This window comes from Schistocerca gregaria, chromosome 1, assembly GCF_023897955.1.
Source record: "Schistocerca gregaria isolate iqSchGreg1 chromosome 1, iqSchGreg1.2, whole genome shotgun sequence".
In the NCBI taxonomy this organism is placed as follows: Eukaryota; Metazoa; Arthropoda; class Insecta; order Orthoptera; family Acrididae; genus Schistocerca; species Schistocerca gregaria.
In genome coordinates this window covers 866,206,895-866,495,252 of record NC_064920.1, presented here as the reverse complement: position 1 = coordinate 866,495,252, position 288,358 = coordinate 866,206,895, and the positions used below count along the sequence as shown (strand labels likewise).

The window sequence follows — 288,358 nt, the reverse complement described above, 5'->3', positions numbered from 1 at the left end:
ACAAGGAGAGAATGTAAGCTTTTGAAGTGTGATACTTCAGAAGAATGCTGAAATTATGTGGGTTGATCACGTAAGTAGTGAGGAGGTACTGATTATAACTATGGAGAACAGATATTTGTGGTGCAACATGACTAAAAGAAGGGATCGGTTGATAGGATACATTCAGAGACATCAAGGGACCACCAATTTAGTATTGCATAGAAGTGGGGGGGGGGGATTGTAAACAGCCTTTCGCTCCCCGTATTTTACCCTGGTACTATCAGAATTTCAAAGCAAGTATTCAAGTCGAGACTGTCAAAAGCTTTCTCTAAATTCGCAAATGATAGAAACATAGGTTTGCCTTCCCTTAATCTACCTTCTAAGATAGGTCCTAGGGTCACTATTGCCTCTCTTATTTCTACATTTCTCCGGAAACCAAACTGATCTTCCCCTAGGTCGGCAACTATCAGTTTTTCCTTTCTTCTGTAAAGAATTCGTGTCAGTACTTCGCAACCATGACTTATTAAACTAATGATGCGGTAATATTCACACCTGTCAGCATTTTCTCTCTTTGGAATTGGAGTTATTGTACTCTTCTTGAAATCTGAGGGGTATTTCGTCTGTCACGCACATTTTGCACATCAGAATTTTGTCATGGCCGGCTCTCCCGAGCCAATCAGTAGTTTTGAAGGAATGTCGTCTATTCGCGGAGCCTTGTTTCGACTGATGTCTTTCAGTGCTCCTTCAATTTCTTCTCCCAGAATCATATCTCCCATCTCATCTTCATCTACGTTCTCTTCCATTTCCTTAATATTGCCTTCGAGTTCATCTCCCTCGCACAGGCCCTCTACATACCACTTCCACCTTTCAGCTTTCCCTTCTTCGCTTAGGACTGCTTTTCCATCTAAGCTCTTGATATTTATACATCTGCTTCTTTTTTATCCAAAGGCCTCTCTAAATTTTCTGTAGCCGGTATCTATCTTTCTCCTAGTGACCTATGCTTCTAAATCCTTACATTTGTCCTCTAGCCATTCTTGCTCAGCCATTTTGCTCTTCCTGCCAGTCTTGTCTTTTTAGGCGCTTGTATTCCCTTTCGCCGGCTTCGTTTGCTGTAATTTTTATCATCTTCTGTCATCAGTTAAACTCGGTATCTCCTTTGTTGTCCAAGGATTTCTAGCAGGCCTTGTCTTTTTTCCTATTTCATTCTCTGCTGTCTTCACTATTTCATCTCCCAAAGCTACCCACTCGTCATCTATTGTAATATTTTTCCCGTTCTAGTCAATAGTTGGATAACGCTACCTCTGAAACTTTCAACAATCACTGGTTCTTTCAATCTAACTAGGTCCTACCTTCTTAATTGCATACCCTTTTGCAATTTTTTTACTCTTAATCTACAGTTCATAGCCAATAAATTGTGGTCACAGCCCAGATCTTCCACTGAAAATGTCTTACAATACAAAAACTGGTTCCGGAATCTCAGCCTTACCATTATACAGTCAATCAGAAACCTTCCGGAGACTCCAGTTCTTTTCCATGTAAACAGACTTCTTTCATGATTCTTAAACCAAGAGTTAGCGATGATAAAATTATGCTCTGTGCATACTCCTACCAGTCAGTTTCCTCTTTCATTCATTTTCCCCAGTCCCTGTGCACCTTCAATTTTTCTTTCTCTTCCTTTTCCTACTATCGAATTCCAGTCACCCATGACAATTAAATTTTCGTCTCCCTTCATTATCTGAATAATTTCTTTAATCTCATCATACATTCCATTAGTCTCTTCGTCATCTGCGGAGCTAGTTGGCATATAAACTTGTACTACTGTGGTAGGCGTGGGCTTCCTATCTATCTTGACCATAATAATGCGTTCACTATGCTGTTTGTAGTAGCTTACCTGCATTCCTATTTTTTTATTCATTATTAAACGACCGGCCGTTGCGACCGAGCGGTTCTAGGTGCTTCAGTCTGGAACCGCGCGACCCCATACGGTCGCAGATTCGAATCCTGCCTCGGGCATGGATGTGTGTGATGTCCTTAGGTTGATTAGGTTTAAGTAATTCTAAGTTCTAGGGGACTGATGACCTCATATGTTAAGTGCCATAGTGCTCAGAGCCATTATTAAACCTACTCCTGCATTACCCCTATTTGATTTTGTATTTATAACCCTGTATTCATTTGACCAGAAGTCTTGTTCCTCCTTCTGCCGAACTTCTCTAATTCCGACTATATCCAACTTTAACCTACCCATTTCCCTTTTCAAATTTTCTAACCTACCTGCCCATTATGGGATCTGACATTCCACGCTCCGATCAGTAGAACGCCACTTTTCTTTCTCCTGATAACGACGTCCTCCTGAGCAGTCCCCGCCCGGAGATCCGAAAGGAGGACTGTTTTACCTCCGGAATATTTTACCCAAGAGGACGCCATCATCATTAACTATACAGTAAAGCTGCATGCCCTCGGGAAAAATTACGGCTGTAGTTTCCCCTTGCTTTCAGCCGTTCGCAGAACCAGCACAGCAAGACCGTTTTGGTTCGTGTTACAAGACCAGATCAGTCAATTATCCAGACTGTTGCCCCTGCAACTACTGAAAAGAATTGCAGAATTCCGTAATCAGAGTTCACAACACAAGGAAGAGATTTATACCAATGGGACTGTGAATGGAAAAGATCTGGTACTACCAGAACGCATCATTCTGGTATAGGACTCGTAAGCCTGTTGTATTCCACTGGTATACTAAGCTAAGAAATAACATCTACACCAAAATGAGAGTTTGTACTCACCATAAGGTGAGTGCGAAGAGCAGGAAGAGGGCATTAAACACAGTGTGATTGGTTGCCACCTACAGAAACAGACAACAGGAATGCAGCTTCAGCAGTTTCCCCTTGCTTTCAGCAGAACCAGCTCGGCAAGGCCATTTTGGTTGATGTTACAAGGCCATATCAGTCAGTCATCCAGATTGTTTCACTGTAACTTCTGAAATGGCTGCTGCTCCTCTTCAGGAGCCACACGTTTGTATGGCCTCTCAACAGATATCTCTCCGTTGTGGTTGCACCTGCGGTACGGTTACTTGTATCGCTGAGGCGTGCAAGCCACCCCCCCCCCCCCCCCCCCCAACGATAAGATACATGGTTCACGGATGGTGGCTCTTAACGATGCAGCAATACAGAATTCCATTAAGTCTACCAACTGGGACGTTACTACAGCGTCAAATACTCTCGATTCTTTTTGGAAACCTGTCAAGTATTCATTATTAGTTTCCTGATTGGCTGATTCCAGGAAACTGCGGATAGCTTGGCTGTTATCGTTTTATACTTTTCTTAGAAATGACTTGTTAACGTGAGATAATATCGGCCCCTTTAGAGTATGTTACCTGGATTCATTCCCATAAGTTATTTAAGCATTCGATTCGTTGTGAGATGCCCATATTCACGTAATACATAAATTCCTTTTGCAGAAACGAATTGTTCCTGTACCGCTGATCCTATGAATGGCACACTATCAGTTACTCTGTGAAATCACCGTGTCTGACTTTATTAGCTTCACGATTTTTTCACATTCATGTCTCTCAGAGAAACTTCAGATTAACAGACTCGCTAATGGTCTGGTCAAACACTGACGTATGAAGAAGAGCGGAAACAAGGAAACGCAAAGATACGAAGGAGAGAGATAAAACAAGTAGGAGGAAAAAGCACTATAATCTGTAAATTAACTGAAAGCAAAGCGGATTACAATGTCGAAGAAAGTGAAAGACAAATGAAAAGAGTAAACCCAGTGAGAAAAAAGTGATATTCCACGCTACTGAACGAGGAGATGAGACCATTGTGCCTTTACTGAGAGAAAAGATAGTTAATGCTCCACACAAAGTACTGGATATGTAAGATCTTTTGTTATCGTTCTAGCGATATGAAAGGCAGGTGATTTATGGCGCTGGGTGCTGATGGGCGTCTGGCTGGAAAAACTGCTGGAGAAGACAATATACGTGCCACCCGGGCCATTTGTCTGATCGCACCCACAATGGCTGGTCTTTTGAGACAGTTACGAGACGAAAAGATGAAAGTTCTAGACACGTCACTCTCGGGCATACGTTGTTAGAACGTATAAACTCATTCTTTTTGTCCAGTACTGAATTGATCACAATTACAATTCCACAGTTCAGAAGAAAATTTTGGTGCTCTGTTTCTATGAAAGGCGTGGGAACAAGAGGACATTCTCCTCAACTTAGTAAAGTTTTTTCTTTGCCAGTTACGATGCACAAGCAATAGTTTACTCATTTTTGTCACAGTTTTGGTGACTATTCGTGTCACAAATAATGCTATGAGTAGGATACATGTATTTGCGGCAGTAAGAGCCGATCATCTTTAGATAAGACATTAAAATTAGTTGTAATTTCCCTAGTATGTAAAGGAAAAGCTAATGTTTATAGATTTGTGACGAAGATTTGAAGAAGGAACAGCATATGGACATTGCCCTGTTCCTCATAGTTTCTGAGATACGACACATTTAATGTTCGTGGCTACTTGTTTTCTGGGTTATTCAACTCATTGCGAGGCTTATACATGCATAACAGCCAGTAAACGTTAGAGCATGCTTTTTAAGTAGCAGTTGAAAAACATGGATACTTAACACATTCACCTCGAAGCATTATCATACACGTCACATTACAGCTGTTGTATAGTTCCAAATAAATGTTCGAATATCCCACGGTGAATCCACAAATACAATGCATTTGTGCACTCTTGGCAGAACATGTTGTGTAGCTTGTCTGAATGCCTCTCCATATTCCGTACAGCAGTGTCCACAATGCGACCAAGCAGTTCATCTCACAAATTCATCTTTCGTTTGCACATTTCAAAGTTCATCCAACCCAATAAATAAAAATCTAATGCCGTAAGCTCTGGAAGTATTGGTAGCCATTTAATTGTATTACCACAACAAATCCATCGTTTGGGATAATTGTGGTTGAGGCGCTCCCACACAAGTCTGATAAGATGTGGAGTGCCCCGTCATGCTGGAAGTACGTTGCAGTCCGTGTGTCCAAATTTTCCAAAAAAAGGAAGTAATTCCGACATGTTATTCACTCTTCTAAAATGAGTAGAGCTATCAACCAGCCCCAAAAACAGTACATTAAATGTGTTCTATCTCGGAAATCACTCGGAACAGGACACATGCCCATTTGAATTTTTTTGCTTCAAATGAGCGTTCCTGTCATATCCCTTTAAATATTGACCATTCCTTCTGGGACAACCTGTATAATCGAACTATAAAGTTCAATTTCAAATGTATTTAACTGATAACTGTACGTTTCTTTGATGGTTTTGGACATTTTACTGGGGAAACTAACGAATTGACAAAATCGTATACAATGTGACAAGGAACATTTTGAAAGTAAATAAAGGCTTACGTAAATGCTCCTAAAATATTTTATACCACTACCACTTTCTTTATAAAAATTTGCTGAGTATCTGGCGTGGCCCACATATGTATTTATTCGATTCTTCTATTATTCCACCTCCTCCTTATTCCCCTCCCCCTCTCTATGCATCTCCTCTATCCCCACACTCTCTGTTCATCTCCTCCTGCCCCTGCCTCTGTCCATCTCCCCTTCCCTCCTCTCCCTGCCCATCTCCTCCTCACTCCTTTTCTCTCCATTTTATCACCGCCACGCCAGTAGGAGGCTGCTAATTCACACCATTACAGTATTTCTCTCCAAATAGTATGTAATATGTATATCAAATTTGGATTAGGTGAAGCTTTTTACCTACAGCTTTGCCCATTTACACAGATGTACAGATGTTTTACCTGTATCTGTAGCACCGAGCGAGGTGGCGCAGTCGTTAGACCGATGACCTCGCAGTTTAGTCTCTTCCCCCAAACAACCCAACCCAACCCTGTACCTGTAGCGAATTTCGCCCTAGCGTTTCACTTTCACGCATCTCAGTGTTTATAACATCATATCTCCTGAACTCTGCGTCGTGCTATGAACATTTAGCAGCATATGTTGATACTCTCTGCGAAATGCGTCGCAGATAAAAGAATCAGAGAAAGTAATAAATTTAAAAGCAATGCATGATGCATCTCATTGTTTAAGACGTTATATTCCCTGAACCATGTATCGGACAATGATATAATTTTATTGGTACATTCATTGTTGTATATGTCAGTACTGTCTGTAAAATGAGTAGCGAACACAGTTAGTCGTAAAGAAGTAATAAATTAAAACATCATGCCTCATGTGTCACTTTTATTGCAAAAAAGCGAAACTGTAGTAAGCGATAAACTGATTTTCCTTTCACGATTTTTGGGAAACATCGGCGATAAAGCTTCGTAAAGGTTTGAAATTATGTGTAAAGTTTGTAGCAAATCACTAACTGCTCTCATTCTCAAATACTGGATGAATAAAGTCTGAGTATTCGCGCGTTGTGGGCTACACTATTCTTTCACCGCCACCCGTTGGGTGGGTAGTTTTTAACGCGACAGCGATTCTTTCGAGGTAGTAACAGATATGTGTACCAAGTTTGGTTGAATTCGGGCCAGTGGATTAGGAGGAGATATAGAACACACACACATACATACATACATATATACATAAATACATGAATTTTTATAATATATATGGATTAAAACTGAATTTCTGATAATTTTGAATAACGATAGGATTGTTGAGAAATAACGTCGTCCAAACCACACTGCTCAGTTTACGCGCCAGGGTGGCTTTTTTTTTTTCGCGCTTATTACAACAAGCGTCTGCCCAAAGGTAAGCACAACTCACAGCACAAGATTTTCGTCCACATACGCATTTTCTGTAATTGAACTATGCATAATATGCAGGGTGGACCATTTTATACATAGTGGGCAATAAATTGCAGTACACATGAGATACAGCAAAATGTTTCAGATAAAAGCTATAGTTGGCAAACAGGATCACGCATTACTGCTTATTGCCGTGATCTTGAACGTGATTTTCAAGGTGATATGAAGGTTAAACTAATTTTGTTTTTAGTGGGAACGCTAATATTTGATTCAAGATTTGAAAAGAGCTGTAAATTTTACGTATAAAATGATACAATATTCACGGTCATGGCAAGATTCAGGCAAGGTCAAATAAGCAAATATGTTTTTAGCTCTAATAGGGATAAACCTGGAACAGAGAAGGGAGGCAGCAAATTATAGTGTTAGATGCAAATCGGAAGGGGTATAATGGATCATCTATCATGATTTTAAACATAATTATCGAAGGTCATTCGAAGACACAGTTTCGTTTCGTGGAAACCCCTATTTGTGACGTCGGATTTGGAAAGAGAAAACACATATTTGAATTGAAAGTTTTAATTAAAGGGTTTATTAGCAAAGATAAATACGTCGCAGCATATGAATGTTACTGTGGTATTTGTAAGGGAAAACAAACATAAATAAAACGTAGATCATTGATTTACAAATTGCTGAATGAGTCCGCTCGCCTTTCGTTCCTCCGGATGCCCGTTCCAGTTTGTATATAAACATTGTAATTTGCTGTATCCTTCCTAAGTCCTCAGTTCTAAGTTAATCCCTATCAGAACTAAAAATATGTTTGCTTATTTGACCTTCCAATGAAGGAGAGCTATCCATGACCTTGAATAATGCATCCTTTTATATGTGAAATTTTTCGCTCCTTTGAAAGCTCGAATCAAACATTAGGATTCCCATTTTTAAAAGAACGGTTTAATCTCCAAATCATCCTGAAAATCATGTTCAACGTCAGGGCCATTAGTAGCATTACGTGACGGTCTTTGCCACCTAGAACTTTTATCTAAAACATTTTTCTGTATCTCATCTTCATCCCGAGTTATTCCCATTATGAATTAAAATGGTCCACCCAATGTATCAAACGGAAATGCTCTTCCGGTGAGCGCTTTTTTTTTTTTTTTCGAGAGAGAGAGAGAGAGAGAGAGAGAGAGATTTACCTCACTGAATCCAACAAACTGCAGCATCTCACAATGGACAGAGTACCGTACCGTACTACACAACTGTCGCCAAAAAGAGCGTGGGAGGAAAACCCGCCACCTGCCAGGAAATGTAGCGTCGGCCCCGAGCGCTGCCGGCTCCCTCGTGCAAGTTAACACACCGGGCTGAAGTATAAGTGACTCCCAGGAGACGCCGCGCTAATGAAAGGTTGAGGGCGCTGAGTTGGGAGTGGACGTTGTCAGGCCGAGAGAAAACTCATTCAAAAAAATTATTTTATTTCTGAAACCAGTACTGCACCAAATCAATAAAACCTACACAAGTTTATTGCCGTATGGCGTAATAATAAATGCACCACATCGGTATTTAACTAATTTACAACAACGTGTGTCATCAAGACTGGACGCACATACCGCACCATGTACTAGCCGCACACGGTATCTGTGGAACATGGAATACTATAATACTACTAACAGTTAAAAATCATAGGACTTGCAATAATCAACGCCGATGCGAGAACGTAATTAAAATATCAATAATCTTGGGTTACATCAAATATCAAACGCCATTTCCGGTGATTCGTAAGTTCGTAAATTATAGTGCAAACATGACTAAAGCTAAACCACACTGCCACCACACTGAAGAAACCAAAGAAACTTGGCAGTTTAAATAACTTTAGCTAAGGTTCGTCTAATTCCAACAAACGAGTCACTGGCGGTGGAACACAGAAAACTTGAAATAGAATTTTTTAAGAGGCTGCTCGCCAAACTGTCTTCGGTGCTCCCATAGCAAACTAAATCTCCAACTGCGACGCAGAAGTTAGAAATTTGACTGAAAGATGCCCACAATGTGCCTGTAATGGGGCAAAAGCTTGGCAGCCTGAGACGTCACACTCTGATTCCGCGACGCTTCAAACAGAAAATTGCCGACACTTAAAAAAAGGCCATGTGAGGTGTCAGGTGGGTTAATGATGTCATATTGGCAACAAAATTTATCACACTTCTGTCCAACGCCACCGTGGATGTGTCACATGATGATAAGGTCGTCACATCCCTTCTTTCACACTTTTCACCCCTTTTTTTGATGCCCCTGCGATTGAGCTCATATCCCGGACGCCCAGCTTGAAATCACGCGGTTTTCTTGTGGATGGCTGAGGAAAACATTTCAGACACACCGCCGCTTGGAATCCACTCGAATAGGCCTCAGAGAGGGGCATAAAAGGCGCCAATGAAACTACCCCTGCCCTTCGTGCGTTTATTCCCAAACATTTCGCACTGGAAAACGGCAGTTCATAGTGCGATGAGCAACAGGAAGACGTTCTTGATGACCTTAGACGCTGCTGACACCCCCTGGGCCATCTAACCCTTCTCTAAGAACATCGTGGACCTGCAAGGCCACTGAACACGATGGCACTTGTCATCTCGTAGAATCGGGTGTACTGCCGGTTGTCCGCGTCTTCCCAGAACGGTATTTCGACGTCTTAACTCGGCGTCTTCATCAGGTGTTCCCTGAGACTGGTTGAAGAGCTCACCTTGTCCCATATTTATGCCTGGGCGGTGTGTGGCGCTCCCTATGCCGTCCGCGCCTACTGTGGCCATTTCTGGCGGTGGTATCAGTCTCTAGGCGCTCCATCTTCGCCCCGCGCCCGTTGCGGCTCTTTTCTCAGGTAGCGGACATCCCAAAGCCGGATGCCGCAGGAACGCACCTCACAGGCGCATACCGGGTTCAGAAGGCCAGGAGAATGGCCCGACCACAAGAGAAACTCGTAGCTGTTGCGGACAGCATAAGGAGCTTCAACAGAGCCATGATAGTGCTAGGATCGCGCCTATCGGGCGCGGACCCAATACGGAACGCTTTGGGATGTCCGCTACCTGAGAAAAGAGCCGCAACGGGCGCGGTACACTCGGCGGCTTCCATCTTTTAAAAATATACAAAATCGTGACTCGTTGGACCACACTACGCGCCTCCAGATGAATAGTCCCCAGTTTCCTTGTGTAGCACATTGAATACGAGGAGCTTTATACGCTGCTTTAGCTAGTTGATATGAATCTGTTTTCACTGACAGTTGCAATTCCCATCTAGTCTAAAAACGATTGTCAGTGTCAAAATGTGATCTTCGTCATTCATCTTTCTGAGCTAGGATCTTTTGACGACACTGTTCTCACTCAGTGTTACGTGGATTAAGTCTTACGTCTTCACCAACTAATTGGGAAGCTTCATTCTCGACGTGTTCAACGGCACGTTGAAATACAGTAGATCCTGCTAGTCTGTAATGTCTCCAGGTCGACCCATCTTACCGCACTGACTCAGTGCATTCGACTGGCACGCCACTTCACTAGCATGACTTACGTCAGCAATGGAGAATCACACGACCGTGTGGAACCATCTCCTCATCTCCTGCAGCTCTACAAAGCGATCTGCGATCTCTTTCATGGGGGTTGCTAATGTTTTGTCTGGTGAGCTTATGAACGCTCTGTATAACGGTGGAATTTGGTCGAGCAACAAGAATCAGAGGACCAACTCTAAAGCTTGGAAATCTATAGTTTTAGGTAACGTTGTTGGAGACGAAACAGCGATCTTTTGCAAGTTATGATTTAATGAAACAGTCAAGGTTAATTCAAAATAATGGCTAGTCTCGGACTTAACGCTGGCCATCTTCAGGTATACGGTGTCCTATGGTATAAATCGACGGTCACAAGACAGATGCGTGTTGCCACGGTCTTTTACTGATCAGCTATATTCTTCGCACCACCCAGTTCTGTCATATGGCGCCGTAGATCTGAAGACCGTCAGCGTAAAGGCCGAAACTTGTTATCATTTTTAAATAAATTATTATTTCAGATCTTGACTATTTCAGTAAGTGATAATTTGAAATCTAAATGACGAGAACAATTTACTGGGAGTCATCGTAGAATACACTTCTAATAAGTTAGAGAAGTATCATAGACATAATATAAATGGAAAGACTAAAGTTAGACATTCTAGAAGGCGCTCCTAGGAGGTTGAAAATAAGAACGAGACTAGATGCCGTAAAGAGATCCCTAACAGCGGGGGCTCACCGAACACCCTACTTCTAACTTGGATTCTTACCGTCCTGGATCCGAATAAACACCGTGAAAAGTATATATGAAATAGCATTGGAAAGGACTCTACACTGCATGAAAGATTACCGAATGACTTATTACATCTCTTCTTTTTATGAAAACACTTAAGGCAGTTGAAAAATTAAGGAGTGAGTTAAACTATACTCAGTACTACCACATGTTCAAAGAGGTAAAAAGTAGTTAAAGATTTGTATTATGAATATAGCACTACATTATTTGAAAGTGTATAAATGGGCGACGAGAATAAACGATTTCCAGAAATATGGCCATCACAACGTAGAACGTTTCGCAACGGTTAAATTTATTTGACTTCACCTTCTTAACCGAGAGTCTCGTTGATTCCTTTTTATAACAGAAATCCCATTTGCAGGAGACGAAACTGACTTACCCGCAAGTAGAAAAGTATCGTCTAAGGCTTATCAATCCGGCCCCTAAGACGTAACAGCCGATACTCCAGCGTAAGAGCCCGAACTGAAATGGCGCTTCCGCTGAAGTTTTTATTCTGCTGAAAGCCCATAAAACTACTTCTTTCTTATGGCGCCTCTCCGCTGATGGCAGAGTCCATTACGCAACTTCGCTTTCTTTCTCGTTAAAGTAGTCTGCAGTTTCCATATATTGTAGTCTACGTTGCAACTTACCGACACGTATTGACATCACAGTTAAAAAAGTACCACATGTTCAGAAGTACTGATCGTCTGGGCATTTCCAATAGGTGTTTATATGACTATTCTGCGTAAAACAATACAAATTTATTAAATGGACTGCAGCAATGAGTCATCACAAGGATATGAAACTGGGATCATCGTCGTGATTAAATAACACCTGAGAAACCAGAGTATTGGTAGAATATAATTTCTTTTCATAAAACTCATAGTTTGATGGAGTAGTTATTATAATGTGCTGCTATATATATTACCCGAGAATACACTGCAACAAGCTTCTTTACAGATTACTAGGGTGTTACTCTAACGAAGGATGTGTCGTAATTGTAGCTATTCCCTTGTTATTGACTGACATAATTTCATGTTTCCTTTTCTTCTATTGATCCCTCTTCCAACTGGACCGATGCCACCTTCCATCTCTTCGTATCATGAGCTTATCTTTTCATCTCTCTATGTCCACTGCACTCAACGTCCTCTACTGACTGTTCTATAATATGTCATTTTTGTCTGCCACAAAACAGCACCTCTCTCTGTTTCTGTTTACAGTGGCAAGTTTAGCTGTGTGCCTCACCTTGCTTCCCCCTAAGCTATCCCTCCTTACGGTTAGTGTTCTGCAGTCTTCTTATCTCATTATAATTTCCTATTTTATTTGTATTCTTAAGGATGTTGAAAGTTTAAAAATTTAAAGAAAGTAGAAAATTACTCGTCACTACATTTCACACGAATTCAGTTTATCCGTTTTCTCTCTTTTCACACATCGCCGTGCCCAAACCTACAGTTCCCGTAGGATCTTCTTAAGTTACATTCTCGTATTTGGCACAGTAAGGTACATTTATTTGAAAAGTTTTTCGTCGTCTGTATTACTCAGGTTGAGAAATATGCGCTGTTTGCTGTTTCGATAGTCTTACATTTCAGTTTGTACACCAGCTCAGGCCGAAGTTACCACTAGTGAGATAACTTGGATATGTCATCCTACATGAGTAGTTGTCTTATGAGCTACTCGAGGGAATGTTTGGGGGAGGGGGAGTGGAGGCAGAGCTAGGGGGCGCACTTTTGAATAACAGTGCGTCCGCAAAGTCTCTCCGCACCGGCCAACTCCGCGTGTCTCGCTTTGCGGGAAGCCTAATGCTGGCAGCACATTCATGTCGCTGTATAAGCTAGGGACTGGGATTCACTGCTACTACCTGCAGTTGTGTTGGGAGGTGGGATTCAACATTTTTACAATTAAAACAATAAAATTAATTAATTGTATTAATTACAATTAAATACACTGTACCGACCAATATCACAGTAGGAGCTGAAAATATTTTCCCGTTTCTTGTAGGCATAATTCAACTTCGTAATCGTCCGAAGCTCGTGGTCTAGTGGCTAGCGTTACTGTCTTGAATCACGGGTTCGATTCCCGGCCGGACTGCGGATTTTCTCTGCCCCGGGACTGGGTGTTTGTGTTATCCTCATCATTTCATCACCATCGGCATTCCTGACAGTGGCTAGATTGGACTGTGAAGAAAATTGTACTGCGTGAAAATCGATACCTTGTATAGGCGCTGACGAGCGCGTAGTTTAACACCCCACAAACCAAACATCACCATCAAGCTCGTAATTACCCTGTCTCCAAATATTCATCTAAATGCCTTAGGGACTGGCGTGCCTTATGAGCAGTAGCGGCGTCTTGTTAGTGGAATGAAGTGATGTCATTTTTATTCAGTCGGGCAATAAATGGATAAATTACCTGGGAACAGCAGACGCTGGAAGTGATGGTAGTATCTAAACAGTTCGGCCTATGCACATGTCATGGTAACCCCTCATCGATATTCTACACATGCAATGGCGTTTCACTTAAGGTCTGAGGATTTTTTGATGACCGAATTTGTGAATTTTTGGAATTAATGTAACCAGATAGGGGAAACCAAGCCTCATCAGTGAAAAACAATCGATCCAAATCACCAACTCCATTGTTGTTGTTGTTGTGGTCGTCAGTCCTGAGACTGGTATGATGCAGCTCTCCATGCTACTCTATCCTGTGCAAGCTTCTTCATCTATCAGTACCTACTGCAACCTACATCCTTCTAAATCTGCTTAGTGTATTCATCTCTTGGTCTCCCTCTACGATTTTTACCCTCCACGCTGCCCTCCATGTTGGTTAACAAACCGCTGAAACCATTCACAATATGCTATTCGTTTTGCATTGTCCATACATTGCAGTTGTTGTACAGCAGTAATCTTGTACAGTTACGTCCCCAGTTCTTTGCTTAAGGCCTTACGTGCTATCGTACAAGGGACTTTAGCCTCTTGCAATAATAACCTCATCGATTTTGTTGGACCCCACAACATGACATCCGAAATGTCGGCAAGCTTCCATTATGTTAAAATCGTAGGTTTACCACACTGTGAACTAAACCTGCTGTCTGCAATTTCCTACTTAAATCACGTATAGTGTCACGATGTGCAGGAAACTGCAGTCTAAATTGGCGCGCCACGTGCTCCGTAAAGTTTCCTCCTGCACGAGGAAACTCTTCCACTGAAAGAGCTCTCTCTACAATAGTAAACACTCTCACTACAGTCAGCTTATTTAAGGATGGTAACACAACCAACAGCTGCTACGCACGCCACGTAACACTACTATCCCCAGCTCACCACTGCAGATCTACAGAATATGTGCAGGCCAGACTTGAAGATGCCACCAACCTTACGCGCTCCGCGAGGTAAAACACGAGGCTCGCCGCTGCGGAGTGACTTCGCGAACGCGCTGTACATAACGTCGGAAATTCCAAGAGAATTTTCTTGGATGATGCTGTTGTACACCGAGATGTCACGACCCTAGAAAATTGTAGTGGAAGGCAAGAAGACCTGCTGAGGATCGACGTTTGATGGCAGTTGGCCCTCAACATAATCAAACGTATATATATGCCGGAATACTCGTTATTGTATGATTACACAATTGCATAAGAACCACTGGAAGCAATTATTTCCATAAAATATCTAGGAGTGTGTGTACAGAGAGATCCGAAGTGGAAAGACCAAATAAAATTAATCGTGAGTAAGGTAGATGCATGGCTGTAATTCAATGGAAGAACGCTCAGGAAATGTAGTCCATCAACAAAGAAAGCACCTTACAGAACACTCGTTCGATCAATTCTTGAATATTGCTTGTCAATATGGGATCTGACCAGAGGAGACTAAAAGACGAAGTAGAGAATACATAAGAAGAGCTGCACTTTTCCTTACTGGTTGATTTAGTAACCGCGTAAGCGTCACGGAGATTCTCTTCCAACTTCAGAGGCGGACGCTGCGGGAGATGCTTTCTGCACTACGGTATGGCCTACTGTTAAATTTCCGAGGCCGCAGCTTCCTAGATGTGTCAACCAATATATTTCTTTCTCCTACGTAAATATCACGAAAGGACCATGAAAATATAATCAGAGATTGTAGCCCACACAGAAGCGTACCAGCATACGTTCTTCCCGTGAATCTTACGCAGCTACATAGAACAGGAAAAGGAAGGAGAGATGCTGGTACACAAAGTACCCTCCGCTACACACTATAAAGAGTTGTATATGTAGATGTTTCCCATATTCCTGAACCGTTAATGTCCCCCAACCTACAACTAAGGGCGTCAGAAGTATTTGTGATTTCAGTTTATTCAGTGGCATTGTAACTGTGTGTACAGCATTCCTGATGTTCGTGCATTCTTTTACGTTTCGATCGCTTCCAGCGATGCCCCCTTATGGACGAGCGCTGAATTACACTTGCCGTCTCTGAGGCGGCATCACAACCTCTTTCACCTCATCCTATACGTTCTGGATGCCGTGGCACCCTGCACTCTCGAAAATCACCCATATGTAACGACGACATGGATTACTGCTTCAGTTGTTGAGGTCCTCATTCCTCAAGAACATGTACACCGCCACCTACCGTTCCGCACAAGCCCGAAATTACGTACTTTCACTTATTTTCTTGAATTTCTTGGTAGTTTTATTGTCACATATTGTTTTATTTTTGTCACCACTTCCCAGTTAATTTTATTTAGAGTGCAGTGCAAACATATTTACGTTTCTTGTCATTAGAAGGGGGGGGGAGGGATGTTCTCCAAGAGTAGTCTCTGAGTGCCTTCTGTCAGCAGGAGGCGGTTCCGGGAGCTGAGAAAAGTATGGCTGCGGCCTTCTTTATGTTTCTGTAGGCAGGACCAGCGCCTCACCTGACCCTGAGTGGAAAGTGCAGAGCTGCAAGTGTCATGCGTGGTTTTGCCTATTCGGTTCACACGTCAAAAGATGAGATGCTGAATCACTACCAACCATTGTGGGAAGGTCCGTTGCTTCACTCCAAAATTTGGTGTGCCCAATCGAACGGAGTCACCCCTGCACCGTGTTTGGCTCGAAGAAGCCGACCAATTGAAGGGACACACCACGCCAGTACCAAAACCTCACTTACTGTGTGTCACGACCAACAGTGGGACGTTCCTGCAATGTCCCCCAGTTTTTTTCATGGAATAAGCGATATTCTCTTCGGAGATATTGACAGCAGCATTGAGTCGTTTCCTCCATATATAGTTTGAGTAACTAAAATATTATGGAGAGAGAGACATGTTTTGTGGTCATTCGACTACTGCCCAGCGTGAGGGGCAATAGCCATCTGGCCGCCGTTGGTACTGATGGATGGACAGTTAGTTGATTTTGGGGAAATGTGAGAACCTCAATTGCGCTAGTGAGACACACGTTCTGAGCAGCTCGGTTTTAGCTTTGTTTGTCACACAACTTGAGTAGCTTAGTTTGTTTATAATTTGTGGCATCTCATTGTATCATTACCTTTCGTTTCACGAGTTGCCCAGAAGAAGAGAGCTTATTGCACTTTTTCATACGGTCTTCAACACTTTTTGGTGTCTCCCGAAAGTGTTATTGTCATTTTGTAATTTGATTTGAGTTTTAGACAACTTATTTCTCTGTCAATTTTTATTGTGATTTTTGTCAGTCAGTGAAGCAAATAAATATCTGCTAATCTTGGTCTTGATTTAGATTCCTAGATGCTTTACATTGTCCTACAACTTTTCCACGATTAGGTGACCACTAATAACAAATACAACCTGATACATGCCTAAACTTGATATTCTCAGTGTGACTGCATTACCGCTGTGGGCAACGATTGTACTTAGCGATCAGATATATTACGATTTCAAAGAAAAGAACGAGCATTGCTCTCTCATTTTGTATGGTCAAAGATTTCTTTTATAACCAACATTGCATTTACGCCCCTTCACTCTGATTCAGAACTTGGGCACAGCTTTCAGCTTCTATCCAAGACCTTCCTGATCATCCAAGACCATTCTGAAACTTTTCCCAGCAGTAGATCACACTGCCTTCGCGTCTATAGTTACTATAGCCTTTTTCACGGGTTCCAAATATGAAATGAAATTAAAGAAACTTCTGTAGCTGCTGGAATTTTATTTTCGCATTTACAGATTTGTTGTAGCACTGAACATCAACCATGAGGTCGGTATGATGCAGTTCTCCACTCCTGCCGCTTCCAGCTATCATCTTCATTTCAGCGTTACTGCTTCACCCTGCATCATCAGCGAACTGTTTGCGGCACGTGTATCCAGACCTGCCGACGCGCTTTTCTATCTCTACCATCCCTTCAAACGTTGTTTCAGCAGCGGCACAATGTGCTCCGCCACATTATCTTTGAACGTCTTTATATTCTACACTCCTGGAAATTGAAATAAGAACACCGTGAATTCATTGTCCCAGGAAGGGGAAACTTTATTGACACATTCCTGGGGTCAGATACATCACATGATCACAGTGTCCCTAATTTGCTGGGAAGTGGCGGTGCGGTCCCCTACGGCACTGCGTAGGATCCTACGGTCTTGGCGTGCATCCGTGCGTCGCTGCGGTCCGGTCCCAGGTCGACGGGCACGTGCACCTTCCGCCGACCACTGGCGACAACATCGATGTACTGTGGAGACCTCACGCCTCACGTGTTGAGCAATTCGGCGGTACGTCCACCCGGCCTCCCGCATGCCCACTATACGCCCTCGCTCAAAGTCCGTCAACTGCACATACGGTTCACGTCCACGCTGTCGCGGCATGCTACCAGTGTTAAAGACTGCGATGGAGCTCCGTATGCCATGGCAAACTGGCTGACACTGACGGCGGCGGTGCACAAATGCTGCGCAGCTAGCGCCATTCGACGGCCAACACCGCGGTTCCTGGTGTGTCCGCTGTGCCGTGCGTGTGATCATTGCTTGTACAGCCCTCTCGCAGTGTCCGGAGCAAGTATGGTGGGTCTGACATACCGGTGTCAATGTGTTCTTTTTTCCATTTCCAGGAGTGTATTATACACTTTGTGGCGCTGTCTCCTTTACAATATCTTCATTCCTTACTCACTCAGTCCACCTAATCGTCACCGGTCTCTTATAACGCCTTGTTTCAAAAGACTTCTAACTGTTCATTTCTATCTTCCCCATTGGTCAAGTTTCGTACCCATACAGAGCTGTGCTCCAAATAGGTTTGCATTCATCTTTTCTCCTCTCGGTGCTTATATCGAGTGATTATAATTAAAATTCCAGTTTCAAAACGCTTCAAAACATTTCAAAAAATAAGCACGGCTCAGAATGACGTCAATTTTGAACCGAACATTATCTAAGAAGAGAGAAACATTACGAAAACAAAAAATTAACGAATATTTTATCACAAGATGGCGCTGTAAGCGGTGGAAAAAGAAAGACGAAAGAGCATGGTACGATTTTTCTTAATTTGCACATAAGACGCACGGCACGACTGTCTTAATGTAGGATCGTGCACTGCTGGTGAAGCTCGGCGAATGTTGGATGTACACTAGTACCTGCGGAAGTCTTGGACACTCGAGGGTATTAAAAAAGGTGTTGGACTGATCTCTACTAATGATTACGAAATTCGAAAAGACAGATTCTTTTGAAGTGTAATGTGGCACAGCAAGGAAATCAATTGATCCCACGTCAGTAGGAGACGCAGTCACAGCACTGCAAAAGGGATCGATCAGTGGTGTGCAAACGTACAGTGCATGGGGATTGTCCAACCCTCTGACATGTTTGTGAGCACAGTGAATAAAATTCTAATATATACAATGTTACTCATGTTCATGAGTTGCTTCATGCTGACCTGCCAGTAAGATGTCACTTGCAGAGTGCCGGGGACGATGCGATCTACCCTGTGGGCGGTGCCGCGAGGCGAGGCAGATGGACCTGCACTCGTGGCCGGCTAACGAGTAAGACAGGCCCTGGGAAGGAAAGCGCCATGGAACAGTGAGCAACCCGAAAACAGCAGCAGTGTACTGCAACGGTCAGCGTGCAGTGTGGCCAGCTGTAACGCAGCTAAAGACGAACTGGGATTGTCGTCTATGTCTTCTTGACAGTATTCTTGAGAATATGGCAGTTAATGGTCAGTGAGGAAGAATGGTAGAGAATTTGGTTACGTCAGGACAGGGAGAGCACAAAGTGACGTGTACCTTTAGGGGCTGTATTTGCTATTTGCAAACAATAGCACATGTCTAAGTTTAGCCAACTAGACGACAATGGGACGGTATGCGTCAGGGTAGGTGAAGTGGGCTTGTTTCAGTTTGTTGTTGCATGAAAGGACGGCGAGTCGCTGACGAGCTTCATGCCCCCAAAGCTATTGTCGAGTGTACTGCACAGTAAGGACGTGGTGGAATAGAATGTAACACTCAGATTGCGAAACTGTAAATACGGCTATGCCGTTGTTCAGTGCCAGAGTACTAGCAACAAGTTATTATGCCTTTCGTGAACCTGCATCTTCTGTTACTGCGTCATTGCTTATCTGCATTTTCTTGTGGTCGATTTAGCATTGGCAGTAGTACTGTGTGGTAGTGGTGTCTGTAGGAGCCAGGTGTTGACAGTAGTAGATTTAGATCATTACAATGAGTCAGTTGCTTATCATGATTTATTTTACTGCATCCTTGTACAGTTATCAACGGGAGAAGCTAATTTGTTCATTTTTGTATGTTTTTATAAAATTATGTATGGGAACAATATTTCATTTTATTTTGGAGCCCTCTTTTATAGTCAGGGTGAAAGCAAGATTATTTTGTTTTCATAATGTATGGGGTGTTTTGGTTAAGTTCTGTTGTACATTATTGTTGTTCGTTGTGAGATAAACTTTCAGTGCTTGTGTAGGGGCGACGTATTGTGTTGCATTGGATTCCTGAAATTATTGTTCTTGAAAGTGAAACTGAGCGCAAGGGCTTAATTTTCGTATGTCTTCAAGTGTTGTAATATATTGTTTAGTAGTGAAATATTAATTAGAAGTCCACGCTTGAACAAATCTCAGCCAAATCCAACACCACACATACAATTCCTTTTAGGTAGAATACTTCGACAGCTAAAGGGAAAGCATATTTCGTTGTTGTTGTTGTGGTCTTCAGTCCTGAGACTGGTTTGATGCAGCTCTCCTTGCTACTCTATCCTGTGCAAGCTTCTTCATCTCCCAGAACACACTGCAACCCACATCCTTCAGAATCTGCTTAGAGTAGTCATCTCTTGGTCTCCCTCTACGATTTTTACCCTCCACGCTGCCCTCCAATACTAAATTGGTGATCCCTTGATGCCTCAGAACATGTCCTACCAACCGATCCCTTCTTCTGGTCAAGTTGTGCCACAAACTTCCCTTCTCCCCAATCCTATTTAATACTTCCTCATTAGTTATGTGATCTACCCATCTAATCTTCAGCATTCTTCTGTAGCACCACATTTCGAAAGCTTCTATTCTCTTCTTGTCCAAACTATTTATCGTCCATGTTTCACTTCCATAGATGGCTACACTCCATACAAATACTTTCAGAAATGACTTTCTGACACTTAAATTTAGACTCGATGTTAACAAATTTCTCTTCTTCAGAAACGCTTTGCTTGCCATTGCCAGTCTACATTTTATATCCTCTCTACTTCGACCATCATCAGTTATTTTGCTCCCCAAATTGCAAAACTCCTTTACTACTTTAAGTGTTTCATTTCCTAATCTAATTCCCTCAGCATCACCAGACTTAATTCGACTACATTCCATTATCCTCGTTTTGCTCTTGTTGATGTTCATCTTATATCCTCCTTTCAAGACACTATCCATATCCATATCTCGTTAGTGTAAGCTAAATATAGACCGATCAACCAGAACATTATGACCAACTACCTAATAGCCCATATGTCCACCCTTGGCGCGGATAACAGCTGCGACGAGTCATGGTATGGAAGCAATGAGGCCTTTGTAGGTCACTGGAGGGATGTAACACCACATCTGCACACACGAAATTCCCGTCGATTCGAGGGAGAGGGGAGATGAGCTCTGACACCACGTTCAATCACATCCCAGTTATCTTCCATTCAATTCAAATCTGGCGATTTGGGGGGTAGCACACAAACCGGAACTGGCCACTGTGTTCTTCCAACCATCACACTCCTGGTTTTGTTACATGCCATATTATATTGTTGAAAAGTGCCACTGACATCGGAAAAGAAGATCGTCATGAAGGGGTGTATGAGGTCCACTGGACCCATGGATACCCTCATGAATGTCCCCCAGAGCATAACGAAGCCGACGCCAGCTGGTCCCTGTCCCGCAGTACAGATGTCAAGGAGCTGTTCCCCTGGAAGACAATGTATTCGCGCCCTCCTATCGACGTGATTAAGAAGGTAAAGGGATTCGTAAGACCGTGCTACATTCAGCCACTGCGCCAACGTCCAGTGCCGATGGAACGTGCCTATCGCATTCGAAGTTGCCGAAGTCTTGGTGTTACAATAGGCATATGTATCACTTGTCGGCTGTGGAGACCCATCATAAGGAGTGTTCGGTGCACTGCGTGTTCAGACACACTTGTACTCTGCCCAGCATTAAATTCTGATGTTAGCTCCGCCACTGTTTTCCTCCTGTCCTACTTTCCTGTCTGCCCAGACTACGACGTCCGAAATCTATAATGAGGATCAGCCGCCCAACCACACGACGTCTGGATGTCGTTTCGCCTTGGTTTCGCCACGTGTTTAAGACACTCACCACAGCATTCTCGAACGCCCGACAAGTAGTTCAATTTCCGAAATGCTCGTGGCGAGCTTCCGGGCCATCAAAATCTGCCTTCAGCCAAGTTCACATAGCTCGCGCGCCTTCCCCATTCTATACATGGACAGAACTTTCATTGATACTAAATGCACGGGGCGTGTATCTGACTAGCAGTCATTTCTTGCCAGCTGACCTGCTACCGCAAGGACGGGTTTATATCGATAGTAGTTCGGTGGTCACAATGTTCTGGCTAATCAGTGTTTATCTCTGTATTATCAATATGAAATGAAAGGTATCAATTTTATTTAATGTTCTGAAATTGCATCACTTTTATGATTAATACTAGAGTATTCAGCAAGTTATCACAAGTAAAATTTATATTAAAACATTGATAATGTCAGATTCTGATTCCAAATTAAAAACCTGAAATAGAAAAAATAAATCAGAACTATGGAGAAAAGCTTGTGGTGATGCAACAAAAATGATAACGAGAATGTCAAATCAGTGCTTCTGAAAGTAGGGAAACTGAAACAAATTTCAGTAAATCACAGTGTTTCCTATGGCGGCAATGCTAAATCCGCTGTTTAACAGGATGACTAACGATCATTGGTACAATCGCATGAGAACGTTGTAATAAAGTCTATACCCCAGGTCCCAGGAGGAAGCAAGCGCCCACTTTCGGGTACTCCATTTCATATTCCCTCAACTCTGTGCCAGGGCACATAAACTACAGTGGCTGACGAGGAGTGTCGTACCTGTCTCTTGTCTATCCATGACCACAATTTTTCAGTGGGTGAGACATCAGCGGAACGGGCTGGTCTGGGTAACACTCTAACATCTAGTGTATCGAGGTACATCAGGACACCACAGACAAAATGTGGTCTTCTGTTAACTTGTAGAAACCTAATAACATGAAGATCTCAAATTTATGGCACATCCAGGGCTTTAACCTGAAAGAAATTTGACGGTCGCTGTCCAGATTACCGGCTATTTGAAAAATAAGTGATCGTAGCGATTACTCACTGCTGCTCTGTGCCACTACAAGTGCTGGACATGTATGACAATGGCCAATGCAGTATGGTCTTCACGCAGCTTGCACACACGGATACGTCCACCGTGATGCTGTACCCAGAAACCTGTACTCCTCTGGAGAGACGGCCGATTTCCACTCTGTGTCCGGTGCTGTCGTTGGTCGCACCATTGTCGGCGTGCCTCTCTGCTGCGACAAGGGAGGGCGATGGCAGTCTCTGGTGTTCCATACGTCGTCGCACTATGCGTGTGGGTACTTGTCTTGAATCAAACAAGAAAATTTCCGGACTGAAGGTACGTGACATAACTGTACCGCCGACCGATCAATACGTCTGTCGTTAGGGACGTCTGAGATCCTACTGGCGTTGAGTACGGCTTTCCAGAACCCATTGATTCCATATTCGCATCACAGGCGTGAGATTGCAGTGCACACCAGCAACAACATTGCGAAAGAATGGCCAAGGTCTCAATGGGTGACGATCCTACGACTGTGGAATTCCGACACTATCTGGCAGACGTTCTTCTGTCTTACACGAGGCCCAATGGGGTCTTACCTCTTGCAGTCAACGATCAAATGCCATTACTAAATAAGACACTCATTCTGTAATTATTTCTCATAAACTGACGTGACAAAAGGGATTTGATAGCGATATGCACATATACAGGTGGCGGTAGTATCGCGGACACAAGGTACAATAGGGCAGAACATTGGCGGAGCTGTCAGGTGACTCATGTTAAATGGTTTCCGACGAGATTACGGCCTCACGACGGGGACCAACAGACTTAGTTGAAATTAGACCCATTAGACAGTTTAGACAGTCCATTTCGGAAATCATTAGGAAATTCAATATTTCGCAATCTACAGTGTCATGAGTGTGCCGAGAATACCACATTTCAGGTACTTCACACTACGGACAACGGGGTGGCCTTTAGCCTTCGATTACCGACCGAGAGCAGCACCGTTTGTGTAGAGTTGTCAGAGTTAGCAGACAGACAATACTGCGTAAAATAATCGCAGAAATGAGGTACGTACGATGATTGTATCCGTTAGGTCAGTGTGGCGAAATTTGGCGTTAATAGAACAGGCTATGACAGCAGACGACCGACGCGAGTGCCTTTGCTAATAGCACGACATCGCCTGCAGCACCGCTCCTGGACTCGTGATATATCGGCTGGATCCTGGACGACTGGAAAACCGTGGCCTGGTTTCAGATGGTAACGGCTGATGGCAGTGCGATCGAGTGTGACGCAGACACGACGAAGTATGGACCCAGGTTAGGTCGTCAACGAGGCAGTGCACAAGCTGGTGGTGGCTTCTTAATGGTGGGGACTGTGTTTACATGGAATTAAACCAATAATTGACTGGATTGACTGGAAATAGTTAGGTTCGGCTACTTGGAGACCATCCGCAGCCATTCATCGACTTCACGTTCCCAAAAAAACGATGGAATTTTTATGGATGACAACGTGCGATGTCAGTGGATCACAATTGTTCGTGATTCGTTTGAAGAACATTCTGGGCAATTCGAGGGAATTATTTGGTCACCCAGATCGCCTGACATGAATTTCATCAACACTTATGGGATATACTCGAGAGGTCAGTCGGTGGACAAAATCTTGCATGGGCAACACCTTAGCAATTATTGTCGGCTATAGAGACAGCATGGCTCAGTATTCCGCAGGGGACTTCCAATGACTTGTTGAGTCGAGTTGCAGCACTATGGTGGGCAAAAGGTGGTCCGAACAATATTATGAAGTACCCCACGACTTTTGTGTGTACGCAGTGTTAATGGCGTTACTCCTGTCTACTTTGTCTAGTAACGTTCAAGTGCTAGTATCCAGATATGTAGTACATTTCATAAGTCTTACTTCTGCTGCATACATCCTTTCTAATGTTGCATATTTAATGGCCATTAGAGTATACGTAGGTTGTGACTCAGAAACTACTCGCTGGACAGATTACAGACATCTCTAAACTCGAATGTGTGATTCTCCGTTAGGTTGTGATCATCCAATGCCAATTCACTTTCTTATTCGGGATTTGTGTTATCAAAATAATCAGTGCAACGCACGGAGTCGGAGCTCTGTCTGTGTCTAATGTATGAATTGATGCATCTGCAAGGAATGCTATAAATCACAGAGGGACGAACCCCTAAATTATCATTCTCCACAAAAGATTTCTTATTTTAGAATATGGTCACCAGGTCACTTGATTCCTTTCTTGTTTAAAGCGCTGCCGATTCTATCGGGGTCTGCGCCAGCATATGGCAGTATGGCGATTATATGCTCTCTTTCTTCGTTTTGTCTCTACGTTTCGATGCTCTCAGCGCCTTCTTAGCATCTACCCTGCTATTTATTATTTAGCGTGTGTGGTTTTCAAGTACAAATGGTTTCATGTTTAAATACATGTTGTTGTTGTTGTTGTTGTTGTGGTCTTCAGTCCTGAGACTGGTTTGATGCAGCTCTCCATGCTACTCTGTCCTGTGCAAGCTTCTTCATCTCCCAGTACCTACTGCAACCTACATCCTTCTGAATCTGCTTAGTGTATTCATCTCTTGGTCTCCCTCTACGATTTTTACCCTCCACGCTGCCCTCCAATGCTAAATTTGTGACCCCTTGATGCCTCAAAACATGTCCTACCAACCGATCCTTCTTCTAGTCAAGTTGTGCCACAAACTTCTCTTCTCCCCAATCCTATTCAATACCTCCGCATTAGTAACGTGATCTATCCACCTTATCTTCAGCATTCTTCTGTAACACGACAGTTCGAAAGCTTCTATTCTCTTCTTGTCCAAACTAGTTATCGTCCATGTTTCACTTCCATACATGGCTACACTCCATACAAATACTTTCAGAAACGATTTCCTGATACATAAATCTATACTCGATGTTAACAAATTTCTCTTCTTCAGAAACGCTTTCCTTGCCATTGCCAGTCTACATTTTATATCCTCTCTACTTCGAGCATCATCAGTTATTTTACTTCCTAAATAGCAAAACTCCTTTACTACTTTAAGTGTCTCATTTCCTAATCTAATTCCCTCAGCATCACCCGATTTAATTTGACTACATTCCATTATCCTCGTTTTGCTTTTGTTGATGTTCATCTTATACCCTCCTTTCAAGACACTGTCCATTCCGTTCAACTGCTCTTCCAGGTCCTTTGCTGTCTCTGACTGAATTACAATGTCATCGGCGAACCTCAAAGTTTTTACTTCTTCTCCATGAATTTTGATACCTACTCCGAATTTTTCTTTTGTTTCCTTTACTGTTTGCTCAATATACAGATTGAATAACATCGGGGAGAGACTACAACCCTGTCTCACTCCTTTCCCAACCACTGCTTCCCCTTCATGCACCTCCACTCTTATGACTGCCATCTGGTTTCTGTACAAATTGTAAATAGCCTTTCGCTCCCTGTACTTTGCCCCTGCCACCTTCAGAATTTGAAAGAGAGTATTCCAGTCAACATTGTCAAAAGCTTTCTCCAAGTCTACAAATGCTAGAAACGTAGGTTTCCCTTTTCTTAATCTTTCTTCTAAGATAAGTCGTAAGGTCAGTATTGCCTCACGTGTTCCAATATTTCTACGGAATCCAAACTGATCCTCCCCGAGGTCCGCATCTACCAGTTTTTCCATTCGTCTGTAAAGAATTCGCGTTAGTATTTTGCAGCTGTGACTTATTAAACTGATAGTTCGGTAATTTTCACATCTGTCAGCACCTGTTTTCTTTGGGATTCTAATTATTATATTCTTCTTGAAGTCTGAGGGTATTTCGCCTGTCTCATACATCTTGCTCACCATCTGGTAGAGATTTGTCATGACTGGCTCTCCCAAGGCCGTCAGTAGTTCTAACGGAATGTTGTCTACTCCCGGGGCCTTGTTCCGACTCAGGTCTTTAAGTGCTCTGTTAAACTCTTCACGCAGTATCTTATCTCCCATTTCGTCTTCATCTACATCCTCTTCCCTTTCAATAATATTGTCCTCAAGTACATCGCCCTTGTATAAACCCTCTATATACTCCTTCCACCATTCTGCCTTCCCTTCTTTGCTTAGAACTGGGTTGCCATCTGAGCTCTTGATAATCATACAAGTGGTTCTCTTCTCTCCAAAGGTCTCTTTAATTTTCCTGTCGGCAGTATCTATCTTACCCCTAGTGAGATACGCTTCTATATCCTTACATTTGTCCTCTAGCCATCCCTGCTTAGCCATTTTGCACTTCCTGTCGATCTCATTTTTGAGACTTTTGTATTCCTTTATGCCTGCTTCATTTACTGCATTTTTATATTTTCTCCTTTCATCAATTAAATTCAATATTTCTTCTGTTACCCAAGGATTTCTATCAGCCCTCGTCTTTTTACCTACTTTATCCTTTGCTGCCTTCACTACTTCATCGCTCAGAGCTACCCATTCTCCTTCTACTGTGTTTCTTTCCCACATTCCTGTCAATTGTTCCCTTATGCTCTCCTTGAAATTCTGTACAACCTCTGGTTCTTTCAGCTTGTCCAGATCCCATGTCCTTAAATTCCCACCTTTTTGCAGTTTCTTCAGTTTTAATCTACAGGTCATAACCAATAGATTGTGGTCAGAGTTCACATCTGCCCCTGGAAATGTCCTACAATTTAAAACCTGATTCCTAAATCTCTGTCTTACCATTATATAATCTATCTGATACCTTTTAGTATCTCCAGGATTCTTCCATATATACAACTTTCTTTTATGATTCTTGAACCATGTGTCAGCTATGATTAAGTTATGTTCTGTGCAAAACTCTACGAGGCGACTTCCTCTTTCATTTCTTAGCCCCAATCCATATTCACCTACTATGTTTCCATCTGTCCCTTTTACTACTGTCGAATTCCAGTCACCCATGACTATTAAATTTTCGTCTCCCTTCACTACCTGCATCATTTCTTTTATCTCATCATACATTTCTTCAATTTCTTTGTCATCTGCAGAGCTAGTTGGCATATAAACTTGTAGTACTGTAGTAGGCATGGGCTTCGTGTCTATCTTGGCCACTATAATACGTTCACTATGCTGTTTGTAGTAGCTTACCCGCACTCTTATTTTTTTATTTATTATTAAACCTACTCCTCCATTTGATTTTGTATTTATAACCCTGTATTCACCTGACCAAAAGTCTTGTTCCTCCTGCCACTGAACTTCACTAATTCCCACTATATCTAACTTTAACCTATCCATTTCCCTTTTTAAATTTTCTAACCTACCTGCCCGATTAAGGGATCTGACATTCCACGCTCCGATCCGTAGAACGCCAGTTTTCTTTCTCATGATAACGACGTCCTCCTGAGTAGTCCCCGCCCGGAGATCCGAATGGAGGACTATTTTACCTCCGGAATATTTTACCCAAGAGGACGCCATCATCATTTAATCATACAGTAAAGCTGCATGTCCTCGGGAAAAATTACGGCTGTAGTTTCCCCTTGCTTTCAGCCGTTCGCAGTACCAGCACAGCAAGGCCGTTTTGGTTAATGTTGCAAGGCCAGATCAGTCAATCATCCAGACTGTTGCCCCTGCAACTATTGAAAAGGCTGCTGCCCCTCTTCAGGAACCACATGTTTGTCTGGCCTCTCAACAGATACCCCTCCGTTGTGGTTGCACCTACGGTACGGCCATCTGTATCGCTGAGACACGGAAGCTTCCCTACCATCGGCAAGGTCCATGGTTCATGGGGGGGGGGGGGGGGGGTTAAATACATACAGACAGATAAAGATAAAATCAACGTACATTATAACACATAAATAATGTCTTGTCTTATGGACATTCAGTTAAGGATAAAGTAGACATACACAGGTTGTTACAATAAGGTATATTGTCATAGATAAGACAAAATAATTATATAGAAATTGTTGCTACAAGGTCATTCAGTAATCACATATATGGAATCTATAAGTTCTATGTCTAGGTTTTCCATCCACTCGACGGCTGCAGGGGAGCCTGCATAAAGTTCTCGAATGGGTCCTTTAAACGCACGTTTAGGGCATTCTTGAATGATGTACTGGATCTTTAGCTCTGGATGTCCACAATCGCACTGTGGTGAATCTCGTATGCCCCATCTACAGAGCGTCTCGCCACCTCTGCCATGACCAGTTCTGAGTCTGTTGAGTACAGCCCAAGTTCTTCTTGGCAGGTCTGTACCAGGTAGATTTCCACCAGGTGATATTTCATTGCAGTTCTTGGATAGTCCAGTCTGAGACCATTCATTTTTCCATGAATCCATAGCATCGTAAGACGTAGGTTTTGAGCTGTTCTCCATGGTGGTCTTCTAGATCTTAGTCGGGAAAGATTTGGGGCAATGTCCTGATGGATTGGAAGGTTGGTATTGGAGGAGATTTTACGCCATTCATTAACTAAGGTGGTTTGCCACCTAAGATCTGGTGGAGCTATACTGCAGAGAACAGGAAACCAGGGTAGTGGGGTGGATTTAGTGGTCCCAGTTACGGTTCTCATGGTGTTGTTTAGTTGAGTATCCACTTTAGACGTGTGGCTGCTGTTAAGCCAAACAGGGCTGCAATATTCCGCAACAGAGTATACCAGCGATACAGAAGAAATCTTCAGAGTATGTACATCAGCTCCCCAGCTAGTATTGGCGAGCTTTTGAATAATAATATTTCTTGTACGTATCATATCACCAGTGTCTATTATGTGTGGTTAGAATGTAAGCGATCTATCCAATTTAATACCAAGATATTTTGGGTTTGGGTTATGCTTTAACTTTCTACCAGCAAAGGTAACGTCAAGGTTGTTTAAATGAATCACTGTAACTTCTGACTTTATTGGGTTAGGAATTAATCTTCAAGATGTGAAATATTTACCCATTACTCCGAGGTCTTGGTTAAGGGAGTTTTCACACTGTTCAAAACTTTCATGTTGCACAGCCAGGGCCATGTCATCTGCATAACAGAACTTTCGCGCGTTTGTTGTTGGTATGTCGCATATGTACACATTGAAAAGTAATGGTGCCAATACAGAACCTTGTAGTAAGCCGTTGTTTGAAACAATGGTTCGAGTCTTCTTTCCTTCTAGATGAACTTCATGGATCCTATTGCTGAGCATATCACATAGTAATTTGTACAAGGTCTGGCAAGGGATAATCTCAAGTATCTTACTAAGAAGACCATGCCTCCACACAGTACCGTATGCAGCAGTTAAATCTACAAATGCAACAGCTGTTTTAAGTTTCCGTTCATAGCCGTTCTCGATATGTGTTGTTAAAGCCGTACTTTGTCGCAACAGTTATGTTGTGGTCGAAAACCAGCCTGCTCGATGGAGATTCTATCATTCAAAGTTGTCCCAATACGATTATACAAGAGTCTCTCCAAGAGTTTGAAGCAGGTCCTCAGAAGAGAGATTGGTCTAAAATGATCAGGTTTGTCTGGTGTTTTCCCAGGTTTTAATATTGGCAATACTTTAGATCTTTTGAATGTCTTAGACACTCGGCCTTCTACAAGGATGTTATTATAGAAGTTAACGAGCCAGTTGATAACATTTTTCCCACCATAATTAATGAATTCTGGGTATAACTCATCTGGCCCAGCTGCCTTCCTAGTTTTGATGTTCGAGATAGCCGTTTTCAGTTCTTCCACTCTGAAATGTGCTGCAGAATGTGATCGATCCTTCAGTAGCTTGTCTCCACCGTGTTTTAATTAGTTTCTTAATGTTTCTGGTGGTTTCTTTGTCAAGAGGTGCCCTGGACATATTGGCTATACGGCCTGCAATTGCATTGGGAGTGGTTTTGCTCTTTCACAGGGATTGTATGCACCAGATCCTACTTTCCTGAGTAGGGCCCACGCTTTTCGACTGGACTTTCTAAAGTCTATTCCTTCCACTTTTTTTTTCACTTTTCTCTTCGGGCGCTGAATTCCTCTGCCACTTCCGTGTCTCCCGATTCTTTGAGCTCGTTACACAGGCGTTCAGTTGTTTCATTCCAGGAAACCGCGTGGTATAGTTTTCTTAGCTGATGCAATAAGAGCTTTACTAAATAGTTCATAGTTGTTAATGATTGGCTTTATCCACCGTAAAGTGGCATCAGCACATTTTTCGTATGACTCCCAATCAGCCTTTTCAAAGTACCATCTTGGTTTTGGTGCTGATTTTATAAGAGGGACTTGTATTCCAATGTGGACAATGACAGGTCTATGCTGGTTGTGTGGGAAGTTAGTTAATACTTTCCGGCTTGATGGGTAACCTTTACCCTTGTGATCTCTACTAACAAAGCACAGATCTGGGTTGAAACCGCGTTGCGATCTAGCTGACCAGAAAGGTGTGTCTCTCTTTAGCAACTTATATTAGTTGCAGATCTTCAATACCTGCCCACTCAAGTAGGGCTTGACCATTATCATCGTTTTCACTATAGCCCCATAAACTGTGGTGGCTATTGAAATCGCCCATTAAGAGGGTAGGGTATTTTGTTACAGAGAGTGCTTCGTTTGGCCACTGGATGTTAGGAGGCTTATATACATTGACCATTGTGAGGTTACTAACTAGTGTTTCTATTAAAAATATGTTGTCCGAAGAACTTATTTTTATTGGAGCCCAGTTATCAATGTCACTACGCACGTATGTAGCAGATCCATAGTTTTGATGGTAATAACTTCAGCAACAATGTATCCACTTATGAGACCTCTTTTCATGAGATCTGCCTCGTGGTTTACATGTGTTTCTTGGACCAGTATGACATGTATATTGTTATCCCGTGCTAGTCTTGAGAGGATATCACATTTAGTCTTATTTATGCCTTCTATGTTAATTTGCAGTACTCGGACTGATGGGCCGAGGTCTCTTGTCATTGGGTTTTGAGAAGACCCATTCATTTTATTGTTTGCTTCCATTTGCACTTTTAAGCCGAGAGATAAGTTCACACTCATAGTGCAGCGCCACGATGGTAGTAGACTTTTAGCTACCTTTCGGCATTGCCCGGGGTGTACCACTTGGAGGCAATCTTCTTTTACACCCCACCCTGCTGTAACTGTTAGATGCAAAGGTCTTTTCCAGTATTTCCATCTCCATCGGTTGTATTTGCTCGGTGCATAAGGGTCTTGCTCCATTCATAGGCACCTTCAGACACGAAATCGCTGTCCTGGGTGATGGGAGCTCATCGCTCGCTGATACAGGTTCATGTGTGTGGGTTTGTTGTGTATTTCATCATTCAGGCTGTCACCAGGTTTATTCTGCACGTGGTCATCCAGAAACAGTAGGCTTCTGTTCTTCTCAACCTCCATAGTGAATTTGATGTTTTCATGAATATTATTTAGGAGGTCGAGGAATTCGTTGGGACAGTCTCTCCCATGTTTCCACTCAGTCAACGAATTCGCCGTCCACTTATTATAACATTAAAAAAAATCGTTGCTGGGCAGCAACCAAAGTTGAGCAGCTATGTCATCCATAACCATGTCCTCGATATGTACTAGCTACTTCCCCATACTTGAAAGTATGGTCGTAGCATGTCACTGCTCACATCACTCATTGTTAGTAATACTGCCATCGGAATCACGAACAATGGGAACTAGATCGCATGGACTAATGACGCACAGATACACAGTGGTAGCCAGCGAGGTAATGATGTGAGTACGTTGAAATCCATATGACGTTCAGCGGTCTGGATTGCTGCACGCCACGTAGATCCCAAAGGTACCAAAATGGCCAATATTGTGTAACCTTTTTTAAAAAAGAATATGAAATAAATAATTCCGATAACTGGAAATGAAAATGTTTTGCTAAAAATTCTATTTCAAGTTGATTAAAAGCCACGGCTAATTATTTCTCAGGGCGCTAACGACAGAAATATCATACATATTCCAACGTGAAGACGTCCGTCTTACGATGGATTTAAAAAAAATCTTTCTTTTATGTTACGCGATAAGCCAGTAAAATAAACTGCTTAATTATTTCTTTTTCTGGAAGACTTCATGCTCCAGTATAGCTGCATATGTGCAATGGCAGCGTATACATTAATAAAAATTATTAGACATAAAACTTATCCTCTGACCTAAAAAATTAAATGCAAAATATTACAAGACGCCGTTTCGTTTTTATTAAGACTATTATCTTTAAAACTTCTTGCAAGAAATGACTATTAAAAGCGTTTTTATAATTTTATCATTAACTTACACAAAATGGCCAGAGCAACATTTAATTATTATGTAAATGAATCATGGATCAGAGAAGGAACTTTTTGCTACCAACAAAAAACAGATTCTACCATAAATAATTGTAAATATATCTGACAAAATTGATAATAACGCTACAGATAATCAAATTAATTATCTACAGACCGTGATCTCTAAGCGACTATCAGATAGGACATCAGAACCAACAAAACCAGGAAGACAAATAAGAAGACAAAGAAACAAAATGCGCTTTTCTTATATACTACGATACAGAGATAGTAATTATTGTATATCTAAGGGCGCAAAGTGCGCTTCCATTGTTGATGAGTGTTGATAAGTTAATTCACATTACTTTTTCCGGAGGCTATGCTATAAAAAAAACCTGGAATGCCATTTGCACAATTACGTACAGTCTTGTAAATGACATTCCACGATAGCATATTATTGTTTATAAAGGTCTATGTTTAAACAGGTGACGGTAGACATATTTGATTGAAGCAGGGTATTAATAGATTTTAAGTTTCTCTGCGTCCAAACAGGTGGCAACAGATGAGTGATTGAATTTGTCTAGGTCCAACAGGTGACGAGAGATTTATTATTGTATGAATAAGTTTGAAGTATACCTGCGTCCAAACAGGTGGTGGCAGGTTTATGAGATTTCAATAGTTATGGTAACACCGGTACTTTCCTACAGTTGAAATTCTCGTACGTAACAGAGTTTTCTTTGAAGTTGAATGCTGTCTTTTTACTACCTTTCCTCGGAATGGGGTGTTTTAGGCTCCCCCATTCGGGTAAAAGCCACTGGGAAACCGAGGGAAAACCAGGGCAGAGTTATAAAACTGTACTCTTATCAAACATTTAAAGGCATGATGATATGTATACATGGTCCATTCCGGTTTCTTAATGTTTTTACAAAAAATCCAAATGTTCATTAATGGTTTTACACAAATCAGAATGTTCATTAATGGGTTTACAAAATTAGAATGTTCGTTAGTGGTTTTACAAAAGATCAGAATGTTCATTAATGGATTTACAAAATCAGAATATCCATTGTTAAGCTAGTACCGTGGTGAGCTGGTGAGGTGGTGAGGGCGTGGGCGCAGTAATGGGCCCCCGACAGCGCGTACTGCAGGTCGTGACGTCACCGAGGCCAGCGATCAGCTGACGAGCGACAGCGACGAGCCGCGCCCAATCGCATACCGGACGTGTTGTCTTCTACCCTCCTTGCAGGTGTTCTCCGCCACCACTCCACAGTAAAATTTCGTGAAACTCAAGAACAACAGCAGCATCAGTTCATTACAAATCAATACCTGTTTATTCGTGTGAATGGGGAAAACACATGAGTATTCGTCCTGTTTTATTGTGTCATACAGCACCAGTTTATGTCGGTTTGCGTATGAATTAATCGTTTATTTTTTTATACTTACGAAGTCCACTGTACGACACTGTTTAAATGCACAGTTCGTCACATTTTAATCTTAGCTTCACACAGTTGTGCCCCAGAGTAGGCTGTCTCACTACTTCGGTCGCACACCACACTGTTTCTGATGTCACACACAGGTCTTCCCGGACACAGTTGCTCGGATCAGCTGTTCTGTTCGCTTGCGCGGACGGATTCCCATTGTTGACTTCCTCCAGTCCCTTCATTGACTTGCTGACGTCCGTTAAATCATCTGAGTCTCGACTGCGTTAAATGACGTCCTTGTCCGAAACACACTTTTTAGTTCGCCACAGTCTGTAAACTATTCGCTACGTTTAAACTTTATACACTATAATAAAATCAACGTCTCCGGCGATGTACCGTTCATATTGTTTCATGAACACCGTTCATCACTATAGTTCCCATGAATAACGTTAGTTTTGGTCACACTGAATACCTGTTTATTGACACAAAGTTCATTCGGGTCTATGCACACACAGTCACTGTTCTTTACAGTATTTTGTGGTACACTGAACTGTTCGTGAAAACTTTAACATTTTGTTTACATGACGGAATACACAGATGATGTATTCGGATGCACATTATAACTTATTACAATGTACATTTGGTATCGGTAGCATCAGGACCACCCTGTTACATTAGACCAGTTTTTGGACTTTACGACACTGATCTGGTTTTTACAATAACTCAGTTTGTCACATCCTAGTACATATACAAATAGATAGATACATTATCTGAATACAGGACTTCTGAATATGTCTCTGCTTCCGCGTTATTCTTTAAAATCACTGTGCTTGACTATTCGGTTCACTGAAATCGTGAACGGATCTTAGTGACGCCATATCTTCATAAATTAAGTAGATGAAACAGTCTAGGCTCTACCTATTGATTCTTTTAGTTGATTCATGGCTCATACCGTTAGGTGAACTGCGCTCATGACCAGTTAATAAATTCTTTAGTCTTCTCAAAAATTCTAGATATGCCATTGCATTTGACATTACATATTTTCAAAAAATTCTATTGTGATATTCAGAGCGTAAAACTTTGACTACATACTAGAAAAAAACTTTCGACTACAAATAAAGTGAAAATTCATTAATGAAATCAAACATTATTAAACTTAAACTTTCATCTATTAGATATACATAAACACACACTGTACTAGTGCCTACATTGTGCATGCTCTGTTCCCTGTGTCTATGTGCCTGTGGTTCTGTCAGTGTGATCAAGTGATGTATCTGACCCCAGGAATGTGTCAATAAAGTTTCCCCTTCCTGGGACAATGAATTCACGGTGTTCTTATTCCTTTTTCCAGGAGTGTATATTATTTTTAAGCAAATTTTACAATGCATTTCTATTCAGTGACTAATCGGTATTAAAGCGCTGTATGAAAGACACAGAAGCGAAGAACGGTTATATCGTTTCTTTGTTCCTAATAGCTTGCATCTTCTTGTCGTCTGCGACAATGCTAAAGTTGAAATGAAATGGTCTGCTTGGGTGGCCGAGCGGTTCTAAGAGCTACAGTCTGGAACCGCTCGACCGCTACGGTCGCAGGCTCGAATCCTGCCTCGGGAATTGATATTTGTGATGTCCTTAAGTTAGTTAGGTTTAAGTAGTTCTAAGTTCTAGGGGACTGATGACCTCAGAAGTTGAGTCCGTTAGTGCTCAGAGCCATTGAAATGAAATGTTCCAGGACTATAATCCGTTCTCTCCCGAATAGTGATTTGCTTAGGTTGACAGTGACTCCAGCCTGTTCCAATTTGCTCAATATTCCGTTTATTATTCTAACTTGCCATTCCCAATTGAGAGTTGCAGTTAAGATGTCATCTACATGTACGATGATTCTATCAAGCAACACGGGTCCTAACATTCAATCAAGAGAAATGAGTAAGTAGCTTTACATAATGTTTTAAGTGGTATCACATCAATGTTGTACGTATAGCCTCTGATGACCCCTGGTCTTTCAGAGAATGCTTCTGTATGTTCCGTTAATAGCTGAGATAAATGTAATTGTAGCTCTAGTGTCAGATATGTGGATTCCTCTACTTTATCTTTTATTGATTGACAGGATTCTGTGGTACCAGCATTCTCGCCCCCAAAAACACTGTTGCATATGCAGTATTTTTGGCAGGTTACACTTTACTTTGACATTGTGACAATATTTGCCATGTACAGCTTTTGTGCGTAGCAATTCCAGTTGCACTCTTACTTCTCCATTCTCTAAACTGCAAATACCTTGAGATTGGTCCACATAGGCATTCCTTTCTCTCAGAAAATCCCATCCCAGAATACAGGCGACTCTCAATCCCTTTACAATTTGGAACGTGAAATTAAATGCTCCATTTCCCATAAATACGTCCACCTGTGCCTGGCTCTTAACTACCTGTGCTCCGGCACCAATGGCACCCGAAACTTTGAAATTCTGAACTGGCAACACTGGCACTTTATGCAATTGGCACAACTTCTTATAGAAATCATAACTCATCACATTAACAATGGCTCCTGTATCTATTATGATATTGACAGGTATACTAAGAACTTTAGCTTCCACCACAGCCTGTATCAACGCGCTGTCTACTTGGTTACATCTCTTATTCTCTGTTAAAAGTTCCTCCTTCATTCCAACACCATCGTTATATCTTAACATATTGACTAAATCCTGTTTCTCCTTATTCTTTATGAGCTCTCTCCCCGTCCCACGGCCAACAACGGAGAGCTAATTGCGGCCGTCTTTAGTTTGTCGAATCAGTTGATGTGCGACGATTGTCATTCGTCACATCGACGAATCTCACACTTTGATTCTGGTTCTACAAGCCGGTTTGTTTGAAGTAACTGCTTGACCACGTTCGTTTCTATTGTTACTATTGTTTGAGTATCTTCCGTTGTTATTCTAATTACCCTGTCTCGGATACCATGGCAATGCAAACCCGTTCTTTCCCTGTGGCCCTGCGTCTCGCATTTGTTGTTGATTGCCACCTCCTGGGCCAAACCTTTCCTCGTATCTTCGTTTTCGTCTATATTGAGGTGAACTGTTTCCCCAAGCCTGTCTATTGTTATTAGCTTCGTCATCATTTGGATGGCTGTTAAGTTACTGATTTCCATTCATAGGTTTAACATTGTGGTTTCGCCCATTAGAACAATTGCCACAATTATTCCAATTATTTTGACTATTGCTGTTCTTCTCTTTATACTCGTATCCACTTCCATTGCAGCTTTAAGTCTTCCTGGATTAGATATATTGAATTCAAAACAGACAAGAAGTTATCAGAATCATTGTTTGGTACTTGGATTTGTTTTTCTCTAATTTTGGGTGGAAGTCAGGATTTTAGTAGTCTGATCACATCACGATTTAAGATCGGTTCGTCTCAATATTGCGGTTTGTTAATATATTTTTCGAAATACTATCTTAGGCTTCGTTGTTTAGGACTATAAGTCACTGGAATGTATACTTCTTTTCTAAGTCTTTCCTGAACACAGGGTGACCAGTATTTGTTTAGAAATGCTTTCTCAAACCGTTCACAGGTGTATCCTCCTACTTTGTGCGAAACACAATACAGAATACAGGCGACTCTCAATCCCTTTACAATTTGGAACGTGAAATTAAATGCTCCATTTCCCATAAATACGTCCACCTGTGCCTGGCTCTTAACTACCTGTGCTCCGGCACCAATGGCACCCGAAACTTTGAAATTCTGAACTGGCAACACTGGCACTTTATGCAATTGGCACAACTTCTTATAGAAATCATAACTCATCACATTAACAATGGCTCCTGTATCAGGTATACTAAGAACTTTAGCTTCCACCACAGCCTGTATCAACGCGCTGTCTACTTGGTTACATCTCTTATTCTCTGTTAAAAGTTCCTCCTTCATTCCAACACCATCGTTATATCTTAACATATTGACTAAATCCTGTTTCTCCTTATTCTTTATGAGCTCTCTCCCCGTCCCACGGCCAACAACGGAGAGCTAATTGCGGCCGTCTTTAGTTTGTCGAATCAGTTGATGTGCGACGATTGTCATTCGTCACATCGACGAATCTCACACTTTGATTCTGGTTCTACAAGCCGGTTTGTTTGAAGTAACTGCTTGACCACGTTCGTTTCTATTGTTACTATTGTTTGAGTATCTTCCGTTGTTATTCTAATTACCCTGTCTCGGATACCATGGCAATGCAAACCCGTTCTTTCCCTGTGGCCCTGCGTCTCGCATTTGTTGTTGATTGCCACCTCCTGGGCCAAACCTTTCCTCGTATCTTCGTTTTCGTCTATATTGAGGTGAACTGTTTCCCCAAGCCTGTCTATTGTTATTAGCTTCGTCATCATTTGGATGGCTGTTAAGTTACTGATTTCCATTCATAGGTTTAACATTGTGGTTTCGCCCATTAGAACAATTGCCACAATTATTCCAATTATTTTGACTATTGCTGTTCTTCTCTTTATACTCGTAACCACTTCCATTGCAGCTTTAAGTCTTCCTGGATTAGATATATTGAATTCAAAACAGACAAGAAGTTATCAGAATCATTGTTTGGTACTTGGATTTGTTTTTCTCTAATTTTGGGTGGAAGTCAGGATTTTAGTAGTCTGATCACATCACGATTTAAGATCGGTTCGTCTCAATATTGCGGTTTGTTAATATATTTTTCGAAATACTATCTTAGGCTTCGTTGTTTAGGACTATAAGTCACTGGAATGTATACTTCTTTTCTAAGTCTTTCCTGAACACAGGGTGACCAGTATTTGTTTAGAAATGCTTTCTCAAACCGTTCACAGGTGTATCCTCCTACTTTGTGCGAAACAATAAACTGTATCTTTTGATTCCCGGTCCATGCTCTGGGCAGAATATTTCGAAAACTCTTAATGAATACTACAGGATGAATGTTTTTCGTATCGGTGGAGAAGATTTGAAACTGGTGGTGTTTGATTAAATTCTCCTCCATCATTATTGAAGATACAGTAGGCACAGCCCCCACACCATTCAATAATTCACTGCCAGTACTAAACGTTCCTGCCTGTATCCCATAAAGGGTGTTATAGGTGGCAGCGAACAGCAGATCGCCGGCCGCGGTGGCCGTCTAGTTCTAGGGACTTCAGTCCGGAGCCCCGCGACTGCTACGGTCGCAGGTTCGAATCCTGCCTCGGGCATAGATGTGTGTGATGTCCTTAGGTTAGTTGGGTTTAAGTAGTTCTAAGTTCTAGGGGACTGATGACCTCAGATGTTAAGTCCCACAGTGCTCAGAGCCATTTGAACCATTTTTTGAACAGCGGGTTATCGTGTGAAACATGGGAAGCAGGTATATAATTGCCCTCCACTCTAACGTTGTTTACCCTTTCCTGTTGCGTCTGATTAATCGGACCAATTGAGTGAACTGCGTGAATAGCGCGTGTCACTTCTGTCTGTATTTTCTCGTCTATTTGTTTCTCTTTGTCATCTGTCCACTGTTCTACTTTTTCTTCTCTCTCTCTTTCTCTCTCCTCCAGTTGCTTTTGGAACTGATCTAATGTCATCAAAATAGCAGTTACGGCGTCGTAACCCTGTGCGACGCACGTAACTGTTTAGTTGCGGACGCGGCAGTTTCACCTGCAGCAGTTGGCAACACACTGCCATCAGCGCTACGCTCGATCTTTGCGCGCTGATGTGCAGTCACGGTTTCATGATTAGTAATATTGTCTTACACATTTCTATGCGTGGTAGATGCCATGGGAATTTCCTCTAATTCGTTATCACTATCCTTTCATGAGTCTGCTTCTGTATCGATCTCTCTCCTAGTCTTGCTACGTAATCTCATGGATTCTGAATGGGACATTATTTTAGCACAACTATCTTCACGCGGTAATCACCACAAAAATAATAATAATAAAATCTACAATTTCTGATTCTACACAAAATCAACAACAAATATAAATTTCCTTGCTTACTGGAATTACTATTTGCCAAACACTACCACTCGCCACGATCCATAAATACTGCCACACAACACGACACACGAAAGCAAGAGATATTTTCAGAAGCCCTTACTTTCTTTCTAATTGTCGGCTTTATTCTTATTATTCAGATCTGGTAGATAGGCTCAAGATCTTCGGTTTTCTCTTTACATCTAAATTAATAATCCTCGTACACATGAAACAGATTCGTGTACCAGCATTAATTTTCTTATCTTAAAAATATGTTCTTTACATATACATAAATTTTCTGGAACATCGATCCCCACGTTAGGCGCCAGTTATCGCGTAACCTTTTTTAAAAAGACAATGAAATAAATTATTCTGATAATTGGAAATGAAAATATGTTGTTAAAAATTCCTTTTTCTGTTGCTTAAAAGCCACGGCTAACTGCTTATCAGGGCGCTGTAGCCAGAAATATCATACGTATTCCAGCGTGAAGAGATTGAACGGTCTTACTGACGACGGATTTTAAAGAAAAATCTTTGTTTTATGTTACGCAATAAAGCAGTTAAATAAAATGCTTAATTATTTCTTTTTTTATGACTCTTCATGCTCCAGTGTTGCTGCCTATGTGCAATGGTAACGTATACATTAATAAAAATTATTATTCATAATACTGTAACTCTGGTTTAAAAAATGAAATGGAAAACATTACAAGACGCCGGTCTGTTTTTATAAAGATTATTATCTTTAATACTTCTTGCAAGAAATGACTATTAAAAGCGTTTATATCATTTTATCATTAATGGCGTCGTACAATGGCCTACGCAACATTTAATTATTACGTAAATGAATGATGGGTCAGAGAAGGTACTTTTTCCTACCAACAAAAAAAAACACATTCTCCCATAAATAATTGCATATATATTTGACAAAATTGATAATAAGGCTACAGATAACTATATTAATTATTTACAGGCAGTGATCTCCATGCGACCGTCAGATAGGACATCAGAACCAACAAGACCAGAAAGACAAAGAAACAAAATGTCCTTTTCTTATATACTACGATACAGAGATAGTAATTATTGTACATCTAAGGACGCAGAGAGCGCTTCCATTGTTGATGAATATCGATAAGTTAATTTACATTACTTTTTTCCGGAGGCTATGCTAGACTACCTGGCTGTCAGAATGTCGAGTATGGGTGACCTGAGGGAACGGGTAATGCCGGTCCATGACGATGGTGAAGCAAGAGAATACTCTCAAAAGCGATATCGCCTTTTATTGACGGCGCATTCTGTACAGGAATATACTCCAATAGGGGGGAGTAGTGGCTGGCAACCATGTCATGTACACACGAAAAGTGCTGCAACAGGCGGTTGTGTGATCAACTGATCCCGTTGCAAGGCAGCATGCAATGTACAGGATGCTGACATATGTAGCAGCATTAGAGTGCCTGCCAGTGGGATTCCGTAACTAGCTGCCCATGTGTCGAGCTATAATGGCCCTCTAGAGCCACTGATCTAACGTATACCTCTTGGCTGCAAGACGCCATTCCTGCATGTCTGTCCGATCACACGCTTCCATTTGTTCGTCTACAGCAACCTACAAGTGACCATCACCTTCAGTAACGTAATGCACCACTCCATTGTCCCTGAACTGAATGAGAAGATTTGAGAAACGATTCACTAACATGTTACCACAATCCCATTAACCACATCTGTGAAAGCATCGTGCGAGACGTACGTCTCTTAGTGGTTCAAAAAGACTCCCCAGTGCTTGCTTTGCTTCATGGAATTCAAATCGTGCTAAATTACTATACCTGTTCTATGCAGGTGGTACGAGAGTATACAGGATGCTGAATAAAGTACACAGGTCTGCCGCCCCAGACAGCAACAATGGCTCCTACCACACAAGGAATCAAGTAGAGCCAAGGTTACCAGACACTACTTTATTAACGCTATCTTCCATTTTTCACCGAAATTTTTTTCTTCCATTTATTTCTTATCCGGCATGAATAATTCACCGTTTTGTTTTTAAGTCTATTACGAACTGTATTTGATGGAACAGATATAATATTAAAACTTATCTTCTAGAATAGCGGCTTTGTTATAATTTCTTTGGTTATGTTGAATTTCGTGAATGTTTACAACGCTTGAGCTTCGAAATTCCAGTAACAACCAACGATACTAATCTACGTTGCTTTCTCCAGCGGCTGCAGTCTTATTCAAGTACGGCTCGGAGTGTGTTCGTAATCCGCTAGCCTTCGCTAGAAAATTAGTTTCAAGTTAAAAATGTTTGCGGCTGAAGAAGCCCCAACAAAGACTCCTCCGCAAAAAAAGTTTAATCTCAAGGCAAACAACACCAAATACATCTCAAGAAATGGAAGGAAATGTTATAGTGGATTAAGCCAGAATTAGACGAGATCCGAGCGTTTTATATTTAGTGTAGGAAGCATTTTAGCATTTCGCATGGTAAACAAACTGACTTGAGGCGACATGCACAATGTGTGTATAAGGAACATCATCTTAACAAAAAATGTAATCCTGGAAGTTTAAATAAATTATCGCTTTATTTTATTAACTTAAATAGTAAAGACGAATGTGATAAAAGCACCGCCAGTGAACTTGCTTTAGTGAATCATGCAGTGAAATATAACCTAAGTTAATCAAAATATCCACGGTTGTACTGGCGGTCTACAGTGTCCAACGGGCACAATATTTCGGCGATCATACATGTCGCCATCATCAGGTGAATTGGCGGACTGAGCTCCTGTGAACGTGCCGGTACGGAAATCCGTACGCTATGGTTGCTCAGGGGGAACTGGGTTCTGTCGCAGACGCAGACGCACGTGACTGAGGGCTGTACCCTCTGCTGGGGACGAAGTTCTAGCGCTACTGAGGCGCTTCGCCTTCTTATATGATGTGTTGATGATATGGGATAACATGATGGTTGTGGTCATTTCTTGACTTTTGTGCTGGTTTTATTATTATTATTATTATTATTATTAAAGGTTGAAAGGATAGTCAGAGCAATAGTAGAAGAAATGGGAAAACGAACGGCCCAATTGACTGGCCAGTATGGTTTTTAAATGAAAGAAGACAGGACAGTAGAAGGGACAGTAGAAGTGGGAGGAAAACGAACGGCCCATTGGCTAGCTGGGAATTACGGTTAAATGACAGATTAAAGGAGAGCAGGAGGAACAGTAAGAGTTAAGTGAAAGAGAAAGGGCATTATCGAGGCGTCTTCTTCTTCTTGGCGGCGTCTTGATGGTGGTGGCAAACAATCTTGAGGTGGTGGAGTGGGCGGGGGGGGGGGGGGAGAGAAAGAAGTCAGAGAGTGACAGATGAAGAAGTGGAAAACGGAAGGGCCTGTCATGATTAGGCCGGCATTTGGGACGGTGTGGGTAAGAAGGGGGGTGGCGTGCTCGGGGGGTGAATGGCATGACATGGTGGGGAGATGATCGATGATGTGAGAGATAGTAGTTGTCATGAGATGACGTGGCTAGTGTATGCAAAGTCATGGGGGGCGGAAGAGAAGGTCAGGCCATCGAGTTGTGGCTAGACGATGGACTCGGGTGCCCAGGGAAAGGATTAAAGGATTAGGAGAGTGACGGGTTTGTTGGTAAAAGGAAGTGGCTGCAGAAAGAATGCGGGTACGAAGGAGCGGCACCTCGGCCAGGATGTGGAGCTCTTAGGTAAGGAAGTCGAAGGGGAGGTGGAGAGCACGCCGGAGAGCCCGGTTCTGGACGGTTTGGAGTCGGCGGAGTTGGGTGGGGGCAGCATTGCCCCACAGCACCACCGCATATTCTAGGATGGGCCGAACAAGGGAGGTGTACAATCTAACAGCGAGGTGTGTAAAGAGTGAAGAAGTTGGATTGATAAGAGGGTAGAGCAGGCATAGCCGCCCCATTGCCTTACACGCACGTCATCGATGTGGGGGCGCCAGGTGAGGCGCTGATCCAGGGTAACACCCAAGTACTTCACAGTACGAGTCCAGGGGACTGGGGTACCAAAGACCATCACCTGAGGGAGCCGAATGGGAATATGGCGTCGGCAGATGATAAGGGCTTGGGTTTTGGAGGGATTAAATGCCAGACGCCAGTCCTAGCCCAATCGGTCTGGGAATCCGTAGCTCCTGGAGCCGCTGTTGGAGACCTGCCTCACTCCGAGATCGAGAGAAGAGTGCTAAATGTACCCTCGGCGCAGAGGGCAGATCAGCTGTAAAGAGGGAGTAGAGTAGCGGTTCAAGAACGCTGCCTTGTGGTACTCCTGCCCTGATGCGTCGTCGTGTAGATTTCCCATCAGGGATCCTAACGTGGAAGGTGCGACCTTCCAGGTATGTGGCTATTAGCCGTACATGGGACACTGGAAAGCTGAGTGAAAATAATTTGTAAAGCAGCCCTTCGTGCCTGACTGAGTCAAACGCCCTGGACACATCGAGCAGTATGGCCCCAAAGTACTACCTACGTTCTATGGCGTCCAGTGCCTCTTCCACAAGGCGCAGGAGTTAGTGAGTGGTTGCGTGTTCCTGCCTGAAGCCAAACTGCTCATCAGGGAGGACTCGTTCTTAGGCAATGTGGATGAGCAGTCGTTTAAGGTACAGCCTCTCGAACACCTTGGAGATGGCAGACAAGAGGCTGATGGGACGGTAGCTGGCGGGGGAACGAAGATCCTTCCCAGCCTTGGGGATGGCGACCACTTCAGCATGTTTCCAGGCAGTGGTATATTGCCTGGTTGTGAGGATCTTGTTGAAGGCGGCCATCAGGATGGGAATAGAAGCTGGGGGTAGCTGCTTGAGGAGGGCGTTCGTCAGCTTATCGGGGCCGCCAGCTTTCTTGGATTTGAGGTACCGCAATTGCAGTTCAACCTCTTCTTCATTTATGGGGGTGATTTCATCCTCACGGTCCTGGACGGCAAGGAGTTGGGGGAGGCGGATATGGTCGGGGTCAGCGGGGTCATCGACTGGGGTGAAGTTGTGCGCGAAGACATCAGCCAAGGCATTAGCCTTGGTGTCTGGTTCCGACACAAAGTCATTGCTCACGTCTCAGAAGCCTTTTTGTGAGCCGCCAAGCAGACGGGTCACTCAGGTCAATGGCAGAGATTTTGTTCTCCCATGCCTGATTGCAGTGGTCTTGCACCACAGCCTTGCTTTGGCGCTGTAGTCTATTGATGAGGCACACTCGACTCATGTATCCGAGCAAGTCAGCGGTCGCTGAACATTGTTTGTCGGAAAATCACGCTATGGAGTATGAACGCACGAGGATTCTGGTACAGACGTCGAGATACTGGCACAGCGTTGTTAGAGAGGCCATCGAAATTCGCACCAATGACGGCCTCATAAACTGTGACTGTGGCTATAATCTTACCAAGGCTTGGGAACCAGCGATTGGGTTAATCAAGAGTAAATCGAGCAAACGTGTAAGTGTGACGACCACTGCGGACAGAGCCCTCACACCGACGTCATCTCAGACGCCGTCGCAATCTGTTAGGGAGTGCACCGCGGGCGGAGGGTATTTAAATAGGCCGCCGCCGCGACCGAACCCAGTTCCCCCCCGAGCAGCCATAGCGTACGGATCTCCGTACCGGCACGTTCACAGGAGCTCAATCCGGCAGTTCACCTGATGATGGCGACATGTATGATCGCCGAAATGTTGTGCCCGTTGGACACTGTAGACCGGCAGTACACCCGTGAATATTCTGATTATGAAATACGGCGGGAGAAACTCAAGAATCACATAACCTAAGTTATGAAGTGTGGGCTCCGGAAACAAACTTGTGTTGCCTATTTGTATTGATTCTGCAGTTGCTTCCAAAATTTCATATGGGCACATTAGATCGGAAAAGACTGTCAAGAATGTTTATACTCCTAAAAGGTGTCTACTTTAACGTGCCCAGAAAGTACTGTAACCTCTTTTTTGTTGGCAACCTGTGCGTCAGACAACAGCAACCGAAAACTGTTCGCAGTCTGCGTCCAGTACTTCGACACATTAAAGGGAGTACACAATATTCATCTAGATTCTGCTGAAATTGCTGAGGGACCGTCAATGGCAATTACTGATATACTACTGCAGAGCTTAGAAAAACACAGTTTGCCTTCGTACTGTACAGACAATCCAGTGCAAACTTTGGGGAAAAAACATTCCATATATCACTTGGTAAAAAATAAAAAATATATCTTATTGAAAGGTAACAGTTCTAATCATATATATAAAACAGTTAAGTTTTTAGTTTACAGATTATATATGTATATTGAAAATATAGTACTGAAAATATAATCACTTCTGTGTCTCAGGCAAAAGAAGAGTAGAACTGAAATCGTTCTTTGAATTAATGAATTTGGAGTTGATTGAAAGTTTGGCACCGGGCATTTTGAAATTGCTTGAGAACTTGGAAGCAATTAAAAGGCACTTCAATAGTATTCCAGACCGTCCAGAATTACTGTTAAGCAGTTTCATGAGATGCGTCCCAGAGGAAGCAGTATTACCTGATACTTAATTTCTTAAGTAATACTGGGAGTCAGCTGGAAATTGTAACTAAAACACTAAGGTCTGACTTAAATGTACTAGAAACTTACAAACAGATGAGACTTCCCAATTGTAGAATCCAGCATAGAAGAAAAAACAATTGCAGCAAAGCAAAGGAACTTATAAATGGGTTGTTTCACCCACTACAGAAAAAGGTAACAGATGATCTTAACAGCTTTTATATCGATGTGCTTGCTGTCTACAAAACAGATACTATAAGACACATGATCGTCCCTATGCATCCCTCGAAGAATTTCTCTGCAGGAAGGCAGTGAGTTCAAAGATTCTGAGAAAGCTGTAGAACTTTTTCACGTAAGTGAAAATATTTGCATTGATGACCTACATGAGAAGTTGAGCAGTCATCGAGATTACTTTAGCAACAGTGTAAGCAAAGATGATGGTTATGTTCCAAATTGGCTTAAATTTTTTCTTTAGTACCTAATCAAGGTATACCAAGCATTTCCAAAAGGATAGAAGTTTGTTCCGTATCCCTGGCTCTAGTGTCTTTGTGGAACGAAGCTTTTCGTTCCTGAAGACTAAGTAGACTTACGCAAGAAACATGTGGTCAACAGATTTAATCAAGGCAGAACGCCAAGTGATAGGGAACTATGAAAGCAACACTTGTTCAGAATTTAGTAAATTTGAGAAGAATGGTGTTCGATTATGTGCCAAGTGTTCACTGAAATACGGTTAGTATCAAACTGAATATAATTGACTAGCTCCTGAAAATTATAAATATGTACTTTAAGTGCTCTTTAGAGGTGTGTTTCCGTGATGTTAATATTTTGTGCACTCTGTTAAATATATAGAATGGTTATGTAATTTTTTGTGTAATATAATATACATGTTCACTCTAGTTTTGAAACTAATGTTATTAACAAATAACGAGTGTCATGACGTCTTTTCTTTGTATTTTAAAATGTCTGGCAGCCCTAATTTTGAACATCACGTGCGAATACGTCATTCCATGTTGTAAGGTGGTGTGGTCTCCTGAACTTCATTCCTTACATATTCAGTCCTCACAATCGTACTCTCCACATCAAGATGCTTCACTCGAACCCAAACTCGATAAGGTAGAGTCAATTTTGTATGAATTCATGTAAGCCATATGCAAATTTAATAAGTAAATTGCAAGTACTCACCGAGGTTGAAAAAAGTCGAGGCTGGCATACACAAGGTGACGGCCATGGGAATTTTCGTTCTAAAGAGGAAACCAGCCTGCTGGGAAGACCGTCCCTTCAAAGGGCTGGGTCAGCAACATACCTACTTCGGCCGAAGCGACCACCCAGAGAGAAGACACCTTTTGCCAGAGAAAAGGGCTAACGACCCCCATGTTCGATTTAAGAGCAGATTCCGCTACATTGTGTGGGAGCGCCCTTACGACGCATTTTTTCACGGACCTACTACGTAGTTACGGATTCTCACAGGGCAGTATACACCTAACAGAGATGCTACAGATTTCCGCATTGGTCGACTTAAACGAAACGTCATTCTCCCGTTTAAAAAAGCAACGCTGATTGGCGAAATATTTCTGACGCAAACAGCCAGAGGAGTGAGGGAAGACAGCGAATGATATACCCTTGCCACTTTTCCAGAAAAAGGGGCCGTTCCGTTGTCGCTCTTGGAGCGGGAACACGTAACGAGAGTGACTGTGTTCGTACGTGAACGCAAAGAACGAGGAACAAAGTCTATCCTCAGTATTTCCCTGGGAGAGCACCTCAGTCGTTAGCAAACAGAAGTGACACTCTATATTGAGTCGCTCGTGATTAAGCGCTGTTCACTGTGTTGGCCACGCCGGCAGGAGTGGCCGAGCAGTTCTAGGCACTACGGTCGCAGGTTCGAATCCTGCCTCGGGCATGGATGTGTGTGATGTCCTTAGGTTAGTTAGTTTTAAGTAGTTCTACGTTCTAGGGGACTGATGACCTCAGATGTTAATTCCCATAGTGCTCAGAGCCATTTGAGCCGTTTTTTTTTTTGTGTTTGCTGCAAACGCCTGCGAGCGAGTATTGAGTGGCATCGTGGTGGACTGGTTATCTGACAGGTGTACCACGTCAACAGTTAAACTAGGGGCTGATAGGAGTCCTTGACTTCATCAAGACGTAGGGAGAATTTGATTGGTGAAGCCAATCCAGATAGAAAGAGATAGTTGTGTTATTTGTCAGCAGCGGGCAACGCAGGCAGCAGTCGTCGTAGCTCACGGTATTGTGCGCTACAGCATATGCAATCCCCATCTGTCCTCCATAACAGTACACTCCATTGCATTTCTCACGCGACAGCCTTCACTGTACCAAGAAAAGTTATTTAAGTTGTGTAGGCGCGGCTCTCAGCCATTCTGCCGAGTAAATAACATTCTTAAAGTAAAGGGAGAAAAGAACCTTTCCATACTTTGCAAAATAATAGCATTTCTATCCATAAGAGGCAATCTACTGTTCCGAAAAGAACACTGAAATTTATTATTTTTTTATATAAGAAAAAGTTTCATTTGATTTCTCAGAGTTTTTGAAATAAATAATATTTTATTCGTTTAATGTTTTCTTACAGTAACTAGCAATGCTCCCATAACCAAGTATTCCACTAGTTACATAAGAATATAGAATATTTTTGTGTCTTTTCCTTATAGCGGAGAATTCCAGAAGATAGTTGTTGCTGAATGTTTTTCAAGCAGTTCTTGTTGGTACATTAGGAGCGTCTGTCTGACTTCTAGTAGTGTGAGGTGGAAATTGTTTCTTGCAGGAGCCAACGGGTACTTGATGGATCAATCCATTGCGCAACTTGACAGAATAAAACCCATACACTCACAATGTCAGTTTGAGTCTATGCTAGAGTTCTTAAACTGTAGTGGCGAGAGAGATCTGAAGAACGTGATAGCCAGGGCATCTGTCTGTAGCACCTTTTGTATCGAGGTAGTTCAGTGCACACCGGCAAATGCGGTCTTCCATTATCTTGTTGAAATATTACTTGGCTTAGAAACTTAACCTTTTTGCATCACCAAGGGACCAAAGACCTTACTACCGTAAGAGACCTAAATTTCAACGTGATACGTCTACCCGTTCCTGAGAAGAAGAGGTCTTAACAGTCGGACAGACAAATGGACAGACATACAACAGTCCATGAGGAACGGAACCTTAAGAAGAGCGCTATTTCAAAGTTCCTCAGCATTAATGCGGGGAGTAAACTCACTTTCACGCCGGATTTTATATCGAATGAAACTCTTACAAACATAATTATGACCTGCTATTAAGGTTTAATGAAATTATGCCAGATCTGAAACTACGACGAAGTTAATGTTCTGCGAAATATAGATTTTTGTATTATTCAGTTTTATTTTTATTTCAGGATGAATCACTTATGTTTTAATTCTATTTTAGTGCAACAGCATATAAGCCAGAAAACTTGTCAGCATACATAGTATGCTTGTTCTCCCACTATCAATTACAATACCTTTGATGTACTGCTAAACATTAACTTTCTGTTGGCTCTACATTTTTGACGTTCGAAGTATTAAGTTGCTGACGCTTCATACGAGAGGGTATAGAGACAAATGATTCTCGGTCACAGATCGAATCTAAGGATTTAAGCATATAAATACAATATGAAACATAAAATTAATTCCGATGGGCATTGTATCTGTCTGTACAATATTTTAATTATTCGCCGTCAGTGTGCACAAATTGTCATGAAATTTATCTGTGATGGACTTAAAACCAACAGCTTAATATGTCATTCTTGTGCTTCGCTGGCGTCCCGTCCCTGGCACAACGCCACAAGCTGCGCCGGACACCATCAAAGGTGTGCAATCCTTCGACGATCGACGGCAGTTAAATGCAGTTGTATTTGTCAGTACTTCTTTTGTATCTTCTTTCACAGTCAAAGACTGTCCATTACTGTGAAGGTCTTCTTTCATTCGCCATTTCTGTAGTCTGTCAGTCCGTTCGGATCCGGAATCCAAACGTTAGCCACTTTTTTCCAACATTTTTTTTCCTGTCTGGAGCTTTCTGGCATCTCTATACACAGTAGGTGAGAGAAAAAAATGGAGTGTTGGAGCTTATTCTGTATGTATGAAGGATTGATACGGCTAAAGCCTCTATCCGCCGGCTGCGGCACGTTGCAAATGAACAACACCATGGGCCTAATACCCTTCCCCGTGGCCATCCACAGACCGTTGAACAACACAGTAACCACACCATCGTCACTTTAAAAGTTTTACGAGACTTTGTGATTGTGCTTCTAATGTCGTACAATTGTACGTAAGCTTTCATTCCAGTTCTAGTCTTCATCACGTCCAAAATCACTCAGCTGCTGCGTTGATAGTAGGTAACAAGTTCAAACTATGTTGGTGATCAAATCAGGATCCCTCAGTTTCGAACATGCTTCACGGAGCAATGAAAATCTTCAACTGGTCACAAGTTTTTCCCAGAGGGAGGATATGAGTTAAATTCCAGGCCGACACAATGTTTTAAGATGTCGTGTACTGTCAAGATAAAATTGAATCACACGAATTACTGAAAGAAGTACAGCAATCAGTTACTTTGTTGTACAGCTTTATTTATCCCAAGATGGGTTTCGGGCTCTCAGCTATCTTAAATTGGTGTAATACATTTCAATTTTCGTTAGTATATCTTTATCCCCCCCCCCATGAACCATGGAACTTGTCATTGGTGGGGAGTCTTGCGTGCCTCAGCGATACATATAGCCGTACCGTAGGTGCAACCACACCGGAGGGGTATCTGTTGTGAGGCCAGACAAACATGTGGTTCCTGAAGAGGGGCAGCAGCCTTTTCAGTAGTTGCAGCGGCAACAGTCTGGATGATTGACTGATCTGGCTTTGTAACATTAACCAAAACGGCCTTGCCGTGCTGGTACTGTGAACGGCTGAAAGCAAGGGGAAACTACAGCCGTAATTTTTCCCGCATGCAACTTTACTGTATGGTTAAATAACCATGGCGTCCTCCTGGATAAAATATTCCGGAGGTAAAATAGTCCCCCATTGGGATCTCCGAGCGGGGACTACTGACGAGGACGTTTATATCAGTAGAAAAAAAACTGGCGTTCTACGAATCGGAGCGTGGAATGTCAGACATTTAAAAAGAGAAATGGATAGCTTAAAGTTAGATATAGTGGAAATTAGTAAAGTTCCGTGGCAGGAGGAAGAAGATTTTTGGTCAGATGAATACAGGGTTATAAATGCAAAATCATATTGGGGTAATGCAGGAGTAGGTTTAATAATGAATAAAAGAAAAGGAGTGCGGGTAAGCTACTACGAACACCATAGTGAACGAATTATTGTAGCCAAGAAAGAAAATTTGGAAATTTGTCGTAAGGTCTTACGGGATCAAACTGCTGAGGTGGTCGGTCTCTAAGCTTACGCACTACTTAATTTAACTTAAACTAACTTACACTAAGGGCGACACACACACACTAATCCCCAAGGGAGGACTCGAACCTACGACGGGGGCAACCGCGCGGACCGTGACAAGGAGCTTCAAACGCTCGGCTACCACGCGCGTAGCCAAGATAGACACAGCCCACGCCTCCCACAGTAAGTACAAGTTTATATGACAACTAGCTCCGTAGATGACGAAGAGAGTAAAGAAATGAATGATGAGATAAAATAATCATTCGGATAGTGAGGGGAGACGAAAATTTAATAGTCTTGGGTGACTGGAATTCGATAGTAGGAATAGGAAGGGAAGAAAAAGTAGTAGGTGAATATGGAATGGGGCTAAGGAATGACAGAGGAAGCCGTCTAATGGAATTTTACACAGATCATAACTTAATCATAGCTAACAATTGCCTTAAGAATCATGAAACAAGATTATATGCGTGGAACAGGCCTGGTGACCTTTAAGGTTTCATATAGATTATATAATGATAAGACAGAGATTTATGAATCATATTTTAAATTCAAAGGCATTTCCAGAGGCAGATGTGGACTCTAAACCACAATTTATTGTTTATCAACTATAACTCAAGAAGGTAGTAATGTAATGAGATGGGACCTGGATAACCTGAAAGAACCAGAGGTTGCAGAGAGTTTCAGGGAACGATTGACAAATACAGGAAAAAGAAATACAGTAGAAGAAGAATGGGTAGCTTTGAGAGATGAAATAGTGAAGGCAGCAGAGGATCAAGTAGGTAAAAGGACAAGGGCTATAGAAATGATTGGATAACAGAAGAGACATTCAATTTAATTATAAAAGGAGAAAATATAAAAATGCAATAAATGAAGCAAGCAAAATGGAATACAAACGTATCAAAAATGTGATCGACCGAAAGTGCAAAATGGCTAAGCAGGGAAGACTAGAGGACGAATGTAAGGATGTAGAGGCTTATCTCACTAGGGGCAAGATAGATACTGCCCACAGGAAAGTTAAAGAGACCTTTGGAGAAAGGAGAACCACTTGCACGAATATCAAGGGCTTTGATGGAAACCCAGTTCTAAGCAAAGAAGGGAAAGCAGAAAGGTGGAAGGAGTATATAGAGCGTCTATACAAGGGCGACGTACTTGAGGACAATATTATAGAAATGGAAGCGGATGTAAATGAAGATGAAATATCATACTGCGTGAAGAGTTTGACAGAGCACTGAAAGACCTAAGTCGAAACAAGGCCCCGGGAGTAGACAACATTCCATTAGAACTACTGATACCCTTGGGAGAGCCAACCCTGACAAAATTCTACCATCTGGTGAGCAAGATGTATGAGACAGGCGAAATATATTCAGACTTCAAGAAGAATATAATAATTCCAATCCCAAAGAAAGCACGTATAAACAGATGTAAAAATTACTGAACTATCATTTTAATAAGTCACGGCTGCAAAATACTAACACGAATTCTTCACAGACGAATGGAAAAACTGGTAGAAGCCGACCTCGGGGAAGATCAGTTTCGATTCCGTAGAAATGTTGGAACACGTGAGGCAATACTGACCCTACGACGTATCTTAGAAAATAGATTAAGGAAAGGCAAACCTACGTTTCTAGCATTTGTAGACTCATAGAAAGCTTTTGGCAATGTTTACTGGAATACTCTTTTTCAAATTCTGAAGAGTCAGAGGTCGAATACAGGGAACGAAATGCCATTTACAGTTTGTACAGAAACCAAATGGCAGTTATAAGAATCCAGGGGCGTGAAAAGGGAGCAGTGATGGAAAGGGATGAGACAGGGTTGTAGCCTATCCATAACGTTATTCAATCTATATATTTAGCAAGCAGTAAAGGGAAAGAAAAGAAAAGTTTGGAGTAGGAATTAAACTCCATGGAGAAGAAATTAAAACTTTTAGGTTTGCTGATGACATTGTAATACTGTCAGAGACAGCAAAGGACCAGGAAGTGCAGTTGAACGGAATGGACAGTGTCTTGAATGGAGGAAGTAAGACGAACATCATCGAAAGCAAACCGAGGATAATGGAATGTAGTCGAATTAAATCAGGTGATGCTCAGGGAATTGGATTAGGAAATGAGACACTTAAGGTAGTAGATGAATTTTGCTATTTCGGGAGCAAATAACTGATGATGGTGGAAGTAGAGAGGATACAAAATGTAGACTGGCAATTGCAAGGAAAGCGTTTCTGAAGAAGAGAAATTTGTTAACATCAAATGTAGATTTAAGTGTCAGGAAGTCTTTCCTGAAAGTATTTGCATGGAGTGTAGCCATGTATGGAAGTGAAACATGGGCGATAAGTAGTTTAGAGAACAAGAGAATAGAGAATTTCAAAATGTGGTGCTACAAAAGAATGCTGAAGATTAGATGAACAGGTCTCGCAACTAATGAGGAGATACTCAACAGAATAGAAGAGAAGAGGAATTTGTGGCACAACTTGACTGGAAGAAGGGATCGGTTGGTAGGACTTGTTCTGAGGCATCAAGGGATCACCAATTTAGTATTGGACGGCAGCGTGGAGGGTAAGAATCGTAGAGCGAGACCAAGATATTAATGCTCTAAGCAGATTCAGAAGGATGTAGGTTGCAGTAGGCACTAGGAGATGAAGAAGCTTGCACAGGATAGGGTAGCATGGAGAGCTACATCAAACCAGTCTCTGGACTGAAGACCACAACAAGAACAACATCTTTTGAACTCTGTAGCTGTCTTTTACTTTGCAATCTTTTGGTCCTTTTTCTGTCTTGATATGCGCAGTAGAAATACTTTTAGGTCCACTGATGCAGCACTACATTCGTTATGTGGCTGAGCATTACTGGTTGTGGTAGTTCTTCAAGTAATTCAATCCACAGCCACGAAATAAACCACCGATAAGAAGGATAAATCGAATTTAATCACTCGTATTTGGTTTAGTACTATGTCCAAAACAAGTAAAAAGATAACTCCTGAAACTGAAGATACACATGTTTATGTAAAAAAAAGCCATAAACAGAAAATGCCTTCCGTAATTATAATACAGCTGAAAGGCTGCACGTTTACCTTGAGTTTCTACTCACATTTCTATTCAGCAATTCAGAAACTCTCTACGAGCTGGCTGAAGAGCTCCAGTAGCATCAGTTCCATTCCTGAAGACCTGTATGTAGATCTAGAAAAGTGGTCCTTGGGGGCCGTTGGAATGCATTTCGTCCCCTCATTTAAACTGCATTGCTGTGCCGCCCAAGTACTCTATGTGATTCAGTGACGAAGACCTCATTGCTTCACCCTGCGGTATCTTCACCTGAGAGAAATTCATCCACAAAGATCGATGAGAGTGTGCATTATATCCTTTAAGAAGAAATTCTGAACATACGGCACCTCTGGATAGTCAAACACGTGATTGCAATGCTCTGCGCCTTAGCAGTGTCCCTGCGTCCACACTGTATTAACACACTAAGATCCCATCACCACCAAACTGGTTTCTTTCCTAGATGTCCCACCGATTATGTCGACTACTACTTTACCTCCATACAAATGGGTGACGAAAGTGAAGTCGGACTCATTTATGAAGCACACATAGCCGACGTATAGGATTCAATTCAGCTGCTCAGTAAATCCGATTCATCGTTTGTCGGGAAAGCTTAACTCCTAAGGCATTCAACTATCCGCAAGATATCGTTGGATTTCGTTGCGAATAACTGACGGACGAGCATCAGCAGTATAGTGTCTTAGTTATTCTTGGTCGACCTTGCTGAAATCTGGGCACAATCAACAGCTGAAACTGTGGGCCGTGTATCACCTATTTGGTACCCCCGCCACATCCTGTACTTCGAACGAGATGGTTCAAATGGCTCTGAGCACTATGGGACTTAACATCTGAGGTCATCAGTCCCCTAGAACGTAGAACTACTTAAACCTAACTAACCTAAGGACATCACACACATCCATGCCCGAGGCAGGATTCGAACCTGCGACGGTAGCAGTCGCGCGGTTCCGGACTGAGCGCCTAGAACCGCGAGACCACTGCGGCCGGCTTTCGAACGAGAGGTAGTTCGCGGTCTAGACTGGGAGTTATCCGCAGCTCCACCGTTGGCGGCATGAGTGTCACGTACACATGATCCATATTGACAGGATGTGTAGGAAACGACTAAGGTTTCAATATATGTAAGCGGGAAGAAGCAATTGTCTATAAATTTCGAGAAAATCGAATTCGAAAAGGCGTAACTTAGTACTTTGCACTGGAAAGTGTCTTTCGAATCTTCAAGACGAGTACACGAATTATGCCTCAGTGATTTCATCCATATTGACATGACAGACCGTGTGGGAAGCGACTAACACTTCAGCAGTTGTAAGCAGAAAGACGCAGTAATCTGCCCGTCTCGAGAAGATCGAATTCGAATATTTTAGGCGTACCTAAAAACTGTGTGTGACCGGAACACTAAAGGTGACCGCAGCTGAAATATTAAACGCTTAGTTTCATAATTGCGAATTGTTTGGATCGAGTTTTCCTTCTTTATTCCGAAGACATTCTAACAACAGAGTTATTATGACTGTGCGAAATAGATTAATAAATTTGATTTTCGAGAAGCGAAGGTGTGTACCGATCAAGGGCATGCATGGTATCTCCCATCCGTGAAGAAGAGTCCCGTTTCTACCTGAAGCATGTGCTTTTGAATATGTAAAGGCTAGGAAGTTTCGCCTTCTAGAAATTTCTAGAAAATTCCAGAACATTCGAGATGATTCGAGAACATTCGAGAGTATTCTAGAGCATTCCATAACATTCCACTATGTTCCAGAATAATTTGGAATGTTCCGGAATAGTTTGAAACATTCGGGAACGTTCCGAAACATCCCATCTATTTATGGAACATCCCAGAACACACTCGAATGCTGTGGAATGTTCTGGAACGTTGTAGACGATTCGAAACCTTTTTGTTATGTTCTGGAATTCGCCACTGGTGGGGCTACCCATTGGAAAGGTTATACAAAACAAGATACGTCGTGGATTCGATCGTCACTTTCTTATCACTGACGATGGAAGAAACCGAAAAAGTAATGCAGCGAGTGCATAATAACAAACTGCGAGACCCAACGAAAGAATATAAGAAACAGAAACACGTCGTAATAGGAAAAATAGAGAACATCTGCCAATATTACAACGCGAAAAAATTCAGTAAAGAAATACAAGGATTCTGTTGTATGAATTGCACGAAGTGAAAAATTCTATTACATTTGCAATCTCTGTTCACAACTTACATCCAAAAAGATATTTTCTAGTTAATGTGGCCAAACACTTTTTATTTTACTAGAAACATAGTGTACCTTCGTATTGTCCATCTAGGATCCTTATTATTTAAACTTTTGCGGCTTAATCATTTTACGCAAAGATTAAGTAAGTCTCCTTCAGACGCCAATGTCAGTGTACACTCACAAACATGACAGCGCTTATGTTTTTGTCACCTGCATCTTGAACAAGCTTTAATGTCTCTTCGAATAACTTCATTATCCTACACCTCTTTGTACTGTGGGTGTATGGTTATATCTTCACTACTAGCAATATCTTCCAAAAAATGAACTGTTTGTTCGCGAAGTAAATGCGTTTATCCCCTGTTGTCTATTTCTCAGGTTGTGTATTGTGAAGCTATATAATACATCCCACAATGGAAACATCTGCTACAATCCGTTGTTGCTAACGCTGTTTCCGTATTTCGTGTAAAACTTTTAAAAAATATGACTACTTACTTTGCAGTCGGATGCGTCATCCGTTGCGCCTCCCTACGCTGCTAGAACTACCGATTCTGCCGTCTTCCACAAAGGAAATCCGCATTGAGTTGCGCCAAGAATAATTTTATTGTGCTTTGGGTTGTAGCTCATGACTGATACATCTACATCTACATCTACATGACTACTCTGCAATTCACATTTAAGTGCTCGGCAGAGGGTTCATCGAACCACAATCATACTATCTCTCTACTATTCCACTCCCTAACAGCGCGCTGGAAAAACGAACACCTAAACCTTTCTGTTCTAGCTCTGATTTCTCGTATTTTATTTTGATGATTACTCCTACCTATGTAGGTTGGGCTCAACAAAATATTTTCGCATTCGGAAGAGAAAGGTAGTGACTGTAATTTCGTAAAAAGATCTCGCCGCGACGGAAAACGTCTTTGCTGTAATGACTTCCATCCCAATTCGCGTATCATATCTGCCACACTCTCTCCCCTATTACGTGATAATACAAAACGAGCTGCCCTTTTTTGTACCCTTTCGATGTCCTCCGTCAATCCCACCTCGTAAGGATCCCACACCGCTAAGCAATATTCTAACAGAGGACGAACGAGTGTAGTGTAAGCCGTCTCTTTAGTGGACTTGTTGCATCTTCTAAGTTTCCTGCCAATGAAACGCAACCTTTGGCTCGCCTTCCCCACAATATTATCTATGTTGTTCGTAATTTTAACACCCAGGTACTTAGTTGAATTGACAGCCTTGAGAATTGTACTATTTATCGAGTAATCAAATTCCAACGGATTTCTTTTGGAACTCATGTGGATCACCTCACACTTTTCGTTATTTAGCGTCAACTGCCACGTGCCACACCATACAGCAATCTTTTCTAAATCACTTTGCAACTGATACTGGTCTTCGGATGACCTTACTAGACGGTAAATTATAGCATCATCTGCGAACAACCTAAGAGAACTGCTCAGATTGTCACACAGGTCATTTATATAGATCAGGAACAGCAGAGGTCCAAGGACGCTTCCCTGGGGAACACCTGATATCACTTCCGTTTTACTCGATAGTGGATAATCGCGCTATAATATAGGGACCCATTTGCAAAAATTCTACAATTCCTTAGTTCTGAGAGAGTTTAATGATGTTAGAGAATTTCTGTCGATGCATATGTCGAGGCTCTAAATGCGCGGAGCATAAACGCATCAACTTTCGCAAGACTCCTACTATCAGCGTTCACAAAATCCCTATTTACAGTAACGTAAAAGTTGTAATTGCAGTGTGCATCACTTAATAGCTAAACTGTTTGCAGAAAAAGTACGTAAAAACCTCGTAACTTCGGCTAACGCTCCCATACCATGCGAATAACTTCGTCTTATTCCTAGCCTGTGACGTCACCAGGGCATCAGTCAGTAACAGAACGTTTTCGATCACGTGATCAGATATTGATATTTAATAATTTTCAAGCTTTAATCACACAAAAATAACATATTTTGTGAGAGCATGACTGTAAATGCTATGTAAATGTTACAATCAATCAGAATAACAACAATCGAACCATTTTTTTACAATGGAAAACAGCCCATTGTTCCCCGATCCGTCTTCTAGCAAAACTGGGGATGCTCCTCGAAGGGTATTACTTAAAAGGCTACAAGACACTATGGTACGGGACAACGTAATCCGACCGGAACAGTTCGGATTCCAAAGCGACTCTCCATCGAACGTCAGCTCCCGCGAATTACCGAAACCATACAAAACGACTTGAATAAACGATATTCGGCAATTGTAGTGATCTTGGACCTCGAGAAAGATTACAATGAAGTATGGCGTGAGAACTTAATTGTCAAGCTGAACCAAAACAAAACACCACATTACACGACTGGTACGTAAAAATGCTTGATAACTTCCCTCGAGACAGGAAACTGTAGGTGCATATCGACGACAAGAACTCTGCCGAGAAACCATTCCATGCTGGTATCCCACAGGAATCTGTGATCTCGCCAACGTTTTTCAACCTCTATATCAACGACATACCTACATTTCCACGCATGTCAGTTAACCTCTATGCTGCGTTTTTTAACAAGAGACAGGAAATTAGATCAAGGCATTGTAAGATTGCAAGAACGGGATCTCATGGAGTGATGAGCACACAAGATTACCATCAACCCCGAGAAAACTGTGGCCATTATTTTCACAAGACGCCGAGCCGTCATCCGCACGAGGCTCGAAACCTGAAACCAACCTATTTCTTGGTTACCTGTGATAAAATACCTGGGCGTTTACCTAGACACCAAACTATTCTCCTCCCATCACTGTCAGGAAAGAATAAAACTGGACTAAGAACGTTGGGGTCTTTAATCCACTTCTTCAAGAGTAAGGATCTGAATGCTGCAGCGAAGAGGAGACTATACCGAGCCACGGTGGAGCCCACGCTACTCAATGGAGAGACTTTCTGGGCACAACATGATACACCAATTTCAAGAAGCTCTACATCACACATAACAAATGTCTCCGATGGACCCTCAGAGCACATTGCACGATAAGGGAAAAGGAACTCTACGGTGCACTCCACTCAAAATCCTGCACAAAAAGTGCGGAAAAGGCCCAAAAGCTGTTTGACAAGATCGACGTACTATGTCACACCACTCATCAAGCAGCGACATAGGCAGAAATATAAAGTGCTACGATCCATCCTGGCAGACGATCGAATTGCTTGTGCAGGACACTAAATAACCTCAGTTCAAGTGCGAATCCCAGCAAAAAACTTATAAACAAATAATTTTAAAAAAAAGTACCCTCACCATCCATACAGCCCTTTGTATGACCAACATCTGTAAATAAATAGCAATAAGTAAATTCTGAAACGTCTCCCTAACCTAACACACAGACAGCAAACTCACCAAAGGTGATAAGTCTCCACCACAACCACACATTTAAAAAAAAACATTGGTTGTCAATAGAGAAACAGTTACAGCAAAATGGGTCAGCCAGGAGAGCTCAGTATCTTCGAGCGAGGACCAGTCACTGGATGCCACCTGAGAAACAAATCCATTAGGGGTATTTCAGCCCTTCTATAGCAAGCCAACTGTCGGTGATGTGACTGTCAAGACACGGAGGAAAAACTACAGTTAAGCCAAAATGTGGCGTTTTTACCGGAAGTGCCCAGCTTTTGCAGTCACAGCCATATTGTGTTGCGCAGACAAACACGAACCGAAAACACTGTCCCCTCCCACGCTAAACTGTCAATCACTTTGTTATACTACGCAACGCACGTAAAGGATGACGTTTTGGAAACCCCGTCATTGTCTCCCACTGCGACGCAAAGTTTTAAATTACGCTCAAAGGCGCCTCCGCAATAGTGCAAAATTGAGGCGTCCTGTGACGTAAGCTTCGGGCTCAACGACGCATCAGACAGCAAAGTGTCGACACACGTGAAGAAAAGATCACAGCTCAGAAGTTCATATGAGATGTAAGGTGGGTTAATGATGTCACATTGGCAGCAAATTTCACCACAATTCTGCCCAGCTCCACCGTGGACGTGTCACGCCATGAGAAGGTTGCTACAGCCTCTGTTACCATCATTTCACCCCTTCTCTTGACGCGTCTGCGATGGAGGTCAGAATCGCAACGCCCAACGTTTAAATCACTCGGTTTTCTTGTGGGTGGCCGAGGAACACAATGCAGACAACCGCGGCTCAAAATCGATACGAAAAGGCCTCAGGGGCTGGCATAAAGAGCGTAAATGAAATCACCCCTTTCCTTGTGGTGTTGATTCCCATAAACTTCGCGGTCGTTCACAGTGTGATGAGCAACACGACGGAGTTCTTGACTACCTTTCACACTACTTGCACCCTGGACGTTTCAACCTTTCTCTAAGGACATTGTGGAGCTGCATCCCCGCTGAACGAAATCGCACACCTTTAGTGAGCAGCGCGATCTCAATTTTCGTTCTGGTGCACAAGTTGGGATCACTGGGGACCTTTCAGAATCATTTGACGAAACCTGATCGTGAGCCCAAGCAACAAGAGGCGTTTATGTATCTTCAGCCCTCCTGTTTCGCGTCGATCCCCATTTCGAGAACGTCCTCGTTGGCACAGACCACCATCATTGAGGATTTTAAAAACATGCCTTTACAAAGACAACCTGCGAAATAGTCCTAGATGCCTGAACGCGGCAACCCCTTGACACACCTCCGGTAACGATTCCTGCGTCCTTGAGCCCAAGAGTGACGTCACTCTGCGCCACACTTTTACACCATTACAGAAGAAGTTTGTAAGCACCTCTGAAACAAATTTCAAACTTCTACGTCGAAATGGGAGACAATTATGGGGTCTCGGAAAAGGGATCCTTTAATAGTGTCGCAAAGTGTTGCTTTGATCCGGGTTATAACTTTTTACTTCCATGAGGTCAGACAACAAATTTGTCCTCAAATAACGATAAAGACAACTAGGCTCTGCAGGAGCTGTGCCCAAGACAGTATTCTCAAATTATAGCATCAGTACGTTTGCTATAATGGGAATCAAGGGGCTTTTCATCGCGATACCTTCGAGCTGGTTAAAATATTTTCAACCTTAAAAAAAAAAGTTTATGTCAGAATGTGCGTAAATAAATCCACGAAAGAATCATCAATCATGGGGACAGAAAATCTTCAGAGTTCTTGATGGGAACACGCCTGAATAATGAGACCACAACAAAGATGACCACTATATCTCCTTCTTCAAGACATCGTCATTTTATTTGCCTGAAGAAGTTTGTCACATTTTTGAAATGGAGCACACGTTTACCAAAGTCCAAAGGAAGAAGCCTGGCTAAATGTTTCGCTAGTAGCCTACATGAGTCTGCGGTTCACTGGTGCTTACAAAGTGCCTTTTGGCAAACCGTAAAACCTAGGTGGTCAAGACGCTTGACGGAGGAGATTCTTAATGATATCCTCTCCTAGCCTGAGAATCTCCAACCTAATTCCTGCAGGACACCCCCATTTCAAATACGTGCACCCTCTCGCCGTGTCAGTAGAGGATCGACCCAGTTACAACGCTGCACTGACATATGTGGAGGCGTGATTGAGCAACTGGAGGGGAGCCTATGTCGCCGCTGTGGTAGGTTCGTGAGAGACTCTCGCAGCTGTGATTGTATAGCAGATAAGATACAGGCGTACAAGGCTCGATAAAATCCCTAATGTGTACACTGTACGATAACTGACTCCCGAGCGAACTTTTGAGAACCCTCCAAACGGGATATCGGTCCATGCAGTACCGACAACTCATACGTCATTGGAGCGGGTGTAATTATACTTTAGTGTTTTGAGCAGCGAATGATGACTGTTTACTGTGGCGGTCCTGTTCAACAGCAAACTGCTGCAAAGACTGTAAAGAGTTTCTTACTGACGCGTGAAATGAAAACCCATGTCCAATTTGGCGATCAGTGAACTTATATGAAGAAATACTAAGCTCATGACCTACATTACAATCAGTAGTTTCCGAACATTACTTGTATTGTGTGTTGTATTGTGTATTAAACCAGGGACCTGCCGTTGCCCTCAGTGGTTCACAGCCCCACAACAGGCTACAGCAGTCCACAGTCCACCCACCCCACCGCCGTCCCACACCGAACCCAGGGTTATTGTGAGGTTCGGCCCCCAGTGGACACCCCCTCCCCCCTCCTCGCCCAGAACGTCCCGTCCCAGACGAGTGTAACCCCAAATGTTTGCGTGGTAGAGTAATTATGGTGTACGTTTGCGTGGAGACAGTGTTTGCACAGCAGTCGCCGACATAGTGTAACTGAAGCGGAATAAGGGGAACCAGCCTGCATTCGCCGAAGCAAATGGAAAACAGCCTTAAAAGTCATCCACAGGCTGGCCGGCACAACAGACCTCGACACTAATCAGCCGGGCGGATTCGTGTAAGGGACCGGCACGTCTTTCCGCTCGGGAAGGAGCGTGTTAGATCGCGCGGCTAGCCGGGCGGGCGAACATTAGTTACATCAGACTTCAAGAAAATGTAACAGTTCCATTTCAAAGAAGGAAAGTGCTGACTGGTTTGAACACGCTGTCCAACAAGTTTTAACTTCTTGTCTGACCGTTGGATAAAATTGCAATTATTGATTTTAATGATTATGGGGAATATGGATTATAAAATAAAAATTTGTATCACATTCCGTTTTCCAAGAGTAAAGATTTTTTATTTAGGAGAAATACATAATTATGAAACTTTGGAAAGATAAATATTTCAGTGGAGGGTAAGTTTAGAAGGATATTTTTGGTCGGTTTCTTTTGTATTCATGTTCTGCAGCATTTTTAACTAAAGACCAACAATACTGGTTGTTTGGTTGTTGCAGTTAAAGAGGCCAAACTGCGAAGTCATCAGCCCCTACCAACAATATTCTGCCAACACGCTGCAGTAGCACCGCCCAACAAACCGCCTTTGCATTACTACAATGTCCTAAGGAAAACGTGCGCCGTATTTATCACTTGCATTCCCCAGGTGCTGAGGAAAAATTTTTGAATCAAGGAAATGTAAATTTGGTGACATATGACACCTCCACAAAATCATCAGATTTGTGATTTCCAGAAGAGTACGTACGTAGTGACCTGAAGCCATTACGTGCATTACGTCCATTACGTCTCACTCAACGAGCTGGTCAAATCTCTATCTTGTATAAGCTGTCGTGTTTGAGGACCAATAAAACCCCCTCTTTAATGTTTACCCCACTGATTTTGGGAAACTTTGTCTTCAGAAGTGCAAAAGCTTCCCCTTCCTTGTCCAGCACTTTTACAAATATCTTCATTAACCCCATTGTAATATGCAGGTGTGGGAGTCGTACATCCTCAGGGTTTGCTAACGGCTCCTACGACGCGTTTTACCTGGAATGTAGGCGTTTCACTTAGCCTACGCTTTACGTGCTTAATATTTCTTCTTGTATTGACTGTCCCACTCGCACAGAAACCAGCAGTACTTCGTGTAACCTAGTTGTACACTAATCACTAGGTGTATTACTTCCAGATCTGCACACAATTTCCAGCTATGCAAATCATAGAGTAAGTAACTGAGAAAATTTCGCATAGGTTAGGTTCATAAGTCTCTTTCTTGTTAACCGATTATCCGACTGGAATTGACTGATATATAGGAGTATTACAAATTTGAAGGAGTACTGCCCATAAACTTGATTTCGAGGAATCAATAAAGAATCTCCATCCTCACGGTTGCGAACAAGGCGCTACGAACTATAGATATCATTAGAGTACACAAACGTGTTCGAGAAAGAGAAAACCGTTTCAAACTCACGGTGGCACCTCCTACATGAAATAACTTTAACATCCCGGGCGATCGAACTCCATCCTTGCTATCTCAAAGACATTAACTCAGATTGCGCTTGGAACGGATTCAAGTCTCTAAGAGGTAGTTACATTCTGCATGTATAATGTGATGAGATGATGTCGATTATGGTGGAAAATACTACGGATCCGGACCACCACGTGCTGTGCTAGTTGCTGCTGGTCTTTCTTTCCCTCTGCTGTCGAATAGCATCTCTATACTCTTACGTTGTTCACCAATGATCCAATCCAATCACTTGGTGAATTAGGAGGTGGAGAAGCTTCATGAGGAACTGGAAGCGTGTCTGAGGGCAAGTTTGGATACTGAACAGATTTTTTTTTTTTTTTTTTTGCAAAAACCAGTTCACTTTGATGGATCAAAATTAGCAGTCATTTGCATGATCCTTCTGTTCGCGCCACACCATTGGTACCATAAGTGGTGTTGATGATCGAAAAACCTGCAGTCACTTACGCAAGTTACTCGCACATGTGTCTCAACAAAGGTGAAGAGCAAAAGGCTTATCTTGGTCCACAACTCTGCAGCCAGAATACAGCTCGTATACTTTCTGAATTGCAGGAGTTAGATTATACCTTTGGATTTGCACTGTATATTCCCCATACATGTAACAAAACATATTGTGGTTATTTACGTATTAACTGCCATTAAAAGGTAGCATTCCTTCGAAATTGCATGAAAACTAACCAGGTGGCAGCACAAGGCAGAATTATGACGTCTGTTTATGACAGATAACACTAGGTCTACAAAGAGATCAAAATGCACGTAGAGGAGAATGTTACCGTGCTGTTCGTGAATTGAATCTTATTTCAATTAAATTGAAGCATATTTCCGGAACGGAGAAAAACTGATGTCCAGAAGAAACTGTACGTAACATGGGAAAACTAAAAAAAATCTGGATTCAGATACGAAAAATAGTCATAATCTACTATCATGCAGAAGGCAAAAAGAATGTTGTGCAGTGACATTATAGAAACGTCAGTTTAATTCGTTACGGTTGCAAGCTACTGACACGCATTCTGTACAGAAGAATGGAAGGACGCCCACCGGAAAGATCAATTTGGTTTCCGAAGAACTGTAATAAAACTACTTAGAAAATAGATTGAAGAAAGGCAGGTCTACAGTTGCAGTATTTGTAGATTTAGTGTAACCTCTTCGCAATATTGACTTCGAAATGCACTTTGAAATTCTCGAGGTTGTATGGGGTACAAATAATATAAAAGCCAGGCAGCAGTTACAGAAGTCGTAGGACGTGACAGGAAGACAGTAGCTGCGAAGGCAGTGAGAAAGGTTTCTAGCCAATCACTGATTCTGTTCAGCTTCTAGATAGAACAAGCAGTGGAGGAAATTAACGAGGGGTTTGGAAAGAGAATAAAGTTCAAGGAAAAGAAATAAAAGTTTTGAGGTAGGCCGATGACTTCGTAATTCTATCAGAGAAGGCAAAGGACTTGGAAGAGCAGCTCAGTGGCACTGGTAGCATCTTCAAAAAGTGATCATAAGGTGAAAAATAAAACAAGCATAATGGAGTACAGTCGAAATAAATTAGAGGATGCTGAAGAAATAAGATTATTAACTGGGACAAGGACATAGACAGGATTTTGTCAAAGTGGTCGGCGCGGGGGGGGGGGGGGGGGGGGGGGGGGGGTTCGTTTGCTAAAGCAAACCTTAAAAGGGCCCATGTTTTCATTTAATCTGATTTATTTTAATTTCCTGTCTTCTCAGAATTTCTTTGGTTTTAATCTGCAGTTCATAACCAATAAATTGTGGTCGGAGTTCAAATCTTCCCCTGGAAATATTTTACAATTTAAAACCTGGTTTCTAAATCTTTGTCTTACCATTATATAATCAATCTGAAACCTTCTGGTGTCTCCACGTCTCGTCCACGAGTATAACCTTGTTTCATGATTCTTAAACCAAGTGTTAGCGATGATTAAATTATATTCTGCGCAGAACTCTTCCAGGCTGCTTCATCTTTCAGTCTTTTTCCCCATTTCATATTCACCCACTATCTTCCTTCTCTATCTTTTCCTACTATTGAATTTCGGTCTCCCATCTCTATTAAGTTTTAATCTCTTTTAACTAGTGAAGCTAACTGTCATATAAGCTTGTACTACTGTGGCTGGTGCGGGCTTCGCGTCTATCTTGGCTTTCACTATGTTGTTCGTAGTTACTTACCAGCATTCCTGTTTTCTTATTCATTATTAAACCGACTCCTGCATTACCCCAATTACATTTTGTATTTATAGTCCTGTATTCATCTGATCAGAAGTCTGTTTCCTCCTGCCACCGAACATCACTATTTCCCTCTATATCTAACTTTAACCGATCCACTTTCCTTTTTCAGTTTTCTAACCTACCTGCCCGGTTAATTGATCTAACATTCCACGCTCAGATTAATAAGATGCCAGTGTTGTTTCTGCCGATGACAACATCATAATGAGTAGCGCCCGTTTGGAGATTCGAATACGAGCTATTTTACCTCCGGACCCTCGGACGTCCTCCCCCTCCTCCGCCTTAGGTTACGTCCTTGACTGGGACGCTAACAGTAATTCTTTCTACCTCCACAGTAAAACAGCTGACGATGACCAAACTATACGAAATACGGAAATACTGGAAATTGAAATAAGAACACCGTGAATTCATTGTCCCAGGAAGGGGAAACTTTATTGACACATTCCTGGGGTCAGATACATCACATGATCACACTGACAGAACCACAGGCACATAGACACAAGCAACAGAGCATGCACAATGTCGGCACTAGTGCAGTGTATATCTACCTTTCGCAGCAATTCAGGCTGCTATTCTCCCATGGAGACGATCGTAGAGATGCTGGATGTAGTCCTGTGGAACGGCTTGCCATGCCATTTCCACCTGGCGCCTCAGTTGGACCAGCGTTCGTGCTGGACGTGCAGACCGCGTGAGACGACGCTTCATCCAGTCCCAAACATGCTCAATGGGGGACAGATCCGGAGATCTTGCTGGCCAGGGTAGTTGACTTACACCTTCTAGAGCACGTTGGGTGGCACGGGATACATGCGGACGTGCATTGTCCTGTTGGAACAGCAAGTTCCCTTGCCGGTCTAGGAATGGTAGAACGATGGGTTCGATGACGGTTTGGATGTACCGTGCACTATTCAGTGTCCCCTCGACGATCACCAGAGGTGTACGGCCAGTGTAGGAGATCGCTCCCCACACCATGATGCCGGGTGTTGGCCCTGTGTGCCTCGGTCGTATGCAGTCCTGATTGTGGCGCTCACCTGCACGGCGCCAAACACGCATACGACCGTCATTGGCACCAAGGCAGAAGCGACTCTCATCGCTGAAGACGACACGTCTCCATTCGTCCCTCCATTCACGCCTGTCGCGATACCACTGGAGGCGGGCTGCACGATGTTGGGGCGTGAGCGGAAGACGGCCTAACGGTGTGCGGGACCGTAGCCCAGCTTCATGGAGACGGTTGCGAATGGTCCTCGCCGATACCCCAGGAGCAACAGTGTCCCTAATTTGCTGGGAAGTGGCGGTGCGGTCCCCTACGGCACTGCGTAGGATCCTACTGTCTTGGCGTGCATCCGTGCGTCGCTGCGGTCCGGTCCCAGGTCGACGGGCACGTGCACCTTCCGCCGACCACTGGCGACAACATCGATGTACTGTGGAGACCTCACACCCCACGTGTTGAGCAATTCGGCGGTACGTCCACCCGGCCTCCCGCATGCCCACTATACGCCCTCGCTCAAAGTCCGTCAACTGCACATACGGTTCACGTCCACGCTGTCGCGGCATGCTACCAGTGTTAAAGACTGCGATGGAGCTCCGTATGCCACGGCAAACTGGCTGACACTGACGGCGGCGGTGCACAAATGCTGCGCAGCTAGCGCCATTCGACGGCCAACACCGCGGTTCCTGGTGTGTCCGCTGTCCCGTGCGTGTGATCATTGCTTGTACAGCCCTCTCGCAGTGTCCGGAGCAAGTATGGTGGGTCTGACACACCGGTGTCAATGTGTTCTTTTTTACATTTCCAGGAGTGTATATTACTGTAGTACATAAATATAAGTGTTTTGAAGTATTTCCTCAAAGTATTTGTTTGGAGCGCAGTGTTGCACAAAAGTGAAGAGTGGACAATGAAACAGTTCGGACAGGAAAAGAAGATTTTTAAATGTGATGCTACTGTAGAATATTGAATATTATATGCGTTGACCGTATAAGTAATGAAGAATTACTGAATCGTGTCTGGGAGATGAGTAAATCTCGGTACAACTTGACTACAAGAAGAGATCAGTTGACAGGACACAGCTTGAGACATCACGGAATCGTCACTCTGGTTTTAGAGGGAAGTGTGCGACCGTGAACGGGGGGAATGGAGTGTGGATAAGAGGGGGGGAGGGGGTGAAACTTGTAGATGGACACCAAGTCTTGGTTAAAGTAAACAGGTTCAAATTTATGTTGGTTTCAGTAGTCATGCAGACACAAAGATATTTGGGCAGGGTAGACCAGAGTGGAGTGTTGCTTCAAACCAGTCTTCGGACTGAAGAACAGGACAGTATTGATTAAATGGTACGTGAATATCAGTTAAATGATCTGAAACGAATGCCTGTAACACTTCCAGAAACTTTCAGATTTTCTGCTTCCTTCACTGTTTCTGTTACGTAGTACAAAGCCAGTTGGCACCACACATTAACCTACCTTTCTTCCATCTTCAGGCTGGCACGACCTGTAGCATTTTTCTCCTTCAGAATCTTCGTTACTGTCTTCTTGGTTTTCTTCAGCCGGGTAGGGATTGGCATTAACCGTTTTGCCTCACTGGATGTCGTTGCCTCGTTTATGATGAACGCCGTCTCGAGAAGTATCAGATAATGCTAGCATTTTCCGAGTGCGGTGTTTAAGAACAAACAAATCATGATAAACTGGTTCGCTTAAACACATTTTTCCTTTATGCTTGAACTGGTAGTGGAGCTCAGCTGGTTGCCACACTACTTCATTTATAGGTGACTGCAAAAGCCAGCGACATCTCTAGTGTTGCCGACACCGTGTGCTGTAAGTAGTATCGCATCAGATAGTGCTGTGCAGTGAAATAACTAAATATGTACAACATTAATTTATCTCGCGTACATAAATAAATATTTTAATCACACATAACACCGACTACAATACAATAATATGAATGAAGTGCAGGCGAAACATTACAAGGTGCACACATCCTGTTACAGTAGCATATATCGTGTAGCACACATGCCTTCCAGTTGCATGGTTTTTACTGAATTTGTGAGTAGTTTAGGTGGTGAAACCTTGTCTGCTTCGTAGGAATATTTAGTCTATTCCTGTCACACTGAGCACACAAAAACAAACAAAAATATCGTTTCACAGTCAGTACATAGATATTTACAATGGAGTTGTTAGAGATGGCATAGTTTTGTGGAATAAATATAAAAAATATATGATCACGAAAGTATTAGTCTTTTCTTTTAATCATTTAAGACAATCGAAGACCTCAATGAAGTCCATAGGAATGAGGTAAAATTTCAGTTGTGTAACACTAACGTTTATTTTTTGTACCAGTCATTTATGTAGATGCATTAACCTAGGGTTTCGATAGTGAAGCGATCATCTTAAAACAGTGCAATTCTTTTCTGACGAGTGTCCCGCATTGATGCAGGACCAGCTTGCTCGATCGCCTCCTGCCACAAGACACTGTTGAGCGCATAGTCTGGTTTAAGATCTGTCACCTGCATGTCTTCCTTGAACTTGTAATAAAACTGTTTGTTGAGGTGGCTGCGGATCTCATCATCATCATCATCATCAAGCGAAGTAATGGATGTCAGTTTTTGTTACTGAGCTGAGGTCATTTCTGGTGATATGAGGGTATGCTTTTCTTAATCTGTTGTGTGGCACTCATGGACCAGCATGAAATACCCTTTGCTAGCCCATTCAGCGCTTGTTAACGTTTTATTATTGGTAACCGACATTCTGAACAGTATAGAGCCACTGAGTGGATGACAGATTTACAGGTACAAACATTCTCCATAAGGCGATTGGATACATATCACAGCAGTGGCTCAGCGCCATTCCATTAACTCGTACCTGAGCATCTGGGGATGTCACGCCAATCGAAACCATTAGAGATCCAGATACCTAAAGTGTTCAGTTTTGTTGAGTGGTGATCATGGTGCAACTATACCGCGATCCACATTTCAGGTCCCGTTTTCTTTATGTTTAGCCTCAAGCCGTTATTGCTTAAACAATACTTCCAGTTCAGGATCCGATTTTCGAGATCTTGGCGCGTTCGGTCGGCGAGAAAACAATCATCCACATATAACATCGTCCAAGGATAGGGTGTCTAAATATCAGTCGAGATGACAGGCATCTTATCCCCATGGCTGTAACAGATCGTGCAGCCACGTCTCGATCCCTGAGTCAACAGATGGGGACGTTTGCAAGACAACAACCATCTGCACGAACAGTTCGACGACGTTTGCACCAGCATGGACTATTAGCTCGGACGTTGCATCACACACAGGAGCGCCTGCGATGGTGTACTCAACGACGAACCTGGGTGCACCAATGGCAAAACGTCAGTTTTTCGGATGAATACAGGTTCTGTTTGCAGCACCATGATGGTCGCATCTGTGTTTGGCGACATCGCGGTGAATGCACATTGGATGCGTGTATTCGTCATCGCCATACTGGCGTATTACACGGCGTGATGATATGGGGTGCCATTGGTTACACTTCTCAGTCAACTCTTGCTCGCATTGACGGCACTTTGAACAGTGGACGGTACATTCCAGATGTGTTACGACCCGTGGCTCTACCCTTCATTCGATCCCTGCGAAACCCTACATTTCAGCAGGATAATGCACGACCGCATGTTGCAGGTCCTGTACGGGCCTTTCTGGATACAGAAAATGTTCGACTGCTGCCCTGGCCGGCACATTCTCCAGATCTCTCACCAATTGTAAACGTCTGGTCAATGGTGGCCGAGCAACTGGCTCGTCACAATACGCCGGTCTCTACTCTTAATGAACTGTGGTATAGTGCTGAAGCTGCATGGGCAGCTGTACCTGTACCTGCCATCCAAGCTCTATTTGACTCAATGCAAAGGCGTATCAAGGCCGTTATTACGGCTAGAGGTGGTTGTTCTGGGTACTGATTTCTCAAAATCTATGCACCCAAATTGCGTGGAAATGTCATCACATGTCAATTCTAGTACAATATATTTGTCCAGTGAATGCCCGTTTATCATTTGCGTTTCTTCTTGGTGTAGCAATTTTTATGGCCAGTAGCGTACTATCGATTCTTGTACAGGTGAAATTATATCACCTGTTTAACGGAATGAACTTCATATGATTCTGTACACAATGTATTATATTTCAAGCTAAAATGTATAAAAAGAAATTTATTTGTTGAAATCGAAATGTACTAACGGTTAAAATTATTCTTCTTTTAAAAATATTTGAAATTACGAAATATCTGGAATATTTAAAATTCATATTAGTAATTGCACACTCTAACGCTAATTACTAAATTTCTTTCTGGGTTTATTTATAAAGTAATGTTATTATTTGGTGCTGATTCTCCTTTTGTCAACAAAATGTGTAAGCTCTTTCGGTTTGTAAACTCTTTGGAACATTGCAAGTACCGTAGAATATTTGTGGTAGTAGTAGACATGGCTCTGATGGAGACGGCCGTATTTATATGATCGGCACTAACAACATATTTGGAATATTAAGTGGAAATTGTAAAAATGGTGTGATATTTAATAATGTGACAAAGAATAAAATTCAAGAAATATACAGGCAAATCTTTATCAGTTATTGATTCATCACGAACCCACAACGTTATAAATCAAAATTTCAGCCTCAAGAATGTACCCCTAGACGCAAGACTTGGAACCAAGAACAAGAGATAATGACGATAGGTAAAAAGTTTTTCTTTTGTATGTCTTACGTCTCTAGACGTTTTTTGAAACTAATGATGACACTAAGAAAAATTTAATGGTGTTGTGTGGAAGGGTAAGATTACAAGCTAGTAGTGGCTTCTGAGCCTCATCGTCTTGGCGTCAGCTGTGCAAAGCGTAGTCAAAGTAGGGATTCTGTTGCATTGTGAGAGGATGCACACAACTACTACCATCGCTGAAATCCTGCGTGCACGCAGTCTGCTCTGCAATCCGTCTGCACACCACATGCTGATGCTACATTGGTAAGAACTGCCGCACGCTCCGTTCTTTGCGTTCGAATCTCATTCACACTGATAGTCAAACAATGCCTCCCCCCTTTCTCTCAGAGCTCCTTCTCGGCACGTTTTGCCTTTTGAAATCCCCTAGGATCTGGACGAACATCTTATTCATCTTTTGTAGTCTGTTTATGCATGCATAACCCCGTGAAGGACAGGCGATTACTACAGACAATCTGGCGTTGTGGTTTTGTGCCATCTCATCCTGTAAAGACTGCCTCGCTCTTCATATTTGTTTATGGTACAGCATATATAAAAATAACTGAGTTTCTACTTACCTGTTACTTGTTTGTGGCATTCCCTTGTTCCCTAATTCTGCAACACTGTCCAACTGAAACACCTGCTGTAAGTTCCATTATTCAACGCTGGTACTATCCGTACAGGAAGATCTTTCAGGTAAGCTGTTATTTATGTGGAGACAGTGGGAGGAAGTTACAGTTAGGTTAGGCAGGTGCGACAGTCACCATTAATGGTATTTGACCGTTTCTTGAGTTGGTGACTGGTTCGTGAAGGTCTTACAAATTTCCCAAGGTTATATACAAAAAACAAACAAGCAGCAACCACAGTGCAATACTTCAAATACGTCATTTACATTTGCACTGACACATTTCATATACCATTCTTATTACACCAATTTATTTCAACCTGTACAACGATTGTACTGATTGGTAAGTATCTGCGTTATTATTGTGAAGTTTGTCAATGACTGCAAAGAACGAGTCACTAACCTGACTCCCAGTTCATTTTTCATTCTGTATATTTAGTTTCGTGACCTCTATTCAATGAGTTGCATGATTCGACGGAGTTGTAGGTGAGCCACGCGAGGCAGGAGGGAAAACCGGAAGGCATCGGAGGAGTTTTTGGGGGTGGAGGCGACTTCGTAAAGGAAAGGCCGCTACAAGCAGGGGGCACTGGCCTGACCCTTTGGCGACAAGTGAGCTCCTACAGACGCACCGAATTGTCTGCCACGACACTAGCCAAACGCAGGCACACAAAACTCCTCAGAACTGGTGTCCCACAGTGTACAGTTGACGACGCCCTCTAAAAAGCTCGGTCTCACTGACAATGACATGCAGCCAGGCGAAGGATGTTATTTTATCAGTTAGAATCTCTGCTCAAAAATATCCATGTGCCATGTTTTCCGCCAGCCAGCCTCTCGAGAAAAAGGATATATATCGGACTGGCCGAGAGACAGCCATGTCGTTGCCTAAGTTACATGGCAGTCACAATTTTAAAAAATTTCCTCTCATATTTGTGAGTGAGGTTTGGCGACATCTAGGCGCCATTCCACGTGGACTGCAAATTTCTGTCTCTCGTAATGAGGGAAGGCAGCTCATTGGCTAACTTAAAAAATGTCAGCTAGGCGATAATTTAGGACTCTGGTTCTCAAAATTTCGTGCAAAGGAAGGCAGCACACTGGGCCGCTAAAAAGATATCTTCTAGGTGGGTTTTTGGAGCCCAGTTGGGAAAAATCTTATTTTTTTCATCATTGGCCAAACCATTCCCATTGTTGAGGCTCATTGCCACAGATTTTGTGCAGAGCAGAGAGGAAGTGTAGAATTTTTAGGACGCTCTGAACAGGGATGTGGAAGAGGACAGTCTGGCTCGAGGCATAGTCTTGGGGTGGAGACGTAGAAGATGATGAACTTCACTGGGAACCGTGGCTAGAGCGGCAGCCTGTTATCTCAAGGATCATCTCATCATACCATGACTGACGAGTTGCTACCTTTGGCAGGCCGCAGCAGGTGCTGGTCTTGTCCCCTTAGGTCGTCGATTCCAGCGGGAGTAGCTTGCAGCGTGGTTATCATCAGAGAATCAAGAGTAGGCTCTTTCAGTTCGTTTACTACTAAATATGGTTAGGCAGTGTGGTTCGGTCAAGCGTCATAGCCAAGCGATCACCCTTGAGCAGCTTAAACGTTTGATGTGGAACCCACCCTTGTTTCATAGTCTGTCAGGGCAACCACTGCGCCTCCAGCAGTATGAATTTCAGAGAACGAGATGTTGCGATGACATCTTACCTATCCCTTGCGGGTCTTGTGATGCCGATTCTGTTAAATTGTGCTTATGTTTATGTTTATTATCGCTCTGTTTCCTTGCTACTCTTATTAATTTGTGGTCTTTCGCTTTACTCACATGTGCACCCACGATGAGCATATAAAACAGGGGTTATTTTGGAGCAAGTCTGTCGATTCAGTAGATGGTTCACCCTGTCCAATTACTAATCATTAACGATGTTGTAAGAACCGACACCCAATACTCATATAACGAGGGGACATTCTTTCTCGTTATTTAATCCGATGCGGGACAGGTCATCTCCGTATCTGAGGTTCGTGAGAAGCAATCTGTATCTTCTTCGGCCCTGCTGGAACAGATTACTAAAATGACCGAGAGTTGGTTAGCTCGAATCGACCCCTCGCATATTGTTGATTAGAGATACGAGATGCAGATTCCGCTGGTCGACTGCAAATGGGCAACAATTAAGTAAGGGAGGTAAATACCACCACTGAATTCATATCTTTGCCTCAGTGACCAGTTGCTCCAGTGTCTCAGGTGATCCCTCAACATACCGGCTACCCCATCAAGAGGAATCTGGCTTCAGCTCATGTGACTGACGATTCCCTGTAGTTCTCCATACCAGCCGACACTGCATGCCTTTTGCCAGTTTTACTTCTTAGATTCCCTAAGACATTCTCTTTGTTGTACGCTTCCTGTCGATGAACCCTGTTAGTATCGCCAGACAGTCTGGCTGTTCTAGCGTAATCGGGTCTTTACAATGAACTTTGTTTTGGTCTGTGGCCAATATGAGGCGTGAGAACGGAGCCGATTATGAAAAGGCGTCACCAATTATTGTCCAGGTTCGCTTCACCTTGCTGACGGCCTTATTTATGTTGTAACTGGCCGAAATGCCCCGATTATCATTGTCGACTGTTACGATTTAACGTGCGTGGTAGTGTGATAACTCAAGTTGCATAATACCAAACATCAATGTATACTACGCAAATTCCATGACCAGGAAGTGGCCACCTGACGGACGCGACGCTGAAAGAGTGAATCATCCTGGAATGACAACAGCATTTTCTATAATACCCATATATCGTCCTGGGAAAATGTATTGACCATTCCTCCATCAGAGTCTTGGACCCGTTTCTTACCTTCGGCCGAAAATAGGTACTGCGTCTTCTGTAGTTACTTTCCTGTCAACAAGAAGCTAATTACTGAAAAAGAAAAAAATTGTTTCCATGTCATACTTAAATCTTCTGCTGTTTTAATACTCCACATGCATATCGTGTTGAAGCACTTACGTTACTTAGCGCATGCAGAACACATTCCCTCCTTAATATTGTATATAAAAATTTTGAAAATTGCGACACCCAGAGCTAATGGTACTGATGAAACTCAAGTTTCATAAATGTTAATGTTATTTTGTGTCAGTTAAATTTTCACTTCCCAAGAAATCGCCAGTCATATAGGGACACCGATCACTAACCAGCATACTTACCCCTTAACGGTTTTTGTTGCTGATTATACAATCATTTCCAGCTAAACTGTGATCTACACACTCACAATACAAAAGACATTATTTTAATGTAGATTTTGAATCCTTGTCAAGGACTCAGAGCGGAGATGTGTACTCCTGCGAAAGGATTTTCAACAAGCACCCATCTAACACTGAGCAATAAATTGGGTATCCCGGCAAATTTAAAAGGAAATCAAGAAAATACCCCATCAATCATTCTTTCTAAGCACTATGCAAGTAACTGGATTCAGGCATTGAAAAATACTTTTAGCTACATGGTAACAGTATTAATAGTAAAGTTGTATGGCGCGTCCGAATGTACAGTATTATAAAGAGGATTTCGTATTTATATATGTAGGAAATTATTTTCATTATTTCGTTCCAATCAAGTATTCACCAAGAGCTAAGCAGGAATTATTTGGTGTACAGGGGAAGTACTAGGTTCTTTCAAAGTACACTGTGTGATCAAATGTATCTGGACACCTGGCTGAAAATGACTTACAAATTTGTGGCACCCTCCATCGGTAATACTGCAATTCAATACGGCGTTTGCCCACCCTTAGCCTTCATGACAGCTTCCACTCTCGCAGGCATACATTCAATCAGGTGGTGGAAGGTTCCTTGGGGAATGGCAGCCCATTCCTCACAGAGTGCTGCACTGAATTAAGGTATCGATGTTGGTCGGTGAGGCCTGGCATCAAGTCGGCATTCCAAAACATCCCAAAGGTGTTCTAGAGGATTCAGGTCAGGACTCTGGGAAGGCCAATCCATTACAGGGATGTTATTGTCGTGTAACCATTCCGCTACAGGCCGTGCATTATGAACAGATGTTCGATCGTGTTGAAAGACGCAATCGCCATCCCCGAATTGCTCTTCAACAGCGGGAACCAGGTAGGTAATTAAAATATCAATGAATGCCTGTTCTGTAATAGTGCCACGAGGGGTGCTAGCCTCCTCCATGAAAAACACCATACCACCACCATCTCGAATTTTACTGCTGACACTATGCACGCTGGAAGATGACGTTCACCGGGCATTCGCCATACCCATACCGTGCCATCAGATCGCCACATTGTGTACCGTGATTCATCACTACACACAACGTTTTCCAACTGTTCAATCGTCCAATATTTACGCTCCTTACACCAAGCGAGGCGTCGTTTAATATTTACCGGCGTGATGTGTGGCTTATGAGCAGCCGCTCGACTATGAAATCTAAGTTTTGTCACCTCCCGCCTTACTGCCACAGTACTTGCAGTGGCTCCTGGTGCAGTTTGTGATTCCTGCGTGATGATCTGGGTAGAAGTGTGCCTATTACACATTACGACCCTCTTCAACTGTCCGCAGTCTCTGTCAGTCAACAGACAAAGTCGACCTGTACGCTTTTGTGCTGTACGTGTCCCTTCACATTTCCACTTCACTTTCACACCGGAAACAGTGGACCTAGGGATGTTTAGGAGTGTGGAAATCTCGCGTACACTTATATGACACATGTGACACCCAGTTTCCTGACCACGTTCGAAGTCCGTGAGTTCCGCAGAGGGCCCTATTCTGCTCTCGCACGATGTCTAATGACTACTGAGGTCGCTGATATGGAGTACCTGGCAGTAGGTGGCAGCACACTGCACCTAATATGAAAAACGTATGTTTTTGGGGGTGTCCGGATTCTTTTGATCACATAGTGTAGAAGCCTACTTCTCCCCCAATTTAATCGGTTAAATTTAGCTCACATCAACTTATATAGCATTAAGCAATACAGCATTTTCACTGCTAATGCAGTTTACATGTAAATGTTTTATGTTTTACTTGTCTTTTGTCGACGCAAACCTGATGCAGTATGGAATTCCTGCGTGATGGTCTCGATAGATGTCTGCCTATTATACATTACGGTAAGATGCAATCGCCATCCCCGAATATCTTCTCAAAAGTGGGCTATTTTAGGAAACATGAATGCTATCAGAAATACGTTAATCACGGTGTATTCAGGGTGTCCCAGGAGGAATGGCCAATATTCAGGGAAATGGCAGGAAAGATCATTCGAAGTAAAAAAATCTAGTAAACATGAGCTCTAAAATGTTTATTTTAAGAGTTATGTGCATTTCTTCATCTTCTATACTCTCGAACAACACTATTCTACTGCAAGCTATTTGATTTCCGTATTTTGAGAGATGGTAGTATGGACTGTAAACCAACACAAAAAAGTAAATATTGGGTCTAAAGCGCATACCTTGAGAGCTATCAGCACTTGCCCATCTTCGTTCTGTGAGCTCTTCCACTGAGCAAGTCCTCGTAACTCTTAATGCATGCATTTTAGAGCCCATGTTCACCAGACTTCTTTGCTTCGAATGATGGATCCTGTCATATCCCTGTATGCCGATCATTTCTACTGGGACACGGTGTACTCGTATAAGTGGTGTTGAGGATAACATAGGAGGCTCTTAGGTGCCGTTCGTGGATGGTGCAGTTATATATAGGATAGTTGTAACGCTGGCCAACACTAGTGAAGTACAGGAAAACTTGCAGAGACTCAACATTTGGTACAGCCACTGGCACACGACACTCAACACAAATAAATATAACGCACTGAACATAAATGGTCCTTTATTATTCGAGTGCTTTGCCCATAAATAACTGTAAATGGCAACAACCATAAAATATTTGAGGCGACTGCGCGCAGTCACCTATGTGGAAATATCACATCAAACAATGAGAGAAGACAGCAGTAGTAGGACAGAACGAAGGAAACTGTTGCTGAGAGACAGGAGACAGTGACAATTATAGAGACACAAAGAGATGATGACAATGAACTGGGCTGAATGAGTAAGGGAGCATGGCCCAAAACTTTTGTGAAAAAAAGAATGTAACAAACTGAAACTCCCGAAGGAAAACGTTAACTTACAAAGCCTCGTTCGGCCGATTTCCGTCAGTGTGGTACCGTTACTAGAGAGTATTAGGTGAAATAGGAGAAAACGTCCAGAGAAGAACAGGACGCTTCGTCACGCTTTCGTTTGTAAGCGCTCAGCCATCTCCAATGGCGGAAGAAACTTACTTTTATAACTCTACAAGTTTGCATTACAAGAAGAGACTAGCAACTCACTGTCTTCCCCTTCATCTCGGTGAATGATCACAGCAAAGAGATTAGAGAAATTTTAGTTCATACGGAGAATTACCGAGAGTGGTTACACAACTGAACAAAGAAGCAATTATAGTGTAGTTTTTGACACTAATAGATGGTTGCGTAATATACAGTTGTCGCACCTACATCAGAGCCCATTGGCAGACAGAGTGAAGTGACGACCATTTGAGAACTCAGTGGTCTGCATCCGACCCCAACATAAAGACCTGCTGGGTTCGAACATCACCACCGACATTGGAAAGCTCTTAACGGGTTTCGAACATCACATGGAGCTTTCCAAATGGGGCGAATCCTCAGAGTGACTGTGGTGCTGTGTGCCAGACACTGGACCATGCTGTGAGTGAATGTAACATCAGAGCGTATCCAGGGTCAAAAACAGATTTATATGAACTGAAGGGTACTGCAATCTCCTGACTGCATGGCTTAGACATTAATATTTATGGACTATGCTTACTTGCATCTACCTTAGTCCAGTCAATTTTTTCGTCAAATTTTTTGTTCATTTTGTTGTTGGTTTTATTACTATTTTATTGTTCATTTTGATGTTCTTTTTATTGCTGATTTTAATGTTCACTTAGCTGCTCGTCTTATTGTACAGTTAATGGTTCCTTTTTATTGACTCTTCTAACAGCCTTTTTTTACTGGTCATTTTACCGTCCTTTACTTGTACTGTACAATTCATAAACGAAGTGTCATAAAATGATCGCAGACTTTATGTCTTCAATTGATACATTCTACAGTCTACTGCTTTACACACTATGCTGCTCGTTTTACTGAATATTTTACGTCTATTTTATGGCTAACATAAATAAAACTTGATTATTTGCTTTCTCAGCTTCTCAGCTGGAGTAATTTAGATGTCCAGTGTACAGGGGATGTCCAGGTGTTTATGCCAAACGATAAATAAATAAAATAAATCACACATACGGAGTGTCCCTTTTATCTTATTAATTTAATGTCCAGACACTTGACTTATTGTGTCCGCCCCCGGTAGCTGAGTGGTAGCCGGCACGGTAACTCAGCGTGTTCGGTCAGAGGGCTGTATGCTTTCTGTAATAAAAAACTTAGTCAAGGAATCAACGATCAACTTGAACGGATGTCTTGCGACGACCGCCTAGACCAAACGCAACGAACTATATCGAAAAAAAGTGGTCAGAGCGACAGAATGTCAATCCTAAGGGCCCGGGTTCGATTCCCGACTGGGTCGGAGATTTTTCCGCTCAGAGACTGGGTGTTGTGTTGCATTGTCCTAATGATCATCATTTCATCCCCATCGACAGGCAGGTCGCCGAAGTGGCGTCTAGTCACGCGACATTTATTTATTTACTTATTGTCATTCGTCTTTTATCTTGACCACCCGAAATAACGTTTTGTCTAGAAGCAAGCTAGAGAAATATATGAAGCAAATGCTGTTTAGCTACCGAGGAGGTATCAACCAGCATGTTTGCCTTTCTTGTAAATTTGTTCGTTACGAAGGTATGGACAGCAGTATGTCTTTTTTAAATACCGACCTGTATTTTTTATTCGGTAATTCAGTTCTTCTCCTCAACATCTGTTCAAAAGCGTATGACAGTGTACCATTCACGTTAACATGACGCTATTAAAAACGTAACACAAAGCTGAAGAGCACTCTCCTGTACTCAAGAAAGCGCAGGTACCCGGGGTAATGTAGCTCCTCCTCTTGCTGGAGATGACATTAAACAAAAGTAAAAACAAGGAAATTTCACACCAGTCATTCCATCAATCGTCTTCTTCTGAAGATTTACGTGAGTACTATGTTCACCGACGAAGAGAAGGTAGAAACGCTACTCATCTGTGGAGTATGTAAGTTAGCAGAACAGTAGTTTTCTCCTTTACACTGATGAACCTAAACATTATGACCACGTGCTTAATAGCTTGTTTCTCCGTCTTTGGAACAAAATACATCACTGATCCTGCATTTCAGGGATCCGACAGTTCTTTGGCAGGTTTGTGGAGGTATGTCTACGCACTGTTCATGTAATTGTCGTAAATAACAGACCACTGATTTTGTGTACGGGGCGAAGGCACCCGATAGCGACCCAGATGGGTTCTGTAGGATTTACATCACGAGAATTTGGTCACCGTGACATCAACCTGAGTTCATTATAATGTTCCCCAAACCACTGCAGCACCGTTCTAGCTCCGAGACACGGAGAGAAAGGTGACACCGCCGTCAGGGAAGAGATCAAACTTGAAGGGATGTAGCCGGTTCGCAACTGTCGGCGTGTTCGATTGCTGCCACAGATACCATGCAAGCGAGGAAGAATGTGTCCCATAACATAATATTGCTCCCACCAGGGGCCAACATGTTTACAATGATCGACGGTCGAATCTCTCAATGTTCCTGTGCCCACTACAATCGTAACAGACGGTGTCGTTGGGTCAACATGTAAACACGCATTGGTGGTCTGTTGCGGAGCTCCATGTTCAACAATGTACAATGAACTGTGCGCTTCGAAACACTTGTGCGTGAACCAGCATTATGCTCTTTCGACAGGGATGTCACTGTTCGTCATGTATCCTACTTTACAGAGCAGACAAGGCTCCAAACCTCAGGTTCTGTGCAGAGTCGTGGACGTCCAGTCATTTAGCGCCTAGTGGTAGTTTCACTGTCCTTCTACCTATTTCGGTAGATGCTCATAACAGTGGCACGTGAACATTCAACCAGCTTTGCCGTTTACGATGTACTCGTTCACAGGCTGTACGTAATAATAATCTGCCCTGTCTCAAAGTCGCTTATCACATTGGATTTTCCCATTTGCAGCCCATATCTTCGCTAGGGTGAGCCCCCATCCGTGTCTTCTCCGCTTACATACTTTCGTTACCGCCATCATGTGCCCGCAAGGCCAGCAGGCGGCTCCCAACGTCCCGATGGGCAGTGGTCACGGCTTATCAATGTACAACACTGGTAGATGTACTACAGTCCTACAGCATTTATAACTTTCTGAAACTGCATCATCATTTCTTTTCTTTTATTGTGGTTGAAGGATGGGGTAATCCTATTTAGGCAGAGAGCGATATGGTGATAGAAATCCACCTGATCTGCCTTGTGACGCTTCAGGAAACGGATAGTTTCCGTGTATACCGTATTCAAACAAACATTCAACTGAAGACGATTAACCGAGTGAACGGAACGCATTGTCCTTGCGTTTCCATTTGTTTGTTGTCAGCTTCAGCAGGTGAGCGAGTTACGCTACCCCGAGCACCTTTACTGTGTTCTAATATAGGAGAGACAAAGTCAGTTCTAATAACGTCATCTTTACGTGAGTAGTACACTGTGACACAATTCCGGCGAGGGAATTTGGATTACCGAAAAAATATAGGGTGACATTTAAAAAAGACGTGCTGCCGTTTATATCTACATCTACGTGATTACTCTACTATTCATAATAAAGTGCCTGGCAGAGGGTTCAATGAACCCACTTGAAGCTGTCTCTCTACCGTTCTACTCTCGAACGACGCGCGAGAAAACGAGCACTTAAATTTTTCTGCGCGAGTCCTGATTTCTCTTATTTTAGAGTGATGATCAGTTCTCCCTATGTAGGTGGGTACCTACATAGGGAGATAGGTACCCACCTACATAGGGAGAAGTTATCATCACGCTAAAATAAGAGAAATCAGGACTCGCACAGAATGTTTCCACAATCGGAGGAGAACACTGGTGATGGAAATTTCGCAAGAAGATCCCGTCGCAACGATAAACGCTTTTGTTTTAATGATTGCCACTCCAGATTACCTATCATGTCTGTGGCACTATCTCCCCTATTTCGCAATAATACAGAACGAGCTGCCCTTCTTTGAACTTTTTCGATATCATCCATCAGTCCCACCTGATGCGGATCCCACACCGCACAGCAGTACTCCAGGATCTTCATACCGAACTGATTTACAAGAAAAGTAATCACGCTGGCTATCTCCCATCAGTAGCCTGAAACACCACCCGTTTAATTCCTTATTGGGTTTTGAGTAATTTATCGAAGCCGCCAAACAGTTAATTATTATGATTATATGACCGTGAGCTTAATGGAAGAAAGACTATCGGTTTCTCTGCTGGTTTCGGGGGTATTTCAGCCGAGTGCAGCTGTTTTGCAACTGAATAGTGGAATGATTGAAAATTTGTCTATTATTAAGGACTACAAAGGTTGCGTTGTACAAACTGTATTGTATTTTCTACGAACACACAAATTCTGAGGCAGTTGCTACCTTCGCCTTACATGTCAAATCACAGTTATATCTTTTTATTGGTTGTTGATTTTCAGCAGTTCGTCACACGCAATGCTGATGGTTAACAGCCGGCCGCGGTGGTCTCGCGGTTCTAGGCGCGCAGTCCGGAACCGTGCGACTGCTACGGTCGCAGGTTCGAATCCTGCCTCGGGCATGGATGTGTGTGATGTCCTTAGGTTAGTTAGGTTTAAGTAGTTCTAAGTTCTAGGGGACTAATGACCACAGCAGTTGAGTCCCATAGTGCTCAGAGCCATTTGAACCATTTTTGATGGTTAACATTCACAACAATACTCACTGCAATCCATGGTTGTTGCTGGCCGACGCGGTTGACGCGAAACACGTAATTCGGCGCTTCTCACTTTCCGTTTTATATCACTCGCGAATCGGTATTAGTGAGGGTCAACCCCACGACGATCCGGGGGACGTGCTCACTCGTCATACTCCGGTGAATTTTACTCGACTACCATTCTTGCCCGTCTCTCCAACACTACTTCTCACTCGACACTAGTCTCACTGCCTTCTGCAGCACTCGACAGTCGACCCCTGTCTACTGTCGACCTGGGCGTATGATACTAGCATCTATGTTTGTGGGATCACGGATCCCTTACAAGCCGAATAACATTTTCTTGGTGCATCTTTTTTATGTTGCTTCAGGTCTAAAAGTTCTTTGGCGCGGTGAAAACCTTGTACAGTATAGCGCCAGTTAAGGCTTCACCTAGAGTGAAACGTAGAGTAAACGTCAGCGAATGCTGCCAGAGCTCTAGGAAATATTAGCTGATAGTAGTGACTGTCACGTGAATCCGCCAAAAGATGTGGAAACGTGGCTGTGCAGTAGTGGCTGCACAATCAGCAGCACTCGAGCGTCAGCATAGTCCGTCTGTTGGCTCAGCGATTAGAAGGGTGACGCGTGCGCGTCAGGTATATACAGGGTGTTACAAAAAGGTACGGCCAAACTTTCAGGAAACATCCCCCACACACAAAGAAAGAAAATACGTTATGTGGACATGTGTCCGGAAACGCTTACTTTCCGTGTTAGAGCTCATCTTATTACTTCTCTTCAAATCACATTAATCATGGAATGGAAACACACAGCAACAGAATGTACCGGGGTTGCGTAGACAAGAGCTTTCAGATGCCCCCATAAATGAAAGTCAAGAGGGTAGAGGTCAGGAGAGCGTGGAGGCCATGGAATTGGTCCTCCTCTATCAATCCATCGGTCACCGAATCTGTTGTTGAGAAGCGTACGAAATTTTGACTGAAATGTGCAGGAGCTCCATCGTGCATGAACCACATGTTGTGTCGTACTTGTAAAGGCACATGTTCTAGCAGCACAGGTAAAGTATCCCGTATGAAATCATGATAACGTGCTCCATTGAGCGTAGGTGGAAGAACATGGGGCCCAATCAAGACATCACCTACAACGCCTGCCCAGACGTTCACAGAAAATCTGTGTTGATGACGTGATTGCACAATTGGGTGCGGGTTCTCGTCAGCCTACACATGTTGATTGTGAATATTTACAATTTGATCACGTTGGAATGAAGCGTCATCCGTAAAGAGAACATTTGCACTGAAATGAGGACTGACACATTTTTGGATGAACCATTCGCAGAAGTGTACCCGTGGAGGCCAATCAGCTGCTGATAGTGCCTGCACACGCTGTACATGGTACGGAAACAACTGGTTCTCCCGTAGCACTCTCCATACACTGACGTGGTCAACGTTAGCTTGTACAGCAACAACTTCTCTGACGCTGACATTAGGGTTATCGTCAAATGCACGAAGAATTGCCTCGTCCATTGCAGGTGTCCTCGTCGTTCTAGGTCTTCCCCAGTCGTGAGTCATAGGCTGGAATGTTCCGTGCCCCATAAGACGCCGATCAATTGCTTCGAACGTCTTCCTGTCGGGACACCTTCGTTCTGGAAATCTGTCTCGATACAAACGTACCGCGCCACGGCTATTACACCGTGCTAATCCGCATTTGTAAACATTGCACTGACTCCAAAACCACGTTCGTGATGAACACTAACCTGTTGATGCTACGTACTGATGTGCTTGATGCTAGTACTGTAGAGCAATGATCGCATGTCTACACAATTACCGAAGTCACCATTACCTTCCTTCAATTGGGCCAACTGGCGGTGAATCAAGGAAGTACAGTACATACTGACGAAACTAAAATTAGCTCTAACATGGAAATTAAGTGTTTCCGGACACACGTTCACATACCATCTTTTCTTTATTCGTGTGTGAGGAATGTTTCCCGAAAGTTTGGCCGTACCTTTTTGTAACACCCTGTATATATATCACATGCGGTAAACGGCCGTAACATGGAACAGAGCAAATGGTGGGGCATTCCGTAACTTGACTCAGTGCGCTTTATAGCGTGAATAATGATTTACTCCTCTTATCCAAACAGAGTGAAACAAAGTGTCGAAGACCATTTCAGTCGGCCTTTCGCCCGTAATTTCTTCGTGTTTTGAGTGAATTTCTTCCTCTCTGTTCGTGTGTGTGTGTGTGTGTGTGTGTGTGTGTGTGTGTGTGTGTGTGTGTGTGTGTTTGCGTGTGTATGTGTGTGTGTGTGCGCGTGCGTTGGTAGATTAGGACGCTCAAAAGCGGGGTTATTAGTGGCCTCAAACTGATACGAATGTGGTTAAAACATTTAAAACAAATTGCATGAACCATCATTTTACTTAAATTTACAATCATGTTCCCGTATTTTCACTCACATTCGGCTGCCCAGTCATCCTCAGTCATGAAGAATCTAAAATTTGCAGCTTTTTCAATGTTAAAATATGCCACGAGTACTAAAATTCTAACCGAACTACAGCTTATAAGTATGAAACGCGCAAGAGTGTGTGGCTGGCTGAGCGACCCTGATATCACATTAAAACATTCTTCCTAAAGATCTATAAGTTTAGGGAGCGAATACGATATCTCATTAAATTGTAAGAGACGTATCACATTCGTCTCGTTGTATGCTAAAATAGAGGACAGATCAGCTGGTAAACTAGCAGCTGCTCTCTTTTCTGAGCATAAAATACATGCATTTCAAATGTAGTGTACTGTAATCTCTACACCAAAGTTCCTCAACATCGTTGATAGGCTGCTGCGGACTCTCATATTTGTCATTTCTTGCTGTTCCTGATCCTTTGTTGCCGCTGGAATTCCATGGTTGTTGTCATTTAACCCAAAAAATGTGACGTCCTTTTTTTATAAAAAATTTAAAAACCCAAACACATTTATTGTTGCTAAATAGTGTTATTCTTCTGAAGGCAAAATAAAATATAAAACACATTTAATTATGAAAATTTAATTAACATACAAATTGTTACTCAGCCTTACATACATCAAAAAGGGCCATCATAGTTATTGAAGACATCTACTTAGTGTCACAAGAATTTATTTTATTAATATTTCTTTTTAATTTGTCCTGCAATAAAAGAAATACGGTTCAGTAATGTTGAACTTCCAGTTAAAAACTTTATGCAGAGTTGTAATGACTGTAAAATATAATTTAGTCATATTTGGAAGCGTCCAGAAATTTATAGACCTTCAGTAATTTCTCAGCTCTTTTCTCTCCTAATTATTTCTTTATTTTGACTAAACAAGTCAGTAGATGGGAAGACTTTCTCAATGGAGCAGTGCTGGCAGGGTAAGAAATGACGCTTTTCACAAAAGTAATAAATCCTATTGGTAAGTTTCATTTTTGTTGTTGTTGTTTTGAGCTCATTGAATTCCATCATTGTTTGAGTGGAAATGTGTTGAAACTGAAACAGAAAATAGTGTCGGAAAAATAATCAGAATAAGCAATCCTAAACCTTTGCCACCCACCATGGCACAGTGGCTTAGCACACCTGCACGAACTACCACAGCACACCTCCCTCCTCATTACAAATTCCTATTCATTTGACAGAATGAAGTAGTTGAAGTATGAATTAGTGCTTTCAATAAATTAATCAGAAGAATTTAAGCAGATTTATTTAATTATGAATACGAAAAAACAATAAAACTCTATTTAACCCACTGGGTTGTTTTATTTTTTAATTTTTTTTTAATCCCTGGGATTTTCTCAACCCTGTAGCATTTCCAAGTCATACTAGCACAAATGATATATTATTGCACGTCTGATTGATCTGCCAAGGGTTTCCCAAAAATTTTTCGCCTGTTTTATTTAGTACGTTTGTAATTCTTACTTCATATGCAAAATATTATTCTGAGCGCCTCATACACCATCAGACACTTGAAATGGGACGGTCTTATTTGCCATAACGATTTTCAGGACGTCTTGTCCCTAAATCAGAATGAAGTTGAGAGTAGGAGAGTGTGTTGTAGCAGAGTATGTTGGACATTCTAGCAATGTACTTGGTTTGAAAAGGATAGAAGCGGATCTGACGTGTAGTGGAGGCAGTATTATTTAATAAGGGATTTTGCAATAACGTGTTTTGAGGAAAAATATTGAGAAAATGAGATTCTATTAATTCAAAAATGAAAAAAGCCAACTTTTAAGGTAATCCAGTTTTTTTAATATTTATAACTGTGTAGCTTCTTATTGTTAGAATGTTGCGTATGGTAGAAGTTTTCTGTAGAAATGGTTTTGTCAATGGCAAGAAAAGCATTTCTGAAGATGAGAAATTTGTTAACATCGAGATTTAAGTGTCAGGAGGTTTTTCTGAAAGAATCTGTATGGAGTGTAGCCATCCATGTATGGATGTGAAACGTGGACGATAAATAGTTTAGACAAGAAGAGAATAGAAGCTTCCGAAATGTGGTGCTACAGAAGAATGATGAAGATTAAATGGATAGATCACGTAACTAATGAGGATGTACTGAATAGAGTTGGGGAGAAGAGGAATTTGTGGCACAACTTGTCTAGAAGAAGGGATCGGTTGGTAGGACATGTTCTGAGGCATCAAGGTATCACCAATTTATTATTGGAGGGCTGCGTGGAGTGTAAAAATCGTAGAGTGAGACGAAGAAATGAATACACGAAGCAGATTCAGAAGGATGTAGGACGCAGTAGTTACTTGGAGATGAAGAAGCTTGCACAGGATAGGGTAGCATGGAGAGCTGCAACAACAACAACAACAACAGTGTAAACTTCACAAATTTCCGTTCAAAATTAAATTTTTACGTAGTTTTGTTGTCCTGCGCCGAGATTTAAATATTTCGATACCAAAATAAGTTTTACACATTTCTCAGTAACAACGAGACACCTACGAACACGAGTTTAAGTGTAACATTAAACTTTCACCTGTCGACCTTTTCTGCCAGGACGCATAATTACATAGAAGTCTGCTGGTTTTTGCTGTCAGATGAAGTTTTGCTTTGCAGCCAAACACATATTAAAATTTCAATTATAGGCTTTGATTTAGCAGTTACTTTCTAGATCAGTGATGCAACAGTTGAAATAAATATAAACTGTATGCCTTTACAGTAACACAGTTTGCTCTGCATATTTATTATCAGACAACACTATGGATAAATTTTCTGAAGAACAGTTAAGTTTGTTTTAGCAGGAATAGAATTTTGTGTATTTTCTGCAATTCTGAACACCGATTTGTGACATGTACTTCTACAGAGTGTGGTACAACTGAGATTCTTTCATTTTCGTGCATTTGTAGTGTTATATTGTACTTAGAGTAAGTGATTTTGCTATTGCTACTGTTATACTCCCAGTTAAAAGTATTCTTGTTTACTCAGTCTTGAAGTGTTATATGGTCAGAGAGGCAGTAATTTTTTATAGTATATGCTACTTCACTGAAGTGTAGGTATTTTACTGCGTAGTGATATTACCGGAAGCTTGGATTTCCATTTATTCAGTGAATTCTTACAGTGCTAATTTAAACGTTATAGTAAGTGATTTCAGTAGTTATCTATACAGTGTAGCTCTTCTGTGTGTGAAAGATTTCCGTTTTGTTTGCTGCTTTACTGCAACTGCATTAAAATCTCAAGAGCTACCAGAGTCGGGTCAAATTTTAGCTGTAGCTGAGGCAAGGTATTCCGAGGGATGGAAATTAAATAGTGGCAACTATTTATTTACAGCTCGTACAAAATAGATACGTCTTTCATAATTGCACTGACCTTCAAAGTAGTCACCAGCATTGTATACGGCCCGAAGTCAGCGATGTGGAAGTCGTAGGATACTCTTAGCAGTGCCAGTTGTGTTGACAGCTCAAGTGGCGCGGTCTATTGCCCGACTAATTTGTAGCAGTTCTGAAGCGAATGCCGTGAAGTGTTTCCTTCAGTTTAGAAATCGAGTTGAACTTACAAGGCCTTAAGTCAGGGGAGTGCAATAGTTGGTATAGCACTTATCAGCCCCGACAGTCAAACAAATCAGTAACAGCTTGCACTGTACGTGCTTGAGCATTGTCCTACAAAATTATGGTCAGTTCCTGCAGAATGTGTCATTACTTCTGTCTCTAAGCAGGTCGTAGGTTGTGTTCCAAAAATGAACAGCATAGAGACAGAAGCGATAACCCTTTGTGCAAGACCTGATCGTCATTTTATAGGTCAATGCTCAAGCACATACAGTGGAAACTGTTACTGATTTGTTTGACTACTGAGGCTGCTAAGTGCTATACCACCTACTGCACTCCCCTGACTTAAGCCCTCGTAAGTTAAAAAAAGTGGTTCAAATGGCTCTGAGCACTATGTGACTTAACTTCTGAGGTCATCAGCCGCCTAGAACTTAGAACTAATTAAACCTAACTAACCTAAGGACATCACACACATCCATGCCCGAGGCAGGATTCGAACCTGCGACCGTAGCGGTCGCTCGGCTCCAGACAGTAGCGCCTAGAACCGCACGGCCACTCCGGCCGGCATCGTAAGTTCAATCCGATTTCTTAACTGAAGGAAATACTTCACGGCATTCACTTCAGAATTGCTACAAATTCTTCCAGCAATAGACCGCGTGGCTCGAACTGTCAACACAACTGGCACTGCTAAGAGTATCCTACGACTTCCACATCGCTGCCAACGGGCCGTACACAATGCTGGTGACTACTTTGAAGGTCAGTAAAACTTTGAAACACGTGTCTATTTTGTACGAGCTGTAAATAACTAGTTGCCACTATTAAAGTTCCAACCCTCGTATAATTCTGTAGACAGAGAAGGGAAGAGTGAACAGGGATCCTTTCATAGCACTGATTTAACTGAAACAAATAGGACCACGCCTGACATGAATGATCACAGTAATTTTTCAGTATCAAACGTGGAACCAGAAAGCGCAATTGGGGATTCTGCTTTGGAATCTACGTAGTAGGATGTAATTTGTCACTACAGTTAGATTCTGTAGATAAGTAGTCAGGTTCTGCATCCACATCCACAACAGTTGACCAAATTAAGGCAGTCTCTATTCCTTCTGGTAGTAGTGCGAAAGATACGGCCATAAAATTCTTATATCAGAGATTAAAAGCGTTAAGGAAAACAATAACAGTCTTAAAAAAGGGATTAAAGAACAGTTAGTGGATACCACCAGCAGTCTAAAACAGAAAAATGAAAAATTTGGAGAGGATCTTTTGGCCGATTTAAATGGGAAAAATAACCAAAAACACTTAAAAACGCCCGAAATTTCACAGTTAAAACTACAGGACAGTCAGCTTGCAACCCAGATTCAAAGTCTTGAAGAGCAGTGTGTATCGCTTAAGGCTGAAACGACAGACTGTATGACCCAACAACAGTAAATTCAGTTTCCAAGCAGGAGACGATCGTTTTGTAACCATGACCCGACTGACCAGCTATGCAGACAAAAATTCTGATGTTTCACAACCTTTTCCCTCTGTAGAGTCGGAAAAATATCTTTCTCTTCGTCTTTTTAAACAGGGACAGATGATCATTAATCAATAGCACAAGTCTGATGTCAAGAGACTTGATGATTGATTATCACGCACTGAATGGAAAATCAGTCACAAGCATGATGATGCCATAGCACGCTCTTCGTTTTAATACTTCTGATGAAATTTCTGATTTGTGGTATGCAGGTTAACTGATACGCGAATGCAGTGCGTTATGAAGACAAGATCGCGCGGATGTCTCCCATAGCGCCCTCTCATCAGAATGATTCATTTGATTACAGACATTTCCTCACTGTTCTAAAGTATAAGGTTTTTCGAAACTCTCCCAAAGGCATGTACCTTCATGTTCATCAACTTCAGTACATGTATGGCTATTTAGAATCGGAACCAGCCACGAGAATGAGAGCAATCGCAAAAGAGTGCCTAACGGAAGGTGAATTTTATCCCACATTCTTGACGACATGCTGGTCTGACGCAACACAAGACACAGTCAAAAACAGTATCGTTATGCTAAACAATTATGAGCAATCAGACGTCGCTAGCTCGGCGGACTATTTTCAGTACACGATAAGGAAGAATCACTTCTTGTCGAATCCGTACAGCCCCTCGGACTTAATAGGAATTTGTTTGAGTAAGCTACCGACACGCTTAGGACACATTACTTGAACAGGACGCCGTCAAGTTGACACTAAGGATTTTCAAATTTTCTGGCAAGAACTCGACGCTCGCTGTGAGGAATTTTACTCGCGAAATAAATACAGACACGGCAACAGACAAAATTTCCAATTACAACGATTATTAGAGATTCGTGCGTCTGTGAAAATATCGATTCGCGAAGCATGCAACAACTACCACCGTCACACTTTGGCTAAATATCTGACGGAGAACCCGAAAAAATTCTGGTCCTATGTAAAATCGCTAAGCAGGTCCAAGGCTTCCACTCAATCAGTCGCCAACAAATCTGGTTTGGCAGCAGAAGGTAGCAAAAGGAAGGTCGAAGTTTCAAGTTCTACGTTTAAGAAACCATCCGCGCAAGAGAATAGTACAAACGTACCGTCATTTGACCATCGCAGTGTCCCATATATCAAAGTTATAAGCCTCCCTGGTGTAGAGAAACGACTGAAAGAGTTGAAAAATAAAAAAGTCGCCAGGTCCGAATGGAATCCTAGTTCGTCTTTCCAAAGAGTTCTCTACGTCGTTAGCCCCTTACTTAGTTTGCATTTATTGCGAATCTCTCGACCAGCGTAAAGTGCCAAGCGACTAGAAAACAGCGCAGGTGACTCCTGTGTGTAGTAAGGGTAAAGGAAAGGACCCCCAAAATTACAGACCAGTATCCTTAACATCTGTTTTGCTGCACAATCCTAGAGCATATCCTGAGTTCGAATATAATAAATTTCTAGAGACTCATTACGATGAACCAGTGCTGCCTTTAAAGCTTCGCTCTTGCGAAATCCAGCCAGCTCTTTTCTCACATTATATACTGCGAATTACGGATGAAGGGCAACAGGTAGGTTCCATATTTCTAGATTTCCAAAAAAGCATTCGACACGGTAACCCACTACAGACTGTTAACGAAGGTACGAGCATACATAATGGGCTCCCAGATGTGTGACTGGCTCGAAGACTTCTTAAGTAATAGAACCCAGTATGTTGTCCTAGACAGCGAGTGTTCGTCAGAGACAGGGGTTACATCAGTAGTGGCCAGGGAAGTGTGATAGGATCGTTACTACTCGTAATTTCTATGTACATAAATGACCTGGTGGACAGGGTGGGCAGGAATCTGCGGTTGTTCGCTGATGATGCTGGGGTGTACTGGAAGGTGTCGAAGATCAGTAAATGTAGGATTATAAAAGTGACCTAGATAAATTTCTAGCTGGTTAATGAATGGTAGCTGGCCCTAAATGTAGAAAGATATAATTTAATGCAGATGAGAAGGAAAACAAACCTACAATGTTCGGATACAGCATTAGTAGTGTTCTGGCTGACACAGGCACGCGGTTTAAATATGTGGGCGTAACGTTGCCAAGAGATATAAAATGGACCGAGCGTGAGAGGATTGTCGTAGGGAAGGCGAGTGGTCGACTTCGATTTATTGGAAGAATTATAGCAAAGTGTGGTTCATTTGCAAAGAAGACCTTATATAGGACGCTGGTGCGACCTGTTCTTGAGTGCTGCTCGAGTGTGTGGGATTCGCACCAAGTCGGATTTAAAGAAGACGTCGAAGCAGTTCAGAGGCGAGCTGCTAGATTTATTACCGGTAGGTAGCAGGGATGGCTAGAGGACAAATGTAAGGATGCAGAGGCTTATCTCACGAGGGGTAAGATAGATACTGCCTACAGGAAAATTGGAGAGATCTTTGGAGAGAAGAAAACCACTTGTATGAATATCAAGAGTTCAGATGGAAACCCAGTCCTAAGCAAAGAAGGGAAAGCTGAAACGTGGGAGGAGTATATAGAGGGTCTATACAAGGGCGATGTACTTGAGGACAATATTATGGAAATGTAAGAGGATGTAGATGAAGATGAAATGGGAGATACGATACTGCGTGAAGAGTTTGACAGAGCACTGAAAGACCTGAGTCGAAACAAGGCTCTGGGAGTAGACAACATTCCATTAAAACTACTGACAGCCTTGCGAGAACCAGTCCAGACAAAACTCTACCATCTGGTGAGCAAGATGTATGAGACAGGAGATATTCCCTCAGACTTCAAGAAGAACATAATAATTCCAATCCCAAAGAAAGCATGTGTTGACAGATGTGAAAATTACCGAACTATCAGTTTAATAAGTCACAGCTGCAAAATACTATCACGAATTATTTACAGACGAATGGAAAACCTCGTAGAAGCCGACCTCGGGGAAGATCAGTTTGGATTCCGTAGAAATATTGGAACACGTGAGGCAATACTGACCTTACTACTTATCTTAGAAGAAAGATTAAGGAAAGGCAAACCTACATTTCTAGCATTTGTAGACTCAGAGAAAGCTTTTGACAATGTTGACTGGAATACTCTCTTTCAAATTCAGAAGTTGACATGCGTAAAATACAAGGAGCGAAAGGCTATTTACAATTTGTACAGAAACTAGATGGCAGTTATAAGAGTGGAGGGGCATGAAAGGGAAGCAGTGGTTGCGAAGGGAGTAAGACAGGGTTGCAGCCTCTCCCCGATGCTATTCAATCTGTATATTGAGCAAGCAGTAAAGGAACAAAAGAAAAATTCGGAGTAGGTATTAAAATCGATGGAGAACAAATAAAAACTTTGAGGTTAGCCGATGACATTGTAATTCTGTCAGAGACAGCAAAGGACTTGGAAGAGCAGCTGAACGGAATCGACAGTGCCTTGAAAGGAGGATCAACAAAAGCAAAACGAGGATAATGGAATGTAGTCGAATTAAGTCGGGTGATGCTGAGGGAATTAGATTAGGAAATGAGACACTTAAAGTAGTAAAGGAGTTTTGCTATTTGGGGAGCAAAATAACTGATGATGGTCGAAGTAGAGAGGATATAATATGTAGACTGGCAATGGCAAGGAAAGCGTTTCTGAATAAGAGAAATTTGTAAACATCGAGTATAGATCTGTCAGGAAGTCGTTTCTGAAAGTATTTGCATGGAGTGTAGGTATGTATGGAAGTGAAACATGCACGATAAATAGTTTGGACAAGAAGAGAATAGAAGCTTTCAAAAGGTGGTGCTTCAGAAGAATGTTGAAGATTAGATGGGTAGATCACGTAACTAATTAGGAGGTATTGAATAGAATTGGGGAGAAGAGGAATTTGTGGCACAACTTGACTAGAAGAAGGGACCGGTTGGTAGGACATGTTCTGAGGCATCAAGGGATCACAAATTTAGCATTGGAGGGTAGCGTGCAGGGTAAAAATGGTAGAGGGAGGCCAAGAGATGAATACACTAAGCAGATTCAGAAGGATGTAGGATGCAGTAAGTGCTGGGAGATGAAGACGCTTGCACAGGATAGGGTAGCATGGAGAGCTGCATCAAACCAGTATCGGGACTGAAGACCACAACAACAAGAATAACAGGTTCGATCAGCATGCAAGTCTCACGTATATGCTTCGGGAACTAAAGTGGGAATTTTGGGGACAAGAAGACACTCATTTCGAAGATGCTGACTGCAGAGCGATCCTACTACCGTCAAAATACATTTCTCGTAGGGACCCCGAAGATAAGGTACAAGAAATTAGGGCCTGTCGTCATTTGCGTGTCCCCTTTTGAACCGAGACTTCAACAGCCTTTGCTTCCTCAGCATATGCCCAATTTCGTTATTAAACTACGGTGGGTCTTTTCCTCCCTTAATCCACTTACTAGGTACAATACTTGTCCAGAGGACGATTTACAAAGTGTTTAAACTTTGCCCGCAATTCCTCTATGTCTATCCTAATGATCCGTAATTTACGTCTCTACATGGGCGCCCTCGATAAGGTCTGGCCTATTTCTAGCTGCAAGGTGGGCTGCCAGACTAGCTTCTCAAGGCAGTTTTCGGAAAACGCGTTCAAAAGTACTTCACAAGACTGCCTGTCTGTAACTCTTGCAATGAATCCACACAGTTCCCAGTCTATACTCGATAAGTTACCACCAACTAGTATTGCCGGATATGGGTATTTATGCACAACTGACCTAGACTTTCTCTGAATGACTCTCGAACTGTCACAGCGGAGTCGGGTGGTCGTCAAAAATATCCAACAGTTAATTTGGTTCACCTAGACCTGTTATGCGCGGCATGATAACTTCTCTATCACGCTCAATTTCATCCTCAATAGAGACAATGTTATCATCGACTGCAGTGAATGCTCCCCCTCCTACGGCGTCTAATCTGTCTTTCCGATAAACATTCCTAGACTCACTAAATATCCCAGAGCTGTTGACTTCCGGTTTTGTCCAGCTCTCACTGCCAAGAATAATTTGAGGTTGAGAACTTTCCTGGAGGGCAGTAAATTCGAGAACTTTGTTACAAGTACTTCAACAATTTGCTGATAAAATTTTTGCAGTCGAACTGTCGTTTCTCTGAACGCTGTCTTCCTTGTACGCCTATCGACAGGCGAGTGTTCATGAGAGCACCTCAAACTACCGACTAGCTTTAAAAAAAAACCATGTGCACTCCACAAGTATTCTGCTACTCGAGTAGCTGCTCCCATTGTGTAGGGCATCCCTCACCTATCAAGGGGAGTCCTACAAATCCCCACCCAATACCACATGTCCAGAAATCTGCAACCAAGACCGTCACAGAGACAATGAAGCCTTTGGGTGAGACCCTCCACTTGGCTCCAAACCAAAAGACCCCGATCGACTCTGGGAATGATGGTGCAAATTGCGAACTCTGTTTGCACGATGTTCATGAGTCGAGCAGTCTTTACCACCAATGCAAGCCGCCTGTAGTGGGTAACGATGGCCTCAGAACTCATGTGACGGATATCTTTGGTGCCGACGTGAGCCGCAACTTGCAGACAACTGCACCCTGCTAGACAGCTGCACTCGTACATCTGCAGCAGTTTCAGAGACAGAAAACAGAGATCGTGGTTTTAGGAACCAAAGAAATTACGGAAGTAATGGTGGTTCCAACAGTGACGACTGATGACACATACAACAAACGACCTGTTTGTCGATACAGAAAATTCCTCCATTCATACAAAAAAAATCATACCTTGTGAACCCATTAGCGAACAAAGTGAACCGTGCGAACCTGTCAGTAATCAAATTGAGGAACAGGTGTTAAGTAAAAACGTACCATAATGCTATTAATATAGAGGTTGTCGAGGACCAACCACTAAACTTAAACGAAATCAGTGTTTTTCATTGGACAACTAATTACATGCATTTGTCAGATGATGGTAGTGAATGTGGAGCAGATGTACATCCACAAGCAGTAGGGAATGTAGTGGGTTTTGGTAACACATTCTGAGGAAAAACTTTTATGACATAGATTCAGAGAAGATACCAATAAATTTTATGCAGTTTGACAATATTAGACACTCCTTGTTTGAAGCGAAGGTAGTTGCTGTTGACTACTTGTAATACAGCGAAATGGGCTCTCATCTCAAATGAATATGTATATTGTGAAAAACTGGGCACTGTGCAAATAATGAGAGAGAAAGGGTATAGTTCGACATTTATGTAAAAAGTGCTGAGACTAAAAGGTAGGAAATGATGTGCGTACACTGTAGCTGTACTTGTGTGATGAAATAAAATTTTGATATTATGCAGTAATGTAAATGATGCTTATGCTGAGCACTAATGGAAGAATAATATGTATTGAATTATGTTATGTATCTTTATGAAGAGATATTTTCAAGAATAAGAATTTTAGGAAGCCAATGAAGAGTAGAAGATAGTGTTATTTCAGTAGTGAAGATGTATGTGCATATTATTTCAGGTAGCCGATGAGGGTTAAAGGGAGATTTTTGTGTCAGGACTGATGTATGTGGTTTAATATTACCTCTACATGTGCCCTGTGTAGCATCTGTAACAAGAACAAAAATACATTTAACATGAACATTTTTTGTTCAGTATTGTGCTCTGTAAGTATGTCTAAGAGCAATTCACTCAAGAGATCATGGAGCTAGTTTGTGAGTGGCACATGATCTTTGAATTTTCAGAAACTTGCAGCTTGTTCATGAAAATATAATTAACATGTTACTCTTTTATCGCCAGATATGACAATGATTTTGTAATCGTAATGATACCAGTGAATTTGACAAATGTATTGATAATGTTACATTTAAGAGTTTTCTCTAATAGTACAAGATGTTGACTGACATATTACTGACATTAATTATGCTCTAAAAAGTTCTGATCTAAGTAGCTATTTCGGTGATCACAATATTTATCCCTGATATTGTTGTATATGAGACATGTGATAGTTACCATTCTGGCCAGATAAATAAATGTAGGTAAGAAATTGGACCCAAGTCTTTTCATTTATGTGAGTTACTTTAAAAATGGATATACAGATTCAAGATTGACATTTGATATGAGAATGATGACTAACAGTCTACTAGTTTAAACAGGTGGTTGAAATGACACCAGCACTTTACTGACAAGCCTTATTTTCTATTTATATGACACCCATTTTATGAGATAACCATTTCTCCTGTATTTAAATCAGATAAGGATTTTTGAATAAGGCACATGTACAGGAAATTACCATGTTTTTCAGGACAATTCATTTTGTCACTAAGATGTATGTAACTGGTTATATAATTCCTTTGTAAATTTGCTTGTGCAGTCTGGACATGTGTGGGAGATGATCTTGGTTAACATCCACACACACACAAAGCCTAATGGGAAAGGTATGCTAGATGGTTTCATACAATTTGCTGTGGCATTATGTTGGGTGTCATACCAAGTCTCAGCTTATGAAACATGGACCAATGGAAACACTGCTCATTATGACAATTCTACAGTGACGATTGTACTTCTTCAAATTCTGGGTTCCAGCGCAGTTTGTGACAGGACACTTCATCCTCTATGAGTTTGCCTGGGTAACATACTTATGAGCTCTGTGGGTTGTCACTGAAGGCAAAGTAGTATGCTCCCTGAGTCACTCCCAGGAATGTGCTCATGCTACCATATTGGTGCACCTTTATAAGCATGTGTTTGACAACACAGTGATACGTTTGACATCTTCCTGTGATATTTTCTTTCCTCCCATTACATGATGTTGTCCTCATAGATTTTCTCAATCATTTCCAACAGGCAATTGTGAGCATTTTTGTACCTTACTGTAAAAGTGTGTATCTGTCTTGGTTTGTTCGAACTGACAAGGATATTCACTTGTCTTCTTCAGGTTTTCTTAAACAATTGAACAAATAATTGTAACTGCTTTATAAAGTTTTGTGCCATGTTGCATGAGTCATGTGTATCTTTCTTACTTCATTTGAATTGACAGAAATTCTTACAACATGAAATATATTTGCAGTTGCAAATGTGAACAACCATCAGATTACTTGTCCCTATTGGGTTCTTTTAAAGATTTGTATAACTAACTTATAATGACTTTGCAATGCTTTGTACATTATTGCAAAACTGTATGTATTTATGCCACTGCATTTGACTGAACAAGGTTACTGATTAATAACAGCAAGCATCTTGCTTTCCCTTGTGTTCTGTGTCATGACAAACATGTAAAGTGATTTATTACTGTAAGCTTTGTACACTTGTTTGCATGTATGTACTGCTACTTGTATTTCAAATTAAGTATCATATTTCTACCACTTTATGCCTGCATTAGTATTTTTACGTGAATGAAGTTGTGAACTTGATAAATGTATTCAACCGCTGTACAATCAATATAATCATGTTCTTTGGAGGATTGTGTTTGTGTCCAGAGATATTAGTCAGAGAGTAGGAGGATGTATTGTAGCAGAGTGTGGTAGACAGTTTAGCAACATACTTGATTTCAAAAGGATGTGAGCTAAGCTGCTGTGTAGTGGAGACAGTATTATTTAAAAAGTAAATTTGTGATAATGTGTTTTAAGCAAAAATATTGACAAAATGAGACTATATTGGTGGAAGAACGAAAAAAGCCAACTTTTATGGTAATGCAGTATTTTATGTTCGTAACTGTGTAGCTTCTTATTGTCAGAACATTGTCTATGGTTGAAGTTTGCTGTGGAAATTTTATAATGCAGCGTATGGTTTTGTCTTATAGTTGAAACAAATGACAACGAATGCATTTGTACACAGCAAAAGTAATTAAGAAATATTTTGCTAATTTGTCTAAGAACTGTATGAAAAGATGTATTGTTTTCATGGCTTAATGAAGCACAGTTTAGCTTGGAGTATTTATTCTCATTTATCACTCGTTAAGATTAGTTCCCATTTTCATTTTGATTTTTGTGATTCTCTTTGTGCACTCGCATTGCACATCGTGAATTGTATGCTGAGAAGTATTTCATGAAAACTGGTAAGATACCATCTAGCATTGCATATAGGAAGTACGGCAAATGAAATTTAGTTTTTGACAGTCACATCATTATTCTAATAATGGCGGGTTGCAGAACAGACGAACGTTTCGTGCCCATAGGTAGTTCAACAAACTTAATTACCATCATGGTTCATGCCCACTGTAAGGCGCAGTGATTGTCACAATATATTTGGGAAAATAACATCAGTATCAGTACTGGAGCTTAGTGCCAGTAAAAGATTTCAGTAACGTACTATCTTATGAACATTCAAGCAGTATTATCAGAAAGTAAGATACTTTAAATTTCATGTTCATTTACTCTGTAATTACAAATTATTTCTAGCATAGTAATTGTTCGCAAGACTAAAGATAACGATTAGTAGTATTCAGGGTCAATATTTAACCTTAGTCATTTGTTTTGTTGTCAAATGGTATATATAAACTTCATTAAAACGTGTTACTTTCTCGCAGACGAATTGTTTGATTTACCGGTTAGTCTGGATTTCGCATCGTGCAGCATGAGCTCCATTTGTGTGCCGGATTCACATATTTCAATTCCAAAATAAGTTTTACACATTTTTCAGATACCAGCTTGTCACTTACGAGCACGAGTTTAAAAATACGTATAAAACTTCCACACTCTCTTGTTTCCAGTTTCTCCACTGTGAATTTACAGCTTCTGGTGATTTTCTGAGATTTAAAGCTCTAGAACGTCTTCTTCAGAAATTTTTATTTTGAATTGTAAATAACGTTTGATACAAACATTACCTTTCTTTGAGAATGCTTTCTTCACAATTTACTCTCATAACCTCGATATCTGTCGGCCCTCTATCTTTCGTAATATTTCGGATCCTCTAGATATATTCAGCTACCCATTCTACTTCGCGATCCCCAGTCTTCATGTTTAAATCGTGTTATTCTCTTTTACAGTTATCTACATGATTTCTGTCTGTGTTTCTATTATTGCCGAAAAGGATTCTGTGCTCAGTAATCAGTTCTTCATCTTCACTTTTCCCATAGTAAACAACTGCAAGACTTAGCCTTTGTGAGTGCAGATAATTTACTTGGACGCGTTTGGTGACTTGTTATTAAATTTGGAATCCGAATCACTATGCAATTTTTTAGTTTTCACATACACAAAGCATTGCAGAAGATGAAAGAAACGTAAGTAAGAGAAAATAAGTTATGAATCAGTCTCTATCCTGGTAATGTGACACATAGCAGCCAAAGTGGACCAATTGGAATTGATCGAAAAGAGAATTAAGTAAAAACGTGTGCATTTCTTCATCAATAGAAATTTTTGTTTGATTATAAGTGCCATGTGCTGTTGCTGTTGGCGATTATCATAAATGACTTTAGAAGCACGAAGTTCTCAAGCTCTCATCCAATTTCACAAGACTGTTTCTTCTGGATAAATGAAGCTTACGCTTAATTTTTTAACGTTCTTCATGTGGAGATGGGGTACGGCAGGCTCAATTTCAGTAAGAAAGTGAACCGCAATGTAAGAGTAGGGGCAACATAGCGTCCAAACACAACAGTCGAGATGGAGGGAGACTCAGTAGAGCTTCTTCATATGTTTGTGAGTCGTTTCCTGGGAAAAGTATTACGTTCCGTTCTTTTTAGGTTAAGAAGGTTACAGGAATCACGTTCCTGGTTATGTTAGAATCCGACGTTTTCCTCAATCATGGCGAAAATTTCATTTTTCATAAAGACGGACTACCACCCCACTGGTACCTACTGATATACTCCCTGATGAAAACCATCCAGACACCTATTAGTGGACATTAATAAAGGGTGTGTCCACTCTTCACCTTTATAATGGATTGAACTCTCTGCCGAGGGGAGGCCACGATGTTTGGAACGTGGATACACGATACACTGCAAACTTCGTACACTCGTAGTACTCCATGAGGACAACAAAATGTGTAAGCACTAGCGCGTACTTCTCAAGCGTTACTGAGAAAATCGCAAGATAATCCCGGTGTGTGTGTGTGTGTGTGTGTGTGTGTGTGTGTGTGTGCGCGCGCGGCCATTTTAACCATGTAGCGGCTGCAGCCGAGTAATGACGGCACGGTAGCTCAGCGTGTTCGGTCAGAGCATTATAATCCCTTTGTAATAAAAAAAACCTGAGCGAACAGAAGAACGAACAAACTGAACGGGCACAGTCTGCCGCCGGCAGTGCTGCGAGGCGGTCACGCGCCAGGGCGCTGCGGGCAAGGCGCGCACGGTGTGTTTTGTGTTTACTTCGGCCGCTGTAAGTGCCGTTTTCCCTTCTAGACCACCATGGCACACAACTACCAGAAGAAGACATTACGTTTCAACTTTTGTTCCGACTTCGCCCGACCCAAGGCCCTGGAGGTAGAACGTATCGGAGGCTGCCGTGCCATTATAATGTACGACGGCCAACCTCGGACCTGTTCCGGTTGCGGGAAAGAAGGTCACCTACGGACTGAATGCATTCAACGACGTGTCGCGCAGCTCCCGTTGTCGGAAGCGTCCGTCCCGCCCACGATGACCGCCCTACCGGCCACTTACGCAGCGGCTCTTGATACGTCTACAGTTTCGTCCAGTCCGTCGCCCGGTCCTTCCGATCGGCACGAGCCACCATCCCAGTCTCCTACGGACGGTGCGGATGTCCCCCCTGACGACCTTGCCGCCGAACAGGCTCCCGCACCGGACGCTGAGGAGAACGGTACTTCTTCACAACGCCTGTTTGACAATTTTATTGTACCCACCGACGCCTTCGAACCAGGTCGACGCTCTTCCTTGCCTTCGTCCGACACTGAGGAACACGTGCGCAAACAACGCTCGCCACGTAGGCGCAAACGCCGTCGCCGTTCACCCGCGGGCTCTCAAAGCGTCGCCACCCGCGACGACGAAGACGACACCCAACCAGCCGACGTTTCCACGCAGAGGTCGGCGGACAACTTTCACGATGAACAAGACGTTTCGCAGGACGGGACCACTATGGAGGTCGCCACGCACAATGTAACGATCGGTGCGCCGGTTGAGACGCCTGTCTCCCCGCCGACAACTCCAGATCTCTCTCACCGCGACGCAATTCCCATGGACATTGGACAGACCCAGGGCACAGGATCACGGGCCGACGAGATTGAGGAATATACGCCCCCTCCTCCGGATGAGTTGCCTCCGCCGGACAAGGCTGCCTGTTACCATTAAAAGCGAGGCACTGCAGCCAATGGGACGGGACTTCCTGTCGGTGCCCTCCTCTTACTTCCCTTGATGATGGAAGATGCGCGTTCGCCACCACTGAAACAAACGTACCGGTTTGCCACACTGAACATCAACATGATCGGTACTGCACCCAAGCTGCAACTCCTATGTGACATGCTTCGGGGCTCTGACGTCGACGTCGCCCTTCTTCAGGAAGTCGGCGTTGCCACACTTCCACCAGTCTACGGCTACGACTCATACACGTCCACATGTGATCAATCAGGGCGTGGAGTGGCTTTCTACATACGAGAAGGAATCCCACTCAAGGACACGACAATCCTTCCCTGTGGAAACGGCATGGCTGTTACCATCTTCGACACGCGCGTCATCAATATCTACGCTCCGTCTGGCTCCACGAACAGTCGGCAGCGGTCCACTTTCTTCGGACATGAAGTGGCGCCCCTGTTTTCTGGACGCTATGATCGCCTTATCATGGGAGGCGATTTCAACTGTGTCCTCCATCCGCAGGACCAAATGCCTGGTTATTCGCCATGCCCGGCGCTTCTCACCTTAATCGAAGATTTTCATCTAGTGGACGTTTGGGAGAAAATTCATGGCAATACCCGCGGTTTTACCCATTATACAGAACATTCTGCGAGCAGACTGGACCGGTTTTATGTCTCTGCCCACCTTGGCAATTAAGTCGCCCAAGCTGAACGATGGCCACTTGCATTTCCGGACCACTGCGCCGTCATTTGCTCCCTGGCTCTGCCACCTCAGTCACTGTGGCGCAGAAGAGGTTACTGGAAGCTTAATACCTCTCTCCTTAATGATCCACACTGCCGACAATGTATTGCCACTACATGGCCGTCTTGCGAAAGACACCTTCCGCAGTACACATCCACGTTCCATTGGTGGCTCAAATGTGCCAAACCTGCGATCAGAAAGGCCTTCAAACAATGTGGCAAGGAAGCAGCAGCATGGCACAGAGACACCACAAATTTTCACTACGCCGTCCTCCGTGAGTTCGATGCGCTCCCTCCATCACCTGACACCCATAGGGAACGACAACGTAATAAAGCTCGTCTTCTCTCTCTTCAACGTGCACGACTGCATGGAGCCGTGGTGCGTCCCCGACGACAAGACCTCCTCCACGACGAAACCCCATCCTCAATCCATGCCGCATCCGACCATAGTCGTCGACGTCGACTTTTCGTCCCCCACATCACGACCTCCGATGGTGTTCACCACACAACACAGGCGGCGGTGGTGTCTGCCTTTGCTGAACATTATCGCCAATTTTATGATGATGAACCGATGGCGACGCCCGTTACTGATGATCTCCGTCCTTCCCCTGATCGGACCCTCACCGTAGCGGATGCAACGTCCATGATGTCTGCAATCACCGCAGAAGAGGTGGTAGATGTGATCAACAAAGGGGCCAAGAACAAATCACCCGGACCAGATGGTCTCCCAGTGGAGTTTTACCGGGCGTTCAAGACGTTAATGCTTCCTCGCTGGACGGAGATGATTCAGGAACTCTTTACTCCGTCCTTCGCAATTCCACCTGAATTCGTCACTGGCATTCTTTTATCTGTGCCTAAACCGAAGGGAGGGCCTCATGTCTCTGCATATCGCTCCCTTACACTACTGAATGCAGACTATAAAATCTATGCACGCCTCTTAGCAGCGCGCATGCGCACCGTCTTACCTACGGTCCTTTCACCTGAGCAGACTGCATGTGGTTGTGGGGCCACCTTAAAAACAGCCTTAGTAGAATGCCGTGACCTCATCGCACTGGCGTCGGTTTGTCGCCTTCGTGCAGCACTGGTATCCGTCGGTTTCTCGAGTGCCTTTGAACGCGTTCGACACCCATTCCTCCTCATGGTGGCGACGCGTATGGGGTTCCCATTACTTTTTCTCGATGCCATTCTCCGGTTACTACTTCCCGCGGTCTCGATGGTACAAGTCAATGGGGGGCTTGTAGGACCGATTCCTATACGCTACTCTGTGCGTCAAGGATGTCTATTTTATTATATGCCATTGCACTTGAGCCCCTCATCACTGGACTTACCTCTAGACTGCAGGGCCTCACTTTGCGTGACTACACCTTCCACTGTAGGGCTTATGCGGACGATCTCCTCTTCCTCACCTGCTCCTCCACGGAACTCAATGACACCATCCAATGGATCCACCAGTATGGACGTCTTTCTGGTAGAATTCTTAATGTCCATAAATCGACTATGATGCACATTGGGCGCGGCCTCTCGGCTATGGTGCCGGCCCCACTCCCAGTCAGTGCCACCCTTCGTTACTTGGGTATCGAATTTACGAGCTCCACACACCGCACAGTGTGGCCCTCGCTTACCGGCGGCTTTTGCAGTCGATTCGGCACTATGTCAGCGGTCAAGTATACAGTAACTTAAACCATCTCCAACGGGTGTCCTATGTGAACATGTATGTCGCCCCTAAACTGGTACACGTCGCTCAGATCCTCCCAGTGCCGTTACTCCTTGGCCGACGCATCCAATCAGCCTTTGGATATTTCGTGTCAGCGGGGGCACTTTTCAAAGTCCGCTACAACACTCTAACACTACCTCCTGCAAGAGGTGGCCTCGGTCTCGTCAACGTGGCACGACCTTCTGCACTCTTTGTCCACACTCTGTTGCAGCACTGGCAGGGGCTGGTCCCGTCCTTAACACGCAGTCTCTTAGATATCCTCCGACCAGCTTCTCTCGATTCACCTATTTTTCCATTATTGTACCACGTCGCCAATTGTTTCATAGAACTCAGCTACGTTCGGGCCGATCTTCCAGTCACCCGTCCTCCCCGTACAAAAGATTATTATCGTTTGTTTATGCTGTCCAACCCTGCTACAGCATCCTGAAATTAACTGGCGCACGGTTTGCGGGGGGGAGGGGGGGGGGGGGAGGGGTGCATGCATGCACCCTTTTTACCGTCGTCTGTGTCTGCACTCTGGTATGTTTTGGTCTATGGAAAATTCCCGACTAATAGTCGACTTTATCGCAGTGGACTGGCCACCTCCCCACTCTGCCCTGAATGTCAGCTCGAAGACACCGATGTGCACCGTCTTACGTGCCCCCTGAAACAAAACGTATGGCTCCTCATCCAACGAATCGTGAACTTTTACCTCCGTGCCCCGCCAACGACGGTTACTCCGGATTTCCTGTTGTTGCCCCAGACATTTCACTACCCTCTTGCTAAGCACCATACCCTAATCTGGTTTCGAGGACAGGCTTTAAAATACCTCATCCAGAGTGGTCCGCATACAGTCCTTGACTTTTGGTACAAAGTTGTGACCGCGCATAGCACCCTCACCCGAAAACCATCATACCGACAAACTTTTGCCGGTTATCTCCGCAGCGTCTTCCTTGACCCCCCCTCAAAGTTGGGGTGTACCATGCCTACCTGTCACATGATGCAACACCCTTATCCACCTTCTCATGCATCGACCAAAAAATAAAAAATAAAAAAGGAAGAAACCAGAATATGTTATATTTTGTTGTATTTAATGTTTTTTTTTTGTTTAACTAACAGTCATTTGTATATGTTTAAATGGAATGGTACCTTGAAGAAATCTTGCATAGTGAATATATATGTACTTTTAGTTTGTTCAATACAAATTATAAAAAAAAACAGGATATGTTATATTTTGTTGTATTTAATGTTATTCTAATAATTTGTTTACCTAACACTCATTTGTATAAGTTTAACTGGTACCTTATATATATATATATATATATATATATATATATATATATATATATATATATATTGTCTCCGTTTGTTAAAAAAAAAAAAGAGGTTGGTAGAGCGTTCGCTTTGCATGTGAAAGGTCCCGGGTTCAAGCCCCGGCGCCTCCATGTTTTGTGGTCAGTGCATGGTAAGTGTTAGTCGCGGCGAGCCTAAAGGCACGCAAGACGTTGCTAAGCCAGCGTCACAGACTCATATGACGTAAAAAAAAAGAAAAAAAGGAAAAAAAACGGGTGTCATCAACGTCCGCCATGAACAAATTCAGCGGTTCATACAGATTCTTTTTTTTTAAGACGCTATTAAAATGCACTCGATACTGCATAACCAATTATAAGCGCCGATTTTTAAGGAAATACAGCGTTATGCATGGTTTGCTTCCAAACTATCGTCTGAAAGAGAGGTTTTTTAAAATGTTAACAAGGTTTGATTTTCCGCAGAAAACGTCAAAAGACCTTGCGTACGCGGAAACATAGCATTTATTCAATGGAGCTGGTGCCGTTTAATTTTATGTTTTCCATGTTTTTACGAAAAATACCATCCTGCAACTTGTACTCGTAATGTCGAAAGTGACGATTAATTGTACATCTTATGAAAGCCGTCTGTGCCGGTCAAAAATTGGAGGTAACAAGTCGTTTCGGTCTCCTTCCAGGTGAAAGGGATTTCTCAAATCACGGACAAGCATACATTTTCAGTATGACTTTATGCATTTGGTCGTTTACTAGTGGATAGTTATGAATATTACATTATTTGTGATAATAAAAATTAGTAGACTGCAAAATAACATTGTAAATTTAATAAAATTTCATCCGATTACACGTACTTTCCCCATTATATCAGTTGTAATATAAATAATAAAGAAAATGACTGTGTTGAAAATAAAAAAAACTCGATCCAGCGATCCAGCGGCTGGAACGCCAAACACTTTTTCAAAAAAAAAAAACCATTTTGTCCTATAGTGGTCTTTGAATTTGTTCAGGGCGGACGTCCAGGGACACCCATTCAGTTGGTCGATGATCCGTTCGTTCAGTTTTTTTAATATAAAGGGTAGCTAACGCTCTGACCGAACACGCCTTTTTTATTTTTTAATCACATTTTTGTTCGTTTTTGTTCGTTTAATCTGCTCTGTGAGGACGTCGGAAGACACCCGTTTCAGCTCGTCGTTGACCCATTAACTCAGTTTTTTTATTACATAGGGCGGCTAACCCTCTGACCGAACACGCTGAGTTACCGTGCCGGTATCTATATATTCGACGACCGAAATTATCTTGCGATTTTCTCAATAACGCTTGAGAAGTACGCGCTACTGCTTACACGTTTTGTTGCCCTCATGGAATACTACTTGCCCCCCTTCTTGCAGCGGTGTACCGTAGGTTTCTAGAAGAGCGTAGCGTTCCAAAGGATTGGAAGAGGGCACAGGTCATCCCCGTTTTCAAGAAGGGACGTCGAACAGATGTGCAGAACTATAGACCTATATATCTAACGTCGATCAGTTGTAGAATTTTGGAACACGTATTATGTTCGAGTATAATGACTTTCCTGGAGACTAGAAATCTACTCTGTGGGAATCAGCATGGGTTTCGAAAAAGACGGTCGTGTGAAACCCAGCACGCGCTATTCGTCCACGAGACTTAGAGGGCCATAGACACGGGTTCACAGGTAGATGCCGTGTTTCTTGACTTCCGCAAGGCGTTCGATACAGTTCCCCACAGTCGTTTAATGAACAAAGTAAGAGCATATGGACTATCAGACCAATTGTGTGATTGGATTGAGGAGTTCCTAGATAACAGAACGCAGCATGTCATTCGCAATGGCGAGAAGTCTTCCGAAGGACCGTTGCTATTCACAATATACATAAATGACCTTGTGGATGACATCGGAAGTTCACTGAGGCTTTTTGCAGATGATGCTGTGGTGTGTCGAGAGGTTGTATCAATGGAAAATTGTACTGAAATGCAGGAGGATCTGCAGCGAATTGACGCATGGTGCAGGGAATGGCAATTGAATCTCAATGTAGATAAGTGTAATGTGCTGCGAATACATAGAAAGATAGATCCCTTATCATTTAGCTACAAAATAGCAGGTCAGCAACTGGAAGCACTTAATTCCATAAATTATCTGGGAGTACGCATTAGGAGTGATTTAAAATGGAATGATCATATAAAGTTGATCGTCGGTAAAGCAGATGCCAGAGATTCATTGGAAGAATCCTAAGGAAATGCAATTCGAAAACAAAGGAAGTAGGTTACAGTACGCTTGTTCGCCCACTGCTTGAATACTGCTCAGCAGTGTGGAATCCGTACCAGATAGGGTTGATAGAAGAGATAGAGAAGATCCAACGGAGAGCAGCGGGCTTCGTTACAAGATCAGTTAGTAATCGCGAAAGCGTTACGGAGATGATAGATAAACTCCAGTGGACGACTCTGCAGGAGAGACGCTCAGTAGCTCGGTACGGGCTTTTGTTAAAGTTTCGAGAACATACCTTCACCGAAGAGTCAAGCAGTATATTGCTCCCTCCTACGTATATCCCGCGAGGAGACCACGAGCATAAAATCAGAGAGATTAGAGCCCACACAGAAGCATATCGACAATCCTTCTTTCCACGAACAATATCGAGACTGGAATAGAAGGGAGAACCGATAGAGGTACTCAGGGTACCCTCCGCCACAAACCGTCAGGTGGCTTGCGGAGTATGGATGTAGATGTAGATGTAGATGTAGATGTAGAAGTTTGCAGTAAATCCGAGTTCCAAACGTCGTGGCCTCCCCTTGAGAGTATCTGAAGAGCAGTGACAGCCCATTCTTCCTCAAGAGTCGAAACGAGGGAAGGTAGTGATGTTAGACGTTGGGGTCTGGAGTGAAATCGATATTCTAACCTCTCCCAAAAATGCTCCGTTGGATTCAGGTCGCGACTCTAGGGTCAGCACATTTCTGGAATATGTTAGTGTCCACAAATTATTGCCTCACAGGTGGTGTTTTCTGACACTGTCCATTGTCAAGCTGATAAGTCAGTCGTCGTCTCCAAACTGTTTCTCTACTGTATGCAGCACACAATGCTGTAAAATGTGTTCGTATCTCTCAGCATTGAGCGCAATAGTAGGACTACAGTCATCCACTGACAAGGGGCGTCGATCTTAGCGCTACCTGAGGCGCCACAGAGATGTGTGGCTTACGAGGAGCTACTCGACCATCGTGCCCCTTTCTTTTCCACTCATGATGCATAGTCATTGTGCCAGCTAGGCTGCTGATAGCACTTTGGAACTCATGAGTGTTTCCCTCCAATGATTTTGTGGACTTTTTTTTACACTCACTCTCCGGAATGCTCGACAATCCCTATCCGTCTGCACATGACATCTGTCTGGTCTTGGTTTAACTTTTGTTTTTCCTTCGCTTTTCCACTTCACAATCACATCATCGACAGCAGACTTTGGCAGTATTAGAAGGGTTGAAATATTGCTGATGGATCTGTTACTTCGGTGACATCCAATGACCAGTCACTGAGCTCTCGTAACATTACTGCTTCTCTACCAACAACAAAAAGTCCACGTACTCTTTTATACTAACGGGTCGACGTCTCGTAACATCCATGGTCAGTTACGAATTACACATGGTTATTTTTTTATCGGATGGTGTAAAAGAATATTAATTCTTAGCAAACAGCTGCTTCAACTATGGCTCGTTCGTAAGGGATGTACCAATGTTGCACTTCCCCACTGAACTCCAAGGTTGCCTAAAAACATTTATTTCGGTAATTCTAGATATCACGAAAAGCTCGCATAGCTTTGACATGAGTTTAACTCTCAACTGGGATTTTCGTCGTGCTTCCAGCAGAGGGTACATTGAATATTTATGAAAGGTAAATGAACACTTTAATTCTAACTGTAAGAAGTACCCGCTAAGTTACATGTGCATGTATGTAAAAATTATACACTTGTAGCTTCGGATGACTCTTTTGAAAACAAAAACGTGTACTTCTATGGGTAAGTTAAAATTCATCTCAAATTACTGTCTTCATTCAAATAGAAGGTACAGTCGTGTGATTTCAGATGAATCTTTGTGAAACAACCTGTGCTGTTCTCCACATTAATAATGTTGTTTCTGCTGCCAAGGAAATTACTGACTGTTGTGACATTCTCGTCGGTAACATTCCTAAGATTAATTACGTGAGCAAAATGTCGCGCGTCATTCAACAGATAAAATGAAACATGAACGTTGAACACAATCATGTCCTTAGCACCAATAGAAAGCCTTTGTTTGTAATGCGCTAACATGTGATAGCTCGCGTTCTTCATTTCGTCTCATTTCCTTCACATCTGTCTCGTTGTTACTTGAGGAAACAATACTTTTGTGACTATCATTCAATTAGAAAAAGAAATGTAGTTTTACAGTTCTAATTCCACGCAGAAGTGCGTTAACGTGAAATGTTTACAGAACCGAAGTCGAGACGGCTGGGATATTAACTTACGTGCAGGTGGCAAATCAGTAGCTGGACGCTATCCCACGCAGCGCGGCTCGTTTGCGGAGCCTAATTGAAAGCAAACCGATGCGCAGGTCGTCTCCCCGGCAACCGTGCGCGGGTCGCCAGACCCGCTGCAACTATCGCCGCGCCGCGCCGCGCCGCTCCTGCCGGCGCCACCTATCGATTTTACGGGTCACGTTCAGGTAAAAGGGTGAAGATCCTCCCGCGCGGGGAAGGCTCAGCCCCTCGCGAAGGGAATCGCTCGCGTAGGTGGGCGCGACAGTCGTCGTGTAATTGAAATTCGAAAAATGATCCTGCTCGTCGCAATGGTCTAATGATTTTGTACCTGATAATTTCGCCGACTCAACGGAGAACTTATGAAATCACTGTATTCTGGTTCACACCAAATGGTGCCCAGTTCACTCAGGAGTAAAACTTTTCGCGGCATGAACCAGATCGCCTTCATGTTGCTTACATTGCTTGGAGGCCTTGTAGTCCAAATTTGAGTATTGCATTTGATGTTTCCAACGGACTACAAAAAAATAGCGAACAGCAAGAAGGTGTAATGTTTTGAATTGTGAGCAAGGTGTAAACTTTATGCTTTTCTGTTTTTAAAGGCAACTGCAAGCCGACCAACGAACTTACAGGTGACATGCTTACGCCGAAGAAATGATAGCAAAACACAGAAAATATGTCGGAAATAACGACAACAAACGCAGAAACCATGCTCTGACTCTAGTAAATCAGAGTAAAGAAAAATTCACTGACGTTGGCGATGTTGTCACTGACACTATCTTGAGAAAGGGAATAAATAAAACAAAAGTCTTTTGCATCAAGACGGACCCAAAATCTCATGTTGCTTTTATGCAGACGTGGACCAATGGATAAGTTTCAACATAAAATGAAAGTACTAAAGACTTGTTCCCATGTAATAATCGCTGTCATTTCTTAAATATGTAATGCGCTACTGACTCAGGGCATTTTCCAAAGACTGAAATATGTCTGTCAATAATTAAAGACCAATTTCATACTTACCTCATTTTCCAAAATTTTTGGGTAGGAAATTTGTTCTAGAATAGTATCCCATATTAATAACAATAATATCTTCAGTAAATCACAGTTGGGTTTCCAGAAGAGTTGCTCAATTACACATTCACTCGCCACATTTCACCAGCATTAAAACACAAATAGCACTCACTGGTGTTTTCTGTGATCAGTCTAAGGCGTTTTACTGTGTGAATCACAATAGCTTTCTAAGTAAACTGAGATTTCATGGAATTGATGGTACAGCCAACGTATGGATAAAGTGATATACAACTAAAAGAATGGAGAAGTATGTGCTTGATAAATAACCAATGTAAGCAGGAGAGAGTCTTCCGACGGTAGAAATCACTTGTGGGGCCCTACAAGGCTCAATCTGAGTTCAACTAGTGTTTCTCAAAGATGTAAACTACCTTCTGCTTAATATAGACCAAGCTGAATTAGCTTTTTTTTTTGCATATGACACTAGCTAGTACTGTAATAAATTCAACTATACATACAGAAACAGAAGTAATAGTAAACAATGTTCTTAAAAATATTATTGAGTAGTTTTCTGCGAATGGTCTCACTCACAATTTCAAAAAGACACACCATACTGAGTTCTGCACATCTAGAGGTACTACACTAGTAGTATGATAACATATGTTGAGGAAGTAATAGTTAGAGTGAAAACTTCATAATTTTAACATGTCCATATTGATGAGACTGTAAACTGGAAAAAACACATTTTGGAACTTCTTAAATAACTTAGACCGGCCACTGTAGCATTTACACTCATTGCAAATCTTAGGAAGAGGCAAATCAATAAGTTGACATATCTTGCATCTTTTCAGTTAGTAATACCATGTGGAAAAAGTTCTGAGGTACAACACCTTCAAGAAATAAAGTGTCCATTCCTCAGAAATGTGCGTGACAATAATGTGTGATGCTCAACTACGATCATCTTATAGACATTTCTTTTAGGAGTTAGACATTTTGATTACTGCTTCACAGTATGTACATACTCACATGAACTTTGTTGTATACAACCCACTGTAGTTGAAAAGAAATGATAGGTACATAATTCCAACACAAGAAGAAATAACGGCATTCATTACTCCTCAGAAATACTGTCTTTATCATAAAAGGTTGTGCACATTGCTGCAACCATAATATACACTGAAGAGCCTAATAAACTGGTACACCTTCCTAATATCGTGTAGAGCGTCAGAGAGCATGCATAAGTGCCGCGATACGATGTGGCATGGAATCGACTAATGTCTGAAATAGTGCTGGTGGGAAGTGACACAATGAATCCTGCAGGGCTGTCCATAATTCGAGAGGGTAGAGATCTCTTCTGAACAGCACGTTGCAAGCCATCCCTGATTTCTCAATAATGTTCATGTCTGGGAAGTTCGGTGGCCATCGGAAGTGTTTAAAGTCAGAAGAGTGTTCCCGGAGCCACCCTGTAGCAATTGTGGACGTGTGGGGTATCGCACTGGCCTGCTGGAATTGCCAAAGTCCACCAGAATGCACAATCGATATGAATGGATTCAGGTGATCAGACAGAATGCTTACGTCACATAATGCCTCTCACCTGTCAGATTCCTATTTAGATGTATCAGGGGTCTCATATCATTCCAACTGCACATGCCCCACTCCAACTGCACATGCCCCAAGCCATTACATGGCCTCCACGAGCTTGAACAGTCCCTTGCCGACAAGCAGGGTGCATACCCGTACGCATTTGTCTGCTCGATACAATTTGAAACGAGACTCTTCCGATCAGGCAACACGTTTCCAGTCACCAACAGTCCGATGTCGATGTTGACGGACCCAAGCGAGACGTAAAGCTTAATGTCGTTCAGTCATCAAGGGTACACGAGTGGGCCTTCGGCTCCGAAAGCCCATATCGATGAAGTTTCTTTGATGGTTCGCTCACTGACGCTTGTTGACGGCCCAGCAGTGAAATCTGCAGCAATTTGCGGAAGGGTTGCACTTGTATCACGTTGAACAATTCTCTTCAGTCGCCGTTGATCCCGTTGTTGAAGGATCTTTTTCCGACCGCAGCGGTGTCGGAGATTTGTTGTTTTACCGTATTTCCAATATGCAGGGTACACTCGCGAAGTATTCGAAAGGGAAAATTCCCATTTCATCGCTACTTCGGAGATGCTGTACCCCGCCGCACGTGTGCCGACTACAACACCACGTTCAAACTCATTTAAATCTTGATAACCTGACATTGGTAGCAACAGTAACCCATCTAACAACTGCGCGAGACACTTGTTGTCTTATATAGGTGTTGCCGACTGCAGCGCTGTGTTCTGCCTGTCTATATATCTCTGTATTTGAATATGCAAACCTATACCAGTTTCTCTGGCGCTTGCGTGTATGACTACTAAGCGAGCTATATGAAATGACTGACAGACAGGAAAATTAAATTTGGAAACAAACTAAAAAGAGTTTTGAAGAATTTCTGTTTTCGTTTTCTGCAATAGGTGCCGAATAGGATTTAACAACTCACATCTGCCAGCTACATTTTTAAAAAAATTAAAAATGCGTTGTAAACGGTCAGTATGCAGGCACATTTACAAATGAATGAGAATGTGGATGTCAAATGGCTCACTCATTCCATATAACTATGATTAATCGTACTAGTGATACAAAGAACATGAAACAACCTCACTAGCTAACTAGCGTTGGAGCCAGACTCCGAGTACATCCTGTCGTTGACTTCATACAAAAAACGCCGAGCTCTAGGCTAACATAAAAACTGTTCAAAAACCTTTTGCATCCCTCTCGTGTACATATGCTTTGATACACCGAGCAGTTTGTGAACATGCCTCGAAGCATCATTTAAGCGCACAGCTTGCATTCACTGTCAGAGGAGAGTTGTTAGCAGGTGGAGTTTACCGCCTAATTGATATGCACAACAGCGACATCTCCGCGGACTTACAAGGGACCCACTGAGTGCGACGTCGCAAAAGGCCAATGATGTTTACGCCATCCGACGATCCACTTATTGTCTACCATGCAACCACAGTATTGACTGCTAACGGCAACAGGAGGGGGGACTGGAGGTTTCCAGTGGTGAGCAGAGCATGAGGCTACGGAGGATAGCTGAACTACTTGCTTGTGGTGTGGATGCAAAGCAGAGCAATGGCAATGTTAAAACAGAGTGGAGATAAACAAAGCAAACATTGCATTGTATATACAGTAACAGTGCTGAAGTTGACATTTCGTCAAAAGGGAATCCAAGGAATCTCGCAGAGTGAGAAAGAAGTGGCAAATGAAATATTAGCATTTTTGCAGGATGAGTCAGTGGAATGTGTGAATTTGTGTATGCTCGATTGTGCGGGCAATGTACATGAGGAGAAAAACGATGATGACACATGGTTAACAAGTGGAAGAGATACTGAAACAGGCGCCGAGCCAAGTAGTTCATCATCTTTGTCGGATAGGGAGCCACAAATCCCGGCTCCACTTATAGTAAAGGACAAGCGTTGTGCAAGGAGTGGGTACTAAACATAATGACGTACGTGGAAGATCATCGGCACCATACTAATATATATACAAGGGCATTTCGAAAAGTAAATATACAATGGCTCGCAGTCCTTAAATAGAACATTTATTTAGAAAACGTCAGTTACATCATATTAACTGGATTATTTGTTATTTTTCGACATAATCACCCCCATTATCCAAACATTCGTTAAGTCGGTGGACAAGCTTTCGTATCCCACAGTCATAGAAGGTTGCCGCCTGTTGTCGGGACCACATTTCAACTTCATCTTTGATCTCTTCATCGCCGTGGAATGATTTTACACCAAGATGTGACTTCAGGCAACAGAAGACATGGAAGTCGGTGGGCGTAAGGTCCAGGCTGTATGGCAGATGCTCCAATACGTCCCACTTGAATTGTTTGAGTAGTGCTTTGGTTATGAGCGCTGTGTGAGGTTGAGCGTTGTCATGAAGCAAGCACACTCCACTTGCAGCATTCCCCTGCGTTTTTTTTTTTTTTTGAACTGCCCTTCAAAGACGTTTCAAGGTGTGGCAATATGCAGTAGCATTAATTGTCGTTCCAGGAGGCATAAATTCCAACAGAAGAATGCCTTGTCTGTCCCAAGAAACGGAAGCCATGATTTTATTCGCTGAAATCGCCGTTTTGCATTTCTAGGCTTTTGGTGAATTCGAATGACGTCATTGCATTGATTGTTGCTTGGATTCAGGTGTCTGGTGATAAACCCATGTCAATGTGATCAACTCATCACCTGCTTCAGCATAGTATGTGAGGAAATTGAGTGCAAAGCCCATCCGTGTCTTTTTGTGTTCTTCCATTAACAGTTCTGGAACCCAGCGGGCAGACAATTTCCTGTACCCTAACTTGACAGTCACAATGTCATAAAGAGTTGTCATTGACACGTCCGGTATGATCTGAAGCAATTCTTTCTGTGTGAGACATCTATTCGCACGAATTGCTTTCTCTGTTCTCCGAAGAAGGGCAGAGATCACAGATGGCCGACATGTTCTTTGTTCGTCATGAACATCGGTCCTACCTTCAGAGAAATGACGACAGCATTTCGTTACTTTTGTCGATTCATAATGTTCCCATAAACAGAAACCATTTCTTTGTGAATATCCACTGGTCGCTGACCTTTTGCATGAATAAAACGTATGACGCATTTGGTGGGATTCTGAATCGGCGCAGCCATTTTAAACACGACCTACTCCAACCAGAAGCAACGTTCAACTGCCCAACGACGGCGAGGAGAAAGATAACGGTTCAAGATTAACACCAGTGTTGCCAACTTGCTCACCAAAACTCTTCTGTTCCTCTGGCGTACAGTGTATCTTTACTGTCCGAAATACCCTCGTATTATGAACAGATTTCGAATTAGTCTGCAACAATATGACCGTGCAGCGCATAAGAACAACTATGGACAAGGAGCACTTATTACAAAACCTCATGTTCGCTCGTTTCAAGGATGCTCTATAGAATTTACAGGATGTGCATGATAGTGCCCTACTACCTTATGCACATCAAATTGTGCGCGACATACATTACAGTAATATCAAGGGAAGCAATAGATGGCTGCATTACTTCAAACAGTGCTATAGAATTGTAACACATAAGATAACAAAATTTCAAACAAAACTTCAGCTTGACGATTAACTCCAAACTGCTGAATCGGCCATAAAATTTGTAGATAAGATAAACTAACTTATCCTACCGTTCAGTCAGCAGTTTTTTTTCAACTACGACTAATCAGGGTTTGAAGAGAAAATGCCCGTGAAGGGAATCCTGGAAATTAGAAGTACCAAGAGAGAAATGTCAAGATCAACTTACATCAATGCCTTAACGCATTCGTATAAAATTATACCGACTGTTAATCTGCGTAGTAAATTGCCTGGAAAGTTATCTATTGTATTGCGAGAAGTTGGAGGTGCTCTGCCCCTACGATTCTTTCTTTTGGGCGTGATCTTGCGTGAACAGTAGGGAGTATTTAGTGGCAAAATGGGCGTAAGGGAACTACAGCTTAGGTATGAACACTACTTTGGCCAATAGCTGGTCAAAATAACTTTCTCTTGTTGATTTCTGGTCTGTTTATAAAAATTATATTCCTTTATAGCAAACCATTCCTCCTGAAAAGAGTGTAACATTACAGTTCATACCACCTGGAACCACTGAACAAATTCAGGAACTGGTTGTCCGTTTATTCCGTGCCTATAAAAGATATTATCGCACTATCTGCAGCTACGCCTTAAAGGATAGCCAGTTTCACAATAAACTCCACTACAGACTGTTTCGCGTTCATTTCCACGTAACACACTAATATGATTCTATATGCATTGTTTAAGAGTGGATAGTTGGCTGAACGTCCTGCAAGGTTTGTAACTCCTAAGGAGTTCGCCTTCGGTCTTGATGGTGCGAACCTATGTGATCACCATGAAGTGCCAGTTTTCATTCTTTGTTCATGGTGCAAGTTAATGGTTTGTTTCAAACATTTGTTGAATGTCGCGATGTCTACTTTGTGAAGTGTAAAACATGCATCCCATAGAAGGTAGATATCCGCACCTTCCGGACATTCATTTTCCGTCACCCTCCTGATGTACATGCTGAGTTACTAACAGCTAATATTTTTCCTATCATAATTGCTAACACAACACTTTAAAATGAGCGTTACTAAAGATTGAACATGCGCCCTCGCGCTGAAGGGGTTCCTTATCATAACTGCATGTTACTCTTATGAAGGAAACTGGGAGGGCTGTGTAATACCAAACAACCTACCACCATTCGCTAAGGATCAGTTTCTCTGGGCTCTCATTAGGAAAGGGAGAGGCAAGTGTACTCCTTTGAATGGACTCTTGATCAATGGCTTTGGTTTTGCTTCACTGATGACTGCATAATTTGTCAGATGCCCGATCTTGGCTGTCATAGAAATGTGTGTGCAGGTGGCCTGGTTCAAATCCACATGTCATGCATGCCGCCTCACGTGTTCAGCAGTGAGACAGGTTGGTCATCTTTTATAGTAGTACAATGTAATGGCGTCGGACGCCTCTCATCTCTATCTCGGCTAGTTTGATGGTTGTGCAGTAGCGTATAGGAACATCCAACCTGATTTCCAACCCTGGAGCCAACATTTCAGCGATGGGCTTGTTTTCAGGTCGACAATGCACGAGCACATCGTTATCATGAAGCACGGCAACTCGATTGTGCTTACGACATGTGTTCATGTGGTATCTTCGTGCCCATGTTGCATTCCATACCTCACAGAATATTAATCTTAATTCAGTATATGAGTTTCTACTAATCAGTTTTGTTTTGGCACTTCGCAAGGAACAACAATTCACTCGTGTCAATGGATAACGTGAGATGCGCGAGCTTTTGCGTAGGAGAGAAATACGAAACTGCAGTGGAACCTGGAAGTGACTGCGCCGAAGCTCTGTGCCGTACCCCGAGAGAATTCTAGAAAGTTAGCGTAGGTGAGCATCCTGTTTTCAGAACATTTGAGACGAAAGAAATGTGCCTAGAGGATAGACTCGTCCATCAAAATTGAGTGGGGATGGAAGAAAAACAGCATGGCACATAGTAATACAGTACTTTTGACAGAGAAAGAAAAAAAACTCTCGATAACTTCATCTCTACATCTACGTCTACCTCTATGTTCTGCAAACCACTGTGAAATGTATACCAGAGGGTACAGGCCATTCTATCAGTCAATAAAGTTTTTTTCCTGTTCCATTCACGTATGTAGCACTAGAAGAATTATTGTTTAAATGCCTCCTTGCATAATGTACTTAACGTAATCTTGTCCTCACGACAATCGCTATGGGAACGATACATAGATTGTTGTAGTATACGCCTACAGAAATCATTTAAAACCATTACTTGAATCTTCGTAAGTAGCATTTATCGGTATAGTTTACCGCTACCTTCAAAAATCTGATAATTCAGTTTCTTCATCAGCTCTCTGACACTCTCCTATGGATCAAACAAACCTGTGACTATTCGGTGGAGAGCCTGTGACCATCATACGTTGGCTGGGGCGATGCAGCACCCACAGGGTTGAGATACGTAATATTATTGACTTGGTACATATGTACCATATATTGGTAAAAAAAAAAATTAATGGGGTCTTGCCGCTGTAGGTGTTGATTTTAGCCTTTGACTATGCCTATTTAGGCAAACTGTTTAATATTTTTTCTGAAGAAGGCGTGGTTACCCATGCTGAAAACTAGGTAAACACCAGGTAGTTTGTGCAGTCGAGGCGGATTTTTCATAATTCATTCGTACTGTCTTTCTAACTATACGTTCAATATCCCCTGTTAATCCAATCTGGTTTGGTTCTCGTGCACTTGAGCAATACTCTAGGACGGGTCGCGCGAGAGATTTTTAGGCAATCTCCTATATATATTGACTGTACTTCCCCAGTATTCCACCAACAAACAGAGTCTGTGAGATCATTCTATTTCATATCTCCAGAAAGTATTGCACCCAGGCAATTTTATGAGTTGGCCGATTCCAGCTGTGACTCATTGATGTCATAGTCACAGCATACTACGTTTTTTGTTTCTGTTTTTTCGTTTTGTGAAGTGAACAGTTTTACACTTCTGGACATTTAAAGCAAGTTACAGGCTTTGCACCACTTTGAAATCTTCTCAAGATCTGTTGAATATTTGTGCACCTTCTTTTAGACGGTACTATACTATAGAGAAGAACCTCTGAGATCATTGTTAATATCATCTGCAAGGTCATTAATATACAACATGGACAGCAAGGGTCCCAACACACTTCCCTGAGGGCACACCCGAAGTTGCATCTACATATGTCGATGACTCTCCGTCCAGGATGATTTGCTACGTCCTCCCTACCAAAAATTTCTCAATTCGCTTACAAATTTCACTTGATTCCCTGCACGACAGTACTTTTGACTATAATCGTAGATTTGTTATTGATTCAAATGGTTTTCGAGAATCAAGGAATACTGGAGCTCCCTGACTGCTTTGATCCAACGCTTTCTGTATGCCATGTGATAAAAGTACGACTTGGATGTCCATGACCGATTTTTTTGGTATCCTTACTGGTCGGCACTAAGGTCATTCTGTTCGAGATAACTCACTATGTTTGAGCTCTGGATGTGTTCTAAAATGCTGCAGCAAATCGATGTTAGGCGTATTAGACGGTAGTTTTGTGGATCACTTCTTCTACCCTTCTTTTAAACAGTGTGACATGTGCTTTCTTCCAGCTACCGGCCACGGCGTTTTGCTCGAGGATAGATAACAGTTAGAAAAGGAGCTAAGTAAACCATAAATTCAGTATAGATTCTGACAGGAATTTTTTTGGGCCCTGGAGAATTGTTCACTTTTAACGATTGCAGCTGTTTCTCAACATCAAAATTTAATTGTGATAGAAAAGGAAAGAGAAGGAGGAGAAGGAAAAATAGTAGTTGAATATGAAATGGGGTAAAGGAATGAAAGAGGTAGCCGCTGGTAGAATTTTGCACAGAACATGAAGTATCGTCTTTAACACTTGGTTTAAAAATTATGAAAGAGACGTGGACACGCCGAAAGGTTTCAGACTGATTATATTATGGTAAGACAGATATTTATGAAGCACACATTAAATTATAAGACATTTCCAGGGGCAGATTTGTCTGTGACCACAGTTTATTGGTTATGAACTGTAGATTACAACTGAAGAATTTGCAAAAGGATAGGATATTAGGGCGATAGGACCCAGATGACTTGAAAGAACCAGAGGCTGTTGAGCGAAAAGCTATTTACAACTTGCACGCATACCAGACGGCAGTTTGTAACACCGAAAATGCAGATAAAATACCTTCTGCAACATCCAAAATTTTCGCCGTTTAATATTCGTTGATAACTTGCACTGTACTTTTGATTCTGAAGCTGTAAGCTGTATTACAGAAACTGTATTTAATACACAATCGACGTACTGGTGTATTTAATTTTGACTGTATATAATTGATTGCGATTATAATGAAAATATTGTAAATTGCTGGGTAATAGCCAAGGGAGCTTTATTGAAGTGTATCGATAGCAGCGACAAAATAGTAATAGCTGTTCCGCAAATTCTATTTGCGTGTGGGGAGTCTCTGTCGCGCTGCGAGCAGGGAGGAAGCAGAGCAGCTTGAGTCATGAAAGGGTGCGTAAGTGTTAGCTGGGCGCTCCCGCTGACGAGAGGTGCAGCTATGTTCACGCCAGTGTAGATGTGCCTTATTCGTTAACCTGCGAGCTTTGAGAGCACCGTAGGAGCGGACTGGCGGAGCAAACTGCAATTCCAATTAGTGCCTGTTCCATAATTATCCGTGGCTCTGGAGACGACTAGGAATTCTTCTCATAGAGCAGCAGCAACAAGGGCATCTCAGCATTGTCGTCGATACATTGTTCGACGTCTGCACAGCTATAACATCGTAAGACTGTTAATTGACAAACATGGTAATGTAGAGGCTTTGCCCAGCAACATTCCTTTCACAAAATATGAACAAATTGAATAATATCTTAAAACTTGTAGGGCACCTGTGTTGTCATTGTCCTTAGTTTTATTATTGTCAAGCAGGGTCTCAATCCCTTCCATGCAATCACCGAGTGTCGTAAGAATATGAAAACTGTTTACATATTTACTGCCAGTTTTGTGTATTTGCTACTGACCAGTTTCGGTCTGAATTTGATGCATCAGAAACTGTTCATTCTTGTATTGCATGACAGAGGTCACTCAAAGTAAAGTAAAAATTCATCTGCTAAACTAATAACTAAAGTTAAAGCACAAATTAAGAGTGTCCAAATTCATTTATTCCGTATTTAGCTTAGCGAGTGACTTCTGTGGTTCGGTATGTGATTTATTGTTGTTATTTAAAAGTAAAACCCATTGCTCATTTGCTTAAAGTAAATTCAGTTCAGTCTTTCAATAATCAAAAGTAAATTGCTTCCCTTTTTCTAAATTTTGCACTACGCTACACTGAGACTATGGAGAGTTATTTTTTATTAACAAAGTTCAAGTTAAGCCAGTCATTTATTTTACCAGCAGTTTCATTTAACTCTACTTTCAATATTTAGAATTTCATAATATGTAACTGCAAACTCAGTGCTTTCTGATTCATTTATGTTCTCATGAACTATTGTGCTATGGAAAAGCATCACAACCTTTTGTTGCCACACCAGTGATCATTTGCTTAAATTTCTTTGCCATCACCTTTTTCAGCATTATGGAGATTCATTGCCCTAGCGGGCTGGCCACCGTTTAATTATCCCCTTTCTTAAGCTAATCAGTGTTTTCTTTCTGTTATCAGCGATTTCGTATTAAATATTACCTGGTACCCTTTTTCCTCCATTCAGTTCGTGATGGATGCATTACATTCTACACATTTCAAAATTATCATCTAAATTTAGCTCAAATTTAGAATAGATTCTTCCTTCAGAAGAGTCTGTTGTACACTTTGCTCGAACTAACCAGTGTTATTTTCCTTTGGTAACCATAGGCATATGTGATCACGATCAGTTATTTCGCAGTCCAGTAGCTGATTAGGGAGGGGAATTTTACAAGTTATAAGAGTCAAGAGGCATGAAAGCAAAGTTGTAGCTGAGAAGAGTATGAGGCAGGTTTGTAGCATGTTCCAGATGTTATGCAATCTTTGTACCGAGCAAGCAGTTATGGAAACTAAGGAAAAATTTGGAGTGGGAATTAAAGTTCAGGGAGAATAAAGAAAAACTTTGTGGTTTGCCGATGACATTGCAATTCTGTCAGAGACATCAAAGGACTAGGAATAGTAGAAGAAGGAATGGGCAGTGTGCTGAAAGCGAGAAATAGGATGAACTACAACAAAAGCAAAACATAGTTAATCGAATATTGCCAAATTAAATCAAGTGATGCCGAGGGAACTATATTAGGAAACGAAGTACCACAAGTAGTATACTAGCTTCGATATTAGGGCAGCAAAATAACTGATGATGGCTGAAGTAAAGAGGATATCAAATGTAGATGGACAATGACAGGAAAAGCATTTCTGAAGAAGTTAAATTTGTTAAAATTGATATAGATTTATTCGTTTGGTAAATAAATATAGATTTAAGTGTTAGGAACTCTTTTCTGGAAGTATCTGTATGGAATGTAGCCATGTGTGGAATGAACATGGACGATAAACAGTTTAGACAAGAAGAGAATAGTAGTTTTTGAAATGTGGTGCTACAGAAGAATACAGAAGATTAGATGTATTTAATGAGGAGATGCTAAACAGAATTGGAGAGAAAAGAAATGTGTAGCACAACCTGACTACAAGTAGGGATCGATTGATGGGACACATTCTGAGACGTCAAAGGATCACCAATTTAGTGCTAGAGGGAAGTGTGTAGGGGGGAGGGAAGGGGGGGAGTGAAGGATGAAAATTGTAGAGGGAGACCAAGAGATGAATGCAGTAAACAAATCCAGAAAGATGTAAGTTGTGGTAGTTATTACGAGATGAAGAGGCTTGCAGAGTTTAGAGTAACATTGACAGCTCCATCAAACCGGTCTGCAGACTGAAGACTGCTACAAAACAACTCAGCACCATACAACACTACTATCACTTTTTTTTCTCTTACCTTTCCAGTGGTATGAGGGTTAAATTGGTGCAGTTCTCCTGCGTTTTCCTTTCTAAAGAAACATTTGAAAACAGAGTTAAGCACTTCTTCTTAATTTCAGTTCCTGTCTCAGCTGCGAGTAATTGGCACTAACTTAGGCACAATAAACATCATTTACGTAACACCAGAATTTCTTTGAGTTTAATTAAATGTCATTTGAGGACATTCTGCTACGGCTATCATTGAAAGCTTCACACACTGTTCTCTTGACAACTAAATGCGTTTCAATCAGCATCTCTGTATCTATAACCCTACGCTTTGTTTCACACTTATTTTACAGTAGCCTCTGTTTCTTCAAAATTTTCTTCATAGTGACTCTGTACAATGGAGGGTCACTCCCATTAGAACTGTTCTTCTGGGTACGTACCTGCTCGATGCATTGTCAAATGTTCTTTTAAATTTGAGCCATTGTTTCTATAAATGCATTTCTTCAGTGCTAAAAGTGTCAAGTTTTATTGTCTCATGATCTCTGATACCAGTTTTGTTATGGATTCCTCAAAGAGGTCAGAGCTTTTTGTTGCCATTAGATCAAATGTTTTTCCATCATGAGTGGGGTTCTGAACTATCTGTTCTATGTAGTTTTTCACTAACAAAACTGTTATTTACTCAGTTGACTGTTGAGTGATTAATGTCTTGACCGATGATTACAGTATGATTGAGCAACTTAAGTACAAGCGAATTTAGGTTCTGTTTAAAGTTTTCAGTTGTACCAGGAGGCGAATCTGATGGTCAATAGAAGGATCCAATTACAATATTATGCCCATCCCTGACACTGAGTCTTACACAAACAGTCTCACATACACATTCAGTTTCTATCTATGGAGATTGGAGTGTTTGGCTCTGTGACAGGTACACCATCCCATTTTCCCATTAGCCCATCATTCCAAATTTACTTAAATTTTCCCCAAAAACCTCACTGCCATCAACTTCACGTTCCAACCAGCTTTCTATACCTAGTATTATGTGACCTTCACTGCTTTGTAGGAGCGTTTCAAACTTTGGCGCTTCCTTGTAAATGATTCAGCAATTAACCACTAGCTATTTCATACTCTCGCCCATGGGGGGACATTCCTTTGGACCTTACCCTAAAACTTCTGGTTCTCTTACTCCTGCCATAATCTGGACTTGATGGAGAATAGCCTAATTGAAAAGGAAAAAAAAATCTTGTGTGCAGCCCATAGCCAGTTAGCTACCTGGTAGCTGCCTTTGATGTGTCATGCACATCTGACCCATTTAGGGAGACCTTATAGTTCTGAACTACAAAGCGTAAGTCGATGACATCGCAGCCTAGGTTGTCACAGAACCATCCAAGTCTCTGGTTCAGTCCATCAACTCGACTCAGAACCAAGAGGCCACCATCAGTTCTGGGGACAATGCTGCAAATTGTGAGATTCGTTGAAACTCCACATGGAAGGCTTGTCTTCTCAATTTTTATGTTTTAGTCTTGTTCAACCTTCATATTAAAGTTTAACGTCTAACAAAAGAAGCATACATGCAACAGTTCACCTATTATGCTCATCTTTTGCACGTCTGTTACACATGCTTAGTTGCAAATGCTGCTACAGTAAGATGCACTTCTCCAGTGTTATGGTAACACAGTGTTAAAACTTTTACGAACTTGTGAGAGCTCTAACCTTAGAGCAGATTCGTTAGCAGAGTCGTCTTTGGCGGCAGACTACAAGTCTGGCCGTAAGGCGTTCGTTCTACTCTTGTCACATTTTGTCCTAATCTTCCACCAAATATTTGTATCGCCACAGCAAATCGCACTTCATCCGAAAGAAAGAACAGTAATACTGAAAGTCATTATTGTACTTTCGTGGCGAGCTATAATTGAGTAATAACAAGAGTCTGTGATGAAATGAACATTTATTTATCATAACACTCATTCACAAAAATTGCAAATAGCATCCAAACAAGGTACTTGTATAGATCTGAATGATTTCACTCTGTCAGAGCCTTCAATGTATCCATAAATAATTGTTCATTTAATCAGAATTACTTATTATACCTCGACCTAACTCGTCTTATATATTTCACTGGAATTATTATTATTATTATTATTATTATTGTTGCAATAGTAAACACAAGAAATGATATCAGTATGCTCAGTTTTTTTTTAATTTATCACTAGCTGGACTCTTCCTAAGGGTACTCCATGATGTTTTGTGCATATCGCAGCAAAGTGGCTTTCTGTGGTTGACATATGGATATTTTATCAATGCCAATGGTTCTCAAGTGCCCACTAAGATCTTTTGGCACTGCCACCAGTGTTATGAGAACCACTGGGATCAATACCACTGTAGTAGTAGTAGTAGTAATAGTACCAGTAAAGTTTTACTCATCCATAGATCACGTTTACAAGGATTCTGCACATGTCGTAATATAATTTAGAAACAATAAAAATAGCGAAATTCGTATATACAGCTATTCACATAATTGCAAGTCGAGTTTGACGAGGACGGGACAGCTAGAGGGCCACAAACTTGAAGTAGGAAACATATTGGCATTCGCCTGAAGTAATCCTAAATCAGGATGGTCATACAAAGACTGGAGCCTTCACCCTCCCGAACACAAACCTAGTCTGTGCTAAACAGTGTCACGCAATTCAGATTATCCTTGTGCACAATAATGTTTTGCAAAAAACTTTGATAATACTATAAAAATCTAGTGTTACATTATTCTTTCATTACTTGGTCGCAGTCGCTGCACATACTACATACAGTATACACACAGTACTTCATAATGTAATTCTATACACACTGATTGCTGACGTCTTGACGATAGCGACAATGTTTGGTTTCCATTGTGTGTACCACAAGGCCCCATTTGCTAACCTGAAAAACTGAGTGAGCATCCCTCTAAAATAAGTAAAATGTTGAACCCCAAAAGTGAATAAGATGTCACTATTATAAACTACGCAGCTTTGGCAGTAGAGTTTTCCAGAAAGGAAAAAAAAAGTAAAAGGAAAAAGAAGTAAAGGTAATGTGAAAGTGTTATGCGAAATGATTAATCTTTTATTATTGTTGTTACCATTCAATTTCCTCACATTTTTTACGCAACCCCTACTCCCTGCTATCTAAACAATCCTTCACTGTATACACTGTGCAACGCAATTAAAGGGGCACTTGTTTGAAATCCCAAAAGTATGAAATTTGGCACAAAGTTACCTACAATTTTCCTTTGTGATGATGCAAAATCATGTTCGGCGACGTTTAGAACAGCAAGGCTGAAAGACGCCAATACCGATTTGGGTTGTCCTTTTCCGTTTTTTTCAATTTTTATCACTCACTCGAAATGTCATCAGTGGTAGTAAGCCGATTAAATTCATGTAATAACGCGTGATCGGGTACTGAGAGCTCTAACTTCATTTGCCCTGCCTAAATTGGGTCCTGGCTCAGGTCTATTTTCTATATTTTTCTACTGGATCTGTGAATGCAGCCGCTCTGGGAAGAGCGGTGTGCTTGAGACAATCGCATGTAGTTTGACCAGAGAGTTCCCAGGCAGAGCCGATAACAATAGCAGGGTGTTGACAGAGGCGACTCCTGGGGCACTGTCGGCGCTACGCCTTTGTATCATCCGAAAAATAGGGGACAGAGGCCAGGCAGAAGTCTGGAGCTACTGGCTGGCACCTCGCAAAATAGCTTTACTGCTCAGTAGGGCGCACTGGTCGCTCTCTCGGCGCCGGGCATGTGCATTGTGAGGGTGGCGTTCTCAGAACTTTATGTCTGACATTGTGAGGTGCCCGACTTTTGCAGTGCTCAGGTGCAGTTACTCACACCCCTGACCTGCGCGTGGCAAAAAAGGAGCGAGATGACTGGAGGACTGGAGATGGTTCATAGACCACCACTAAAATTTGACAGAAAGTCTCTCCATTGGAGTTGAATTTTGCCTGAGTAGTTGGGCAATGGGGCTTCTACACCAGTTTTGATATCAAATTAATTATGCAGATTAATTAAAAAATGGTTCAAATGGCTCTGAGCACTATGAGACTTAACATCCATGGTCATCAATCCCCTAGAACATAGAACTACTTAAACCTAACTAACCTAAGGACATCACACAACACCCAGTCATCAATAGACAGAGAAAATCCCTGACCCCAATGGGAATGGAACCCAGGCATGGGAAGCGAGAATGCTACCGCACGACCATGAGCTGTGGACGCAAATTAATTAGTTTGATCAATTAATTACCTCCACCCATTGAAGATGTCGTGGGTTTTCCATGTGCAGCGTGTATCCCTTCCCCCACCACCCCTCTGGTAAATTCTGTCCTCTCCTCTCCCTTCCCCTACCCACCTATGCCCACCTTCTCCCAATCAGAAAGAAAAATGTGGGGAAAACTCGCTCAGTATGTGTATTGGCTGTCATACAGGGAGGATCTCACGACAGTAGACTAATGTAGCTTGCATAAGATATTGCGTAAACAAATTTCAGTGATAACATTTAAGGCTATTGTTTCTTTATTTCTAAAATCACAATACACCCCAAAATTGATGTACATTGTTTGACCACTTTTTAGGGGTGTTGCTTATTTCAGAGGTACAAGGCGGCACAGAATACGGCACATTCTTTAAACTATTTAGACAATGTTAAACAATTGCAGCACTCTCTTTATTCCAATAGTGGATGGAGTACCTTCATGAAACACACACTGCATATAATTACATTGTCACAGATCACAATGTAGCATATTTGTTCACAATACACCTCAAAACTCTTGCTAGTTGTGGAGTATTGTTTATATACAGGGGTCAAGGAAGTGTGTACTATTGTTTAAACAATTTAGACAATGTTGAAGAATTGTGGTACCTTTTTTAATTCTGATAGCAAAAGGAAACACGTAATTACATTGTCACACAACACACCAGACAATCTGAAAAACTTTCTTGCATCTTGCTGTCCACTGGAGTCGCAGCTGCTGGAAGGAGCCATGCGCTGGGCTCATGGCATTGCCAAGGGTCTGATTGTAAGACACTGCAACTGAAGGGCTGCACTAAGCACTTCCTGTTGTGTTGGAAATACCTCAGCATTTCTCCCTAGCACACTTTCTTTGTGGTAGACTTCCAGGAAATACGTCAGCCATCCCCTTGTCACTGAACACAAACTGCTTCAGGCGTTATTAAATCCGCTATTAGGCAATGTGTGGAATATTGTTTAAACACATATCTTGAAGACGTCACAAAGCGCTATAAATGTTGCTTTAGAAGATGTGGCACAGGAAATATTAATTAAACAATTCGCCTCGCAAATAGAATATATATCTGGAAACTAGTAAAAATACACTTGCACACAAAACACTGCAAAGCTATGGTTGGAATGCTTAAACAATGATGTGCTTCACTCACTTTATAAAATGAATCAATGGAAACTAGTAAAAATAATGGAAACTAGTAAAAATACACTTGCACACAAAACACTGCAAAGCTATGGTTGGAATGCTTAAACAATGATGTGCTTCACTCACTTTATAAAATGAATCACATGCCCCAATACTTGCTTCAGAAAATATTAATGGATTTCACGAACTGAATACACCCAACTGGAAAAAAAAGTTGACACAATTTCACGTGTGCTGGAAGTCATGGCTGGAGGACATGGCATCCCAGTGCCATCCCACATTCTGCAGACAAAGTGGGGAAATCTCTGCCAGTGGACTATCACACACAGCAAAAATAAAGATGCATAAAAACAAATGAGCACAAATATATCATGTAAAAATATCATTTAAGAAGTCAAACTGAAATAAATTAGGACAAATACACGTACACAGTAGTAGTTTGGCGCACTCGGGAGCTGCCACTTTGAAGTGACCACCAGTGACTGCAGCTCACAACAGAGTGAACCCACAACCAGAATTCGACTACTCAGTCATCGTTGTGACGTCACCCCATCCCACACAGGAAGCTGTAACATCCTGAATCACAGCACCTTGGGATTTCAAAGAGCATTGACTCCTGGAAATGCTATTCAGGACTTTTCAATAACTGCCCTTCTTGATTGGTTCCCACCAAATCAGCATGTCTACATAAACCCTACCTCCCCCACTCCCAGCCTCATTCTACCACTGTCAGTTCGCCTGTGTGTTTGGTTATGTATTTTTGCATCAGTTTTTTTAGGAAAAAATGAAGTGCTCATATTCCAATTACAGCATCAGCAGTGATAGCAGCAGAGAACACCTCCGCCAGGACAGCCTGTCATGTAAGTTAATTGTTCTATTCTTTCAATGTACCTATGTGCACATAATTTTGGTGCCACCCACAGTAACTGTTTAGGTCATCGTCGGTAGAGGCATACCTCTGTACAGCCGAGCTTTTGAATGGTTTACTGCTGTAATTTTAGTGTGTGACGAATTTTTATTCCATAACGGGTATTACAGTCTTTATTTTTGTTTGTTGTCGTTTCAGCATTCATCCCTGAGATGTTGGCTGAGGTAGACTGCCTAATTGAGGCAGAGAGAGCACTGCAACAGCCTCTAGCAATAGTAATTGAGCCAGATCAACAAGAACGTGTGCGTATTTTGTTTTTCGTAACATGTAGCTGTTAGAGAAATTAATTTTTTCACATAATGTGCTATGGTTCTAATACTGATGTCAAGCAATGTATACACATTATTTTTCGTAAATGTTGCATTTAGTTGTCTGAGAGATATTCTTTGCTTTTGTAGATCTTTCTGTGGACAAAGAAGAAGAAGAAGGAGCATGTGTCGAGGCTGAAAGTCAGGAGCCATCGTTTCAATCTTGTAGGTACCAGAATACGATTTTCAAATTCAGTGTGTGTATGTGTTTCACATATAAGTAATTTCAGTGAACTGGGGAATACGATTTTCTGTTTGTATTTCAGTGAGCTAAAAAATACGGTTTTCTGATGGTATTTCAATTCAATTTTCTGTGTATGTCTCTAATATTTTCAAGAAATAATTACGTTAAGCATCTTATTGCTGTAGGCACAACGTAGAGCGTGATAAATGGCTCCAAGGAGAGGGCGAAATACTGGAGTGGGTACATCAGAGGGCGGCTGCTGAGGATTCGGAAAGACATCGCCATCTCGCCCTTTTGGAGTAAGAGGAATTACCGGATTGGGCTGGAGAACTACCAGAAAATCTGATTGACTCCCTCAGTCTTTAGACCCAGAGTGGAAAGGTGATTATAATGCAATCATTGTCATTACAGCATATAATATTTATTCTGGAATATGAGTGTACTTAATTACTGTTGTTATTTGTTTACAGGAAATATATAAAAAATCTTGAGCATTGTACTTAATTTTTTTCGTTATTTGTCTGTTACAGAGGCATCACTAACACTGTCGCCATAGCACCTAGCTGTGGTGCAGGTGCCTAGGGTGGTGGTTGCAGGTACAGGAATCAAACACACGCCACCATGCAAGACACCTCTCGTTTCTGCTAGTGAGGCAGCCGCGCTCGGCCTCGCTGAAGAAAGGTATGTATGCCTCAGCACGTACGAGGGGGGACCCAAAAGAAACCGGACTCCGAGTGCGCTGCCACTCGTAGACGCAGTGCAGGGTTCTCACGCTAGATGGTGTTAGTAGAGACCGTCATGAAACAGCTCTGCAGACTGCGTCAGTGTAGAGCTGAATGTGCAAGTGCGGTATTGTGTTTCTCTGACTGTTGGCGGGTTACCTCTGCGAAGTCGTTATGGCAGCTTTAAAAGAACAAAGAGTCTGTGTGAAACTTTGCTTCCTGCTTAAAAAAACTGCAACGGAGACACACCAAATTCTTCAGGAAGCTATGAGCTGCACACAGATTTTCGAGTGGTTTGGGCGCTTTAAACGTGGTGAGATGTGTGTTGAAGACCAAGCTCGTTCTGGATGCCCTTCAACATCGCGAAATGAGGAGAACATTGAAAAGGTCCGCCAAAAGATCAACGAGGATCGTCGCCAAACGATCCAGCAATTTTCAGCAGAGACGGGAATCAGTTGGAGCTCGTGGCACCGGATTTTGAGTGAGGATTTGCACATGTGACATGTTGCTGCTAAATTTGTTCCGCACCCTCTCACACAGGAGCAAAAAACCATCCGCATGAATGTGTGTCAGGACTTGAAAACAGAGATTGCACGTTATCCAAACTTCTTGAACAAAGTCATTATAGGGGATGAGAGTTGGTGTTTCGGGTATGAACCAGAAACCAAGCAAGCGTCAAGCCAGTGGAGAACTCCGGACTCTCCCAGACCAAAAACAGCAAGGCAAGTGAAGTTAAATGTGAAGACAATTATCATTGTCTTTTTTTACGTTCGTGGAATTGTGCATTGGGAATTCGTACCCCCTGGCCAGACTGTTAACCAGCACTTTTACTTGAATGTTCTAAGGCGTCTGCGAGAGAATGTGAGGAGGAAACTCCCGGAACTTTGGTGATCAGGTGACTGGTTTGTGCATCACGACAACGCTCCAGCATGCACGGCCTTACGCGTGACCCACTTTTTGGCATCTCGGAGGTGGTCTCTCGTTCCCCACGCTCCGTATTCGCCGGACCTAGCCCCGCGCGCCTTTTTCCTATTTCCACGAATGAAAAAAAACGCTAAAAGGGAGGCGTTATGACGATATGGAGGCTGTAAAAACAGCTTCGCAAAGGGCACTGGACAATATCAAACTTGAAGAGTTCCAAGCATGCTTCCAACAGTGGGAAAAGAGACTTGACAAGTGCTTCACATGTAATTGAGAGTATTTTGAAAGTGACTGAAGTAATTTTGTAGAAAAGTTCATCAATAATTTTTTTATGACAACAGTCCGGTTTCTTTTGGGTCCCCCCTCGTACACATCACCCAAGCACGCACCTCCTCCCCAACGCCGTCCTCCGACAGGTGAGCACAGTTGTCGGCTTCCCCTAGTCATAGTTTTATCGACAGAGTTAATAAGCCTGGGGCTAGTGGTAGTGCTCTCACCTGTCCTGATAGTGAAGGGCCTCCGATTAGTGGCGTCATGACTCCTTTAGAATACTTGGCGTTTGCTAGGGCCTTTGAGGGGCATATATCTCTCACTAGAATTGATATTCTGGCAGGAGGCTATTGCAACCCAGACAGGTTTCTAGAAGCATGCCTCCCAGTGACGATGACAGAGATTCTCAAAGCCTTAGATGATCTGAGGTTTAATGCCATTAAAAGTAATGCAGTACTTTGGTGTGGGTTAACTCACTCTTCGGCGACTGGGATGGCCAAGCAGTTCTACACACTACTGTCTGGAACCGCGCGACCACTACGGCCGCAGGCTCAAATCCTGCCTCGGGCATGTATGTGTGTGATGTCCTTAGGTTAGTTAGTTTTAAGTAGTTCTTAGTTCTAGGGGACTGATGACCTTAGAAGTTAAGTCCCACAGTGCTCACAGCCATTTCAACCATTTAACTCACTCTTCAAAACAGCAGGGTGTTACTGAAGAGAAAAGCATATACTACATCTGGGGGGATAATGGCATTATATCTCGGAGCACACCAACTGCCGAGTTGTACTGTGAATCCACCTTCGGTATTATATCGTCCTGCTTTTCTCAGATGAAAGTAAGAGGGTCAACTAAAGCACTCAGCTAAACATCACACCTCGGCATTCATATGAATGTCTATGGTCTGTTAAAAAGAGGGCCCAGTTATATCAAACACCCTGAGGATATTAAGAATAAGCACACTTATAATAATGTTGAAGAAAAAGGGATACTGATTGTTTTGCATGGTATACCCTGGCTTGTGAGAAAAATTACCATTATGCGACTTCTGTGTTCGAAAAAGGTCCTTATAAATTAAGAATGATTCCATTATAGGTAAAATTATACAGATTGGAACAAAAGAATGCGATATTTTGATTAGGTCTGAAAGGAAGGGGCGTTATGGAGTTAGAAAATGCATCAGCAGACCAACTTTTAAGTGGGTCACTATTTCCAATGAGAACATTGTTGCTGTGGTGATGTCGAAGGTTTCAGTAGAGTTTACAAAACTTATCTTCAATGTACAAATTAAGTCTTCTGTTTTGGTGGAATTTCACTAGTAATAGTAGTAGTGTAAGAGACACTACAATCCTGTAATAGCTGTAATGAGTACTGCAATGTAATGTAGAAATTTTCACCTAGTGATTTAGGAATATTCAGTCAGTATTGCAATGGAAAGTAAAAAAATTCAACCAGTACAATTTTTTGTAAAAACAAGAACTGTGAATGTATGTAAAGAAATTTCAAAGTGTAACTATAACTGTGAATTTAAAGGCAGTAATAATTCATGTATTGTAAAAACAACAAGATTTGTGAATGTAAAGCAGCATTACTACTGTGAATATTTATGTTAGAATAAAAAAAATTATTTGCTTCCATATGTCTTTGTTGTTATTTCACAACAAATATATATAAAGGCTGTGCAAGACGCTCAAGGGACTAGTTTGAAGCACGAGGGAGATGATGTTCAAGATGGAGACGAACAAAATAAATAATATGGCGACATGGGACTTCACTTATCACGCTGCCCATATTGGGTTACAGGAGTAGATACCACGTGACCGTGTCCATTTCCAAAGATGTATAGCAAACATGTCTAAAATTATATTGCTAGTGCTTGAGGAAAGTAGCAGGAGGAGTATCTGGGATTAATTACATTAATCAGAATGAAATCAGCAAAAGAATAGTACACACATAATATGAGGTAAAACTTCATTTATTTCTCAACCAACTTAAAAGCAATTTTACATTTTCATAAGCAGGCACAGCAACACCATTTTCACACATCTTCTTCTATGTCTTCAGTCGAGGGAGAGCAGGAGACCCATAGAATTCCAGCTGTTGAATAGCAACAAACTTGAAGATTCGATGCATGCATGAGATCTTCTCCTTCTCCTGCACGTAGATGATGGTATCTCTGTGGTCGAATAATCGAAGGAGTGCCACCATATCTTTTATCTATGTAGGTTATGCAAGGATCATATCAGTGAACACAATGGTAGTGATGTGTTAGTCACTCTGCACTCTTCCATGTTGTAGCAAGCTTCACATCTTTGAAAGACCTTTGTGATGCAGTATTTGCTGGGAATGTTTCTGTTACTGTGGCATTTTCTGTATACGCTATGAAAGCAACATTTTTAAATATGAACAGTCTATGCTTATAATCATAGAAACCCAGAGTGTGTGCTATGAAGTTCATACCTTGAGATACCACTGTGGAATGCTCTTGGTGTGGCGCAGCATCTGTTCATTTATACAGCTTGATGCCCAACACCAGAGAATGGGCAGCAGTTAATTACATGGTCATACACTGCAGTGTATTCTGCGGAATTTGCCGAAGTTTGAAATGCAGTTTGCATGTCTATAGGCCCAGATTTAACTATCTCGTCCCTTTCTGAGCAGTCTATTGCTATGATTGGCGCCAGTTCCTTGAATTTCCATGGACTGAGTAGACATCCATCCTTTTCATAGAATGAAGCACAGAACCTTGCATTTGTGTCGTATGTTAGACTGTATACATTTTCATCCCACAACAGGTGTAAATTGTCATACTGGTAGAATTCACAGTTCAGGTAGACTCTGAAATTAGTTAATCTGTAATTATCAAATTTGGTGGCATCATTTCCTACATTCCGTCTTCTATTGGTCTGGAACACAAGTATGATGAACTTGGGCATCTCCAGCTGAGTGGAAGTTTTAGTAGACCGCATTTATTTTATTATTCATTTTTTATATACACGTCTAGTTCCTTAGGGCCAAAATGAGGAGTAAATCTCCAAGGTTGTGGAATGTTCAGTATATGAAATTACTACATAAAAGTAAAAACAGATAAAATAAAATAATTATAATCCCAAAGCAAGTCAAGTCAAACGTTTAAGTCAACGCAATCACAATATAACATAGGAATCAGCTTATTTTTTTGATGGGACTCCTTGACAGAATAGACGAGTGACCCATGAGGAAATTCTTCAGTTTTGATTTGAAAGTGTGTGGATAATTTCTAGGATTTTTTTTAGCTCTTGTGGTATCTTATTGAAAATAAATGCAGCAGTATACTGCACCTGCACAAGAGTTAAGGAAGTGCAATGCAAATGCAGATTGGAGTTCTGCTCAGTATTAACTGAGTGAAAGTTGCTAATTCTTGGTAATAAGGTGATACTGTTACACACTAACAACAGTACAGAATATATATATATATATATATATATATATATATATATATATATATATATACTGCCCATTTCTGATCCAAAATATCCTTTGACAATAGAAAGAGTTACACCAAAATATAATACCACATGACATGAGTGAATGAAAATAAGCAAAGTAGACTAACTTTCGTGTCAAACGATCACATACTTCAGATACCGTTCCACTAGTAAAAATGGCAGCATTAAGCCTTTCAACAAAATCCTAAACATGGCTTTCCATGATAGTTTACTATCCATGTGAACACCTAGAAATTCCAGTTGTTCAGTTTCACCAATCATATGCCTATTCTGTGAAATAAAACATTCTTTACTACCAAGCTACTGTTATCAGCAAACAGAAATAGTTTAGAATTACCTGTAATACTAGAGGGCATATCATATACTTAAATAAGGAACTCCTGATTGAACTGTGTTCCACACAGACCCCACATCACAGCCATTCTCAACACTGTGAATGATGACCTTTTTCTGTCTGTTGTTACAGTAAGAGGTGAAACAATTTTGAACTACACCCCATATTCCATAATGGTCCAACCTACTGGGGCATTTCTTTGTGATCAACACAATGGAACAACTTAGTTAAATCAAACGACACAATCAAATGCCTCAGTTAAATGAAGAAATATGCCTAGCATTCCAAAACTTTTGTTTAACCCATCCTGTACCTCATAGAAAAAAGAGAATATAGCATTTTCAGTTGTTACATCACTTCTAAAGCCAAACTGTACATTTGATAGCAAATTATGTGATATAAAATGATCAGTTATCCTTACAAACACCTCCTTTTCAGTAACATTAGCAAACACTGATGGCACAGAAATAGGAACAAAATTATCTACATTATCCCCTTCTCCTTTTTTATAAAGCGCTTTACTACTGAGTACTTCAATAGGTCAAGTACAGGGCTAACACGTGCATTGCAGTAACTTAATATTCTGCTAGGCACTCCATCACATCCATGAGAGTCCTTAGTCTTCAGTGATTTAATTATTGATTCAGTCTAACCTTTGTCAAATTGTTGAAATGGCTCTTAGCACTATGGGACTTAACATCTGAGGTCATCAGTCTCCTAGAACTTACAACTACTTAAACCTAACTAACCTAAGGACATCACACACATCCATGTCCAAGGCAGGATTCGAGCCTGCAACCGTAGCAGTTGCGCTGTTCTGGATTGAAGCACCAAGAACCCCTCGGCCAAAGTGACTGTCTCAGTTTCACATAGGAGTATTTCAGACATCAGTCTTAGAAAGCCATTTTCCAAAGGAGTTATATGGTTCCCTGCAGAAACTAAGTTTTTATTTAATTCATCAGCAATGCTCAGTAAGCGATTGTTAAATACTGTACATATAGCTGACTTATCAGTAACACAAATATTTTTACTACCATCTGACATTATATTGTCAAGCTTGTACTGCTGCCCAGACACTTCCTTTACAACTGACCATATGATTTTAATTTCATCCTGTGAATTAGCTATTCTATTTGTGTTCACATACTCTCTACCTTCCTAATACCATTTTAAGCACTTTACAATACTGGTTGTGATGGGTTACTGTAACTTGATGGTGTCTACTTCTAACAATTTCCACTTTCTTCTACATGATATCTCACTAATCAGCCACCCAAGCTGCCTTTTACTGCTAGTACCCTGTTCAGAACGTACTAATGTAAGAAACTCTCAAAGAGCATGAGAAATATGTTAAGGAAAGCAATATATTTATGATCTGTGTTATCAACACTATAAACATTCTGCCACTCTTGTTCCTTAACGAGGTTTAAAAGATTCTCCCTTGCCAAAAAAGTGGCTCTGAGCACTATGGAACTTAACATCTATGGTCATCAGTCCCCTAGAACTTAGAACTACTTAAACCTAACTAACCTAAGGACAGCACACAACACCCAGTCATAACGAGGCAGAGTCTCCATTGCCATTAGATTAGCTTTCATACATAGTGTGTAATTACAGTATGTGTAACATTTGTTTGAGTACAAAAGCCTTTTAGTGTTAAAATTTGTGCATCATGATTTGAAAGGCCATTCACCCTTTTACTAACAGAATGACCATCTAGCAATGAAGAATGAACTAAAATATTTTATATGGCTGTGCTACACAATATTAATATTGAATTCACCACATATAAGTAATTTTTGATACTTTCTGTAAAGTTAACCAAGAACCCTTTCTAGCTTCAGCAGAAATGCTCTGACGTCAGATTTAGGGGACCTATAAAGAACAACAATTGGAAGTTTAGTTTCACTAAATTCAACTGCCTCTACACAACATTCAAATATCTGTTCAATGCACTGCCATGATATGTCTACACACTCAAATGGAATTAAGTTTCTTACATACGTGGCCATTCCCCCACCCTGAAAAGAGCTCCTTGCAAAACACACAGGTAATCTTCATCTTAGTAAAGGAAGCCTCTGACCTGCCAAATAATAATGAGAGTCTCCCATCAGGTAGACCACTCACCTGGTGAAAGTCTTTCGATTTGACGCCACTGTGGCGACTTGCACGTCGATGGGGATGAAATGATTATGATTAGGTCAACACAACAGCCATTCCCTGATCGGAGAAATTCTCCTACCCAGCCGGGACTCGAAACCGGGCCTTTAGGATTGACAGTCTCACACCCTCACCACTCAGCTACCGGGGGCGGACTGTCAAATTATTTAAGTGGTGCTCCAATAGCGAAATAATGTCAGAGTCAACATCTATAAGCGGTTCACTAACTTCATTTCTCATACCTTTTATAGTTTGATGAAATGTGTTAACTCTTTCTCTACTTGGATACCTGACCTCCTGTGGAGGTGATTCCTTTGTTAGAGGGACTTCTTTTAAATAGATACACCTATCAGCTGATTTCAATCTAAAAAAGCTGCAGCTCTAATACAAACTACTACAGGAATTTTTCCATGAGTGATCCCATCACCACCCACTATACTGTCACCTATAAGCTTTTGCAGCCTCCACTTTCCATATCTATTGAGGTGCAGGCCATGCCTAGTGAAATCTGATCTATTGACAGACTCAACTGGCACCACAATGCCCTCTGCCATCAGTGCCTTCTCCAACCCCATGTTGACACACCCAACAGCAGCATTAGGATGAGGTCGATCATAACGCTGAAACAGTTGCACAAAGTGCACATTAGTACCAGCAGTTTGAATAGCTATCTTTACCAGGTCACCATCTACAACATATTCCTCGTTCCTATCAAGATTATTCCCTGCTCCACTGACAAGCACTATCTGATCCTCTTTGGTAAAATTCCTACATAACTCTCCTAAGCTGTCAGTCACCTGAGCCAACCCTGCACTAGGCTTCACAATACTCTCCAACACTACCTGCAACTACTGGCCCACACCTTTACCATGCAAACTACCTAGCAGCAGAACATTCTTCTTTGTTTTATAATCTGCATCTAACTTAGGCTTTCTAATTGCTGAGAATTGTTGCATGTTTCCTACAGCTGCAAGAGCCTCCTCTCCATTCAATTCTGACAGTTGATAAAATATATTGCATATACACAAAGAACAACTGTCTGAATACGAGTATCTCCTCCTCCTCGCTCCATTGTTATGAACCGCCATTTCCCATTACCCAGCCCCCTTGACTTTCTCACTTTTCACTGGGTACTCGAAAACCTCCAATGAATGGAAAGATAATGGCAAGAATACACTGGCATTCAGAACTTCTAAAAACTTCAAATACTGCTCATCCAATACTGTGGTGTCTGGTATTCTCCATATTATTTTATTTATGCTCATCTCAGTCTCTTCTTGAGCTTCTTGAATGTTTATGAGTTGTTATCTGTTGCACTCCATATCAGAATAGCTCCTGTTTAGCGTTCAGAAGTATTCGCCACATGCCCTCAAAGTATCTCATAAGCAGTTTTAAAAGTATACATGCAGTAAATCACTTGTACTCTTGCACTGTTATACCCATGGGCTTATCAATGAACCATCCAGCATTTTCTAAACCATTAAAATCCGACGGAGAAGCAGAGACATAGATTTTAAGCGTTGATAGTACGCCTGCATTGCATGTATGGTCACTCTCGACCCCATTAAGTTCATATTGTAACTCCTCAAACAGGAGCGCTAAAGCATTAAATGTAAGGTTTCATACCACTATAGCAGTACCATCGCTTTTCATAAATGATCCATCAATATATATGAAACTCTTGCATAGGTGAACTAAAGCCTGTTGGTGTTGGATGACAATCCTACTTTCATCGTTTTTGCCAAATGTAGTTGATGCATATGGTTTATGTGGGAATTATTCCTGGCATGTAATACACTCTTCATATTGCACTGGGCTAGTTATATCGAAGAACATCATTGCATGCCTTCAGACCCACAAATTTATCGAACTTGAAGTTTGCTCATGTTATCACCACGCTGTTCCGTTGCGAAGTGCCATGCTGTTTGCTGTGCACATTGGTTTTATATCTTACGCCCATTCTGTCTTTGTTTACAATATGGGGCTGCTGCAATCCTTTACTGACTGGTTGGAGCTTGCCGCCAGTGCTTCCAGTCTGGCGAGTTAAAGGTCATCGATTCTGCTCCAACAGGTCCTGGCTGATTGAATGTCGCCACCGTTTCTCCATCTCTGCACATTCAAGGTCACTGCTGGTACCTTTTTAGATATAACTGCACAATGATTTCCTTGCCACAAGAAACAGCAAGTTGATTATCCTTGTCCACAATATGCAGTTCCATATAATCCAAAGCCTGAACTGTTACTGGCAGGTAAATAGCATTGGTAGTGGTCTCAGTAATCTTATACCCTGATCCCACTGATGGGAAGAATCTGTAAATTGTATGAATCACTATGTTGTTGAGGTAAGAGGTTGTCGCAGTGTTCCAATTGACACGGATTGTACTGATAGAGAGTATATCCACTGACTCATGGGATTTGTAGAATTTATTAGGATTCTTCTTCTAAGCCTGCCTATTTGTGAAACTCAGTAGACTTCCTGGTTAAAATCAATTGATGCACTCATTGCCTTTGTTTCAGATTTATGTGTACTGCTATTTTCACATTGTGCAATCCCTTACCCAGACCATTTGAAAACTACGTTTAAATGGTCAATAACGTATGCACTAGTTTCTATTTCACAATTTCTTTTCCACCATTAATTTACTGATGAAGTATATTGTTAGCCTCAGTGATATTCAGAATGCTGTTATAAGTCTCCAGTTCAAATAGCGCCACACTGCACTCACCGTTGCTCCAATGAATTGGTGGGAAGTAATTTGCGCATAATACTGATGTTAATTCTTCTAAAGTCAGGGTATATGACACTGCATCGCAACCTCAACTGACAGGTAGATGCTTAATACATCTCCTTATATATAAATATAATGTATCTAATGTATGACTTTTATACATTATATACATTAGATGCAACAGATCTGAAAAATCAACAGGTTCTTTCTTCGCCTTCCATTCTGTACAGAATTCACCCAATAATGGTTTCTTGTACATGTGAAATTCAGCTTGAATTTCTCTCAAATTTACTGGTTGTCCTTTAGTTTCTGTTGGCACTGTATTGATATATAGGTGTAATGCGTCAGAATGCACATTATTCACTCAGAGATAGTCTACAATGTCTTTGTACACACTTTAACACACTACAACTGTCTATTCAGTCTTTTCAAAACACAGGATACTGCCATTCCTTGAACGAACATGTTTGTAACACTGGAGTGTAGCAGATGAATGATTGTTTTCCCTGAATTCACATTGAGTGCTCAGTCATCATACACTGTTGTAATTGAGAGAATCAGAACACCACAGTTAATGTGTGGTGGGGTATGAGTTGGACAGTACTCGGTGGTCATATACTGTTTGATACAGGCGTCAGCACATTTCATTTCATCCCATTCATGCTCAGTAAACTGCCCTTTAACATTTTAGATACATTTTCAGTTTAAAATAACACACAGCAATCACTGGCTTCTACAGCTGCTAGTATATCGATATTTAAACACTTGGATTGTATGTTGAAGCAAGAAGCATTAGAGCACTAGGTGGAACTGAAGGCTACTCATCTACAATATCTACACTTCGTTCTCCTTGCAGTGGTATCTGAATAATCCTCTGAGATGGGTCAAATGTTGACAGCCAATACTGACATGTAATGTGTAGGGAAGGACCACTTGCACAGATCGGCGAGTCAGGGACAGGGTAGATGTATTCATCCTTGAGTGGTGTAGACAGCAGCACATCATTGTCCAGCTTGAGCATGCTGACCAGGTGTGCAACAGGACCCCATGACGCGAATGTTGATGCTTATCCTGACCCTTTGGGGGACTCTGCAGCTCCTGGCAGGTTAGTGGTCGTTGTTGCCACTGGTCTGGCCACGCCAGAGGTCCCCACTGAACAGAGGTGAAGAAGCTATAATCATCCACACAGACAACTAAAATGGAGTTGGACAAAGGGAAAAAATTAATAGCAGTGATACTAAATAAATACATATATAATTACTTTTACAATTCTTCCTATTCTGCTGCTGTGGAGTACTACACCATCTTTACTGCTGCTGGTGAAGCTTCATCGTTCTTCTTTTTCTAGAGACTCATTGAGACTGGGGTGCTGCCTTGTTTACCTTATATCCTCAATGTCACGATCATGTGGCCGTATACAGTATTCCTGCACTCCTATTGGCTCCTGAGAGATGTGACGGAGTGGTGGTCTTATGAACTAGGACAGTTGGTCTATGAACCTCAATGTGAACACACAAAATTTTATAGTGCCGCCAATAAATCTGAATTTCCCGCCATTTTTCAATTTCCCAGCATTTTTTAATTTCCCACCAAAATTTCAATTTCCCATCATTTCCAGAGATGGAGGGGGGAGGGGAGGGAAGGGGGCAGCGACCCATGTGCTGGCAAAGGAATACCTATGACATCATCATGAGATGTGGTGTAATTAATTGATCAATACAATTAATTTGCATAATGAATTTCATATCAATTTGTCATCAAAACTGAGGTAGGAGCCCCATTGCCCCAATACTTGCATAGTGGTTTTGGCGGGCATATGCATGGCGTACAGAATGGAAATGATTGGTGTATGATTCTGCACACAGCCACGAATGGAAGTGTTGGTGTGTGAAGGGCCGAGACACACTAATTTTCCCAATTTGGTACACTGAAGAGTTTTCATAGAATCCCATCTCGAGCGTCAGAGAGGGGAATTGTGGCCTCTTTTCTGTACCACCAGAAAGAGTGATTTATTGTGGAGTGGAAAACTAAATTCTTAGTCGACATAGGAGTGATTACTGTCACAATAGCCCAGACATAATTTCGCAGATCCCATTCGTAATTATTGGTCGGAATAACCTACCTTCCAAATCCATGATTTGTCTGGAAATCAAAAGGGTTTACAGCTCATAGCGGAAGTCAGCTGAGCTTTTTGCAGCCTGCAGTGCTGATACCCGCAACTTGTCTTCACAGCCAGCTAAAGTATTAACAGCACCGGCAAAGTAGGGACATGTTTTCAAACGCTGGCACTCTCAGCTATGTGCACCATCGCACTGTGGCCACACCAAGGATTTTTGCATGTGTGAGACTATAGACGAGTAATCTTACTTGATCACTGTTCCACACTGCAGTCCAGTTTTTAGTCTATTTGAAATTTCACCCTGGACACAATAGAAAGTAGGGAATCGTAGTTACTTCGTGGGTCCCCACTTGACTTTGCCAACCACTCACTCTCGGCTTCTGTTTTCTGACGATTATATCACAGAATCATTACCTTGTGTATCGAATTATCTCCATGTCCTAGGATAATAAATCTCATACCAATACCCAATCTTACTATCATTTCAATAGCTGAGGAATGACGCTTAATATTTGTCCATGTGCCTTACATTTTTTGGGGATATTAATTACTCAAATTATGACCAAAATAAATTGTGACACAGGTATCAACTCTTGAACTGACCACCCGTGGGCCCAAATAATTTCTTGCAGCATTAATTATTGTCCACCAATGCAAAAAAGTGGCAGATCAAGAGGAGGTAGCGTGTACTAAAAAGACTAACAGTGGAAAAAGACACTACACTCAGCCAAAATATCAGTTTGCTTGGCCACGTCGAACAAATAAATGATAACTGACAATCTGAGAGAATCTATGAATACACACCAGCTGAGCAAAGAAAGCATGGAAGAGCATGAATCCAAGGATGAATCCAAGATGTTAAAGATGCTACGAATTCAGGGACCCTTCAGGATGAAGGCTGTGCAGACAGAAAACGGTGGAAGTTGAGAAGAGAAAAAGGACGACCGTCGTAAAAAGATGTTGTAATTTCTCTGCATTACATGACAATTGTTTATTTAAATAGCTTGCTATGTGATCTTCATTACTTTATTTTCCCCTCTTGTTGTTGTTGTTGTTGTAGTGGTCTTCAGTCCTGAGACTGGTTTGATGCAGCTCTCCATGCTCCTCTATCCTGTGCAAGCTTCTTCATCTTACAGTACCTACTGCAACCTACGTCCTTCTGAATCTGCTTAGTGTATTCATCTCTTGGTTTCCCTCTACGATTTTTACCCCCCACACTGCCCTCCAATACTAAATTGGTGATCCCTAGATGCCTCAGAACATGTCCTACCAACCGATCCCTTCTTCTGATCAAGTTGTGCCACAAACTTCTCTTCTCCCCAATCTTATTCAGCACCTCCTCATTAGTTATGTGATCTACCCATCTAATCTTCAGCATTCCTCTTCTGCAGGACCACATTTCGAAAGCTTCTATTCTCTTCTTGTCCAAACTATTTATCGTCCATGTTTCACTTCCATACATGGCTACACTCCATAGAATTGCTTTCAGAAATGTCTTCCTGACACTTAAATCTATACTCAATGTTAACAATTTTCTAATCTTCAGAAACGCTTCCCTTGCCATTGCCAGTCTACGTTTTATATCCTCTCTACTTCGACCAGCATCAGTTATTTTGCTCCCCAAATAGCAAAACTCCTTTACTACTTTAAGTGTCTCGTTTCCTAATCTAATTCCCTCAGCATCACATGACTTAATTTGACTACATTCCATTATCCTCGTTTTGCTTTTGTTGATGATCATCTTATATCCTTTCAAGACAATGTCCATTCCGTTCAACGACTCTTCCAAGTCCTATGCTGTCTCTGATAGAAGTACAATGTCATCGGCGAACCTCAAGGTTTTTATTTCTTCTCCATCGATTTTAATACCTACTCCGAATTTTTCTTTTGTTTCCTTCACTGCTTGATCAATATATAGAATGAATAACATCAGGGAGAGACTCATATCTGCCATCTGGTTTCTGTACAAATTGTAAATAGCCTTTCTCTCCCTGTAATTACCCCTGCCATCTTCAGAATTTGAAAGAGAGTATTCCAGTCAACATTGTCAAAAGCTTTCTCCAAGTCTACAAATGCTAGAAACGTAGGTTTGCCTTTTCTTAATCTAGCTTCTAAGATAAATCGTAGGGTCAGTATTGCCTCACGTGTTCCAACATTTCTACGGAATCCAAACTGATCTTCCCCAAGGTCAGCTTCTATTAGTTTATCCATTCGCCTGTACAGAATCCACGTTAGTATTTTGCAGCTGTGACTTATTAAATTGATTGTTCGGTAATTGTCACATTTGTCAACACCTTCTTTCTTTGGGATTGGAATTATTATATTCTTCTTGAAGTCTGAGGATATTTCGCCTGTCTCATACATCTTGCTCACCAGATGGTAGAGTTTCGTCAGGACTGGCTCTCCCAAGGCTGTCAGTAGTTCTAATGGAATGCTGTCTACTCCCGGGGCGTTCTTTCGACTCTGGTCTTTCAGTGCACTGTCAACCTCTTCATGCAGTATTATATCTCCCATTTCATCTTCATCTACATCCTCTACCATTTCCATAACATTGTCCTCAAGTACATTGCCCTTGTATAGACCCTCTATATGCTCCTTCCACCTTTCTGCTTTCCCTTCTTTGCTTAGAACTGGGTTTCTATCTGAGCTTTTGATATTCATACAAGTGGCTCTCTTTTCTCCAAAGGTCACTTTAATTTTCCTGTAGGCTGTATCTATCTTACCCCTAGAGAGATAAGCCTCTACATCCTTACATTTGTCCTCTAGCCATCCCTGCTTAGCCATTTTGCACTTCCTGTCGATCTCTTTTTTGAGACTTTTGTATTTCTTTTTGCCTGCTTCATTTACTGCATTTTTATATTTTCTTCTTTCATCAATTAAATTCAGTATTGGATCTTCATTACTTTATTTTCCACTCTTATCAAACTGTTATTATGCTTTGCTCTGTCTCTCTCTTTCCTGTTTAATGACGTCACAGGCTGCTTTGATTTTATCTTCTGCACTGTATATTACACTCCTGGAAATGGAAAAAAGAACACATTGACACCGGTGTGTCAGACCCACCATACTTGCTCCGGACACTGCGAGAGGGCTGTACAAGCAATGATCACACGTACAGCACAGCGGACACACCAGGAACCGCGGTGTTGGCTGTCGAATGGCGCTCGCTGCGCAGCATTTGTGCAGCGACGCTGTCAGTGTCAGCCAGTTTGCCGTGGCATACAGAGCTCCATCGCACTCTTTAACACTGGTAGCATGCCGCGACAGCGTGGATGTGAACCGTATGTGCAGTTGACGGACTTTGAGCGAGGGCGTATAGTGGGCATGCGGGAGGCCAGGTGGACGTACCGCCGAATTGCTCAACACGTGGGGCGTGAGGTCTCCACAGTACATCGATGTTGTCGCCAGTGGTCGGCGGAAGGTGCACGTGCCCGTCGACCTGGTACCGGACCGCAGCGACGCACGGATGCACGACAAGACCGTAGGATCCTACGCAGTGCCGTAGTGGACCGCACCGCCACTTCCCAGCAAATTAGGGACACTGTTGCTCCTGGGGTATCGGCGAGGACCATTCGCAACCGTCTCCATGAAGCTGGGCTACGGTCCCGCACACCGTTAGGCCGTCTTCAGCTCACGCCCCAACATAGTGCAGCCCGCCTCCAGTGGTGTCGCGACAGGCGTGAATGGAGGGACGAATGGAGACGTGTCGTCTTCAGCGATGAGAGTCGCTTCTGCCTTGGTGCCAATGATGGTCGTATGTGTGTTTGGCGCCGTGCAGGTGAGCGCCACAATCAGGACTGCATACGACCGAGGCACACGGGGCCAACACCCATCATCATGGTGTGGGGAGCGATCTCCTACACTGGCCGTACACCTCTGGTGATCGTCGAGGGGACACTGAATAGTGCACGGTACATCCAAACCGTCATCGAACCCATCGTTCTACCATTCCTAGACCGGCAAGGGAACTTGCTGTTCCAACAGGAAAATGCACGTCCGCATGTATCCCGTGCCACCCAACGTGCTCTAGAAGGTGTAAGTCAACTACCCTGGCCAGCAAGATCTCCGGATTTGTCCCCCATTGAGCATGTTTGGGACTGGATGAAGTGTCGTCTCACGCGGTCTGCACGTCCAGCACGAACGCTGGTCCTACTGAGGCGCCAGGTGGAAATGGCATGGCAAGCCGTTCCACAGGACTACATCCAGCATCTCTACGATCGTCTCCATGGGAGAATAGCAGCCTGCATTGCTGCGAAAGGTGGATATACACTGTACTAGTGCCGACATTGTGCATGCTCTGTTGCCTGTGTCTATGGGCCTGTGGTTCTGTCAGTGTGATCATGTGATGTATCTGACCCCAGGAATGTGTCAATAAAGTTTCCCCTTCCTGGGACAATGAATTCACGGTGTTCTTATTTCAATTTCCAGGAGTGTATTTTGTCATTAAATGATATTTTGTAGCAATCAGCACCTTTTCATAAATCGTTTTGCACCTATGACAGAATATAAGAACTTTGGCTCATAATGACTCTTTTACAACTGAAGTAACTTGTGATTTTCAAAGCTGAATTTAAATAAGGTTCAGAATGTAGAGAACTTTATTTGTCTAAACACACACACACACACACACACACACACACACACACACACACACACACACATGTAAACACAGAATGATTCATTTCTTGGTGATGTCAAGCCCCAACAGTTCAGTAGCTGATATTGCAAAACGTTTTTCTTCACTTACTGTACTAAGATCATGTCTTGATTTTAACTGTGTTCCATTTGTGATGTAAATGCATAATCTTCCATCCTTTAAGCAGTTCTACAGTAAGAGACTGTCCTTTTATACAATGATAACACTACTTGTTGAATTTATGTGCCTCTACATCAGTGCACAGTGACACAATACCCTATGCAGTTCGAAGACTGGAATTCAACTTCAGACTGTTGTATTTTATTTTTTTATTGGTGGAATATTTTGATGAAGGACTGTCAAGTCTTTGAAATGCCCCATGTTACTGTTATCAGTAGTTTCTTTATATCTAGTACCATGCATTCCATTTCATGTTTAGAATCTATCTTGTCAGTGCTTACTGCAGAATTTATTAAACCACTGGAGAAACTCTTTTGCCAGAGGACGCCCTGTCCGGATTTATCCCAAAAAGGACCTAATTCTCCGACGCACGACAACGGGTACTTGACTTTGCATGGACCAAAGTCCACGCTACATAAATTCATGTCTCTGCTGTACCAGCATACCCTACCCACACCTGTTCACGACTGGGTGTAAGCTACGCTTATCGATAGTACCGAATGGTTTACGCCAGAGTCGCTGAGGTCTAACTTTCAAGTCCTCGAATCTGGCAAGTTTTCAAGTTGTTTGTCGTCGATTCCGGCATCACCAGGGACAACAATATCAGAAGTCCACATTTCTTTTTCTCCACAATAGTGACGTCCTGTGTATTTTGTGGCAAAATTCTGTCTGTCTGAAATCAGAAGTACCCCTATAATTTGGCATGTTTGTTTTTGACAGCTTTTTTAGCTATTGGTAAAAAGGTAACTCTGCTCAAATGGCTCTGAGCAGTATGGGACTCAACATCTGAGGTCTTCAGTCCCCTAGAACTTAGAACTAATTAAACCTAACTAACCTAAGGACACTACACCCACATCCATTCCCGAGGCAGGATTCGAACCTGCGACCGTAGCGGTCGCTCGGTTCCAGACTGTAGTGACCAGAACCGCACAGCCACCGCAGCCGGCCTTAGCTATTGGTTCCTCAGGTTTCTTGTCACCAGCAGATGGTAATTCTTGTGTAAGTCCCAGCAGAATTGCATCTCTGTTTGTTAACAGTCTGAGCGATCTTTTTGCAACAGTTCAAGATATGATCAACTGTTTCCTCAGATTCCATGCATAGTTTGTTCTTTTGGTCTTCTGCTGATTTCTCGAGTCTGGGTTTGATGGCGTTAGTTCTGATGGCTGGTTCCTTTGCAGAAAAAAGTCAGTCCTTGAGTTTTCTTCTACTCATTTCTTTGGTCAGGCTCCAATCTTCCCCAAATCTGCTCACGTGGTGCTTTATTACGCAAGCTGTCATTCCGACATTGCAGTGCAGCTTTCTGCCACTCTAGGCTTGCTATAGTTTGATAAGCTTTCTGTTGTTGACTTCAGTCAGAGATGACTCTTCACTGTCTTTCACATAGTCTGCCACTTCATGCTTCTCTTCTTCGAATGTTGACACCACTTGCAAGTGTCCACTACCATCGGCCGTTCTCAGCAAGTTCATCCTGTCGACATCACTACAGGGTGAAGTGCATGGTGAATTGTAATGAGTTTTCGTTTCTTCCTGTCCAGGTTATCCAGCTCTACTTGTGTCTAGTTCACAATTATTTCAGTGTATATGATGACGGGTATGGCCCAAGTATTGCCGCCATTTAGTTTGCTTTTCAAAATTTTTCTGACCATTTGGGTGTACTCTTTGCTGATCACGCTTTTTAATGCCCGTATTTAATGTTGTACAGCTGCAAAATTCGTAGTTATTTGTAGGCTTCTGTCTGGTGACACTTGATGTCTAGTCTATATGGTAATTCGATGCCTACACTGTGTAAAATTTTGCCCTCCTTTATGGGTAATGTGGTGCACCTGTTGAACACGAATTCCGTGATGGTGCCATTGCTAAAGATTTAGACTGCATTCGTCAGAGGCTGGATTTCATTTAAATATGTTCCACACAATTGCATATCATAATTATACAGAAGGTGGTGTATTTTCTGATTACGTCCGTTTTTTAAAAAATATCAGGTTTGAACTGTGTAAGATGGTTGACAGTGGGATCATGGACATAATGAAAAACAATGGCAGCAAAGAGTCCATGTTCATGCTGACTAGTCCGTAGCCTACTCTTCCAACAAGTATGTCTGTTTTCCAATGCTCCATCGGATTTTCAGTGGATTTCTTGGATTTTTTGCTAACTCCGACAGTTTCTTTGTGGGGATGGAAGTATTTGATAAAAGATTACGGCAAATAGAAGTAAAATAAAATGACACGATTCGAACGCAGTGCAGGAAAACTCTTAGTTGTCATTACAGCCAGCTGAACTAACGCAGCTGCTCGGCCGCTAGCGCTCTTGTACACAGTTTGATCAAAAGTATCTGGAGGCGCCATGTAATGCGGAATCGATCACTATATGTCACGAGAGACAGAGAGGCCAGTATAAAACGAAGCGGCGAATATTATTTTGACAGTGGACAAGCAATAAGAGCAGATTGGAGAGAGAGATTGCTCACTCAATATCAGTGTTATACCGCTGGTGATAACACAGCTTTAGTACAGTATCGCTTGTGAATGCGTAAGATTGTTGTAGCTTTATGAAGAGTATTTATTTTGGCAGTTGCAGTATTCTGAATATCGTATGGTTTTTTTGGGACCCAAATGAGACAGAAGATCTTCACAATGTTGTATTTTCATGATCGACGTCTGATTCCCGCTGCTGTAACGGTTTACATCTTCCATTGACTCTATAATGTTGCACTGAACAGACTGTGGGCGGAGCTTGTGTAGTATGCATTTCTACCACTATGCGTCTATAGTGCAACTCATTGCCATTTCAGTGCCGCCTGTGTCTTCGACCTGGCTTGTTTTGTTCATCTGCAGTTACTCTTTTTGCTAGCGCTATTTTGTTCTTGTTTCGTTTTTTATGATGGCAAGTGAGCAACGTGCAGGTGTGAAATTTTGTTTTCTACTCGGTAAAAATTCTTCTGAAACTGTTTTAAAGTTGAAAACAGCTTACCAAGATGACGCTGTTGCAGAAACTCTACTGTACGTGTGGTTTGCGCGATTTAAAAAAGGGCGACATGTCGATTGAAGACAAACCGAATCGACGAAAATATTGAAAAAATTCGAGAACTTGTCCCAACAGAACGTTGACAGACAATTGATCAACTGTCAGAGTTCAGTGAGTTGTCTTCGAGATCGGTTCAGCGAATTTTAACGAAACATTTGGTAATGATAAGGGTTGCATGCATTGAAACAACAGTCTGAAACTGATCCTGATTTTCTGTCGAAGGTCATTACTGGTGATAAGTAATGGTGCTGTGGTTATGACCCAGAAACAAAGCAAGAGTCAAGTCAATGGAGAACGTCATCGTCACCCTGTCCAAAATGTCGTCAAGTCCCATCAAACACCAAAACAATCTTGATTTGCTTTTTTGATGCCAAGGGACCTGAGTGTATATAAGAAGTTTTAAAATTTAAAAGGAAGTCCTGTAGAGAGAAGGAAGAAGAAGGACACAAATCAAGTGAGTGTGCCTTTTGGATGAGCTACAAAACGGCAGTATGTTTAGAAAAGTCCTTGTCTCTCCCCCAGATGGTGATCTAATGAAACAATATTGGAGCTTTACATTTATGTTCACTTTAAGTAAAACAATTTTGTCCAGTGCCATTATAATGCGTGACAACCATGTGGCTCACACAGTCTATGGCTGATGACGTGGAGAGCCAGCTTTCAAAATCTTAGTAAAGAGTCTGTTGTATATTCTTTAATGATGTAGTGAAATTGAAGATAACACAGGCATACAGCTACAGCATACAGCTACAGCTCAGAATCGTATAACAAAGTATAGAAAATCTGGGTGTGCCATTAATTTTATTAGTTTGTGTGTCCACAGACGGAGCGCCAGTCGTATTGGAAAATAAAGCAGGATTCATAGTGAACCGAATGAAAAAAAAGGGAAAGCTTCCAGCACTCAGTTCGCACTAGTCTGCTGCTTGAAATACGAGGGGCATTCAATAAGTAGCACAACACATTTTAATGAAAAAAGGTTGGTTTTATTTGGGATTCCAATACATTATATTATTCCCAAATCATTGGGCTACAAAACACTGTTTCTAAACATAATTCCCATTCAGTGCAAAGACCTTTCACCACCTTACTGGAAGGCTCCGTATGCCAGCATGGTACCACTCTACAGGTCGACGTTGGAGCGAAGTATTGCTGCTGGTAATGACTTCCCTCAACACCCACGAAGTGCCTCCTATGGATTGAATCATTCATAGGGTCAAAGAGATTGAAATCATAAGGTGCAAGATCTGGGCTGTAGGATGGGTAAACAACTTTGAGTACCCCAACTGGTGGCCGAGTGTGTTAACACTACCAACAGTCATGTACAGTTGAGCAGCAAGGTGTTTGATAGTGATCTGTCGATCAACTCCATTTTTCTGATTCATCACATGTAACTGGTTTGTCATATGATTCTGCTTCAACAATATCTGAACCAGATACATGATTCTCGTATCTTACTGGCAGTCTTAAGGATAGGCCACCTCTTAACTGATATTCCTTATCAGATTGACCAGCTTCATCAGGTACTGCTTGCTGTTAATTGATATTATCAGAATGTCTTCATTGTCTCTCTCTTCACAGACTTCTATAGAGTCTTGTGTCATAGGAATATTTTTGTAAGTTGTCTTTTATAGAGGATAACGTGTTTTCAGGTGTTCATGTTTCACATGTGCTACAGTTGTCTTTAAACAGTTTACCTGTAAAAATAATATCTCTATAATTGTTTCTGGCCTGGAAACTGCACCCAACAACCTTCTCTGTTTCAGCTATAAGCAAAAAAATACCCCTTTCGACCCTCCACATCCCACTGTTGCCTCTTTTCTTTAGAAACATAAACGTAAATTTCTCCGCCAAACGTTTGGAGGATTTTAAAGCTTGGTTTCTTCCCTAGTCACAGCTCACATGGCACAACTCTCCTTTATTTACTTTTTCCAGTCCACTTCAGTGTGAATTCACAGCTTCTGTACACATTCCACTTGATAGGCCACTTGCATGCCAACCAGTCCTTTCTAACTAGACAACAGTTCTATTTCCATTTTAATTATTCCGTTTTATTGTATACTGCATGACATTGCTTTCTAATGCAAGATGTCATGCTTGTTAGTCAAATTGATAACATTTTTATCACAAAGCTTTTATTCATTATCTGTTCTTAAAAATATAAACATTTTATTGTCTGACTAATCTGTCATTCGTTTGTAGAGAGCTGCACCTAGAGAGAGGAGACTGTAGGTGAACTCTGAAACATTTGTACAAAACCTGACTGATGTGCAACTCCTACTCCTTTCCAGTGCAGGCCAGAATATTAATATCTCCAGATCCAATAGCAGAAATGTATTTTTCATCACCAGTACGAACATGTCTCACCTCTGGTAATCCTTTGTAAGATAATCTTGATTTGATTCTCATGAGAGCTTCTCCATTGGGTGAAGACTGATATACAATTGGAGTTTTTTGCTGTTGTGGACCCAGTAACCTAGTTTCTGACAATGGTGACAAGTGTCTGATTTTTCAAAATACATGCGTTTTACCAAGGTTTTTATGAGAGCTGTTGCTTGCTGTATAAGTTAAACTTTCACCTTAATCATTTCTGTTCATTCTATCTTCCTCAATAGCAAAACTTGCTGTTGGATTGCTTACAGTTTGTTCTCTTGCATGCGCAGATTCCCATGCACTGACAAAATATTTGTATGCTACTGGCACAGACATCCGAAGTTTTGTAATGACCATCTGCTCAGATATTTGCTTACCTATAACCTGTAAGTGATGTGCAAGATCTGCATTTCTAGCAATATAAGTTACTACGTCATCAGCTGATTTCTTTTGCAAACTACACCACTGCTGCAGTATCATCTAAACACTGCTTCTGGATTTTTGTTCACAGATAGACACTAACTTGTTCAAAATTTCACTCATAGTATGCAGAGCATGGTTTTTCTTCAACAGATGTGGCAATAAATTCATTTAGTTATTTTGTCACACTTCATCAAGGCTGCAACCAACTTGCTGTATGCATCATTATTTGATGTTTCTTCAGGCATATTACATGAACCATTGACAGCAGTCCAAGCATTGTGTGATTTGAACACTATGCATATTCAAAACTTCCAAGCAATTCAGTTTTCACCACCTTTAAATTTATTTATGTGGACAATCTTACTTTCCATCTTGACGTTAAGTTATTTTCCTTTTATGCATGGCTGTAAAACACATAATGTGACACAATTGTAATTGAATTATTATTTTGCGTCTGATACTAATTTTACACAAAGTGTTGTTTGTCTTGCATTCGTTGGCCCATAACCTCTTGCAACTGGTTATTTCTGAGTTAAAAAGTAATACATCGGACATGATGAACTCAGATTTTATTTGATACACAGTTAACCATGGCACTTGATGCTATAGGGTACTTACAGCCAACGAGTTAAAATTTCATAGAGTGGCTAAAATACGAGTTACAGCACTCCTGGTGACTAACATTAACTTGACCATCATTTCCACAGTAATCAGGAATTTGAGAGAAGCCCAACGAGTTAAAAATCAGGCTCACCAATTCCCCTTTTTGATTAAGTCTGCAGACACCGACAGAACCCAGAAATTCCTGTTTCTATCCAATATTTTTATTATTATTTATTATTACCATCTTTCATTCTCTTGGGGCCTAATAAACTTGATTAAGATGATCACGGTTATCGTCCTCCAAGTAAAAAAAAAAAGCTGAAAGCATGATATAACAGAATAAAAAGAGAAAACGTGCTACTGAAGAACCATATAACGCAACTTAGAATGCAAAACAAGATAAGAATAGTGAGACAGAAACATGAGTGGCTTGTTTGAAAGGAAAAAAAGAAAAAGCTATGTTTCTATTCTGCAAAGACATAGGCCCTAAAGGTACTTACAAAAATTTGTGAAATTATCTGACTGAAGAACATTTCACTGCAATTATTGAGAAGTTCCTTATTTATACACAGTGGCCATCTTTTTTAGCAACTGAATTTGGGGATGAAAAGCATTGTCAGTATGTGAAACTTTGAGAACAGAGATAAAGTTGTAAAACAACTATGTACCAAGCTCATCTCATTTAAAAATCAGTGAAAACACTGCAAAACAGAATGTTATCGAGAACGCTGTAAAAATGAAGTGCTAATGAAGACAATGAATAAATTAAATGTCAACAAAACATTGTAAAAATGAAACGGTAATAAATTTTTTACTGTCTTATAAGACATCATCACTGTTATTGAATTATTCCTGTTAATTACTTGTAACACATTTTTTTTAAATGTTCTCGGCCATAGTGGACTAGTTTTTGAGGCTGTGACTATACACTTAAAATACGAACTAAAATACATTCTTTCTGCGAAAGGCTCCATTTCTGTTAGCTAACCATAACACGTTTTGAAGTGTACAGCATAATCTGCAGGTAGTACCTGCTCAGATTACATTGATTCACTCCACAAGCAGCAAAAAGTTACCAAGTGCAGACAAACATGTTTCGAGTTGTCTTGCAGTATTACCGGCATCAAAAAGTTGGTCCCTATTTCGGCTAAAACTTTACTTGTTGCTGCCAGTGTACACAGAAATCACAACTGTTTATTAATTACTGAAAAAAATAAAGCTAGCATGAGCAATACAAAATTAATTACCCTTCAATTTCAAGGGGGCATAAGCAAACAGATGATGCCCTTGACTACAGAAGAAAGAGCGGATGGGAATTCAAACATGGCAGACGCATAACCAATGGAGGTATTGAAGAAAAGACGAGGACGTGACTTCTCAACTGTGAATCCAAGAAATTCACTGGACAGCCATCTTGGTCTGATCAAAATAGCTCTATTCTAATCCTGTGCACATAGGATTGTCTGTAGTTTTTGGAAGGATTTTGAACTATAATGGTGATCTGCGTAGTGTTTGGGTGCATGAATCAGTCCGATTGTGACGTAAAATCTAAAGGAATAATATTTCTTATATAATTTGTCTTCATAACTTGTTATTTTGCCACTTCCATTGCGAAAAAATGTTGCTGCTTCTTTATTTGTATTTTTCTTTTGTATAATCTCAGATTTTCAAAAGATTAAGGCCTTGGTACTACAGTCTAATATGGCTCTTGTAGTGAGACTGCTGAAAGTATTTTTCTCATTCAGTAAAAAGTGAATGTGAATACAGTAATCAGATTATCTTAGAAGGAGAGTGAACGAGATTTGTGATACACTACTCTGGTTAATGACAAGTTTGCTTTGTTTCTGAAAGTGAAATAAAGACTTAGCTTTACAAAGAACTGGAGTGTTGTTTTCTTTAGTGTAAAATGCTCATTTAAATGTTTAACACATTTGCTGTAGAAATTCCGCTTTGCAGATGTCCTTACTGAATGTAAGTGAACTACTGATTGTAATGGTAAGGAAAAAAATCATCATTGAAATATATACACCTGACTGTAAAGTCCTCAAATGAAATCCATAGTTTCCAGAGTAACCTAAGCATTCTTAGAAGGGGGTAAAATGTTTGAGACAGACAAAGATATGTTTTACTAAATGTAAGCTTTTGATTTTATTGGCAATGCTTAATTGCACCTAAGCTCAATGAATAATTTTCATACAATATTGTCATGTACTTCTGACTAAGAAGTGTCATTTCAGTTCTCGCATTATGAAAGCCATACATTTAGGTAGTGAAATGTACAGAAAGATCTTCCACCATTTGTGCTGTTAACTATTACAGCTGATAGTTCAACTTAAATTGAAACAGTCGGCTCTTTTCTGCGATGTAGTCAGTGCTTAATGGATGAAATTTTGCATTAAGAAATTAAGTTCACATTTATCTGATTATGAGTATGCCTCCACAAAAGTATGTCATATCTAAGTACCTGCTAGTACATGTCTGTCAGTTCAGTGGCGTGTTGAGAGGGAAAATTTCATACCTTGCTTGAAGGGAGCAATGCTTGTTTTGGTCTTAACAAGATAACCCACTGCCTGGCTTTAGCCAGTGTCTGCTCTCAGCACAGGTAATGCCACCTCCCTTTATTCTTACCTCCACAGCATAGCCCACCTGAAACCGTATCATAGAAAAATGTGTGGCAATACAAGTAAAGAAGTAGCACAAATTTATTTGCAATAAAAGTGGCAAAACAACACATCAGCAAAGCAGCTTACACATGACATGCTACTCCTTTAGACTTCTTGCAACAATCAGAATGGTTCATGCACCCAGACACTATGCACATCACCATTATAGCTCAAAATCTTCCCAAAAACTAGACACAATGTTATGTAAACAAGCTTGGAACAGCAATATTTTGGTGGTATCAAGATAGCTACCCACTGAATTTCTAAGCTTCACATTTGTGATGTCAAGGCCTTTCCTTTTATTTTATACCACCATGATATAGTCACTCTACAAGTTTTTACACCTGGAGGACTGGCATTTGCAAACTATCTGAAAGGCCCACTACTGGTTATTTTGACTGGAGATCTTTATCTTGTTGAATTAATCCAGTATAATGTCTTTAAGTGTCACTAGTGTATCACACTTACCCTGCTAATGTGTTATGCTCAATTTTTTCTAAATAAACTATGTTAAAAAAAGGATCAAAGTAAAGAATTAATAGTAAGTACTACATTCATTGAAACTAAACCTTGATACTAAACTTACAAATGCTAATAAACATATAATTATAAAATAACGTTTCTTATCTCTATGATTTGTGCTCAATCAAAGCTCCAAACAGGCCTTAAGCAAATATTTGTAAGGAAACAGAAAGAAAGAAAAGGACATACATTGCTGTGGTAACTACAAGAAAATAAGATTGTTTTCCTCTATGACATGTTTCCAGTGACAGCCACCATTTTTACCAAAATATTTGCCATACATATACTGAACACTTCCAGCACATGGTCCACATATGAATTTCTTGCACTGCACAAACAGATTTTTGGTTTTGGGGACTTTTGAATCATCAAATTTGACAGGTCCTCTGTGCCAATACCTTACATATTTCTGTGATCTCAACAAATGTATCAAAAGGCCCTTTTCTTGATTTTAAATACACAGAGGAGCGTTCTTCTGCTAATATGAAGGGAAACATTCGCCTGGTAACGTCATCCTCTCTTTTCTCTCTGTAAAGGATCCAAGCATTGGTTCCAGCAATGTGTAGCTCACTGTAAAAAGAAAAGTACATAGGCCATCTCCAGCAGCCAAAATTGTCATTGTGTAAACGATATATCTGGTCCAATATATCAACTCCAAATTTTCAGTAATTTTGGGAGCTCATCTGAACAAAAATATCGGCACACAGTAACAATAAAGGGCACTAAACTTCTGCAAAGTAGAGCAATACACTGACAGAGAACAGCAACTACAGTATGTGCATTGGGCCAGTACATAAAGTAAAATGGAAGGAAAATGAGGGAACTAGATCACAAGAGTGAAATAAAATAAACTAAGCACCTGTAAAAATCCAGTAGGTTGCCTCTAGAGACATGAAATGTAATTAATATCATGATGGTTGAAATGACAGACTGCAGTCCTTCAATGTAAAAATGTTTGGAAGTCCTTCATTTTTTGTTACAAGCGTTTGTAGCTTACATAAATTGTAATTAAGGTGAGACAGTCAATGATCTCTTCAGTGCAGATGCACGCCAGGTTCGAGCTCTTACAGGAATTGCCAATAGGCCTCGAGTAATGAGAATAATTGGCAAGGGACACTACATTAGTATTGTGTCGATAAGGTGGGAACTAGGGTCTCACAGGAGGCATGCTAGAGTAGTTTGAGCAGTTGACCAATGTGCTTAGATATTTGCATAGAAAGGAGGAAACCTGGGTTCGAATCCTGGTCTGGTACAAATTTTCAACTTTTCCCACTGGTTTCAATCAACTTCCACTCGCAGTGAATGTCTGTAATTCCTTTATGTCTTAACTGGTTAATGGATGCTGGTGTAAAGTCATGTTTCTTTAGAACAGATCCCATGTGTGTGTGTGTGTGTGTGTGTGTGTGTGTGTGTGTGTGTGTGTGTGTGTGTGTGTGTGTGTGAGAGAGAGAGAGAGAGAGAGAGAGAGAGAGAGAGAGAGAGAGAGAGAGAGAGAGAGAGAGAGAGAGAGAGAGAGAGAGTGGGTAGGTGTGTGAGTTTATATAAAGAGCAACACTATTTTCAATAATTATTTGTTACTGCATTTACAATACAGCTTTATTGTTTTTACACTTCATTTATTGTGTATCTAAATGCTTCTTTCCCATTGTAAGGACGAATTTTTGTGAACTATTAAATATGAAGGAGTTATTCCCATCTCCACACCCTGTCAGATATGGAAAAGAGGTAGGAAACAAATAAATGCTGTTGCTGACATTGAGAATAATTTAATATTTAGTAGTTCCTACTGCCCAAGTTCCCAAAATATTGCATTTGGAAAAAAGTCAATAAATTTTTTCTTGTCTTTGTGGTCTACACTCTGAAGATTGGTTTGTTGCAGTTCTCTGTGCTAATCTATCCTGTGTAAGCCCCTTCATCTCTGAATAATTACTGCAACATACATTCTTCTGAATCGGCTTACTGTATTCATCCCTTGGTCTCCATCTACGATTTTTACCCCCTCCCCCCCCCCCCCACTTCACTCCAATACTAAATCTGTGATCCCTTGATGTCTCAGAATGTGTCTATCAATCAATCTCTTGTTTAGTCAAGTTGTGCCACAAATTTCTTATCAGGCCAATACTGTTCAGTACCTCCTGATTGGTTACGTGATTTATCCATCTAATCTTCAACATTCTTCTGTAGCACCACAGATCTTTGCTGATGTCTGTGCACACACATCGTTGCATGTGGACCGGGCTTTACTTCAACTGAAACTAGCGATCCTTATGTGAAATTGCTGCGTGGTGAATGTAAGATGTGCACGAACTTGAAAGTTGTAGTTGAAGGTTAGACCAAAATGGCTCATATCTGTGGGTACAAATCACATCTGCCAGATTGGAGTGTGTAGACAGCATAGATTAAGCTGAAAAAGTTTTATATATGTAACTTCGTTTCCTTTATCATATCACTATCTGGTTTTGTAAAACTATGATTTTTGTGTGTAATGTTGTCTTTTTATTTTTGGCCATCTTGAGCTAGAGCTTAGATAATGATTTGCGCTTTCCGTGGATAACAGTTGCAACCTCTCGCTACTGTCTGAAACAAGCCAGTTTTACTTCTATAGTACGCTTTCTATGTGAAAAATATATCCATATGCTAGCGAGCGATGTGTTTCTCATCAGCTACGTTCTGGTTAAGAAATGTGTAAAACAAGGACCGTTATTTATTATATATGTTAAGGCCTGCCCACAGGCAACGATGTGTCTGCACAGACAGATCGTTGTGTGCAAACACGAGAGTTGCGCAGATACGAGATATATGGCCAAACCTGAAAGTTGTAGTTGAAGTTTAGACCGAAATGGTTCAAATCTGTGGGTTCAGATCACATCTGCCAGGTTGGAGAGCGTGGACAGACAAACATATGGTTCCTGAAAAGGAGCAACAGCCTTTTTAGTAGTTACAGGGGTAACAGTCTGGATGATTGATTCATCTGGCCTTGTAACATTAACCAAAATGGCCTTGCCGTGCTGTTACTGTGAATGGCTGAAAGCAAGGGGAAGCTACAGCCTAATTTTTCCTGAGAGTATGCGGCTCCACTGTATGGTTAAATGATGATGATCTGTTGAGTAAAATATTCCAGACATAAAATAGTCCCCCATTCGGATCTCTGGGTGGGGACTGCTCAGGAGGATGTTGTCATCAGGAGAAACAAAACTGACATTCTATGGATCGTGGCGTGGAATGTTATATCCCTAAATTGGGCAAGTAAATTAGAAAATTTAAAAAGGGAAATGGATAGATTAAAGTCAAATATAGTAGGGATTAGAGACGATGGTAGCAGGAGGAACAGGACATCAGGTCAGGAGAATACAGGGTTGTAAATACAAGGACAAATAGGAGTAATACAGGAGAAGGATTAATAATGAATAAGGAAATAGAAATGTTGGTAAGCTAATATGAACAGTATAGTGAATACATTATCATAGCCAAGATAGACACAAAACCCATTCCTACCACAGTAGTACAAGTTTAAATGCCAACCAGGTCCACGGATGATGAAGAGATTGAAGAAATGTATGATGAGAGAAAATAATTTATTCAGATAGCTAAAGGAGACGAACATTTACTTGTGATGGGGGACTGGAATTCGATAATAGGAAAAGGAAAAGAAGGAAAAATAGGTGAATATAAATGGGGGAAAAGAGTGAAAGAAAAATCTGCCTGGTAGAATTTTGCATGGAGCATAATTCGATCATCGCTAACATTTGGTTTAAAAATGATAAAAGAAGGTTTTATACACGGAAGAGACCTGAAGACGCTGGCAGGTTTCAAATGGGTTGTAGAATGGTACAACAGAGGTATAGGAACCAGATTTCAATCTGAAAACATTTCCAGGGGCAAATGTGAACTCTGACCACAATGTATTGGTTATTAAATGTAGATTAAAACTGAAGAAATTCGAAAAAGGTAGGAAATTAAGGAGAGGGGACATAAATAACTTTAAAGAACCAGAGGTTGTTAAGAATTTCAGAGGGAGCTTTAGGCAACAGTTGACTAGAACAAGTGACAGAAATACAACAGAAGATGAATGGGTAGCTTTAAGACAGGGAATAGTGACGGCAGCAGAGGATCAAATAGATAAAAAGACAAGGCCTATCAGAAATCATTGGATCACAGAAGAGATATTGAATTTAATTAATGAAAGGAGAAAATATAAAAATGCAGAAAATTAAGGAGGGGAAAGGAATACAGACGTTTAAAAAATGAGATTGACAGGAAGGGTGAAATGGCTAAGTAGGAATGCCTTGAGAAAGAATGTAAGGATTTAGAAGCATGTTTCACTAGGGGAAAGTCAGTCACCACCTACAGGAAAAACAAAGAGGTCTTTCGGGAAAAGAAAAGTAGTTCTATGGATATCAAGATCTCAGATGGAAAACCATTCCTAATCAAAGAAGGGAAAGCTGACAGGTGGAAGAAGTATATAGAGAAACTGTACAAGGAAGATGAAATTGGAGACAATATTATAAAAAGGAAACTGGAAGTAGATGAAGATGAGGTGAGAGATATACTTCTGGAAGAATTTGATGGAGCTGAAAAAGATCTGAATCAAAACAAGGCCCCAGGGGTAGACGATATTCTGTTAGAACAACCGATACCCTTGCAAGTGCCAGTCTCGACAAAAATCTTCCATCTTGTGAACAAGATGTATGAGATAGGCGAAATACCCTTAGTCTTCGAGGATAATGTAGTAATTCCAATGCCAAAGAAAGCAGTTGCTGACAGACATAAGACTGCTGAACTGTTAGTTTAATAAGTCACGGTGGAACAGAGAAAGTGGTCAAAATGGTGTAGACAGTGGCTGCTAAAGCGAAAGCAGTTTTCTCACGTAAATTTACTGCGAAAGTTGCAGGGCGAACCTAACGACTGCTGAAATTATTTGCGGATGGATGTCTAAACTTATCTCTTAAAGCTTGTAACCCCTCATATTATGAGAAAAAATACTTGTATAGAGAAGGGCAATTTCTCCTCATGGACGGCTGGTGGTGACATTAAGATTCCTAGAAACAGCAAGGAGCTACAACGATTTGGAAATCTCAACTGCAATATCGAAACAAGAGGTAAGTGAAATAATACCCGCAACTTCTCAAGTAGAGCATTGTATGCTGCTGTCTTTTTGTCTCGGTCTCTATATTCTTTACTTTAATCTTCCACAAACATGGGTGGTTTCTATATATTTCAATGAATTCACTTACAAACTCTTGAGAACACTGACGAGTATCGACTATTTTAATGCCCTTTGCGCACATATACAAACACTAGACTGAGCAAACAGCTGTTTCGTGCCAGATTTGTTGTGATCTCCTGACCACACGCTCCAACTTGTCTGCGCAGATGTGGTTTGAACCCACAGATTTGAGAGGTTTCGCTCAAACCTCCAACTCCAACTTCCAGGTTTGCACACACCTTAGGTTGGTGCAAATCTTCTGTCCGCACGCAACGATCTGCGCAGACATTTGCGCAAACAGATCGTAGCGTGTGGACGGGCATTAATAACATCTGCATGCTTTATTGTGGGAAACATCTTTGACTACGAGTGTATGCCAACAAAGTTGTGAAGTTTGTTTAGAAATTGTGTCTTGTGTTTACGTGAATATAAATTGTGTGTCAGAAGTCAACGTGCCTGACACGGATAAATTTGTTAGGTATGCTGCCCGTGGAACAATGTTTTCCTATAAAATTTGGTTTAAGGCTTTCGCCTGCAGCTCTCATTGTGATATATGAAGCTGGCAGTGGAACAGGTAAAATCAGGAAAAGGATAATGCCAGTAAGAAACTTAAAACCCAATTCAAAAATTAGTTACGTTGCGAAGGAGTTGAGACTACGTCATGACATTTTGGAAAAAATTTGTCATACCAAGCTTGAAAAGATGCTGAGGTTGTTGCAAGAATACATAAAATGCAACGACCTGCACGAATCATTGGTAACAGTGGGAAAAGAATACGACATTAATCCAGACGAAGATTTCAATACGTTGGAAAGGGATGAACTTATCCGAAAGAAAGAAATAATGGATGAGATATTTAATAAACACCGTATTTCACCAAGTGATCCTGCATTCATTTATGATAAGAGAGTAGATTTTGAAAAAGGAACTATGAAAGTGAAGTCTGAGTGGGACAGTGACGGTGGTACTGATGATGCTGATGCTGATGGCTTCTGGAATTAAAATGTTATACGACTAACTTTGCCCCAATAAGTCATCTCAGTAACAGCTTTTAACTCGTCCGTGCCAATCTTTGTTGAAATGATTTGGATCTCATTAGCAAGTAATTCGTTTTAAGACTTTACAAGATCAAATCTGGATATTACACTAAGAGAAGTTGAATTTCCTTTTATGCACAGATCGCAACAGAGGATTTAAGAACGTGTATACAGGTGTTAGTCATTTTAGGAACTTGGAGGAAATTAAATAATAGTTGCTAGAACCTGTGCCACCCATTAATTGTAGTGAGTTCTTGGTGGTTTGCTTTCTTTCATGTGATCTGCTAAAAACCACTCAATAAATTGCTCTGTTAAACTTCCAGTATGTAATTCAAGTGCCCTTACTTATATTTTGTTCCCAAGAACAGTTACGTAGATGCTTACTATTTTTTATATTATGTTCATTAAATTAACTTTGTTTCACACCAGTCAAGATAAATGTATTCCTGATAAAGGAAACAGAAAGCTATAAAGGTGAGTTGAACCTACCCATACCTGATGTCGGTTTTGTCTGTAGCACAGCTTACGGTGTAGGTTGTGCTGACAGGTAACAATTTGGGTGAGTTGATGAAGCCAACAAATTTGAGTATGAAATCATAGTTGTGGTGGCATATTGACATGGAGCTTAACCCATGATTTAGGTAAGATTAAAATATGACAGGTTGGTTGAGATTTGACAAAACCACATCAGAGGCTTCAGTTAATCCAACATTAAAACATTCCTGAAAGCAATAAGGTTTCAGATTTGTATAGTTGTGCTGTTTATCCCACTAGAAATTTACAAAGTAAGTCTTCGCTCAGAAAGCAATTGTCCATCATTCGTGTAAATATGATGAGAACATAACAACCAATGCAAAACATTCACTCACGGGCATGTGGCCCACACATTTTGGGCACTGTGTATCTGTTAACCATCTGCAAATTGTGTGTGTTTTTATCCAATCTTTCACTAACTTTTTTCCTTTTTTTCCCACAAACATCCAGCATAGTACATTGCTGTTAGTAAGATCCATAACTGTAGCAGATGCTCTACCCTTTGCAAATGCTTTCAACCACCAATAAATTTTCACACTAGAAGAAAACTCACATAATGTCCCCGAAGATTTGTGCCTTTAAATTAGCAGAATGAAAGATGTAATAATTTTTATTAATGTGGGGGGATTTATACCTGTCGGTCATATTTATCATTAACTTAAGTGAGGCCTTTTATATCAGTGGATATGCTATACTACAAATTAAAAGGTCTTCGAGTTAAAACCTCAGTTGGTCACGTGATTGCACTGTTGCTTAATCCACATTTACTGATAGCCTATATGATATATATTAGAAAAAGTTGATTCCACAAGAGGGAGTCAAATGCAAACTTTAAAAGTGTAGTTAAAAATCACATTTCATGGCATTTTTCTGTAATGTCATTAACATTTTAAGGAAAGCTCTACTGGTGGGAGCATACTACAGCCAAGTAAAATGCTGCCACAATACCAGTTCATAATAGCTGCCTCACTTGTGACATTCATCAATGAAAAGCAGTGCTCTGTCATATATTTTCTAAGTAGTGAATGTATGGAGCCTATTGAAATCCATCAATGAATTAAGGTCAGGTACGGTGATGCTTGTCTATCACTGCAGCAAGCGCATCAATGCTGTAGAAAGTTCAGCAATGACATGACTTCTGTGACAGATGCTTAGCGCCTGGGTCGGACATACTGTGTTGTGACACCCAGAGGAAATTGCTGCAAATCTGAACATTAGGTAGTAATGACTCAGCACATTACATCATCCATAAAGTGCTTAAATTTTGGAGTGTCTGCAAGACAGGAGCTGTGGCAGCTCACGCAAGAACTGGAAGAGCGACACATTGCCATCTGTGAAAAACTTTTGCAGGGCTTTGAAGCAGAATGTGATGGCTTCTTTAAGAGATTCGTTATAGAAGATGAATCCTAGGTACACTACCACCGACTTGGAACAAAGAGGACAAGCAAGGAATTGTGCTATTTCTCAGTGCCCCAGTAAGTTCCAGATGCAACAATGTGGAGGAAAGGCTTTGCTGTCTCTCTTCTGGGATGAATGGTGCATTGCCTCAGAATGCCGTATTACTAAGGGAAACAACATCACCAGTATGTCATATTCCAATATATTAAAAACTCAGCTTCAGCCTTGGACTTCTGACTATAGGTTCCAGTGTGCACCTTGATAATGCTTGGCATCATGCTGCCGTGTGACACAGGCAACTGTCAACGACCTCTTCTTTGATACTCTGCCATACTCAAGAGACCTCGCAGCAAGTGATTACTCCATGTTTCGAGTACTCAAAGAAGTGAAGAGAGGAAATAAATTTTGATATGATGAAGATGTGCAACAGATGGTGCCAGAATGACTGCAAATGTGGCCAAGAGACTTCCCCTCCGCCCCCCTCCCCCAGAGGACTCCGTGCTCTTGCCAATGCTGGAGGATGTGCATTGAATGACTGGAAGCCTATGTCGAACAAAGATACACATGTGTTCTACTTTTGTTCAATTGCCCCTCGTCCATACATCCTGCATGTTTGTAGTGTAGGTGGGCTGTTCATGGGCGAACATTCAGAGGAACGGTTCACTCAAGTAAGAACAACTTTTAAGGTACAGTTGTTCAGTGCTCGCTTTGGTCACAACCGATCTTGTTCCCACCTCAGTATAGTCCATTCTCCGGTAGTCAGTGTATGGTGGAGGACATTTTCTACCATCACTGTTGTGAAGAAAACAGTTCCTGGAGATTTATTATTACCATGAATTTGTAATCAAAAAATGTTTAGAAAAACTGCACAAAGTAAATTAATATCACATAAACACCAATAACCGGTTTTACTTCCGGAAACTTCAAAAGCAAGCCTCTGTATGAGAAGTATCCCAATCCTGTTAAAATTCTGATAATAAAATCCTTTGATACTGAAAATAGTAAAACATTCCAAAGTTAATTTGATATACTATAATTTTGCTAAACCCAAATAAATCTGCATCTGAACATGAATGAATGGAAGTATGACGTAAAGTGGCATGTAAACAAAGATGACGTACTTTGACAGCTGTTAGATTCAAAGTTCCCGCTAATACGCTAATTTGAACGAATGGCAAAAAAGCTACTTCTTTGTAATTGGTTGGTGTAAATAACTTCAATGGTGGATGCCTCAACTCACGCGTCTGGCCACTTTTCACATTACAACACACGAATTCCCTTGCCTAAACTACTGAAGATACACATCAAGGCACACACCTTCAAAAGACACATACAACAACTTTGACAAATACACTGAAAATCAAAAACAAATAAATGGTGACAATAACTACTGTTAGTGTTGGGATCAACAATCACTGAAGATGGAGTCTTTACATATACACTACTTTTATTTATGGAGAGAAACATTAAGAGATAGTCTATTAGGAAGCAAAATGAAAGTAAATTCTTTACAATTGCAAGTTTCTCAAAGAGAGGAGTGGTTTTGAATCTTATGTGCTTTGGGTCGGCGTGATGTGGCAACGGCGGTAGAAGCAGTTTGAAGTTGCTGATATAACTCGTGTAAGTTCATCCAGTCATGTCCTTAGCATTAATACATCTTCTTTCCTTACATCCTGTTTCAACTGACAGTGGTAATAAGTTGTGTAGCATCCATTTGTCGTAGCCCGGAACAAAGTTGTTTATGCAGCACATAGAGACTGTATTAGTTCAACTGCAACTTTCACACACAACAGTTTGGCACAGTCCACATGTCGTGATTAAATTAACAGTCCATTTACTATAATTTTCCAATTGCAAAGTTAGACAGTCCACCTGCTGTTAATATTCACCGCTCACGATAACAATGTTCCTGTAAAAATAGTCATTTAGATAGCAATACAGTTCACAGTTTCCACATTGGCAGTTAGTGTTTTAGCATACGTCATATTTTGTTGTATAAAAATGAGCAGTATTAAATTCACAGTTTATGTAATGCAGTTCAATTCTAAACTGATGACAATATTGTCTGTTCACAAGTGCATTGTTGCTGCCACAAGCATAGTTCTGCAAAAACCAACAGCGTTTGCATAATACAACGTCCATTTAGGATGTCCATCATTAGGCAAATTTCAAACCATGTCTAACACGCGAAAGTCGGGTATTGATATCATGTTAAATGCACACCATTACAACACACAATACTTGCTTTCATACCGCCATGCTCATGCATCATCCGCGACTGTTTGCCAAACTGTTCGACCCGACAGCTATTGACACCTCTCTCGCTCCACATTTCTTACAACACTTTTGCCTACTGCATTCCGTTTCACACAGTACATGTAATAAAACTGTTTGAAAGATGATCAGGGAAAAAATAAATCTTTACATAATGAACTCATGTATAAAACAGCAGAGTAAAATAGCCACTCTTTTTGTTCTACACTATATAACCAAATAAAAAATAGTCTATGTCGTCCTAAATATATCTGTAAAGTTGAAAGTAGTAAAAGAAAGGAAAAAAATCTCGTTATTAGTCATCATATCACATTGCCACCCCCCCCCCCCCCCCCACACACACACACACATTTTTATCATGAGATTTTCCAAAGAAACTCTCAAGATAAAATGTCCTTGACACATACAAGTCATTGGTAGGCCACTGATAACATCGCCGTTGGGTGCCCACAAGATCCCGAAACACACACGCACACATAATGTATGAAATATATCCAATAAAAATGAAATAGTATATAACAAACTTCTTATCGAAGAATATCAAAAGTTCCACAATTAAACGTCATTGGGTTTATGGCCCCAAATAGAGTAACATGACGTGTATGCATTGGTACAAATAGTTAAGCAAAAGAATTAATTGCCATAAATTTACATTCGAAAGCTGAAGACATATCCAATCAGTTATTTACCTACAATACATATTACACAAAACTTTTCATCACACCTTTGAGTGTCTTTTTTTGTTTTTATTTTATTTTTTTTATAGTCACTGCTTATGTTTTTCTTATAATATGTCGTAACTCTTGGAAGTTATTGCTTTTCATCACACACTGTAACAACTCAAACTCGGTTATTAAATTACTAATTAAATATCTCCTCATATTTCCAAAGCTCTCCCCCATCTCTCAGCTTAATTTTTCATTATTCCAAATCACAATACTACAAAATCCCACTTGCAAGAACTCCTCTGTAACCATTTCTTTCAATTAAGTCCTGAATGTTTTAATTACGTCCTCCACCTAAATGCTGAGTACTACCTTCAGCTACACATTCATCAAATTTACCTTCTTGTCTTTCCAAGCAAAATTATATACTCTATCTCAACTCATTCCTCCTGGTTGCCAAATATTGCTCTCAACAACAATTCCCACTGTTTTTGTCTTTCTAATATTGTATGGTTTCAAATCTATTATATTCTTAAGACCACATTTCTTCTTTGACTTTGGGTACACTAAATAGAATGCATTCAGGTGTGGTATACTTATTACCTCAAATGGACCCTTATACACATCAAAAAATTTTGAAATCTCATAATTTCTCTCTTTAGATTTTTCATATGCCTTCACAAAGACTAGATCTCTTTCTTTAATATCAACCATCTTTATTTTGTCATCATGTCACCTCCTCCTTTTGTCCAACTTCTTTTCTACCTATTCTTTCGCTCTTTTCTTTTTGTCATCCCAACTTAATTCCTCTCTCTCTCTCTGGGAAAAAGACAATTTTTCTTCAACAAAACGCAAAGGTCTCTTTCCCTTTATAATCTCATTAGGAGTAAATCCCATTATGTCACAACTTACAGTATTCATTACATCCTCAGTATTTTCCACAATATCTCCCCATGAACTATGGTTGTTGCTACAATAGTATGTAAGGCACAGTCGCCCAATTTTCCTCATGTAACGCACTGCAGGATTTCCTGCCAGATGGTAACTTGATGTGTATATTTTTGTTATTGTATGGTTATCAAGGCCTTCCTTCCACTTCCTACTCATAAACTGTAACCCGTTATCAGAAAGAATGGCCTTCGGTTTACCAAACTTTATGAAACAGTCCTTTTCTAATTTAGTCAAGATCCCTTTGCCAGTTGCTTTGCACAAAGGATAGAGTTTCATAAATTTAAAGAATATTTCCAACGCTTCAAAGATATAAGCAAAACCTCCTTTTGTTTTCAGCAAAGAGCCATAAAAATCCACTGCTAACAATTCGATTAAGTCATCTGGTTTGACATTTTGCAATGAAAGTCTGCATGTCTGATTAGTAACCTTTGCTTTTTGGCATATGTCACACGTCTTAATACGGTTGTTTACTCTCCTCACCATGTATACCCTTTTTTGCTCCTATATATCCAAAACTCAAATGAATATAATCAATTATATCATCTATGTACTCACTGGGCCAACACACCATCCAATCCCCTGAATTTTCATTAGTTCGCCTAAATAAAACCTCACCATGCACCTTGTAATATTTTGCAAATTTATTATTAGTAGCCAGCGTATCTAAGTCCCTCTTTAGCATTTTCCATATTTCATCATGATTCTGATACCTCCTCATGTACTTACAGATGCCCTCTATTTTATTTTCTCTGGGAAGTCCCTTTGTATAGAACAATTTAACATGTTACTCATCTACTTCCCATCTTTCTTCACCATCTTCGGCCAATGGTAACCTTGGCAAAGTGTTTGCTATTTTGTTTTGTGAGCCCTTAACATATTTTATTTCAAACTCAAATTGTTGCATAAACACCATCCACCTTGTCAATCATGTATTCATCAGTTTAAATTTCTTAAAAAATGTAAGAGCTCCATGATCAGTTTAAATGACAGTTTTGTTGCCCCACAGGAAGTCTCTGAATTTTTTGAATCCCAAAATTATTGATGGAGCTTTTCTTTCAGTCTGACTGATTTCTTTTATACCTCGGTAAACCGTAACCACTAGAATTGGTTTTCAGACAAAAGGGTCAACTAAGGTCCGGGCGGTGTAAAATCCCATTCTCTTCCAAGGCCTCTTTAAGATTGTTGAACGCTTCTTCACAAGGTACTTTTGGACATAAATATTTGTTTAAACATGGGTTGTTGAACACTTGTCCAGACACTAAGTTTCTTTAAAAATTACACAAACCTAGGAATGATTTCAACTGCTTTCAGGTCTTTGGACATGGACACACTTTCATTGCTTTTATCCTTTCAGGGCCAACCTTAATACCAGCAGTAGACAAGATTCTACCCAAAAATGTTATTTATTTTCTTACAGATCCACATTTCGTAAGCTTAAGGGTCATTCCCCCTTTCCTCAGAGCTTGAAACGCCTCATCCAGCAATCTACAATGCTCTTCCCAAGACACAGTGGCAACCAACAGGTCGTCCACATACACCGTTATTTTGGAACTCAACTCTGCTCATAATACTTGGGCGAGAGCCTGAATGAACACTGACACACTGATATTTAAACCAAAAGGAACCACAGTGTATTGGTAACATTTGCCATTTACCAAAAAAGCAGTACATTTTCTGTACTCCTTTGCGAGTGGGACTTGCCAGTACCCAGCTGTCACATCAAGACTGCTCATATAATTCATATTGTAATATTTTCGCAATATTCCATCCATATTCTCAGGGCAATCAGTCTCTACTCACTACGGTATTCAACATCCTAGCATCTATAACCAATCTCACACTACCATCTTTCTTGCCAACAACTATTAATTTACTATTGTATTCACTTTTACTTCTCCCTGTAACACCACACTCTATCTTCCTTTCAATTTCCTTACGTATCGCTTCTCTCAAAGCAAACACTGTATGGAAATGTTTTCTTGCAAAGGGTTCATGTGGTTACCTATCTAACTTGCATTCAGAGTTCTTAACTTTATCTGGTATATCTGAAAACACTTCTCTATTCACCCATAGAACCTCTGTTACCTCTTCCTTCTGTTGCCCACTTAACCCTTCTGACTTGTCCACTTGAACCTTATAATGGGTCAACCTTCTCTGACATTACTTTTTTTATATATAGAAACAACCGATACCATGTATACTATCGATTTTTGTAAAGGTAAATATTATATCATCTGTCCAACTAAGTGAATTTCATGTGATTTTGTATACAGTGTATTATATTTCAGGCTAAAATGTATAAAAAGAAATTAATTTGTTAGTATTCTGTACATGCAATTAAAATTACTCTTTTAAAAATATTTGAAATTAAGAAATTTCTGGTATACTTAAAATTCATATTATTAACTGCACAATCTAACGCAAGATATTAAATTTAATTCAGGACTCATTTGTAAAATAATGATATATTTTAGAGAAGATTCTTTTTTGTCAAGAAAGGTTGGAAACCCCTTTGTTTTGTAAACTCTTTGGAGTATTGGTGGATACCACAGAATATTAAGTAGTAGTGGGCATGCTTCTAATGGAAATGCACATATTGTGCTAAACTTGTCAACAACAGTGTAATTTTTGGTGTGATAAAATTTATAATTGTAAAGTCGGTGTGATTTAGAAGAATGAGATAAAATAAAAAGATATTTATAGCAACAGTCAAATCTTCCTCAGTTATTTGGTTCAAAAAGAACCCACAATGTTATAAAGATTACAGCCTCAAAAATGTATCCTAGACACAACAAGACTTGGAGCCAAAAACAACAACAATGAGGTAATGAAGATAAGTTAAAATTTTTCTTTTGTGTATATTATGCTACTCAAAGCTTTAAAATATAGTGAACAGACTAAGAGGGATTTAGAGGTGATGTGTGGGAGGGTAAGATTACAACCTTCAACTCTTCTATTGTTCCTCTTTCATCTTTATTACCACCACAGTCTATGTTCAATTCTAAATCCCCAATTTCCATTCCTATTGGCATCACTTTTACCTTCAATTGTCCTACTAAATCATTATTATCTATCACCATACCCTCAAAACTCACACTCGTTTCCAATCTTCAATTATCAAAACTGATAAAACCATCTCCACAATTAATTTCTGCTTTGCCCTCTATTGACCAATACATACCCAAGATAATATCAACACTCAGACCAAGCACCACAAAAAGTTGTGTACCAAACCTACTCCTCCTAGTTCCAATTCTAAAATAATCTGACTCTTAACAACTTTCCTCAGTTTACCGGTGGCACCTATTATTTTTGAGCCTAACACTGATACATCCACTATCTAATTACCATCTTTTGTACATTTATAGAATTCTTCACCTAATACACTAAGTTTACTATCTTTATAGTTTTCTATTCCCTACCATAGGCTCTTAATTTTACAAAAGGCTGCCTGGCTTCAATATCATCAAAGAGAAATGCATCTCCTTGTACTCCTACCTATTCACTACAACTACTGTCCTCACTTCCTTCTCCCTCACTTTCAACACTTTCAATTTGTGTTATATTACTTTCCTTTTCTCCATCTCCTTGTACCCCTTCAGATTGTTTAATTCCTTCATACACATGAGAAAACACTCCAATACATGAACCTTCAGTTCCTACATCATTTCTACCATTAACTTTGGCCACTTTCCTTCCAATCGCCAAGTTTTGACTTTCACACCTCTTATCACCATGATTAGCACTATCAAGCCTCATTGTGACAACTTGCAACATCAGTGGACCTCGACACTCGACCCACTCCAGCATGGGCCCTTACTGTTGCGGGGCACCATTTTCCACATGAGAATTTCCCCATCTACTATGACCTCTGTTATTACCTCTAAAATCCACTCGACCTCTTCCTCCTCTATCCCTCACATTTACTTGATTCATTCTGTTAATCTGCTCTCGATTCTCATGATACTTCTCAGAATCTCTGTTTTCATGAAATGAACAATTTGTTTGCCATCTATTCACATCCCTCACTCTATTAAGAAAATATTTTACATTGTTGTTATGCCCTATTATTAGAAGGTAACTTCCCCATTAGCACCTCTATAGTATCCCTGCCACTTCAAGTACCATCCAAATGTTTCAGTCTATTAATCCATCTTTCACAATATTCTCTCATACTTTCTCTGTTTCTCCTCTCATACTCCCCCCTCCAGGCCTGGGGGTTAGAATAGGGCCAAGGTATTCCTGCCTGTCATAAGAGGCGACTAAAAGGAGTTTCATACATTTCAACCTTTATGTGATGGCCCCCTGCAGTGTTTGACCATTATTCAAATTTTTCCCAAAGATTGAGCCAATTGAGGAAGAGCACCTTACACAGTGCATCATGTCCAACATGCACTGAGACCTATCACAACCTTCGTCAATGTGGATCTGCACTTCTGCTCATTCTCCAGCTGTTGGCGAGTTAACCTGCCTGGGTGCATATTTTTCCATCAACTGCAGCATCGTGTTCTATGCTGACGATGATAATGGACTTGTTTGCTTGGTTGCATCTGATATCCAGCACAGTAGTGTCCGTTGTGGTGGGGCTACTATGTACCCTGTTGGTTGTAGCCCCCTGACCATATAGGGATCGGTCTGCGGGTGCCTGCGCCATTAACTCCCCATGTATACCATGGAGTAGATGCCTGTCACACTGGGGCATCGGGACTCCCAGCAATGGCCTTTGCTGTGGCTGGATGGTGCCTGTGGGGAGGGCCCCTGGTTGGTGTGGGTGGCATCAGGGCAGATGACGTGATGATGCTTAGTACATCGTCTCTTGCTGGTGGTCAAACACCAGCAGTCTAAGCATTCACGGGCTCAATTCAGTGCACAGAAGTATGACTCCAAATCATTCCCCTCCCTGGCCACACCATGGGAGGAACATCAGGCTGGATGGCAGCAGTTCTTATTCGCTCCGATACCTTGTATGTTTGAGAGCTGATGGGGGACTCTTTCATGACGATGGAGCCTCAGTGTTTTGTTAAGCATTTAGAGGACAAGTTTGGGGAGGTGGAGGGATTGTCCAAAATGAGATCTGACTCAGTTTTGATCAAAACAGCATCCTCTGCCCTGTCACAGACGTTACTCACTTGTGACAAGCTGGGGGATGTTTCTGTAAACATGACAACCTATAAGAGTTTAAATATGGTCCACGGTATCATATTTCACAGGGACCTTTTTTTGTGGTTTGACAATGAGCTGCACGCCAATTTCGAACAGCAAGGTGTACATTTCAATCGGTGTGTCCACCAGGATCCGAGGGATAATCAAGTTACCACCGGTGCCATCATCTTGGCCTTCGAGGGTGATACATTACCCGAGAAGGTCAAGGTGATGGTCCACCACTGTGATGTAAAGCACTATATCCCTCCCCCAATGCAGTGCTTTAAATGCTGGAAGTTTGGCCATATGTCTTCCCACTGTACTTCCAACATCACATGTCAATATTGCAGATGCCCATCACATCCCAATACTCCATGTGCCCCGACTCCCATCTGTGTCAACTGTGGAGAGCACCATTCACCTTGCTCACCTGATTGCAGGATTCCCCAGAAAGAAAGGAAAATCATGGAGTACAAGACCCTGGACTGCATGATCTACACTGAGGCTAAGATGAAATTTGAACGCCTACATCCTGTACGTATGACATCATCTTATCCCGCCACTACAATAGTTTTAGCCCCATCAGCTCTGCCAACCCCAGTCACTTCTCAGAGCTGGAAGGCTACATCTGTACCCCTGATGGTGGGGGGCACTTCCCTCCCTGTTGCTCCTGCACCACCTACTTCGGGAGCAACACCCCCCCCCCCCCCCCAACCATCAGGGATATCAGTCCCCACTTCTGCGCTGGAGAAGTGTAAGTCGTCTTTGTCTCCTCTCGTTAGGAAGGGGTCCTTGGGTCACTCCCTTCCCAGGTTTCTGCTAGTGAGAAATATGACACCCACCAGTGGCTGATGAGCCGAAAAGCAGCTGGTTGTATGGCTTCATGCTCATCCTCAGTCCCGGAGACTGTATCAATGAAGTCCTCCCAGTCAGGGTACCCAAGGAGCAGTGAGAGAAATCCAAAAAGAAGGTCCCCAAGACCAAGGGAATTGCGGTCGCACCGACACTACTGCTACCTACAAGCTCTGTGGATGAGGTAGAGATTCAGGCATTCACTGAGGACCTAGATCTTTCCGGACCCTCAGACACAATGGATATAGACAGCACAGACAATTAGTCAGTGGCAGCAGGTGACCCTGAGGCGTAAACTGCCTAATTGAATGTTCCATGCCTTCCTAGTCTCACGATGACATCCTCCAGTGGAATTGCAGTGGTTTTTTTTCCACAACCTGGCTAAGCTATGGAATTGTTAAGCTTTACACCTGCTTTCTGCATTACCCTCCAGGACACCTGGTTCCCGGCAATGCGGACCCCTGCCCTCCGTGGCTATAAGGGATATTAGAGGAACCATAGCAACTATAATTGAGTGTCAGGTGGAGTTTGCGCTTATGTCCTAAACTAAGTCTGTAGTGAAACTGTGCCCCTTCAAACCCCTCTTGATGCTGTGGCTGTCAGAAAAAGGATGATGCAGGAAATAAATGTCTGCAATGTATATCTTCCTCCAGATGGTGCAGTACCTCTGAATGTATTACCTGCACTGATTGATCAACTCCCTAAACCTTTCCTACTATCGGGAGATTTTAACACCCATAACCCCTTGTGGGGGGGGCACCTTGCTTACTGGCCGTAGCAGAGATGTCGAAACTTTACTGTTTTCATTTGACCTCTGCCTCTTAAATACTGGGGCCACCACCCATTTCAGTGTGGCTCATGGCAGTTACTCGGCTGTTGACTTATCAATCTGCAGCCCAGGACCTCTCCCATCTATCCACTTGAGATCACATGATGACCTGTGTGATAGTGACCACTTCCCAATCTTCCTGTCACTGCCCCAGCATCAGGCACATGGATGCCTGCCCAAATGGGCTTTAAACAAACCGTCAAATCTCCCCGACATAGGAACATCAATGTGATGAATTAGCAGGGGACTACAACAATCCTTTCTGCAGCAGAAAACACAATCCCTCGCTCTTTAGGGTACCCCCAGCGAAAGGCAGTCCCTTGTTGGTCGCTGGAAGTCGCTGAAGCAACAAAGGAGCGTTGGCGGGTTCTACAGCGGCACCCTTTCCTAGAGCACCTCATAGCCTTTAAACGGCTCCGTGCCCACGTTTGCCAACTTACCAAATGACAGAAGCAGGAGTGTTGAAAGAGATACATCTGAAGCACTGGGTGCCATACATCACCTTCCCAAGTCTGGGCAACGATCAAACGTGTTCCCAGTGTTAACATAAATGGCATGTTATCTACTGACCCAATCACAATTACTTTTCTGAGCACTATACTCAAGCCTCTGCATTGGAGAATTACCCCCAGCTTTTCGCACTCTCAAACAGCGGTTGGACGGGAAAGTCCTCTCCTTCACTACATACCACAGTGAATCCTATAATGCCCCATTTACAGAGTGGGAGCTCCTTAGTGCCCTGACACTGCTCCTGGGTAAGATCGGATCCACAGTCAAATGGTTAAACATCTCTCATCTGACTACAAAGGACATCTCCTCATGATCTTCAACTGGATCTGGTGCGATGGCATCTTTCCATCGCAATGGCGGCAGAGCACCACCATTCTGGTGCTCAAACCTGGTAAAAACCCGCTTGATGTGGATAGTTCTCAGCCCATCAGCCTTGTCAACATTCTATGTAAGTTGCTGGAATGTATGGTGTGTTGGCAGTTGGTTTGGGTCCTGGAGTCATGTGGCCTACTGGCTCCATGTCAAGGTGGCTTTCGCCAGGGTCGCTCTACCACTGATAATCTTGTGTCCCAATCTACCACTGATAATCTTGTGTCCCTTGAGTCTGCCATCCGAACAGCCTTTTTCAGACACCAACATCTGGTTGCCGTCTTTTTTTATGTACGAAGAGCATATGACATAACCTGGCGACATCATATCCATGTCACATTATACAAATGGGGTATCCGAGGGCTGCTCTCAATTTTTATCCAAAATTTTCTGTCACTTCATACTTTCCATGTCCCAAGTTGACACCTACCATAGTCCCCCCCATATCCAGGAGAATGAGGTTCCACAGGGCTCTGTATTGAGTGTGTCTCTATTTTTAGTGGCCATTAATGGTCTAGCAGCAGCTGTAGGGTCGTCCGTCTCACCCTCTCTGTATGCAGACAACTGGTGCATTTTGTACTGCTCCACCAGTACTGGTGTAGCTGAGCAGTGCCTACAGGGAGCCAACCACAAGCCCACGGTTTCCAGTTTTCGCCTGCAAAGTAGTGTGTTATGCACTTCTGTCCATGTCATACCATTCATCCGGAAACAGAACTTTACCTTAATGATGATCCACTCAATGTAGTGGAGACATATCGATTCTTAGGACTGGTTTTCACTTCCTGATTGCTTGGCTTCCTCACCTTTGTCAGCTTAAGCAGAAGTGCTGGCAGCACCTCAATGCCCTCCACTGCCTGAGCAACATCAACTAGGTTTGAGATCGCTTTATGCTGCTACAGCTCTACAGAGCCCTTGTTCGATTCTGCCTTGGCTATGGGAGTCTGGTTTATGGTTCAGCAGTGCCCCAGCATTGTGTTTACTCGACCCAGTGCACCACCGTGGCATTCATTTAGCAACAGGAGCTATTAGGACAGGTCTGGTGACCAGCATCCTGGTGAAGGCCAGAGTCCCTCCATTGTAGGTTAGGCGTGCCCAACTGCTGGCCAGTTATGTCGCACACATTCAGAGTTCTTCTGTGCATCTGAATTAATGTCTCCTTTTCCTATCCACAGTGGTTCATCTGCTGCATCGGTAGCCCAGGTCAGGGTTTCCCAATGCAGTTCATGTCCGATCCCTTCTTTCTGAACTGGAAGGCAAGGACGCCTTTATCACCAATAACTTGAGGTCCATTCACATACACCTCCAAGGTGTACATCTAGGACGCAGCTTCATCAGGACTTTTCACATGGCCCTAAAGACTCAGTTAACACCGTGTCTCTCCGCTGCCACGTCCTCCGATTCTTGACATGTACCGAGGCCATGAAGGGGTTTACACCGACAGCTCGATGGCTGATGATCACATCGGTTTTACGTATGCCCATGGAGGACATATAGAACAGCATTCCTTGCCCGATGGCTGCAGTGTTCTCACTGCCAAGCTCGTGGCTATATCTCTTGCTCTTGAGCACATCCGTTCATGCCCCGGGATTTGTTTCTTCTGTGTACTGACTCCTTGAGCAGTCTACAAGCTATCAACCAGTGCTACCCTCGTCATCCTTTGGTAGCAACCATCCAGGAGCCATCTATACCTTGGAACAGTCCAATTGTTCAGTATTGTTTGTCTGGACCCCAGATCACATTGGAAACCCAGGCAATGAACTTGCCGACAGGCCGGCCAAACACACTATGCGGAAACCGCTTATGGAGATTAGCTTCTTTGCAACTGACCTGCGTTCAGTACTATGCCACAAGGTTTTGCAGCTTTTGCAGACGGAATGCCATAACCTCAGTACGCACAACAAACTGCATGCCGTTAAGGAGACTACGAATGTGTGGAAGACCTCCATTTGGGCCTTTCGTAGGGCTCTGTGGTTCTCTGTCGGCTCCACATTGGCCACGCTTGGGTGACAAACAGCTATCTTCTGTGCTGTGATGAACCACCTCATTGTCTGTGCAGCACCCCTCTGACAGTGGCCCACATCTTGGTGAGCTGTCCTTCTTTGGCTGCCCTGCAACGGACTCTTCAGTTACCAGACTCGTTTCCATTAATTTTAGCTGATAACAACTCATTGATTAATTTAGTTTTACATTTTATACGTGACGGTGGGTTTTAACATTCTATATAAGTTTTCACACGTATCTCATGTTTCTTGTCCCTTTGTGTTTTCCACTCTAATGCTTTTAGGCTGGATGTTTTAATGTGTCACAGATGGCTGGCTTTTCCTTTTTATTCTTGTGGTCAGCCAGCCATGGTCATCTGCTTGCTTGTTTTTCTCTCTTTTACCTGTTTCTTGCTTCTCTCTGTGGTTTTCTTTCCCTGTTTTGTCCATAGTAGTGTTGGTTGTCCTTCTGTCATTCTTCTGGTTCTTCCATTCTCCTATTGTTATGCTGTACATCTCCCTTCTTTTCTTCTTTCCCTTGTGTAATTATTTTACCAGGTACAAGGGACTGATGACCTCGCAGTTTGGTCCCTTCCCCCCCTCTTTTAAACCAACCAACCAATCATATCATACCATGGAGTGGTCTTAAGACCCATGTAACATCACTTTTTTCTCTTTGGACCAGTACTCTCCTATAAAAGCTCACTCAAATTCCTCAAAAGTTTCATATTTATTGGGTGCATCTGCTCCCACCTTGTAAACAAGCTCTGGCCCTTCTTAGCTTGTCTTTCTCTGTCCAATCTGTGGTGAACTGACTTTTCAAGCTATTTACAAAGGACACCGGATGTACATTCCCTTTGGTATCAAAGACAATATTTTTAAAGCTAGTCTTCCATTTCTGCTGTAGTTTTCTGCCTATGTTCCTAAACAATCTGATTACAATACTCCTTTACCTCATTCTTTCTTTGTTCACATTCTTTTGATTGGGCTTCTACATTTTTATCCAAGTCATTTAGTTTTTTCAGTAACCTTTCCTCGAATTTCATTTGTTTTTCCTTTAACCCAAAGAGACATTTAAATGTCTCTTTCACATAACCCTTAAACTTTTCAAAATCTTTTCCCATGTTGAATTTGACCTCAGAAATTCTCCTTACCAATCACTGTTAAAACTCCTTTTACAAATCCTTCAACCTTCATTCAAATCTCTTGTATAAGTTTTTGAGTTCCTCTCCCATTTCCTTTTGAGATTTGCTAATACCTTCTACTTTGTTAGTAACAGATTCTATCTTTTTATTAGTAGCTTCTACCCTCCCACACATTTCTTTGTTATCAGCTTCTAACCTACTTCTCATTTCTTTGTTACCAGCTTCTATCCTCCTCCTCATTTCTTTGTTACCTGCTTCTATCCATCCATCCACTCATTTCTTTGTTACATGCTTCTATCCTTCCATCCATTTCTTTCACTTCTGCTAACAACCTAGCTAACATATTTTCCAATCTTCCATTCTGCTGTGCTTGCCGTTCGATACCTGGTTCCACTTACATCTTTGGTCCTTTACCCCCTTTTTCTGTAACAACTTCTGCTTCTTCATTTTTATCTTGGTCATCTCTCCATACCTTGAAACTAGCTATTCGTTCATCTTCTCTTATCATTTACTGTATTTGCTGTATAGACAACACCACCAAACAAATATCTCCTATTTCCAAAATTTCGAAACTTCAATCTGAATTTTGCACATTCGAATAGACAGCATCCACATAATGCTGTCCTGTCACTACACGGTTGACATATGTGAAGAAAACGGTTCCTGGAGATTTACTGTGACCATGAATTTGTAATCATAAAATGCTTAAAGAAAAACTGCATGAAGTAAATTAATATTGCATAAACACCAAGAACCTGTTTTACTTCAAGAAAATTCAAAAGAAAGCCTCTGTATGAGAAGTTTCCCAATCCTGTTAAAATTCTGATAATAAAATCCTTTTTACAGCGAAAACAGTAAAACACTCCAAAGTTAATTAGATAAATAAAGACACAGTATACTGTAATTTTGCTTAGCAGTAACAGTTAAACCCAAATAAATTTGCGTCTGAACAAGGATGAAGGAAAATATGATGTTAAGTGGCATGTAAACAAAAATGTACGTTGACAGCTGTTAGATTCAAAGTTTCCTCTAATACACTAACTTGAGCCAATGGCGAATAAGCTACTTCTTTGTAATTGGACAGTGTGAATAACTTTAATAGCGGGTGCCACAACTTACGCATCTGGCCTCATTTCACAGTACAACACACAAATTCACCTGCCTAAACTACTGTATATACACATCAAAGCACACCCCTCCGAAAGACACATATAACACATGCAGCTTCTAGAACAAATACACTGAAAAGCAAAAACAGATAATTGATGGCAATAACTACTGTAAATGGTGGGATCAACAATCACTGAAATTGGAAGTCTTTACAAATACAGTACTTTTATTTATGGACAGAAACATTAAGAGATAATCTATTACAAAGCAAAAAGAAATTGAATTGTTTACAATTGTGAGTTTCTCGAAGAGAGGAGTGGTTTTGAGTCTTATCTGTTTTGGGCTTGTGTGATGTGGTGATGGCAGCAGAAGCAATTTGAAGTTGCTGATATAAATCCTGGAAGTTCATCCAGTCATGCCCTTAGCATTAATACATCCTCTTTCCTTACATCCTGTTTCAGCTCTTGGTACTAATAAATAAGTTGTGTAGCATCCATTTGTTGTATGCTGGAACAAAGTAACTGTATATGCAGCACTTGAAGGTCATATTAGTTCAACTGCAACTTTCACACACAATAGTTTGGCACAGTCCACATGTGTTTAAATTAACATTCCATTTAACATAATTTGTCAGTTGTGAAGTTACACAGTCTATCTGCTGTTAATATCCATGGTTCATGATAACAATGTTCCTGTGAAAGCAATCACTTACGCAGCAACAGAGTTCACAGTTTCCACATTGGCGGTTAGTGTTTTAACATACGTCATATTTCGTTGTCAAGAAAAATTAGTAATATTAAATTCACAGTTTATGTAATGCAGTTCAATTCTAAACTGATGACAGTACTGTCTGTTCACGAGTGCATTGTCACTGCCACAAGCATCGTTCTGCAGAAACAACAGTATTTGCATAATGCAACATCTATTTAGAATGTCTATCATGAAGTCCAGTGTGGTTGGCAGGAGAGCCAACACCATGTTACTAGAGGAGGCCGAAAGGCATGCGTCTTAGCTCACGCAGGCTGGCGTGAGGTCTGGAACAGGACAAGGAAACTAGAATTTAGAAAAACGGACGTAGCTGGTGGAATACTTAACTTTAATCCGTTAATGACGAACGTCGGTCTTGACGATACATGATTCAATATCAATAATAACTGATAATGGAGCCTTGCTAGGTCGTAGCAAATGACGTAGCTGAAGGCTATGATAACTATCGTCTCAGCAAATGAGAGCGTATTTTGTCAGTGAACCATCGCTAGCAAAGTCGGCTGTACAACTGGGGCGAGTGCTAGGAAGTCTCTCTAGACCTGCCATGTGGCGGCGCTCGGTCTGCAATCACTGATAGTGGCTACACGCGGGTCCGACGTATACTACCAGACCGCAGCCGATTTAAAGGCTACCACCTAGCAAGTGTGGTGTCTGGCACTGACACCACAAAGTCAAATTTCAAATCATGTCTAACACATGAAAGTTCGGTATTAATATCATGTTAAATGCACACCATTACAACACACAATACTTGCTTTCGTACGCCATGCTCGCGCATCATCCGCGACTGTCTGGCAAACTGTTTGACCCGACAACTACTGACACCTCTCTCACACCACAGTTCTTACAACACTTCTGCCTACTGCATTCTGTTTCACACAGTACATATAATAAAACTGTTTGAAAGATCATCAGCGAAAAAATTTAAGTCTTTACATAAAAGACTAGTGTGTAAAATAGCAAAGTAAACATAGTCACACTTCATGTTCTATTCTATATAACCAAATTAAAAAATAATCTATGCCGTCATAAATATATCTGTGGAGTTGAAGGTAGTAAAAGAAATGAAAAAAATATATATCCCTCATTATTAGTCTTGACATCACCTTGTACATATGACTTCTGACAAGCACTGGTAATTCGTACTTCACACTGACTAGCACAGTATCACATAACAGACTGTATGAACCAGATCACATTATCTTCACTATTACTTTTTTGAGTTTGGTGCATATCATGAGGTACTTTGGACAGTTGCCAATGTAAATTACTTCATTTTTTATGCTAAGGATGCTTTTTTGGTCCATCAGTAATCTTTCTGCACAATTGTGATGAGTTTATAAAACAGAAGCAGTAGTAAAAATATTCTTTATATGAAAGACATACTACAAATGTCACATTAGATATCATATTTCCCTGTTTTTTCAACTTTTTTCATACATAAGTCTGCAGACAGGTTGGTTGCAGGCCTCTCCCTAACCAACACACATTCTTCACTTGCACCAAGGTGGATCCAGATTTCATCAAAAACACAACAGACTACCATACTGCCCTCCAATGAGCTCTCGCTTGACACCACTGACGTTGCAAATGGCAGTGATTTGGGGTCAGTGGAATGCCTGCTGCACGGCGTCTGGCTAAGAGTTCTCCTCGAAGCAGCCGATTTGAAACCGTTCTTTGTGTCACTGTGATACCAACAACTGCTACAGATGCAGTATGATTCACCAAAGCCATATGCTGAACACAGTGGTTTTCCCTCTCGGCAGTGCCACCTGGCCTTCTGGAGCCCAGTCTTCTTGTGATCAAATATTCTCATTACCACCAGTGCCAGCTGTCATTTACAGTGGCTACATTCCTGCCAAGTCTTTGTGCAGCATCGCAGAAGATACATCCAGCCTCTTGTAGCCCCATTATACAACCTCGTTCAAACTCAGTGAGGTGTTGATAATGGCATCTTTGTCACCGGAAAGGCATTTTTGGCTAACATCAACTCACCACATCCAGTCTCTAACGTAACTAATGCTCACGACCGTTACAGCGTATATTTAAAACAAACCTGATCTGAATCCTCATAGTGGTGCTGTGAAATTTGAATAGTCATCATCTTTCAGATTTAGAAACAGGCCTCCAACTTTACTTTTTGTCACACTACTTCTTGGTGTTGCAGGTTTTTTTTCCATCAGTGTATTTATTAAGCTACCCTTTTTCTTAGTCTGCATGCTATTAAAATTGCTTTTTAATGTTTTGCTTCAAATTAGTTCATTTAAAAATGTTATTTAATTAAATGGATCTAAAAGTTTTTTATTTCACTGCATTATTTTGAATAAACTTTTTCCTGGATTTAGTTTGCTTGGAAAGATCAAACATTCTGACTACACATAATTTTGTTCAGTAGATAAGATACCAGTTGTCGATGCAGTACAATACAGTGTCCTAGCTTCACTGGGCGACATCCATTGCAGGATGTATTAAAATGTGAGGTAAGTGTGAATTCGTGTTAGTTGACATGTGAAAACTAAAATGTAAATGTTACAGGTACAATCATATAAACATCGTAATGAACTGTAAAATTTACAACCAAATCATAATAAAATACGTAAGCAGAGTAAACTTAAGAAGAAAATTAGTTATGAGGGAAAAAAGCTGTTGAAGAGATATATAACACATATTGCAAGGGAATGATATAAATACCACCACATCAAACTCTCGTGTACAAAAATAATATGAGTCTGAGAACAAATTACTGCCATGTGAAAGTTACTGTACTAAAAAGTAACACTCCAATCAAAACACATGATTTGGAACATAATTAACACATTTATTGCCTCATGCATAGTGAAGAATAATTCACTTATCGGGCCACTCCACAGTAACAAGAATTTTTGAAAATCATATTAAAATTACTTTATCCTATACATGTGAGTTAGCACAACATGAGGATTCCGCTGCCACAAGTTAAATATGTCACAAATTACTGTGTGGGACTATGTATGCAGGAACTTAGCAATATTGTGTTTGTGAACAATAAGGTGGACAGACTAATTTGTTGCATATTTTACAGTTGTGACTACCTTGTTCCAAAGCTTCAAACCTTCAACGAGTTTCAGACATACTTAAGTAAAACGTCTAGCATCTCTTTCAAACTTTTTTATTCCTGCTGTGTTTCTTGTGAAATTCAGGAAGTGGTGTTGCATATTTGCTGACATTGCACCATCAGATTTCGGTAATCTTTATTACTCCTAGAGCCTTAGAACATTTCTGGCTCAGTCAACACATAAGTTAATGATTGATAATTACTACCATAAAATTCTTTACTTGCCTTGTGTATTCAGTTTTATATTTTTCTTGGTCTATAGAGTCTTTGACAGATGATAACCACTGACATCATACCATTCCACAGAGACTGCAGACTAATGCCTGCACCAGGCCCAGTGAACTACTTATCACTGCCATCACCATTACCAACACAACCATCATAATCACCAATGTCCACAAACCTATCATCTTCATAAAAAAATAATAATTCTGGATCATCTAAATTAAAACTCAGCACACTCATGATACTTTATGAATGAAACCAGTTGCTTTTCAGTATTTGAGGTAAAATCATTTATATTATACAATGTTGAAATTTCATATTTTTTTGTGATAACAACATAGTTAAAAATAAATTTTCAAATATATGTTATGGTTAAACAAAATACTGTTCCTGTTTCCTATATACTGATATCAAATCAATTAATAAAAATAAATTAATGCTTAGAACTGCAAGCTGAATTGTAAGACACCATAACTGTGATCAAGGCTCAGTTGATAATACCTCACCAACACAAGATTGCTTGTACAAGCCATGTGACATCCACTTTTCATATACAAGCCACATGTGTCTATGACTGTGTTGCTAAAATTCCATCATAATATATTTTCTAAACAGGAGCTTGTCGATGCCAATGGATACACAGTGTCCTGTGTGAGGCACTACTGTGGCTTTCACATCCCCTTGCTTGGATGGAATCTTGTCTTCATAACTGAAGTGATGGCCTCACTGAAAGACACTCGAAAATGTAAACCAACCTCAGAATGTGGGGTCCCACAGTGCTCAGTACTGGACCCACCAAAGCTAAGTAAATGATTTTCATATTGCTTAAAGGATTATCAAATACTGTTGTGGTTGCTGATGACACCTATATAATAGTCTTGGGTCAAAACTGAACAAGACTGTAAGAGATTCACAGAGCTGAGCTAACACTTTGTCTTACTCTGACAGATCCATATTATATGATATAAAGCAAGCAAAAATTATCTGCTTGCATAACAGTTAATATTATCATATGCTCCGCAGCTCGTGGTCTCGCGGTAGCGTTCTCGCTTCCCGAGCACGGGGTCCCGGGTTCGATTCCCGGCGGGGTCAGGGATTTTTCACCTGCCTCGTGATGACTGGGTGTTTGTGTCGTCTTCATCATCATCATCAATCATCCCCATTACGGTCGGAGGAAGGCAATGGCAAACCACCTCCACTAGGACCTTGCCTAGTATGGCGGCGCGGGTCTCCCGCGTCGCTCCCCTACGCTCGGTAAACGGAGTATGGGACTCATCATCATCATCATGCTGAATGATACACACTATGTGAAAGTTAGTTGTGATCCGGCTGGATGATGAATTAGAATAGAGTCAACACACAGATAAAGTAATAAAAATTCTCCAATTTGCATGTTTTGTTGTTATAAGCATCTCTCATTCTTTTGATCAAAAGACATGTCTTGGGTTTAGTTTTTCATATTTCACTTATTTTGGTCTTAAGTTATCTTTTGGAGCAGAGCACCTAGAATAAATAAACTAGCAAACATGAGCAGTAAGAATATTGTGAAAAATAGGTCATTTTAAGGGCGTTGGAATTCTTACACTTAAATTCGCAGTAATGGCTTTTGTTACTAATTATAAAAATCAATTTCAGGTAACTATGATCTACACAATCGCAATGTTGTTGTTGTTGTGGTCTTCAGTCCTGAAACTGGTTTGATGCAGCTCTCCATGCTACCCTATCCTGTGCAAGCTTCTTCATCTCCCAGCACTTACTGCATCCTACATCCTTCTGAATCTGCTTAGTGTCCTCATCTCTTGGTCTCCCTCTACAATTTTTACCCTCCATGCTGCCCTCCAATGCTAAATTTGTAAATCTGTGATCCCTTGATGCCTCAGAACATGTCCTACTAATCGGTCCCTTCTTTTTGTCAAGTTGTGCCACATACTCCTCTTCTCCCCAATTCTATTCAATACTTCATCATTAGTTATGTGATCTACCCATATAATCTTCAGCATTCTTCTGTAGCACCACATTTTGAAAGCTTCTATTCTCTTCTTTTCCAAACTATTTATCGTCCATGTTTCACTTCCATACATGGCTACACTCCATACATATACTTTCAGAAACGACTTCCTCACACTTCAATCTATACTCGATGTTAACAAATTTCTCTTCTTCAGAAACGCTTTCCTTGCCATTGCCAGTCTGCATTTTACATCTTCTCTACTTCGACCATCATCAGTTATTTTGGTCCTCAAATAGCAAAACTCCTTTACTACTTTAAGTATCTCATTTCCTAATCTAATTCTCTCAGCATCACCCGACTTAATTAGACTACATTCCATTATCCTCATTTTGCTTTTGTTGATGTTCATCTTATATCCTCCTTTCAAGATACTCTCCATTCCGTTCAACTGCTCTTCCAAGTCCTTTGCTGTCTCTGAGAGAATTACAATGTCATCAGAGAACCTCAAAGTTTTTATTTCTTCTCCATGGATCTTAATACCTACTCCAAATTTTTCTTTTGTTTCCTTCACTGCTTGCTCAATATACAGATTGAATAACATCGAGGAGAGGCTACAACCATGTCTCACACCCTTCCCAATCACTGCTTCTCTTTCATGCTCCTCGACTCTTATAACTGCCATCTGGTTTCTGTACAAATTGTAAATAGCCTTTTGCCCCCTGTATTTTACCCCTGCCACCTTTAGAATTTGAAAGAGAGTATTCCAATCAACATTGTCAAAAGCTTTCTCTAAGTCTACAAATGCTAGAAATGTAAGTTTGCCTTCCCTTAATCTTTCTTCTAAGATAAGTCGTAAGGTCAGTATTGCCTCACATGTTCCAATACTTGTATGGGATCCAAACTGATCTTCCTCGAGGTCGGCTTCTACCAGTTTTTCCATTCATCTGTAAAGAACTCACATTAGTATTTTGCAGCTGTGACTTACTACACTGATAGTTCGGTAATTTTCACATCTGTTAACACCTGCTTTCTTTGGGATTGGAATTATTATATTCTTCTTGAAGTCTGAGGGTATTTCGCCTGTCTCATACATCTTGCTCAGTAGAGTTTCGTCAGGACTGGCTCTCCCAAGGCCATCAGTAGTTCTGATGGAATGTTGTCTACTCCCGGGGCCTTGCTTTGACTTAGGTCTTTCAGTGCTCTGTCAAACTCTTCATGCAGTATCGTATCTCCCATTTCATCTTAATCTAGATCCTCTTCCATTTCCATAATATTGTCCTCAAGTACATCACCCTTGTATAGACCCTCTGTATACTCCTTCCACCTTTCTGCTTTCCCTTCTTTGCTTAGAACTGGGTTTCATCTGAGCTCTTGACATTCTCCAAAGGTCTCTTTAATTTTCCTGTAGGCAGTATCTATCTTACCCCTAGTGAGATAAGCCTCTACATCCTTACATTTGTCCTCTAGCCATGCCTGCTTAGCCATTTTGCACTTCATGTCGATCTCATTTTTGAGATGCCTGTATTTCTTTTGCCTGCTTCATTTACTGCATTTTTATATTTTCTCCTTTCATCAATTAAGTTCAATATTTCTTCTGTTACCCAAGGAATTCTACTCGCCCTCGTCTTTTTACCTACTTGATCCTCTGCTGCCTTCACTACTTCATCCCTCAGAGCTACCCATTCTTCTTCTACTGTACTTCTTTCGCCCATTCCTGTCAGTTATTCCCTGATGCTCTCCCTGAAACTCTTTACAACCTTTGGTTCTTTCAGTTTATCCAGGTTCCATCTCCTTAAACTCCCACCTTTTTGCAGTTTCTTCAGTTTTAATCTGCACTTCATAACCAATAGATTGTGGTCAGAGTCTACATCTGCCCCTGGAAATGTCTTACAATTTAAAACCTGGTTCCTAAATCTCTGTCTTACCATTATATAATCTATCTGATACCTTCTAACATCTCCAGGATTCTTCCATGTATACAACCTTCTTTCATGATTCTTGAACCAAGTGTTAGCTATGATTAAGTTATGCTCTGTGAAAAACTCTACCAGGCGGCTTCCTCTTTCATTTCTTAGCCCCAATCCATATTCACCTACTGTTTTCTTCTCTCCCTTTTCCTACTCTCGAATTCCAGTCACCCATGACTACTAAATTTTCATCTCCCTTCACTTCCTGAATAATTTCTTTTATCTCATCATACATTACTTCAATTTCTTCATCATCTGCAGAGCTAGTTGGCATATAAACTTGTACTACTGTAGTGGACGTGGGCTTCATGTTTATCTTGGCCACAATAATGCATTCACTATGCTGTTTGTAGTAGCTTACCCGCGCCCCTATTTTTTATTTATTATTAAACCTACTCCTGCATTACCCCTATTTGATTTCGTGTTTATAACCCTGTATTCACCTGACCAAAAGTCTTGTTCCTCCTGCCACTGAACCTCACTAATTCCCACTATATCTAACTGTAAGCTATCCATTTTCCTTTTTAAATTTTTTAATCTACCTGCCCGGTTTAGGGATCTGATATTCCACACTCCGATCCGTAGAACGCCAGTTTTCTTTTTCCTGATGACGACATCCTCTTGAGTAGTCCCCGATCGGAGATCCGAATGGGGGACTATTTTACCTCTGTAATATTTTACTCAAGAGGATGCCATCATCATTTATCCATACAGTAAAGCTGCATGCCCTCGGGAAAAATTACGGCTGTAGTTTCCCCTTGCTTTCAGCCATTCGCAGTACCAGCACAGCAAGGCTGTTGTGGTTAATGTTGCAAGGCCAGGTTAGTCAATCATCCAGACTGTTGCCCCTGCAACTACTGAAAAGGCTGCTGCCCCTCTTCAGGAACCACACATTTGTCTGGCCTCTCAACAGATACCCTTCCATTGTGGTTGCACCTACGGTACGGCCATCTGTATCGCTGAGGCACGCAAGTCTCCCCACCAACGGCAAGGTCCATGATTCATGGGGAAGGACAATCGCAATACAAAATACAAAAATACTTTTCATGTAGACTGTCTCATCATCAAGGGTTCAGAGCAGAGTTTTGGACTCCAATACAAAGGCACATAAAAATACCTACATCCGACATACAACAAGAAATTGGGAATCCCAACCAATTTAAAAACATCTTTCTGTAGCCACTTTTTCTGTTTATCCATATATTCAGGAATTGAAGAGTTCTGTTAGCTATATATTAGACATCTGTGTTTACTGTCAAGCTGTATGTCAAGTAGTAAAGCATTGTAAACACATTTCCATATGTTTAAATGTAGTAGCTATTTTATTTCAGAAAACTGTTTTATTAAGTTAATATTAAGGTACCAGTAGGAGCTGCACAGCAACAATTCAACATATCTAGGGAAGTGATGGCTTTTTCATAGTATCAACATTATATATAATTTCCTACATTAAATTTAGCTAGCATAAGCATGAGTAGCAATAAATAGTGTAGTATTAGTTCATTGTTACACAATGTACAGATGAAATTTTCTATGACTTGTTTTTCTTTTGTTAATGTGTATCTTACCTTCCTCCCCCCATGAACCATGGACCTTGCCATTGGTGGGGAGGCTTGTGTGCCTCTATGATACAGATAGCCGTACCATAGGTGCAACCATAACGGAGGGGTATCTGTTGAGAGGCAAGACAAACGTGTGGTTTCTGAAGAGGGGTAGCAGCCTTTTCAGTAGTTGCAAGGGCAACAGTCTGGATGATTGATTGATCTGGACTTGTAACATTAACCGAAACGGGCTTGCTGTTGTGTTACTGCGAATGGCTGAAAGCAAGGGGAAACTACAGTCGTAATTTTTCCCGAGGGCATGCAGCTTTACTGTATGGCTAAATGATGATGACATCCTCTTGGGTAAAATATTCCCCCATTCAGATCTCTGGGCGGGGACTACTCAAGAGGACATCGTTATCAGGAGAAAGAAAACTGGCATTTTACGGATCGGAGCATGGAATGTCAGATCCCTTAATTGGGCAGGTAGGTTAGAAAATTTAAAAAGGGAAATGGATAGGTTACAGTTACATATAGTGGGAATTGGTGAAGTTCAGTGGCAGGAGGAACAAGACTTCTGGTCAGGTGAATACAGGGTTATAAATACAAAATCAAATAGGCGTAATGCAGGAGTAGGTTTAATAATGAATGAAAAAAAAATAGGAGTGCGGGTAAGCTACTACAAACAGCATAGTGAACGTATTATAGTGGCCAAGATAGACACGAAGCCCATGCCTACTACAGTAGTACAAGTTTATATGCCAACTAGCTCTGCAGATGACAAAGAAATTGAAGAAATGTATGATGAGATAAAACAAATTATTCAGGTAGTGAAGGGAGACGAAAATTTAATAGTCATGGGTGACTGGAATTCGACAGTAGGAAAAGGGACAGAAGGAAACATAGTAGGTGAATATGGATTGGGGCTAAGAAATGAAAGAGGAAGTCGCCTGGTAGAGTTTTGCACAGAGCATAACTTAATCATAGCTAACACATGGTTCAAGAATCATAAAAGAAGGTTGTATCCATGGAAGAATCCTGGAGATACTGACAGGTTTCAAATAGATTGCCATTGGTGGGGAGGCTTGTGTGCCTCTACGATACAGATAGCCGTACCGTAGTTGCAATCATAACGGAGGGGTATCTGTTGAGAGGCAAGACTACAAACAGCATAGTGAACGTATTATAGTGGCCAAGATAGACATGAAGCCCATGCCTACTACAGTGTACAAGTTTATATGCCAACTAGCTCTGCAGATGACAAAGAAATTGAAGAAATGTATGATGAGATAAAACAAATTATTCAGGTAGTGAAGGGAGACGAAAATTTAATAGTCATGGGTGACTGGAATTCGACAGTAGGAAAAGGGACAGAAGGAAACATAGTAGGTGAATATGGATTGGGGCTAAGAAATGAAAGAGGAAGTCACCTGGTAGAGTTTTGCACAGAGCATAACTTAATCATAGCTAACACATGGTTCAAGAATCATAAAAGAAGGTTGTATACATGGAAGAATCCTGGAGATACTGACAGGTTTCAAATTGATTATATAATGGTAAGACAGAGATTTAGGAACCAGGTATTAAACTGTAGGACATTTCCAGGGGCAGATGTAGACTCTGACCACAATCTATTGGTTATGAACTTTAGATTAAAACTGAAGAAATTGCAAAAAGGTGGGAGTTTAAGGAAATGAGACCTGGATAAACTGACTTAACCAGAGGTTGTACAGTGTTTCAGGGAGAGCATAAGGGAACAACTGACAAGAATGGGGGAAAGAAATACAGTAGCAGAAGAATGGATAGGTCTGAGGGATGAAGTAGTGAAGGCAGCAGAGGATCAAGTAGGTAAAAAGACGAGGGCTAGTAAAAATCCTTGGGTAACAGAAGAAATATTGAATTTAATTGATGAATGGAGAAAATATAAAAATGCAGTAAATGAGGCAGGCAAAAAGGAATACAAACATCTTAAAAATGAGATCAACAGGAAGTGCAAAATGGCTAAGCAGGCATGGCTAGAGGACAAATGTAAGGATGTAAAGGCTCATCTCACTAGGGGTAAGATAGATACAGCCTACAAGAAAATTAAAGAGACCTTTGGAGAAAAGAGAACCACTTGTATGAATATCAAGAGCTCAGATGGAAACCCAGTTCAAAGCAAAGGGGGGAAAGCAGAAAGGTTGAAGGAGTATATAGAGGGTCTACACAAGGGCGATGTACTTGAGGACAATATTGTGGAAATGGGAGAGGATGTAGATGAAGATGAAATGGGAGATACGATACTGTGTGAAGAGTTTGACAGAGCACTGAAAGACCTGAGTTGAAACAAGGCCCCGGGAGTAGACAGCATTCCATTAGAGCTACTGACGGCCTTGGGATAGCCAGTCCTGACAAAACTCTACCATCTGGTGAGCAAGATGTACGAGACAGGTGAAATACCCTCAGACTTCAAGAAGAATATAATAATTCCCATCCCAAAGAAAGCAGGTGTTGACAGATGTGAAAATTACCGAACTATCAGTTTAATAAGTCACAGCTGCAAAATACTAACACGAATTATTTACAGATGAATGGAAAAACTGGTAGAAGCCGACCTTGGGGAAGATCAGTTTAGATTCCGTAGAAATGTTGGAACACATGAGGCAATACTGACCTTACGACTTATCCTAGAAGAAAGATTAAGGAAAGGCAAACCTATATTTCTAGCATTTGTAGACTTAGAGAAAGCATTTGATAATGTTGACTGGAATACTCTTTTTTAAATTCTAAAGGTGGCAGGGGTAATATACAGGGAGCAAAAGGCTATTTACAATTTGTACAGAAACCAGATGGCAGTTATAAGAGTCGAGGAGCATGAAAGGGAAGCAGTGGTTGGGAAGAGAGTGAGACAGGGTTGTAGCCTCTCCCCAATGCTATTCAATCTGTATATTGAGCAAGCATGTAAAGGAAACAAAAGAAAAATTTGGAGTAGGTATTAAGATCCATGGAGAAGAAATAAAAACTTTGAGGTTCGCCGATGACATTGTAATTCTATCAGAGACAGCAAAGGACTTGGAAGAGCAAATGAACAAATGGACAATGTCTTGAAAGGAGGATATAAGATGAACATCAAAATGTAGTCGAATTAAGTCGTGTGATGCTGAGAGAATTAGATTAGGAAATGAGACACTTAAAGTAGTAAAGGAGTTTTGCTATTTGGGGAGCAAAATAAATGATGATGGTCGAAGTAGAGAGGATATAAAATGTAGACTGGCAATGGCAAGGAAAGCGTTTCTGAAGAAGAGAAATTTGTTAACATCGAGTATAGATTGAAGTGTCAGGAAGTCATTTCTGAAAGTATTTGTATGGAGTGTAGCCATGTATGGAAGTGAAATATGGACAATAAATAGTTTGGACAAGAAGAGAATAGAAGCTTTTGAAATGTGGTGCTACAGAAGAATGTTGAAGTTTAGGTGGGTAGGTCACATAACTAATGAGGAGGTATTGAATAGGATTGGGGAGAGGAGAAGTTTGTGGCACTACTTCACTAGAGGAAGGGATCAGTTGGTAGGACATGTCCTGAGGCATCAAGGGATCACAAATTTAGCATTGAATGGCAGCTTGGAGGGTAAAAATCGTAGAGGGATGAATACACTAAGCAGATTCAGAAGGATGTAGGTTGCAGTAGGTACTGGGAGATGAAGGAGCTTGCACAGGATAGTTTAGCATGGAGAGCTGCATCAAACCAGTCTTAGGACTGAAGACCACAACAAAACAACAACATCTTGACTTGTTCCACATCTCTAAATATTCTCTTTCCAGATGCGATCTATGTATTGTAATGAATGAAAGGACCAGTAGATGCCAGGAGTAGAATATTGAATCTACATGTGTAATTACTCCCTTGTGAAAAATGTTGAATTCCTTGGGGAAAACAAAAAATAGCTGTATTGGAAATAGACAGTCTTCTGTGCAGTCTCTTTCGTAATAAAATTTTTAATGACTGTGATGGTTTGGCCAAAATGTAAACCTTGAATGTGTAAACTCAAAAAATGAACCAATCTATTAACAACCCTGCAAAATAATACACAAATATCTTAAAAATAAATCTTGATATTAAGCAGAGATCAACAAAGATGAAAGGACATGGTATATTTTGTGGCCCAAACAACTTCAGATGTGTCTGTATAAACAACTGGTTTGATTCAAGCACCTGCAAACACAGTGACTGTATATTAACTATTCCATAAGACTGCACTCTCCACTTACTTGAGTGGAGACCAATATCACAGTTTCAGGCTGCAAAGTATAAAGTGGGAAATGATACATCAGTAGAAAAAAATGTGTAATTAACTTTAAGGGAAGCTTCCACTTGAAGAGATTAAATTTACATTATTGATGCTAATGTAACCATAGTTACAGTTTTTGTAATGCCTCACAGCTCTTTTGGATGAAGTATCAGTATCATGTTTTATAGGTCCTCTGTTGTTCCTAATCTATATAAACAATTGAGGAGACACTCTGATCCCCTCAATTATTTGCAAGTGATTCTGTCATTTACAGTCTTTATAAAGTCATCAGAAGATCAAGACCAATTGTAAAATTTATTGTGACAAGATATCTGTATGGTGCGAAAAGTGGCAATAGATTCTAAAAAAAATGAAGAGTATGGAGTTATCTAAATGAGTACTAACAGAAATCCCCTAAATTTCAGTATGACCTCCTGAATTGCTGTTTTCAGCTCAGCAATGGTTTTGGGGTTATTACTGTATACCTTGTCTTTAATATAGCCCCACAAAAAGGAGTCGCATGTGTTCGGACCCGAGGAATATGCGGACAGCTGAGGCTCATGCCAGTGGCCTGAGGGTATCTTAGAGCCAGAATGCGGTCCCCAATGTGCTTCTCCAGAACATCGAACACTCTCCTGCTTCAATGAGGTTGAGCTTTGTCTTGCATGAACCACATCTTGTTGAAATCAGGGTCACTTTTGATGATGGGAATGAAATCGTCTTCCAAAACTTCCACGTACTGTTTGGTAGCCACCATTCCATCAAGGAATATCCTACTGATTGTTCCATGACTGGACACTGCATACCACACAGTCATCCTTTGAGGGTTAAGAGACTTCTCGATTGGGAAATGTGGATTCTCAGTCCCCAAATGCACCAGTTTTGCTTAATGACAAACCCATACAAATGTAAGTAAGCTTCATCGCTAAACCAAACCACATACCTCATGCTAATTCGCATCATGCCCTGTGGCCAACCATACAGTTTCAATGTCCTAACACAAACTGTTCAGAAGTTATGACAGTTTTATTTCATATAGTTCATTGTCATGCTGTATGTTCTGTGTAGAAAGACAAAGGCCTGATTTGTTTTACAGGTGTCGATACAGGCTAACTGAGCCAAAAATACTGGAATCATAGGTGTATTGAATATCTGGAAATTTTTTGTACGTTATGTCAAGCCACAAATATTGTCATGCATGTGTGCAAACCAACAAATTTCACATTACTAGCGAAACTTATTTTAAAAACTACTATGAGAATCTAGACTGACAGAGTGCTGCTTTGCAGCTGTTACACACTATTCCTCATATGATAATATATGAATATTTGATTCACCAGTCATAAAGCTTTCTGTAACACCTTATTTAGTTGAGTTCAAAATTTGCTTTATAAATTTTGAACAAGATAATCAAGCTTACAACAGAAAACTAGTAGTTAAGTTATGCTGGAAAAAAGAATGTTTCAGTGCACTCAGGAGGGAGTCCATGAAAGTGAGTGCAGGATTTAATAATTGCACTGGAAATTTCTTTTTGCTGGTGTTTGATCTGTTCTCTTGAAGTATCATAGACAAGATGTTTTAAAGTTGTATTATATGTTGATCTACTATGGCCGTTGGTTTATATTCAATATGAAAAAAAATGTGTGTATTGGAAGAGAGAAATTACGTAGGATATATTGTAAATTTTGACAATCGTAAACAAACACAATGCAGAGTTTTCCACTGCATGAACCTGTATGTCCAAGAAAAATAAACAGAAATCAAGGATGGAGAGTGTATAATTTAAAATAAAAATTCAGTTCTTACTAGAAAAATGTCTTCTTTACTGTCGCATTTTTTGTTTATAGTTTCAGTAATGAACTAATTTGACACATCAGAGTTTATTTTCTGAGACATACATGATGTCTATAATTTGCTCCTGGTAGCCATTATACAGGGTGTACATAAAGTCCGGGAACACTTTCAATTATTTATTGCACAAGAACTAAACATTGTACACATATTGCATTTTGAAGAGAAAATCAAAGTATTTTTTACAAACATTTGAATTGTGAACCATGAGTGACCCAACAGACATCAATAAAGTAATTGAATTCTTTCCTTACCCATCCCAGCATGGCATTGTCGACTATGGCAGTTGCTCTGCTACATCATGAGGTAGAGGCAGTACATACACCAGATCTTTAATGTGTCCCCACATAAAAAAGTCACACAGAGTGAAATCTGGCGATCAGGGAGGCCATTTCATGAAACAGGTGTCCCCTTCTGTAGCATGGCCGATTCATCGACGTGGCAGCTCCACATTCAGGTACCCATAAACTTTACAATGAAAATGGGGTGGAGCTCCATCCTGCTGAAAGATAAACAGAGAGTTCAACTGCATTTGAGGTATCAGCCATTGTTCAAGTAGGAATATCCAGTGACAGTGCTCACTGTGAAGAAGAATGGCCCTTAGAGTTTTTGACATGACAACGCACAAAAAACATTGACCTTTGGGGAATCACACTCAAATTCAATGCATTCATGTGGATGTTTTGTACCCCAGATTCGACAACTATGCCTGTCCACTTCCCCATTAGTGTGAAAAGTGGCTTTGTCACTAAAAATTAAGCGATCAACAATAACATCCCCATCCTCATTCAATTGTTGCAACTGTGAACAAAACTCAAAATGCTTGTCATCATTGAGCTTCTGCACTAGCTCCAATTTGAATGGTTCCATAGGCAGCTTCTGTCGCAGGACTTTCCACACTGTCATTGGAGCAATTTCGAGTTCACAGGATGCACGATGCACTGATTTCTTTGGACTCTTAATGAATGTCTCTCATATGCATTCCACATTCACTTCACTCATGCTGGGACATCCGCTTCTGTTAGCCGGGCACAAGCAACCTGTCGTAATGAATTTGTTGTGCCTTGTTGGTGGCCTCTTACTGAGCTTGGTGCTAAACCTATGTAGAACAGCTTTAGCACACTTGTTTTTGTCAAACTCCAACACACAGAAAGCTTGCATCAAACCTGAACTTGCCATGTCATGTTTGCGAATAGTGCTGACTATCAGCAAATTACCAAACTATGCTCTGGCAGTATACATGAAAAAAAAAAAAAACAACTCTGAGGGTTTCTCTACAAAATGACATATGTATGATATCTGTACAATGTTTGGTTCTTGTGCAATAAATAATTGAAAGTGTTCCCTGACTTTATGTACACCCTGTATTGTAATTCAACTCGCTACTCAGTTTCTACGAGGGTAAGCCAATTATCATCCACAACTTAGTTATATATTTGTTTATTTTGGTAGTACTGTCATTTTATGTTGATGATATATGCTTTGTTTATTTGTTGTTATATCTTAGCAATTTTCAAGCTGCTAGGTTCTTGCTGCCGTGATGTTAATCATGGCTGCTCCACTGTCTATTTGCACCAAAGAAGAGCAATGTTCAATGATCCGTTTTTTGTGGTTGGGAGGCGTATCAGGGGGCAAAATTCCTCGAAGACTTTCGGTACAGTACGGGAACAGTGTTTTGCCACAATGAAGTGTCTACGAATGGATTGAAAAATTCCAAAATTCTCGCACAAGTGTTATGCATGATGAAGGAGCCGGACGTTCATTTACCACCACAAATGAAGAAACCATTGAGCATTCATGTGAAATGATTCTCTTAGACAGACGATTAACTATTGATGAAGCAGCACATCGTCTTCAAATTAGTGACAGTTCTGCCTACGAAGTCATCCACAACAGACTTGGGTTTCATAAAGTTTGTGCAAGATGGGTCCCAAAACAACTCACACAGTTGCATAACCAAATGCATTTGAACATCTGCAAAAAGTGGATCACTATGGAAATGAAGGGAACAACTTCTTAGACAGGAAACATGGATCCATCATTACGAGCCAGAGAGTAAATGGCAGAGTATGGAATGGAAACATCTAAATTCGCTGTGCCAGAAAAAGTTCAAGACACAACCATCTGCAGGAAAATGGTATTTTGGGAAGCACAGGATCCACTACTAGAACATTATGGGGAAAGGGGCACAACAATAAACAGTGTACGTTACAGTGAGACTTGCCCCTTCTGACTGTCATTTGTTTGGTCCATTCAAACAGGCATTAAAGGGCTGTCAATTTGAGAAGCAGTGCATTCCCTGCCTGCAGCTCAACCGAGAACCTTCTTTTATGAGGGCATCAGGAAGCTTGTACAACAATGGACCAATTGTGTTGAAATTCAAAAGGAACTATGTCGAAAAATGATGTTGTTGTAAGTTTCCTATTTGATTACAATAAAATTTCATAACTACTTTGTGGATAATAACTGACTTACCCTCATACATCAGAGGTTTTTCTAGTGGCACAATGTTGAGTAGATTGCACAGCAAACTTCCCCACTGAAGAAAAATCAAAAGCAGTCACTCAGAATCAAAAATAGGGCCCTTGCATAAATAGCCAGCAAAGGTAACCACAAATTTAAGGAAGCACTCAAGGTATTCTACGCTTATCTTTGCTGTAACTTCAGTTACCTGCCTTACATGACCTGAAAAGTGTTCTTCCTTTGGCGTTTTGTGGATCTGTTTATTCACTATACATGGGAAACCAAAATACCTGTTTGTGATTCAGCATGTTGCTCCCTTGAACAATTTTTAAAGTTTTTTTTGTGGTTCTCAATGTTTTATGTAACCTTTTACATAATCTTGAGATTCTCATGTGGCAATTTTTACAAAAAAAAAAAAAATAAATAAAAAATAAAAAAAAATAAAAAAGTCATTGAGAAGTCTTTCTTCCATACTCTAGTACTATGATTTAGCTGACTATGAAAACAAAAGTTGACTTTAATGTGTCACTTGCAAATGCAGTGGCTGAATACTTCTCCTTGTTTTTGTTGATCACTTGAACTTCAGTATAGACAATTTTCAGATAACATATTTGTTCTCGAGGGGTAAGGTATTTAGGAAATACAAAGTGATGTTCATTTATGAGGCATGGGTGTAATTTAACAACAGTATGAAGTAGTATTATGAAAAGGATATTTGCTACTCACCATATAGTAAAAATGCTGAGTTGCAGATGGGCATTTCTGGCAGTCCTTTTGTTGTGCCTATCTGCAACTCTGCTACATGGCGAGTAGCAACTACCCCTTTCATAATATTGTTACATTCCCTCCTGGATTTTCCATTGTTTGATAATATGAAATAGAGTAGATGGTTATTCATCGCTCAGAGGAGATAGCGAGTGGCAGACAGGCACTTTGAAAGAAGACCACTAGGTATTCTGAGCTATCATTCCAAGTCCTTAGTTAGCTGTGGACAAGACAAAGAAGACAATATGTAAGCACACCCCCCCCCCCCCCCCCCCCTACACACACCACACACATACTAATTGCTAGTGACCATAGTTTTGTAAGATGCAGAGTAAAAGTGGATAAAATTCAAGAAAGACACAGACTCATCAGGGAGGAAGTCAGAAATATGTGTTATAAGACTATTTGGGGTGAGGGGATAATCATCACCACCATTTACTGCTGGATAAAGGCCTCCTCTAAACTTTTCACAGTTTTCAGCTATTATGATCCATGTTTTTCAATATCATCTACCTAACATCCATTAGGTCATCATATCGATCTTTTCTTATCTCTGGGAAGTCAGCAGATAAGTTCCTTGGTCCATGTACCACTCATTCACCTCACTGTGTTGCTATCCCACACCCTTCCCCCTCCATTTCCTTTTCTTTTTTTTTTATTTTGCAGTAGTAATTAATTATGTCTTAAAAACAGATGATTCTGTTACTTCATTGTTTGTTTGTAACAGTTTCTTTTCAATATATACATTATTGTAGTCTTGTTTTAAGTGATTATTCAGGCTTACTTTCCAACTTCCTTTATTAAATTCTTCCATTTGTTGTTGGTATGTAGCTGCACTACAGGCAAACAGTACAATTTCGTCAGCAAAATGAAGGTGGTTAACAACATGATTCAGTGACATATAATTTGTCTTTATTTTCCCAGATCAAGGATCTAAACAGTTCCTCTAGGACTGCTGAGAGTAAAATATAGTGTATACTCAGCATATTTTCTTCATTTTCTTGCTGAATTGCTCTGTTTCTCATTTACCCTGCTCAAAAGAATTAGGGAAACATGACTTTCAGCATCATCCATACTCCACTGAGCAATAATTGAGGATTGGGTTGTTACCAAATTATACCTTTATCTTTCATAAATGACATAAACAACAAATCTTCATTATATCCTTATTTATTTACATAGCAGTTACTGAAATGTTGGACTGGTGTTGAAAACAAAGTTGCAACAATCATTCCTCCTGCCATACTAGGAGCTTGTTATTGAACTTAAAGAACTTCAATAATGGGTATGTGCTCTGTGAACTTTTATCACTGCCAGACACTTACATGGAATGCTCTAAATAAATTTACAGAGGTCACTCTGTGGTATACATTCCCATTCTTCAGTGAGAGCCCTTTAGGTTTCTTGAAGAGTCCATGGTGAAACAGGTCAACCATGAATTTGGCCTACACATGTTTAATGGGGTTTGGGTCAGGACTCACCATTCGCCACTCCATTACTTCGATGTCCAGACTTCAGAAGAGGTCCCTGGTGACACCTGGCACATGGGCCCTGGCGTTATCATGCTGGAAGGAATTCAAGGTCACCACTGTATGCAACAGTCACCACATGGTCCAACAGGATCTGTTCAGTGAACTGTCTTATAGTGAGGCAACAATGAATAACAAGATCCGTATGGCTGTCAACACTGAGCCTTCCCCATACCATCACAGAACCTTGGCAGAATCTGTTGATTTCCTGGACAAACTTTGGCAGGTACCACCGCTCACTATGCTGTCTCCACACATGTTCATGGCCATCACCTGGCATCAGAGAAATTCTGCACTTGTGTACGAATAACATGTTTCACCAGTGACAATGTTGCCAGTTGACATGGGAACTGAAGGCAAGCTGTGAGACATTATCATGTCAAGTAGGGTACTTGAAAAGAACATCTGGATCATAAAGTCCTTTCTCATAACCTGTACCTCAGCAGCTCCAGTGGTCCTTCTGAGATCATATTGCAGTGCACTGATGGTAACTGTGTTAACAGTGCATTGCAGAGATGGCTAGATATTGATCTTCATCAAAGGTTGTAATGCATCAGCAACCTTGTCCAGCTTGTCTTGTGTACTGATCTGTCTCCCTGCAGTGTGTCCACAACCTATGGATGACAGATGGAGAAACATTGGCATCTGCAGCAGCACAATGGAAAGTCCATCCTTGCATCAAATAGACTACCCTTGCAACTTGCACTGCATTGAGTGTTGCATTGCACATGCTTGGTTGAATACAATGTCTAGAAATGACAACTGCCATCTGTGTACCTCCCTAGAGAATGTGGGACACCAGTATTCATGTCCTCCTGAGGGGTCACCTGATACTGTAATACATAACACAGCTGATAGATGGCTAATGACTAGTTGTTGTAAACACTGAAAGTGACTGCCTCGAGCTATGAAGTAAGACCACAGGTACTGTCTATCAAAATAGATTCAACATAATTGGGATTCATACAAATTTTCCCTGGTTCTTTTGAGCAGTGTATTTTCATTGTATCTTCTTGTATCCTACTGAAAACATTTAAGAATAATCTTGTGTAATACAACATGTTCTGTATGTTCATATTACTGTTGCCTGAAATTCTCAGCTCCTCTTTAATAGCTGCCTCATTCCATTTGCAATGTTCTTTTCTTCTGTTCTCTTCATACCCACAACATAATTTGCTTTTTACTAAATGATTGCCCTCTTCTTATTTCCTATGATACTGGACTTTATTAATCTAGTCTTGCAAATTCTATTAGCATATGTCCTCTATCGTTTCTGTTATCATAACCATAATTTCACACTGAGGAGTTTTACTTTACTTTTACTTGAAAACGCCATTTCCACTATCAAGTAAGGTTTTCTGTGTATTATCAGTTTTATTTACTCTTTTTAGAGATCTTTCCATCTTTAAATTAAGTCTACACAAATATTTCCTCCCTGCTATGTTCCTAACAAGGGAAACACCCCTCAGATTTAGTGGTAAGATGGCCCCAGTGGATGGCCCATCAAAAACTGAACACAGATCAAGCAGAAATCAGGAAGAAAGTGTACAGAACTGTGAAAAAAAGGCCAACATAGAAACAGTGAATGGTCAAAGAGCAACAAGTGCATTAAAGAACAGATTTTTTTTTCTTTTTTTTATGAGTTGCCACAAAAATAAGTTAGCATCACAAGTAAATGTGATGAATAGTGCAAGCAGGCAAGATACCATACTGATGTCTCACAGAAATGAAAACAACAAATAAACAAGTGTGAACTAAGTTACAACAAAGGAATTCAAGAGTCGAGACTTCCATAATGGAATGCAACTTCAAAAACGTTAAAAACATATGTTTTGACAGAGCACAGAGAAACTGTGTGATTGTAAAAGTCTTGTGTTCATTTGTTACAGTTTACATGACAAACGATTACGTAGTCATCATTTCCTTGTGAGTGATCACATTCACATCCACATGAACACCTATATCTGGCAAAGAAACATATCTCACTCACTTACCAGTCACAAAAATTAGGTGCGAGAGATTCCTATCATATGACACACACATACTGTCACTAATGTTGGGTATGACACACCAGATGTATTTTCCAGTGGAGGATTCAGCTGACTTGTCACCTGGTCATCAAACGTTTGCGGTTCCCACTTGAAAGCCACTTCCATTCAGCTGTTAATAGAGTAATTGTCCAGAATCAACCATCATTATAGGTCTCTACCTTAAGCCTCGCTGTTGCAAGTGGACTTTACCCCCATGACAACAGTCAAGATGGCGCCGTTAGAAGAGTGTTGTAACACATATCAGTCCTCAAAAAAGGTTAAATTAAATAGTTCATCATGTAGGGAATGTTCGAAACGCGTCATGAAAGGCATCTTTTGTGTGAAGTGTAACTACTGGTGTCATGAAAAATGTGCGAAAGTGAATTTTAAACTCATAAAAGACAAGTTTCCATGGTCGTGTCCAATTGTTTGTGTATTGAGACGGCTGAACTCATAAGTACCGTGAACTCAAAAGAAGAAATTATTAAATTGATTCAAAGTGACATTGAAGCACTGAAAGCGGAAATTTTAGCATTGAAACAAGAAAATTCTGAACTGGTTATTGAAAGAAAATCCTGCGTATGTAGAAATCAACCCCTTACTGAACAAAGTGGCAAACATCCGCATATGTGTAATACGGCGATTAATACCACAGAGAACTCTGTCAGTGAAACAAGTGATAAGTATAAATGGAAAACAGTTTCATATAATAAGAAGGATACACGTAAAAGTGCAACGAACAAAGAAGATGACAAAAACCATTTTCTGTTAATAGGTGATTCTATATTAAAAAATGTTATTGTGCCAGACTGCAAGGTTAATGTTCTTAGGCCTAAATCTTGACAAAAGTTTAAATTGGAAGGTACACATAGATTACTTAGCAAATAAGCTGAACAACTTAGAATTTGCAATGTGTATTTTGTCAGGTGCCACAAACATGGATACCAGAAAGATAGTTTATCACTGCTACTTTGAGTCAGTTATTCGTTATGGCATAATCTTCTGGGGAAATTCAGCAAATGTCACTAGGCTCCTAATATTATAAAAGAAAGTAATTAGAAACATGTGTGTTGCAAAAAAATGGGAATCCTGTCAACCACTGTTAAAAAATTTTAAAATACTATCTATCCCCTTACTTTAAATATATGAGATGGTGTTGTTCCTATATAGAAATCAACATACACTAGACACTTTCCGTTTTGACCACAACTACAGCACTCGCCACAGAGATAACTTCAAACTTCCAACATATCGTTTAAAACTTTATGCCCAAACACCAGAGTATATGGGGTTAAAAATTTTCAATAAAATAAAAGGCAGTAATATATTTAAAATGGAAATGGGTTCACTGAAAAGATTGCTCTTTACTCTTCTCGTGGAAAAGTGTTATTATTCTGTCAATGAATTCATTGAGGACAGCTTCACAAACTGAACACAGGGATTGTATTACACTTATTATTTTATGTACATGTAACTTAGAAATGTAAAATATAATGTAAACTTTTGTATTTGTCTTAAAAAAGTGAAAAAAATTCTTTTGTAAACCTTGGCATGTCTCCTGTACATCAAATCAAATGATTTGAAAATTGTGTGTAATGAGATAAATAAACCACATAACCACATAACAGACACAAATTTTAATAAAGCGAAAGTGAAGGGAAAAAAAAAGGCACAAAAGAGATTAGAACTTGGCTCACCCAGTTGGCAGTCCAACACTGTAACCAATTAACCATGAAGCCATTTGTGAACCCAGTTGCTCTACATTGCACTCCCTATTCTTCTTGGACTGTTCACTGTTTCTTTTCTTTCTTCCTTTTTTTCTCACACAGTCTAGTACACCTGCTTCCTGTTTTCATGCTTGATCTGCATTCAGTTTCTGACGGGCTGTCCACTGGTCCACTGGATCATTTTACCACTAAATCTGAGGGAGGAAGGGGGGGGGGGGGGGGGGAGTGATGGGGAGTTTCCCTCATAAGTAGCAAAACACCAGTCCTGATTTTAAACCAGTTTTTCTTATATATTTTCCTTATAATTGTACAGATTAATGTTCCTACTCCACTTACCTATATTCTGAGTACTATAAATTTGCAATATGTTGTTACTAAATAAAAGTAATAGAGGCAGGGTAGTTTTGAGGCAATTGAATTAGCTAAACTTCAGGGTAGAAAGGTGTGGGCATAGAAGTAGTCTGGCCTGCACCACAACTTGAAGTCATTACCGCATTCTCTCAGCCCATAACCCTCAATATTTTACAACACAGGTAAAAATATCAATGTGCCAGGAACTCCCATGTATCAGTAGGACCTCTTACAAACCTATACATTGTATGCTAACCTGCCAGACCATGAAGAGTTTGGCAACACATATGGACAGTGCTAAATCTTGCCAGGGTTGTGCTCACAACAGTCTTAGCCCAGAAGTTTGTGTCTCTTAACTGCAAAGCCCAAGATAAACACGATTACATATTGCCACATGCTAGCAGGTCCCTCAAGTCTCCAGCCAATTTTGTGATTTGGCAGTCTCTCCCGTCTCTGTGTCTCCCATAACACATTTAATCCAGAGGATAGCAGACTTAGATTCACCACGTTGTCTGGGGTACAGGTTGGCAGTCATCCTATCTGAATTATTTCTCCATAAAGCAATAATAAACAAGATTGATAATTGTATGGATACTGATACCTTGTTTGAGTGAATGTCCAGATTGGGCATTAGGACATACCTTGTTGGTTCCTTTAATCGACAATAAGATGTAATAAAGGGCTTTTCCACCTCCCTCCCCGCCCCCTTCCTCCCGTTCTTATTAGACACACCTTTTGCAGAAATCTACCACACTAAATTAAGCAATAAGTTCATCATTTTAGAAAATTAAAATTCACAGAGACAAATAAAAGTGATCGTTATGTAACAAGTCTACTTGGCTATTCACAAAATATTTTGCAAGTGCAAAAAAAGAAAAAAATGCATGAGTTAGCTCTTAAATAGAAACAGCATTCTGGTACATCCATTTTCAATAAGCTACCACAAGAATTTAAAAACCTTAACAGTAAACCTCACACTTTCAAATCTGAACTGAAGGATGTCCTCATGTCTCATTCCTCCTATTGTGTCGGCAGTTCATATGTTCTCAGGAGCTTGCCATTTGCTTAGGATTCATATAAACTGTATTTTACTTATATTAATTTTTCTGGTGTTAATTTTATATATTGACTCATTCCATGACCACAGAGATTTGCTCCGCTATTGGTTCCTACAGAACTAAACATGCAAAATAAAAATAAAATAAAATGGGAGAGTTTCAAACAAATGATAATAACAATATGATATAATATGTCAAATTAAACAAAGCTATTTGTGAATGTTATTGAGATTTAATGACATCGACAAGTCTGGGTAGCATCGAACCTGTTGGAGTGTGAGAAGATCGGGAGTAGACTTGTCAGGGGGCTAGTATGACCCCCTCGCCCAAGGCATGCAGCTTCTCTAATAGGAGCAGGAGCAGATGCAGTCACACTCAGAGTGAACCTAGTTCATTTTTCACTTGGGTGCAGCAAACACCATTGATTCACTGCCCCACATCCAGGAAGGGGAAATGGAGCGGAGGAGGGGGGGGGGGGGGGGTCAAACCCACAAACCCACAGTCTGTGTCGATGGTGCTCTGTCAGGATTCTGGCACCAGCTTGTTAATAGTGATGCATGGCTCTGGGTAGTGCATCTGTGCCAGGTGAGTACCCAGTGCTGCCAATGCTGAGCCAGTGCTGCCACACATTCCTATCTCATGGCAGAGTGACAGCCATGTGATGTTGCTGACTAGCCCAGCTGCAGCTTGAGGCAAGGATAGTGTCATCCAGGGTGCTGACATCTGGTTAGCGGCACCTGGGATAATTGCCGTTAAGCAAGTTGATGGCTAAAATGGTTTTAGTTCGACCCTTGCTCATCATAGCTGAGCATGGACAGCACCATGGACCCATAGAATGACGATCGTTGATGATTGCACCAGTGGATGGCGGTAGAGTAGTAGTGCTTCTCTGAACCACACAGCAGTCATCCACTCAACAGTGGTTACAGATTCAGTGTTGGCTTATTTTTTTGCAGTCGTTCCTGATACACACCAGCATCTGTCTTGTTGACATGCAGATACCCCAGGCATTGTGTAGTTCCCATCGCAATGCTGCACAAATTTCCTGCATTTATGTAATACTGCTGGTTGCTGACAAGGTGGTCATACCAATGCACTGTGGTCATCCGTGACAGCGAAATGTTGTGCCAACAGATTACTGCAACAATGGGAATGCATCAAAATACAATGAAATTTCGAAGGATGATAACTGAAAACAATGAAACCATAAAGAAAACAAAACAGACGTTATATTGGGCATGAACCATATTTCGTCAGTTCAGATGGCAATAGCACAGTAGCTAACAACAGAAAACAAATTGTACAAGCATTCAGTATTCAGCCAGGTTTTTTTTTTTTTTTTTTTTTTTTTTCATTTGTCTAGTTTGAGAGATGAATCAAAAACACGTCATTACTAAGGAAAATAATGCCAGTCTGGATGTAATGCAGACAAAGTTGATAAAGCCATTCAAGGTATGAAGAGAATAATGATGCTCAGAGGTAATGTTTCAGTCATGACTGATAAAGCTAGTGTGAGATAAGGTAACACTTAAAGGTATTTGCAAATTTACGCTTTTAGAATATCTACATGTGAAGGCATTTCCCTAAGAATGAAACATAAGAAAGGAAACGGACAAGAAATATGAAACTATGCACCAGCCAGTCTCTCCCCCATAACATACAAAGTATTTATTACAGAGGAGAAAGAAATACTTATTTTAATCAGGCAAAGGAACAAGTTAGCTTAAGAAGTAATACAGTACATTCCGCCATTTGCATGTCATGAACAAAATTATAGAATAGACCATTTAGTATGAATTACCATTTGCTGGATTTGACATATTTTGAGACTATTTTTAGCTAAATTTCAAATAAATATGCACAGGGAGTCCTTCAGGAACAAGTAATTGTCTCATATTAGTATAACAGAGAATATAGTTGTCATTGGTACAGCTTGCATTAGACTTCATCTGGATAATGAGAGATTTGGAATTGAAGGAGGAGTCATTCCATATCAACACCATCATTTGGTATGAAAAGATGTAGTTTCAGATACTGGAAGTGAAAGAATGAAGAAGGAAATATCTGCTAGTCAATTACGACTAAACCATGGACGAATGATAGAACTTATATAAAAAATGTTTGAATATGGACATAAAAATAAAACACAAGACAAAAATAATGGGCAAACTAAGCTTGAAATAAGTCTAAAGCAGATAGTTTCTAATTAAACTGTGTTATAAGTTATGATGTATAGAACTGAGATGTACCATTTTCATGTGAAAAGCTTTTTTTTTTTTTTAATGTGTCTTCCTGATTGGACAATAAAGAGATACATGTTTGGAGAGACAGGGAAATATACATATGGATCAGGGAACAGGTGTGAATGGAAAATATACTTACCATAGTAATGAAAATGAAACTGTGGTGGGCATGGCATGTAGCCTAGTGAATGATGATAGGTGAACCAGTGAAATTCTTTGCTGGGTTCAAAGGCACAAGAAAAGATTGAGACCATAAGATGGAGTCTTTCCACATCTAATGAGCAAACACTGCAAAATAAAGTATAAATATGTGTGTCAAATTCTACTCTCTCTCTTACCACTTAACAAAACTGAACAGCATGTCAGATGTGGTATACAGTACTGCACAGCATGAAACAATTAAAAGATGATATGTCCATCAGCATTAGAGATTTAATAGAAGGTCGAGTTCCCTGATGGCAGTAATGAAAATATTCAGTGCACATTCTATGTAATTTCAATCTCTGGTAGCAGTGTTTTTCGTAGGAATAATACTGTTTCTTGTTCTCCTCTGGTATTGAACAGCCAAGGCTACCCTGTTATGATCAGTACCTCCATACTACATTAATAACTCAATTATTACATATAAGGTGTTAAAAAATGAGGGTTTTAAAGAATTTAACATGGGAAGCTAACAACTGTGTGACTCAAGCCACTACTATTTGATAAGTTGTTACCTTCACTCAGTGCTGTATTTGTAAAAAAAAAAAGGAGTTCTGCCACAGTGACTTACCAGTGTGTACTGTCACAAATCAGGCTCTACATTTACTCCATAAATTGTATATATTCTACAAGGACTTTGCATTACCTACTTAAATAATAGTTTTATTATTCTAGAAGTATATAACGCAATTTCGATGCAGTCTGTCTAAACACAGTTAAGGAATGAGGAAGCTTTGGTGTTAAATGAGAATATAATGCTTTAACATTTGTACACTTCATGAGCTAATTCATGTTGTTGTTGTTATGGTCTTCAGTCCTGATACTGGTTTGATGCAGCTCCCCATGCTACTCTATTCTGTGGAAGCTTCTTCATCTCCCAGTGCATACTGCAGCCTACATCCTTCTGAATCTGCTTAGTGTATTCATCTCTTGGTCTCCCTCTATGATTTTTACCCTCCATGCTGCCCTCCAGTACTAAATTGGTGATTCCTTGATGCCTCAGAATATGCCCTACCAACAGATCCCTTCTTCTAGTCAAGTTGTGCCACAAGCTCCTCTTCTCCCCAATTTTATTCAATACCTCCTCATTAGTTATGTGATCTATCCATCTAATCTTCAGCATTCTTCTGTAGCACCACATTTCGAAAGCTTCTATTCTCTTCTTGTCTAAACTGTTTTTCGTCCATGTTTCACTTCCATGCATGGCCACACTCCATACAAATACTTTCAGAAACGACTTCCTGACACTTAAATCAATACTCGATGTTAACAAATTTCTCTTCTTCAGAAATGCTTTCCTTGCCATTGTCAGTCTACATTTTATATCCTCTCTACTTCGACCATCATCAGTTATTTTTCTCCCCAAATAGCAAAACTCCTTTACTACTTTAAGTGTCTCATTTCCTAATCTAATTCCCTCAGCATCACCCGACTTAATTCTCCTTGATGGCTGAGGGATATTTCGCCTGTGTCATACATCTTGCTCACCAGATGTTAGAGTTTTGTCAGGACTGGCTCTCCCAAGGCTGTCAGTAGTTCTAATGGAATGTTGTCTACTCCCGGGGCCTTGTTTCAACTCAGGACTTTCAGTGCTCTGTCAAACTCTTCATGCAGTATCATATATCCCATTTCATCTTCATCTACATCCTCTTCCATTTCCCAATGAAAATACTCTTGGAAATGCTGAAATGAAACTTTTTGTTTCTATGTAGCTTGCTCTTACAAAACTGTAAAAAGTGAACTTAACAAGGCTAAGAGTAGTGTCTAAATCCAAAGAGCGACCATTTCAAACACATTAAATGCACCATGTGTGATCCATCCTTTGTGTGGTGATTGCCACACCGCCACACTCCCTCCCCCCACCCCATGCCACCCTTCCCCACCCCCCACTCCCCCCACCCCCACCCCCTCTGTGGTAGCACAGAGCTTCTGGAATGTATGGGTATTTCTATTGCACACATCAACTGGCCACGGTGTAAACTGCTGACTTTTCTGGCATTTCTTCTGGGTTTGCTTGCCTCGTTGAGAGTTTAATTTGCTCCAACTCTCCTTCTGTCTTTTCTGCAGTTGTGATCTTAGTTGCCTCTTGCTTTTCTGGAAACAATTCGCTGTCTGATGCCAGTGTATATGCAGGCTTCACCCTTTCTAGGGACACTGTCTGTTGTTTGCCATTATATTGTACCTGCATCATATGTTTGTCACATCTTATGACTGTACGGCCCTGCATACGGCGGTTGCAGAGGTGGACCTACTGCATCAGTGAACATGTGCTGAGATCTTTGTGCACAAAAAAACTTATGTCTCCTATGTTGTGTTGCTGGTGATAACCAGAGTTTGGAAATGTGGTTATGTACTTATTGCAGCAAGTATGTCAGATAATTTCCTCTCAGTTCTGATGGTACCAAAAAAATTGCACCAGCAGACATAAGGTCTCCCCCTGTACCACGTTGGCCGTTGAAGTTCCTATATCTTGTTTATGTATGGTGTGGAGATCTAACAGTACTAGTGGAATGCGGAGGTCCAGTTGTCTTCATGATGCGATAGCAGCTTTCAGTGTCCTGTGTCAGCGTTTCATCATTCCATTACTTGCTCAATGGTAGCTGGTTGTATGATGATAGCAGAACCCAAACCATTTAGCCAACTCTAGAAATAGTGTTCATTCAAACTGTTAGCCCTGGTCTGTGGTAATGTGACGGGCAGCAAAAACATACTGCCTATGATGCTAAAAAAACTTTTGCTACTGTCTCCACGGAGTTTTCAGTGATGGGTACTGCCTCTGCCTACCAAGTATAATGGTTGATTGCTGTCAGCAAGTATTGCACCCTTCTGACTCTGCCAGTGGTCATACAATATCCAAGTGAACATGGGAGAAGCAGTCAGTTGTTTCCAGAAATTCTCCCACTTGCTTATGGACATGCCTGCAACGTTAGATTGTTGACATATCACAATGATTTTTCCCATCTGCAGCAATCCTTATTAATGCTGTGCCATGTGAACCATTCCGTCAGCAGCCTAATGCTTGTGTTTGCACTAAGATGAGCTAGTGCATGAATTCTATCAAAAACAGCTTTGCGTAGTCATTCTGGTATGAAAAATCTGGCTTTGCCTTGTGACTTATCACACCACATCTTTACTTTAGTCCCAACTGGCTGTACATTTTAAATTGCAGTCCTGTCAATTCACTGCGTAAATATTCTTTTAGCTGGGCATTGGTAGTCTGTGCCGTGACCAGCTGCCCGTAATCAACTATATAGGAGATGGCTCCACCTGGTGAAAAAGAAAAACCAGCCACTATATTTTTGACCTCTCTTATAAGCCTAAATATCTGTAATGAATTGGCCAATAAATTCATGTTGCAGCTGCTGAAGGTACAAGACAACTTGCAGAAGCAAATTAAGGGTCTTGAAAACACAATAGAAATGCAATATAAGATGAGGCATGCTCACAATCACTGAGAGAAAACAATGATTCACTACACAGACAGGCCAACAAATAGGAGTTGTGAGTCAAGCCTGTAAGCGTATTGTCATATCGCTGGCTTAGTTGTGGAGTATCTTTGCGGGCAGCCGCGTCCGCAGAGTCGAGCGCAGGACACAGAACTGTTATATTGTGTAGTGTGTAGCTCTGCATGTGAGAGGCATTGTTAGTATGGAAGTTGAAGTGTTGCTACAAATGCTATTACAGTAAAGTGATAAAAGAAGTAAATGATTCAGAGGAAAGTGTGTCAAGAAGTAATTTAAAAATGTACAGTGCTGTGTATAATGTATTTGTGTATCCCCTCGTTGCGTGTTGTACTGTACTGTATCAATCATCTGCACCGTGTCCGGTCTCCAAGAATGAAGTAACGTAAATCAGTAATACTATTTACCACAAAAGAGTGCAGTCAAGTGCCAGCATCTTGTAGTGAGCGTGAGAACGTGCTTTCGGTCATCACGTTTACTAGATCATCAACAATCAACCACACCACAACGATTATGCGCACGCTCATACAACTGAGAACTGTGAACTGTAAATTTAACTTTGTGAACAGTGTTGAAATATCATTACTAGTGTCAAGGAGGACTGGTACCAAATATCCGTGTATGCGTGCATAAGAACTTTCTTGCGATCATTCGGCTTCCGCATCGTCAACAATCACCCGCGTCATGTCAGTTATGTGTACGCTCATCTGAGTGATATTGTGGACTGGTAATCATCCATTAATTGGGATAAGCACAGTGCAACCTTTCCTTTAATTGTCTCAGAATGTAGTTGTTCATACCAGACGTAGAACAGTGTTGTGTTCTGATTATGAGTGGCTCCCCTGACTCACTTGCATATTTAGATAGATAATTTCAGGCAAGCCAGCAGCAGTGTGGAGCAGAACAGTATGACCGCCACGGGATTATCAGGTACGTGGAGTGGACAGGGCACATGGTCCAGAAGTGAAAAAGCCAGTTTAAGGGTGTCCCCCCCCCCCTATTTGTACCACTGGCATGTTACAAACATAGAAAGAAAGTGCAAACTCTGCAGTTCTTGCGTGAAAAACCGGAATTATGGTTTGCGATGTTAGACCTAGCATCTGTCCAGAACTAAGTGAATGATGATGTAAAATTCATAGTAGCAGTTAACAGTTTGGAGCTAGAGCTGCTGCTATGCTTACGGACAATATATTGAAACAACTGCAAAAACAACAATATACACAGCTAAAGAAATGCTGATTGATCGGTTGTGTAAGTCAGTAGTGCAACAAGTGCAGCAAGTATTGCGCAGTGAGGAGATAAGTGACAGAACACCAGCAGAATTCCAGTGAAATTTATGAAATATCAGTGAAGAGGAGTTATCAGACACTAGTGTGGACAGTACAGCTGCCAGTTATGGTGCAAGCAGCTGTTGTTACTACAGCAGTACTGATGCAACACAATAATTCCAATTGCAGACAGAGTGTATGCAACATCAGACAAGCACATCGAGCAATTAAATTGCATGAAAGAAGGAAGAAACACATAAGAGACTGTGCCTATATGAAAAGAGTGACACACGGATATTAACAGGCAGTATGAACACCTGAAAGAACAGGAAGAAATGCTGCAGAAACACATTATTGCACTGGTAGAAGATACACAGAATGTACAGCGACAAAAAACTGAACATAAGAATCGACAATGTTATAAGAGAAGGCAGAAGATACTAGGAATATCCACTAACAAGACACTGAATGTAAGAATCAACAATATTACAAGAAGAAGCAAGCTTCAACATGTTGGCATTTTGGGGAGTGGGCCACAAACTGTACTTCTACGTGTTAATTCCCAGATGATGCCAGCAATTGGTAATAGGTGCAGCAGGCCACGGAGCTCAGCAAAAGTGCCATACTAAGGCAGTCAACAATCTAACAGAACCCTAATGAGTGAGAAACCAAGCCAGTCTACTGACATTGTCAAACAGATTGTATGTAACAGATGTTAAAACAGATTGCTACTATCTGTTTGAACATCAGCACATTACTACTAGGCACACAAAAAAGAATGTCAGACACACTTACTCAGCTCACAGCTGCAAACATTTTATCCATAGCAATGTATGGACATCACTAAATAGAACAGGACCTTGGATTTAGGAAGAAATTTATATGGAGGTTGATGCACTATCCTGGGAGTGGATTTTTATTTGTCAACAGAGGGTAGAGATAAACCTCAATGCAGCAAAGATAAAACGGGACAGTGAAGTTGCCACAGGATCTCTGGGCTGAAGAGCTGTGAGCACCTTGGGTAGTCAAGAAAAAGTATATGAAGTAAATGCAATGTTGCATAACACAGTACACCACGTTAAAACCACACCAGGAGAACGGGTCTCATGAAGGCCAAGACGACTGGCTCTCGATCATTTCACAGCAGCAAAGGTGGAGTTTGAAGATAGGCTACAAACAGGCATCATCTGCAAGTCAGATAGCCCATGGGCATCCCCATTACACCTAGTAAAGAAGAAGGGATGACACTTGGGACGCCCTGCAGGGATTACCAGGCCCTGAACAAATGCACAACCCCAGATCGAGGCTCAGTACCAAATATTAAAGATGTCACAAATGTACTAGTGGAATCCACAATATTCAGTGTAACTGATTGCAAGGAGGCATATAACCAAATACCGGTGGCGAATGAAGATGTACCAAAGACTGCTGTGGTAACTCCATTTGGATTGTTTGAATTTTTACAAATGCCTTTTGGATTAAGAAATGCTGCACAGATGTGGCAATGTTTTCTTGACGAAGTCCTTAGAGGGCTGACTTTTACCTTTGCGTACCTGGATGACATCTTGGTATTTTCCAGAATTACCACGGAGTATGAAGAACACTTCAAAGCAGTCTTTGACTGAATACACAACTATGGCATATTGGTCAACAAAGTTAAGTGTACTTTGTGTTAGATGCAGATAAATTTTCTTGGCTTTGTAATTTCAGCACCTGGCATCTGACCTTTGCAAGACAAGACTGAAATCATGAAGGGCAAAATATACCCCTGTTTGTGAGAAGTGTGGCTATTTATTTAGTAGCACAATAGAGAGAACTTGCAGAAGCATTCCAGGGATCTTCATCACAGTTGGATCAACAGGGAGGTGGCATAGAAGGATTCAGACCACCAAAGGAAGAAAAAAATCTACACTGAGAAGAGAGGATAAAGGTAATACTACTTTCATCTGGTGGTGTACTGGGTCGGCAATATATTGCCTTGTTATATAGGCAAGAGATGTAACTTCCCACTAGTGCTCATATAAGACTCACCACAAATCTTACAAAATAAACAGCAGGAAAAGAAGGAAAGATACACCCCACATGGCAATTCTGGCAAACGCAAATGAAGAATGCACCAGCAATTAAGTGCAGAAAATTGATTTGAGTCAGAATTATAAGTGCAAAGAATGGAGGACAGAGAAGTTACCCCTGGCAACTAGTGATCAACAGCAGTGCCTTATAACAAACATAACAAGAAATCAAAAATAGTAAGAGTTCTTTTGAATGAATAGTCTAAGAAACAATAGTAAACACATAATGAATGGAAAATAGAATTTACTGTCACGAATCTGAAACAGACAGAAAGAAAGAAGACAGTGGCACCAGAACATGCACCCATATTACAAGCAATGAGTGCACAGAATTTGTTCAAAACTTAACAAAACTGTTTTGACTGGATAAAGCATATGGTGGACATCAATCCAGCAGGAGTTATCAATGCACAGTGGTGAGCATTTACGCGAGTACGGGGTGCTGTGTTGTCCAGTCAATGGCAGCACGCAGCACGAGAACAGACATCAGCTTCAGTGCCAGCTTTGGTTGTTCTACAACCAGCATGCAGTTCACAGTTCTGCAGAAGGGTGAGCCATGAACATTTAAAAAGTAGAAACAGTTCTGTGAGTATAGGGTTTAATGTTAATATTGTCGACTGGTTATAAATAGTGCATTCCAATCACAAGAAAGGTGGCAATGCAAAACGAGGAGTTAAGATCGATACTAAAAGGTATAATTGAAGAACAAGCAGAGAAGGATGAGGAAGGACAGAAAGTGGAACAAGTGGAATTAATTAAGGAACAAATTATCAAATCAATAGATGACATACTAAGCCACACAACATAAGAGGTTAAAGCTAACTTAGAATCTAACCCTAATGCACACTTTTAAGATTGGCAGCCACTGCAGTGAACACTGGAGATGCAGCAGGCTTTCAACCAGGTAAAAGCCAGCTTGCAGGAAGCAGTTTTTTTAGCCCATCCTGTAAATGACACACCTTTAGCAGTAGTTGTAGATGCTAGCCAGCAAGCATTTGGTGCCACCCCCACCAGTATGTTGACAATTATTAGCAGCCCTTGATTTTTTTCTCCTGTAGGCTCATGGCATCCCAAGTCAAATGGAGTGCTCTTGACCATGAGCCACATACGAGGCAGTGTGGCACTTTCGCCAATACATCGAAGCCAGATCATTCATCATATATACGGTCCACAAACTGTGACTTTTGCCTTCAGTATGCATAAAGCCAACAGGGCTCCAAGATAATTTTGGCAACATGGATTTATTAGGCAGTTCAGTACAGATATTAGGCTCACTCTACTTCCTGATACAACACTTCTGTATGACTCTGTGCAGTCGCTGCCGCCTATGATTTTTTTTCTGCATTTTCTGGTTCATGAGTTTGTAGCGATCCTGCATGTTCATCATTTTAGACAATGAAAACATCTTGGGGGTGCTACAATGAAAGTTTTTATTTTTATGTGACACAATCTTACATAACTGTCAAAAGTGAACTTAACAAGGCTATGAGTAGCATCCAATTCCAAAGAGTCAACAGCATTGACTTCAAAGACATTAAATACATTGTGTGCAATCTATTCTTTGTGCAGTGATTCCCATGACAGTATCAAGTACCAGAGAGAGAGAGAGAGAGAGAGAGAGAGAGAGAGAGAGAGAGAGAGAGAGAACTGAGACATAAAATGGGCAGGATAAGCACAAGTGTGATATATATATATATATATAAGGTACTGTTTCCAGATTGAGAGTAGTTATAAGAAAATAAAAAAGAATCCTGTATCTCATGTCAGAAATCAATAATACTGAAAATAAAATCGAAACAATGTGGAGAGTATTTAGAATGGAAATGGAAAAGTCTAACAGGGAAGAAGATGATCTGGTAATTAAAGATAACAATCAAATTTTCCATCACACCAAACATATAGCAAGCCTTTTTAACAACACTTTCTAATAAATAAAAATGAGAAGCTCAATACAGTCAGCTCAAAGAAAACGCATCATAGTATACAAGAGAATCACTACCACAAGTGATCAATCAGTTTGAGATCACTTCAACTTACTCCTTGGGAAATAATAATTAACACACTTTACAGCAAAAATTCTCATTGTTGATAGCATTTCAAGTTAAATATGATATAGCTACTGTATTCAGCCATATGTTTAATGCATCACTTTAACAAGATATCTTTCCATGCAAATCAGACCTCTCTCTACGAAAGGTGTTAGTACAGATAACAATTGTTGGCCTGATTCACTATTAATTTCCTTCTAAAAAGTTTTGTAAAGGTGATGTGCTTAAGAATATTTGCGCATACTCTGCAAATACAGGATTCCGAGTTATTCACAATTTAGATTTCATTAGAGCCTCTCAACCATACTTACCTGTTCATTGATCTTTTAAATGCATCTAAACTAATGAACCTGACAATCCTTTGCAAATTGCTACACATGTTTGGGAATTGGATGTATGTCCTAATCTGCTTCCCCCCCCCCCCCCCACTCTCTCTCTTTGCCCATCTCCTCCTCCTAATCTCCTCCTCCTCTCCCCTGTCTCTGTCCACCAACCCCTCCCTTTCCGTCTGTCCACCTCCTCCTACTCCCTCATTATGTCCACCTTCTCCCCCTCCTCTTACCACCTCTCTCTGACCTAGAACCATGTTCATTGTTACTGCAAATTCTGATTCTGCAATAGTATTCTAATAATAAGCCAACAAGCCATAAATCCAACATTCCTGCTGTGCAATAAGCAACTATGAGGAAGAAAACAAAACAGTATGTTGTTGCGTACACAATTTTTGTTTAAAAATGTATATAATGAGAATGGTTATGTGTGGAAGAAACAGTCTGTCTGATATTTGTGAACCACCAGCATGATGCAAGTAAAAGAGCAGCAACTTATTTTCATTCAAACTACTGTTTGCAATGCCACTGAAGTTGCATTATGAAATACACTTTATTTGTGGTGACTAGGACATGTTGTCCATTATCAAACCATCATCTTCATTATAAGTATTAAAACATAATACAACCAGTACATCTGCAAATAGCCACAATTGTCCATTATGAGTAACATGTACAAAATCATGTACAACACATTATCAGTGCTTTACAGGTGTACCTTTTGTATTGTGATGAAGGCAATGGTTTGATAATGGACATCATGTCTGAAACTAGTCACTACAAATAAACAATGTTCCCCATTGCATTTGTGACAGAATTACATTTAGTAGTCTTAACCTGTCTAATATTGGCATAAATGTCCTGATATCACAGGTAGGTTAGAAAATTTAAAAATGGGAAATGGATAGGCTTAAGGTAAACATATTGGGAATTAGTGAAGTTTGGTGGCAGCAAGAGGAACAGGACTTCGTGGTCAGATAAGTACAGAGTTACAAATACAAAATCAAATAGAGATAATGCTGGAGTAGGTTTAATAATCAATAAGAAAATAGGAAAGCGGGAAGCCACTATGAACAGCGTAGTAAATGCATCATTGTAGCCAAAATAGGTCTGAAACCCAAATTCACTACAGTAGTACAAGTTGATAAGCCAGCTAGTTCAGCAGACGATGAAGGGGTTGAAGAAATATATGGTGAGTAAAAGAAATTATTCAGATAATTACGGGAGATGAAAATTTAATTGTGATGGGGAGCTGCAATTTGGTAGTAGGAAAAGGAAGAGGAGGAGAAGTAGTAGGTGAATATGGACTGGGAAAAAGAATGAAAGAGGAAGCTGCCTGGTAGAATTTGCACAGAGAATAATTTAATCATCTCAAACTCTTGGGTTAGGAATCATGAAAGAAGGTTGTATATGTGGAAAAGGCCTGGAGACACCAGAAGGCTTCACATTGATGACATAATGGTAAGATACAGATTTCAAATTGTAAGACATTTCCAGAGGCAGATGTGGACTATGACTACAATGTATTGGTTATTAAATGGAAATTGAAGCTGAAGAATTTGAAAAAAACTAGCAAAGTAAGGAGATGGGACATGAATAAGTAGAAAGAACCAGATATTGTTGAAAGTGTCAGAGGAGGCATTAGACGATGGTTGACTTGAACAGGGGAGTAGAATACTGTAGAAGATGAATAGGTAGAGATGTAGTGAAGGCAGCAGAGGGTCAAATAGGTAAAAAGACAAGGCCTGTTAGAAATCCTTGGGTAACACAGGAGATATTGAATTTAATTGATGAAAGGAGAAAATTTAAAAATGAAGCATGTGAAAGGGAACACAAATTTCTAAAAAATTAAATTGACAGGAAGTGGAAAATGGCTACACAGGAATGGGTGAATGACAAATGTAAGGATTTAGAAGCATATTTCACAACAGGAAAGGTATATACTGACAACAGGAAAATGAAAGATGCCTTTAGAGAAAAGAGAGCTCAAATGGAAAACCAGTTCTAACAAAAGAAGGAAACGCTGAAAAGTGGAAGAAATATATAGAAAGTCTATATACAAGGGCGATAAACTTAAAGATGATGTCATAGAAAGGGAAGAGGACATAGATGAAGATGAGAAGAAAGATATGATACTGCGAGAATTTTAAAGAGCATTGAAAGACCTAAGTTGAAACAACGCCCTGAGAGAAGATGACATTCGGTCAGAGCTACTGACGGCCTTGGGAGAGCCAGCCATCTCAGAATTATTCTATCTGGTGTGCAAGATGTATGACACAGGTGAAATACCCTGAGACCTCAAGAAGAATGTAATAATTGCAGCTCCAAAGAAAGCAGATGCTGACAGATGCATAAAGTTACCGTACTATCAGTTTAATAAGTCTTGATTGCAAAATACTAACACACATTCTTTACAGAAGAATGGAAAAACTGATAGAAGCCTACTTCAGTGAAGATCAGTTTGGATTCAGAGGAAAATAGGAAGACGCAAACCAAAACTGACGTTATGACTTACATTAGAATTTGGGTTAAGGAAAGCGAACCTACATTTATAGCATTTGTAGACTTAAGCTTTTGATCATGTTGACTGGAATACTGTCTTTGTAATTCTGAAGGTTGCTGGGGTAAAATATAGGGAACAAAAGGCTATTTAAAACTTGTACAGAAACCAGATGTCAGTTATGAGAGTCAAAGTACATGAAAGGGGAACAGGGGTTGAGAAGAGAATGAGACAGTGTTGTAACCCATCCCCGATGTTATCATATCTGTTTTATTTCTTTACTAAGGAGCTTTGATGTACATCTATGGAGCATGCCCCATGTCCAAGTACGTATTTGCTTTTTCAGTTTTACGTTAAAACAGATTACTTTTACTAATTCAAACTGCAGATTTGTTTAGAAGACTAATGAATTTTACCCACAATACTTCTCTAAATATCCATAATATTTACATTATTTTAGATGCGGTACACCTAGAAAAATTTATGAGGCATACATATCCAATGTACATAAATGAAATAAAATTTAATTGCATGATTCCATACCATGGTTACTTCATTTTATATATATGGCATAAAACAGTCCTATATGACATACATATTCTATCTCCAGTTATGTTTACATTAATAAAAAATTTAAAAGTGATAATACTATACAACATTTACAGCATTTGGGTATAATAATGCTGTTAAGAATTTTCCTCATTTTTCTTTTCCTTTTTCTCTCCTCCTGTCTACATTTTTCAATACTCTTCTTGTTTACTTCAATTAGTTTCATGTGAAAGAAATTCTCTGACTGAATAGAAGGAGGGTTCTAATAGTACCTGCTTGATCAAACATTTAAACTTAACTTTCTATTTGGTATTAGTGATGAGTGGTAATAAACAATTGTACAACTTTACTGCCATGTAACCACTGCTCCTCTTGCGTTGAGTTGTATTGTGCTGTGCATTTTCTAATTGCTTGCAGTTTCTTGTGTAGTGGTAGTGTATAACTTCATTTTTGTCACATTTATCTTTATGATCCCAAGCAAGGAGCAGAATTTTGTATACATACAAACTGTAGAAAGTTAGAATCTTATAATTTTTAATAAAGGTTTGTAACTGTCTCTTGTTCTTCTATTTCCTATTATTCCAATTATTCTCTTTTGTAATTTGAATATTTTATTTACATCAGTCGAGTGGCCCCAGATTTCTATACTACAGCTCATTATAGCATTGAAGTATGGAAAAAAAAACATACACAGATCATCTCCAGTTAGTAGTGGATTAATTTGTCTCAGTGCAAAAACAGGACTGCTTTCAACTACTCTTACATCTAGCTCTCGCAGTTTAGTCAGTTCATTGGTTTTCTTCTTCTGTTGTTTCTAAACAGCACTGCTTTACTTTTCTCATGGCTGAGAATTAGCCTATTCACTTTAAGCCAGTAAGTGATCATTTCAACTGTGTGATTATTTTTAGTTATGGCCTCCCGTAAGCTCGGTCTTGTGGTTATGCTTGTTGTGTCATATGCAAAGAGTACCATTTCACCTTGTGTGTTAGAAGGTAAACCATTTACATATATAAGGAAAAGGAGGGGCCCTAGAATACTGCCCTGTAGCACACCATATTCTGTGTCCTGTTGTTCTGACAGGTCTTTGGCCTGTTCATATGACACTTCCACTGGTTGTTTTCTGTTTTGCAGAAAATGACTTTTGATACCGAGGATTGTTCCTCTAATTCCATATTGGTGTAGTTTCATTATTAAAATTTCATGGTTAACAAGGCTGAAGTTTTTTTCTTTTCCCCCATCTCTAGCAAGACATTTGAAGGTGGTGTTGGAGCGCAATTCAGAATCCAGGTTATACTTTTCTACATACCTGGCTCAATAAGTTCGTCGGAAGTCAGAGGAGGGCACGAGCATGCCATGTCCTAAAGTAATATTCCTAGTAAGGGTATTGTAGAGCTCTCTCATCCTTTGTGATGTAGCGCAGCATCAAATCATTAGTGGCTTACTGTTTCAGTTCAGCCACAGATCATTACCTTATGCTCACAACCCACAGGTCGTATCTCTACTTCTTAATAATACAGAAGCTCACATGATCGGAGCTCTTGCAAATATTAACCAAATTACCAGATAGTAAGCTATTCTGAGCATCCACACTATTTTTTTTCCCTTCATTGAGTTTGGATTCCCCCCAAAGGGGGCGGGCTGGCAGCAGCTTAGTACGCTGCTCTTCAGCCTACAAAATTTGTTTTAACAAGATGAAGATAATAAATAATAAAAAAGGTGATAAAATTGGTGACATAAATGGTAAAATGGTGGAAAGTCGTGAAACTTAAAACATAAAACAAAGGGTTGATGATGCTAATAAAATACATATGAAGCAGACAGGTAAAAGAATAGACATACAATTTTAAAAAAACATGGTGACAGTCTGGTTTCTGTTCGCAACACTTTTGAAAAGACAAACAACACTGAACATTCACTTGAACACTGCACTAAAAAGTTTTCATAAATATGATATACCACAGCTGAGGGCAGATGGGGGGGAACCTGGACAGACGACGGGAAAAAAAGGGGGGAAGAAGAGGAAAAAACGAAGTGGGGGGGGGAGGAGCTGATGGAGGACAAGGACCCATAAGAGGGGTGGGCGGGGGGAGGGGGGTGCTGGGCAGACACGACTGGGAGTGGGGAAAAGCAGAGGATGGGTATTCAAAAGGACACGGCGAGGGGGGGGGGGGGGGAGGGAAGGCAGAGAGAGGTTAGGTGGAGAGAAAACAGGATGGAGGGGGGGGGGGGGGAAGAGGGAGCAAAGAGGGGGGTGAGGATCAGGGTTGATAGGAGGGATAAATGGAGGGAGAGAGGACACCATCTGGCAGGGGAAGTTGATGGAAGCCACCTTGGGAAAGGAGATGAAGGGTGTAAGAGATGGAGGGTAGGGGGAACACAACAGTAAAGGCGTGGCAGAGGGCGGGGATTAGAGAGGAGAGGAGCAACCAGGGGGTGAGGGGGATCAAGGTGGCGGGAGATGTAGAGTATGCCATCCGCACTGCTATCATTGCACGTTATATCAACCATAAACAACGCATATGTCACCAAGTTCACACTGTATTTTATCATGTAACTATCATTAATTACAGGTCACATGACATTTTTCTATTGTATTAAAAAATTACATACTCTTTTATTCAGGGGTATTTAGATTTTCGCCATCAGTTAATTAAAATAGTGTTTTATCTACACAAGATATCACCAGCTATAGCAACGCTACGTGGTATTCCCAATTGGAACTACGTGAAGTGTTTGTCATCCAACCATCAGAGGTCAGGCATGGGTTGAAAGAAAATTTTAGACAAAATGGGCATGTAAAAATACTCTCAGAGCTACTCAGTAGGACTCACACGTGAAGAAATAGGCACGAAGTGCACACAGGAAATTCTGAACAACTGAATACAGCGACAGTTGTAGAAAAAAATCCATCTGCAATGTGAAAGCAGTAGCCTTTATTTACATACAATTGTATTCAGGGCTCTGTGTTTACCTTTATACATGTAGCGACTAATGAAGGTGCGAAAATAAAGTAGATACTATTTCGTAACTAAAAATTAAAATAAGTGTACACAATAACAAACTTAAAATGTGTTGCAATAATAGTTCCTTAATTTTTCTTCATATTTTGAAGTGAATAAATTAAAAAGGACATGCTCTCAAAAAAAAAAAAAACAACTAGAATATAGCGACCCTAATTTATGATTTTTAAATGGTCCCATTTGATTGCATTATGTATAGGGTGTGTGCTTGTAATAAGGGACAAGTCCAGCCTTGGATCTATGATATTTCCGGAAAAAACTTGTTAGTGACATCCCCCTCTCCCAAAACGTTTGAGTCAGGGTGTAAAAAAAACCGATTTCTTAAAAGAACGCTCATTTGATAGCGCATGTCATTCTGAAGAGTTTGATATCTAAAACATGTGTGTTCGAGGAAATGTAAGACTTTTATTTGTGACAAAGTGCAGTGCCATGCCTCTCCACAGTATTCTGCTATCGCACATCACTGTATTCCGCTCTGTGGAATTCAAACGCGTATATTTTGTAATGGAAGACATCAAACCCACATTCATGACAGAGGATACTAAAATGTCCTGTGGTGCCTCTCCTGCTCCCAGTCGGCTGGTTTGACATCCTGTCCCCCTTTAAAAAAATTCACAATTAAGTGTGAGATTATTTGTAACCGAATGAATAACTCTTCAGAAAATTTGCACAGTTTATTACCTATAAGTTAGTAAATTTTTATTTTGTGTGACATAAAATTAAAGATAGGAAACGTAAAAAGAGTAAAGACAAATGACAAACAAGACAGTACAGTTTCTTCAATCTTTAGGTCCCAGCATTTTCTTCTCTCGTAATCTTTCTAGACCTTTACATGGCATGCTTTCCTTTCTGTGAAAGAATCTGTTACTTTATCAAAGTTCGTCGAACACTTTGGAACATGAAAAATCAAAATGTCATCATCTAATGCTGAAAAAGCCGGTAATACGATTAGTATTCAAGACTGGTATGGTTTCTTGATTTGATTATGTCTATTTTGTCACTGCCTGCTAGATAAAATGAAATAGGCCTTTCTAATATTGTAGCAATTGCAACACACACCAAAGAAATGAGACTGTTTTGCCACAAATGGTCATTTTTATCTATCTCATTCACATAAATAACTGGACAGGATATAATTCATGAAGTACCAATACTAAATGCCTATCAGGCCTATTTCATTCATACGCTCCAGTTTCTCAAGCATGAAATCGAGAAGTAGTAATACGAAATTTTTGTATTAATTTGGATTTGTCATATTCTTCCATATAATTTGTGTGATTTCCCAGTTTCTTCTCTTTCCTTGTTCTAACAAAAAAACTCATGGCATCACTAATTCTGTACCTATTCTTTCCATTGTCAAAACTATATCCCGTTAACATCATTATTCCTGCCAGAATCATCAATTTAGTTATCCCGCTTTTATTAAAAGGTTAGGCTTTATTACCTTTTCTTACAACTTGTTTTCTGCCTTATTTCAAAAATAGAACTTTCGCAGCTGCTAAGGGAACTGTACAACTGGCCCTCAGTAGTGTAGTGATCTGGCAAAAATTACATTTTCTTGGACACACCAAGGAGGTAATATGTAATCTTCCATGCCGATTAGTTGTCAATTACCACTCTGGTAGTCTGAATCTATGGATTTTGCTAATAATTTTAACAACGCTGATCATTCGCACACCCAGTCAACAACATAAACAAGCAGCGATTGGATTTCACGCACTCGATTTTATTCGGCTCAACTCTTATAGCCTCATCCCCTTTCGTCTGTGAGAAAGTTATTTTATTTCTAGATGAAGGTGGTTCTCCTGGCAGAGACATCATGAACACTGAGCGCGCATTCAAAAATCAACTTAGAATGTGTTCAAAAACCAACAGGGATGCGTTTCAAAATCATATGAATAATCGATAGACCAATGTGCACTGGATGCTAGGCACTTTGTGAAACAAGGTTTTTTGTTAAAGAATATGAATTGGTGAACCCTGAAATTGCCACCCGGGACAGATACCCCAGTTTGCCTCTCCCCCTAGATCCGGGTCTGGACAAGTGCACTTAAACCTAATATCTTAAAATATCTAACCTACATTTACAATGTAAAACTACATACTATGAGTTATTTACACACATCATACTACAATATTTTAATTAACTGCAATACAAATACGCAAGTAATAAAAGCATTCCTCATTCTTTTCATATATGCTCCTCTACACTATAAAATTCTTACATTGAACAAGCAGTAAAGGAAACAAAGTAAAAATTTGGAATAAGAATTAAAGTTCAGAAGTAAGAAATAAAAACTTTGATATTTGCTGAAGATAGCTGTCTCAGAGACAGCGAAGGACTTGGAAGAGCAGTTAAACAGAATGGACAGTATCTTGAAAGCAGAACACAAGATGAACATCAACAAAAGCAAATCAAGTATAATGGAATGAATTTGAATAAAATCAAGTGACGCTGAGGGAATTAGGTTAGGAAACAAGACACTTAAAGCAGTGGATGAGTTTTGCTGTTTGGGCAGCAAAATAACTGATGAAGACTGATGTAGTGAGGATATAAAATGTAATCTGGCAATGACAACAAAAGTATTTCGGAAGAAGAGATATTTGTTAGCATCGAATATAGATTCGTGTAAGGGAGTTTTTTCTGAAAGTATTAGTGTGGAGTGTAGCCATGTATGGAAGTAAAATGTGGATGATAACCAGTTTAGGCAAGAAGAGAATACAAGCTTTTGAAATGTGGTGATACAGAAAAATGCTGAAGATTAGATAGCTAGATCACCTAACTAATGAGGTGGTACTGAATGGAATTAGTGAGGGAAGAAACTGGTGACACAACTTGACTAGAAGAAAGGGTCGGCTGATAGTACTCTTTCTGGGACATCAAAGGATCATGAATTTAGTATTGGAGAGAGAGAGAGAGAGAGAGAGAGAGAGAGAGAGAGAGAGAGAGAGAGAGAGGACCACAACAACAACACAGCTGATTTACATTCATAAAATAATCTACATATAATGTCCTGTAAGATGCTGGAGCTGGAGATATCTTCCCTCTGCTACTGAAGCTAGTAAGGAATTAAACAGGCTGTGCTGATAGTAGCGCTCGGGGTGGTAACATGCAAATTCATTCACTTGTTTTCAAAATCAAGGAGGAGCCAAACAAAATGTAAGTCTGGTTTAAGTATTTAAACACAGTACTGCAGTGAGAGAAGACAATGAAAGTAACAAGGATCTAATCCAGATAGACTGGGTTTGCTTTCAGTTCTAGGGGATATTAGAGGCTTTTGAGAACATCAAATGCATTCCACAAAAGTAGAAATAATTGATGCAATAAAGTGAACACTACCACTTCCACTGGAAACTCATAGCTCCAGATCTGGCCTTTTTCACCGAGGCTATTCTGGTTATGATTTAACCAGAAATATGAGCTACTGGATCAACCAGCTGTAGATATATAGACAAGGCCAAATTATGTATCAGAAACCTTGGCCACTGAGTAATATTACCACAGATATCCAATTCATCATAATTTCTGACTGGAAGCTTTGGGCAGTGTGTAAATTCACTGTGGATATTCCACACCTGTTCTAGACGCAAAGCACATTATAATGATGTATGATGCGTTACCACCAATTGATTGAATTCTATCGTATATAACTGTTTAGAAATACTAGACTTGTTTTGGGAATCAGTACAAGAAATGTAAGAAATTTCAAAAATCCATTAACTGATTTTATTAAGAGTAAACATAAAATGTATTGTTCTTGCACTTCCCTCCAAGTACCAATTCTGGAATCATAAAAGCACATGAAAGAGTAATTGTGTAATTAACTGAATGTCTTGTTTTTTGCAATAGGTTGTCTATTGGTCGAATTTCTTACACAGTAAAAACAGAATCTGAGTGGCACTCCAGGACTAGAGAATGAATCAAATGTCTTCCTTTTGTTTTACATTTCTTACAAGGCAATAAGTTAACTATCATAACATCTTCCATGTCTGTCTTTAGCCATTTACTTCAGACTTGCAGTCATGACTGGCTTTTTGCCGTGTACTAAGAATTGGCCTCTCAAAATTTCACTTGTCACAGCCAGGCTGCCTAGTGCACAGGGCCCCTATGGCTTCTGACTGCAAATCACATTTTTTTTTACAGAAACTTCACTTCATTTGGGACTCACGAGATGTAAATGCTCTTGTTAAATACCTCATTCTTGGTACATCATCTGCTGACTGGGGCTTTATACAACCACCAAAAGGGTCTTCTGGGGCCACTCTCATTCTTGCAATATATAAATTACCTTCCATCAGACAGTTATTTCTCTTTGTTGATGATGCGAGGATTGTAATCAAGCCCAACACAAGGAACAATAAATGAAATAGTCTTAGCATAATTGATTGGTTCTTGGTGAATGGATCATTGTGTAACTCAGAAAAAGAAAAGTTCATTTGATTCTTTACAAAACAAGATAAGCATAAATCAGTAACAACGATCCAGTATGGAGGAAGGGAAATTTGTATAACTGGTTGTTCAAAAAGGCTGTGTGTGCAATTTATGGGAATATTATGGGCATAAGCTCAAAATTTGCTGTACACTTAATTGCTGATTTTAATGATAAATCACTAGGAAATTAATATTCTTTGTGCACTTGCATTCATTGATGTCATTTGGAATAATGTGCTGGGGCCAATTCCACACATGGACAAGGAAGTACTGTACTGGTATGTATTGAATAGATAATACCTGGTTCCATCCTCCAACTTCATGTGAGCAACTGTTTGAAAAATAAAGCATACTGATAACAGCCTCATAATATATTTTTCTCACTTATGAAATTTGTTGTGAAGAATCGGATGCAATTTGAAAATAACAGTAGCACTCATAAATATAATTTCTAGAACAAAAATAGCCTCCTTTATCCACAAATTAATTTTATTGTTGCACAGAAAGTAGCAAATCATGCAGCCATAAAAATACCTGACTACCTCCTGTTTGAGTTAAAGGCACTGGTAGATAACAAATGTTTTAAAATCAGTCTGACATTATTTCTGTTTTCTATCATATTGTCTACCAAATGAAATTTGTGACTGGACTGAGAATTTCCTGGTAAGAAAGACGCTGCATGTTATCCTGGGTAGAACATCGTCAACAGATGTACAAGTAGCTTCAGGCATTTGCCAAGTTTGCTGGAACCCTTGCTACTGCTATTTTAGAAAGCTTTATTCAAGAGTAGTACAGTTAGGTGATAAGCCAAAAAATTACTGAAAAAATCTGAACATATATTCAGCCAGATCTCACTAGGGCTTCGAAGTAATACACATACTGGCAACATACTTTAAATGTTCTGAAATTTAAATATGCGCACTTCACAAAGTGAAGAAAATTAGTGTCCTATATCTGCAATATTGGTCTGTCATAATTTGAATCAGACAACTCATACAAATATCCAGATGTAATATTTTGTGTGGATTTAAAGTCAAATGATCACATATGCTCATTGTAGGTAAATGAGGTAGGAGACTAATTCATTGGTAGGATTCTAAGGAAATGCAGTCAGTCTACAAAGGAGATTGCTTACAATCAATTGCGACCCACACCAGATAAGAGTAACAGAGGATATGGAATGCCCTGAAGTCAAGGAATACAGCATCGACCTGGACACTGGGATCTAGTGTCTTCTGTCTCGTTGACAAACAGAGCTGAATTTCACACAAATGTTCTTTGCAGAATCCATGTCATATCTACATAGCAGATTTTTGGTCTTCGGAAAGAGTCATAATATGTAAACATAAAACATGTTCTATAATGTGCATCTGTTTGTAGACCATTCTTGAAAGTGGCAATTACCTAAGTATTCTTGCAGTCAGTCAGAATGCTTCATTGCTTGAATGTCCTATGATACACTATGTCTGGAAGAGGAGTACATTATTCCACATGCTGAATGAGAAGTACCTGTAAAGATGGCTTTGATCCATTCACGAATTTAATAAGAAGACCAAAACTTCTTAGATTTTTCTGTCAGACTGATAAATAGTTTTACTTTCGAATTTCTTGGGTGCCTGAAACAAAGTTCTCGTTACACTTTGCTTCATTCATTTTGTGTTTGTCCATGAGACTTCAGCTATGTATAAATCTATAATTATGATCCCTCTGCTTTCAGAAAAGCTTTCAAATACGGCTTTCAAATCATAGAGGGTCTTTTCCAACCTTCATCTCTTTGGCATATCTGTTTGCAGCTTTCCTTTGCATGTACCTATCTACAGCACATTGTTCAAGATAACTGAAATCTGTTTACTTATAGTGAACATTTTCTGCCTCAGGGGGTGAATGATGTTCTGCTAAGGTAATCTGAAACTTATGTCTAGTTGCACTTACCAAAAAGAAACATATTCCTTCCTTTCTCTACATTCCTTTTGCTATCTGGATTCATTGAAGCTTTGATCAGTAGTTACCACCTCTTCATTAACACAAGTCAAAAATTTTGAGCTTGTTTGGATCAAGTCTGTTCTCCATTACTTGTTCCTGCTGCTCACTGCCAGCAACTCCATTACCCATTCCACAGCTTATAAACTGAAATACTTTAAATATGACTAGAAAATTTGCGCACAAATCTTCACTGCTGCTTCTGAGACAGTGTGCCTGTAAAGGCATCTGATTAGGAAGTTTCTTATCTTCACTGAAATTATTTAACTTCGGAATCTATACTAATGTAACTACATAGTACTATATTATTTACACTCAGTGGCCAAATGGTTAGCATGGCTCAATTACATGCAAGGGCCTGGGTTTGATTCCTGGCCGGGTCAGAGATTTTTCTCCACTCAGGCTGGATGTTGTGCTGTTATCATCATCATCATCATCATCATCATCATCATCATCAACAACAACAACAACAACAACAACACACAAGTCTCCAAGGAGGTGTCAAATAAAAAATGATTTATGTCAAATAGCTGAATTCTCCTAAAGGGCACTCCTGCACAAAATACGCCATATGGACATTTTCAGTTACTGCTATGAAGGTTTCCACCATCAGGACCTAGCACATTTTTCTGATATCTTTCCAGTCAGAATTCCACTGGTACTAACAGCTTGTTCCAGTCAGATTTCTGTCTCTAGTACTGTATGGGTATTATTTCCATGTACAAGTGAGATTAATTATAAGGTCTTTCTACAATCACTTTGGTGGTTAATTAATGCTATATTAAGATTTCATTTGTCTGACTTGCCATGGCAGACATTACTATCTGTAATTAATGAAGCTGATATTCTGCCCCCTCTGAAACCAAAATGTAATTTATTAATCCTATGATAACAGTCCCTCATTTTAAAAGACTTGTGTATGCACGCCACACATACCTGCTGCCCTAGCAGATGCTTCCTGTATAGTACACATCGGACCTTTCAAGAAGGGGTCAGGAAACCTCAGTTCAAGATTGTCACAATATCGTCTGAGAATCTGGTTTAGCCGTACCACTCAGTTACTGTCCACAAGATCACATTTAGGCCTGGGAGTGATGCTGCAAAATGCTAACTCTTCCTTGCCTTGAATAATGCTAGTCATCTTCAACAATGCAGCCCTGCCACCTGTAGGAACCATAGACTAGGAAAAGGCTCCATGGCAGCAAGTGGAGCCATTAGCTAGTTGAAACATGTTTCACGAATGAGGTGGCCTTGGAGGGGTCAGTTGGAGATATTAAAATTCTGGTTGTTTCCCTGGACACTGAGGTGTTTTTGAGTCTTTTCGTCCCACCATATTGACTTTGAACTGTTATTCTCGTTCATTTATGGAGGAGATTGTTACAAGAGTCACCAGAAAGCAGCTGGAGGCAGTGGTCAGATATAAGAATTTCTTGAAAGCAGTTACATTGCTACATAGCATTTATTATTTTGGTTAACAAGCTTTTCTTAACAAGAAATCTGATTCATGATTCTAGTGCATGTTGTTACACTAAATTCAGATACATAGTATGAACTTTTCCACCAGGCAGATATTTTTTTTCTGACAGTTTCTTTTTAACATTTGATTTTAGCATTCTCTTTGATCTGTCTTGGGAACAAGTATCTCATATACAGCGATTTTATTCTTGCCATATTTAAGGAAATGATATGCAATGTCACGCTGAAGCACCAGATGACAAGACTGCACAGATTCGTTCCTGTTTTCTTATGTGCAGACCTGTTAATATGGCAGTGTGATATGTCAGTATGAGCTGATTGTGTGTTAGTACGAATATCACTAGTGAAATATTATTTTCTTCCTTTCTGTATAGAATGTATTGTGTATGATGTGTTTGAGTGTTTTGTTGTTTCATTAAGCCAAGAAATTGTGTAAATCATGCAGACAACTTCTGCTATATTTATGGCAAGCTGACCTTCAAGTCTCAAATGTGACATTTCAAACAACTTATCAAAGAGTGTTATGAACTTTACTTTGGCTGTTACATGGGTCATTTTGATAACAGTTGGGTCCCAAATATATGCTGTGTTTCATGTGTGACTATTGAATGGGTGGAAAAATTGTAAACATCATATGCCATCTACAATTCCCACGATTTGGAAGGAACTGGCATATCATTTAACTGATTGTTATGTTGTTTAACAAATATTAAAGGAATCACATCTAATTGAAAACATACAGGTAAGTACTCAAATATGCCAGCTACAATGAGGCCTGTCTTAGTGAAGAGTTCCTTGTATCAGTATGTGCAGATACAGCCTTAATCTATTACAGTGGTTATGATCTGCCTCAAACTGAACATGATTCAGATGAAATTAAAAATGATCCTACATATGGAGGCAGTTGCTATTCATCAGAACCATACTTTCCCAGTCAACAATACCATCATGACCTGATTTAGGTTTAAAAAACCGAGTGAGGTGGCGCAGTGGTTAGCACACTGGACTCGCATTCGGGAGGACAATGGTTCAATCCTGTCTCCAGCCATCCTGATTTAGGTTTTCCGTGATTTCCCTAAATCGCTTCAGGCAAATGCCGGGATGGTTCCTTTGAAAGGGCACGGCCGATTTCCTTCCCCATCCTTCCCTCACCCGAGCTTGCGCTCCATCTCTAATGACCTTGTTGTCGACGGGGTGTTAAACACTAAGATCCTCCTCCTCCTCCTCCAGGTTTAAAAAGTAAGCTGAAGTTTTAACTTTTCAACTTTCACATGCAAAGGCTGGAAAGTACTCTAACAAGATCTACGAACACATACTTATCGCCGCTGCAGTAGTGATTTCAAAGACTCTTCTCTGGTGAAAATGTTTTTGTTTTTTGAAATGTTATTTGTTCTTTTACGGAAAATCTTGGGCATGAACACTGGCCAGATATATGGTGATTGTTCAGAGATTCCTCTGAAGGTATTTGAAGGCTGTGCTGCTACTTACTGGCAATGAACTTCCACCAATACTTGTAGTGCATGCTAGTGATATGAAATAGACCTATGACAATAAGAAATTGCTTTATTACTTGGTTTGCACCTTGGGTTCACCATATTGTGCTGTTTTTTGTATGAAGGGGACAGCAGAGATAAGTTGTCACACTATGTTAAAAATTCAAGGCCTAAAGGTGAATCTCTTATCTCCGGTCAGAAAAATGTGTCACATGTCCCTTTAGTGAGTCCTGGCAAAAATATATTTGCCTCCATTGAATATTAAACTAGGAGTAATGAAATATTTAATCAATGCTATGGATAAACTTCCTGATGGATTCTTCTACTTTAAATCACTATTACCCATAGTCACAATGCTAAACAAAGAGAATTTTTGCAGGACCACAAATAGTCATTAATGTTTGATGAATATTTTGAAGGGCTGTTAAATCTACTGGGAGAAGCAGCCTGTCAGTCTTTCAGGACTGTGTTGCAGTTTCCTTGGAAACCCTAAATCAGAAAACTATTGTGACATAGTGGCATATATCCTAATAAAGCTATGGGATGCAAAATGTCCTTAAAAATTCACTTCTTGGACTCTCACTTAGTCTTTTCCCAGAAAATCTTTGAGCAGTCAGCAATGGGTACGGTCAGCATTTTCATCAGCAAATTTCTACAGCGGAAAAAAAGTACCAAGGCACCTGGAGCTCTAATATTCTGCTGACTACCTCTGGAACATAACAAGAGATGTTCCAGATGCAAAATATGTCAACAACAAAAATCCACCACTTTCTGGGTAAGTCAGAATGAGTGGTGTATCATATACAGTTAGATAGCTAGCCACTGATTTTATTACACATTATCAAAAATTCAAATGAATATCACAGGAAACTCCTGCCTGATGGGGAAAAATGAAAATATCTGCATGCAGCATGACAAATACTCCTAGAAACTCATATTTTTATTCTTGTCAAAGAAAAAAAAGTTCAGTTCTGTCAACAGAATAAGTGCCAATTTCAACATTGTCTCATGTTACAACAAGGCTAGGGACCATTTTTTAGACTAATTTAACAATCTACCAGTGCACAGGATTTATCCAGGTTTGCCAATAAAATTTATGAGTAAATTTATAAAGCAACATGTTGCTTTGTTTGTCTTGCACTATTGCAATATGCAACAACAGCCATGGGACAAACCAAGCAGCAAAGCCAGAAGCACAGAATTGTGTGAGATGAATGAACATTGAAAACACAGAGCCTCTTTCTGTGGAACCTATGGAATACAATTTTCAAACATGGAACTGCCTGACTGCATTACACAGCTAGAGCCACTGAAGACAGCTATTACCTTAAACAATGGACCTCTGTTGGTCATATGGAGGTTTACACACATTTGTATCGGGCCTGCTGTATGCCTGTGGTTGCCAGCTTCAACTTGTGCAAACTCACAACTCAGCAATCTTCTAGGCTTGGGGATGCTGATCAATGGTGTTCAATAGGAGAGGTAGTGGAGAGGGCATTCTGGCAAAGGACAAGTAACAACAGGGAGTTCTGCCTCCACAAAGTATTGTGAAGGTGACAACTGTTAATATTATTCATACGAATAAAGGAAAAAGTCAAGGAACCCTTTTTGATGGTAACACTCGAATGAAGACAAGCATACTCCGAATAGTTCCATGAGGCTCCTAAACCTATCGTGCAGGACTGGCTGCCTGTTCCTATCACAGGGAAAGGTGGAGAAGAGAGATAAACTCCATCTGTTTTTTGAACAAGTTGTGGCTACTTCCGCCATAGGTGCCATGGTCAGTTTCTGACTAGTGAACTAGACCTTTGCATTTTTGTCTCACCTCCCTGCCATTAGTACTGTATCTCATGTTGGACTTGAAATTTTTGTACTGCCCATCTGAACCACTTATGTCCAATTTTTTATAGTTTCTTATGCTCAAAGACAGAAAACCCGTAGCTAGAGTGAACTTTAGTCTTGGATCCTAGGTCCTTCCCTTATATCAAAGAATTTTTTTAATTTAGTCAAGTCCAATACAAGTGTCCCTACCATGGATTTTGGACACTGATCTAAGTGGAACTTCACAAGACACCAAGGAAACTCTGTGGATGGAATAAAAGGAGCATTACAGTACGTTGTTGTTGTGGTCTTCAGTCCTGAGACTGGTTTGATGCAGCTCTCCATGCTACTCTATCCTGTGCAAACTACTTCTGCCAGTACCTACTGCAACATACATCCTTCTGAATCTGCTTAGTGTATTCATCTCTTGGTCTCCCTCTATGATTTTTACCCTCCACACTGCCCTCCAATACTAAATTGGTGATCCCTTGATGCTTCAGAACATGTCCTACCAACCACATGGCCACACTCCATACAAATACTTCCAGAAACGGCTTTCTGTCACATAAATCTATACTCGATGTTAAATTTCTCTTCTTCAGAAACCGCTTTCCTTGCCACTGGCAGTCTACATTTTATATCCTCTCTACTTCTACCATCATCAGTTATTTTGCTCCCCAAATAGCAAAACTCCTTTACTACTTTAAGTGTGTCATTTCCTTATCTATTTCCCCCAGCATCACCCGACTTAAATCAACTACATTCCATTATACTTTTTTTGCTTTTGTTGACGTTCATCTTATATCCTCCTTTCAAGACACTGTCCATTCTGTTCAACTGCTCTTCCATGTCCTTTGCTGTGTCTGACAGAATTACAATGTCATCGGTAAACCTTAAAGTTTTTATTTCTTCTCCATGGATTTTAATAGCTACTCCACACATTGCCATGCAATAGTAAATGCATAACATCAAACAATAGTCTGTCATTCTTTTGGTAGATTTCTGTGAAATATTACAAATGATTCCAGCCATATAAAGTTATCTATGGATGCATTGTACCTTCAAACAAAAGTTATCATGGTTTACTTTTAATCTCGAACCATTTTTTGTAATTAGGACTGGAAGAAAATACTGCCAGTTTCCCACCTAAATTGTCAGGTGATTTGTACCATAAAAGTAAATAATTTCAGTGAAATTGTGATTGGACAGAAATATCTCCAATCCAGGCTGTTACCAAGAATCTACACAAAAATACAAATGAGGTATTTCTTTTGACTACCACACATGCACTGTAAGGAATCAATGAACGCCTTCCATCCTTCAACACAGATTACTATTGCTACACATTGCAAAACATGATAGCAACAGTCAAAGACTTTAGCATTCTGAAAGTGGACAAAATGAATAAAACTTCCAAGCTTGTTGAAAATTTCTATCTCAAAATATTCCATGTATTCTACAGAAAACAAATATATTAATTCTGCTAAATAATTCTTCATTGTTTTCAGACAATGAACTGTAACAACACTACAAACCAGACCAGTGGCATATCAAGAGCGACATAAAAGTAATTTGCATGACCTAACTTCTTCAATAATTGTTTCACTTGTTATCTCTGAATATAATTATAGTTGTTGGTGTCATTTCATTACAATGACTTTCACCTAATATTGCAGGTGAGAATATAAGAAGCAAAAAAGTCAGCAAATGCGATTATTTGAGACAACATGTATCTGATGGTTGCTTCTATCTGCATGCTATTCACAAGTGGCAGTCAGGACATGCAGCACAATGAGTCTTATTAAAATCTGACCATGAAACATGCTGCAAACTACACTTGTCAATGAATGCCAGTATATTGATGCTTATTTGTAGTCCACTTTGCTACTAAACTTTTTCTGTCCGCCTTTATATGCAACATACTACAATAACTGAGTTTTATATGATACTGTCCATGTAATTCTATAAATGAACTGTCCTTTACATGTTATTTGAAGATAGTTGCTCATTTTAAATATCGATTTATCATTTTTAAAGTCCAAAGCTTTACTCTATGATCAAAAATTAATTACTACAACTTATTTGACCATCACCTATAATGGCTCTTTCTGAAGATATGGTAGTCATTTCTGTGTTTAAAATAGTATAGCGGCTGTTCTTGATGAAACTTCAAACCAAACGTTAACACACCACAGCACTTCTTAACGACAAAAACACATAATCGACAAGTACAATCAGTGAATACAGCTTCACAAGTGGCCATGGTATAGGAATATGCACACAGTCCAAGTGGTGTATTTTGCTATTAGGAAATTACATAAATTTGATGACCCCTCTTAGGAAAATACATAAATTTCATGATTTGGGCTTTACCACTGTAGCACAGCACACAATTGGATTAATGTTGGTTTTTTACTAGTGTGAAAGTACAATAGATATCAAGTAAAAGTCAGCTCTTCACCCTGCCACCATCTCCTGGATGAGCTCCATCATCATCGAAATAAGTGTCCAAGGAATAAAAAAGCAACTGAAATCACTCAAGAGAGGAAACTCCACTGGATCCGACGGAATACCAATTCGATTCTACACAGAGTACGTGAAAGAACTTGCCCCCTTCTAACCGCCGTGTACCGCAAGTCTCTAGAGGAACGGAAGGTTCCAAATGATTGGAAAAGAGCACAGGTAGTCCCAGTCTTCAAAAAGGGTCGTCGAACAGATGCGCAAAACTATAGACCTATGTCTCTGACGTCGATCTGTTGTAGAATTTTAGAACATGGATTCCAGAAACAGCGATCGTGTGAGACCCAACTCGCTTTGTTTGTTCATGAGACTCAGAAATTATTAGATACAGGCTCCCAGGTAGATGCTATTTTCCTAGACTTCCGGAAGGCATTCGATACAGTTACGCACTGTCGCCTGATAAACAAAGTAAGAGCCTACGGAATATCAGACCAGCTGTGTGGCTGGATTGAAGAGTTTATAGCAAACAGAACACAGCATGTTGTTATCAATGGAGAGACGTCTACAGACGTTAAAGTAACCTCTGGCGTGCCACAGGGGAGTGTTATGGGACCATTGCTTTTCACAATATATATAAATGACCTAGTCGATATTGTCGGAAGTTCCATGCGGCTTTTCGCGGATGATGCTGTAGTATACAGAGAAGTTGCAGCATTAGAAAATTGTAGCGAAATGCAGGAAGATCTGCAGCGGATAGGCACTTGGTGCAGGGAGTGGCAACTGACCCTTAACATAGACAAATGTAATGTATTGCAAATACATAGAAAGAAGGATCCTTTATTGTATGATTATATGATAGCGGAACAAACACTGGTAGCATTTACTTCGGTAAAAAAACCGGGAGTATGCGTGCGGAACGATTTGAAATGGAATGATCATATAAAATTAATTGTTGGTAAGGCGGGTACCAGGTTGAGATTCATTGGGAGAGTCCTTAGAAAATGTAGTCTATCAACAAAGGAGGTGGCTTACAAAACACTCGTTCGACCTATACTTGAGTATTGCTCATCAGTCTGGGATCCGTACCAGATCGGGTTGACGGAGGAGATAGAGAAGATCCAAAGAAGAGCGGCACGTTTCGTCACAGGGTTATTTGGTAACCGTGATAGCGTTACGGAGATTTTTAGCAAACTCAAGTGGCAGACTGTGCAAGAGAGGCGCTCTGCATCGCGGTGTAGTTTGCTCCCCAGGTTTCGAGAGGGTGCATTTCTGAATGAGGTATCGAATATACTGCTTCCCCCTACTAATACCTCCCATGGAGATCACGAATGTAAAATTAGAGAGATTCAAGCGTGCATGGAGGCTTCCAGACAGTCGTTCTTCCCGTGAACCATACGCGACTGGAATAGAAAAGGGAGGTAATGACAGTGGCACGTAAAGTGCCCTCCGCCACACACTGTTGGGTGGCTTGCAGAGTACGAATGTAGATGTAGAAGTCTTCAGTTAACTTATTTGTTGTACATTTAAATGTTACATTGATGCATATTGTGGCCTAATAGTGTAAGTAGCGTTTCAACATATAGCTGCACACACCATATAAAACCATAGAATGGTTCAATGTTACTTTTTTAAATTGTCAGTCTTCAAGAAAGTTTTCCCAAAAGTGACTGCATTTATAGCTTCATTTTCAGGCCTTTTTGTTTAATCCCACATTCTGTTGTAACTTGAGAATTTTGTTTCAAAGGAAACTTCCCTTCATTCAAAAATTTTTTTTGTTTAGTTCCGAGTGTTCTCATCACCCTCACCACCGTACTTACTTCAATGTCTTCTATAATGCTTTAACATGTACTGAATAACAACAATTAAAAATCGTGGAAGGGGGAAGGGAACCACTCAACTACATATGAGTGATGAGTGGCACTTACAAGCTCTGATCACAATACATTTTTTACACTAGCTTTCAAGCTATTGCTCTTTCTGTAGCAAAAGCACTCTTATTCACATAAGAAATTTCAATGCATCCACATGTCTTAAATTTGTGTTTGCCATATGGTTAGAACAGAAATCTTACAATTCTTGTCTTTGGTCTTCAGTTTTCTGTAGCAGTTTCTGCCATTCTGAGTAGTCCGAGTTGTCATGTGTGCAAACTTCGCCACTAATATAAATAACATGTTTAAAACAAATACTGTCAATGATTTTTAGTTGTTTCATCCAAACTGAAAACTGTGCAAAATACATTTGCTGAATACAGTGCCTCAATAATACCCTGTTTTTATGCCAGCTTCTGAAGGTAATGACATAATAGTAAAAATTAATACTGGTAATGATTGCTTTTAACTGAATATTGTATTTTTTGCTTTACAAACAGAGGGCTTACTCAAAAGAATTTTACAATTCAGATTTTTATCGATTTTCAAACATAATATTTTTTAATTCAATAACAAGGCATTCCAGTATTGTATGACAAATAATGCATTCTGTTAGGGTGGTGAACTATCTAAATAATTTTAAGAAGTGATTGCAAATGTTTTTATTAACAATTGGCCAAATAGTTACAATATCTTGTATAAATTTTGAGATCAAGAAATAATGCTGAAAAATATAACAGCCTCAGCAACACAAGTAATGGAATTCACAGGAGAGATCATAATTCATACTACTTATTTTGAATCACTAGAAATGTTCAGGTTTATCTACTGAGCACCTTCAGTATGTACAATTAAGATACATCTCTAATAATATCTGCATGTCATCCTCATCTAAACTGAGAGATATCATTCAACAATGTATCACCTTATTACTTGGGAAATTAAACTACTACAAACACGGTGAAAGCATAGAAAATGCCTCTCATTCCAAATAAACTCACATGGACTGGTTAACAAAATATTTGCTGTTGATTCACTCAGGATGTTTGCATTGATTAGTTTCACATGAAATTAAGTTAAGGTTAACTAATAAATCTGATAGTTCCATGACACATACGAAATAAGTATACTATTCGTTATTTGCATGATAAAATGCAATTTTCTACTGAACAGCCTCACATTAAATCTTTTCCTATTAAAATGCCACATTTATGATTAAACATTATCACAGATAAAAAAATATACAACTAATAGTCCTTTTGTCAATCTTGTTCTAAATCCATCAGTGAATAAGCAAGCCAATTGATTTTATAGCAATAATGAACATTCTCCTATGGTGTATTATCACAATCATAATTATTCACATTTTAACCGAGACCAAGTGATGCGGTACTGTGTATTTGTCATTCAATGAATGTAATTATCAGTTCCAATACCCGAAATTTGCTTTTACTTTCACAAAGATTATTTTGTAACAAAACCACAAGACATGGATAATAAACAAAGGTAATATTTCAAACTGGAAGTCTTGACTGGAGAAGAAGGGAATTTTTTCTGATTCTATTACATGAAACAGTATTTTTAAATTACAAGGCAAAATTAAGATTCTTTGTGTGCCATTGATAACTGGAAATGAAAAATGTTGCCTTTTGACAGCAGAGGATGTGCCAGTATGAAAAAAAAGAATAATGAACAGAGAAATTAAACTATGGAATGGCAGCAAAGTAGAAATATGACGTCACCACGTGAAATGACTTGATGAATTGATAGTACCAGAGATGACAATTCAGATGTAATGTTAGCTGACTAGCCAGCTACTCACATTACTACAGTATTATGGTGGAGTGACGACATGGCAGTCTTCATTCAGGCGTAAATGTTAAGTGATGTTTTAAAGCTGAAATACGAAAATGTTGGAGATGAAGGAGAGGGAAAGAAGGAGAAACAATACCAATGGTGGTTATTTGACATAAAAAGCAAGTATTTTGTCATCCAATCAGTCTGAACTGCAAGACCCCTAAAAAAAGAAAAAGAAAAAGAAAAAAAACACCACACACATACAAATGATCTGCAGAAACTAAGAAACAAAAAAATATGGAAAAGGAAGAAAGACAAGCATGTATCATGTCAGTAATGAAAATTATGGACTAAGCACAGGTTCACAGTGGAGAAGGGAATTTTTCAGTATTCATTGCAAAGGAATTACCAATGTTTGCTATAAGCAGTTTAAGGAAACCAAGAAAAACCTAAACATTACTGGGGATTTGGTCTGTGCTCCTCCTGAAAGAGTAGTGTCTTCCCCACCAAGGTACCCACCTCATTGATATTGGGGAATGAGCCTGAGTCAAGAATTTACCTCCTACTATGCAATATTACACCCTGTGAGACTCGGACCAATTTTGGAATGACAAACTTAAAAATAATATTTCAATATCTTTCTCGTCTTGTCTACGAAACACACAAAATGGGCAGCGATTACTAAATTTTAAAGTTGCTAATTTTTTTCAGTTCCTATCTTTAATATACAAGATTTGGAAACAATTGAAATGAAGAAAACCGGACCAAAATTAAAACTCCAATCAATCAAAATTGCCATTATTTGTGTAACTGATGTATCATGCCAATGAAAAGGGTGTTAAAGAGGAAGCTTCCACTCATGTCATGCATTGACAGAAGGGTTCAGTAGAAGTATTTTTCTGTATAGGAGTCACTATGTAAATGATTGCTTTCACTTTCATTCCTCCCAGTCATTTGTTTGTTCACAAGCATATTCACGCTGTTTCTCTCCCTAAGCATTATGCATTCCTCTTACTTACAACTGCTCACAAGAAATTAACCATCACAGTTTTGCACTTGCTAAACAAACAGCTTCTAATAAATGATGCAGTTCGAGGGTGTTCTGCAATATCTCTTAAATTTTCAGTTTATTGTGAAGATTTGTGGAAGCTATTAGTTTTAGTCAACACATTTTTTCTAAATTAAGTAATACAGTGTTAAGGAAGTCAGTCTCCAAAATTTCAAATCTTGACATTCCTGAAATGTCAGCATTGAGTAAATAGCTTCCAAAGTGTTACCAACAAATTCATTCCATGTGTGAAAATGACAAAATATGGGTTAATAACAGATACTGCATCACATAATTATGAAGAAGGCGGTGGCAGATTTTATTAGTTTGTCAGGTCCCCAGAGGATTTAATTAACAAAATGGCATAACTATTCTTAGCAATGCATAATGTAAAGGTTCAGCCAGTATTTCTAATGTGGACGCCATGCAGTGAAACCCGGAGTTCCGCAGACACGGAAGGGAAAGTGTCACACAGTACAAATAGCCTGAGCTAGTAAACACATTGAGGATATGAACAGCGTGTCTCCCGGACCTTGGAGGGCAAGAAGGAACTTTCCGCACCGGGACTGACAGACATATCGAAACCAATATAGGTCCACAGCGATGAAATGTCCGGGAAGACTGAAAAATAAGTTAGAGAAAGCGGATGTGAGGGCCACATCCGAGCAGGGCAGACCTTCAAAATAGGTATTTAAGGGCATCCACGAGCAGCAAGAAGCAGTGTCATCGTAGAAGTTGAAGAGGGCACAAGCAGACGAGGCCCGGCAACATCGAGAAGGTAGCAGCCACTACTGATGAGGCTATAGAAACTGCAACTACGAGAAAACTGTGATGCTCTGGTGGAAGCAACTACAACTATCAGTTAAGTAGAAGTTTTGCATTGGAATAGTTTTGAACAAGGACAGTTTGTCTCAAGTAGCCTCTACGGTTAGTTTCAGCAATATAAGAAACAAGCCACTGGCTGGCGTTTGTCTCCTGTGAGATAGGACAAGGGTCCATTATTAAATGGAGAGTGAATTCAAAGGTGCTAGTTCTCGTGAGTGGTCGTTTCCAACAGAGTGAGAAGTGGAGATTCTGGCTTAATCTATAGAAGTGTACAGAGTAAGGGAAAGGGTCTGACACCTCACATGTCCTTTGTGATATTAGTTCAATAAATTGCGCTAAAGGAGAATTCTTACCTTACTGTTTTGACAGTTCAGTGCTGCCAATTCCCCCTTGCAACCACTACCTATTGAAAGTATTGTCAAGTATCTACACCTCCTACATGCCCTTAGACAGTCCAGGAGATTCTACTCCCTCTCACCTCCATAATAAAGGCTAGTTAAAGGGAACCACAAACCCATAATTGTTGTCAACATCCCGATTGCGCCACGCAGGCTCTACCAACTCTATATTGGTACCCAGAACCTGTACCAGGACGAGACAAGTTATTCTAAAATGATCAACGTTACATGCACTGTGCGTAGTTTACACAGGCTATGTGATGAAGTAAAGCATTCTCTCTTCAGGCAAATTGGTTTCTAATGAGGAAAACTTAATGAAGTTACTGAGAAGAATTCACCCCAATGTATCACAGCTACCTACCCCAGTAGTCATGCAGTGGGAAACTTCACTCCTTGCAGCCCTGCAGTATACAGTAAATTTTGATGGTCTGGCCTTAGTAGTTGATTAGTAGAGAAAGAGGATGAAATTTTAACTGGAATACTTTAGGAAATGTTAAGTAACACAGTGTTAAAAAATTATTTGCATATTTGTCTGTTAACTTGTGTTTCCTTAACAGTACAATTTAAAAAATTTAAAGGAGGCAGGGGGGGGGGGGGGGGGGGGGGTGTTCCTTCTGTCAAACAGTTCAGTATGTTCATGACACTGAACAAAAACTTTGTTGTTGTAATAGCTGAGCTACAGCACCAGTGTTACAAAATTAAATCAGATGTGTGTGAAAACAGTGAGTTTCAAACTGGGCAAAACTTCAAATGTCCATCAAGAGGAAGCTATCAATGTGTGAGTGAGTGACTTGCCCTGCCATAAATTTGCCAGACTGACATCTTAAAGTGAGCACTCATTCTCCCAGTGTAGGGCAGCATCTCAGCATAATCTTCAGTGATTTGTAAAGAACTCTTCAGCAATCAGTGAAGCATAGCACAAATTGCATCCATAAACAATGCATGTTGCTCATATTTACAAAAATTTATCAAATTTTAGTTAAATATGTTTACTTATTTGTCATATTTCAAATGTTTCTAAAGATGTGAAAAATAAATAACCCCAGCTTTTAAGCACCTAAAAATCTGAACCCTAATGTTAACACTGCAGAAAGCCACATGATTCATCACTTTAATTTCTTACATTGGTATTTTCATAACAACTAAAATTTATCTTGCAAAGACAGATTATGTGCAACTATGCATTGTTGCTTTTGACCAAATTTTTGATCGACCACAATATTACTGCATGTGGGAGTGATGGTGATTCGGTCCAAGTGCAATAGTATCGTCATGACCGTTTACAAAACACTTACTGGGTTCACAATGTTTATGCAAGGTGATTAATCAATATCCATTTTTTACTTTCACAGGGGGGGGGGGGGGAGGGGGCAGGTACCTCTTTATACATTTGGCAGAAAAATAACATCACTGTGTTTCTGAGAACCACAAAAACGGGGCTGGGTGTAATTAACAAACCTCTTCTTTTAACGCCTCCACTGCATGGTCCTGGTGAAATATCACTTATGTTGGTGAAAGTTTCCTTCCAAAGACTTCATATGCTTTGTTGTGACACTCAAACTACATAAATTTGGATTTACATTAACACTCAGTGGACGAAGTATGCTACCTCAAAATATAATGATCTAGAGACAATACTCTACTGTGTAAAACACAAGTTTTAAGTTTTCAATAAACCCAAAAAAATCTGTGCCTGCAAAGTTTTCTTATTATGGTGATATTGAATATTTGGACTACTCTTTGCCAGAAATGTGATCCATCATTTACCTTTACGTTGCCCACAATACTAGCATGGTCAAACAAGTCAAAAGAAGAAACTTATTCCTGGAACTTTCTGTATTCTACAGCTGAAGCTAACCAGGTCTATCATAAGGATATTAGCTGCAATCTATTAAATCAATGGAGTACCTCATTTTAATTTTCTGGATAACGAATTGTATCCATGGCATCAATAAAACTGCACACATTTTCTCTAGAATACTGCATTTCTCCAAAATGTTCTGCTACCTATCGAATAATGATTGTACTAACAAATGAAGCATGTGAAGACACCCTGTCCATTCCCACAAGTAAGTCAACAATAATTGAATGAGGACATTGTTGTGAGGTGAATAAGGAGGAAGTCTACAAAAATGTATATTATTTTAATTATTTGGCCTGTTAAGATTCAAGTATACAAGACACTAAATTTTTGAGAAGATTGACCAACAGAAAATTCCTACAGAGAGTATGACTCTATAAGAGGTAAATATCTTTCTGTGCACCAATTGAAACACTGAATATCTGTCTCGATACTACAGTAGAACTGTTAATATTATATGAATAGTACTAAGGAAGGAATCAATTCTCTGTAACTGTGCTTTCTGTATTTTCTACTAGGAAGTGGACTTTTTGCATTTTTTGCAAACTAGGTTGCTAGATATTCCACACAGGATTTGAAACAAATATACCCATACATACTTCCCAAAAAGAACTTAGAATCAAAGTTTCTTCATAGAATACAATTTGTTGTCTGTATAAGTGGATATTGTTCCTCCCGAGTTTATACATTACAAAATAAATTTAAAACATACATTCTCATTTATCTTGACTAATTATTTAGTCTTCTAAAATGATGCAAAGAAAAATGCACATTTACAGTTGAGTCTCAACTTATTCAAAAATTTGTACTTCTGCACTGTGATTAATTTAGCACCATTGCAATCTTAATAACTAAACAGTATAATACATTTTTAACGTGGGTGAACTACTTTGGAGATAATAGCACATCTGGTAGGAAGTGTTCACCATTTTACTCTTTACAGTCTTTGCAGTAAGAGTCAACCTCTTACTGCTTCCTACCCATTTCAGGGACTTCAGTGGCTCATTCAGCTACAACATGAACTTTAATACAGGTGTAGCACATACTTTTGGTCTCCAAGTAACACCTCATTCCCAAACAAAACAAGTTACACTCAAATATAATCACAAGCCTTGCATTTTAAAAAGAAGGAGATCACCTTAAATGCACACCACATTCTTGGCTGTTAAGTGTCTGGACAACAGTAGTGTAACGAAAACTATATGCACTATCACCAGCTTAATGTAGCAGAACCTGCAACATTTTGGAAACTGTTGCTCCTAGTCTCTTATCACTTTTTCATTTCGAAGAATTGCTCTTCATTGAGCAATATTTCATACTCTTTGTGAAAATAGAATTCTCAAGCTTCGGTAATTATGCACTTAGCCTTACAACACCAAGATAACTATATCCATCTCTAAGAATAATTCTCCTATTCATGTCCCTCTGTTGTATGAAAATACGATCTGTGGAATTGAGGTATCTGACAACTGATGTAAAGCAGCTCACTTCATTCAGAGTCTGACTACCTGAACTTGCACTGCAGTAGGATAGGACAGAGGAGTTGCTCTGACTACCGTGCCTTAAGTTCAGGGAGTAGCTATTTGTAACTTGCGAAGTCAAATAATGGATCTGGAATAAAATAACATGTCAGTAAAAATTTAGCAATACGCTGTTAACTGACTTTAAAGAGAACAGTTTCAGACAACTGCAATGGAAGATATATACCTGAGAATATATATAGTAAAGCCCACTCTCTGTCACCTCAACCGCCGCTTTTCCTTGTTTCAGCTGGAAGGCTGAGAAACTGAATCTTCCAGATGCAGCATCATCAAGGAACCATGGAGCAACCAAACCTGCAATTTTGTTTTTAGGAAACAGAAATTTAATAACAATACTTTCAAAACTGACAAGACATTATTTAAAGGTACATATCCAACTGATAAAACTGTCAGATATATTCTGAAGACAAAGATTTGTTTATTTGGAACTGTAATTTTTGCAAAAGCTTAACACTATGACCAAACATAACACCATGAATGTTTAGGTAGCAGATAATTTTTAAAACTAGTGCCTAGCTGAAGATGAAATATAAAGAGCCTGACGTATGCAGAAAAGCTGTAATGAAAAGAACAATTCAATTATATTTTACATCAACAGCTGCCCACACACTACTCTATATTCATATAACAAAAGTGAATAATCAATGATACCTGTCCTACATCCCTGTTTCTAAAGGGCTGTAAGAAGTTGTTATATCCAAATAGAAAATTTAATAAAGTAAAATACTTCCAGACATTAATTTTTGTTTAGAGGCATGCAATGAAAGCGTCAGTTGTCTAGATGGCGAACACTCATTCCATAGTCTGGAGAAAAGCAACCAAAGTCTCGAGAATTTGATGCAGTACCTCATGAGAAAATTAGGCATGCTATAAACATCACAGCGAATGATGCCAGTTGTCTGTATTACAAAGTCATTCTGGGGTCATTCCAGTGACTGGTAGAGAAGGTTGAGAAGACCAGCTTTACACATGGAGTTTCAACGAAGCTCAGTTTGCAGCATTTTCCCCAGAACTGATTGCCACCATTTGGTTCTCAGCTGAGTGGAAGAACCGAATGAGAGACTTCGAAGATGTGACAAGCTAAGCTGTTTAATGGTGTTTGGTTTGTGGGGTGTTCAACTGTGCAGTCATCAGTGCCAAGTCCCAATTTTTACACAGTCCAATATTTTTTACAACCCAACTGAACCACAGTAAGTAATTATGATGGTGAAATGATAAGGACAACAAAAACACCCAGGCCCCAGTCAGAGAAAATCCCCTACCCAGCCAGGAATCAAATCCAGAACCCCATGATCCATAGGCAGCAACACTAGCCACTAGACCACGAGCTGTGGACAAGCTAGGCTGTGATTTCCTGAACTGGGGCACAGGGATGAGAACTGTATGGTTCCCGTAAGTAGGTCAGCTGTGCACTACACATCAGAAGCTGCTACTCAGATAGCCGACTGTGTGTGGTGCGCACACAAAGATTTTTCAGATTAGGCGACTCGCCATCCAATCCAGATATTGATGGCTGTAGGAAATTCTGAAATATCAGTGTAAGATCAAAAGAAATGCGTCCTACAGGTGACAGTATCAAATTCCTAATGGTAAACTTCCAAAGCATTCGCAACAATGTTCTAGAGTTTGAAGTACTCATGAAAAGTAGTGAGGCTCACATAATATTAACAAGGAGAGGACAACTACTCTTCATTGCGAAATTCATCCAAATTTATGGTACATGTAGGGCATGCTGAGATGTGCAAGTGTTTAGAAAATAAAAGGAATTTTGATTCAAATGTGCACCTTATCAATTGTCCCTGTGACACTGTGTTTAGGAAGCAGTGTTTGACTCAGGGTAAGAAAATGGATTCATATTGAAAGGATTGCAGGTTCAACTCGGCCCAGTGGCAAACACAGTATTTTTGTGCCCATTGACAATGTGTACTCTACTGACACCACAATTAACTGCAACATCATATATGTTATTTTGTATTTTTATTGCACAACATCAACACATTCCCATGTACACGTTAACTACAATCCCTTTTGAAATGTTTGCAGTCCTGCATTTCATCCTATTCCTATTCTTTTTGTGCTTATATAAATTAATAAAATAACCTATATGATGATGTGGTTAACTGTGATATCAGTAGTGTACACATTGCAAAGGAGCACAAAAATATTTGTCACCAGGCGAAGTCAAACCTGCGACCCTTTCAATGCGAATCAGATCTCAAATGCTGAGCCAAACACTGCTCCATAAACGCACTCTCGTGGGGACAATTGATAAGGTGCACATGGTGATAGATCTGTACCAAAATTTCTTTTATTTCCTAAATGCTTGGCCATCTGAAGTTGGCACTTGGGGCACGTTACCTCACCATGCCCTACATGTACCATAATTTTGGATGAATTTTGCGATGACGAGTAGGCATCCTCTCCTTGTAAGTACAGAAAGCTGGTTGAAATTGACAGCAGTGAGATTTTCAGGGAAAATTTAAGTGTATGTCGAAAGGACAGGCAAATGGGAAATGGAGGTGGTTGTGTGTGTGTGTGTGTGTGTGTGTGTGTGTGTGTGTGTGTGTGTGTGTGTGTCACAGTACACAAGAAACTCAAAAACTAAAATCCACTTAGATAGAAATTGATACTTCATGTGAGACTGCTTAGGCAGGCCTCAGTGTCACAGACTCATCCACTCATGTAACAGAAAACTTTAGAGAGAACCTCAATTCACATGTACGTATGTTCCCCAGTCACAACGTAATCATCGGTGGAGACTTCAATCATCCAACAATCAACAAGAAAACGACAGTTTCGTTAGTGGAGAGTGTGATATATGAAAATGTACTAAATGCCTCCTCTGATAACTACCTAGAACAGATAGGAATCCCACTCATGATGGAAATATATCTGATCTAATGGCCACAAAGAGACCTGACCTCTCAGTATGTCCACACCGAAATTGGTATCAGTGACCATGACACAGTTGTGGCAATAATGATTACCAAAGTGCAAAGGACAACAAAGCAAGCAGGAAAGATTATATATATTATTCAGTAAACTAAATAAAGAAAGTCAGTAGTGTCATATATCAATGAGAAACTTGAAACTTTCAGTACAGGGCAGGAGCATGTAGAAGAACTATGGCTGAAGTTCTAAGAATATTTGGCCCTGCACTGGATAGGTATGTACCTGCCAGAACAGTTCACAATGGGAGGGAACCCGCTAGTATACAGTTACCGTAGAGAAACTTATGAAGAAACAAATTACTACATAATAGGTGTAAAACAAAGTGTAGGGCTATGTATAAAGAGAAACTGAATGAAACACATTTGGCTGCCAAGAGAGCAATGCATCAAGCCTTCAATAACTACAGCAGCACAATACTGCCAAGTGATTTTTCGCAGAACCCAAAGAAATTCTGGTCATGTGTAAAGGTTGTTAGCAGTACCAAAGTTACTGGCTAGTTCCTAGCAAATGATGCAGGGATTGAAACTGAGGATAGCACAAAGCAAAATGCTTAACTTCATTTTCAAATGTTCCTTTACAAAGCAAATCCCAGGAGACTTGCCCCAATTTAATATTTGTACCACTGAAAAGATAAATGAAATGAATACTGGGAGGCAGTGGTGTTGCAAAACAGCTAACATCATTAAAACTGAACAAAGATCCATGCTGCAATGGAATCCCTCTCTGATTCCAGACTAAATTTTCAACGGGGTTGGTCCCTTTTCTACCATAAATCCCGCAAATGAAAAACTGCACCCAGTTCTTGGAAAAAGGCACAGGTCGTTCACGTCTACAAGAAGGGTACTAGGTGTGATTTGTTGTAGAATCTTAGAACATATGAGCTCAAACATGATGAGGTATCTTTAACAGAATGACTTCCTCAGTGCCTTTTGAAAACATCAATCATGTGAAATCAAATTCACACTTTTTCCACAACGCACTGGAAGTTTTAGATGAAGGCAACCAGATAGAAGCAGTATTTCTTGTTTCCAAAAAACTTATGAATCAGTACCACATCTACACTTATTGTCAAATGTATTATCATATGGGATATCAAGTAAAATTTATGACTGGACTGAGGACTTTTTAGTAGAGAGACACAGCATGTTACCTCTGATAGAGTGTCCTTGTCAGAAGTAAAAGTAACTTCAGGTGAGCCACAGGGGAGTGTATTTGGGCCCTTTCTGTTCACATTGTATATTAATGACCTTGCAGACAGTATTAATACTAAAATCAGGCTTCCTGCAGATGACACAGTTATCTATAATGAAGTACTATCTGACAGAAACTGCATAAATATTCAGTCAGATCCTGTCAAGATTTCAGCATGGGTCAGATACTGGCGATTTGCTCTGAATGTTATGAAATGTAAAATTTGGCACTTTAAAATATTAAAAAATATAGTATCCTATAATATCAATGAGTCACTGTTTGAATCAGTCAAATCCTACAAGTACCCAAGTCTAAAAATTGATGACATAGGTCCAGTCATGGGTAAAGCAGGTAATACACTTCGGTTTATTGGTACAATACTGGGGAAATGCAATCAATCTGCAAAGAAGATTGCTTACAAATCACTCATGCGACAGGGTCTACAATATTTCTAAAGTGTTTGGGACCCGTACCAGATAGGACTAATAGAAGATATTTAACATATACAGAGAAGGGCAGCATGAATGATCACAGATTTGTTACCTCCACAGAAGTGTGTCACAGATATATTGAAGGAACTGAACTGGAAGATTCTTGAAGACAGATGTAAACTATTCCAAGAAAGTCTATTCACAATGTTTCAAGCACTATCTTTAAATGATTATTCTAGGAACAAATTGCTCATTTAACGGCCGTGAAGATAAGAATAATTACTGCATGCACACAGGTATTTAAAGAATTCTTCCTGCAGTCCATATGTAATTGGAATAGGAAGAAACCCTAGTAAGTGGTACAATGGGACATACCCTCTGCCATGCACCTCATGGTGGTTTGCATGGTATAGATGGATAAATCACAACCTGTTACTGCTAAAAATGCTCTATAGGGAGCATAAAAGGCAGATTGTTGGTTGGTTGGTTGGTTTGTTTAAAGGCAGGAGAAGGGGCCAAACTACGAGGTCATCAGTCCCTTGTTCCTAGTAAAACAATGCCGCAAGTGTGAGAATAAAATGGATGAAACATAACACAAAACAGAAAGAAAGGGAAAGTCACAAGAATGAAGGTAAGGCAACAAACACAAGAAGGAACAAAAGACGACAAGAAAACAACATATGCTAGAAACAGAAGAGAGTAAAACATGAAAGCACATTACAGTGGCTGGCCAACCACAAAAATAAAAAGGGAAAGCCAGCCACTCTGCAACACATTAAAACCTCCACCCTTAAAGCAGTATGGTGGAGGACACAGACGGACGAAGGACATGCACTAAAACCTACATAGAAGTAAAAAACCCACTCTCAAGGATAAAACTTAAAACTATAGATGCTGTGGAGGCACTGTCGCCCAACACCAAATGCAGGGTGCTGGAAAAGTTAAAAGTCTGCCACAGAGCGACTAAAAGTGGCCAGTCCAGCAAGAGCTGGATGACTTGTCATTTGGGAGCCACAGCGACACTGAGGTGGATCCTCATGATGGAATAGGTAACCATGCATTAGCCACGTATGGGCAATGTGGAGCCAGCACAGGAAAAATTATTCCCTGCGAGAGGCCTGCATGGAAGACTTGCACACATTCATAGTTTCCTTAATGACACACAGTTTGTTGTGCATGCTGTTATTCCATTCTATCTCTCAAAGTTTGAAAACCCTGCTGTGTAAGACAGAACACAGGTCAGCTTCGGAGATCCCTCCAGAAGCAGTTTCTGCGTCGCCTGTTTGGCCAGCCTGTCGGGAAGTTTGTTGCCAGGGATTCCACCGTGTCCTGGGGTCCACGGAACAGTGGGACTTTCCCAGGCCATAGACAGACTCCTGAATGGACGCTATCAGAGGGTGACGAGGATATCACTGTTCGATAGCTAGTAGGCTGCTCAATGAGTCAGTACACAGGAGAAATGACCCACCAGGGCATGAGCGGATGTACTCAAAGACCACGAGATATGGCTGCTAGCTCTGCAGTGAAAACACTGCAGCCGACTGGCAAGCAGGGCTGCTCAATATGTCCTCCATGAACATATGCAAAGCCTACGTGACTATCAGACATCGAGTCGTTCATGTAAACCACTTCAGAGCCCTGGAACATGTCAAGGCTCTAGAGGAAATGACAGCAGAGAGCGGCGAGATTAATGAGTCCTTAGGGCCATGCAAAAGGTCCAGACAAAGCTGTGGCCGAGGCATACACCATGGGGGCATACGGGAATGGACCACTGTAAAGGGAAGGTCTCCAGTTTGTAGAAAAGGGACTGCAAGGAAACCGTAATCATCAGCCCCAATCTGTGTCACCAATGGGGGAGATGGACTGCTGAGGGCGGGAAAAGGAGATGGTAATTCGCATGCTCAGGGAACTATGAATGTGTGCTGCATAACTGGTGAGCAGTTGTGCACGTCTGATCTGCAGTGGAGGGACACCAGTCTCCATCAGTACGCTGGTCGCCAGACTCGTCCTAAAAGCTCCTGTCGCTACTCTAACCTCACAATGGTGCACAGGGTCAAGTAAATACAACGCTGAAGGCGCTGCCAAACCATAAACCACACTCCCATAGTCAATTTGGGATTGGACAATGGCTCTGTAGAGTGATCTGTACGCCAACTGGTGTTGCTCAGGCAATGGAGGGCACTGAGGTGCTGCCAGCACTTCTGCTTAAGATGAGGGAGCCAAGTCAATCGAGTGTCGAAAACCAGTCCTAAGAACTGATTTGTCTCCGCTACAGTGAGTGGATTTTCATTAAGGTAAAGTGCGGGTTCCAGATGAACGGTATGACGCCAACAGACGTGCACGAGACAAGACTTTATGGCTGAAAACAAAAGCATGGGCTAGAGTCCTTGTCTGCACCTTGTCGATGGCTCCTTGGAGGCGCCACTTGGCAACAAAAGTACTGGAGCAGCAGTACAAACTGCAAAAGTCATCTGCATACTGAGAAGGTGAGATGGAGGGCCCTACAGCTGCTGCTAGACCATTAATGGCCACTAAAAAGAGAGAGACAATACAGAGCCCAGCAGGACTCCATTCCCCTGGATATGGATGGAACTATGGGAGTCGCCAACTTGGACATGGAAAGTACAGAGTGACAGGAAGTTACAGATAAAAATGGTAAGTGGTCCCCAGAGATCCCACTCATACAATGTGGCAAGGATATGATGTCGCCAAGTCGTGTCGTATGCTTTATGTAAGTCAAAAAACATGGCAATCAGGTGTTGCCATCTGGAAAAAGCTGTTCAGATGGCAGACTCAATGGACACAAGATTATCAGTGGTAGAGCGACCCTGGCGGAAGCTGCCTTGACATGCAGCCAGCAAGCCATGTGACTCCAGGACCCAATCCAACCGTCAACACACCATACATTCCAGCAGCTTACAAAGAACGTTGGTGAGGCTGATGGTCTGATAGCTACCCACATCAAGCGGGTATTACAGAGTTCATGTACCGGAATGATGGTGCTCTCCTGCCATTGCGATGGAAAGATCCCATCGCACCAGATCTGGTTGAAGATGATGAGAAGATGTTGCTTGAAGTCAGATGAGAGATGATTAATCACCTGACTGTGGATCCGATCAGGCTCTGTGTCAGGGCAATGTGCAAGGGCACTGAGAAGATCCTACTCTGTAAATGGGGCGTTATAGGATTCACTGCAGCATGTAGAATACATTCCTTTTCAGCTGCTGTTTGAGTGTGAAAAGGCTGGGGGTAATTCTCCAACGCAGAGGCTCGAGCAAAGTGCTCGGCAATCGTGTTTGTGTTGGTACACAACTCTCCATTATTGGTAACACCGGAGACAGCTGTTGGTGCCTGGTACCAGAAAAGACATTTGATCTTTGGCCAGACTTGGAAGGTGATGTATGGCACCCAATGGTGGAGACGTACCTCTCCCAACATTCCTCCTTCCATTGTTTGGAAACGTTGCGAACATGGGCACGGAGCAGTTTAAAGGCTATGAGGTGCTCCAGGGAAGAGTGCTGCTTATGCCACTGTAGAGCTCGTTGACACTCCTTAATTGCTTCAGCGACTTCCAGTGACCACCAAGGGACTGCCTTACTCCTCGGGCACTCTAAAAAGCTAGGGATCGCATTTTCTGCGGCAGAAACAATTGTGCTAGTCACCTGCTCAATTATCACACCGTTGTTTCTACGTGGGGGAGATTCAGCAATGACAGCAGAGTTGAAAGTTCCCAGTCCCCATTGTTCAAAGACCTTCTGGCAAGCATCCGTGAGCCTGACACTGGGGCAGTGACAGGAAGATAAATGGTCACTACGATACAGGCCATTATGTGGCTAGATGGGAGAAGTTCTGGGCTGCAAATTGATTAATCAACGGTCAACTAACTACCATGAGCCACAGTGAAATGTGTTGCAGCCCAGTATTTAAGAGGCAGAGGTCGAATTGCGACAGTAAAGTTTCGACATCTCTGCCCTGGCCAGTAAGCATGGTACCACCCCACAAGGGGTCATGGGCATTAAAATCTCCCAGAAGTAGGAAAGGTTTAGGGAGCTGATCCATCAGTGCAGCTAATACATTCAGGGGTACTGCACCATCTGGAGGGAGATATACATTGCAGACAGTTATTTCCTGTGTCGTCATTCTGACAGCCACAGCTTCGAAAGGGGTTTGAAGGGGCACATGTTCAATACAGTCCGAGAATGCAAGCTCCACCCGACACTATTATATTCACTAGGTTCCTGTAATATCCCTTATAGCCAAGGAGGGCAGGGGTCCACATTGCTAGGAACCAGGTTTTCTGGAGGAAAATGCAGATAGCAGGTGTAAAGCTTAACAGTTGCCGTAGCTCAGCCAGGCAGTGGAATAAACCACTGCAATTCCACTGGGGGATGACATCACTGAGACTGGGAAGGCATGGAGCATTCAACGAGGCAGTTTATTCCTCAGAGTCATCTGCTGCCACTGATTTATTGGCTGACCAGTCTACGTCCATTGTGTCTGAGGATCTGGCGAGATCTAGGTCCTCATAGGGTGCCAAAATCTCCACCCCATCCTCAGCCGCAGAGCTTGTAGGTAGTGGTGGTGTGGGTGCCACCAGAATTTCCTTGGTCTTAGGGTTTTCTTTTTGGATTTCTCTGACTGCTCCTTGGGTTTCCTTGGCTGAGAGGACTTCACTGGCTCAGTCTCTGGGACTGAAGATGAGCGTGAAGCCCTACAACCAGCTGCTTTTGGGCTCTTCAGCCACTGGCAGGTGTCGTCTTTCCTACTAGAAGACACCCTGAAAGGGAGTGACCAAAGGGACTCCTTCCTAGTGAGAGAAGCCAACGAAGACTTGTGCATCTCTGGCTTAGAAGTGGTGACGGATGTCCTCAATGGGTGGGGGTGGGGTGGGGGGGGGGGGGGGTGGGGGGGAGGTGTTGCTCCTGAAGTGGGTGGTGCAAGAGCAACAGGGAGTGAAATGCCCTCCACCATCATGGGGGCAGGTGTAATCTTCCGGCTCTGAGAGGTGATATGGGTTGGCAGAGCTGATGGTGCCAGAACTGTTGTAGTGGCACCGTAAAACTATGTCATACGCACAGGATGCAGGTGTTCAAATTTTCTCTTAGCTGCAGCGTAGGTCAGTCTGTCCTGGGTCTTGCACTCTATGATTTTCCTTTCTTTCTGGAGAATCTTGCAATCAGGTGACCAAGGCTAATTGTGCTCTCCGCATTTGAGACATATGAGAGCGGGGCGCATGGAGTATTGGGATGTGATGCACGTCCACAATCTTGGTATGTGACACTAAGTACAACAGAAAGACATATGGCCGAACTTCGAACACTTAAATCACCGCATCGAGGGAGGGATATAGGGCTTTACATCACACCAGTAGACCATCACCTTGACCTTCTCGGGCAATGTATCATCCTCAAAGGCCAAGATGAAGGCACTCGTGGCAACCTGATTATCCTTCAGACCCCGGTGGGCACCCCAGATGAAATGTACACCTTGCCGCTCTAAATTGGTGTGCAGCTCATCATCAGAGCGCAAAAGAAGGTCTCTGTGAAATATGATTCCTGGTCCCTATTGAAGCTCTTATGGGGTGTGATTGTTACAGAAACCTCCCCAGTCCGTCGCAAGTGAGTAACTCCCCTGACTGGGCAGAGGATGCTGTTTTGATCAAGACTGACCCAGATCTCATTTTGGACAACCCTGCACCTCCTCGAACTTGTCCTCTAAATACTAAGGTGAATAAGATCTGCTACCATCCTTAGCCTGACGTTCTTCCCATGGTGTGGCCAGGGAGGGAAACAATTTGGAGTTGTACTTCTGTGCATTGAATCAAGCTCGTGATCACTTAGAGACTGCTGGTGTTTCACTACTAGCAAGCGGCAATGGACTACACTTCATCACGTGTCATACGCTCAGATGCCACCCACTCTGACTAGGGGCCCTCCCCACGGGCGCTACCCAGCCGCAGCAAAGGCCACCTGGCAGGATGACCATTACTGGGAGTACTGATGGCCCAGGGAGGGGGGGGGGGGGCATCTACCCCTTGACATATGTGGGGAGTTAATGGCCTAGGCATCATGAAAGCGACCCCTCTGTGGTCAGGGGGCTACAACCAACAGTGTACATGGCGGCCCCACCACAACGGACTGGCTACCGTGCTGGATATCAGGTGCAAAGAAGTCCACGGTCATCGTCAATGCACAAATAGACACTACATAGTGCATAGCGGAAAACGCACCTAGCAAGGTGTCCTTGCCCAAGAGATGGAGAATGGGAAGGACTAATGCGACAACGAGAAAGCGGGCTACAAATCTCGATGCACAATGGGCATGATGCACCTTGTAACATGCCCTTCCCCAATTGGCTTGCTCTTCGGGAAAGTTGCGACGAATGGAGGTCAAACCCTACAGGGGACCATCACCTAAAGGCCAAAACATGTGGAACTCCTTTTAATTGCCTCATACGACAGGCAGGAATACCTCGGGCCTATTCTAACCCCATGACCCACAGGGGGAGGCAGATTGTGTCAGAAGACTTAATTTTCTGTTTATGCCTTGACTTTTTATTCAAGTTAATGTGAACAATACAGGATTTTTGCAGAAAGCTGGCCTGGATCTGGAGGGAGGGAGAGAGAGAGAGAGAGAGAGAGAGAGAGAGAGAGAGAGAGAGAGAGAGAGAGAGAGAGAGAGGTGGGGGGTGGGGGATGGGGGTGGCAAACTGAGGTACCTGCCCCAGACGGCAATTTTAGGGGGTGCCAGATTCATATTCTTTATGGAAAAAATCTTGTTTCACAAAGCGCCTAGCACCCTGCACACGGTATATTGATCACTCGTCAATATGAGATGATTCCTGAATGAATCATACATTGATTTTTGAATACGTGCATATTGTGTATGTTCTGTGTCTGCCAGGGTAAACCATATTGCATCTAGAAACATAAACTTTCCCATAAACAAAAAGGCGTTGGGGCTATACGAGCTGAGCCTAATAAACCCGAACGTCAATTGCTGTTTGTTTTTGTGGTTGAGGGTGTGTGAATGATAAGCATTATAATAATCATTAGTGAAATCCATAGATTCAGACTACCAGAGAGAAAATAAACAATAACAGGAATAAAAAGTAAGAAAGATAACATTATCTTCTTAGTGCCTCCAAGAAAAAAATATTTTAACAAAATTTTTGCCAGATCACTACAATACAAAGGGCAGGGTTTACAGTCCCTGGTGAGCATCTTCATTAGTTTAATTTTTGGAACAGCACAGAAAACAAGTTGTACCAACATGTAGCAACACCTACCAGACAATAAATGCAGAGTGAGTAAACTGGTGATTCTCGCAGGCCTAGCAAAGTTAACCAGAAAATAAGTTTTGACAATGGCAGGAGCAGTTAGTGATAAGATTGATTGTTAGAATGAAGCAATAGAAGAGATGCGAACATCACATGATTATATGGAAGAATATGATGATTCCAAATTTAAACAAAAGTTTCTTACTAATAGTTCTCGATCTCATGCTAGAGGAAGTGGAGCATTATGAATGAAATAGGCCTAATAGGCATTTGATATTGGTTCTGTATCCTGTACAGTTATTTATGTAAACGAGGTCAATAAAAATGACCATTTGTGGCAAAGCAGTATCATTTATCTGGCATGCGTTGCAATTGCTACAATATTAGAAATGCTTATTTCATTTTATCTAGCAGAGAGTGAGAAAATAGATGCAATCAAATTGAGAAATGACACCAGTCTTGGTTACTATTCATTTTAATAGCATTTTCAGTATTAGACAACGTTTTTCATGTAGCATAAAATTTGACGAACTCTGATATGGTAATAGATTCTTCCGCAGTAAGAAAAGCACATCATGTAAACTTGTAGCAGGAATAGAGAAGAAAAAAATGCTTGGACCTAAGGTGTACTGTCTTGCTTGTCTCTTGTATTTACAGGTTTTATGTTTCCTAAATTTATGTCACACAAATGGGGAAGTTACTATCCAACATCCAATAAAAAGTGCAAATTTTCTGAAGAGGTCTTATTCACACACTCACAAATAATCCCATCCAATTTAACGTCCGAGGGTTTTTCTTCTTCTTTAAAGTGGTGAAGGGGAGGGTGTGTGGGGGGGGGGGGGGATGTTAATCCGGCCAACTAAGAGCAGGAGAGTCCCCACAAGACATTTCAATTTCCACTGTTCTGAATATAGATTTGATGGCTTCAATTACAAAACATACAAATTTGAATTCTTGCAATAGAAGAACACTGCGTGAAGAGAGAAGGCACTGCACTCTGGCACACTTAAGACCAAATAAGATGCCTTACATTTCCCTGAACTTTGATGTATCAAGCTCATCAGGAAGATGTGCACTACAAAATGAACATATCTTTGAAAAATCAAATTTTTTTGTTTTGTTTCTGATGTCCTATCTGAAACCTTGAGGGGGCAGGGCACTACTATCAAGCTTTTTCCCCAGTTCGGAAATATATTAGATCCAAGGGTGGGAGAAACTAATGATACATAACCACTGTCATTAATCATGATCTCCAGGAACAAACACAGATATTACATGCCCTCTTAAATTAATGTTCAATTATTCTGAAAGTTTATTATTGCAATTAGTAAAAAATTGCAACAGAACATAGCACTGCAAATGCAGCTATTCATGAAAACAAAATATCTATTTCAATTTTAAGTTTATGGAAGCAACATACCTGCATCTACATTACACTGCAATTCACACTTAAGCACTTAATAGAGGCTTCATCAAATAATTACAGATTTTTTCTACCACTGTACTCTCTAATAGCATGCAGGAAAACAAAAACTTTAATCTTTTTTCTGTGTAAGCTGATTTCTCTTATTTTGTTATGATGGTCATTTCTCCCTTTGTAGGTGGGAGTTGACAAAATACTTTCACATTCGGAGGAGAAGGTTGGTGACAAATTTCATGAAAGGATCTCACTGAAACAAGAACTACTCCGTTTTGATGTTTGCCACCCCAATTTGTGTATCAAATCTTGCTCTTCTCTGAACTGTTCCAATGCCTGCATCAGACCTACCTGGTAAGTACCCTACATACCGCACAATAATACACCAGAAGACATGTTAGGGTAATGTACACAATCTCTTTAGTAGATTCGTTGCATCTTCAGTAAGTATTGCCAATAAAATAAAGTCTCTGGTTTGTCTTCTCCACAACATTTTCTGTGTGACCATTCCAATTTAAGTTACTTGTAACTGTATGTCTTAGGTATTTAGTTGAACTGACAGTCGCTAAATTTGTGAGATTTATCATGTTACCAAAACTTCATGAATTCCTTTTACAACCCAAGTGCATGATCTCACTTTTCACTACTGAGTGTCAACTGCCAGTTTTGTACCATACAGGTATCTTGTCCAAATCCTTCTGCAATTGGTTTTGGTCCTTTGATGAGTCTACTGGACATTAAATGACAGCATCACCTTCAATCAATCTAAGAGAGCTGCTCAAATTTTCCGTTAATAATTTATATAGATCAGCAACAGCAGATGCCGTGGAAAACTTCCTTATGAAACCACCAGTTATCACTTAGGTTTTAAATTTTGACTTTCCATCAGTTACTACAAACTGTGACCTTTCCGACTAGAAATCACAAATCTAACAACACAATTGTAACAGCACTCCATAGTCACACAATTTTATTAGAAGCTCAGCAATGCTGTCAATAGCTTCTGGAAATATAGAAATATGGATTTATTACTCTGTGTGAATAAAGAGCTACTTGTGTTTCAAAGTAATATTTTATGAATGAAAACAGTGTCAACAGATCCTTCTCTTCAAGGCAAATCATGATGTTACCTATGTTTCAGAACCCTACTGCAAATCAGTATCAGTAATATGGATCTGTAATTCAGCAAATTACTTCTATTTCTGTTCTTGTGTTTTGGTGTGACCTGTGCAATTTCCATACTTTAGGTGCATCTCTTTCTTCGAGCAAGCAGTTTTATGTAAATTTGCTAAATACGGAGCTATTACATTGGTATATATCAAGAATCAAGATGGCACTGCAGTCAGTTCACCTAACAGTGATCTGTGTATATCTTAAAAAGGCCTAACATCCAACCACACCACCTTCATTTAAGTATTAGGTTAGTAAGACATGGATAATAAAACTAAACCGAACAGACCATGAGAAACAATCTCTACAGTATAATTCATGGACATGGTGCAAGGCAAGATGAATTCAATAAAACTACTGTAATCAATTTCAATTTCACTGTATTCTGGCAGACCGCACACTGTATGGCATTACAAACCTAAGGTTTGCACATACAAGGCTTGAAAGAAAAGTAATGAGAAAATTTTTAGCAGCCATATTTTTTTCCTTTTTACATTCATCAAGACTGTCCCTTTAAAAATAACTCCCAGCACCAATTACATAACAATTTTGTCACCTAATTCTAGCCCTCTATGCAGTTCTGGGGCACCTCTGCTAAAGCACCATTCAGCTCACTGTGTACACACATCTGGATATCATCTGTAGTAACAATGTGATGCCACTTGAGGTGGTTTTCATGTTGGGCAAAAAACAACGTCATACAATGAGATCCACCTAACAGAGAAGCTGAGGAATCAAAAACGTTGTTGTTGGCAAAAATGCATTGATGATCTTTGCCCTGTGAGAAGGTGCTGCAACCAAGTCTGCGTAGTTCAAGAACTTTTCAGTAAAAAACCTAAATGATGGTTTCTACTGTAGGCAAAAGTTTCTCGTAGACAATCCCCAAACCAAAAAATAAATAGCATCTAGCTGATTTCCCATCTCATTCATAATTTACTGATATTGGGAGAGAGTCCTTAAACAAGCCCTTTGCTATTTTTTTTTAGAAATTACAGAGGTAGTTCAAAGTTTCACAGTATTTGATAACACAGAATTTTTGCACACCTGTCCATGTTTGTAAACACAATTTCCTTTCAGACACTTCCAACACTCATGCAATAACTAAACAAAGTTCAAACTGGTACCAAGCCAAATGCAAAATTCAACCTACATTCTGTGTGAAGCGTAAGGGAATTGTTACCTCAAACATGTTCTTGCCAGTTTTAATCCTTTTTTAGCAAATCTTTTATATTATTAACTATGGACAAAAGAAGAGACCTTTGTTTGTGACTGCCTACTGATACACTGGGCAAGAAAAGACATTTATGTTCTTATTGTACCTTGAACCTGTGTGTGTGAGGTTGATACTTTTCTTCAATTCTCTTGAGGCACAAACAGCACTCAGACCTCACTGAGCTGCAATGAGGTGCACTCTTATTTTGCATCTCTAGACACTAGGGCTCCAACATACACATGATGTTTAAAACAAAGGGTATCTTACTCCTACAGGAGATAGTGGGGACCGAAACATAAGAACATGTTTGTTGCAGCTATTCTGTCGAAGATTTTTGTGAATACATCTTGTTGGCCTCCGATTTTCTCCTGTCGGAAAGGCATGTGCAACACTATGTATGGGTATAGTACACATAAATAAAACATGGAATATTGATTAGGTTAATTGGGAGCCTGTGCAACTTTACTTCCTTGACCTTTCCACAATAAATATTATTAATGTATAAGGGTTTACATGGAGCAAAAATATCTTATTTTTTCTGTAAGGGGCAAATGTCTTCATAGAGTAGAGAATGTCACACACATATTGGTAATGAGTAGCTGCTAATATCAATGGCACAGTGTACGACTGTGCCACAGCCTTTACCAAGGTAAATTTGCTGACCTGATACCATGAACAATCAAATGTTTATTTTGATTTGTCACAACATATTTACAGGAGTAAATCACTACTTCATTTTGTATCTTACATCGTTCATAAATAAAATGCAAGGTATTAACTAATTGTCTTCACTGCCAGGTTAAAAGAAATGACAACTAATCTGGCAAGGAATTAAGTAACCCATAGCATGCACATACTAGCTGTTTTTCATATGGAATTTGATGTTAGAGAGGTCATTTGATGGACATGAGAAGCATTGAAATACTGATGCATTCGATACTAGACATCACCTTTTACGTGTTATTTCAAAATGTCTAAATAAATATCGTAACTAATTTCATTTCAATAACCATAACAACACACTATACAAGTTTCATTACCAAAAGTATATTCAAAATCTAGAGACCAATGTGTAAACAATGGGATGCCGACAACAATTTAGGTGAGAACTTACTTGTCAAACAAACCCCCTTACTCTCAGACATGAAACAAACAAATCTGAGAATTAAAATTCATTAACATCAAATTAAATAAATTTTCACTAAATCACACAGAACGAACAAGCAAATGAAATACCTAACTCACCTACTTAGCCCCAAATAACCACTCTTCCCTTTATCAACTCCTAAAAACACAGAAAAATAGGAACATCCCCTTCAAAATAAACCAAACCAAACAGAAAATACTTAAAGAGACAAAACTTCCTCCTCTCCAATCCCCCCCCCCCACCCCAAAAAAAAGGCAGCACAAAGAAAACGCAATACCACACAATTTACAAATCCAAAATAAAATAAAAGTTGTATCAGTACAAGACCCAGTCTCATTTTTTAAGATTTACAGCCTAATTATGAAGCACAAGATCCCAAAACCATGGTCAACCTCATCTTAATATGGCTAATCACTCAACACCCCACTCAATATTTCCCCCTCCGTCCTAAAATAACTTCAGAATCAACCCCCCCCCCCCCCCTCCCAAATAAAAACTCCCCACAAGTTTCTTCCACTTCCCACACTTCACAAAAGCCAACTCCTGAATTTCCACAACCACCTCAGGTACCCTTATACTTGACCGATTCACAATGCACTTTTACAAAAACAAAACCAGTCAATAACATTTTCACTAACACCTATCTTGTGGGTACAATGCTGCAAGCATGAGCAATATTAAGAAAAACAACACAACATAAGTGATACTGCAGATCAACAGTACAGATCCCTATAACCATGTTACATGCCAAATAGATTTTCAAACATCTTTCCCATAGCACAACAAAACCATTGCTAGTTTGGGAACTAGTAATCTTCACCATTTCTATTTGCTTTCTACAGTGGTGACACTTTAATTATAGACCAAAGCTCAGATCACTCACAGAAAAGTAATGGTGCCAAACATAACCGTTTCCTCCACCAACATACACTTTATCTGGCAGTACAATCTACGAACTCTGAACTTGGGCAACAACTTTTACAAATAAATATTGAAACTACAAATAAATATTGAAACTGATGAGTGAGTGATACCTAAAGCAACCACCTGCTACAAAACACTCTACATCGTATCACTACAACAATAATGGCAAAAGCAAACCAGTCATACCAACTATATGGTCAGTAGCAATCCATCCTTGTCATAATATTGTCATTATTCCATCCCAGATCCTCCGTTGTTAAACAGTGTTGAATTCAGAAAATCTGTATTACAGTACAGTCAAAGAGGTCCACCAAGTATTATGATGCATATTATGGTCTTACTTCATATTACAACTACAGTTTTGAATAAAGGGCTATTAGTGGGGAGCAGCAAATTAACCTTTACTAAGATACTAGTATAAACCAGAAAACCTTCCCACCATTACTTTTTAAAAATGCATCAGTTGTGCAGAATACATAAGGACCTCATTTTAATTTTTCTTATTTAAGTAACTGAATGAATTAATGACAATTACACTTAAACACCAGCATAGAACAGAAACTTGTTTGTGGAAGTAAACAGGCAGCTTCCTCTTCAAAGAAACCATCCAAGTAGAAAATGAAAATTTGGCAGTTGAGAGAACTGTGTACACTAACATGGGATTAGTAAGCAGTGCTGCACTGCACGGGGACATAATGGTGTCATTATGATACTGGAGTTCTGAGCCTCAAAAACTTAGCAGTGGGTGACATCGGTGAATGCAAAAACACATCAGCTAAACAGTAACTCACAAACAGGACCTCCACAAGAATAGAAGGCTTCACAGATTGGGTACAGATGTTCTTGTCATTGACATATTAAAAAAACTTAAATAACACATCATTGAGGGATACAGATGGTTTTTATCAAGGACATAAATGTAACTATTTAATATGAATATTGAATATGAAATGAAAGGGAAAAAGATGTGACATTTGTAGGCTTTGCCAGCTCACGTTCAAATTATATCATTACCTTTGAGTGCAACTTACAGCTTTTCTCAACAACCCAAATCGGGACAAATGGAGGCAGTGACATTGATAGTCAAATCAACTCTTCAACACACTTGCTATGTCCACTAAACTACAGAGGTCCATTATATAAAGCAATCCACACCCTCCCCTACCCACCACTCCTGCAATGGTTCAACACCTTCGCACTTTGTATGTCTAATACACAGTACTATATGAACTACTATCCACAAAAACTACATACAATATTCTAAAGGAAACATATGAATGGCCTCTACAGCAAAAATACAAACAAAACTACTGCAGATATTTGCATAATGTACATTGTCACATTTCAAAGAGTATTTCAATGGCCCTCATTTTTCAATTGTCCTGTAAGGATCCCCACTCCCACATTTTGTTCTCAGTAACAAATCACATACAATGAAATTTGCACATAGACGTACAGAACTCAAATAATTCAGATATTTTGAAAAGTATAAAAGCCTTACAGTAATTTTAATTAAGAAGAAACACTGTGCCAAATTCATTTTAATTTATTCAGTTGTGAAGGTAACTGCACCTGGCAAAATAGATGTATTTTAAATTTTCTCAGTAGTGCAAAAAATTATACATACTACCTCCATCTCTGATGAAAGTTTCTGGCTGTCCACCCTTGAAATGTGCAACAGCAGCACCTGGGAAACCAAATAAAAATAATTTTGATATTTTTATGAAGTACAGGCAAATTTCTACATGCAATAATTCCATCAAAACAAAGCTACAAATTCTTAATCTCTCTCTCTCTCCCTCCCCCCCCCCCCCTTCCATTAATTTTTCAAACAACATTTACAGTATGAAGTTTTGAATTTACTCAAATTTGAGTATCATACACCACATATACATATTAATTAATGACAGTAATACCTATTCAGCGATTTATAACGCCATTATACCCTCCGCCACCCCCCCCCCCCCCCCCCCCTCTGCCACTACCCTCTTATTTCCATCCTCTGCCAAGCAGACAGGGTGTTTCAAGGTCTCAACTACCTCTAACTAATTCTTCCACAATATCCTACCTACCCATATTTGTTGTCCAGTGACAATTTTTAATGACACCATTTATTTCAGCTACAGAATTTCAACTGATTTAATACCTTGTGTGGAACACGACGAGAATTATCACACCAAAAATTAGCCTTATGGCTAGAATAATTCATTGATTGACACAAAAACCTGGGATCAACAACCCTAAATAAGGTATTTTACACCAACTAACTCTCAACATCAACTGCAACACTAAGTGCAAATCTCTGTATAGCCAAAGTATTGTACCACTAAATTTTCCTCTCCTTCGCTGTCGCCCACGTCCACCATTCGAAGGCTTCCTCTGTGACTGTTTACCTCTCCAATCTGAACGCTTAGTCCTCCTCAGTGTATGAGTGCCATACTGACTGCCGTCAGTTTCCACTGCCACTGCTCTTGATGTGTGTGGCTCTTCAGAAAATGATGGTGGAGGAAATTTATCCTCTGTAGCCAGGGCAGCTTTTGATGACTCCTTCATGACGTCTTCCGTCACGAAACTTGGTTTCTTGATTTGCAGGTGCTGGCTCCGCTCTCCACTATTAACAGAATCAACATCCTTGTACTGACAAGGAAATTTGTGTTGCGCACTGACAAAATCTTCGTTATTACTATTTTGCTTTAAATTTTCATTTAAGGAACTTCCTTTTGCTCGGATCCTCACTGACCTTAACTGTTTTACGATGTACTCGTAGCGATCCGTCAAGAACTTTACTTGTTCTTGAAGGACTATAATTTTATGCTGGGAATTATTGAGTTCACTCTGTACATAAACACCGGTCGGGACAGCAGCGACGATTAACGCAGCAGTAACCAACGCATTTAAAATAGTCACTGTTGTCAGCACACTGTTCCTCTGCAACCTGACGTTTGTGTCGAATCTTAGCGTCAGGTTTGTCGGTAACAGATGATCTGAAACAATTATTCGATGGTAAAGCAACGGTACATCTTTCGTACTCCTCGACAATAAGAAAAATTTACTTAAAAATATGCTGTCTCCTCACCTGTCAACGGCCCTACTTTCTTCTCCGGATTTGAATTAGTTGGTGTTTCATCAAATTTGCAAGACATCACTCCTGGCTTTCTTCTAGCAGTGTACGCACCAGGACCTACCATCGCGGTGTCAGCAATCACAAATCAGGCGAAGGCAAAAACGCTGTAACCATGATTTGCACTAATACACAGTTTTATTTTTTGCCAGTCGGTCCGCAAATTCTGGTCACGAATCCATGGCAACGGTGCAGTGGAGTCGCGTAGCGCAACCACCTGTTGGCATGGCTGGCTACATTGCAAAAGCTGCCGCGCTACACACTGCTCACTGCTGCCCCGGTTGCACAGCACCGCCTGCAGCGCGGTTACTCAGTTCGTCGCGTCCTCACAACTTCGTGACCAATACCGATACATACTAACACTAAAATGGCGTTTACGCGCTCCTGCTACACTGCTCGCCTTCTTCAACTCCCGCTTCCTTGTGATGTATAAACAAGCAGTGGTGCCAACATATGGAACGCACAGCCCACTACTCCAGTCACAACTGCAGCTAATGCCGCTAATAAAAGAGAGCAGTTGCCTGAAAGGAACTAGTGAATTCTGTATGAAAGTAACTGTAACAACAAATGAGAGGTCCCACTATAAAAGAACGTGTTTCTATGATAGCTACCTACAGTTCAATAGCGCATTAGCAGTGCGAAAATTTTGGCGGGAGGTTGAAACATTTAAACGAGGCGCTGAACTGCAGCTGCAAATTATCGGTTCTGAGAAGAAGAATTCGCAAAAAATCTGTTTCTGATTATTATTTTTATGCTTCCTTTCACTTTGAATAAGCTACTTAAAATCACTGTACATACCTGTGCCATGTCTGCGGATTTTATTAACGCAGCTTACTCACTTGCGTTCATTTACAATCCTTGAAGAAGACAGTCATTCCAGTATTTGTAAATTAAAACTAGTGACTATGGGATACGGTCAAACTCGGGGCCATTTCTATATTAAAAGACGCTTGACAGTCACATTAAAACTCAGACACAAGAAGCACAACACTCTTATACACACCTAAAGCAATACGTGAACTATGAACGATAATTATATCTCAGATTTTCCCATCGGTATCAGCTGGCTGGCGGATAAATCTCAGTGATTTTAGCTTCCTGAGTTTACAGTCATCTGAGCGCAAGGAAAATATTACCGATACTATTGTTTCTCGCTGGACACGCCCCATGTTTCCAATTATTACTAATGAGAGTTGCGGCAGGTATTAGATATCGACGAGATATTAACCCATGCAGGCCTGCATTTGGTTGTAGTCACTGCTACTTCAACTGGAAGATTTTCGAAATGTTGTAATTACGCATCATCGTGTAGAAGGAATTCGCATTACAATTTCTAATAGCTGGGGAATTACAGTCATGCAAGATCGCACTGAGAAAAGACTAGTTCCTACGAAAGGAAATTTTAACATACCTTCGAACTAAAGAAAATATTTCCTGCCTTAATAACATTACCCGAGAATCATTTTGTCGCAAAAGTACAGGACTACTACAAGTACACACTTTTTTTGGGCAAGAAATTGGTCTTGTTGAAAAGAAAATTACAAATTTTATTTCTGAATTATCTGATCTGTCAAATACAGCGACTGATCAAAAACATGGAAACACCGCGAGTAATGCATGCTTGAACATAAATGCAGCAGCTGGCCAACCCCGCAGGTGGCCCAGTTGTATTTGACCACCAACGACGGCTGAGCAATGTCCTCAATGCTGTGCAAGTGTCAGTAGTGGTCAAAACAGTGTTCTGTGAAGTTGTGAGTGCGTCACGTCGGAAGTAAGCGACTTCGAACATGTGCAGATTGTTGGTGCTCGTTTGACGGGTGCCTGTAACCAAGGTAGCCAGTGTTTGATGTTTCAAGAGGCACGGTATGGAAAGTCTGCAGAATACAGGATAGCATACAGGGGAAGGCGAAAAACATCATGCTCCAAGTCACGAAGCGGACAAAGTGTTTGTTGAGTGATTGTGACAGGCGGTCATCGAAGAGTATTGTGACGAAAAATAAGGGGGCGACAGCTGCAAACGTCACTGCAAAATTTAATGTCGCGCTCTCGCACCCTTTCAGCACCAACATGAAGGGAGCTCTAAAACTGTAAACATTCTATTCAGCCTATGTAACAATGACAACTGTAGTTCCTCAGTTAGGCTTCTTGGAATTCATCTGGGCCCAAAATTAACCTGGGTAACTCACACTAATTATCTATGCAAAAAGTTATCCCGAGTCACCTATCTGCTAACTAACCTCAGGACTTGTGTGACGGACGAGCTACTGCTAAATGCCTATTATGCCTTTTTTCATAGCCACCTCACGTATGCAGTGCTGTTATGGGGCATCGCCTCTGGGGCAAAAAGAATTTTTCTTTGGCAGAAAAAGGCTATTAGGTGTACTGCTGGAGTGAGAAACCATGTATCATGTAGTGACTATTTCAAAGAGTTAACATTACTGACACTTACATCACTGTTCATTCTCAGTTGCTTAGTGCACATAAAGGAAAACCAAGAAAGCTATAAACTCAGCGAGAGTCTGTACGCCAAAGGCAGATGATGTACATCCCAGTTACTAGGCTTAAAAATACCCAAAACAGTGCATCACTGAATGTCTTCAAAAATATTACAGAAAGGTGGCTTGGACAAAAAGCATTCTATACAATAGAAGAATTTAAAGTACGTAATAAAAATGGTCTAATCTATTAAAACTGCTGTATGATATCACCACCCTACTACATAAGTTCTTCTTAAAATGTTATTGTACCATGCTGTTGTGTTTTATTTACATAATGCATTTTCCGCAATGCTTCACATGTATTAAGCCTGTCTCATTTATATTTGTTAAAATATTTTTCTTAGCATGTGTATTGTGTTACACATATAGTATCTCCTTTTGTCATTCTGCACGACACATCTACGTTTAATGACTACTAACCATGTGCAGTAAAAAACATATTTACTCAATCAGAATGTTAAAAATGTATGACTTATTTTGAAATTATATAATGTATGTAAAATGACGACATCAACTGCATGAAAAATGCTTAAAGATGGATCAATAAATCAATAAAATCAATCAATCAGGTAAGAGCTACCAAGCGAGCTGGAACTCCAAGACGACACATCAGTGATACAAATGTCCGTTACATGAAAACGCGGCGATGAAGCCACAAAACCTGGAGTATGGAGCAGTGGAAGTAAGTCTTGTCGCCGAGTTTCCAACTTCTGACTGAGTTTATGTACGTCCTAGGAGTGAAAAATTGCGCGGTTTCGGTTATTGTTTGGGCAGCCAAACCGTGGTATTCCATGGGCCCACGGTATGTTGCAAGGTCGCTATACCGTCAACGGTTATGTGACGACCATTTTGGCTGATTAGATCCATCCACTTGTACGAATATCAAGAGCTCAGATGGAAACCCAGTTCTAAGCAAAGAAGGGAAAGCAGAAAGGTGGAAGGAGTATATAGAAGGTTTATACAGGGGCGATGTACTGGAAATGGAAGAGGATGCAGATGAAGATGAAATGGGAGATACAATACTGCGGGAAGAGTTTGACAGAGCACTGAAAGACCTGAGTCAAAACAAGGCCCCGGGAGTAGACAACATTCCATTAGAACTACTGACGGCCTTGGGAGAGACAGTCTGACAAAACTCTACCATCTGGTGAGCTAGATTTATGAGACAGGCGAAATACCCTCAGACTTCAAGAAGAATATAATAATTCCAATCCCAAAGAAAGCAGGTATTGACAGATGTGAAAATTACCAAACTATCAGTTTAATAAGTCACAGCTGCAAAATACTAACACGAATTCTTTACAGACGAATGGAAAAACTGGTAGAAGCGGACATTGCGGAAGATCAGTTTGGATTCCGCAGAAATGTTGGAACACGTGAGGCAATACTAACCTTACGACTTATCTTAGAAGAAAGATTAAGAAAACGCAAACCTACGTTTCTAGCATTTGTAGAGTTAGAGGAAGCTTTTGACAACGTTGACTGGAATACTCTCTTTCAAATTCTAAAGGTGGCAGGGGTAAAATACAGGGAGCGTAAGGCTATTTACAATTTGTGCAGAAACCAGATGGCAGTTATAAGAGTCGAGGGACATGAAAGGGAAGCAGTGGTTGCGAAGGGAGTGAGACAGGGTTGTAGCCTCTCCCCGATGTTATTCAATCTGTATATTGAGCAAGCAGTAAAGGAAACAAAAGAAAAATTTGGAGTAAGTATTAAAATTCATGGAGAAGAAATAAAAACTTTGAGGTTCGCCGATGACATTGTAATTCTGTCAGAGACAGCAAAGGACTTGGAAGAGCAGTTGAACGGAATGGACAGTGTCTTAAAAGGAGGATATAAGATGAACATCAACAAAAGCAAAACGAGGATAATGGAATGTGGTCAAATTAAATCGGGTGATGCTGAGGGAATTCGATTAGGAAATGAGACACTTAAAGTAGTAAAGGAGTTTTGCTATTTAGGGAGTAAAATAACTGATGATGGCCGAAGTAGAGAGGATATAAAATGTAGACTGGCAATGGCAAGGAAAGTGTCTCTGAAGAAGAGAAATTTGTTAACATCGAGTATAGATTTAATGGTCAGGAAGTCGTTCCTGAAAGTATTTGTATGGAGTGTAGCCATGTATGGAAGTGAAACGTGGACGATAAATAGTTTAGACAAGAAGCGAATAGAAGCTTTGGAAATGTGGTGCTACAGAAGAATGCTGAAGATTAGATGGATAGATCACCTAACTAATGAGGACGTATTGAGTAGAATTGGGGAGAAGAGGAGTTTGTGGCACAACTTGACAAAAAGAAGGGACCAGTTGGTAGGACATGTTTTGAGGCATCAAGGGATCACAAATTTAGCATTGGAGGGCAGCGTGGAGGGTAAAAATCGTAGAGGGAGACCAAGAGATGAACACACTAAGCAGATTCAGAAGGATGTAGGTTGCAGCAAGTACTGGGAGATGAAGAAGCTTGCACAGGATATAGTAGCATGGAGAGCTGTATCAAACCAGTCTCAGGACTGAAGACCACAACAACAACAACAGATTCATCCAGTGGTACAATGTTTGTTCCTCAATGATGATGCTACGTTCCAAGATGACAGGGTCGCCTTTCGCACATCTCGCACCGTCCATGATAAGTTTTGTGACCACGGGGATGATTTGTCGCATCCCTCATAGCCATCACAGTTACCAGATCTCAATATTGTTGAGCCTTTCTGGTCTATTTTGGAGGGAAGGATACGTGTCTTCCATCCACCTCCACCATCGTTACCTGAGTTTGCCACTGTTTTGTGGGAAGAATGGTTAGAGATTCCGTTGGAAAACTGTGCAGGGGCTGTATTTATCTTTGAAGGCTAAGGTTTTCTTACACTTCATTATACGTGATAATGTGTTGTGTTTTTGGTATTTAATATTTTAGTTCCGCTGTATAACTGTACCGCCCAAATCAAGGTTCAGTTTTAAAACAACCAATGATTCATTGTGAAAAATACTAATGATAGAAAGTAATTACTGTTAAGGATTAAGAAATAATATATATAGACTAAGGTTTTGCATTATCAATTATTTTAACTATTCGATGACAGACGGTAACGGGTTTCATAACGCATCAGCAGGACGTCGTGCATTTCGCAAAACTTCAGTGATTTCTCAACAACAAAAAACAGACAGGAATCACTGTAAATGAAAATGGGACAGAGTGGCAACACTAGCATCAGCAGTCGACGGTGTTTGTGTGAATGACAGGAACGCGGAATAACCTAAAGCGGACGGTACATCCCAGCAACGAGTGGTAGTGTTAACTGTATTTTTCTACGCGATGTACATAACAATTTTAAGTAGGCTTTGTCCAGGCAAAACTACATCAACTGCTCAAAAAGGTTTGGTAATTCCCTAAGGACCAATTCTTTTTTTTTAAAAAAAAAAAGATAGGGAACTCTTTCTCAATATTCTTTTGATAACAGAAATTACCACATACAGCCCCTTGTGCAGTTCGAAAGAGCGTGCCGAGTTCACAGTGCACTTGGGCTGGTGGTCGCTTATACTCGTAATTAAGCGCGCAGGCGGGTGTGTGTGTGTGTGTGTGTGTGTGTGTGTGCAGGGGCGGTGGGGGGGGGGGGGGGAGCAGCTGCCCCTGTTCCTAGAAAACAAATTATCTTTTCAAACCGACCTCACATCTTGCCCCTCTACAGAAAGACGTAGCAATCCATGTCAGATCAAAGCAAGGTGGTGAATGCAAAGGATACCGGCCAGTAGCAAAATCCATTTGAGGTGATACTATTGCCCATTCACCACAAAACTAATATGAGGAATATTCCACAGCCTCATCCATTCCTCTTATTACATGACACGATTAAACTAATTACTTCACGCTCAAAGAGTATTTAAGAAGACTTCTTCTCGCGCTCCGTACACGAATGGAAGGGGAACAACTCCTAATATATGGCAAATGAGAAGTACTCTCTGACATGCATTTCACACAACGGTTTGCAGAATATAAATGTAGGTACAGAAATGTCTGAAGGCATCCCATTCGGAGGCAATCATATTGTTACTTTACCAAATTTCATAATTTTCTGCAAAGCGGTTAATTGCTTATTTGAACGAGTCTTTGGTATAGTCTCTAGATAGCGGCTTCAGTCAAGCGGTCTATGGCCTGTTTCGATTACAGTAAAAATATACACTCCTGGAAATGGAAAAAAGAACACATTGACACCGGTGTGTCAGACCCACCATACTTGCTCCGGACACTGCGAGAGGGCTGTACAAGCAATGATCACACGCACGGCACAGCGGACACACCAGGAACCGCGGTGTTGGCCGTCGAATGGCGCTAGCTGCGCAGCATTTGTGCACCGCCGCCGTCAGTGTCAGCCAGTTTGCCGTGGCATACGGAGCTCCATCGCAGTCTTTAACACTGGTAGCATGCCGCGACAGCGTGGACGTGAACCGTATGTGCAGTTGACGGACCTTGAGCGAGGGCGTTTAGTGGGCATGCGGGAGGCCGGGTGGACGTACCGCCGAATTGCTCAACACGTGGGGCGTGAGGTCTCCACAGTACATCCATGTTGTCGCCAGTGGTCGGCGGAAGGTGCACGTGCCCGTCGACCTGGGACCGGACTGCAGCGACGCACTAATGCACGCCAAGACCGTAGGATCCTACGCAGTGCCGTAGGGGACCGCACCGCCACTTCCCAGCAAATTAGGGACACTGTTGCTCCTGGGGTATCGGCGAGGACCATTCGCAACCGTCTCCATGAAGCTGGGCTACGGTCCCGCACACCGTTAGGCCGTCTTCAGCTCACGCCCCAACATAGTGCAGCCCGCCTCCAGTGGTGTCGCGACAGGCGTGAATGGAGGGACGAATGGAGACGTGTCGTCTTCAGCGATGAGAGTCGCTTCTGCCTTGGTGCCAATGATGGTCGTATGTGTGTTTGGCGCCGTGCAGGTGAGCGCCACAATCAAGACTGCATACGACCGAGGCACACAGGGCCAACACCCGGCATCATGGTGTGGGGAGCGATCTCCTACACTGGCCGTACACCTCTGGTGATCGTCGAGGGAACACTGAATAGTGCACGGTACATCCAAACCGTCATCGAACCCATCGTTCTACCGTTCCTAGACCGGCAAGGGAACTTGCTGTTCCAACAGGACAATGCACGTCCGCATGTATCCCGTGCCACCCAACGTGCTCTAGAAGGTGTAAGTCAACTAACCTGGCCAGCAAGATCTCCGGATCTGTCCCCCATTGAGCATGTTTGGGACTGGATGAAGCGTCGTCTCACGCGGTCTGCACGTCCAGCACGAACGCTGGTCCAACTGAGGCGCCAGGTGGAAATGGCATGGCAAGCCGTTCCACAGGACTACATCCAGCATCTCTACGATCGTCTCCATGGGAGAATAGCAGCCTGCATTGCTGCGAAAGGTGGATATACACTGTACTAGTGCCGACATTGTGCATGCTCTGTTGCCTGTGTGTATGTGCCTGTGGTTCTGTCAGTGTGATCATGTGATGTATCTGACCCCAAGAATGTGTCAATAAAGTTTCCCCTTCCTGGGACAATGAATTCATGGTGTTCTTATTTCAATTTCCAGGAGTGTAGAATGGTCTTGAGAATAATACATTGTGACACCATAAGCTTCAAGTGGAACGCTCTTAGGACACTAAACCACACTTGGAAGTTGTGCAGGAGCAGAAGGTAGCAAAAATATGAAGTACTTGAAAAAGTGATGGGAATTATACGTCAGTAGTGCTGTAGGAAACTACCACAAAACGCAACTTATATCGACTGGGTGTAGCAGGCGACTGTGTTTTAAGATTGGGGCAGCAACGCTGGTGCTACGTTCAACAGAGCACCGTTGGGACACCCAGTCTGATGGAAGACTTTAGACCGTTATTTGCCGCACGAAATTCGATAGACGCCGTTGTCTGATTGGAGGCAAGTGCAGCTCAGTCAGAAGAGACGAAGTGGTTAATTGCCCCCCCCCCTCCCTCCTTTGTTGTTCATTGAAGGAGAACGTTCTGATCCCTGGATGTCCTGGGAATAAGATGCTTGCCGATGACGGATGTATTTGTTACGCGTTCGATGCTACAAGGCCATGACGTCATATCAGTTGTGCCCTGCCGTTGCTGCATGGACACGAAGGGTGAAACTATAGCGCACCGTGGATAAAGTACCCACGAAAGCTGAATGTACGTCGGCCGGCCAGACATGTATGTGCCTCTCGTCACAGGAGGAGGGTTTACGGATCGCAAGCCAAGACGTGCACTGAGCTGATTCAAAAACCGCGCCTTAATACGTGTCTGTCTTTTGTATGTAGGCTGGGGGGCAAATGTAGAACACTGACCGCCCACGTCCATAAAGCCACCATCCTTGATGCTTTCGTGCTTCCATATGCCAATCGAACACGGGAAATTTCACTACACAAGCCAACTCTCGACCTCAAACCACGCGTCCATAACTGATGATTCCGTTTATACAATTGTCAAGTCGATCCCCATACGTGATACCCACAGAACATATTTAGATTTGGGGGAGGGTCGGCGTATGGAGCTTGCTGGAGGATCATCACTGACATAGTATGGTTCTCACAGACAATATCAACCAGCACTCTACACTGAAGTTACCAAAGTCTCGGGATAGCGATATGCACATATGCAGATGGTGGAAATACCGCGTCCACGAGGTATAACAGGGTAATGCATTGGCAGAACTGTCGTTTGTGCTCAGGTGATCCACGTGAAAAAGTTTACGACGTGACTATAGCCGCACGAAGCGAATTAAAAGACTTTGAACACGGTGTGGTAGTTTGAGCTAGATGCATGGCACATTCCGTTTCGGAAATCGTTACGGAATTCAATATTCCTGGATCCACAGTGTCAAGAGTGTGCCGAGAATATGAAATTTCAGGCATCATCTCTCATCACGGTCTACATAGTGGCCGATGGCCTTCGCTTAATGACCGCGAGATGCAGTGTTCCCATGGAGTTGTCTGTGCTAACAGACAAGCAACACTGCGTGAAATAACCGTAGAAATGAATGTAGGAGATACGACGAACGCGTCCGTTGGGAGAGCGCGGCGAAATTTGGAGTTAGTGGGCTATGGCAGCAGACGACCGACGCAAGTTCCTTTGCTAAGAGTACGACATAGCCTGCAGCGCCTCTCCTGGTCTCGTGACCATGTCGGTTTTACCCTAGACGAGTAGAAAACCGTGGCCTAGTCAAATGAGTCCCGATTTCAGTTGGTAAGAGCTGATTGTAGGATTCGACTGTGACACTAACCCCACCAAACCATGCACACAAGTTCTCAGCAAGGCACTCTGCAAATTGGTGATGTCTCTATAACGGTGTGGGCTGTGTTTAATGGAATGGTCTGGATCCTCTGGTCCAACTGAGCCGATCTTTGACTGTAAATGACCAGGTTCGGCTACTTGGAGACCATCTGCATCCATTCATGGACTTCATGTTCTCAAACAACATGCCATGTCACCCTGCTACAATTGTTCGCGATTTGTTTAAAGAACTTTCTAGATATTTCCAATGAATGACTTAGCCATTCAGATCGCCTGACGTGAATCCCAGCGAACATTTATGGTATGTAATCTAGAGGTCAGTTAATGCACAAAATCCTGCACCGGCAACACTTTACAATTATGGATGGCTGTAGGGGCAGCCTGGCTCAGTGCAGTGCAGGTAACTTGCAACGACATGTGGAGTACATCCTCGTCAAGCTGCCGCAAAACGCAGGGCAAAAGGAGATCCCACACGGTATTAGGAGATATCCATCACCTCAGTTTGTATAATGTATTGCTGTTCAAGACAACGACACGTAATTGTGGCATTTCTTGAACTATGCTCATGCTATGCATGCTTTTTGTACGTTTCAAACACCTTATTTATTTACTGTAGTCTCAAGTGCTATTTCGACGCTATCACGTGTTTCACACTGATTGCTACTTCAAGTAACTTTTTTGGTTTATATTTTTGCATTTTTATCTCAAGTTGTATTAATCTGTGGCGCTGCTAATCTACTGCAGCCAACAGCAAAATGGCATGAAACAGAAATTTTCGAAGGATATCACTTTACAAGGGTGCAATATTCTTGATGCATGGACATCAGTCCAAACTGTCTATTCGTCTATTACACTACTGGCCATTGAAATTTCTACACCACGAAGATAACGTGCTACAGACGCGAAATTTAATCGACAGGAAGAAGATGCTGTGATATGCAAGTGATTAGCTTTTCAGAGCATTCACACAAGGTTGGCGCCGGTGGCGACACCTACGTGCTGACATGAGGAAAATTTCCAACCGATTTCTCATACACAAACAGAAGTTGACCGGCGTTGCCTGGTGAAACGTTGTTGTGATGCTCCGTGTAAGGAGGAGAAATGTGTACCATCACGTTTCCGACTTTGAGAAAGGTCGGATTGTAGCCTATCGCGATTGCGGTTTATCGTATCGCGACATTGCTGCCCCCATTGGTCGAGATCCAATGACTATTAGCAGAATATGGAATCTGTGGGTTCTGGAGGGTAATACGGAACGCCGTGCTGGATCCCAACGGCGTCGTATCACTAGCAGTCGAGATGACAGGCATCTTTTCCGCATGGCTGTAACGGATCGTGCAGCCACGTCTCGATCGCTGAGTCAACAGATGGGGACGTTTGCAAGACAACAATCATCTGCACTAACAATTCGATGACGTTTGCAGCAGCATGGACTATCAGCTCGGAGACCATGGCTTTGGTTACCTTTGACGCTGCATCACAGACAGGAGCGCCTTCGATGGTGTACTCAACGACAAATCTGGGTGCAAGAATGGCAAAACGTCAGTTTTTCGGATGAATCCAGATTCTGTTTACAGCATCATGACGGTTGCATCCGTGTTTGGCGACATCGCGGTGAACGCACATTGGAAGCGTGTATTCGTCATCCCCATACTGGCGTATCATCCGGCGTGATGGATGGGATGCCATTGGTTACACGTCTCGGTCACATCTTGTTCGCAATGACGACACTTTGAACAGTGGGCGTTACATTTCAAATGTATTACGACCCGTGGCTCTACCCTTCATTCGATTCCTGCGAAACCCTACATTTCAGCAGGCTAATGCACGACAGAATGTTTCAGGTCCTGTACGGGCCTTTCTGGATACAGAAAATGTTCGACCTGGGCAGCACCTTCTTCAGGTGTCTCACCAACTGAAAACGTATGGTCAATGCTGGCCGAGCAACTTGCTCGTCACAATACGCCAGTCACTACTCTTTATGAACTTTGGTATCGTGTTGAAGCTGCATGGACAGCTGTACCTGTACACGCCATCCAAGCTCTGCTTGACTCAATGCCCAGGCGTATGAAGGCCGTTATTACGGCCAGAGGTGGTTGTTCTGGGTACTGATTTCTCAGGATCTATGCACCCAAATTGCTTGAAAATGTAATCACATGTCGGTTCTAGTATAATGTATTTGTCCAATGCATACCCGTTTATCATTGGCATTTGTTCTTGGTGTAGCAATTTTAATGGCCAGTAGTGTAGATACAGGAATGGAGACATAGAGACAATTTCCATCAGTCTCTCTTAAGTTCCCCAGGAGAAATTAACTTCGACTGTAAGCTGCGCTGCTGGAGAGTAGCCGCATAACTATTACGACACAGATCCTTCCATTACTTTTCAGCACCGACTTAAGACTACATGTGTCTTCATACTGTGAAATTCTAACTAAAATTTAGTGTGAATAAGCTACATAAAATAAATAAGAAAAAAAATTAGTGGTTTAAGGCGCTGCAGTCATGGATTGTGCGGCTGGTCCCGGCGGAGGTTCGAGTCCTCCCATCGGGCATGGGTGTGTGTGTTTGTCCTTTGGATAATTTAGGTTAAGTAGTGTATAAGCTTAGGGACTGATGGCCTTAGCAGTTAAGTCCCATAAGATTTCACACACATTTGAATATTTTTGTTTGTTTGAAGAAACTAATGAAGCGACATGATTTACCTCTACATGACAGGAAGGCACTCGTCAAATTATCAGAAGTATACTTGAGAACACCCTTCTGACAGAAAGACTCTGTGAAAAACTGAAGCACAGACTGAAGAAAAACTGTCTGCAGACGTAGGTAACAGCTGTAATTACAGTCTAAGAACTGCAGGCTAAGAACCACTTCTGAGGCGTAACAATATTGCTCTAAATCAGAAGCTTATTAATAACTACATCGACTCATTTACCAAGTACTGGCATCGGAATTACATTGTAAGTTCAGCGGTCAAAACATTAGTCACCCCTTTAAAGTCCGATCGCCATGGAGCGCTGTAGATGTTGTAGGAAATGGTACCATTCGGTCACATGACCCTCCATCACTGGTCTAAGTGTGGGTGTCGGTTGTACGGAACCAGCACAGTAAAGCGGAAACGGGAAAGAAGGCAGAAATGAGCATCCGTGTTTCAGCGTACCCGTGACCACATTGTAAATGGAGTTGTCCGATTTGTTAGTTTATTAAAGGAGGCTGTCCAACGTGTTTACAAGGAATGGTGTACCACTCGCAGCCATATAACAAGGGCTAAGCACAGTGATCGGAAAAGATCGTAACCGACAGGCACCAGAGAAGAGTGTCGGTTTCAAAGCCGGCAAGAATTTCTGCTACCGGTGAATGCAGGTCCATTTCAACTAGACTCCGAGCGAACAGTGCATGTAATGGACATTACTTCGCAAAAGCCGACTGCTCACGGCGACACAGATATTACAGCGAACGAAGAAAAATTTCTGTAGGCGCAAATTCTTGCACAGTTGTAGGAGGTAGTGCCATGAACAACATATTAAAATTCCCGACCATGTGTGAGCGTGGAGGATGGGTTGAGAAGGTGGCGTTTAAAGGTCGGTTTATGTATTTCTTAAGTAACTGGAATACCGCGGTTTCTCACAAAAATGTTTTTCTCTATACAATTAAACTACGTTAAATACTCTATAAAGAAAAGAACATCTTGTTTCTTTCCCTTGGATTTATGGTTTCCGAGTTACAGAGGACGGAAGGATCACAGATAATTAAATTAGTGTTTCAATGTTACAAAATTAATGTTTATTATGAAATGACGTTGGTTAAGAGCATATATTTAATGTGTAAATCACGTATAAGTGCAACAGAGCCGTATTGAGGTGCAAATTATGTTCTGGAGTGTAACGGTTTGCACGGGATCCGAGGGGGGAGGGATGGAGGGTAGGATTGCGAGGGAAAGTAGGTCGCCGGACTGTCGTCATGCACTTCCCTGCTTCAAAAGTCTGACGCCTTAAAAGTGAGCAAGTGATTCCCCACTCCGTCACCAGAAGCAACAAAGGGTGTTTCACTACGTGATCAAAAGTATCCGAACACCTTGCTGAAAATGACTTACAAGGTCGTGGCGCCCTTCATTGGTAATGCTGGAATTCAATATGGTGTTGGCCCACCCTTAGCCTTGATGAGAACTTCCACTCTCGCAGGCATACGTTCAATCAGGTGCTGGAAGGTTTCTTGGAGAATGGCAGCCCATTCTTCACGGAGTGCTGCACTGATGAGTGGTATCAATGTCCGTCGGTGAGGCCTGGCACGAAGTCGGAGTTCCAAACCATCCCAAAGGTGTTCTGTAGGATTCAGGTCAACACTCTGTGCAGGCCAGTCCATTATAGGGATGTTACTGTCGTGTAACCACTCCGCCACAGGCCGTCGTTATGAACAGGTGAGCGATCGTGTTGAAAGATGCAATCTCCAGCCCCGAATTCTTCTTCAACAGAGGGAAGCAAGCAGGAAGGTGTTTAAAACGTCATTGTAGGCCTGTGCTGTGTAGTGCCACGCAAAACAACAAGGGGTGCATGCTCCCTCCATGAAAAACACGACCACACCATAACACCACCGCTGCCTCAGAATTTTACTGTCGGCACTACTCACGCTGGCAGATGACGTTCACCCGGCATTCGCCATACCCACACCGCGCCATCGGATCGCCACATTGTGTACTGTGATTCGCCACTCCGCACAACGTTTTTCCAGTGTTTAATCGTCCAATGTTTACGCTCCTTACACCAAGCGAGCCGTCGTTTGGAATTTACCGGCCTGATGTGTGGCTTTTGAGCAGCCGCTCGACCATGAAATCCAAGTTTTCTCACCTGCCTAACTGTCATAGTACTTACAGTGGATGCTGATGCAGTTTGGAATTTTTGTGTGATGATCTGGACAGATTTCTGCCTATTACACATTATGACCCTCTTCAACTGTCGGCAGTCTCTGTCAGTTAACAGACGAAGTCGGGCTGTACCCTTTTGTGCTGTATGCGTCCCTTCACGTTTCCACTTCACAATCACATCGGAAACAGTGGACCTAGCGATGTTTAAGAGTGTGGAAATCTCGCTTACAGACATATGACGCAAGTGACACCCAATCTCCTGATCACGTTCGAAGTACGTGTGTTCCGTGGAGCGCCCCATTTTGTTCTCACGATGTCTAATGACTACTGAGGTCGCTGATGTGGAGTACCTTGCAGTAGGTGGCAGCACAAGGCACCTTATATGAAAAAGTATGTTTTTGGGGATGTCCGTATACTTTTGATCACATAGTGTATATCGACCCTCAGAAACGCACCTTATAAATCGCTGGTGACTCCTCTACATGAACACGAGCTCATTGAGGGAAGTTATATTGTCTACTCACATAAGAGAAGTGGAGAGGAAATTCTGGGGAGGTGTAGTTTCACTGTAAACTGAAAAGCGAGCAGCTTTCGTAGTCCAAATAGTTGCCTTTTCCGCTACTGCCGTCATATAAAAGGACTAAGAATCGATTTCCCTTCTGGTAGTGTAGTACTGTGCATTGATTTACGTAGAATCTGTCTATATGACCTTTCTTCTACAGAATTTAATATACTTTAATTTTGTACTGGGGAACATTTTCACTAGAAGTCGTAGGTTTACATCTACAACTACATCTACTTCTACTAGACTGCTCTGATTCACACTTTAGTGCCTGGCTCGAGGTTCTTCGAGCCACCTTTCTGTACCGTCGCACTCTCTCTCAAAAAGTGCACGGGAAAAATGAACACTAAAATAATCTGTACGAGCTCTGATTTCTCTCATATTACTAAAATAATCATGTCCCCCTATGTGGGTTTTTCGCTTTCGGAGGACAATGTTGCTATTGCATCTTATAAGTGTTCTGTCTGTAAAAAGCAGCCTATTTAAGTGAGAGTTGCAATTTCAGTTGTTCGTAATTGTAATTCACAGGTATTTATTTGAATTTATAGCCTTTATTTTGTGTGATCTATCGTGTAGCCTAATTTAACGGATTTCTTGTTGTATTGATGTGGACGACCTCACAGTTTTCCTAATTCAGAGGCAATTTCCACTCTTCGCACCATACAGATGTTTCTCCTAAATCAGTTTGCAATTGATTTTGATCTTCTCATTACTTTACTATACGGTAAATGGCAGCATTACTTGTAAAAATGATGCTGGAAATCACTGCTGTTTTATTCGATGATTTTCCGTCGATTACTACGTACCTGACAGCAAACACGAATCAAGCTACACAACTGACGCGGTCCTGACGCAGACCCGCAATTCCAGTAGAAGTCTCTTATGATGAAGGTGTCAAAAGCCTTCTGGAAATATGGAATCAATTTGAGATCCCCTGTTGACCGCAGTCATTACTTCGTGCGAATAAAGAGCTAGTTATGTTTCGCAAGAATAATATTTTCTGAATTCGTGATGACTATGTGTCAATAGATAGTTTTCTTCAAGGTAATTCAGAATGTTCGAGCTCAGTATATGTTCCATAATTCTGCTGCAAATCGACTTTAGAGATATAGGTCTGTAGTTCATCAGATTGCTCCTATTTCCTTTCTTAAGAACTGGTGCAAACTGTGCAACTTTCCAGTCTTTTGTTACGGATCTTCCGTCGAGCGAGCAATTGTATATCGTTGCTAAGTATGCAGCTATTGTGTCAGCATACTCTGAAAGGAACCAGACTGGTATACTATCTGGACCGCGAAACTTGCTTTTATTAAGTGATTTAAGCTGCTTCGCTACATCGATGATATCTACTTCTAAGTTACTCATGTTGGAAGCTATTGTTGATTCCCGTTTTGGAATATTTACTTCGTCTTCTTTGGTGAAGGAATTTCGGAAAACTAATAAGTCTTCTTTGGTGACGCTGAATCGTTAATATTACCATTGCTATTGCCCAGTGAAGGCATTGAGTTTGTCTTGCCTCTTTTGTAGTTTACATATGATCAGAATCTCTTTGGATTTGCTTCCATGCCGAAGACCTGTGCATAATAATGGAGTGTCATAAGCAGTAGGGCATCAACTTATTGATGGACGTGTATCTCAGGCCCGTCTCCATCGAAGCCTCCACGGCTGCGGAGAATTTGTGCTGATATCCTGCCTTTGTACAGATCGCTAAAGCTGAGTTTCATTCTTGTGTGTATCTAACGGGCTTTTATCTGATGGATTTTGCTGTTTTGTCAGATCGCTTCTCGTTCTTCACAAGAAAGCTGATATCCCGTATATGAAGCAGTATAATTACAACGTGCGAGTCACATCGAGAACATAAACTTAGTAAAGAAAGCCAAAAGCATTCAGCACAATACGGCAAAGCATAAATGTTCTGGATGCAGCATCTCCGATGTGGGGTTAATTGAGCCACATCAGAAAGAAAAGAAAAAAAAATCGTCAGCCTTAACCTGAAAAGTACATAGATGCGATATACTTTTATCGGAATAAACACAAGTTAGCCATTGTTTACTGGTAGGTTCGGCTATATGACAGTTCGCTTATAAACTTAGCAACACAATTCCATGAATATGTTGGTTGTTCTTTTAACTAATAATATAACGATGTAAGTTGTGTAAACAACTAAAAGAAAGAAAGAAAAAAACGAAATGACGAATGTTAGCTGCTACTTAAGTTTCCTATATCTTCCACGGAGACCTGCTCAAATATTAGAACGATATAATTGGAGTAGCAACGCCTGACTTTATTATATATCTATTATTATATATCTATTATTTCCACGTCTCTAGATGTTCTCCTTTTTGATGGGATCCACGGAACAAGATGAGTGAATAGATGAACGAATAGATAATGAAATAGGAAGAGGAGCCGGGAACAGATCAAGTCGACTCCCCTAATTTGCAAGCTGTTGATCTACCTCCAAGCTTGGGTTACCTTATCAGGTAGATTCCTTCGAAAGTAATGCTGTGGTGGATCTTCATCACGGCTTCAGTAGTATTAAAGAGTTC

The 288,358-nt window shown here is 41.0% G+C and overlaps 2 protein-coding genes across 22 annotated transcripts; one reads left to right on the top strand and one right to left on the bottom strand.

The window, feature by feature from the left end:
- Positions 1 to 165,168: 165,168 nt before the first annotated feature.
- LOC126278335 (centrosomal protein of 19 kDa-like) lies at positions 165,169 to 165,690 on the top strand. The gene has a single exon (XM_049978414.1). The coding sequence runs from the start codon at positions 165,169 to 165,171 to the stop codon at positions 165,688 to 165,690; it is 522 nt and encodes a 173-aa protein (XP_049834371.1).
- An 18,001-nt stretch (positions 165,691 to 183,691) lies between these two features.
- Positions 183,692 to 271,051, bottom strand: LOC126272966 (uncharacterized). Of its 21 annotated transcripts, none has more exons than XR_007549291.1 (6): positions 270,562 to 271,038; positions 269,810 to 270,469; positions 269,116 to 269,172; positions 249,929 to 250,056; positions 199,403 to 199,650; positions 183,692 to 183,990 (listed from the first exon to the last, which is right to left on the bottom strand). XR_007549291.1 is itself a non-coding variant. In XM_049976441.1 (6 exons), the coding sequence occupies exons 1-6, from the start codon at positions 270,671 to 270,673 to the stop codon at positions 199,579 to 199,581; spliced, it is 831 nt and encodes a 276-aa protein (XP_049832398.1). In that variant the 5' UTR covers positions 270,674 to 271,048; the 3' UTR covers positions 199,008 to 199,578. The 21 variants fall into 21 exon arrangements, 20 of the variants coding, with proteins under 20 accessions (XP_049832304.1, XP_049832342.1, XP_049832398.1 ...); XM_049976441.1 differs by lacking the exon at positions 183,692 to 183,990 and having other exon boundaries at positions 199,008 to 199,650; positions 269,879 to 270,096; positions 270,226 to 270,469; positions 270,562 to 271,048; XM_049976433.1 differs by lacking the exons at positions 183,692 to 183,990; positions 199,403 to 199,650 and adding an exon at positions 208,833 to 210,209 and having other exon boundaries at positions 269,810 to 270,096; positions 270,226 to 270,469.
- Between the last annotated feature and the right edge of the window lie 17,307 nt (positions 271,052 to 288,358).

Excerpts from the sequence above, each read along its gene's own strand:
- LOC126278335 (XM_049978414.1), top strand. The coding sequence starts at position 165,169 with ATGCTGCCCGTGGAACAATGTTTTCCTATAAAATTTGGTTTAAGGCTT.
- LOC126272966 (XM_049976298.1), bottom strand. The coding sequence starts at position 270,673 with ATGGTAGGTCCTGGTGCGTACACTGCTAGAAGAAAGCCAGGAGTGATG. Across the intron at positions 269,173-269,809 it reads AAGGAGAGGAAAATTTAGTG|GTGCTGCTGTTGCACATTTC; the intron begins GTACAATACTTT and ends TTGGTTTCCCAG. Across the intron at positions 250,057-269,112 it reads TTTCATCAGAGATGGAGGTA|GTTTGGTTGCTCCATGGTTC; the intron begins GTATGTATAATT and ends ACAAAATTGCAG.